Genomic DNA, 279,293 nt, shown 5'->3' on the forward strand with positions numbered 1-279,293 from the left:
ACTTATCTGGAGAGGAAAATATGCATGTAAGTGCTGTTTGACAGTAAAGGTCTTTGTGCCAAAGGATGCACAAACCCAAGGATGCTCACTACCCCATCTCTCCCCATGTAATAATAGCTGGGACCATATATGTACCAGCACGCACTTAAATTTTTAGTTTAATTACTGATATACGACAATAGCCGATATGGAAAGAAGATATGTGTAACTACATTGAATTGTAGCACCAGAGTTCCAAGAAAGCCTTAATAATATAATCATATACCATGTTCACAACTACAGTACTTTGGCATATGACTTACACTCATCAGTTATGAGAATGAGAACATGTATATTCTGGGTAATTATTTTGCCATCACGTCTAAACTATAATCCATTTGAATTGCTGCTTAATTTGTCAATGACTGTGTGTTATGTATACCAGACTTATGCCTGTGGTTCAAGCTGTTGAAGGACTGTGGCTGTTATTTGAAAGTATTCAGCTCGCTTAATAACTGTAGTCTTCAGTATATCCCAGAGTGCCTTACACAGCTTGTTAACATAAATACCTGTCATCATTGAGAAAACCAATGCACCTGAAAGTTATTTGTGGTGGACAGGTGCCAAATTAACCTGTATCTTTAATGGCATCATTAAACCCTTACAGTGCAGAGTGTGTTTCTGAACAGTAATGGATTTAGTTTAGACTCAGGAAATCGTATTGTGAATATGTACAGTGCACCCGCATATTTAGTGTACAGTTTATTTAAGCAGCTGTAAATGTCTGTAAAAACTAAAAGCATATACAAGAGTTTTCTTCCATGATGAAATATGCCATGGTTTACTTGTGTTTTCTAATGTAATCTCATAATAATCATATCCTAAATATTTAATGTTTGGTTCTGTGCTAAAGAGGTAATTGATGAGCCTAAAATAGGCTTATATGTACAAAGTTTTACACATATTTTTGTATTGTGATTCATATGCTATATATATCAGAGACTTTCTATTCATTTGTAAAGTACATAAATTATTGTAAACTTTTAATTAAAAAAGTCTTTTAAACGTATGAATGACTAGACATGGATTTTCTCCATGCAGCACAAAAAGAAAAGTGTTGAAGCCAGCATGTAAGCAGCAATAGTTGCTTTTGAACTATACCAATGGAGTAATCTGAGTAAGTTTACACATTGATCAGGATGCATAAAAAAGCTATGCTCCAGATTGTTGTAGAGAGAATTTCCATTTATTATACCAACAATTACAGCCAACCATAGACAACCCAGCTCCCAGGACATGTCTGCAAATGTCTTATGACTTGGTTAAATAGCTGTATCCTGCCAAGAAACATTCAATCAATTTCCATATCTTTATCCTATTTTACTACATGCATTGCATGCCTAGTGTACAAAAAAGTCTATATAAGTCTATATGCTGAGGAGGTGTGAAGACAACAGCAATGTGCTGACAGTTTGGAAATATCAAGGTTATGTAGGTATATGCCGAGAAGAAAGAAGTAATTGACTGGTCTGTGACCTGCAGCCCACTTCCTACTTTCTAAAGTTTCCTATTATGGTGACCCATTTGGAATATAGCACAATTTCTGTAAATGGTGGTTCTGGTTTCCTGCTCATGGAAGTAGCCTCCAAAATCTTCCAAGAGAATTTGGGGAGTCTCACACTGTCCATGTGAGTAGACCACTTTGTGTGAGCAGTTGCACTTAGCAACTGGATTAGTAATTCTGGAACTAGTTCTTACATTAGGTACATTAGATATGTAGGTTCATTAGATTTTACAGGTCGACTGTAAGAAATGACTTTGTGGTCATGGATAAATAGGGGTCTCTCCTTTCTGCTTGCTTTAAAAACAAGATCTTTGAGCCAAGCTTTCTGCTTGCATTGCAATGCAATGACCTAATTCTGTTTAGCAATTCTCTTCTAGAGCTATAATCCTGTATCAGCTAAAACAACAGGGGAATAAAGTATGTGAAACAGAACAGTCTGTTGCCCTAAGGCTGACATCAGTTGTAAGCAGAAATCATATACTGGAGTACTGTTATCTCATTCAAAATGAAACTGTGGAGGAACCTACTTTTTATATGAATTCTTAAGAATTCTGACCTTAATTTCCATCTTCAAAATGAAATGATTAGTAATAAATAAATAAATCCCACCAGGTAGCATTGAAATATCTCCACAAATAGTATAAGCAAATTGTTTGTCAGACACCACACTGCAGTTGTGATGAAAATGTAACAATTTTTATTCTACTTTTTTGCACATATTTGGAACAAAATGAAAGGAATGCAGAAGAGAAAGTGCAAGGTATGCCAATGTATCATGTGCTTCATAATACATGCATTCAATTCAAATAAGTCTTCAAATTCCATCTACAGAATTGTAGTTGGCAAGGGTTTACAGACAAGTGTAAGCACTGGGCTACAAATGTTCTATAGCCCTACATACAAAAGTGCTTCGCTTTTGTTCAAAACGCCTTTGGCTATCCCTTAATAAACTGTTAATGGAGCAAAAGCAAGCACGTTATCTCTTGTGTCTGTCTCCGTTGGTAAGGGAATAATTGATTCAATAAAGGCTGTCAGTAAACTTCCATTGTGTTTATTCTTCTTCTGGGACCACCTCGACTCATGCATGGTGAGTTGAGCCAACCCCCGGCGAGAGGCAAAGCAGCGTTTAAGTGACAGCGATGGAAATTCTCCTGTAGGTGGGCTCTCGCTGGGATGTCGTCCTAATGAACTCCTCCGGCGCGGCTGTTTCAGCACCACAGAGCGCGGACAGCTCCCAGCCAGCCAAGCCAGGCTCGTGGCGAAGACCAATGGCGTTACCTGCCTAACGCAGCGCGGAACTGGCTAGGAGTTTACATCTGACAAGTGAAATCGGATTGAGCCCCTGCGTTGCCGTGACACCCCCATCCCCACACGGCGCTAGTTTGGCAACACTTCGCTTCACTCTCCAGCAGTCCCAGGCAGGCGACCTCCCTTCCCTAGCAGCCATGGCAGAGCGGAGGGAGCAGCTCCAGCCGCCGGAGAAGAAAGAGGAGGAAGTGCCCGATTACTTCGCGGCCCTCGGCACCGCCAGCCCCAAGCCCCGGCAGAAGTACGGAGGGATGTTTTGCAACGTGGAGGGCGCCTTCGAAAACAAGACGCTGGACTTCGAATCGCTCGGCGGAGGGAGGCGAGGGAGCAGCAACCAGAAGCTCAGTCGAGGGGACCTCAGCCAGCTCTCCAGCGGGTCGGAGGGGCAGAGCGAAGCCAGCAGCGGGAGCCAAAATACCCCGGTCCTCACACCCGCGAGGCCGCCGTCAGTTGGAGTAGCAGAGGAATTGCCCAATGGCTGCCATCAGGTAACGGGGGAAGGAAGGCGCTGGGGACGGTCATTGGAGGATATGCGCTATGGGGCTAAACTTTTGAGGGTGCGGGATACAGCTGAACCAGAGCTCTGTCTGTCTGTCAAATGTTTCAGGAATGTATTTAACGACCTGAGTAAGGTAATGAGCAAATCCGGTGCAGAAAGGCAAGTCCCTTAGCGGAATCAGCCAAACGGCCCGGGAACAGGCAGGAAGCGTCCAGCGTCTGGGTCTCTTCCAGCCAAGTAGGCGGCGCTCGAAGTGACTCGGCTCATGTGCGCAGGTTTAGCTCGTGGGACGAGGACCTGGCAAACCCGTGAGCGGCTCGGCTTCCGCCCTCGATTTCAAAGGCACGAGAGCTGCTCTGAGCAAGCGACAGAGCCAGCTGCATTTCCTGAACTGGAATGTGGTTTGGAATTCACAGTGGAGCCGCCGCTTCTTAATCGCGTCCGAGGTCACGAAACCTGTCACAATCGCCCCCCTTCCGCCCTCCGAAGAGGACTGATCGGGACGCCAGGTGGCGATTGATTTCCCAATCGGCTGCAGCCCGTTTAGACGGCTGGCTGGCTTTCTCCATCGTCCTCTCTTTAAATGTGCCGAGGCAGCAATGTATACCCCACAGGTAGAGTAGGAGCACTGTGTCCTCTGTTATTTTGCAACGCAAATGAGCGTCACCGGGGACCTGGCTGTGAGATTCTGCTGCTGTGAGATTCAACAGACCCGGTCTTATGTTACAGCCAATGGGAGTCATTTTATTGATTTTAATATGAATGAAAGAATTGGATGGGAAGGCTGAAATGCTTTGCACATTTACTGCAGGGTAGGTCCAGATTAACTCAACGGGACTTACTTACTTCTGAGTAGATAGGCATAGGAATTTCAATGAGGCATACTTTGGGGGAAATTGGCATATAATAGCAACCCAAAATGCTTTTAATAAAGGTAGGACCGGGTGTTTCTTCCCAGTAGCAGGAGCCATGCAGAGTTTGCGGTTAGGGCTGGAGATTATATTAACCCAGAATGCTAGCCTTGATGGCTATGTTCTTACCTCCACTGTGGAGGCAGTAGACTTCTGAATGCTACCGTAATTGCTGGAAGCAGCAGGAGGAGAGAGTAGCTGCAGCGCTCAGATCTTGTCTGGGGGCTTCCCATAGGCATCTGGTTGGCCACCAGCGTGTATGTGCCATTGGCCTGATCCAGCAGGCACTTTTTACACTCACACACACCTCCTACATCTGAGTGGGAATTGCAGCAAGGCGGAATGCCCCTCTTCGCTTCCACTTTAATGCTGATAAATGGTTTCTAATAAACTACTTTCCACGTGGTGCAGTGGAGAGGGAGGGAGGGAGTCTCTTGTGACAATCTCTTTTTCCTGGTAATTTGAGCACAAAGCTTTAAGAACTGAGGTTTCGTTCGCTGGTCCAAATGCCACTTGGCTGCCCTGCAAGTTATTGATTAAGGCTGCAATTCTAAATAAAAATAAAGAATACTTACCTTGGTGTAAATTCCCTTGAACTCTGCTTCTGAACAAGCATGCATATTTTCTCTTTGTTCTCTGAAATGAGTGACACATTTTACTTATTACTACAAAACACTTATACCCCATTATCTAGCCCATAAAAACGCCCATTTAAAGTCTTAAAAAGATAGGACACAAAAGGAAAGGGGTGTGTGGAGGGAAGAGGTAAACAAACAAAACTCAGGCAACACGTCTTTAGTGTTACAACATCAGCCTCGTACACCAGAGCCCTCCAGGATCACATCCAGACTATAGCTGCCAAGTTCTCCCTTTTTAAAAGGGAAATTCCCTTATGCTGAATAGGCTTCCTCGCGAGAAAAGGGAAAAGTTGGCAGCTATGATCCAGACTCCGGCTAACTTGGAACTTGCGTTTCCATAGGAGTGGCCAGATTGATGCTTTCAGGAAGCCTACAGGCAGAGCACAAAGCCCGCTCCTTTTGTTTGCCTCCAGGGCCTCCCATTATTCAGAGGCACATTTCCTCGGAATATGGACGACTCATCGCTCGTGGCCAGGACCCCTTAGAGCAGAGCAGACATATCCTCTGCATAAATTTATCCCATCCTTAAAAACAAAAGCAGCATACTGTACTAAGCTACTGGTCACCAAATAAATCGTACACGTCGTTTGAAACAGCACCTCGCCAAGTGCATCTGATTCCGCAGAGGATCCCCTTATTATTGGATCCTACCCAGATCTCTGGCTTCAACACTCACTCGGTGGTGGTTATGAAGGAAAATTCTGACCAGGGCTGAGCTGGTTGCCCCTAGGATCCGATGCTAGATTAAAACAGAGGGTCACTTAAACCTGAAATACCCTTGGAAAAGTTAAACAAAACGGGGCTTCCTTTTGAATGGACGTGCAGATGACAGCGCTGTAGGGAAGCATCCGCCTGTTTGGGGCTACACAACAACACTGCTCTGCATAGGAGTCAACTCCTAAGGACTTCGCCCCCCTCACCATAAAATATTAGTGACCCTCAAAGTTGATGGTCGCCGCATTGCCATTCAAATGGAGTGTATGTGCCGCGTCTTGTGATGGATTACTTGGGTCCCCCAATATACTTGGGTCCCCCAATATTTTATTCAAGTTGGCACCCCTGCTGGTCTACGCGCGCGTGATCCTAGCCACTCGGAAGCCGTTTCCACCGACATCAAGGATCTTGACTTTCAAGTTAAACTCGGGATGAGCAAGTCCCAATCCAACGCAAGGTTTGAAATATGGATCTGAAGCGGGTTGGATGGGGGGCAGGTAGGTGACCTAACTTCCCGCTCCCAAATCAGCCCCGGGAAGCCGGCTGCGTCCTCCTGATGACTATACCAGCTCCCAGCAGGATGCACACCCCCCCACACACACACCCCAAGCGCCAACCGGGAAACACAAAAGCCCCCTGGGCTGCATCTCCAGTCAGCCGCCCCCTGCTGACGAGGGCCTGGCCCCTAGAGAGAGGGCTCTGCCACGTGGCCTTTGTTGGCCGGCGTGGGGAGGCGCAGGCTTTTGTTGGACAGGGCTGTGGCTGCGTGCAGGCCGGGCTCGCAGGAGAGGCCCCGGAGGAGCTGTCTGCCTGCGCGTCTGGGGCCCTGTCTGCCGCTGCCTGGTGCACGGGCGTGGAATGCTAATCAGGCAGCTGCTCACTCGGCGAGGCTGCCGGTCGGCCAGCGCAGGGGGAGCCACCGAGCTGCTCTCGCTCGCTCGCTCGCTCTCGCTCGCCCGCCCGCCCTCCCTCCTTGCCAGAACAATCCGCCGGGCGGAGAGGCGCGCACGCACACGCGGCGCCACTCAGCACAGAGCCATCCGCCGGCGCCAGCCGCTGCTCCCTCGGCCGGCCGCCCTCCGGACCCACAAAGGCCCCTCGCCGCCGCCCGTGACCCCTTCCCACCTCCCCGTCCCGCGCTAGGCAAGGCCTGCGGGGGAAGATGTCGTACCAAGGCAAGAAGAACATCCCGCGGATCACGGTGAGCCGCAGGGCCCTGGGCTGGAGTGGCGATGATTCTCGGGCTGGCATTGCTCTCCGAGGGTCCGACCTGCGCTTCCCGGGGTTGTGCGGAGTCCCCAGCCCCCACCCTCCGCCTTTCCCGAGGCTTCTGGCGGTGGTGGTGTGGATCCCCCCCCCGGGTGGGCCGCCGACCTGAAGCCCCTGGGTAGGATTTTCGTAACGGGAAGGCGAGGGGAGGTTTGGGTTGCAACGGGGAGGGAAGGGGAGGTGGAGCTGCGCGGTCCCGGTGGGCTTCAGGGGGAGGGGGCGGAAGGCGCAGTCGAGATCCGAGCGACGGCATTCGGCATTTGTGCCTCCGCCGGCCATGGCTGGTGGTGACCCTCCGCCTGGGGACTCCTCGAACAACCTCTCCTTGTCCACAGCGCGCTCTTTCTCCCCATGCAACGTTCAGCCTGTAGGTGCGCGCTGATGCCTTCTTCGTGCAGAGGCGAGCCAATGGGTCCCCCCACCCACCAGCTTTTCAAGGAGAAAAACAAAACAGAGCGCTGTGTTATTCTGGAAATCTCCCAGGGTTATAAAGACCTTGAGGAATCCGCCCACTTCTCGGCACCCCGAATCAACTTATAAGTGAATGCAAAACAACATTCTTCGTGGCACGCCTTTTTTCTTCTTCGCTAAGTGGCTGGTGTCGCCTTCTTCTGTTGTTTATCCGCTTGCAGCCCACCCCCGCCCTCGATCTGATTGCTCATTCGTGGATTTCTAACTCCCTTTGAATGGGTGACCTCTTAGGACACCATCCTCCCTTCGACCCTCTTTAGAATGTTAGAAGCAGGTGTGCAGTCCAAGCTTCTTTCTCGAGGGGCAGGGAAGCCCCATTTGCCTCCCATTTCCACCTCTAACAGAGGGGATTAATATATTTTTGGCTGATTTTGTTCTTAAGTACAAAGAGCTTAATTTAGCTTGGTGTCTAGAGTATTTCTCAGTATCAGGCAAGTGAAAGGCAATCAATACAGGTTCTTCAGATACAAGTTGAACAGATAAACACTGAAATGTGGGCATTTCCTCTAAGGATTTCTTCAGTGACTGTGGGATGTAGTAACTTCTAATACACAATCTGTTCCTGGGAACATGGAAAAAGAAATAAAGGGATGGAAGTCTGGCCGAGGGCTGCTATTTAAGACATTTGCCACTGAAAGCTCCCTGTGCAGAGAATTAGTGTGCTCTTTTGTTAAATGTAACCCAACTTGAACCCCAAGGATTTAAACAGTGTTTTATCCTCAACTGGATGTGCTTCTATTTACCTGTTAAATGCTTTTCAAATACAGTGCACATTCATATTCTCTGTAAGCTAAGCTCTGCTGTTTGAAATAAGTCCATGTAACAGACCCATCTTTATGCAAAGGTAGTTATTTCAAAGGCCTTCTGGATCTCCATTACATCAATCCATACACACCTTAGACTGCAATCCTATATATATTTCTTAGTCGTAAGTCTCATTGAATTTAATGGGATCTGCTTCCGAGGAGACATTCAGGGGATTGCACTATAAGAGAAGCAATTTTTCCTCTCTCTCTCTCTCTCTCTCTCTCTCTCTCTCTCTCTCTCCTGCTTCACCATCACTGGAAGAAATAACACACAGCAAATTGTCAGGCATTTACCACAACTTCAGGTGTTAGGATCGGTTGCATATAGCCCACATCAATGTGAATCTCTGCATGTTTCTACTTATCAAAGGCAATCACAGTTTATGAGTATCTTAACATTAGCATTCTCCAAAACACATTCTTTTCTTGGGAATGCTGCTTGACCTACTTTTGATGCCTTCCCAGGATCTACTAAATTATTATTATTATTTTGTCATTCTACTCATTTGCATCCCCTCCTTATCCTGGCCTTTATCAGAGGGGTGTGTGTATGTGTACATTGCACATATGGACACATGCACTATTAGGGTTACATCTAATACAGCAGATTATTCTTGTGAATTCAACTGTGGAAATTTCTGACCAACTCCCCACTGAAATGAACTGTGGAATAAAGCACACCACATTCAGTAGGATCTAAAGAATTGTGGAACTAGTGCTCATGTTCAGGCAGTGGTCCCGGAGGCTGTATGGCAAACTGAAATCGAAGAGGGTTGAAAAAACAGCTTGTGGAACTGCATGGAGAGTCAAGGGGGAGAGAGCCTGTGAATATTCTGCTGAGCTAGTGCAAGTCCCTTGTGTGAACCTAAGATTCTCCTTGGATCCTGGCCATGATGATTGAGGAAGCTCTGATGCCTGCTTAAGCCCTTTAGGGTTGGGTTTTAAAGTAAGAACGTCAGAACTCATTACCTGCCAAGTAATTATTGGTTGTGAGCCTCTTGTCCTGATGGCCTAGCCTGTGAACTCTCAAATGCATTAGTAGGAGAGGTGGGTGACTCCTTCCCATTCCTTGCATCCTGTCATGTTAGATGGTTTGAAGAGCCTGCTGCATCAGGCCAATGGACCATCCATCTTGGTTTAGACGTCCTCACAGTTCCCTTCCTTTCTCGGTGTACGCTATTTCTCTCACCAAAGTGAGCAGCTGTGATGTCACTTCTGTAGAAGGGGTTTTCTTCCGAGGTGGGCTTTGAGCGGAATGGCTCCCCCCAGTGCCTGACATGTGAGTGCTCTATTCTTCATTGTTTGGCCGTGAGCGAGCCAGAGCAGGCCAGCCCTTGAAGCAGCGACTGAAAAGAAGCTGTTTGATTAAAGGCTGGCTTACCGCATCTGGCCCGTGCTCTGGTTGTTATGGAGAAGGGCTGCAGCCTAGGAATAGTTACAGCATAACTCATCTAATACTGTCCCCCCTTCATGGGGAGGAAGAGCTGCAGTGGGTCAGTGAAGCTGTTCATTGAGGTATCCTGATGAAACAAATCTCTTATGCTTTCTATACAGGTGTACATTATTCACTTTGATTGGTAGCACAACATGTCTTACCCACATCATCATTATTGACCCTATATTCCTGTATCAAGGTGTAAACACCCAGGAATTGTTGTGAAGGCATCCATTGTTCTGTCTATGACAGGGGTCACCAGCCTAAGGCCCATGGGCTGGAAGCGGCCCTCAGAGGTCGTTTGACCAGCCCATGAGCTGCCCCCAAACCGAGCTGCTCGTGCGCTGTGCTAAACCGACGCGGCACAGGGACTTGCTTCCACAGCACCAAAAATCGTGCCTGCGCATGCACAGAAAATTGTGGGCGGGTGCATGATCCGGCCAACAGAGGAATGTCTGCGGAACCGATCCGGCCCAGGCAAGAAAAACCTTGCTGACCCCTGGTCTATGAAATAAAACTGGTATGGGCTAACTTGAACTTGGAAGAAGGCCACCTGGGTACTCTAAATCCTGTTATAAGAGGTCCTTGAAAGGGTATTGTAAATCAAAGTACCGTAGCTAACTCCTTGATACTTTCCTTGTTAGTACTGTTGCATTTATAAAGGCCTACAGCCCCAGGCTATGTAACAAGGAAGCCAATTCCACATGCCTTCAGAAATTCCTTTTCTTTGTTAAAAAATCAGTTTCAGTTACAAACCACTAAATTTTTGTTGTTAGGATGGGATACTGTCCTTCTCTGTACACTTACTTTCCTTTGCTGTGTGACTTATTCTGCATTTATTCTGATAATGTGTTTCTGAGTCCTTAGCATTCTCCAGCAGCTGGCAGATTCCCTGGAATTGCTAACAGAGGTCAACTCAAAATGAGTCACCTTTCAGCAAATTATAGGCCTGATTCCTTGTAATATCCTTGGAGACAGCGCCAAGAGGGGAAATCAACAAAGGCTTTACACCAGAAACCCATGGCTCCTCGTTTTGAGAGCTGAAAAATGTGGGGTTCTAGCCATCTTAATTAAGAGCTGCCTAGCTGGCACTGTGTTTTACAATAACATTTGAGAAAAAAATAAGTCAGGCAAGGCTGATGAGTGTATTTTCTAAATTTTATAACACATAATTCCTACCAGTTGGTCAGATAGCCCAGAAACACGAACAATTTTTGCTGCCTTTGTTTTTTGTATTACATTCTTTTGCATTTCTAGACAAAATAACATCAGCTGCTTTTCATGTCTTAGACAAAATCTGAATCTCAGCTGTGACTTGAGACCAACACTCAACTTGCACCAGGCATTTTTATATAGTCTGTTTCTGAATGTATACCTAAAGACACCTTTAGGTAAAGTCTGGTTAGCTTGGAAATCATTGTTTGTTTGCTTTTAAATCAGAGTGACCGGCTGCTCATCAAAGGAGGAAAGATTGTCAACGATGATCAGTCATTTTATGCAGATATCTATGTGGAAGATGGCTTGATTAAGTAAGTTGCTGAAAAATATTTTGGAGTACAGTTTTATTTATTCCAGATATTTGTGTACAATTTGATCTACTTTCATTGCTCTCTGATACATTAATTACAATATAAGCAAAGCATAGAGGAGACAGAATAGAATTGTTGTTACACAACTACATGAAAGTAACACATTCAGTACTATGGTACAGAGCACACGAGGGCCTATGGATCAAGATTATTACGATTATTTATTTGTTTTCTATATTGCTCTTCATCTGAGGATCACAGGGAATGCCCCCAAAGTATGATTGACATCCATAAGTCTTGGGAGACAATTGAGGAGTGCACCTTGGGGGGGGGGGTTAAGTCAAACTGTTGGAAGGTTGCAAAAGAAATATACCTATAATCCTAAGGCTGTGCTCAGGTGGCACTTTCCTTTGCTCCCTGTTGAGTACTAGAGCATTTAACTGTGAATGTAGAAAGCATTTCAGCAAGGAGAGTCTGGTAAGAAAGCAGATTTCCGAAAGCAGTGTTATAAGCATCAGGAACACAGTGAGCTGATCTAGTTCAGAGGTAGTCCATGTGGTCCCCTCCTGTACTTTTGGACCATAGCTCTCTTTATCCTGATCATTGGCCATGTTGGCTGGTGCTGATGGGCGGTGTCGTCCGCAGCATCTTCACTACCCCAGATCTCGTTACCAGTACTTGATTGCCATTTAAATCAATGGGATTTAAGTCATCATTTAATTGCTGGGATCTTAGTTCAATGAATTTAGTCTGGATCCAAACCAGTATGTTGGAGATCTATATACTGTTGTCCTCCTTGAATGAAACTTGCAAGCAATCTCTTTTAATGTCATTTTCAGACAAATTGGGGAAAATCTGGTTGTTCCTGGTGGTGTGAAAGTGGTTGACGCTTACGGCCAGCTAGTTATGCCAGGTGGGATAGATGTCCACACTAGGCTGCAGATGCCAGTGTTGGGAATGACCTCTGCTGATGACTTCTATCAAGGAACCAAAGCAGCTCTGGCAGGAGGGACCACCATGATTCGTACGTAACGCCCTTGCTGTGGACTGCATTCCTTTTGTTGTTAGAGCAGGAAAATCAGTCACTGAAAACTAGCTAATTGGAGGTTGCTCACTTGGTGAGGTGGGGCCACAGCACTAGTTTCCCCACAGCAGTGTGACTGCCTCTTAGCAGGAGGGAGATGAGCATGGTGGGAGCATCAGGTTGGCTCTGACAGTGTGCCTGCACAGCCACAGTGGCCCTGCCACCTTGCTGCTTACCAAGTCCCTCCCAGTAAGTGGCAGTAGCACCACTCCTAAGAAGCTTGCATTGCAACTCACTGCTCATTTGGCCACATGAATTAGCCTTTAATACATGCCCGGGTTCCCACAATGCATTCTGTACTGTAGACTTGCATAAACATATCCCCATGTCATTGTGGTACAACTGTTAGGTTTTTTCCTTTAAGACCAATGTGGTCAATGGTGCTACACAGAGGTGTGTGTTTGTAACCTTGATCTGAATATTAACACACCTGTGAGCTTTTGCTAATTTGAATAATGGAAGGTAGAGTTTGCTCACTGTAATGTGATTGGGGAATTGACTATTTTGAATTCTGTATTTAAGCTACCCAAATGGTTCATGGGTGTGGTGGTGTAGTGCATAGCTGCCAAGTTTTCCCTTTTCTCGCGAGGAAGCCTATTCAGCATAAGGGAAAATCCCTTTTAAAAAGGGATAACTTGGCAGCTATGGTGTAGTGTGAGATATAGAGGAATGGAGTAGAGGAGTGTGTTGTATATAATTGTAAATAAAAGCAAGCAAAGATACTGAAGACGACTTTGTTATTTCGTCAACCCTGCCGCTGTTGCCACTCGGTTGGTGCGTATTGCCCAACAACAACAACAACAACCCTTTGGGTGTGGCAGAACTTTTGTTTTTCACAACATTTTGTATGTCCTTCCCCTGCCTGGTTATAGTCTTAAATTTGGTTGTCTGAAATATAATTATAGACCCTGCAGATCTTTGGTACTACCTATTCTGATGTGAGAGCCAGTGTGATGTGTTAGAGTGTCAAACTAGGACCTGTGAAACCAGAGTCTAGATACCTGGTCATCCATTAAGCTCACCTTGGGCCAGTCATAGTCCCTCAGCCTTCTGGTGAGGATAAAATGGGTTTGGGGAGAACTATGTACTTCACCTTGCAACTCCTTGGATCAGGCATAGGCAAACTCGGCCCTCCAGATGTTTTGGGACTACAGCTCCATCATCCCTGACCACTGGTCCTGTTAGCTAGGGATGATGGGAGTTGTAGTCCCAAAACATCTGGAGGGCTGAGTTTGCCTATGCCTGCTTTGGAGGAAAGGTGAGATGTAAATGCAAAACAAACAAACCCCAAATGTTCCCTGAAATAAGTATCTTTCAATAGATATGGGGTGGGAAACCCATTGCCTTCCAGGTGTTGTTGGACTCTAGTTTCCATCATCCCTGGCATCTGGTCATGCTGGTTGAGGCTGATGGGAGTTGGAGTTGAACAGTACCTTGAAGGGTTGCAGATACCCTACCCATATTAGGCAACTGAACCCTCATCGTCCAATGAATGCATTTGTTTCTCCAGTTGACCATGTGTTCCCTGAATCTGGGTCAAACCTTCTGACCGCCTATGACCAGTGGAGGGAGTGTGCTGACAGCAAAGCATGTTGTGATTATTCTCTGCATATTGACATCACACGCTGGCATGAGAGCATCAAAGAAGAGCTGGAGGCTCTCGTCAAAGACAAAGGTAAGTGCGAAGATGCACTTCATAGAAAGTAACAAGCGAATGGAGATTTACGACTGTCATAGCTTCCTAGTTGCAAAAAGACATGAATATTGCAACACTGGGAGGCAAAGATCCCACCACATATAAACTGCTAGATTATGCAAAAGAGTGTTTTAGCTTGGGAGCAAATGATGTTTAATAGATGAGGGAAGCATATCCTTTTTGACAAGATGTGTTTATCATTTTATGGATATGATGTCCTAACATGCAGTGCTTTTCCACCTTCGGAAAACTCAGTTTTTGTGTTCTTTGATTATTGGAGATCATTTGTCCTCTAATGCAATATTTGGGAAGTATAAGTATTTTAAATGTTCTTTTTATTGTGTGTGTGTGTTCACACACATATATACACACACATAAAGGTAAAGGGACCCCTGACCATTAGGTCCAGTCGCGGATGACACTGGGGTTGCGGCGCTCATCTCGCTTTACTGGCTGAGGGAGTCGGCGTACAGCTTCCGGGTCATGTGGCCAGCATGACTAAGCCACTTCTGGTGAACCAGAGCAGCGCACAGAAACGCCGTTTACCTTCCCGCCAGTGTGGTACCTATTTATCTACTTGCACTTTGATGTGCTTTCGAACTGCTAGGTTGGCAGGAGCAGGGACCGAACAACGAGAGCTCACCCCACCGCGGGGATTCAAACCACTGACCTTCTGATCGGCAAGCCCTAGGCTCTGTGGTTTAGACCACAGCGCCACCCGTGCCTCAGTACAGACACACAGGACGATGAAAATTAGTTAACCATCAGTAAAAAAACAAGCTTTCTTTCTTAAGCCTGACAATATCCAGTGTTGTGGAGCAACATTCAATAGCATCCCACCTTAATTTGGTTTGACCCTTAGGTAGACATTGTTATAACTAGAATCCCCCACTCCCATTAAGGTGCCGGCTATGACTTGGATGTGGAATACTTGAGAGGGCTTTTGGTATCCTATGCTACCAGGCTGCCCAAATGTACCAAAACGAACCAAACAAAAACAGCCATTCTGGGTGTCGCATTCAGGTTGCTTCCGAGAAGGTCCACCAAGTGAACATCTAGGCAGCTACTTGAATGCTTCTGTCTTTTCTGCCACTTTTGAATTACTATTCAATCAAATCTACATAAAATCATTCCACTGTGGCAATGATAGTGGGGGAAAGAAGAATCCTGCAGGCAGCTCACCCCCTTTGCATTCCAACCTTCATCTTGGTTTCCCCCCACACAGAGGACCTTCTGGGAAGAAAGCTGAATCCTTCCAGATTAAATATGTTGTGAAGCTAGGATAAGCTATGGCTCTGATGTGGTTTCCCACTCAGGGAGTCAGAAATTTCACCCAAGAGCTACTTGGTCAGAACCAGGCATCCCAGTGGGAAGTTCCACACATTCCTCATTGCAACAAGCTCCTTGTGGTGTGGAAGCCACTTCCATGTGTTGTGGTTCTAAACTGTGTGTGTGTGTGTGTGTGTGTGAGAGAGAGAGAGAGAGAGAGAGAGAGAGAGAGAGAGAGAGAGAGAGAGAACTGGGTGACAGTGTGAATGGGGCGACATTCTTATGTTTCCCAAGGAATTGGCACTATTCCCATACAACCAGGACCATCTGCATGGCCACACTATTTCCTGCTAATCAGAATTGTTCTCTAGTATTACTTTCCTATTAGTAAAGAGAACTAACCATTATTCCCATTCACAATTGCATTGTGCCTGTAGAACGAGCACAGCTGGTCGCATGATCCATCACTGGCCACATGGTTATTTCCATTAGTATGACTATACTCACTATTATTCACTGTTCACAAAATCATGTGCCACAAGACCCACATAGTCCCACTCATCACACAGCAGCCCTGCACCCTGGTGAAGGGGCTGCTTGCTATAGGCCATGCCGCTGAAGGAGTTCACGCTGAGTAGCCCCAGAAGAAAGTGGAAGGAAAATGCCAAGCATTACCAGGAAGAGATTGGGAAACCTTGCAGGAAAATCCTTTCCGGGGACACAGCGCACCATCTATCAAAGAAACTGATGGTGAAACACAAGAGCCATAGCTCAGTGGTAGAACATATGTTTGCATGAAAAAGGTTGGGTTCACTGCCTGACATTCTCACTCAGGTGAGGGTAGGAAAGACTTCTGCTTGAAACCATGGCAAACCACTGCCGCTCAGTGTAGAGCAGGCATCCCCAAACTTCGGCCCTCCAGATGTTTTGGACTACAATTCCCATCATCCCTGACCATTGGTCCTCTTAGCTAGGGATCATGGGAGTTGTAGGCCAAAACATCTGGAGGGCCGCAGTTTGGTTATGCCTGGTGTAGAGGATACTGATGATCTCACTCTGTTTAAGGCAGCTTTGTATGTTCCTACAAAACTCAACGCTCAGATTTTAAGTTAACCAATACATGGAAATGGGTCATGTAATCCAATGTCAGATTTCTCATGTTTATTTAAATGCTGCAATAAATTCTAACAATATAATTGGAAACTGTCAGGGATTTTGGTTCAATTCTGCAACCCAAGAAGTCATACAGAGAAATTAACATAGGGCAGCTTAATGCATGAACACAGCCTATTGCTCCAGATTGTCTAAAAAAGAATTTGATAGGTTCAGAGACTTGTGGTATATACCTGAGTGGTATGTATCTGCACACTGTGGTTCCTAACTAATTGCACTTTTGACATTGGAAAGAAAATGCATTAATGACAACTGTCCACTTAGCATAGATGAGGAATTCAGAGTCATACCAGTGTATTTGACTTGACTGCTAAGAATGTTAAATCAGACACTTAGGGTTTGATAGCATTTTCTTCTGAATAAGCAAGCTCATGGCTCACAGCATAGATTTTATTCAACATTTTTCAATTCAGATTCTAAGCCTTGATTAGTTTTGTATCATAAGCTGGCCACGCTATGCAGCCTGGTAACTGATGATCATCTTTCAGTAGCAATCATTAATTCTCTTCTGCTTTCATTAAGGTGTGAACTCCTTTCTTGTTTTCATGGCTTATAAAGACAAACTCCAGTGCACTGATGCTCAGGTAATATATATACACAAGATGCAAACTATTGTTCAACTATGCTTTGGTTGAAAAACATAAGCATGATCAGACTCCACCATTTTTCTTTCTTTCCTGGCAGATGTATGAGATATTCAGTATTATTCGAGATCTGGGCGCCATTGCCCAAGTACATGCTGAAAACGGAGACATCATTGATGAGGTAGAGTGTTTATTTCATTTCATTTATGAATCACTTCCCATGAAGTATCCCAAAGCATCTAGCAATTAAAAAATCAGCAATGAAAACAATTTCAAATCCAATGCAGTTAAAAGGGTGGTTGGAAAAGAAATGTCTTCAGTAGGTGCTGAAAAGACTGTAAAGACAGTGCCGGTCTGATCTGTAATGGGCACAAGTTCCAACGGGTAGGTGCCATCACACTAAAGGCCCTCTTCCTACATCATGTAGAATGAACTTCCTAATGAGATGGTATCCGCAGGAGGCCCTCATCTGCAGAGTCCATTAATTGGTTGGGTGTATAAGGAGCGAGATGATCTTATAGGTATCCTAAAAGGTATCGAATCCATCTGTAATTTGTAAAGGATAATGGCCTACAGTACAAGTTTGTACTTTATCTTAACTTGATTCTGGATCAAGGTGTGTGTTTGTGTGTGTGTGTGTGAGAGAGAGAGAGAGAGAGAGAGAGAGAGAGAAATGGGACCAACAAAAAGTAGCATACGGCAGTGCATAGAAGCAGCCATATGGATTCAGAACAATGTACCCAGACCCAGGTGGCACTGTGGTTAAACCACTGAGCCTAGGGCTTGCTGATCAGAAGGTCGGCGGTTCGAATCCCTGTGACGGGGTGAGCTCCCGTTGCTTGGTCCCAGCTCCTGCCAACCTAGCAGTTCGAAAGCACGTCAAAATGCAAGTAGATAAATAGGAACCGCTACAGCGGGAAGGTAAATGGCGTTTCCATGTGCTGCTCTGGTTTGCCAGAAGCGGCTTTGTCATGCTGGCCACATGAACTGGAAGCTATACGCCGGCTCCCTCGGCCAATAATGCGAGATGAGCGCGCAACCCCAGAGTCGGTCACGACTGGACCTAATGGTCAGGGGTCCCTTTACCTTTTTTACCCTCCAATCTTTGGGCACTTTTTCATGGCACTGCGGAAAATATGCATATATATGCCAGCTAGACATTTGATAACATCTGTTTGTCACTAGCTACATATGCCTCGAAGTTACAATTGTAAAAAAAAAACATACAAAAGTTTTTTTAAAAATAAAATAAAAGATGAGCACCACAGCAGGCTAGAGTATCCTCATACCTTGGGGACATGGGCATGTTGTCCTTTCCATGTGTTTGCTGTGAGAAACATTGAATGTAGTTCACCGTGGGAAAGTGGCATATAAGTACATGAAATCTATTAAGGGTCTTCCATGGTAAACAGTTTAAAGTAGTTTGCGTGTGGTTGCTGATGCTTGTGTATCAACCATGTGTATTTAAATGCCAGGCACCTGAAACCTCAGAGAGAGAGAGAGAGAGAGAGAGAGAGAGAGAGAGAGAGAGAGAAAGGGAGAGGGGTGTGTGTGTGTCTCCCACACCTATACTGTATACACATACATACACACATACAACCAGGTTGGGTTTGTGTATATTCCTTGTTCTGTTTTACAGAGATCCTTAATATTCACCCCCAGGGCATTCTTAAATTATCATCAACTGAAAAGTTGGAAGCCCTTCTGAAGACATTGATCTGCTTGGGATTAGAGAATTTTTGTTCTTATCCGACAATCATACTTTGATCCAAAGCATATAGGTATCACCAGAGCGGGTGGTTGTTTTAGGGTTTTCAACATAGTTATTAAAAAGCCAGAGGGTGACCTTCAAGTGTATTTGCAGGCAAAGAACAAAAGCATGGAAATAAATGTCTCCAGAGTACTTCAAGCACTTCAAGGACAAAAACATTTGCCCTGGATTGCAAAAGATTAAATGCTCTTGAAATTACAATGTAGAGATTTACTGCCTGTCAGAATATAACTAGTCATTTAGAAGGCTTACTTACGACTTTGCACAACAATCTTCTGAGAAAGTGATTTGTAATCACTAAAATACCTCAATAACAATAAATTAAATCCAAGTCTAACCTAGACTTTGCCATTGTACTGCAGGCTCTGGTAGCTGCCAGATCGGATTATCACAATGTTCTCTACAAGGAGCAGCTCTAGAAGTTACTTGGAAACTTCAACTGGTCTAAAATGCAGTGGCCAGATTACTGGATAGGGTCCCACTTAGATCAAATATAACACCTATCTTCAAACAGCTGCATTTGTTTGCACGCCCAATTTCCCAGGCCAGTTTCCGAGCACAATTCAAAGTGTTGGTGCTGACCTTTAAAGCCCTAAACGGCCTCGGTCCTATATACCTGAAGGAGCGTCTCCACCCGCGTTGCTCAGCCCGGACACTGAGATCCAGCGCCGAGGGCCTTCTGGCGGTTCCCTCACTGCGAGAAGCAAAGTGACAGGGAACCAGGCAGAGGGCCTTCTCGGTAGTGGCGCCCGCCCTGTGGAACACCCTCCCATCGGAGGTCCAGGAGATAAACAACTACCTGACATTTAGAAAACACCTAAAGGCAGCCCTGTTTAGGGAAGTTTTTAAATCTGTGATATTTTAATGTATTTTGGTATTTGTTGGAAGCCGCCCAGAGTGGCCGGGGAAACCCAGCCAGATGGGCGGGGTATAAATAAATATAATAATAATAATAATAATAATAATAATAATAATAATAATAATTTAAGGTGCTCATGTTAGTCTGAAAAGCCAATTCAGGTCCCAAATACCTAAAATACCACCTCCTTTCCTATAGACCTCCTTGGGTATTAAGGTCAGCAGAGGGGGTGCCTCTTGGTTTTTCTGTATAAACAAACTTCATAATACAGTTTTCAGAAAATGCTGAAGATGCTTATCTTTACCCTGGCCGTTGATTCCTGAGATGTGTATTTTTTTCAGGACCCTATTTTAATTACACACACACACACACACACACACACACACACAGAGAGAGAGAGAGAGAGAGAGAGAGAGAGAGAGAGAGCTATAGACATAATGCATGGGTTCAACTTGTTTGTTGTACTAGCAGAAGCCAGCATGTGTCTCAATAGAACAACAGGACTTTTCTCCTCTCCTCTTTCACTGCCACCGTGCACCTCCCAAACCTCCCCAAATCTGGTCAGGAGAACTCCTAGAACAGTGCATGGAGGGAGGAGTGGGGAGATCATTCCTCCTGGCAATGCTTTTTGGGCTTAGTTGTTCAAATAAAAAAAAAATTTGCTTTCCATGATCCAAAATCCTTGGAGAAATTATTTTGGACTGTAGCGACACACTTTGTTTTGTTGCTGTTTTTTTAAATGTGGATCATTGAGATGGAACAAGGATGTTAGAAAGATGGGTACTTATTATACATATTTAATCAGCTAGAATCATGTATCAGAATTCTATTTTAAAAAATTCTTCCTCTTTTGGCAACCTTGATAATCACTTGCCTTTTTTTAAAGAATGGTTTCAGGAACACCCCTCCTCCCCCCCACCACCACCACCCTAAGACAGGATAACAGTAGGATCTATGTTTAGACTTGCCTTGTAAACTACCAAGCAGAGAATTGCAGAAGGCAAATGGTTATGCTGCTGAGTTGCACATATAAATGAGGAAGTTAACCACTCTAATTGTCACGGATAATAAATGGTTGGGGTGGTGTTTTTAAAAAGATAGCATTCTAAAGTTTCAAATTAGATTTCTGCACCTTTCATTTATTGCTTCTCCCATATTTCTTCATTTACTTAGGAACAAAAAAGACTTTTGGAGCTGGGGATTACTGGTCCAGAGGGTCACGTTCTCAGTCATCCAGAAGAGGTAATATTAAGTAGGTTCCCACAGCATTACTGTCAACTCTACTCAGTAAAATAAAATTGGGAAATCCCGTTGAGGGTTAAATTCACACGTGAAATCTCTTTTGCCGAGCCATGCTCAGACTTCACAAAGCCTTCCAAAGTCCCCTTTCGATAAGAGAGCGATGCCCACGCTTAAGCACTGAATGTCACATGCAAGAACATCATGCACTACAAATCATTGTAGAGCTACACCGTTTCTGAATAAAATCCAGTAAGTGTTTTGCTGCGGTGAAATGAACATCAGCATAGGTAGGATGAATGAAACAGTGTATCTATCGGGGGGGTGTTATAGGTTCTGCTCCAGATGTTGTTGGACTACAATTCCTATTCCTATTCCTCTCAGCTAGCACAACTTAATGGTAACAGACTTAATTATAAGGGATGATACCCCGCAACATCTGGAGGACACCATGACTATGATTCCTGTATAGCTTATAGCAGTGGTTCCCAACAGGTGGTCCGGGGACCCCCAGGGGTCCGCGAGCTATGCCAGAGGGGTCCGCAAGATGCTATTAGAATAAAAAATATATTAAATATATTTTATATGATAACAGATTTTTTGTTTTGGCCGCTTCCTGCATGAGCAGAGTCTAGCGCAAAACTAGAATTAGATAGAGGCAGTAGTTCTGCTATATGCCGTTAGGTGGCGCTTTACAAACACTACTGTTTTGCAAAGAGGCAGCGCGCGCATTCTACTAACGCTCACTTCCCCAAGATGCTTTGCGCGCGTCGGCTTCATTTGTGCGCTACTGTGCAGGTACCCTGTCTTCTCCATTCCCCTCCCTCCTCCCTGGCACGCGCTGCCTCTTTGCAAAACAGTCGTGTTTGTAAACAAAGCGTTGTTTTTCGCGGAAGCTACAGTTCGCGTAGTTAAAAATGGACCGTTGGTTAAAAAGTGGTTCATCTCATTAAGAACTGAAAATTAAAACTAACTGTATACTGATGGAGTACTCTGTTGTAACTGTAAAAAAACGTATAAATATAAAATATAAAAAGACTCTTAATTTAGCTCTCACTTTTTAATTTTAGGATTAGGAATTAATGGGGGTCCTTGTCTCAATAGCGGCTCGATGAGGGGTCCTCGAGAAAATTTTGTTGGGAACCCCTGGCTTATAGATTTTGACACTTGGTGCTTTTGCAATCTGTCATGAGACTAAAAGGATGGTCAGTGTGTCATTATATAAACAACGCTACTTCTGCCGGGTTTTATTGTTCTGGCTGGCACTCTTAGGTCGCTTGTTAGGCAGCAAACCCCCTTCCACCCAGCAGGAGTTGCTTCTGAATAAACATGCATTCTCTTTCATTTATGTATTTATTTATTTTTTAAAAACAACAACCACATTTGAGTCTCTTCCAGTAATAATTATTGTCTGGAGGAGACATTAATGCTAACTTCTCCATATTTCCCTGTAACTGCAGTTTTCCTGTGAGTGCAGTTGTGGGTGGGGTAGACTTATGAAGAACAAGTAGAACAATAAATCATAACTGAATCCTAGGCAAGCTGCCTCAGGTGAAACAGACATTGTGAAGTAAGTATCTGACTGTGTTCATGCTTCCAAAGGTTGAAACGGAGGCCGTGTTCCGTGCCATTACAATAGCGAAACAAGCCAATTGCCCCTTATATGTCACAAAAGTCATGAGCAAAGGGGCTGCCGATGTCATCGCTCAAGCCAAGAGAAAAGGTAAGTCCTGTTTCACGCTTCCATACTGATGAGGACTTCCTGTCAAGTCAGCAGTTTTTGAACAGGGAAATTTAAATGCCCAGACATTTAAAATGATGGTGCATAGCAGACATTTTTCTGCAGGAGATCAAGCAAGGACCGCTAGTGGTGGATTCAGAATATCTTTCAGGCATGAACTTGACATTCTTTCATCTCATTTGAGCATCCTTGGAGATGACAAACTTCTGAAAGTGTTGCGGACAACATCATGTCCTGCTGTCAGAAAATCTTTGGTTGCATTCAGAAGCCTTAAGGTTAAGAAATGCCATCTTCTGTGAAAGGTCTTTTGCACGGTCTTGTCTTGAAAATCCCTCTTGAGACAGGTTTGTCTCCAATACACTGTTCTCTTTCACAGTATCTAAACGGTATACTGCCATTCAACCACACTGGAATTTAGCTCAAGGGAGTCTCAGGTTAAGACCAGGGAAGTCAAATTTCTAACATTTGAATATATATGCAGATACAGCATGCTTGTTTGTTTCATATACATTTTTCTGCTTCCAAAGGGCTGTGCATAACACACATTTTTGTGCCATAGGATGTTCCTGGGTGGGGGAGATGTGGGGCAGCTCCTTTTGATGGCAGCAATATGCATACTGCAGTGGTGGTGACTGTTCATTGTTTGTTCAGGCACAGTTGTGTATGGAGAGCCAATTACAGCCAGTCTTGCTACAGATGGCTCTCATTATTGGAGCAAGAACTGGGCCAAGGCTGCTGCCTTTGTGACATCTCCTCCCATTAGCCCAGATCCTACAACACCCGATCATCTCAGTTCCCTGTTAGCGTGGTAAGTCCTCAAGAATAGAATGACCTTTCTCTGGAAACACCAAGTAACAGACTGCAGCTCAAATGTGATGCTTAGCATGAGAAGAGCTAGTGGCTCTCCTGAAAACCTCCTTATTTGGACCTGGTTTCCATGTGTGCCAATATTCCTTTCTCCATCTGGATTGCAACCATGGTGGAGAGTGTGTTCCTCTCATTTCCATATCATTTGCAGATGGATTTTTTTGCTGGAAGCAAATCACCTGGGTATGAGCACTAAACTTGCACAATATCCACCCATGGTTCCAGAAGTGGCTTTTACATCATATATAACTTGAATATAATGTGGAAATTAACAGTTTGGGGAAAGTTGTGAAAATGGAATAAACGACAGCCTTTGACTGGGACCTGGAAGACCAGGGTTCATGCCCCCAGTCCCCATTAAACTCCCTGGATGACACTGGTCCAGACACTGCCCTTGAGGCTACCCTACCTTACAGGGTTGTTGTGAGGATTAAATGTGGAGGGGGCCCCACTTCAGCTCTTCAGAAGAAAAGTGAAATATAAATGTACTACTCAAATTGTTTTTTAAAAAAAGTAGTGTGGCTTTATATGTTTTTGCCCCCATACCATGGCTGCTAGCCCTGCATTCCAGGCAACTTTTTCTACCATTTGCAATGTGGCTGAGATTAGGAGTCATTGAAGAGATAAGTATCTCACCTCTTTGCATTGAGGCCAAACACAGGTTCTCCCCCCCCCCCACCCGCTGCCCATTTTTAGTTTTTTGTTTAGAATTTAAGTCACTGTGGCATTTATCTTGTCACTTTGTACTGTTGAAATCGGCACAATTAAAAAATATGGCAGAATCAAGGTTGATTATGAATATAAAGTTGACAGTCTATTTCCTCTACTGCCCCTGTTCACCTCTATTGTAACCTCTAAGGAATGATTTTAAAAATCCACCAGTTCTTTAAAGTTTTATTAGCTGTTTGTTTCTTTTCAACTTACAACAAATCAAAATCACCCCAGATTTTCAGACTCGGTAGGAAAACGTTGGATAAATTGGCTTATGCAACCAGCAAAGAGCCCCTCCCCCCATTTCACTCTTTGCTTGCCATTTGTTTTAATTAGTGGGGATCTTCAAGTGGTTGGCAGTGCTCACTGCACCTTCACCACAGCGCAGAAGGCCGTCGGAAAGGATAACTTCACCCTCATCCCAGAAGGAACAAATGGCATTGAAGAACGAATGTCGGTCATTTGGGAAAAGTGCGTGGTGAGTCAGTTCAGCAGAATCTAGTGCGCTCTGAAAAGCAAAGGATGCTGGTGTGGCTTGAAGTTGTTAGACATCTTACTGTGTTGTATTGGCTAAACCAGCAGTTTGCAGAGTTTGTCCCTTTCGGGAAGCCTTTCTGTACTGTACATGTTCAGGGGCATGTTCATTGGTGCATGTTTGGTTCATAAGAAACTGGTTGGGCCCCACCACTGTCCTGCGTGAACTTGAAATGCATCCCACACAGTCTTTGAGGGAAGTTCATAAACAGTAGGCAATCCAGGGAAGGCTAAATGCCATTGCTAAGCTTCCTGAGAAGCCTCTGGAACACCATCTGAATACCAGTGACTGAAACTAGAGATCCACAAGGGTTGAACCACAACCTATTGCAAGTCAATGAATCTCCCTGCCTTGACAAGGAAGTAGCATTGAGTTCCTACCTAGATTCTGTGATCCAACACAAATGGAATACAGTGGTACCTCTGTTTGGGCACGGGATCCGTTCCGGAGCTCCAGTTGGATCCCAAGGAATTCATAACTGGAGGTGGCGCTTCTGCGCATGTGCGCGTGGTGAAACCCGAAAAAATACTTCCAGGTTTGCTGAAGGATAAGCAACCCTGTTTAGGGAAGTTTTTAATGTTTGATGTTTTATCGTGTTTTTAATATTCTGTTGGGAGGTGCCCAGAGTAGCTGGGGGAACCCAGCCAGATGGGCAGGGTATAAATATTATTATTATTATTATTATTATTATTATTATTATTATTATTATTATACTTTTTACCACTCTTTTATGGAGTGCAGTCACAGGTAGGGTTGGTTTCAGTTGGCATTCAAAGGCAAGTGTACCTAATTTGCACTACAGAAACACAAACAAAACCCCAGCTGCCCTTCAAAATTCATACTCTCTGAACTTTGCAATGCAGTTCTCCAGCTGAGTAATGTGTACAAACATACATACACTAAAGTGTGCAAAGAAATGCACACCTTCGTGAAAATAACCAAGAAGATGCACTATATTAAGGAGCATTGCTTTGCAAAAAGTGCACGTTGGGCAAAAATGCATATAAACTGCTTTGAGTGTTTGCTTCTGGAGGTCTGCAGCTTCTCCACCTCTTCTCTGGGACAGAGTTCCAGAGAACCCCATGAGGTGCTTTACAGGGGAGGTGGCTTCAAGCACCAGACCTGTTGGCAGACCAAGCTTCTCTGGGACAGAGTTCAGTGCTGAGTTTTATGAGTAATCAACTCCTAATGTACCATCCCTACTGTCCATGTCACGGTAAGAGTGCTGTGTTGGATTGAACCACCTTGATCCACCTGGTTTAGAATCCTTTTCCCATCATTGGCCAGTTGGACTTTTCTGGGATGCTTACAAGCAGGGCATGATAGTAGGCAGCCCTCTTTTTTCGCTTGTTCACATTATCTTCAGTACTTCAAAAATAAGTAACCCCCCCATACAAGCTGCAGTATGAATTACAAAGGAGCTCAGCAAGGAGGAGGATAGATTTGGGATGAGATGACAGATTAAGGCCAGAGACTGTAATCTGTTTGCCTGACTGCAATACTTGTCAAATGAGCATGCTTTCCACACCCCAGTGGTCTATGGTTTTCAGATCTCTCTTTCTGAAATCCCCCTCTCCCTTCTTTCCCTCTTTCCCCCCATTTCCAGGCAACAGGGAAGATGGACGAAAATGAATTTGTAGCAGTGACCAGTACAAATTCAGCAAAGATTTTCAACTTCTACCCCAGGAAGGGACGGGTTGCTCTGGGTTCCGATGCTGATTTGGTGATTTGGAACCCAAAAGCTACAAAGATCATCTCTGCAAAAACTCACAACTTGGTAAAAGAAGAACTCGCTGCTTTTACTTTTCTTCAGCACATTAGAAGTTTCATCATTTATAATGTTGATCTAATAATTAGCTCTGATAAAATGTAATCCAGCTAAGGTTGCCCGCTTCTTTTCCATCTTTGCCTTTAACTGTGGTTTAATCTGCAGGCATTAGCAGATCATGTTTATCTCTCAAGTGATGAAAAGTGTCACCTATAAAATGCTGCAGTTCAAGCTATTATTAATGCTTGCAAGCAGGTGAGGGAGAGCTTTTCCCCCCAACCTTAGATCCATTAAAGATTGAACATTGAATTTTACCAATTTCAGTATAGTAACATGCTATGCAGCCAGATCCTATTTGTGTTTACCGGCATGTAAGTTTCAGTGAGTACCCTATGTATACCTTGGAAGCTGTGTGTGATCATTCAGAGCCACCTGGAGATTATGCACATTGACCAGGCCGTGGGCACCACTTCCTATTTGTGTGCACATTTTCAGTTGGCATTTATGAACATTCCGCATCCAACCCACCATGGTGACCCTCTGACACTTACCTTTTGATATAATCTATCTTGAAGCTGATCAAGAATCTCTTGTTGGTTTTGCCAGAATGTAGAGTACAACATATTCGAAGGAACAGAATGTCACGGTGTCCCTACGGTGGTGATAAGCCAAGGGAAGGTCGTGCTGGAAGATGGGAACCTCTTTGTCACCCAGGGAGTCGGCCGTTTCATCCCTCGCAAGACGTTCCCTGATTTTGTTTACAAAAGGATAAAAGCAAGAAACAGGGTGAGAACATTTCCATACATGAAACTCCTTCCTGGCCACTGCTGATGAAATCCTTCCTTGTCTCTTGGATGCAGCTGCAAAAACTGCTGATCGCAGGATCTGGAAAGAGCTGTTCAGTATGATCAGATCTACTGCGCAATATTTAAGCAGGCATTTCTGGAATGAAGCTGTTAGGGCTTGAGAATGAAAGCTGACATATTTAGTAGCGGATTTTGATGGTTTTCATATTGGGTGTTAAGCTTAGCTGGCTGATGGCTGATGGTGAAAACTAGGTATGAGAGTTGGATTTCCTAAATGGCTCCCTCTCACCTTATTGCTGCTTTCACCCTCATGCTATGAATTTCACGGCCATAAGTGGATTGCTGCTGTGGCCTGGAATCTCATATATAAGAGGGGTTTGAATAGTTAAGACAACTGATAAATCTCAGAGACAGAATTGGCACAGCTAGGCAGACATTTGGCCGGAGGCTGGGCATGTCAAAAAAAAGTTCAGTCAGTGTTCAGCCAATGGGTCATAAACTGCCCTAGATATGTACAGACTGATCTAGGATAATTTGCATCCTCAAGTAGGATCTTCATGACAATCAATGAATCCTCAGTTCAATGAGAAATAAAAATCACTATAGAATGTATCTTGTAGCAAGTTCTCATCTTCCACTTCCTTTCAGGAATCTAATCCTTCAAAATTCTTAGAATCTTTATCCCTTGAGGTAGCACAGATGAAAACTAGGTAAACCTTGTAGTACCCTCCAGAAATATTTCCTACCTGTTGATCATCACCAAGCCGGGTTCTCACAAACTTCCTCCTCTCCCTCTGCACCCAGCATGGGACAAGGAGCCGGGAGTCCTTTCTCCTCTCCTGCCCTCAGACACTCAGTTGCTTACTTTCTCTTTTGCAGAAACCATAGCTCGTGGTTGTGTTTGGGTCATTTTGTCCTCTAAACCAGTTTTGCAAACAACCTTCAAACTATGGTTTGCAATCCTGGTTGGAAAGGAAAGGGTAATGCCAGGATTTGATAACTGAAGTGAAATGCATCGGTAGATGAGGGAGTGTGCAGGCAGAAGGCTCATTTCTGCGGTGACCAATCATGGGTTTGTCAATTGGTATTTCTTATGGACAGAGGTGGACAGAACGTACTCCTGCAGAATGGGACTGTGGCCCAGGAATGCATTTAAGGGCAACTAACCAAGTTGCGTGCTACCACTCTTTGTAGGACTCTCTCACTCTGTCCCCAGCATGAGTGCCATGTGGTCAGGCATTAAAATGAGCATACAATGTCAGTAGGTGCATTACTACTGAAATTTCAGGCATCATAATAAACATGAACAAGTGTGGCCTGCAACAGAATGTCCTGGCAACCGTTCCCCCATCAAGCAGAACATTCTGCTCCTCCAGCCTCTGCTCTTTTAATCTTTTTTTCCATTTTCACTCTATAAGCTGTAGTTACTACTGAGCAGGATTAATCCTCATTGTGCTATTTTGTGGGGGAACTTTGCCCCCCAGGAGGGCATATATATATATATATATATATATATATATATATATATATATATATATATATATATATATTCTGGGATTCCTTGAGCATACTGATACTTCCCTTCTGTTTTTCAGTGACCTCATTTTCGCTGCAGCCTCAAGGGCACCCAACCCCTGAATTTGCTGTTAGGAGTTGCAGTGCTATGAATGGAGCAGACAGGTCATCTCAGGCCCAGTTTGGATATTGCAACTTGCCCCGCCCCCCAGAATCCCATATTGATCAGGGCTTCTGCATAGACTAGTTGACCCTTGTGGTCCCTTTGAACTCTACAATTCTATGATTCATTTAAACGTTACTTATTGTCAGGGTTGCCACAGTTGACGTTCTAGCAAACGTCAGTTGTGTTGACCGCTCCGGTGTGAAGGTAAACGGCGTTTCCATGTGCTGCTCTGGTTGTGATGCTCCGTTGTGCCAGAAGCGGCTTAGTCATGCTGGCCACATGCCCCAGAACAACTGTCTGCGGACAAACGACAGCTCCCTCCAGTCGCAGACGACTTAACTGTCAGGGGTCCTTTACCTTTAAGGAGCATTTGAACACAACTTCTTCTATGTGCAGTACTACCTTGGAGAAGACCTTTTGGTGGCCTGCATGAGTGAGTAGTAATGCCCCACGTGGTCCTTTGCTCCCTTTACACGCACAATTGGGTGCTCACAATCTTCCAACAGACGCCTACCTCTGTGTCTGTGGGAAGGCTACCTTGAAGAGAACAGGTTAGTTGGTGGTAGGAACCTTCAGTGTATGGAGTGCACACATGGAAAGAAGATGCTTCAGGGCCGTGGATGATACCCTTAACCTTCAGTAAATAAATGCTAAGATCTCATCCCTCCTTACTTTCTGGGGTGCCTGGAAAGTAGCTACCATTTTGTATCCATAGGGAGCTATATACTGAGTCCTAGCTTTATCTGCCTCGTTGACACTTTTATTACTTTTTACACACATTTGGAAGGAGTGAAATGGGGTGGAGGGAAGGAAGAGCCACTCTTAACTCTGTCAGATTCTAGCCGAAGACACTTAAAAGTCCTGTAGGCTACCAATCAAACTGTGTTTGCGCTGCATGTGAAAGATGCAGCGCACTCTGTCATTTTTAATCATCCCAGGAATGAAGTTCTTAACAAAACATACCCTTCCATTTAGGCTGAGCTGGAGGTTTGCAAACTCGCCCGTAATTGGGCTCCAAATAGGGCAGTCAGTGATTGTTCATGATGGTAATTCATTTGGGCAGTTGCCTTTGATACTCAGGGCGCTTATTCCGATTGTCTACATTTCCCTCCTTGCCCTCCTGTCCAACAATAACTTCCTGGAAAGCAAGCATTAACACAGAACGGAAGAGCATCAGACGAGCCCTGCTGGATTATCTAGTCCGGTGTCCTGTTTTCCAAGATGCCTGTGGGAAGCCCAAAACTGGGACACAAGTACAATGACCCCTTCGTAGTTGTTCCCCAGCAACTGGCAGCATATTGCCATCGTGACTGGTAGCTACGGAGAGCCTGATCCTCCATGAATTTGTCTAACCTCCTTTTAAAGCAAAGTCAGTAGCCCTTGCCACTTCTTGTGACAAATTTCATTGTTTAACTGCCCATGATCATTGGCAGCACTATAAAATACAGGCGAAATTCGGAAAATTAGAATATCATCGAAAAGTGCATTTATTTCAGTAATGCAATTTATTTATTTTTTAATTTTTCTTTTAATTTTTACAAATGCTTTCTTTTGGAAATTCCACAGTAATAAAACAAAAATAAACATCGCTATTACATTTCATTAATTACATTCCATTTATAATTGGCCTGCCTAACGACAAATAATTACAATTACAACAAATAAAGGCTTGACATACCTTGCTTTGCATGTCATGCATCTATCTCATATATTGGTTTCACCTTTTAAGTTGCATTACTGAAATAAATGCACTTTTCGACGATATTCTAGTTTTCCAAGTTTCACCTTTATGTCTATGTTTGTGTCAGCTTGAGTATATAACCATCTGCAAACAACCGAGCAGAAATGCTTCTTCAAAATGCAAAGCGCTTCCTCTTTAAAGAGTCTCTTGTGACAGCATTTCTGTGCCTATGCGCAAGGCCAAACCATTACTTACTTCTAGCTAACGTCTAGCATGTGTGAATGATACTCCTCAGAGGAAGAATAGCTCTAGCAAACTTCTTATAATAATATTTTGTCTTGCTCTGTTGAGTTCTGTCCCATTACAAGGAGAAAGGGGGAGACAGCTGTTCTGAGAACCCTTGGTCAGGAGAAAATAATACTATTAACATTGTTTTAGTGACAGCCATCAAACATTTGGTCATGAATATACCCCAAGGAAAACCAGCAAACATTCAATCAACTGTGATTTTCCCTCTTATTTTTTTATAGCTTGCAGAAATTCATGGTGTTCCTCGTGGGCTTTATGATGGACCAGTTCACGATGTCATAGTAACTGCTAAAGCTGTGGCCCCAACTCCTACCTCAAGAATAGCTACCTGTTCAGGCAAAATACAGGTTCCTCCCATCCGTAACCTACATCAATCAGGCTTCAGCCTGTCTGGTAAGTTGATTTTTTTAATGGGGTGGTACAAAATAAACAGCAAATTCATGTGGATAAAGAGAATGCTGACTTAAAGGGAAGCTCACATTTTGTTGACACTTTAGTCAAGGCCCAGATCTGGGTCACAACCTAAAGCCCATTCCAGATTTAGAGTACTGGTATCTGTACTAGAATTTAGGGGTTGTGTTTTCTGACATTGCTACATGCTAGGCATGAAATAAAATTTGAATTAGTGAATCAGCTGATGTGGCTGCATCTTAAGCACTTCATTTGGCATGACTCTGTGGCCTTTTAAGGTGACCTGTTGCTGTTTTTATTAATTTCACACTTTGGCACCCAAGACTAAGGGCGCCTGCCATGGTGCACTAGCACTTTATCTGCTGCAAGCTAATCTGCACTCTCTGTACTACGGCGGTGGCCTAGCAGTGCATTTTGGTGGGCATGCATCAAGGTCCAGTCATATCAGTGAGTTGCATGGTCAGTCTGTGGTCTAGTACTGTCACTTGGGTATGGACTTGCATACTGTGGCTCCTTCCAGGTTGTTGGGCCCTAGTACTTGACACTCCAGTTTGTGGATCGTTACTCACACTGCAACATTCAGTTTTTGAAGGCGAGTACCTTGTTTTTGAAGGCGAGTACCTTGTTCAACAGGCATGAACGGGGTATTCTGTGTGCCTTGTTCCAGTTTTCCTTTGCACCTCATTGACTCAAGTGCTGTGCTGCTGTTGCCCCAAATAGCATGCACTGAATGGGAGCTTCATGCCTGCTTGGAGAACGTTTAAGCCCCCTTTCCAGTTGGGCTTGCCAGCTTACTCAGAATGTACCACCTTGGCGCTCAAGGGGTGGTACAAATGGAGCACTGGATGCAGCCCTCTGTCACCATGGTTGTGTGACAACCATGAGAGGGTAGGAGAAGTTGTTTCCCCCTCCAGAAGGGTCTCACTTAGCACTAAGAGAGGCAGGGAGCACGGTGGGGCTGCCCATTGCATGCTCCACACTGGGACATCACCTAGGACTCTTGGACTTGGAACAAGGAAGGGGTCCTTGAATGTACATTTGTGATATGGAAGCAGCTGGATATGTGGGGTGAGGAAGTTTTTTCAGCCCAGGCCCACATCCTCTGGGGTCCACACACCAGAGTTGGATGGGGCAGGGCTGGAGGCAGAAGTGGGTGGAGTAATGAATGTAGATTTTAATTTTGTACAATAGCTTAGTTTCTCCACACACTTACACATCCCTCTCTATCCTCCGGGGAAATGAGAGGCATTGTTAGGGATACATTATTGGCAGGCAAAAGTACTCAAGGAAGGGAGCAAAGCAGGGTTAGTAGAGAATGTGGTCTGGGGAGATTCCTAAGGGCCAAGTGGGGAGGATGGGGGCTGCATTTGTCTCCTAGGCTTGAGGTTCCCTGCCCTCTGGCTTAAGTAGCACTTGTTCATCCTGAAGATTAAAAGCCTGTGATTTGGACAAAAGAGGACCTTCAGTGGCAACCTCTAAAACTCCCTAGATTTTAGAAAGTGTCTTACCTTTTAACCTCCCTATGGTGCTTAGAGCATTTTGGGTGCTTCGTAAGTGATAAACAGTAATAATAGATTTCCTTTGATCAATGATGTCATTATTCATTTCAGCATGCTGTAATTATTTTGGATCACCTTTTATTTTAACTCGATCCAAGTGTGAAACTCCAGAAGTGTTTAATCTTCTTTTAATCCTAAATGCTTAGCTATTAAGAGCTGTTCGAAAATACCTTTGGACATAGTCCAGACAGTTAAGTACTTTCAGACCTTATTAATTTCAATGGGGGAACTGAAGCGCAAACATAAATCTCATCCGCTGAAATTAACGTGTCTTTAGAAGTGCTTAGCATCTGCCCCCTTCATTTCCTTACGTTCTTATAAAGGAGTAAAAGATTTCCTATCTTTAGGAATTAGCATATTATGGTTCAGTTTTCAAAGGACATGATTCCGATAATACATGGCAGAATTATCCATGCTACTTTTCATGATAAATGTGCAGTAATAAATATAAAATAAAATATATAATATAATGAATATAATATACTTAATCTACATGTACCCGTTCCATTTCCTGTGTCAGCATGAACAAATCTCCATAGACATACTCTTTTAACAATCACGTGATGCTCATAATAAGGCTGTGTTGTATTAATGAACACATTTCTTGATTTACATATTTGAAAGCATTCCATTGTGTGCCATTTTTCTTTTAGGATCTCAAGCCGATGACCATGTTGCAAGACGTACTGCACAGAAAATTATTGCTCCCCCCGGTGGACGCTCCAATATTACATCTCTGTCATAATGATTCAATATTTGATCCATATGCAGACATAACTGTGATTAGATCTGACTGGGCATGATCAGGCACATTCAGGCTGCAGTCCTACACCCATTTACTTGAGTGTAAGCCCCATTGAACTTGATGAGAGTTACTTTGGAGTCGATGTGTGTAGGAGTGCACTGTCAGAAACACTTATAAGTCCCATTGCTTGAATCATAGCCTACTGATATCAGTGGGACTTGCCCTCTTTCCCCCCTGTTGGGGCAGATAGTTTGTAGAAGTGTGTTTAACATTCCTTTGAAATTTAAAGACTCTGCCTTGCCTTCACTCCCCAAGCACCTCTTGCATTACAAACGGCAATCACTGAGTCCGTGATCCTTAAGAAGAACCTTTTTAAAAGTGACCATGTGGCTATTTAACACTGCCAAATTAAAGGGCTTGGATGGGAGTGCACATCCCAGGAATAGGAAAACGATTTGCCTTCTTACTCAGGATAAAATTCCCCACCGTTTCTTCTTTCAGTGCACCCCTCCCCAGTGTATAGATTTTGTCAACTGTTTTAAATATATCCTCCAATTTTCAGCAAATCTCCAGAGACATGCATGTAAACGTGTGAACTTCTAGTGAAGTACTTTTAAATTCTGTTCAGCTGAACTGCTAGTTGTGTGCTAAGTTACCAAGGCATACCTGAATACATATTTCAGTTTTGAGGCTTTCTATCAATAATTTCTGCTCTTTCTACAAAAAATAGTTTTTACTGGGAAGGAATCATTGTGCTATTTTAACACAAGCAGCTTATTTCTATATTTGCTTTCCTTTTTCTTTTGTACTGACAACATGGAATACTCCCCTACCTTGCTCCTGTGCAGACATAATGCTTAACCTGGATTTGTTTTGACCATGCTTAAGGACTGGCCACAAACTAGGAAGTGAAAGCAAAATTTGAGATGGGTTTTCAAACCATGGTTTGAATCAACCACAGTTGTATGATCATTCCCATGTCAAACAAACCATGGTTGAGAGCATTCTCCCATCTTTACAACACCTCTGCTTGCAAGGTTGACAAGCAGGTTTCACTGATATCTCTCCATACTTCCCCTTAGCTCACTGAGTCACAGGTTCACTGTGGGATCTTAAGCAGAATTAAGGCAACAAACCATAGTTAGGTGTTATGTCTACATGGGCCCTTGTGAGCCTCAAACTCACTGCCAACATCTTCCTGACCCATAGGACTTTTTCATCTAGTAGATTGCCCTATGGAGATCACTGCTCTAAATTTTATAGCTGCAATTTCACCAGTAACCATAGATCAAGCCACAAATGGCTTATGACTGACATTGATTGAAAATGTCTATAAGATCTCATTGGTAGATCCTTGAACATAATTTTAGGAACCATTGTCACTCAGTATCGTTGTGGCAGCATGGATATAAGAAATACAAGTGTGGTCTGATTGTTCATGAAATTAGGTGTCATAGTGTCACTTTAGAACTGGTATAAAACATGCATCTAGACTTTGAAATAATAATAATAATAAGATAGCTGAATTTCTGGAACCTGGACACAATTGTGTAAGTGCAAGTGTGTTTTTAGTCTTCTATTGTTAGTCTTGGATTTTTTAAAAAACAAATTATTTATCCAGGTGGTTTTTTCCAAGTACCAAGTGTAGACCACCTTCTAAACCAGAAAATAGGTGTATCTGGAGGTCAGCAGCACACCGTGAACTTTTTATAAAACTTATAACAGGTTTATTATATTTAAAGCTATGTACAGCAAAAGTGATCTTCTTTTTCCATATCATTCCATAAAACTATGCTTGTGACTCGTTTACACAAAACGACTTGTTTTTGTTCAGTTTTGTTATTTACATTCAATAAAGTTTCTTCGAAATCAGCTAAATGATAAGCCAGATGAATGATTTTGACTTCTCTTCGTCCTCATATTGATTGGAGTTAAGGTCACCTCTGCATAATTGGTATGAATCAACACCCATTGAAATTAGGGGTGGACCTATTTGATGGCTAATTTGATGAGTCCTCGATTACTGGTCTCTTTTATTTATATTCTGTACTGTTTTAGGGTTTTCCTGTGAAATGTTTTAATTTGTGACAATGAGGTAAAGAAAAATGTAGTTTCCCCATTACTGTCTTGGCATGATAGAAAGAAAAGTGGTATAGGGTCTGTCCCTGACCGCTTTGCAAAAAGGGGGGAGGAGTGGTTTTCCGCAGAAGATTTTGCAAGTTATAAAAAGTGTCCCTAGATCAGTTTTTCCTGGGAGCACCAGAAAACACAGGCAAAAGTATTCATCCTTTCAGAATGAGAACAACTGTTATCTGCCCCCATTCTGAATTGGCTTCATGATGTTGTTACATAGCCAAGTACTTTGGTGGGCAGTGCAACAATACAAAAAATAAATAAATACCACTACCGGTACTATCACGTTGACCATATGATTCCTGATTGGCTGGGCTCCTCATCAAGAGGGGGGGGGCATTTTAAAAAATGCACTAAATCGGCTACTGACCAAGGCTGCAAATAGCAGTGAGCGAGGGAAGTAAGGCAAAAGGCAGCATCAGTTTTGCAGCAGAAGAAGCACTTGTGAAAAATTGGTGCCATGCTGTGTGTACCGGAAAGGTGTGACATCTAGACTGAGAAAAGGAAACACAATTTTGCTGTGGCAGTCATGTGCAGATAGGAATGTATCCTCCATCGGTAGGTGGATGTCTATATGCAGTTCCTCAGCCCTGTCTATTAGTCAGGATCGCAGACATGTAGCCATTTTAAAAAGACAAAACCTGACAATCAGATGTTCAGGAGGGAAAGCTGGAAGACTTATTTCGGTCTCCCCTGACATTTCCCTTTCTGACAAATAGCTGATCAGAGAGGTTCCAGATTCATATATATTTTTTGTAAATACTTTTTATTAATTTTCAATTAAAAACATCCCATATATTTTTTGTAAATACTTTTTATTAATTTTCAATTAAAAACATCCCAATTAATGACAAATTCAATCAAATCACAATACAAACATAAAGCCAAATTACATTCAAAATTAAAATTTCAGGGAAGAACGTCCCATGTTCTGGATGTCTGGAGCAATTATCTCACACTCCTCCCCCCCCCCACTTTCTTCTCTATTGTTACGCCCGTTTCCAAATTCTGGTGTTAACCTCTCAAAATCTCTTCAGTCACTGGTACATAACTGTGAGGTTCCAGATTCATTCATTTGCTTTTTTAAGGAAAACACACCATTGGTGGTTAAGGCAGGGAGGTCAAAAGTAGATGGAACAATTAAACAACAAACCAACAACACCAGAACTGGCTATGATATGAAGGACAATTTTACTAGAATAAGTATATAAACTCATAAATCTACTGGACAATTAGCAAACTAAAGTGCAATGTGCATAACCAAGCCTGGAGATATTCATAAACGTATAATGAACCAGTGTCTCTCTCATTGCTATACTGGTTATGTATGCAGTAAGTATGTGATTACATAGCTGGAACAAACAAAACGTTCTTCAAATAGTCGTTCACTGGAAGCACAAAGCCATAAACGTAGGAGCAGTTGGGAGAAAGCGTTCTTTAAGTAGTCGTTAGCTGGAAGCGCAAAGCCAAATGGTCAACTGGAACACTTGATACCACTAAAAATAGGCATGACAAGGTCCATTAATTTCAATGGATCTACTCCAAGTATAATTTGGTTGGAGACAACCCTTTCTCTTTAAATGGTGTTCTCTCCCTCAGATCTCTGCAATTCCAAATAAACCCAAATGACGCACAGTGTTCTTTGACATGCTGAACATGTTTGCTGTTATGTACCAGCATGTCCTGCAATTGGGATTCAAGTGCTGTGCCTAAATGGTCCAAGGCTTTGTGAAAACTGAACGAAGCAGAAGATGTACTCATTCATATGAAAAGCATTTTGAGACCACCAGAACTAAATCGGTAGCAGGATGCTATGCTAAAAAATCTCAAGCATGAAATGCCGAAAAAGGGACAATCTTAGTTACTTAACCATTCTGCTTCCAGTGGTGGCATCTCTCCCCTTGATATACCTATCAAGGGAGGGGGATGGATGTGAGGGACAGAGGATATCGCGAAGTCCCTCCCCTCCTGAGTTCAAGCCCATCCCCGAGCGCAGGGGAAAGCAGGGAGAGTTCCGATTCCAGTGGGGAAGCAGGAAGTCGTGTCCGAGGCTCAGACAAGGTAGCGGAGCCAGGGTCCCAGGTGGGACAGGAAGGGGCAAGCAAGGGGGGCAGACCCATCCCCCCAACTCCGGAATTACGCAGAAAGAGGAGAGGAAAGAGGATGGGTCTCCCAAAGTTGTTATGTTGGAGAAAAACGCGCCAAACGCCATTCGGAGGTTCTGATTCAAGCTGAGAAGATGTGTTCTTGTAAATAGCATTGCCTTCAGCACTGTAAATACGCAGCACCAATAAAAGATAAAATGCAGAGCGGTGTAGAGTCGTTACTCTGAAGTAGCCCACTCCGGCCACTGTGACACATAATATCAGACATTTCAGATTGTACAGTTATAGCAAGAGATACGAAGTCAGATGCTTACATGAGCTGGATACAAACAACTAACTTCCATAAAGTAAGGTAATGGAAGCATCTATAAGTTTAGAAGACTTAATTTTATTCATTCATTCATTCACCTCATGTATCCCTGTAAGATGGGTTAGGCTGAGAGACAGTGGCTGGCCATGGTCACCCCACAAGCTTCATGGCAGAGCAGGGATTTGAACCCTGGTCTCCCAAGGTGCTAATCCAACACACTAACCACTGTACCAAACTGCCTCGTCAGTATTTTTGGTTTCGGAGAAATGCCACTTCTACTCACAAGAGAGCTGTAGGAAAGGCATATTTTGCAAGGCCATTTTATCTGTGCACTCACTTGTTTGGCTCATCCCACTATTTCCGATTGCCCTATTTTTGTATTAAATCCAATAATAGTTGAACATTAATTAATGAATTAATAGGGAAAGATAGAGGAGGCATTTTCCCCACATACACACTATTTCAGATCACTTGCAAGTATAGGAGCGGCTTTATTTCTCATCAACTCGCTTTGCAAGCCCCAAATGAGAATAATGATAAATATTTTAAATGGGTGTATATACTAAGTGTATAAGTCAAAGGCACTGAGCTACCGTATATGCTTTTTAAAAGGGCTGACTCTGACTTTTTCACTTGCATTGATGCATTGCTTATTGACAAAAACAAAGTAAACCACAAGGTATGTTCTTAATTGCACTGGGTTTGTGGAGTTTCTTTGTTTTGTTTTGGTTTTTTTGCATTTTAGGCTTCAATCTCATATACACTTGTCTGGGAGTTAAGCCTCATTGAGATCAATGGGGCATACTTTTGAGAAGGCATGCATTGGTTTTGTGCTGTTAATCTTGGACGTTTCCAAGAACGGGCCTCCAAAGCTTAAGGAAAACTTTGTCCTTGTAATATTCTGCATTTTTCATATTTTGCTGATGGCTAGTGCTGGAAAGAAAAAAAAGGAGGAATGGCTTTTCAGCGCTATCTATTGGCAGTTATTATAAGCACTTGCATTAGCCATTAAAAAATGAAATAAAAATTTAAAAAACATGCCTGATTAATTGAAGGCACATTTAATGAATTAATTTTCACCGTTGGGAAGTTCAACCGATTTAATCAAACTGCACATTGCACCCCTACCTTTGACGACAAGTCTGAATGCTAGCAAGAGAAGAGTCCGAGCAAAATAAAATCCTGAGAAACGAGGTCATCGTTGCTGTCTGAGAGAGCGAACAGATAGACTGTCACATCAAGCTAGACTTCCACGTGGGACTCAACACTAAGAGAGAGTGGCAGGTTGTCTTGTCTGAATGCTGTATGTCCCCCCCCCCCCAAAAAAAGCCTCAGCAACTTTCACTGGAGGGGATGTAGCTGCCTCTAAAATTAATTTCAGGCTTTACCTGCTGTCCATTTCAGGTGCCTTCAAGCTGAGTGGGGGAACTTTTCCTGAGCAATGGAATTTCCTCTGACAAACTTTCAGGTGCCACACGCCAGTGGTGAGCGAGGGACGAGGGAGAAAGTAGGGGAAGCAACAAACGGAATTTATTTACCTTTGCACAGTTTCTGCACACAGTCACAGGCCTCTCTCTATCCTCCAAACAGGGGAGGAAGAAGAAATATCAGAGTTCAAAATTACATTCCAGGAAGGTAACAACACCAAAGGCTTGGGGAGAAGGGATGTAGCTTTACAAAATGGACATGAGCAGTTAGCATTCCTCTGACAGACAAATGGCCTTAGCACTAAACAAACCTTGACAGTTGCTCAAGGTAGTGTTTGTTTGCTTTTTGTCGAAGTTGTGGGTAAAAAATATTATTTTCCTTTCCTTCACACACTTTTACCTGCCTGCATTTGCTAATCAGGAAGAATAAGAGAGGAGCCTTGGGCACTAACGAACTAAACTTGCACTTCTCAAAATACGCAACCAGAACACAGTCATCATTCAAAATAAATGTGTTTCCAAATTCTGCAGGGGAGCTCTCCAGCCAAGTATCATGTACAGAAATGCATGCATAAAAATATTGTGAAAAATTGCTTTACAGAAATTAGCATGTTAGGCAAAATGGCATATAAACCTGTGCAAATTAGGAAAAAAATCACAATCCATGCTGATAAATGCTCATCAGGACTTTAAAAAAAAAAATGCAGACCAATGTGCAGGGCCGGCTCTAGGTAGACCCCTGGTGGCGCAGGGCACCACTGCGCCGGCCCGCCAGGAGGGCGCCGCGAGCTGCGCCTGCCCGGCCCGCCGGTTCGACAACTGCGCTGTGCCTGCCCACCCGCCCACCGCGCTGGGAAATGGGGCGGGGGGCGCCGGAGGGATCCGTCACTCCACGGCGCCAGGGGCACTTAAGACGGCCCTGCCAATGTGGAGATGTGGAGAACTGAATTTTCAGACTGGAAAAAGTGAGAAACTCAGAGAAGCCAATTTGACAGATTCACCCAGACAGATTATCTGGGAGTAAGCCCCATGACTGAACTCAATGAGTGGCATTTAACTAATTTTATTCAGAGTAGACCCACTGGAATTAATGACATTAATGACACAAGCAGGACTTATTTCTGAGTTAACACATGTAAGTTTGCACTATAAGGTAATCCCATTTTCATTGAGAGGAATGGGGTGGTGTCATGCAAATCAGTCAATGCAGATCGATGCCAGTTAATACATAGTGGGACATATGGCTGTTACCCAACAATACCATGTTTATAAGCTTTCCTACAGGCCTCCTGGTCTAATAATGAAATATTAACAGGAAATCTGTCTCACCATACTGACCTGTTTGTAAAGGCACTCGCTGCCTCCAGGATAAAAGGCTACCTGCAGTGTGCCTGCATGCAGTGGAGAGAAGAAAGGAGCAAATTCTGCTTTGCCCCTAATTTGTTTTGACATATCCCTCCTCCACCCGCTACACACACACACACACACACACACACACACACACACACACACACTTTGCAGGCTCCTGGCAAGATAGATTCTGGATTGTAGATCAAAAGATAAGATGCCTTAAACGGTCTCTTCACACTGCGGAATAATTAATCAGCAGAGATGAAAGTTTTGCCTTCTTGTATTTGCATATTCCCTGTGAACTAAAGCAAGTCACTGTGCTGATTTCTAAGCAGGCCCAGCTTAAGGTATTTTGTCATCTTACACCACCCTTTGCCAACCTGGTGCCCTCCGGTTGTTTGGCTCTTCTGGGCCTGATGGGAGTTGTAGTCCAAAACAGCTGGAGAGCACAAGGTTGTCAAAGGCTGCCCTTCCTATTGATGCTGAGCAGTGTAACATCGGTGCAAGGAAGTATAGTGGATGCCATTTGCCTTTCTCAAGAGACAATGGAGTGTGCCTCTGGGGGTGAAGTCAAACTGCTGCATTAGCAGCACTGCAGCGACTTCCCCAGGGTGCAAGCCTGGGCAGTGTGTATGGAAGTCCTGGGCTGCCCAGACGACAAAACCCTCCTCTTGGTCTCACTGATGTGGTCCAAAGAAATGCAGAGCAATATGTTTGGCACCAGCTTGGCTGCAGGAGTTGCCGGAAGGAGGTGTACAAGGCAACATTCAGGGACTCCATTCCAGACTTGTGTAAGGTTTGCCCCTTAGCCTTTTCTTCTCCTGAAAATATCCCACAAGACAGCAGAGGTTTAGGATCAGCGTTTTCCTTCTCCTGGATGGGCTACCTCCCCAGATTGACAAGCCCCACCTGCCCCTCACATGCAGAAGCCGCCTTCTTGACCATTGGATCCACTATTGGTCTTCTCTCCTCAATCTGCTGTAGCCTGTCTTGGCATGCAGGGGAAGACCATCAGCTGCCCTCACCTGGTTTTGCTGGCCAGTCAAAGCTCTTCCCAGGGTGTGGCTGTTGTCACATGCTGACAGCTTCTAGGAGCCACAGGCGAGATATGAGGACAGGGTGAGGACCAAAGGTGGACAAGCTACCATAGAAGAAGTATAATGTGTCCCCCATTAGAGGTACTACTCCTCTCCTAACGCCTCATACACCCCAGGGAAATAAAATAGTTTTCCAGCGTACTGTTTTCTTAGCTTCATGCTTAATCCTTCTGCGCTCTTTCTGACTAGATTAACCAGCTAATCATCAGGGCTTGCAATGCCCCGGATACGCTGCTATGCCAAAATGGGTCAGCTAACATCACTGTGATGTCAGATGAGTGACAGGTGGGAGGCCTCTCCCACATGTCAAACCTATTCACCGTCCCGAGGGTGGGGGGAAGGCATGGTAAAGCTTAGTGACAGAGGCCCTAAAAATATGGAATGGCCTGTGAGTTCTTCTCTAGCTCAGATTCTTCTCCAAGCCAGGGGGAAATTGCTTCTTCCCTCTCTGCTGCTTTCTCTTTTAGTGTCCTACTTAATGTTTCCTACTTACCTCCCTTGCACCATCCCACTGACCTAAAAAAATATTAAACGTATATAATAGTTAATAATAATTTTATTATTTGTACCCTGCCCATCTCACTGGGTTGCCCCAGCCACTCTGGGAAGCTTCCAACATATATAAAAACATAAAACATTTCACATTAAAAAGTTTCCCTATACACAGCTGCCTTCAAAAACTGCTTGAAAAGCCACCAACATTGACCCGAAATGCCATTGGCCAGTGTTGTGTTAGATCTCACCATGGGCTCACATTTCACATTGGGGAAGCATCGCAGAATAAGTAAAGTATTTGTTCACGTAAGTAAGTAATGGGTAGATATTTTATTGTCAATGAAGGATTTCATTTCCTGCATCTGGTGAAGTATACTTTAGTCCATGAAAGTTTATGCCGTAATAAAATTATTTGTTAAGGCACTCACATGTTTCTTTCTTATTATTGAAAGGAATTATTAGTTCTTTATTTTTTAATTCCAGAGGCTGAGCAGTTATCCCAGTGGTAACCACCTATTCTTGGAGGTTTTTAAGCAGAGGCTGGATGGCTATCTGTCCTGGGTGCTTTAGTTGAGATTCCTGCATTGCAGGGGGTTGGACTAGATCAGGCATCCCCAAACTTCGGCCCTCCAGATGTTTTGGACTACAATTCCCATCTTCCCCGACCACTGGTCCTGTTAGCTAGGGATCATGGAAGCTGTAGGCCAAAACATCTGGAGGGCCGCAGTTTGGGGATGCTTGGACTAGTTGGTGCTTGGAATCCCTTCCAATTCTAGGTTTCTATATACCGGTAAATATAAAGGTAAAGGGACCCCTGACCATTAGGTCCAGTCACGGACAACTCTGGGGTTGCGACGCTCTTCTCGATATACTGGCCGAGGGAGCCAGTGTACAGCTTTCAGGTCATGTGGCCAGCATGACTAAGCCACTTCTGGCGAACCAGAGCAGCACATGGAAATGCCGTTTACCTTCCCACCGGAGCAGTACCTATTTATCTACTTGCACTTTGACATGCTTTCAAACTGCTAGGTTGGCAGGACACGGGACAAAGCAATGGGAGCTCACCCTGTCGCGGGGATTCAAACTGCCAACCATCTGATTGGCAAGCCCTAGGCTCTGTGGTTTAACCCACAGTGCCACCCACGTCCCTGCCTATATACCGGTAAGGTAAAGGTAAAGGGACCCCTGATCATTAGGTCCAGTCGTGACCGACTCTGGGGTTGCGCGCTCATCTCGCATTATTGGCCGAGGGAGCCGGCATACAGCTTCCAGGTCATGTGGCCAGCATGACAAAGCCGCTTCTGGCAAACCAGAGCAGCACATGGAAACGCCGTTTACCTTCCCGCTGTAGCGGTTCCTATTTATCTATTTGCATTTTTGACGTGCTTTCGAACTGCTAGGTTGGCAGGAGCTGGGACCAAGCAACAGGAGCTCACCCCATCACAGGGATTCGAACTGCCGACCTTCTGATCAGCAAGCCCTAGGCTCAGTGGTTTAACCACAGCGCCACCTGGGTCTTCCAAAAATAATAACAGTAAGCTGTGAGCCCTAGAAAAGCTACTGCCTACTCCACTTATCTTACTTGCAGTCTCTGTTCCCCATTAAAACACTAGGTCTCCAAGCATACAGTATATCCCACTGCATTGAAACTCGCAGCCTACCTATCTTGTTGAAAACGGTAATGAGAAATGATAGCTTCCCCTGCCTAGAAGCCATAAGGTGGTTGGTTACATTTTATGCTTGTCAAAAAGGTCAAGTGGAAAGTGCAACGATCCATGAAAATCCAGGCAGAAGAGGACCAAGGAACTAAGAGGGACCCATCCTTGAATTAACTCCAGAGTAATTCCATGAATTGCTGATGTACTTAGGGGTGAGTGGGGCCTGCACTTTTCTTTCTCTGTTTGTTTCTCCCTCTTTTCGCTAAATTCCTAAATGCTACCCAGGATGAGATGCAAGTCCCATTGAACTCAGTGGGGTTTACTTCTGAGTAGACATATACAGGGTTGCACTGTCTGGTTACTGTTTGTTGTTGCACTTGGTTTGATTTTTGGGGGGGAAATCAACTAACTGTCAGGGAATCTGCCAAGACAATTATATAATTGAGGAGCATTTTCTCATTCTAAAAAGCTTATTCAGAGGATAAGAAATCCCAGACTTTTCCCTTAGGCTTAGGCCTTTTGATATTCCCCAAGCTCACAGAATAGGGGTGGGCAGATTTGAAAGAGTGTAGGATCCACTTTGGCTTTAACTAAAACCTTGAGATCTATCTCCCAGGGCTGAGTACAAATCACAGACATTTAGAATTAAAGATTCCCAAGCCTTAGAATTACTTTTGAGCATCAGAACTGAAAGTGTCCACAGTCCTTGTGCACAAAAATCTATTGTTGGTTACCCCAGGGTTTCTTCATTTCAAACATATAATTTTGGGGGAGGGTCTCTCTGTTGCTGCTATTTTTAGTAGTCGCTCAAGGGACATGGGTGCCACTGTGGGTTAAACCACTGAGCCTAGGGCTTGCTGATCAGATAGTCGGTGGTTTGAATCCCCATGATGGGGTGAGCTCCCGTTGCTTGGTCCCAGCTCCTGCCAACCTAATAGTTCGAAAGCACCTCAAAGTGCAAGTAGATAAATAGGTTCCTCTCCAAGCGGGAAGGTAAACGGCATTTCCATGTGCTGCTCTGGTTCACCAGAAGCGGCTCAGTCATGCTGGCCACATGACCTGGAAGCTGTACGCCGGCTCCCTCGGCCAATAATGCGAGATGAGCGCTGCAACCCCAGAGTTGGTCACGACTGGACCTAGTGGTCAGGGGTCCCTTTACCTTTACAAGAGATCTACTGGTAGACCACCATTTACCTTCTTCCCACCACTTGCTGTTTACTGAACAGCGCCTGCATAGCTGGGGAAACCACTTAGTTGACCCCAGAATGTCATAAAACAATACAAAGCAAAAACATATATGAAACATTTAAATAACATCTTAAAAACATTTAAAACCAAAAGCCTACAGCAAATAGGTTCAAGGTAGCCAGGGACAGTAACTTTCAGCCATCAAACATGTGTGTAAACAGGGATGTTTGTAAATTCCTCCTGAGAGTTAATAATGAAGGGGAAAGGTGCACCTCAGCAGGGAATGTATTTCACAAAGGGAAACCACCACCAAGAAGGCCCTGTCATGGGTTAACACAAAATGGGCAACCCCCAGTGATGGCACCATGAAGGGCTCCTTCACTGCCAATTGATATATATGTTGCTCTCTGTGTTATATGCACCATTTTGCATCTCTTTTGAATTGCTTCGTTCATGTACTGTTTTTGGTTCAGCTTAGCATTATGTGTGAGTTCAGGCTCATGGTTTATCTCCCACAAACAAAACACAAACTGTAAGCCAGGAGCAAACCTTGGTTTCTGCACATGGCTAGTTTGGAATGAAACAGACCACAAGACCAGGTTTGCACCGTGACTAAGCTCCCGGTGCCATGTCAGCATCAGGAGAAGAGAACAGCAGTAGCCGTTTTCTCACTATTTGCCAGCCCGTTTGCCTCTTCGCCATGGTTTGGCTTAGCATATTGAATGCAAAACAGGCCTTTGTGTTACACAGAGACACCTAAAGATGAATCTAAGCTTGCTCCACCACCCATCAGCTCAAGAGCGCCAAATTAGTATGGGCAGTCTGAACTGCAAGAGAAAATGCCGTCAGGTTACATAAAGCTTTCAGAAAAGGAAAGGCTTCATCAACAGACACTGCGATACTCCTAGGAATCACCGTGCGACTGATTCTGAAACGTAAGGTCATTGTGAGAGAGGTCATAAAATTTCAATTAAAAAACAGAAGCACTTCTAGAAGACTTTCCTATATGCATTTACTGTTGGTTTACTTGTTTTAATCTTTGTAAACTATCTGGAAATCACTGATGAATAGGCATATATACTACCGGTAGAACTTATCTGCTGTTGTTGCTGTCAGTCTCGCCAATGGTGGTTCATGGTGGGCAGCGGCTGTGGAAGCTCAGGCTTGATGACCTGAGTCTGCACTAAGAGACAAGCAAGATGGTCTCTAGCCTCTCCAGCAGCCTCAGCTTTTGCAACTGGAATTGTTCAGGGCCCCACCCTCCCACTCCAGGTGGGAAAAGGGCAGCAAGGCAGGGAGCAGGTCTTCCAAGACTTACAGTCAAAGTGGTCTCTTTTTATTTTGATGCCTACATATTTTCGTCATTTATCTTTCTGGAAGTCCAGTTCTCTACAAAAAGGGAAATCGGCTCTACATAACTGGTGCAACATTTAGTTTGGACATTTCTTTTTTAAATAAGGGGTGGGGCACTCATCCTAATTGTGGCCTCTAACCACCCTCTAGTGGGGAGAGAGAGCAATGTATCCCTTCTGAATGAACCAAACTTTTGCCATTCATTCTGCAGCAACTTGCCCACTATTTGAATTTAAATAGAGTCAGAATACAACATTTTATAAAAAAGCGGAGATGCCACAGGAAGGAACTTGTTATGAGTGGCCCAAACAGCATCGATAGGGAAATGCAAAAGTGCAACTTCCTTATTTACATTGCTCCAGTATAACATGTGAACGGGCAAGTGTAGCTTCTTCGTCCCAGAATATGAACTGAAGGCACATGACACCAATACCTTGCTGAAGCAGGTCTCGCTCTGGTCAATGCCTGGATGGGAGACCATCTGGTTCTCCGTGATGGAAGAAAAGTGGCATACAAATGTAAGGAAAAAACCCAACTCATGCAATAATGATCATCTAAAGAGAGGGACATGCATTGAAGCTGAACATTGGTAGATTCAGGACAGATTAAAAAGGGCACTTCTTCACCCAGTTAAACTTTGGAAAAATCACTCCCATGAGAGACAGTGATGGCCACCAACCTGGATTACTTTAAATGAGAATTGGTCATATTTGTGGAGGATAAGGCTATCAAAGTCTACTAGCCATGATGCCTATGGTGGGAAGCAGTTATGCTCCTGAGTACCAATTGCTGGAAGCCACAGGAAGGGAGAGTGTGCTTGTGCTCAGGTCCTCCTTGCAGGTTTCCCACAGGCATCTTGTTGGCCACTGTGAGAACAGGATGCTGGACTAGATGGGCCATTGGCCTGATCCAGCAGGCTCTTCTTATGTTCAAAGAGATACAGTTGTACAGGTCTTGTGGTGTGGGTCCCCCACCCACCTCAATACTTCAATATACTGTGATGCACCAAGAAGCAATTTGGGAGATCAGTTGGAGTTTGTGTAGAGGGAAAAACTCATTTGTTTACTCCTCTCTAAAGCTCTATAAAGGGAAAAGGGAAAGGACCCCTGGACGGTTAAGTATAGTCAAAAGGCCATTATGGGGTTGTGGCGCTCATCTCACTTACAAGCTGAGGGAGCCGACATTTGTCCACAGGCAGCTTTCTGGGTCATGTGGCCAGCATGACTAAACTGCTTCTGACACAACAGGACACCGTGACAGAAGCCAGAGTGCACGGGAATGGCGTTTACCTTCCCGCTGCAATGGTACCTATTTATCTACTTGCACTGGCCTTTAACACACAGTGCACACAAAGCAGATGGGCTGTATATCCATAGCCCTGTCACATAATCAATGATGGGCAGATCAGATGTTTGGTGTGTGTGGGGGAGTATGGCTCCCTCTCCTCCCCCAAACAGCTGATTGGTGCTATTGTACATTATTTGATGGGTCTACATGCATACTGATCTGGCTGTTGGATTGGGCTGATGCGTCCTGCTCACACCATCTGTTCTAATGCATGATTGTCTATCTGGCTAGGAATTTGGTCGCAGAAGTCTGCACCTGTGCGCAAAGTACCCCTGGAAAGATCAGAGAAGAAATCTCTCTGAACAATCTAACAAAAGCTCATTATTATCTAATGAACAGCTGTGGAAGCTTACAGCAAAACACCGTCCTAGAGGAGAGAAGCTCCACACCATTACTTGTGGGCAATGCAGGCAGAGAACATGTGTTGAATGCAAGTTCAATCCCCAGTATCTCCAGGAAGGACTGGGAGGACCTGGAGAGCTGCTGCCAGTCAGCAAAGACAATGCTGAGCTAGATGGTCTAATGGTCTTACTCAGGATACGGCAGATCCATGTGTCCTTAGGATCAGAAGCAGAGGAGCATTTTGGTCAGCAGCATGGAGCTGCATGATTTCTGACTTGTCAGGCACACTCAGCATGGGTGGAGGCTACTGATATTGCTCTGACTTGTCCAATGGGATTACCGTTCAGTAGGCATGTATCTGATCCAGATGTCACCCTGCTTCTGCCCTGCAACCTTTGCCAAAAAGGACTCTTCAGTGACCACTTTCTACCTACCACACCATTGCACGTTGCTGCTGTGTTTGTTTGTTTTTCAAAACCTATAAATAAATGTTAATGTTCAGTTCTGTTTTTTTAAAAAAAACCAAAACACATTTATTACTCCACAAATGCAATGACTTTTTCGCAGATACCTGCCAAAATAAAAACAATCCCACAAACATATTGGTGTAACTGAAACGTTCTTGTAGAACAGACTGTTCCTTTTCATGCAGTAAAACTTACAGAAATGAACGAACCTTGTTTACAAAGATATTTTACAAAGTAAAGTAGCACTGTAATAAACCGACAAAAGAATAGTCACCCGCGATGCATCACGATCCCATCGGCACCTTAGCTTTCTATTGCCAACACGGGCGTTTTGGATTTGTTTTTCAATATTACTTCTCTGAGGTTTATCCCCATGAATAGTTTGCATGTACAATGACAGCTCCTGCTGATAAACTCGAGAAGTGGCCGACTGTAGCTCAGGCTGCACCAGGTGAGCTCCTAATTCAGAGATCTGCAAGCCCCAGCTACTGCGTTCATTAAACACCATATGGTGCATGTGTGTGTAAGTGTATTTGTATATCTTACCATAACAGTGAAATGTTCAGATGCGAGGGCCAAAATCACATCAAGAGAACCTGAATGTGAAGTTGCCAGCTCACCTGCAACACTAGAAGCTCTGCTAGTATTTGACCTCCCAGGCTTCTCTTGCTAACTCTCCATCGTATTTATTTTTTAAAAAAACTGTGGTTGGCTTGCAGACTTCCACCAAAGAAACTGCATACATGCGACCGGTCCCATTTTATTCTCACAGAAAGCCTGTGAGGTCAGTTGGGCTGAGGCATAGGGACTGGTTGATTAGCCCCACAGTCAAGTTAGCATTGAACCCTACCAGTCAACACTTAGTCCAATGTATCAGAGCAGCCAATGCAGTGCCTTCCAGATGTGGTGGGGTTTCAGCTCCCATTAGCCAGTCTGGCTGGAACTGATGGGAAGTTGTAATCAAATGACATCTAAATTGCACTGTGTGGGCTTTCTTTGCAATAGGCCACTGCCTTTCCATGTGGTTGACATCTGGTGGCATGCATCTGACCAAGGTTCTGATGGTGGGCTTCCCACAGGTACCTGGCGGGTCACTTTGGGAAGAGGATGCTGAACTAGATGGAACTTCAGCCTGATCCAGCAGGGCTTCTCTCATCATTTTATTGGATGGCACCATTCCTGCTTTCATCAACAAGAATGCTTCTGTCCAAGTCTTGGTCCCTTTCAGCATTTATAGTGATTCACCATCAACAAGAGTGAGAGGCATTAACTCACATATTTACTGGTATGCAAAATTTACAGACAAATGATTAGGGCACGGGCTGCTTTTTGGACCTTAGCGCCCACCCACATTGGAATGTTTTACAATAGCCACGATCCACACCAAAGCGGATTCGATTACCTGCTTATAAATACACAACAAATTCTAGCTGCTGAAACAAGCCAGTTATTCGCTTGCTGACTGACGATTGATACCAATAACTATTGTGCTCAATATAAGCATTTGTTTTAGAGTTATTTCTTAGAAACCACAGGTCCCTGCGATTGCACCCCACACGTATCAGGTATTATAATGGAAAGGAAAAGTACATCGCTGTAATAAAGTACATAGGAACAGGCCTTAAAAATACATAAATTCCTCATCTAAAAGACTGTGCCTCAATCAAAACCTCGATTCCTCAAAGTCAATGTGCTATATTGTGTATCAGGAATGCAGTATTGGCAGAACAAATGACTCAAGGACAGGGAGGAAGTGTAGCTTTCCTGGGAAGAAGGGGTCGATTGCTAAATCACCCTGGGGATTGCAACTCCACAAGGGGGATCTCCTAACAACTCTCAGCACCCTTAACAAACTACACCTCCCAGGATTCTTTGCAGGAAGCCATGACTGCTTAAAGCGGCACGGCACCAATTTAAAAGGACAGAGCAGATGCCGCTTTTCCCTGAATCAAGTAGCCAATAAGAAGAATATCTATCATCTCATTTTGAATGAAGATAATGTTTGTAGATGGTATCAGGGTTGCAGTGGTTGTTTTAAGAAAATCAAGGCAAAATCTTCAACACAATAGTAGGTGCACAGCACACCTACTCCTTCCAAGAGTCCACTTGGAGGAAAGGATTAATAATTCAGCACATTAAATCTGCGATTGATGAATTCATCACAGCAGAGTAACAGAGCATGCAATTGCCAACCCACATTTAAGTGTGGGATTCAAGCTGGAGTATGCGTGCTGCGAAGTCTCTTGTGCTAATGCAGCCGAATCAGCTGACTAACCGAGTTGGCACTTTGACTCTGTGAACACTTCTTCTGGCATAGATGGCAACGCCTGCATCGTGATATTCCTGCAGTGCCAGAGTAGCACCAGGTATTGTGAGACTGTGCTTCCCCTTCCAAAAGTGAAGGCAATTTCATTGTAGAGTGGGAGGGGGGGGCTACCATTACCTTGGTTTGGGATACAGAGAGGAACTGATAGGAAAAGCTTTGGCTTCTTTTAATACCCCTACATTGTACTCCACCAGCAAACTTGAATTTTGTTCTTTGTTAAATTTTGGTTGTGCACAATGCTCATTTCCTAACCAAACTCCACATAAAACTGTGGAAAAGGCAACTACGTTTTGGTTGTTGTCTGTACAAAATTGCTCCGCACCGGTTATGCCGTGTGCTGCGTTTGTGGAAATTAAAATGGAAAGCAAACCATCGAGACCAAAAATATTCGTGGAAACCCCACGCTAAGGGAGTCGGTGTGAATTCCATGCAAATCCCTGTTCCTTAGCAGTGGTGGAATATAAAGGAACTTGTTACAGCACTGCTACAGAGGTAGTTGTAGCTTCGTAAGTAAGGCTGTAAATTGGTTCCTGTGTTCATAGGACCTTGGTTCCAACCCTGGCATACTGGCCTGTAGCAGGCGCCTCAATAAAACAGCAGGGCGAGGGAGAAATGTCTTGAAAGTAAAATCATGCTAAGTTCACGTTCCTACAGGAAAACACAACTGGGATGCAAAACATGGCAATCTCTTAGACACCTGGTAACAAACAGCTTTGCATTAAAACACTTACGATATTTATGTACAACACAGATATTTACTGCCCTAGAACCAGGGGTTCTAAGCGCTTTTATCAGAGTAACCTAAAGCCACTGTGCAGTCACTTAGTCCACTGGCAGTGCAATCCTATGCATGTCTACTCAGGACTAAGTCCCACTGGGTTCAATGAAGCTGATTCCCAGGTAGGTGTGAATTACAGGATTGCTGGAGAGGGAAGAAAAAGGCATCTGAAGCATTTAAAAAGGCAATATCCACAGCTGGAGAAAACATTGGGCCTCTCCTGTCCTCGTGAGAAGTTGAGACAGACTTCATATGCAATACACTTAGAACAACGCAGACAAAAAAAAAGGAACATCAACGCATCAGTTCCTGCATAATTAGGGCATTGCTTTACAGCTATCTAGCCAAACTAGTCCCCTGCTCCTTCATTATGAGTGAAGAAAACACTAAGCTCTATTAATATGCTTGTAGCTTAAACAGCTCCTTGCAAATAAGGATAGCTTTGTGAAACGATTCGGCCTGTTTAGGAAAACACTCTACCTTGCAGCAAAACCATTTTAAAATTCCATGCTGCAAAACCCCAGCAAATCTGGCCTTGGACAGGACCATTGGAAAGGATCCATTAATGCTGAGATTGGGCCCTCTGAAAATCATGTATGGCCAACATGTTACTGTATTGTCCCAGTTGAACCTACAAGTATTTTGCAACTGCCACGGTCCATAAGAACTCTCTAATGCTCTTGCATGCTCTTGCATGCTTGAGCCTTCACTGGCATATTAAGGATGGTCCCATAAAAGTGAGCTTCCAGTGGCCTTTGCCTCCTTTCCTAGTCCTCTGGGACCACCATGCATGCTTTCAATCTGCATTCTCTTGGACCTACACTGGAATTGGGTCTGGAACCCTTATCGCCTGCCAATATCCTTCAGACCCCACTGCCTGTCCCTGCAAAAAGAAAAGAGCAAAGGAAGAAATGGAACGGTTTTCACCAAAGTGTTGCATAGCAAAGTATTGGGTAAAAGAGGCGATCCCTTTTTGAAGGGGGGAAAAATCCATGAGTTCTGTAAGAACTATCTGCCTCTGCTGCGGCTCTACAGTGTTGTTTTGTGTGACTCCTCTTCTTTTCTTCAACCAAGGTACTCAGTGTCCTCTCATCTGCTTGTCAGTGCAACCTGAGAATGATTTATTCAAGAGGTGCGCAAGCTTCCGGCCCCTTTGCCTCTTCCCCATAGTCCTAGCTGCTGCCTGTGGAAGAACATACTGAGCTACACATATTCAGGTTGGAATTTTCAGATTCTGTTTCAGTCTCAGCTTCGTCAGTGGTTTCAGGAGGAGAAATGGACTCGTTCATTTGATCTTGGCTCCTCTTCAACCTGTTCAAGAGAAAAAGAGAGAGAGAAGGAAGGCTATCGTGCCCGTGTGAAAATGAGGTTACGAAAATGGTGCTTTCAGATGAAGCATGTGGTTTTTGAAATGTGGATTTAAAATGTGTATTTTTAGGGAGATTTGGTATGAGTTTCAAGCCCTCCCATTTAGCTGATTGTGGCCTCTGGGGCCAGGACTTGTAAAGGGTGTCGGTGAGGACATTTTGAGGGTTTACTCAGAGAATGCTGATCACTTTTAATTACCGTAATTTAATCAGTTTAGAAACTTCTTTCACATCACCTCCCATCGTGTTGCTTCTTGAAATGCAACCATGGAGAGGACAGAAAATCCACACAGCAGGTACTTTCTGTGAAATAACTCCCTACCCTGTTTGAATGATTTAAATCATGTCAGCACAACTTGGGTCTAATGTACTGCCGTATCACTAAAAAAAACAGAAAAAGGAATTTAATCTCAGGCCAAGCTGTCTGGTATTCTTCCTGCATTCCTGTCATTTTGCACAAATCTCTTTTTTGAATTATGTATGATCCATTCTTTGTTCAAGTTTCTGACATGTTGATTGCCTCAAAGTTGTAGGGAATTGTAAACTAGCTGACCTCAGGCTGTTTGTGTCATATGGGACCTCCTCCTAATTAGAACATCCTTGTGGAATGCGTAAAAAAATAAAACACCACAATTCACATTGCATTGTCACTTAGGTTAAAAACAGAGCCATACATGCAATTTTTGTATATGAACAGTCATTAGTGCCATGATAGCTAACTGATTCAAAATATGGAGTAGGTCTAGGCAACTGCTAGTAATAACAGTATCCTCTTCTCCTTCTTCACCACCAGGGGGGGATCTATAGCATAAAGCAGCCTTCCTTAGCCAGATTCTCACTACAGTACATGTTTTAGACTACAATTCCCATCAGCTCCAGCCAGCATGGCCAATGGTCAGGGATGATGGGAGCTGTAGTCCAAAACATCTGGAGGACATCAGTTGACTGGCATAAGAAGGTTAACTCTGCACCCAATTCAGACTTCCACTCTGCTGTGGCGGCACGCTCTGTGTCATCCAAGTAAAGGACGACACGGTTCTGGCTGTTAGGGCTCTGGGGGTGAGCGCCAGGGCTAGGCGCCCCTGGAAAAAAAAAACCACAGGCGAGTGGGGATTCCAGGGGTCCAGCAGAGTGTTGGAGAACTCGCTGAAACCCCAGATCTTCCTGTCACCATTTCTGCAATGGGGGAAGGAGCAGAGGCTAGAGTCCACTCACGGCTCCATCCCATCACACCCTACAGCCAAAGCCACATGCTGTCACCATAAGCAGTGGATCTTCCAATTAGAGGTAAAAGCCAAATAAGGCTTTAAAGAAGAAATTAGTTACAAATTAATTGATCTGATAAAATGGAAGCCAAAAAGGAAGTCAGCTTCCAATTTCTGTGGACAGGCTCTGCAAGGGAACTTTTTGTGAATGGGAGCAGAGCACAGTAATTGCAGCTAATGAAGACTTTTAGCAATTCTCAGCTTTCTCTCTCTCTCTCTTTTTATACATATTGGCTACAGTAGTGTCAGGTTACCTTTTAGAGGGCAGCTTTGGGACATAAGCTATTAGTTAGTGAAGATACAATTTGACGACTGATATCTGGCAGAGTAAAGGCAAAAAGACTATTGTAAGAAGAGATTGGGAATAAAGGCTTTAATATCTTAAACCCTGGAATTTGGAGGCACCAGCCAAGGCTAAGCAGGACAACTCTCTATTTACACTGGGGGAGGAATCTGAAACTGGGGGCCATCTGAAAGAGGAACAGATAGTCATTATGGGGAATGTGGGATCCCTCCAAGAAAGACAAAATGATTTGGAAGACCAAATTCTTCTTTTGCAGCTAAGAGAGAGGGGGGAAACAGTAAGATTGAGAGGATTACAAATTTCAGAGGGAGAACAGTATTTAGAAACATACGTTGCAAAGACAATTGCAGATTGGATGGGGGAGAGTCAAGAATGGGTGGCGGAAATGACAGAGCTGTTTCAGAGTTCGCACGAGGGAAATGAGACAGATAAAGCAACCAGGAGATGTCCTCTAAACATTTGTTACAAAAAAAAGAGCAAGGGATGCAATCCTTCAAAAAAAATTGAAGACAATCTTGTGGTTGCTGGACAGAAGATGGACCATGATAATGTGTTTTTGTTTTTTTAATTTGTTCAGTAACAATATTTTTTTAATAAAAACAAACAAACAAACTCTGCACCCGATTCAAATCCTGCTCAGCGGCAGGAAAATCTCCTCCCCTATGCACCCTCTCAATACTTCCCAGTGTCCCAAGAAAAGGGGGGGAGCTCAGGACTTGGAGAGTTTCCTGAGCAATTTGGGAGGGTGATGGGGCTCTGCTGTGGGAAGGAAGAGACAGGAAACTTTTATCCCATGAACTTCCTTAGGAACCAACGAAAACAAGTCCCTCTTCCCATCCCCTGCCCTTAAAGCACCTTCCTAAACTTACTTCTCTCTGTTAAAAATGACAAAATCTTGCTGAATTGCTTCCAGGCAATCCTGGAGGTAGTCATTTTCCTGATAAAAGAAAACAAAACAGTTAACATGTACTTTTTGTCAAAAGTTTATGTAAATTTATGAATGACATTTAGTCAGGAGGGGCTGGTAGGGCAAGGCAAGTGCGACTCCATGGTTCTCCCAGCCTCCCGATGCTGTTGATATCGCCACTACAGAGCGGGGGGGGGGCAGCAAGGTGCAGGGAGCCAATCGGACACACCTGCCACCATGTGCCACACTGCACTGAGCTCCCCGTTCTGCCCCATTCTCCTCCACAGTAAGCAGCAGCAGCCCACAGTACTGGGAAGCTGGGGGAACAGTGCACCTCATACTGGCTGCTCCCAAGTTGACTTATATAGCACAAATGCTAAGACCAAGTTGGAAGCCTATCTTTGGTTCCTTCATTCAGTTCTGCAATAATAATAATAATAATAATAATAATAATAATAATAATAAAGTATTAATTTGATGGCGCACAACAGAACATCAAAAACATGACAAAACGTCAAACATTTAAAACTTCCCTAAACAGGGTTGCCTTCAAATGTCTTAGAAGACAGATAGTTGTTTATTTCCTTGATATCTGATGGAAGGGCATTCCACAGGGCGGGCGCCACTACCGAGAAGGCCCTCTGCCTGGTTCCCTGTAACCTCACTTACCGCAGTGAGGGAACCGCCAGAAGGCCCTCGGCATTGGACCTCAGTGATGGGGGTGGAGATGCTCCTTCAGGTATACTGGACCAAGGCCATTTAGGGCTTTAAAGGTCAGCACCAACACTTTGAATTGTGCTCGGAAACGTACTGGGAGCCAAAGTAGGTCTTTCAGGACCGGTGTTATGTGGTCTCGGCGGCCGCTCCCAGTCACCAGTCTAGCTGCCGCATTCTGGATTAGGTGTAGTTTCTGGGTCACTTTTAAAGGTAGCCCCACATAGAGCGCATTGCAGTAGTCCAGTAGCAAACCAACCAGTGCCACATATCGCCTAATGGAAGGCAAGTTCTCTGCCATTGCATTCACATGATTGCCTAATATGGTGGAGCAGAAGTGAGGAGCCTCAGGCCCTCCAGGTGTCCTTATTCATCCCTTGGGACTTGCCCTAGCTCCCCCTACACCAAACTTCCCTCCCTGGAACTCCTTGACACCCTCATCAATAGCTCTGGCTTTTGAACTGGGATCATACCCCCTTGCTTGCCTAGATGCAGAGGAGCGTATGTAGAAACCTATGATTTTTGCATGGCTGGAATGTAACCTACTGTACACAGCTATGAGTCACACCCATTGCTCCACCTACTTTTTGCCTCTGTCCCCACCCACTACCATGGGTATGTGTGATGTTGCCCTGGTACAGCCCCTCGGGCTGGTAAAGGTTCCCCTAGAGAAATGAAATAAGAGAATGGTAGAATGCAAATGCCCTTTATTATCACATAACTGAAAGGAAAAACAGGTTTGCTGTTCTGTAGGTAGCATAGCACTGCCGCTCTCTAGCAGAGACCAGTCTCTCATTCTTTGCAAAGTAACAGGCCCCACAGTAACTCAGCACTCCATCAGTTTTTTGGGGAGAATTGCAAGGGGACACGTACCGATTGTGAGCTATCCTTGCTATTATCCCTGGATTTATTCTTTGCAAGCCTCTTTTTCTTCTTGTGCAGCGGCCTCGACTCCAAGATCATCTCTTCCAGCTCAAAGGTGGGGTCACAATGCAGACGGCCTTTCTGTTAAAACCAGACAGGGATATTGCCTCAAAGCCATGCGATTGACAAGCAAGGTAATTCGAGCGGCATGCCAAATTTGTTTGCAGAACAGAAAATTCCCGGCTTTCTCTTTCCCCCGCTTCACAATACATAGGGATCAGGGACAGAAACAAACGTACTCATCTCTTCGACTTACATTAGGCACAAATCCTGCCTCCACTTTCTTTTCGCAGATTTCGTCCCAGTCCACGTTAGATAAGTAGGAAGAAGTCTGGATGCTAGCTAAGCTAGAAAACCGGTGCTCAGGGTTCACTGTCAAAAGCTGAAATAGCAAATGTTGAGTGATGAGGCAAAGCCTGATTTTGATAGAACAGTACAAACCTGCCTTGATTTGGGCCAGTTCCTAATCCTACCTCTCTGACACGGCTATTGCATCTGCATGAGTCTCACAAGAGCTGTTCAAGGGGGTGGGGACACAAAATCTAGTTTCCTGTTCATATTAATTCTTTAAAAATTCATTCATTTTGTCTCCCATTTATTTGAATTGTGCCTTTTCCTTAGTTCATTCATTTCCCCATTTATTTCAGTGGAATATCCAGCTAGTCTTCTGCTGCCTATAACCCTGGTAGTTTCCATGTTTCCATTGGCCAATATTCTACTAATCCTGCACTGGTGGGATTTCAGACCAGCCACAGATTAGACAAAGAGGTCAAATGACCCTTTTGTTATTGGTAGAATAAATACTAATCATCAGATGTACCAAAGAAGAAGAAGAAGAAGAAGAAGAAGAAGAAGAAGAAGAAGAAGAAGAAGAAGAAGAAGAAGAAGAAGAAGAGGAGGAGGAAGAAGCAATGCCATCTTCTTCACTGAACATAAGCATATGTTCACAGATAACTGATCTTTATGCTAATCATCTCATTATGAACCTGTTCAATGTTCAGCAGTGTACCGTATTCAGAATCCCTAGCAAATAAAAACCCCATATAATATTAATAATGGCTGGCAAACATAAAGAAGAATGTTACACAAGATACAAGTAACATTCAAAACAGATTAACAAAATGTGCATCATGGAAACATTATAATCACAGATAGCTGAGGACAATCCCCCACAAAAGCCAAGAAATTAAGTCGATCCAGTCACACTTCTTCTTCTTTTAAGTCAACAAAATCAGTGCTCTGCTTGTGATATGGCAAATACCTTTCTTAATAAAAATGATTTGACCACATTGCAGATGAGGCTGGCCCTGCCATTAGGTGCCATCCTTCTTATCACAGTGGTCTGGTTCACACATAAACCATGGCTTATTAAACTGTGACTTAGTGTCATGTGTGAAGCCAGTGCAGCAGCTTAACCATGGTTAAACATAGCTCATTAAGGTAGTTGGTTTCTCAGCCTTGCTTAGCACTAATGATAGCTTAGTGTTGTGTGCAAACCCTGACCTCCCCCTTAACTATGGTTAAAGAGCCATAGTTTCCTTTAATGGAGGAAGGAGGACATAATAAACCAATATTTAAGTGATCATCTTTCAAACACTTCAGTTTTAACTATGGTTTATAAATGATCGTTAACATTAACTATGGGTTGCACTTGGGCAAGTGCTCTACTCTTAAGGAAAAAGCTACACGTTAGTGCTAAATGCACCAATGGGAATTTTTTTCTAAGCTGGGGACGGGCAATTGTTTTTCTGCATTGAAGCTGAGAAGTCATGTTGAAAATTGGGACCTTCTGTTCCTATGATTAATGCCTCCCCCACCCCACACATGTAGTGTAATATGTAGTTTGGTTCCTCCCATGTTTTGTGAGTTCTGATAAAGCACTGAAGCCAAACTTGAGGCTCACTGTATGGATCAAGCCAGTTTGGCAGAATTTGTATCTTCCAGCCAATTAACCCAACTCAGAAGTGCGGCACATACACCTCTTGGGTGGATCCAGTGACTTTGCCAAGCAGGAAATCAGCCATCTGATTGCTTGATCGCTGTCAGTTAGCAACTCAACCAACAGAATCCATACCATCATTCTATAGGTTCACCACAAAGGGAATCTCAATATGTCCTTTAAAGTTAAAGGAATGGTAGTTAACACTAATTATGATTATACACTGGCCAGATCCTTTGCAAAAGCATGTAGAAAACTGCTTTATATTGTGTGCTTACATAATTTGTTCAATGTTATTTTCTACTATGGATATATTTGGGTTTTTTTCTAGACGATGTTTGTTTTTAAGACTGGGCTGTGTTCCTACACAAATCCAGCAGAGGGCATCTGTGCTCTTGTTGAGCAAGTTTCAATGGAATTGTTTCATAATGGAACTCTACTTAAAAATCAAACTTTAATTATGTATATTGTCCACCTTCCATTGGCTTACACTGGAGACGCTCAATTGCTATTACTGTTGGGTTTATGCATTTTTTAATATATATTTTAACAGGATTCTGAAATCTAGCTTTAAAAAACTATCCAACATTTATAAACTCAGAATGACAAGTTTCCTCTCTCATACAAATAGGAAAACGTTATCTAATGAGGCACATATTACTTGGTAACTGTTACTGAAAAATGAACATGGGTTTCTTTATCTGAGTACAAGGGGCTATACAGAAGACCCATTGGAAGCCTGCATTGCTCTCCTCCACGTTGCCTCTAGGAGATTATATGCTGCGACATATCCTTATCTCCTAACAACAGGACTTGTGCTCAAGGTTCCAGCCAGCCAGCTGTACTACAGGACATTCCATTCCATCCTAACCCCAGGTTTTTTCATTCTTCTTTTCCAAATGACACTTGACAGCCCATGGCTCCTGAGCATGCCCGGTTCTCCTTTAAGAGGTTTTGTTTTTGAAGCTTGTCTAGACTTGTGAAACTCTTTGGGTTTCCCCAAGAACATTCCCTCTTCTTTCCCATCGCCCCCCCCCCCTTTTGTAGCTCCCATGCTGTCAGCACTCAGCACCTGAATTCACTATTAGAGAGAGTGATAATTCTGACAAACTACTAGGCTTCCAAACACAAACCCCGAACTTACAAGAAGTTGCAATAATTGGCTACTGTTTTCCATGCAGGAAAAATTATCATGCTAATGCTCAATTCTGTACAGATATTCATATCAGTTATCTCATTCATTTCAGTTGATGAACCTGATCTATAACATGGGAGCAGTTCCTCCAGGGAAAGGATGGGACAGGCCTTGCAGGTAAGGCATCCTGGACGTTCATCAGAACTTGTTCACATGTAAACAATTGCTCTGTTAAGCAATAATAATAATCACAGCTTCTTACTAACACTTATTAGGGCTGTGCAATGGATTCACTCAAGGCCCAAATCCAAAGCCATGCCAGGCTTCTTTGGAGCTGTCGGGGGGGGGCAGGGTGTCAAGCAGGAAGGAGAGCCAGGCATGGAAGTGAAGCTTTAAAAAATTAGGGACCAACTGGGTGGTTGCATTATTCCTTCCCCCTGAAGGAGCACCATGCAGGATTGGATCCTCTTGCTGTTAAGTGGGAGGATCCGATCCTGTGCAATGCTGGTGTTGCCCCCTTCTGACTGTATTTTTAAACCCTATTTTAACCGTATGTTGAAGTAGCATTTAAAAAAAAACCCTGTAAAATCCCTTAGCTCTGCCCCCCAATTGCTTTGGGGGGATTTGGGGCAGGGTGGGTGGCCCCTGTGGTGTACAGGGCGAACCAGTTTGATCCAGAGTCCACAGAATGGGGCTGCAGTGTAGATCTGGTGGGGGGGGTGTCTGTGCATGTTTATGAATGAAAAGATAATTGCTGGCTGATAATATTTAAGCCTTGCAAAGAGAACAGCTGTAAATGAATTTGAGTCACACCAGAAAGCAGATCGGGAGCTGGAGGATCACCTCACTTGTCTATTTCATAGTTGTTTCCTTAGCGTGCTAATTCCACGAATCTCAGCGATGGCACCCAGTCTAGAGCACCCTTTGCCAACCTGGTGCTCTCCAGATTGTGCCCCTGAGGCTGATGGGAGTTGTAGTCAAAAACATCTAAAGGACACTAGGTGGGTGAAAGTTTACAGCATCCACTAGGTTGGATGTTGCTACAGTCCTTCTCTAGAGCAGGCATGTCAAACCTGCGGCCCTCCAGATGTTTTGGCCTACAACTCCCATGATCCCTAGCTAGCAGGACCAGTGGTTGGGGAAGATGGGAATTGTAGTCCAAAACATCTGGAGGGCCGCAGGTTTGACATGCCTGCTCTAGAGGGTATGGCACATAGTCTGGATTGAGAAACCTCTGAGCAAATGGGCACTGTGAATATTGTTCCAAGCAGAGTAGCTCTACATTCAAGGCTCAGAGATGCATAGCTTGGAAACAATGCACAGGGTGCCATCTGTTTAGAGGCCAAGCAATCACAGATGCATGCAGCAACATGCAGGCAAGTCAGCATGAGCATGTCACTTTGGATCAAGGCCCTTATTATTTGCATTATGCTAATAAATAATTGCAACCCTTCCCGGATAGATAAGTTATTTACCTTTCTTAATAAGGCTACCGTGTCCTTTGACCATCCTGTTACGTACTGGACACTCACGGTGCTGAACAACTGAACTAAGGATTCCACGGGGCTATTAGAGTGGATGTCATAAGGCCTCTGAGAAAAAGAAGAAGAAAGATATTGAAAAACCGGGGGGGGGGGAATCCCAGGCTTACTTCTGAGGAACATGAAGCACTGAAAGAATGCCAAACTATCTTCTAAAAACACTAAAGAACAGGATACCCATCCACGGAGGAGCTCGTATGCCATCACTCCCAGGGACCACCAGTCAACTTCGAAGGAGTAACCGGTTCCACCATTCAGAAAGGAATGAAAGATCTCTGGAGCTGAAAAGAGAAAGAAAGGGGGGGCACTATTGAATGCCTCCATCCGTTTTGGCTTTGGTCAGCAGCAGGCAGTGGAGAAGAGCAGAATGGGGTGGCATTGCTCATCTGGCTTCCCAATGCAGGGATCACTGACGGTAACCAGAAGGGGAGAGGCAAAAGAGAGGTTGGTGCAAGAGCAGCAGTCGGGGTACTTGATTGTCTCTGCTACTGCACCCACACTGCGCCAACCTCCCTGCCGCCTGGCCGCTTCCCTTATCAGTTACCGGCTATGACCTTCATGCTGGGAAGCCATATGAGAAATACCACCCAACTGGTTGCTACTGGTTTCTATGAAACTGGCTGTAAACTAACAGTTCATTCCTGTAAATGTCTATTCAGAAGTACATCCAGCTCATTTCAGCAGAATTTACTGCCAGGTTTAGTGGGTACAGGACTGCAGTCTTTTTGAAACAAGAATAAGGTACATAGCTCTGAAAATACTTTTCCTTAAAGGCTTGGGGAGGAGAGAGGTTGTTTCTACGCTCAAATAAAGCTGCTCATTCTGACCTTTAAAGACCTTTAAAGTTCGGCTTAGGACCTAGGAACTTCAAGGACTCTTTTCTTCCATATGTACCTGCCCACATGCTCCAGTCATCAATGGAAGCCATACTCAAGATCCGTAGTTACCAGAAGCAGGACATTCTCAGCAGTCACACCCAATGGACTAATTTGTGCAAATGTGTGAGCTCCCAGAGAGGAGCTTGCAGCTGCTTTTTTTCTCCCTGGTCTTTTTAACTCACTTGCCATACTGAGCTAAGCCAAGCTTTGGTTTAGTGTGTCTTCTGAACCATGAGTTGCAACCAAGAACAAACCTTAACCGCAAGCCTGGGTTTGGCTGTCACACTTAAGCCAAACCTTGGTTTAGATGCTGTGCTAAGCTAAAAGGACAGGAAGGAACAAAGTGGCTGGGAGTCCATGTCCCATAGACTGGAATACTGGGATGTACAAACCAGATCACTCTATGAAACACTCTGTCAAATGAGACCCAGAAATCCTAACAGTTTTATGTGGGGAGAATATGGTAAAATATGTTATTATTTAAAACTGGCAAGGTTTGACTTACCCATATACGGCTTAGTCCCAGCTAATGCGGTTGCTCTTTCACCATCACGGATGATTGTTGCAATATTAAAATCTGTTAGGTGTGCATGGCCTTAAAGGGAAGAAAACCAGCACAGATTTTTAGAATGAAAACCCAAAGTGTCCAAGTTGTCCAGAAAGAAACTACTTCAGAGGGCAACATTAATGCATGTAGTCACACCATCCCCAAATGTTTTCTGTAGCTGGTTGGCAAGCAATATTAGCTCTTATTAAGATAAATAAAGCTGTTCTATAAGAATTATGTCTGGCTATTAGGCATTATGCACAGAATCTGATATTTGCTGTAGAATTCAGCATGCTAAAAAAACTCATTTTCATTTTAAAACACAAGTTTCTAGTCCTTGTGAATTCAGAAAAAGTGTGGGCACATATTGATGACATCTGGCAATTCCACCATTGAAGGAAGATAGCATGGGCTTTCTAGTGGTTTGGAATGAGGCTTCTTATAAACAAATAAAACAATTTCCTCAGTGTTCTCTGTTTTCCATTTGCCTCATCCTGGTAAAAAAAAATCTAGAATCATGAAAAATCTGGATCTTAGAAGCAGAATAGAACTTAATGCAAAACATGGTTGCTTAGGCATATTGATTTCAGTCAGCTTATTCTGTGCTCCCATGTGGTTTAATGTTATGCAAATAAAACAGGTACATACAAACACCCTTCATCTGCATTATGCACAAATATCAGAATATTTGAATTTTCTTAGCGGAAGCTTGCAGATGGTGACAGCAAATTAGGGCTCGGGAATAAAGATCCACAAAAATTGCCTAGCTTTGGAATTATTTTTCATTATCTCATGAATTCAACCTGTACATCAATACATTTTTAAAAGGGATGGATGCTCCATCAAGACTTTCTATAATCTGTTTTTAAAATACCAGATTGAAATATATCAGAGGAAGAATAATACAATCTTAAGTAAATCTAGAATTGCGAAGCACCTCTGCATATCGCACTGTGAACTAATCATGGTAATTTTAGTATAGAAGTTGTTATTCTGATCTAATGAGATTTTTTACAATGGGTCAAGATGACAATTTGGGGTTTTGGTCAATTTATGGTATTTAATTTAGAAAATTGTACTCCTAGGTCAATATGCTCTGCAACAGGCATCTCTTTCATTTAACTCCTTGGCATAACTAGCAAAAGGACATGCTATTCCCAGGATCCTCCTTAGAACAAGAGTAGGCAAAACTAGTTTGCTTGAACTTCTTTTCTGTTGATAAACCAAAGCATAAGCTACAGCACTTTAAATCCATGAAGACTTATGCAGGGCCGGCTCGTCGTAGACCCCCGGTGGCGCAGGGCACCATGGCGCCGGCCCGCCAGGAGGGCGCCGCGAGCTGCGCCCGCCCGCTGGCCGGCTCGCCGGTCCGCTGCGCACGGCGCCCACCTGCCCACCACGCTGGGAAACGGGGCAGGAGGGCGCCGTAGAGATCGCGCTGTGCCTGCCTGCCTGCCCGCCGCGCGGCAGCGCCGCGCCCACCCGCCCACTGCGCTGGGAAACGGGGCGGAAGGGCGCCGGAGAGATCCGGCGCACCATGGCGACAGGGGTGCTTAAGACGGCGCTGGACTTATGCATGTATACATGTAGGACAAAAGTTTTTTTAAAAAAAGACTGTGGTCACAGTAGGCCACACTTTTGCCACTTCTCTTTCTTGGCTTGTGAAAAGCTACTTGATATGGGAATGTGCTGTTGCCTGAGTGAAAAAGAGCTGAAGACATACCACCAGGGGAACACATGAACAAATCATCCAGCCGTCAATTGCAAACCATTAGAATCACACATTGCATGAATTCAAGTGCCATCAAATCAAAGCGCACACTGAAAAGGATGAAATGTGCCAACCTCTCTATTTGGTTCTTGAAGGAGTTTCATTACGGAGAGAAGATGACTCAGACTAAATATAACTGAGCCGGTCTTTTTAAATGTGGTTCTACCAAAATCATGTAAAGCTGGGTCTGGGAATGGCATTTAAAGCTCCCAAAGGCAGGAGGAGTTGGACTCTTGTCCTCCCCACTCACTGTCTTCGCACCCATTTAGCACATTAGATTTCACAGAGGGACACAAACATCATCACTTGTAGTTGGAGCCCAAGATCCAGTCCTGTAGCCTGCATAATCCCATGGCAGATAGGGATGGGTGGATCTTGCAGTTTCAGTTCTCATTTTTCCCCCATCTTTAATTTGGTTCTCTGCATTTAGGCAGAAATTTGCATTTTAAAAAAAAGATATCACGAAAAATCATCAACGTTTTATTCTGAAATTTTCCTAGTAAAAACATCTTTGTATGCAGTTTTGACTAACATAAAAAAATTCCTTCCAGCAGCACCTTAAAGACCAGCTAAGTTTTTATTTTGGTATGAGCTTTCGTGTGCATGCATGAAGTGTGCATGCACACGAAAGCTCATACCAAAATAAAAACTTAGTTGGTCTTTAAGGTGCTGCTGGAAGGAATTTTTTTATTTTGTTTCGACTACGTCAGACCAACACGGCTACCTACCTGTAACTTGACTAACATAGGCACTTTTGCAAGCAATTTCCCCTAATACAACACATTCCTATATTTTGCTTTCTGTATTTCCCCCTAAGTCTTCTCCCCAGCTGTTTTCCCTGCAGTCTTAAACTCTGTGGGGGGAGGGGGTCTGTACTCTCTGTTCTGCTACATGCAAAAGTCTCTGAGCCCTTAGAGACAAGGGGGAGGGAAGCTGAATACAGTAATATTGACAGACTCCTGTGAATCTGTTGCAGCTTCTGCCCCTACCTCTTGCTCAGCTGACTGCCATACATCTTCAGTGTTTTCTGCCTCTTCTTCCTCTCACTCACTGAAGCCTGTTGCTTGCTACAGCATCCAACCATTCTGCCCCCAGCTTCATCCTCTGATCTGTCTTCCGTGTCCCACCACCACTCCCCTGGCTCGGAGCCGTCCTCTTCTCAAGCTTCCCTAGGGGGTTCTCTGGCTGAAGCCTCTCATCATTCCTCATCGTCCAGCCTGTTCCTGACAGGCCAACATCCCAAACCTTACATATGGATGGCAGAACTCCCGGAAAGCAACTTGCATGTGGTGATATGTTTATGCTCTGGATAACTCCTGCTCTAAAGCTGTGCTGCGTTCATAGGATCATTGATAAAGACACAGAGCCCCACATGAGGATGAGCACCAATACTCGTAAATGCTAAAGTGGAAGTGGAAGCCTCTGTTCCTATGAAGCTCCATGTGGGTGTCATAGGGAGATGCCTTCCTATCATCTACACCAGGCATCCCCAAACTGCGGCCCTCCAGATGTTTTGGCCTACAACTCCCATGATCCCTAGCTAACAGGACCAGTGGTCAGGGATGATGGGAATTGTAGTCCAAAACATCTGGAGGGCCAAAGTTTGGGGATGCCTGATCTACACTGTTCAGTAAAGAGTATTCCGTAACTACACTGACTGGATGTGGCTCTCGAGAGTTGCAGATGGGGGTCTTTCCCCAGACCGGGGATTGAACCTGGAACCTTTGGTCTGCAAAGCATGTGACTACCACTGAGCCACAACCCTTATCCTCTCAAAACCAAGCAGAATTATGGACTCTCCCTTTATTGCTGGCTTGTCAACCAGAAATTTAATCACAGCAAAACAATTTAATCATAGCAAAACACTTTATTCTTGCCTCTGCCTACCTAAGCAGGCCCATAGATATCAAAACGTGTGTGTGTGTGTGTGTGTGTGTGTGTGTGTGTGTGTGTGTGTGTGTACCTTTGTGCAAGGTTTCTATATCTGCAGAGGAATTACATATCAGCTGCACTTATGAAAAAGCTTTCCAGAATGAGTAATAGTAGCTACCAGTCAATGTCAATTACTGCTAATTGTTCACTGAAACGAGTCTTGACGGCAGATGAACGGAATCGAATTGCTTTCGATCCCATAACCTTCTATTTATCATTCACAACCACAGAAATGCAGTATAAATTGAAAGATGTAAATGAATGCAAAAGACAAAAAAACACCAGGGGGTGAAGACTATTCAAAGGCAGAAGCAATAGACATAATTAGTAATTTCCCCCATACCTTGTTCATCAAGGAGAATATTGTCTGGTTTCACGTCTCTGGAAAGCAAAAACAAGCATTTATGCACAACTTGGAAAAGGCAATGCAAAATGCCTCATGAGCCTACCAAAACTCTGGGTGGTTGTTGTTGTTTTGAGATTTCAAAAATATTGCCTAGTGCAATTAAAAAAGACGGTGGGGTGAAACTCACAGAGGAAACTTGATTTGGGGAAAAAACGCACACCTTAAAACAGGCTCAATAAACAAAATAATGCTATGTTCTGAACACAGCCTGAGATCAGATCCAGTTTTCTCAGGACCCAAGAAGAGAAGGCAACAGAGATTTGTGATTGGATCTCCCATTTCCTTAAATGTTATAATATAGCAGAGGAATCCTCAAGGGATCCTGCATGGGAAGGAGGTTCAGAGCCAGGGGATTGGTGGTGGGATGACAATGAGTGGTAAGTGGAAGAAGAGGGGACAGACTGGGAGGAGGAGGTGTCAGAAACTGAAGTGGCAACAGGGTTTACTGAGCAGGACGATGCTGGCGCAGAGAGCAGTTCAGACTCGGAGGAAGGAAGCAGAGATGAGCCAGGCTTCTGAAGAATCCAGGGAGTCTTCCTTTCCTGCAGTGACCAGCTCTCTTCCCCTCCCCCCCTCCCCAATCTCCCAGAACACCAAGAGGAATGAAGAGGGTGGAGCAACAAGAGACAAGGCTATAGAGTCTTAGGCTTTGGGGGAAGGAAGCAGGGAAGGAGTCTGGGAGAGTGGTAGGAAAGTGGGGACCTTCAGTTCTCACAAGTGTCTCATTGGGGCAAGACCTGCTGGGAAGAGTTCCTGTGCTCACTAGACCCGTGCTGTTTTTATTTCTTTGAATAAAGAGTTGACTTCACTTATACCGGTGTTTTTTATTGCTGACCTACTCCTTACCCCAGTTCCTGACATTTACTCAGGGGTGTAGCAAGGGGGTGCGGTAGGTGCGATCCTCCCCGGGTGTCCCCACTGAGGGGGGTGACAAAATGGTGGGAGGCACTCACTGTGGGGCCTGCAGTGTACCCCAACCACGCATCTCTCCTGGGAATGACGTGGTGGCTTGAGCGCCCGCAGGCTCCGTGCTGCCCCAAACAGTCTGCCCATTGCCCCCCCCCCCAGCTGTAGGGCGGCTGAGCGGTAGGAGGCAGGCAGACTCCTTGGAGGCACCCAATCGGCTTGCTCCGTCACTGCATTTACCGCCAAAATTTATTGGTCAGTTTTCTTGCCAAGATTCCACCCAACTGAATCTAGGACTGTGCATCTGCTCTGGACAAATCCCACATCTCAGACAAAATTGAGCCAATTAAAACTCCAATTAAATATGTGGTCAGGTGATGAGAGAGGGGAAGAAAGAGATAGTGCAGGTGAAAGTCTCTACCTGGATCATCTCCTTTTCCTCACATGTTTTTAATAGCCTAGTGCTTTGCCAGGCCCCTGATTCAGCTCAGGGCTTGGATCAGACCCAGATCAGGGCAGGCATGGAGCCATCTGGCCTAATTGGGCCGCAGATCAAATGTGGGGGTGGGGGCTTGCACTAGCTGCAACCAGCTCAAAAGCTCTCTCAAATGAGCCGGATTTGTTTGATAGCTATGCCAGTTCCCAACAGCTGGGAATAACAGATTGTGCTGTTACCTGTGTATAATATGCTGACTGCGCAAATAGTCTAAAGCTGATGCCATCTCACAGATATAGAGTTTCACCGTTTCCTCGGTGAACTGCACGTTTTGCTGGAGGTGATAACGTAGGTCACCACCCAGGAGTAAATCCACTACCATAAACATGTCCTCTTCATCCTGAAACGAGTACCTGCGGAAAATTAGCAAAGGTGAGTTGAGCAAACTGTGGACTACCCATTCAGATTTCACAGACGGTGCTACCAAATGAGAGGCCTGTTTTCCCACTTCACTTACCCATGCACCTGCAAGGCAGTAACAATAAGTAGGCCTCTTCAATATTTATATGTCTAAATATAACCCGCAAATTTCTCCGAGTCCCTTTTCTCCCATTGCCATCCTATATTTGTTCTAGATAAATCAATTTTGTTATTTTGTTTTGCAGGGTTGATTATATGAACAGGTCCCTGTTTCATATCTTGCAAGGAGCAGCTGTCCCAGTTAATTTTACCTTGCTCATATAATCCCCGCTTCTATATCTGGCACAGTCACATGGCTTCTGTAATATGATCATTCCACACTCATTTTTTCCAGGCATAATCAATAATGTACCAGAATATCAAGCAGGCTGTCTCTTTTCATTATTAAACAAAAACCAGTGCCATCAGTGTGAATGATTCATTGGCAAGCTGGAGTTGCTTCTATCTAGCCTCTTGATGATCTCGGAGTCGAATGGCATCCTGGGCCTGGAGATATTCTTTATACAGCCGTACCTTGGTTTTTTTAACAGAATGTGTTCCAGAAGTCCGTCCGACTTCCGAAACGTTCGGAAACCAAGGCGTGGCTTCCGATTGGCTTCCGATTGCACAGGTATGCCGGAAACAATAGCGGAAGCCGCATCAGGTGCTCAGCTTCCAAAAACATGTTCAAAAACTGGAACACTGACTTCCAGGTTTCGATCGTTCGGGAGCCGAAACGTATGAGTATCAAGGCATTCTACAATCAAGGTACGACTGTACTGGACAATGTAGAGCAGAACAATGGTTAAAAGAGGAAGCCAGTGGGACAGAGACTCACCATGGAAGGTTAGAGCATCTTGATGATGATGTAATTGGCTAGGAAACAGGGGTTTAAAAATGGAAGTGGCTCCCTGGGTGAAACAGAGTCACTATGCAACCTTCCCAGCAGATGGGTCATTGCTGCTCATTGGGAGGGTGAGGGTGAAGGTGGGAGAGGCGTAGCCCAATCCAGTGCTTTTCCCTTGTCCCTGCCAGTAAGCAACAGAGACCTTGCATACTGCTGTGTCCCCAAACCCACTTCTACCAAGACTAACATGGTCCTAGGCACAATTGGTGGAAGAGAAGCACCTCCCACCCACCCTTAAAATAAATAAAAGAAAATAAGAGATTCACCAGAGATTCACCAAGAAGGCATGCTCAATTTCCTGCAGGATCTCCAGTTCTCTGAATACATTTCGAACCTCATCCCTTTCAACGCACTGCTGTTTATTCATGTACTTCATGGCATACATCTTCTCTGTATCTCTCTTTTGTACAATGCACACCTTGATGTCACCAAAAAAGAGAGAGAAAGTGGCATTTAGATTCCTATGTTTCAATTTCCTTAGTTTCCCAGCTGTTGCAGCATTGTGCAAGTACAAAGGCCATTTTCATGGTCACAGAGGAAATGGTTGCTCCTGAGCATGTGGCCTGTCTCAGCAAGCCAGGCATGTGCAATTGATCCCTTCCACGGAATTAGACTTTTAGCATGCACTCTATAACAACATAGGTTTCCAGTAGTTGGCAGAATGTCCAGCAGTATTTGCTCACAACCAGTTTGCTATGGGCAAGAAGCTGATATGCAGCACCACCAAATAGCCATCACGCTTGCAGAAGCTATGAGAATTGTCATAGGAAATACTTTGCAATCCAATCAAAATTGGCAGTAGCAGAAAATTGCAGAGTCAAGCACATCATCACTCAGGAAACATTATATATAAGTGCACAAAATTCTGAGGGAAAATGAATTCAAAGTCTGTTCCTTGTCAAAAGATGGAATACTCTAAAAAAGAAAAAAAGCCAACATCTGGTAATGTCACTTTATCAAGTGGCAAAAGGCACTGGATCTATAAGCATGGCATAGATATGTGTGCCAGATTTCAAGCTGCACTGGACTCCAGTACTGTATCATTAAAAGCCTTTGTTGGGAAGATGTCCACAAGACGGACATGAGAAAATGTACACTAGGTTTAGGATTAGAGTTTTCCTTCTCCTAGATGGGCTACGTTCCCAGGTTGATGAGCCCTGTCTGCCCCTTACTTTCCTCTTAATTCACAAGCAGAAACCACCTTCTTGACCGTTGGACCCACTGTTGGTCTCATCTGCTTAATCCACCAGCGCCTATTTTCACATGCACAATAATTGACTGCTTTAATGCTGCTCTTTTAATATTCTGGGGCTTTAATGTTCTTGTTTAGATATTTTGGTTTTAATTTGTTTTTGCAAGCTGCACAGGGGACCTGTTGGAAGGGGGGGTGGAATAAGGGGGGAGGGGACGCCACCAGAGAGATGGGCAGATAAATCTTTTTTTTAAAAAAAGAGAAACTATTAATTGAAACCTGAGGTCTTCTATATTCCAAGCAGGTTTTCTACTACTGATCTATAAAGGTAAATGGTAAAGGGGACCCCTGACCATTAGGTCCAGTCGTGACCAACTCTGGGGTTGCGCGCTCATCTCGCATTATTGGCCGAGGGAGCCGGCGTACAGCTTCCAGGTCATGTGGCCAGCATGACAAAGCCACTTCTGGCGAACCAGAGCAGCACACGGAAACACCGTTTACCTTCCCGCTATAGCGGTTCCTATTTATCTACTTGCATTTTGACGTGCTTTCAAACTGCTAGGTTCGCAGTTTTTGAACTGCTACTGATCTATAGCCCCTCCCTAAAAAAAAAACACAGAACAAACCTAAAGGGTCGCATTTCATTTACTTGAAATGTAGGATTGCACATATAATCAATCCAGCAGATTTTTAAATGGGTGCATCTGGCTAAACTCCACCTGTACTTCGCCCTTCATACTACTATATAAACTCTGCAGTTCATCAGGCAGAAATATCTACTCGTTTTAGCCAATTAATTCCATTAACGTCCAGGCAACCAAGTCAATATGTGCTGCCCTTGAGATGCTTTTCCGGGAATCAAAACTAATGCTAGCAGTTGCGGGTATCAGGAAGTTCATCTGGCTTTATAAATAAATAAGTAAATCTTGGGTCGAGAGCTGCAAAACTGGTGAGCTCCAATTATTATATTCCCTAGCAAACGTTTTACTTTGGACTGCATTTTATGTCTTCCTAGGCCCCCTTTAAGCACTAATGAAACACTTAATTACAAGGTAACTATTTGGAAATGAGTCGATGACAATTCTATATCAGGCACAATTACATCAGTCTTCTTTTAATTAGCAGATGTGCGTATGCTTATGAAGCAGTGCATGCCTCTGAAAAATTAATCTGACAGTTCATTCATGCACGTTGCTCATCAAGAACAAGCAAGCTGAACGTGACCTGAAGGTAACATTGGAAGAACAGTTGGAAAATATTCATTTGCCTGCTGAAGTCAACAGTGAGAATGAGACACAAATGTGCAGAGCAAGACAAGGAGCACGACCTTTCCTCATTATTAACAAACTGTAAATTGCTAACAGCATATAACGTGAAATTTACTATGGATGCATTAGAAGTAGAAAAAGCAAATATAATAGAAAGTGGAGGGGAGAAACACCAATTAGAGTGGCACACACGGACATCATGAGAATTATTAAATCTTGTTTGCAAAATAATTAGATGTGTGGGCGTGCTAGGCTATTTGTTAATTCCTTTAGTTTGTCCATACACCATTTGATATTTCTACAGAAAATCTCTAAGCAATTTACAAATCCCATACAGGAAACGCAATACACATTCAAAACCAAGCAACATTAAGATTACTATGGTACTAATAATTCTACATTTTAAGTAACATGATTAAATGTCTTTAAACAAGGGACTTAGGCACAAATGATATATAAAATATGAAAATATATTGATGCATCAAAATGCAACATCATTACAATATATCATCAACATTTCATAAATGTTACCAAAAGTGCATTGCAATCACACACAAAAATTGCATGCACATTCACACTCCACAAAACTGAAACACCCCCACACAATCTCCTTAAATCCACCACATTACTCCATCCACACAATCCTCCCTCCAATAAAACATCCCTGTGTTGAACTAACAAATAACTAATTAATAGTCATGTACACTAAAAAAACAAAACAAAAAAAATCAAATAATATACCGGTATATATGGTTAGGTAGCTTGTAGAAGAGATTCCAGTTCTGTGGCAGAGTTCATGCATCACATATATAAAAGAGTTTGATCTTTGTTTGGAAAGCCAGCAGGCTAAGAATGATCCCACTCAGGACTCTGGAGAATCAGTGCCTGACAGTATACACAGCTCTGGGCCGAATTTTCAGTTAATCTGACAGTAGTAATGTCAGCACCATTATAGCACAATCGTCACTAATATAAACTTGATCCCTGCAGACAGCATTCTGCTGGTAAATAGTTACAAGCACAGCCCTCCAATGGATGGATCACAAGAGAATCTGTCTTATATATTGCTTCTTTTTCTCTGTCTACTCCATTCCAACCCACTTCTGTTCCAGTGATGTTGTGTTTGGTTATGGTTTATTTATATGCAGCTTATATGCAGGCCCCCAAAGTACAATTGGCATAATCAAAACAATATAAAATAGCAAAAGCACAAAATGTCCACCAACCACTCTAGATAAGGGTTTGTGAGCTGTGTTTATGCCATCACCATATATGCTCTCTCCCACCTGTCACCCAAAGTCAAGTCAAGTCACATTCCCACAGCCACACATGCTCCAATTTCTATCTCTCTCTAGCAAGCTCACCCACAACCAATTACCCTAGGGTCCTTGCTCTCCTCACACCATGAAGGAGGGACCCAAAGGCCCCCTGAAGCCTCCCCATTTGGTCCATGTGGCCATTTCAGGCAAGCCACACCCACCTGTCCCCCAACTACAGATGTGGGGTTGGCAAAGACTTGACTCATGCAAACTTGATTTCCAGGCACCATCAAACTATTATTGTCTATTATTGTTTGAAGACCTGGAACAAAAATCTCCATTCATAAAGTTTGTTGGAAAGGGTTTTTAAGTGGAAGTTCTTTTATCACAGTGTGTATCCATTTTAGATTTGAAATTGTTTGATTTATATTTGAAATTGTTGTGATTGCTTTATAGGTGAAGTTGAAGTTGTTGTAATTGTTTTTATTGCTAATGTTGTCTCTTGTTAAATGGTGATGAGGAATTTTGCTGGAAGCAATTAATAAATGGAAATAAACTAATATCTGGCTGACCACTTCTGGAGTTAAATGACCTTTTGGTTTGATTCAGCTTGGCAGTTCTTATATGGGATATATCCTTAGAAAGCTATTGGAACTGATTTCTGTATGCATACTGTTCAGATAATGTGAATGTTCTGCAATGTGATTGTCTTACATTTATCATTATACATGACCAGTGGGATGCCTTTTACATTTCCCTCTTCACACCACAGCCTATTCTTATAAACTGAAGCATCCTTTTCAACAAAAGGTCGGCGATTTCAGTGTTGACACAATAGAGAAAATGCTGACATTTTCAAAGATACATCCAGTCAGTTCTGGATTAGGAATTGTGTTTTATATCTTCCATTGTAGAGTGAAGCCACTGCTCAGGTCTTAGCAAATAATGGTTGCAGTCTTTACACAATATCATTTCTATTCCACAAATGACTTGGGGGAAGTACTCCCATGAGTAAAAAAAAAAACATTGCAATTTGAGAAGTGACACTTGGGTAACTGCTGGCAATATAAATGAGCGAAGGTGTTATAATCCTCCTAGTAAGGTTTCAGTTTTTGAAAAGAATGGACCCGGGGGGCAGTCATGTTACTTTTTAGCTTCTCACCATAATTCAACATGATGATTTTTCAATGTCTAACCTGGGGCATTGACAATACTCTGACAGGGCTGTTCCCATCTTCACGCTAGATTACTCTCTGGAATTACCTTCCAGGCTTTGTTTTGGAAATGTAAAATGATTAGGAGAATATCTACTGGGGCAGATGCACATTGATCAAATGCTAATGTACAACCTGTTGCCACAAACAATATCTCCAGTATAAAAACACCCTTGGTTCTTTGAATACAGTACAAATCTGTCTGATGTAAGGATGATGTAAGGATTGCTACCAAGGAGTGTGGTGGAGTCTCCTTCTTTGGAGGTCTTTAAGCAGAGGCTTGACAGGCATATGTCAAGAATGCTTTGATGGTGTTTCCTGCTTGGCAGGGGGTTGGACTGGATGGCCCTTGTGGTCTCTTCCAACTCTATGATTCTATGATTCTATGATGGGGTGTCAAAGTGATCAGAAATCTAGTTTTGAGGAATGCCATAGGAAGCATAGGTGCTGTTTTTCATACAGTATTTCATACGGTATAATATCTGTGGCCACCTTTCAGAAATCCCCCCCCCCCGCCGGGACGTCAATTCCAGCTTTGAAACCCGGATGTACGGCAGCCCAACCTTAGGTTTACATATCTGAGAATGACAGTTCTTCCTCTGCTATGCTTTGTTGGAAGCAGCATGTCCCTGAGTGTGTTGAGGGCGCTGCTGTAATCAGGTCCTGCTTGCATCTGGTTCGCTGCTGTGAGAACAGGATGCTCGGCCAGATGAGCTCTTGTCCTGATCCATTAGGGCTTTTCTCATGTTCTTACATTCCAATGCTGAAGAGTGAAAATGGCGGCTAAGAAGAGAGGCCTTCTGGTTCATCTAGCCCAGCATCCTGTTCTCGTAGTACAGTAGATCCTTCTGGCAAGCGCACAGGCAGGGAACAAAAGCAACAGCCTGCTCATGGTGCTGTTCCTCAGCAACTGGTATTTTTGTGTCTCATTTTGCTGCCGTGCGAGTCATTGTTTGAATGCTGAAAAATGCAAATGGATGTTTCTTTCTCCCTACTATCTCAACCCACTGTATAGGCTAAGTAGGGTGAAGCCTAGGGTCTCTAAATCTAGTGGGTCTCGCCAGCCAGCCCGCTCCCCAGAGGGCAGTCTCCCCCCAAAAAAATTGCAAGCCCAAGACATCATGTGAGGGCAGGGCAACTCAGGCCCAGCAACTATGAGACTCAGGGCTAGCCAGTGGGGGGCCAATTTGAAACAGTGGGGCGCAACTTGAATTTTTTTGTGTGTGTGTAGGGCCCCAGTTCACAGCCAAAGTCTGCAAAATCTTATTGATATAAATAATATCCATCTAGATTGCCCTGGTGCAGGGGCCCCTTAGAAGCAGGACGCGGGGCCCCATTGCTCCAATTGCCTTAAGGTCAGACCTGATGAGACTATGCAGGGGTTGGACTGACAACCCCTCCCCCTTCCTTCTTCAGTTCTATGTACTTTCTGTGATAGAAAAGGTGTCACAGGTGCCACATTGATGAGTGCTACCGTACTTTAAGGCCTGTCCCACGTTTTGATGCATTTGTATTTCAGATTGCATGAGAGTCTGGAGGAGGAGAATAATGATGATGATTGGATAATTACTCATTTTACCCAAATCCTTAGGAACAAAACCTTTTATGCAGCAGTTTCATGGCTGCTGTGATATTTGTAAATGCTAAGAATCAAGCCCTCACTTCAAATCTTGTTTCAGGTCACCAATAAGACCTGCATTTTTTCTTCATGCTTCGTACAATGTGAAGAGGCACCAGGCTGTTTAATTGTCTGCTGCTGGAGCTTTTTAAAGGTTCATCTCTACCACAGGAAAAAAGGAAGGGAGATCACAGTTCCCTTATTTTTCTGCGCCTCTCTTTTGACCTTTGCGCTTTCTTTGTTCCTTTCTTTTCCATTCAGCCTTCTCTTTTTGGCTGTCTAGTTTCAAGCTGTCTGATCTTTTCATTGTTGTTATTGTCATTCCTCCTCCCCACCCCCACCCCCACACACAAATAAATGTTGAGAGTTTCAGAGCCCCCCCCCTTTTTGCTGGTATGTGAAATCTCTGTCTTGTTGTAAGGAGACCTGATAAAAGACTTCTGTGCTTGAGAGGCTACAATCGTACTGGGAAGTATGCCCCACTGAACTCAGTCAGATATACTGACATAGTTTGGATTGGCTGCAAGAGTTAGACACAAGCAAGGACATTGCTAGGTGCAGTTGCTCCTCTCACTCTGCCGCACTGCTGAGAAAACCCCCCATTTTGGTAGCAAGCAAATTCCTTGCATGTTGATTGAGTACTATCGCTTCCAATTGCAACAGATATAGTCATGCAGATGGCAGGGTTATAAGTGTTTTGAGTTGGAATGACTGATATCTTTGTCAAAGGAACAGGAATGATATCTTGGTTTGCCATAGCCCAGGCAATTATTTTCCAGTTTTCTGATATTGCAGATATTGCTCAGAATACAAAATGGTAGTTTTCATTTCAGTCCTGTGCTTGTAGACTTGGAATGCGATAGCTCAGGACATGTTATCCAATTATTAGAGGACCTTTAATCTCAGCAAGGCTCTTGGCTTGCTGCGTTAATCCAGACACTCAAGAATAGAGCTATTAAATATCTGGAAATGAAACGTGATTTGTAAGAAAATGAAGGTCGGTAAACAGGACACTGTTCAAGAACACAAGGTTCTTGGGGATTAAGGGCAGAAGAGGAGGTGAGGGGGACAAAATTAGAGCCTTTTGTATGTGTTACAATTAAACATATCGGGGAGGGCAGTGGGGATGAATGTGTAGCTCTATCACTGTTTTTAAAGTGAACCTATAAATCCAACAGCAGAATATAGAGAAAAGTAGGAGATCTAAGTAAGTTAGACGAATGGACCATGCACTGGACTTGAACCCTATTGTCTGATGGGTGAAATATAATCTGCCATTGAATCATAAAGTTGGAAGGGACCCAAGGGCCATCAGGTCCAACCCCCTGCAATGCAGGAATCTCAGCTAAAGCATCCATGACATATGACCATCCAATCTCTACTTAAATACCTCCAAGGAAGGAGAGTTCACTACCTCTCGTGGGAGTCTGTTCCACTGCTGAGCAGCTCTTACTGTCAGAAAGTCCCCCACTCCCAATGTTTAGTTGGAAACTTCTTTCTTGTAATTTGAAGCCACTGTTTCAAGTCTTACCCTCCAGGAGAAAACAAGCATGTTCCCTCTTCCATGTGACAGCCCTTGAGATATTTGAAGGTGGCTATCATATCTCCTCAGTCTCCTCTTTTCCAGGCTAAACATACCCAGCTCCTTCAAGCACTCCTTGTAAGGCTTAGTTTCCAGACCCTTGATCATCTTGGTTGCCCTCCTCTGCACACATTCCAGCTTGTCAACATCCTTCTTAAAGAAGGATTGGACACAGTATTCCAGGTGTGGTCTGACCAAACCAGAATGGAGTGGTACTATTACATCCCTTGATCTGGACACTATACTTCTGTTGATGGAGCCTAGAATAACTTTAGCTGTTTTTGCTGCTGCATCACACTGTTAAGCTAACAGATCCTTTTCACATGTACTGCTAGTAAGCCAGGTGCCCCCCATCCTATATTTGAACATCTGGTTCTTCCTGCCTAAGGATAGATTTCAGTGTTTTTATATTATATTGTTTTGACCAGTCTAATCTGTAAAACTGTTTGTTGGACTCACAATGCCACAAAGTAGGTCAGTGATTGTCTGGGAACCACATGGACGCAACTTTGGGTTCAATGATGGGAAAAGGTCGGATAGAAACAGAAGTTTAATAGAAACAAAAGGCAGTGTTTTTGCCTCTTGCAACTTTTTGTTTCAAGTAAATTAATCACCAGCTTCTCTGCAACAAGAAATTCCCAGCATTGTTTTCATGACTAAGACACATAAAACAAAGGCTAGAGAGGGATCTCTGCATTCAGTGATCCTGTAGTTCTGCTTGTTTATGCTCAGAATTTGGTACTGGCCATGTAATTCAATGTTCTGTGAACCTCAGCTTTAATTTGAGGAAGTTAAATTTCCCATCCCTAAGGTTGCGGGGATAGGCTTGGAAATACATGAGCAGTGCCTGGTGAAATCTCAGAAGCAGGGTTTTAACAGTCAGGTTATGGAGCTACATTACCCATCATGGTGCTTTACAGGATCTCATGAGTGATTAAAGCTGGCTGAAATACTCAAAGTAAGCAAATATATGCACATATTCTGAATGCAAATAATCAACGCAGGTGACAAAATTCAGTTTGTTGTCTCAGCACAATTTTTCTTTAAAGCCATTGTTTCTCAAGGAACCAACTCAAGAGGCTGAAGATGTGGCCTTTCTCTGGAAAAAGCAGGTTCTGGATGAGGTCTGGCTGTTTTGTTTGCTGGGTTCCATTTTCTTAATTTTGGATTCAAAAAAATAGGGGTCGTCTTATACATGGTGGCATCTTATACATGGAAAAATACGGTAATTATTGAATGTGTTTAGCTGCCTCATGTGGAGTCAATACCATTGGTCCATCTAACACATCTGTCCATCACCTATCCTGACTTGCAACAGCTCTCCAAGATCTCAAGGAGAGCTCTTTTTCAGTCTTCATAGCTGAGCCTCTGGGAATAGGTGAGGGTTGAACTTAGGGACATCTGCATGTGAATAATGTGCTCTGTCATTGACCCAAGGGTCCTAATGACTGTTTCATAATAGGCCTGCAGATGAATATAGTGCTCACCTGGGCATTATATCAGTTAGTGTATTCAGGGGAATTCAGGGGAGGAGAGGTGGTATGGGGGGTCTAACAGGTTCCCTAACCTTGATGTGAGGGATTCCAGGTAATGAAATACCGTATATATAGCATGGGAAGAAATATATTTTCATGAATTGAGCTCTGCTGATTTAGGAATTGACAATATTATGAACTGCAGAAACTTTTCATCATGTAGAGACATTGTATATTTTTTATTGCTCACTTTCAAGTATAATTGAAAAAGACTTTCTGTTCGTTCTTTCCTGGTATTGGAAATTTTTAACATGTTTCTTCCAACAACCCATTTAGGAACTGAAGTTTTAAATTCTGCATGTTTCCCCTACTGCTGGCAAAGAATCCCAAATAATACTGAGATCATTTTATTAACAATAGCTGCATTATTATGCCAGCTGCTTTTATCTTATGGGCTATTCCCTCCCCTCTAAATATGCCTCCTTTTGTCCCTTTTTAAATGTTTTTCAGTTAAATATTACTTGAAATGCAATGAACGGTTGCAATTTGCAGTTCCAGCCAAAGGTAATTTTTGGGTTGTCTGGATGTGAGAAGCATTATAGGAACCACTGTGGTTCTTGAAATGATGCATATTCAGTCTATTTCCACTGCAATCTGCAAACAATTTGCTCAGAAATAGCTTTACCAAACAATCTTCATTCATAAGGAATAGAAATCCGCAAAATGTGAGTAGTTACACTTTGCGCAAATGTGAACCCAGATGGCATTAATGGTATTGGGTAGGGAAGGGACCAGCAATTGGAGGCTACAGAGCCAAATCTGGACCTGTGAAGGGTACAGTCTGACGCACGAATACTCCAGTTGCCAATCCAAAGGCAAAAAGAAAAAAGAAAACTGCATGGAGGAAGTTATGGGCTCTGACATCAGTTGCTGACAAATCAGTTTGGCAAACTGTCAGGCCGCCACTCTCACCCTCTCCTCAGATTTGATCTCTAGGGAGACAAAAGGAAACACCTTGCTCAAGAGATATGTCTGGACAACAGATTTTCAGCATAACCCTATGCATTTCAATAATAACAATAACAATAATAATAATACCCCACCCAATCTATTAAACATTAAAAGCTTCCCTAAACAGGGCTGCCTTCAGATGTCTCCTAAAAGTCTGGTAGTTGTTTTTCTCTCTGACATCTGGTGGGAGGGCGTTCCACAGGGCGGGTGCCACTACCGAGAAGGCCCTCTGCCTGGTTCCCTGTAACTTGGCTTCTCGCAGCGAGGGAACCGCCAGAAGGCTCTCAGCACTGGACCTCAGTTTCTGGGCAGAATGATGGGAGTGAAGGCGCTCCTTCAGGTATACTGGACCAAGGCCATTTAGGGCTTTAAAGGTCAGCACCAACACTTTGAATTGTGCTCAGAAATGGTACTGGGAGCCAATGTAGGTCTTTCTACTCCAAGGAAAGCCCCATTGTGTTGTTCAATGAGGCTCCCATACCCACTTACCTGGGATTAATCCCCAATTGAAATCAATGGGACTTCCTTCTGGGGAGAAATGTATAGGATTCCACTGGTAGGCTGCAAAGTGGAGCAAATTTCAGGGCATCCATGTATGCCGCACTGTGTCCTGTGCAGCAAGGATGGGACTAAGGCATAATTAAGTCAACCTACCATTCATTTTTATAAGGAAGGCTCGTGCTTTAATATTACTTCCTTGTTAAGGATCCTATGTCGCTTACACACGAGGAGCAAATTAATATTGAAACCAGTGGAACCTAGACCTGTTGGGGTACCTAGGAGGTCATGTGGGCAGTGCCTGGGTCCCTTTTTGTTGTGATACTAAGTCAACCACTCAGTGGCTCATTTCTGTCTTCAGTGAAGGAAGAGCAGAGGATTGCATACATTGTTCACCAAAATAAAATTATAGCAATCACCTCAGCATCATATAGTGAGCCTCATGGCTGAGTGAGGTTTTGAGCCCTTGTCTTTCTATGCTTTGTTGTTGTTGTTGTTGTTTCCCTGTTTTATCTCCTTGAAACAAAGGAAGGATCTACTGCTATTGATTTTTATGACTGGCTAAGCCGAGAAGATGGACAGAAGCCTCTCGGTCTCTGGACGTGTACTGGTATTATTGTGGGTGACAGGACAAAGATGGGACTATGGCGTAGGAGGTTTCAGGGGGTTCAGAATCTTGGCAGGGCTATGCCACAATTTGCCCATAAGAGGAGGTTGCTTGAAATGTATATGCCTTTTGCTCTTGGTGCCAGGTGTTATAACTTGTTCATAACAGTTAATCAATTCATGCCTGAGTTGATTAATCCACCATTTAAACCGATTAAAGCTTTTAGCCTGACTGCAAGCCTGCCTTGTCTTACCTGTGTGACATTACAGCTCAGCTTGCAGTGCTAGCAATAATAATTACAGTAACTCTCTTGTCCATAGTGGCTTGTGCGCGATCTCAAGCGCCCATTATCTGACATGGTGAATCATCGGATCCCATCCAGGTAAGGCTGCAGTCCTATGCAAACTTACCAGGGAGTAAGACCCAGGTGAAAGGAAGAGTGTTGTGCCCAGTTCATGATGAAAACAAAAGTGTGGCACAATATCCTTGAGTCTCATAGTTGCTGGGCCTGAGCTGCCCTGCCCTTGCATGAAGTCTTGGGTTTACAATTTTGGGAGAGTGGAGACATAAATCCAGCACTGGTTGTGCTTGATTCAGACTTCAACTGAAGTATTGTGTCTAGTTCTGGGTGCTGCATTTTAAGAAGGCTTTAGACAATTTAGAACAAGTTCAGAGGAAGGCAAAGAAGATGGCATGAAAGCCAAATTTGACGAGGAATGGTTGAAGGAACGATGTTTTTTTTTTTTGTTTTTTTTAGCCTGGGGGAAAGAAGTCTAAGTAGAATGGTGGTTGGGATGAAATTGCTCTTCAAATATTTGAAGGAAAATATAAAAACTTAGACAGAAAAAGTTCCAAAGGACAGAAAAAGTTCCAGTAGAGGCTGTTCCATTAGGGTGAATGGGGCACTTCCCCACCACCTCAGTCTGCCCTCAGCCAACCCTCACCTACTTGTCTTCTTACTTATGACCAGCCCAGAGAATGCCACTGGCTGTCAAGATTCCTTCTCCTCCTTAGTCTCAGGGTTGCCATTGTAGAACTCAACAAGGAGGACGGGGACAAAACTAGAATTAATTTTGTCTGTCATTGGCTCTGGCTCCATTGGCTGTTGGACATCCTTACCAGATCCAATGGGCACCAGCCACCATTGGATCTGGTAAAAAATGGGCTAAAATTACAAAATGGTAAATTTCAGATGAACGTTAGGATGAACTTACTGATTATGAGCAGTCTGACAATGGATCCAGTAAGCCAGAAGATTGATTGGCTGTCCCTCATCAGAGGCCTTCAGTCAGAGCTTGGACTGTGGGGGATTCTTTAGCTCTGGATTTCCTCCACTGCACAGAGCATTGGACTAGATGGCTAAACACAAGGTCTCATAATTCTATGTAAGCTCTCTCTTGGTTTGACTGAAGTAAGACTGGAAATGGAAGGCCAATGCATACATGAAGTTTTTCGGAAAGGCAAACAGAAGCTATGGGAGCAGGCTGATCAGGCTCAAAACTCACAAAAATGTTGCTGTCCCACTCAGTCCAAAGCTGCACTTGTACCAGGAGGGAATTCTACTCAGAGAAAATTATAATCTTGTGGCCCCACATGCATCCCATTAACCCATTGTCCATTGGCCCTAGAATCAAGAGGAAGAAAAAGAACACGTCTTTGAAGACGTTAACTATCATGAGCTTACACAACTCAAATGAAACAACAAATTCGGTGGAAGAATGGCAGTCTTGTTGGTATTGTTTAGCTCTACTTATTCTTTTCAAAGGCAAGAAACATCCTGTATTGTTTTGATAGGACATGGGCTTATAATTCGGAACAGTTAAATGTGGTATGGGTTGCTCCGATTGTGCATCTCATCCAATCAGGGCTTTGTTTTGACAACAGTGTCACCAACAATGTTATCTTCCAACATTATCTTCAGCACCTAGAAAGGCTTTAAAATGAATTGGACATCTGTGGCATTGAATTCAGTGGTGATCTACATAACAATAGCCACACTCTGACAATAATATAGTAGTAGAATAATTCTCATTCCTGGTGCATCATCGATAGGGAACTAGCTTCACTAACTACTGCTTTAAGTTTGCAAAGAACCTTCAGCTGCTGACTGCATCTCAACAACGTTGGAGAGAAAGAGCCACACTGTGACACTTCACTGAATCTTCATTTAATTAGTACTGAAAGAAGAGGTTGCAATTATGCATGGATTTGAAAATTATGAAAAAAAAGTTTGAAATCTACTTTGAAGATAGGGAAGAGAGTCTCAAGCACTCCAAGTGCACAGAAAGAAAAGAACAATTTAATGTACACATACATACACACACAGCTTTTTGTTGTTGTACCTGTTTAACATAAGATGGCATTACTCTGTTTAGGAAAGCTATGACAATGCTGGGGTGATTCAGTCATAATACCATATTATTGTTCGGATTTACACCAGGGTGAGGGAATTACGGACACTGCTGGACACTACTTCCCATCAGTCCCAGCCAGCTTGCCCAATGGTCAGAGATCATGGAAATTGTAGTTCAATAACATCTGGAGGGCCACAGGTTAGCCATCTGTGCCTTACACAAATGGATCTTGAGTGCCTTGGCTTCCCACATCCCCTCCTCTCCCTTCACATGGCAAAAACCTCCTTCTGTTTCATGTTTGTGGCAAGCATTCTGTCCCATTCCATCCAAACTGGGAAACTATGGCTTGTTCTTTCCTGAAAACCAAGCTAACAAACTACGCAAGTGTGGATTGTTATTTGCCCTTTCAGACCAAATGACAAACTATGGTTTTCTAGAAACAAGTGTCTGAACTGTTGTGCATGAGGGAGAGAACCTGCAACCCCAAGCCTCCTCAACCAAACAAAATCAATCAACAGTCTCAGTCTCCCAGGAGCCAGCCTCTGCCCGGCAGCAGCAAATGGATAGCTCCACAAGGCTTTCAAACTGTGCATCCAATGCTTACACATAGCTGGATGGAGGCAGCAGTGATAGGATCTGCCTTTCTTCCATGGCTTCAGTCAACATGCAGTCAGAATGGTATTCAATACAGAATGCATGCCTGCCATAACCCTAAATTGGTCAACCTTAGCCATGTTTTATTTTTCTTCTTGTTTTGAAATTCATAATTAAAAATAAATAAATCTAGAGTTTTGTAAGTCACCCTGGTGTGTGTGTGTGAATGTATGTAATTGAAGGACAGAATGAAAATTAATTATTAATATTTGGAAGTATGTCCCATTGATTTCAATGGACTTTTTTCCAAATTAAATAACTAGATCTTTAGGATCCCATGGCAAAAGAGAGCCCAGCATTCTAGATGGACTCCTAGCGTGTAGCCTCCCTGCATTACTAAATACAGGAAGACAATGAACATCTTATCCTTCCTGCCTAATATGGGTCACTGCGACATAATTTCACTAGCATTTATGAGAAACTCATAAATAAATCATTGAGCACCTGAGATGACAAGTGTATTGTTTCTGCTACATGAAACGTTTCTGTATCAGATGAATGGGTGTGTTGATATTTTGTGCCTGAGGTTACTTTTTGGATGAACACATTTAGTATATTTATATTGTTTTGATGGATACCTTGCTACAGACAGACAGACAGACAGACAGACCTGCTCCCTGCCTTGCAGGCCTTTCCCCATCTGGCCTGGGAGGATGAGACCCTGACTGACTCCAGCTACAAAAACCAAGGCTGCTGAACAGAATCTTGGGCTGCAGTTATTGTTTGGTAATGGGAGGCTGTTGCTATCGTTGGGATTTTTTTATCTTTATTTTCAGATCATATTATGATTTAATGGGAGAACTGTTGGTTCTGTTGTGCACTGCTTGATGTGTTTTATTTATTAAATTAGAACCATAGAATTTCAGAGTTCCATGTTGTGAGCCACCTTCAAGAGATTTTATTGTACACCACTTCCCAAACTCATTTTGGCTATGCGAAGTGATGAATAAATACAATAAAGTAACAAAACCTACGGCATCACTACTGTCAGAGGGCCTGGTATGGCTACTCTAGAGTAACGACTCCAGCATGGTCTTTTAAGGCTTTTATTAAGTGCTGATTATTTACAGTGTTCAGAGCAGTAAAAATGCATCCTTAAGGTGAGGTGTCAGAACTCCCGAATGGCGATTGGCGCGTTTTCTTCCAGCACCACAGCTTTGGCAGACCCAACCTCTTCCCCCTACGTTTGCGTCGCAATTCGGGAGTTGGGGGGATTGGCCTCCCCCCCGTGCGTCCAACTTCCTGTCCCACCTGCGGCCTGGGCTCCACAACCTTGCCTGAGCCTCGGACACCACTTCCTGACTCTCCGCTGGAGGCAGAGCTCTCCTTACTCTCTCCAGCGCTTGGGGATGGGCTGGAACTTAAGATGGGAGGGACTTCCCTGTATCCCTTGTCCCTCACAACTACCTACTTCACATTTGTAATTTTAACATAAAAGGGTTACTTTAATTTGGGGGGGGCGCTGTGGGTCTAAACCAGAGAGCCTAGGGCCTGCCGATCAGAAGGTTGGCGGTTCGAATCCCCGAAACGGGGTGAGCTCCCGTTGTTCGGTCCCAGCTCCTGCCAACCTAGCAGTTCAAAAGCACGTCAAAGTGCAAGGAGATAAATAGGTACCGCTCCGGCGGAAAGGTAAACAGCGTTTCTGTACACTACTCTGGTTCGCCAGAAGTGGCTTAGTCATGCTCGCCACACGACCCGGAAAAACTGTCTGCAGACAAACGCCGGCTCCCTCGGCCTATAGAGAGAGATGAGCCCTCAACCCCAAAGTCGTCGGCGACTGGACCTAACAGACAGGGCTACCTTTACCTTTTACCTTGTTGTTCAATAACTTGAGAAGACTTTTGTCCACTGAAAGCAGAGTATAAATATTTAAAATAAATAAAAATTCATTGGGGCTTATCTCCAAGAAAGTGTAAATAACTAAGCAATTGCACCACCACCCCTGCACTACTCACTATGGACACAGCTAAGGATTATTCCAGGTTTCCACTGCTTCTCACAATAAACTTACCTCAGGTCCCATAATTACCATTCTTCTTGTCATAGAATGCGATGGCGAGAAAATAGCCAAGCTGTTCCTTTCTTTCATGTGGGGGGAAAAACCCCTATAATTCATGGAATCTTTTGATTTCCTAGCAGGCGCATAGGTCATTCTTGCTTATCTTTGAACGAAAATGAGTATTGAATTTCCCCCAAAAAAAACCTGCAAGGCAGTCCCTATTGCTTTGCTGCTCAAAAAGACTTCACTGCTCATCAAAGGATGTTTCTAGGCAACCATCTTTAGACTTGTGAACCCCAGAGTCCAGTTTGTTTGTTTGTTTTTAACATGCACCGAATGTGTCTTTTAGAAACAGAACAAGGAAAAACAAAGGTGGGCAACAGTGGAAGGGAGTTTTAATGCAAACCATAATAAGATTTCAAAGCAGTTTCCAAGTTCCCATTAAACATTTCAGTCAAGTCATTTCTTTGAAACTCCATTACCTGAACTCTCTGCAGCCTCAGTGCTTACATTTACCCAAACACACATACATATGTTTTAAATGTTCCCCATGCCTTTCAGATAATTGCATATCCTCCAAGTGTGCCAATTTTCCAGTGACAATCCTGGAATTAGAGATGCTGTCCCAGTTTCTGATTTGATCCCATAATGTCCCAGTTTTCCTTTTTCCTCCCCTCCATGTCTCAGAGAACAATTAAAAGCTCTCTCTCTCTCTCTCTCTCTCTCTCTCTCTCTCTCTCTCTCTCTCTCTCTCTCTGTGTGTGTGTGTGTGTGTGTGTGTAGGTGCAAAAGTAGAGTCATGTTTATACTGAAAATAAAATACCTGCACCAAATGAAGTAAATTGTGAAGCTGCCATACAAAGCTTTTCCTATGGTTTTGAAGGAAAATGTCACCAATCCACCTTAAATTAAACTGCCAGCAATTTTTTTAGGAAATGCATGGAGTTTTTATTCCTTTATTGTAAATTGAGACTTACAATGTCTACTCAGAACTAAGTCCCACTATATTCAATGAAGTTTACTCTCAGGTAACTGAGTAAAGACTGGGCAACCTTAGCCTGAAATCCTAAGCATTTTTACTCAGAACTAAGTCCCACTGAGTTCAATAGGATTTGTTCTGTTCTCTGGTATGTTCCTGATCACTCTCTCAGTTGTTGTTGTTGTTACATCCCACTTTTTCCCTGAGAGGGACTCAAGCAGCTTACAGCTAAAAATGATTTCATTTCATTTATCTGTGGCAGGTAATACCTGTGGCAGGTAATCCCTTGCCGCACACATTCCTGTGAGGTAAGTGAGGTGGAGAGGTTGTAATTGGCTCAATGTGACCAACCTAAGTGTGTGTATAACATCACTGTGTGCGGCTAAAGCAAACTAGCGCAAATACGCCCAGGAACCTCACCAAAATGCTGGGCAGGGTGCACCTCCACAAATACATACCTCCACATGTGGTGGGAGTGCCCCAAAATCCAACTATCCTGGGCAACAGCCATACGAGAAATATGCAAAATAACCAAGCAAGTATTAGAAATCACCCCATAATTGGCCCTACTAAACATCTTCCAAGACAATAATGCCCACTTGCACCACAAAGAACTCATAACCCACCTACTTTCAGCAGCCACAATCATCATAACCAGACACTGGAGAGACCTGTCAGGAGTAAGCATGGACCAATGGTACCAAATAGTATGGGAAACAGCCTTACTAGAAAAATTAACCAATAAACTGAAACTGACACAGGGACAAATAGAAGACGCCTTTACTCCAGTATGGCTCCTCTTTATCACATACACAGCCCAACAAGACAACAACAAAAATCCACCAACAGCATACAAATCAATATGGCTAACCTGAGCTCACCACAGCCAATCACAAACGAACAACCACACCATAGGCCAACCCCAACCTCTCTCACCACCAAAGGAACACTACTGAACAGCAGAGAACCTGCACAAGCGACACTGACACAAAACCCCACATATATTAAGTAAAATAGAAACATCGCTACTCTATCCCACCCTCACTCATCTTCCCCCCCTCCACCTCTTTCCCCCTTTTCTTCCTAATGTCTCAACAAATGAAACCAATTTGTAAAAAAAAAAGTTACATGGGGGGAAAAATAAGAGAGAGAGACATTGCCCATACTTTTGTAAATCAAGAAAATCTTTAGTAAAAATACATTTAAAAAACTAAAATCAAATGTGGGAGAAGCTTCCTGATGTAGAATAGGATGTCCCCATTTTCATCTGGAAAATGTTGGAGGGTATGTAATTGGGGTGCACTCTGCTGAACTGAGCATTGTTTTCACGAGGCTGCCTTTAATGTGCCTCGTATTTAAGGTTTTCTCTTGCATCAACAACAGTTATTAACTGAAAAAAGAGGGTAAGCTTGTGATGCCAGGAAATATTGCAGAAAACAATGACTAGGTGAGACAAGTTTAGCACAGGATACTAACACAGCAATTACAGCTATATCACCTGCTCCTGCAGTCATTATTCTGTCTTGATTGTAAATTGTTGTTTCTATATCCCAGTGGTGGGTAATTAGAGATTGTATAGCCAACTATTATTGGAATTCTATTTTTGGTGGTTGTAATAATTGCTGAGTACAATCTGAAGTTTTACTGGAACTGAGCTTTCAGCGGCCCCATCTAATTTCCAAAATCTGTGTCTCTGCCAGGTGAGATAAAAGGGAACGGGACAAAGATGTTAAGTCTATAATTCTACTTGTCCAAAGATGCTCAATGTAAATAATGTATAAACAATGGTATTAATGCTATGTAAGTAGTCATCTCCTTCCTGCCTAATAGCAATATATTATAGGCTTGGAGCTAATACAGATTTATATGCAAGGACAATTGCCATCTCAAGCTAAGGGTTAGTAAAACTAAGCACATGGAGATGAGATGAGAAATATTTATACGTCTCATTGGACATTGCCTGACAATCCGTTTATTGAGCCTTCATCATCCTAATTAGTTTGCTAGGAGATGAGAAAATGCTGGTTATGTAATAAGCACTTGTTCAGATTTGTTTGCAGGGAAGTTACAACAAAGCAAACGTTATTCCACTCTTTCCAGTGCATTTCCCCTTTGCTTTCCTTACTGCAAAAACAAAACAACACCTGGTTTGTTGTGCAAGACGTCCCAACATACTATAATTGTGCAACCTGAATTTTGCTGGTATGTGATGCAATCTGAGAACAGTGATGATATTGAAGTGCCTGTTGTTCCTTTCTACGGCACCAGCAATGTGCATGACAATTTAAAGAATATCATAAGCAAACATTAAAAAGTCAGGTCTCTGCTCCAAGTAGATTAAAATCTAAATTTTTGCATCAGGGAAAAAGCAGAGGGTTGTATCTGATGGTGTTGTACTCAGAGTAGATCACTGAAAGTAGGTTAGTCATGTTTATTAACTTCAATGGATATGTTCTGAGTAAGACTAGTATTTACTGCAACCTGGAGGAAACGGAGAGCCTGGGGAAGCAGGTGATAAATATCTGCAAATGAAGCTACATGGGCTGAACTGTAATGTTACAACAGGCATCACTTTACCTGATGCTGCACCATCGTTAGAAGCGCCCTGTTACAAACCTAATCCTCTTCTTTAACAAGCAAAGCACCACAATAGATTAAGGTATCTGGAAAAATAACCATGACAACTTAAGCAAACCCCAATTCCAGCATATAAAGGTTAGAACTGTGCCCTAAGATTTTGGTTAATTGCTTTATTTAATACGGCACAAAAATATAATTGCACTTATTAACACAAGGGTTGAGTGCTACCAGTTAGATGTACACGATTTATGACTTGTGATATTTTGTGACATTAGAAGTAAACGTTTTATGACTTACAGCATTTTGTGAAATTAACCATGCCCTTGAAAGTAGTTTATTTGTCATCATGCATTTTTTTAAAAAAGAGGGGGGAAACCTTTCAAAGCACCATCTTGACCTATCTCTTGAAAAAAATGTTGTTTTAAAGAAGAAGAGTTTGGATTTGATATCCCACTTTATCACTATCCGAAGGAGTCTCAAAGCGGCAAACAGTCTCCTTTCCCTTCCTCCCGCACAACAAACACTCTGTGAGGTGAGTGGGGCTGAGAGACTTCAGAGAAGTGTGACTAGCCCAAGGTCCCCCAGCAGCTGCATGTGGAGGAGCGGAGACGCGAACCCGGGTCCCCAGATTACGAGTCTACCGCTCTTAACCTCTACACCACACTAGAGCTGCTGAAGACTTGATTGCAAGATAACTTTATTTTATTATCATTTTGCTTTTGTCCTGGTCACACGATGGCCGCATACTTCTTTGGCGTGTAATCAGCTTTTAAATTTATATGGATACTTCAGTTGACAGAACAATTGAACATAGCACATAGATTTCAGTTTCCCAAAGGCATACTGTGGCCTACACAGTTATTTAGCTCTTATCAGAAGTTTCCAGAAAGCTATTTAACAGCAGAGCTTCATTCTGTGTCATCCTTTGCAGACGGTTACTCTGCATTGTGGACCAGTACAGTCAAATAATTTGCCCATGGCAGATTTTCATATGGGTTTCCAGGATCCTGAAACCTTAATTGCAGCAGTATTTAAGAGGTTACAGTTATGAAGAAGAAATAATACAGCATTAAATAAACAGTGCCACTAGCTGGACAGCTTCAAACAAACTGGTGCTCAGATAAGCTAAAGTTATAAATAAAAGCAGTCTTACACTGCCTGACAACAGAAAGTCCTCCTACAAGGGTCGCAATCTGCCAGTGCCATTTGCGCAATCAAGCCTCTCTCTTTTTGAAGCAAGTGCACAGAGGTAGATGACAAATTATACATTAAAGACATGCATAGTTCAGGGAATGTTACTGAGGCAGTGTCTGCTGCAAAGTGGCAGCTGAGTAAGACGTTACCAGGATATTTCTCAGTCAGAGCTACTGACAGTGTCATATTGTCCAGAAAATCCCACCGTGGGTGATATGTCAAATGCACAGAGAAGTGGAACAACAGCTTTCGTTATTACGCACGAGGGAACAAAGTTGGAGAAAGAGTGCTTGAGACCACACTCTGCCCTTGGGATCTGGGAAGGGATCTTGCACTACGAATGTAAACATAAAGGTTTAAGATTCATGCTTAGTACAGTAATATTTATACAGTGCTCAAGAGCCACTGGCTGAGAAGCCATAGGAATCGGTGGAAGTCTCGTGATACTGGCAGTTAAGCAGATATGCATCCACCATGAAAGAGGTGCCAAGGAAACATCCCAGAAACACTCCTGCTGACAGAATGCCTGAAGCAGACTAGAGTCTGGGGAGGGACAGGGGTGACACAGAGAAGAAGAAAATGGGCTTAGCACCCTACCCGCTTCAGTCCACAGCCCCCCAAACTTCGGTGGTGTAAGGCCCAGGGGGAAATCATTTATGTTCCATTGAATTCAATTACAGTGGTTTTAAAATAAAGAAATAATCATTGCTATGCCAACCACAACCTTGCTGGTATTGCCCCAACAGAGCACAGGATCTGGTATAGCTCAATGCTCAACCAAAGCACACCATCCCCAGTATTTAATGCTAGACCAAACTCAGAAGGATAGGCATGTGGCAAGAGGCAGTATCTCTCTAGCCTCATGCTTTGCACAAGTAGAGCTCTTAAAGGGGTACTTTGATAAGGGGAAACAGAGACTCTGGGTTTTCTGCACACAGAGGAAGCACTTTCTAGAAAACAGCCTGGCCTCGGAAGACACACGGGACGGGAACTTGAGCATTCATTTGCCTAGATCCCTAACAGGCACCTTGCCTTGGAACCTCAGAAGCAAACACCCAGCCCCTCTCCATTTGAGCAACTGTTTGTGGCCTCTATGACGGTTTTTGATCCTCTCAGTTGCATATAGGGAAAAGATATTCCTAGCTCAACCAACCCCTGAGGCTGAAGCTTGAGCACTCAAGTGGCACCACTCCCTACTTTGAGACTCTGGAGATTGACCCTGGGATCTTCTGCATTTGAGGCATGTGGTCTACTATATAGAGAGGGATAATCACTGGTGTAGTTTTCTGTGGCAGTACAGTCTTGGCATCCTAAGGCATCCCGACTAGCTCTTGAATAGCCTCCCCCACTCCAGCCAGACATTTCCCATTTCCCTACAGCCTTCCCGCTGCTGGATGTGCAAAGAACACAGCCATGTGGATTTCAGGCTATAAACTGTAAACAGCTCAAACATCAAACTCACAGAGGGATGTGTAACCTATCCCTGTGGTGGGTTACATAAACTGATATGTTTTAAATTATACATGTGTGTACAGCAGGCTGAGTTGGCTTATTTGATAACAAAACCTCGGTTGCTGAGAACCACACTGTAAATCTAAAATCCAAAGATTTGCTCTGTCCTCTGAACACCTCTGTTGTGTAGAATAGTGGGATCTTGCATTTATGTTAACAATATATTGATTAAGAAGAGAGTAACTAAAGGTACTTTCCCATTCCATCCATCCCCAGAGCTACTGCTGACAATTCACAATATTTTAAAGAAAATTAAAATCATAGCACTCTCATATCCTTCTTAACATCTCTCTCACGCGAAGCCCTATCCACTGCAGTTTGCTGTATCTCTGGTTTACCGTCAGCGTGCAACTGCTCCATCTGCTAGCTGCCAAAGACAGAGTTTGGTAGCAGGTGGGTGGCTCTGAGAGCTGCACCTCTGCTGCATCCAAATGGCTTGTTGGCTGCTTTTATGTAAAGCTGGTTTGCAGAGACAAGTTGTGGATGTGAAATGGAACAACGTCCTCAAAGATTAAGGGAAACAGGCAACATCAAATGTTACTGCTCTGACATTATACCAGATAGCCGTAAGAGCAATTGGTGAACACTTACCATTGTTCACATAGGTCTTGTTTAGCTGTTATACTCAGGAGTAAGACCTACACATGACTGAGGCTTCCCTGAAGAACCCTACCCTGACACTAGGCATACTTATGGAGAGCACTAGGTTAGCAAAGGCTGGAGTTAGGTATATTTAATCAGTTTTTATGTACATCTTTTTTAAACGTCTATTTGGCTTTTATAGTTCCGTGTTTGTTTCAATGGTTATCACTTGCCCTGTGTTTCAGAAATGAGGAAAAACAGAAATAGAAATAAATAAATCTGCCCCCACCACCCACAGGAGATATTTTAGCTCAGGGGTCCCAAACTGCAAATTTCATTCAGGTAGTCTGAGGCATGTCTGTGAAAGATACCTATTTGAATATGAATTGAACATAATTTGAGGGAATGCAGATTCCAAGACAATGAAATACAATACAAGAAATAAAAGAAGCATTAACAATATAATTTAAAATTAAGTATCATGGATTACCCATGGATTTCAGCTTCCAAAAGGCAGAAGTGATACTGTGGCCTATAAAGTTCATTAGCTCTTATCAGAAGTTTCTAGGGGGGGGGGGAATTCCCCTAGATCAATTCCCCAGATCCCATGGGAGATGGGAAACAGCTTGGCAACCACTGTTTTAGCTAAAATTCTCCTTTTCACCTTACATAGGAACTGGAGAAGCAAAAAAGAGGGAAATGCTACCATTGGATAACTGTTTCATAGCATGTAAAAATCCAAGCTGACTACAAAGATGAGAGACAATGCAATAGCGTTAGTGAAGGGAGCCCATGTAGGATTAGTTTACCTATCTCATCCTGAGCCTTCCAGTTCTTTGAAAAAGAAAATTAAAAGCTTACAATCAGATGAAAATGTATGTGCTGTAAGAGAAGCAACTAAAAAGTAAATCTAAGCACAACTTATTATCACTTCACATCTTCTACAAAGCATTCACTGTTCAGGTCAACGAAGAGCACCACAAAACAGATTTTAAGTGGCTGGCTTTGAAACGCATATATCTATATTTGGAAACAACATTTTAGAGAAGCAGCAGCCCTGAGAGAGTTGAAAATGCCAAATATTCATCTGCCGTAGGAGACAAATATTACCATGGGTTTTGATGTGACCTGAAGGGCTGGTTCCAATAAGCAGGTAAACTCTTGATTTCCCTACACTTGGTGACTCACAGATTGAATGTTTATCATCTGGGCTGTGTCACAGACAGTGGTCTGAACTGAGACAGGATCCAGACATTATAGCAGAGTCAAAGGTCAAGAAAGCTGTTGTCCGGAGTCCCAGACTAAACGGGAAGCCTTTAAAACATTAATCATACAAAACATCTTGGGGAGGAAAAGGCAAGTGCAAGCCCAGCTATTCAGCTCTCTCAAAGGATGACCACTTTACCCACTTCCTAGGCCTGAATCCCAAGGACGCAAACACACACTCTGCCTCAGCACTTGCCCCTAAACCACAAGAAGCTGAAATGTGGCTCTTTGACATCCCCATCCTGCAGGGCAAACGATAAGAGAGGAGGAACCCACCTTCCACCTCTTATGCCCCTTAGTGGCTCACTGGCCTCCACATTGCAACAGAGCAGCCATCACTTCCCTCTCTTCCAGCGGCTGAAGCCCTGTCCCTCCCCGGCTTCTGGGATAGTAAAAGCACAAGTCAGGACCAGGAAGGAGACTGGATGTACCCTACTCTGTATGGACTAAGCCTCTTGTGATAAAACAGTGAGCTAAATGTGTGTAGTGGGAGTTTTCTTTACTTTTATGCAACTGAGCTGCAGACATGGAGGCTCTCCTGTGCAACCCCACTAATGGACCGCAAATGCTCTGGAGGGAGACGTTCGCGGGCTGAGGGAGCAATTAAATTTCCATGTCAGTTAATCTGCGGCATTCTGCTGAGATCGCTATGAAAGCCCATGCCAACTTTGTGATAAAACTATGACATTCTGGCTTCAGAACAGTGCGTAGTCATGGCCCATTTCACTCAAGCCACTGAAAAGTCTGTGTTTTTCACTTCCCCCGTCCCTTGGAGAAGGGCTGGAGCTCAACAGGAGAGTGCATACTTCCACTGAATGCAAAGAGCCCTGAATGCAAAGAGGCAGGGATGGGAAATACTTCTGTCTGAAACCCTGGAGACCTGCTGCCAGGTAGTATAGCTAATACTGAGTTACATGGACCAAGTCTTGAAAACAGCCCTCCATGGAAGCAGAGGTAATCCCTTCCTTCACCAGGTACAACTGCTTCCTGAAAGTGGCCTCTGTGCAGCAATTCGGTTTGAAAATAGCCTCTCACTGACTCCCAAGGGAGGCTGCTTTCCAGCTTAATTTCTCTGGGGAGGAGGGTCCAGGACTTGGGCCAGATGTAGAGGCTGCATGAGCTGCATTTGGCTCATGGGCCAGCAGTTTCCCATCCCTGGAACATAGGCACATAGGAAACTGCCCTATATTGAGTTAAACCATTGGCCCATCTACCTCTACCTATTGTCTACATCAGGGTTTCCCAAACTCTTTTTGGACTACAACTCCCATCAACCCTAGATAGTGGTAGTGGTCAGAGATAATGGGAATGGTAGTCCAAAAACAACTAAAGACCAAGTTGGGGAAACACTGATCTACATTGATTGGCAGTGACTCTCCAGGATTTCAGGCAAGGGGGATTCCCAACGCTATCTGGAGATGCCAGGAGATATAGCTAGGACCTTCTGTGTCTAAGGCAGATGCTCTACCATGGTCTAAGGCATGTTCTTAGGATGCCACTGCCCTAGACCAAATTTGAACTGGAGAACCTGTGATATAAGGCTTCTGATCACTCTTTATCCTATGTAATCAAGTTCCGCTAATACTAAGGGTGTGCCACGTACAAGCTAGTACTGTATTTCAAATTGCAACCAAGGTCTGGAAATATTCACTTCTCTCTCTCTCTCTCTTTCTCTCTTTCTCTCTCTCTCTCTTTCTCTCTCCCTCTCCCTCTCTTCTTCATCCCTCTTTTAACCAGAAACCTTTAAAAAATGAAAACCACTTTACTTCCTGCAGCGTTTCATAAAAATCTGCTTTAAAATAGCTCCCAGTAGAAATACTTATGATGGGTCCAGGGAGGGGTAAGTGTGCTTCACTTTTTTACTGACTGGCAAACATAAGCAGTGAGACAGAAAGAGACACTGTTCCACTCATTGCTGTCTAGGGAGAAATCTCAAGCTGTTAAGTGTCTGAGCCATGTACGCTCTCTCTCCTACACTCCTCCTACACATAGGGAAGCAATGAATAAACTGGACCAAACTACATTGGAAAATGGGACCTGCCTGACCTAGCAATCCATCACTCATTTCAATCGGAGCCCATGGGCCAAAGAAATGAAATCTATACGAGTTCACTAGTTATTTTCACAGAGCAGTGAGGAGGAGGAGAGGGGGAAGAAGCAGGACAGGACACAGCAGGAGGTGAGATGCACTGTCAGAGCTCAAGTCTTTTACTATGTTGAAATGCCCTCATAGAAACTAATGGGCAAACAGAGATGTTGTCCAGGATGCTGTTTTTACCTGAGTCTGTGTCCGAGTTCACTACTGGATGCACCTCAGCAGCCATCTAGATCCTTAGATTTGCTCCTGCTTTTTCAGCTACTTGCCATAAGAGCAACAAACACCACACAGCAGTAAAGATACATGCCTTAAGTTCATTGATGCTGGCTTGGTTTGCAGTTCATGGTAAACCAGAGCATGGCTTACCATCACTGCATAAATATGCCGTCTCATAGAGAGGCGCTCGTACCTCCAGACTTTTTAATTTAGCAGAATGACAGTAAAGTCAAGTGTTGGCTTAACATGTCTTCTGACCATGGGGGTCATGGCGAAGGTCTCTTCTCCTTAACCAGAGTAAGTGGCAAGAACAGACCTTGGCTGCAGATTGTGGCTGAGGAAGAGAGACCTGAACCACAATCCTGGGTTCAGATGGCACGCTAATACAGTCCTTGCATTAGTTATACAGTGGTGCCTCGCTAGACGAATTTAATTCATTCCACGGGTCTTTTCTTATAACGAAAAATTCGTCTAGTGAATCCCATAGGAATGCATTGAAATTTTTTTTGAAATTTTTTTTGCCCATAGGAACGCATTAATTGAATTTCAATGCATTCCTATGGGAAACCGCGATTCGCTAGACGATTTTTTCATAAAATGAATTTGTCTAGCGAGGTAACCTCCGCTAGAAAAAAACCTTTTGTTAAGCGGAAATTTCGTTAAGCAGGGCATTCGTTAAGCGAGGCACCACTGTAGTGCTGAGCTACAGGAGCAAAGCAGGTATGAGTTTTCCTCTGGGGGTGGACACACTTAGCCATGGTTTTGTTTATCATGATGTGCAAATGTGGTTGCAGAGAACCAGGAGTATACGAGGGCCTTTCCATGGTGGTAAAATGTACCCTCATTTATTTGCACTAAGGCTCAACAACTGCTAGGGAGCAAGTCCGCTTCGACACAGTGGGATTTGCTTTTGATTAAATATGCTGCGGATTGGGCTGTTAAGCAAATAAGCAAAGGGTGAACTTGTTTTTGTTTAATCCCAAATCACTCTCTTCTAAAGACTCAGAAGCCCTGAAGCGCTCCTGATGCAGAAGCTGTTTTGCTGACAGTTGTACAGTATATCATGTGTTGTAGCAGAAGCTTCCCTTTACTTTTCCACTTTAAATTATTTAACAACATTTTATGCTCTATAATTTTATGCTTGCTCTTATTACCACAGAGCTAGACAGCAAGTCAATAAGAGCCAAGTCCCACTTTTTCTTTCTTTGCGGTTTTCAGTCTACTCCGCTGTACAGCCCCTCCATTTGCTGGCATGAACTCGCATTCCTCCTCCCGAGAGAGGCATCGCATTCTGACCCCCTTTCTTTTCCTTTAGTGCTTTCTCAAACAGCCAAATCAGCACGGAATTGCTGGAGGAAGCCACAACGCAGCAAGCAGAGCTGGGGGTGGGGATCTTGCCTGCAGCCCAGCCGTCAGGGACCAGAGTGGCACTAGGAATGTGAGAAGACACTGAAGTACGACGGTACCTCGGTTTAAGTACACAATTGGTTCCGGAAGTCTGTACTTAACCTGAAGCGAACTTTCCCATTGAAAGTAATGGAAAGTGGATTAATCCGTTCCAGACGGGTCCGCGGAGTACTTAAACTGAAAGTACTCAAACCGAAGCGTACTTAAACCGAGGTATGACTGTATATGGTACTTCATCGAAGCAGGGGCAGGGCATGCAGCCTTGCTGTGGAAAATTCTGCAGTCTGGTGAACTTGCTGTCCTCTGAGGTGCTGAGGTAATCAATGCCGATCCCTTCATTCCTTCACATACAATTGCTATGGTAACAGCCCCACAGGTATGAAAAAGGAAGTAGCAGCATCTTCTTTCCTCTTGGTTTCCTCACCATCCTCCTCTCTGAGGCAGCCCAACAAAACACTCATCTTGTAAGACCTGAGGAGAGGAAGGTAGGAGTCTGAGCAGTGGGCTGGGCCCAGGGATGGAGCAAGCTGGAAAATGCAGTTGGATGAGCATTCACAGCTGCAAGACTGTTTTTCAAAAAGGGAGTGGGAAGGAGGGTGGTCCTGCAGGAAGCGGTCTAGCAACCCCACCTTCAAATGGCAAGAAAGTGTGTGGAGCAGGCTTCCTCAAACTGTGGCCCTCCAGATGTTTTTGGCCTGCAATTCCCATGATCCCTAGCTGGCAGGACCAGTGGTCAGGGATGATGGGAATTGTAGTCTCAAAACATCTGGAGGCCCGGGTTTGAGGAAGCCTGGTGTGGAGGATGTCTAAATTGAATGTGTCACAAAAGAAGGGGCAGATTTGATCCTCCCCGCCATTTTCTCTCCCCATCCCTCTGATCTTTGCTGCTTTGAAAACAAAGGAAGAGTCATTGAGATAAACTGGACCCATGGGACCCATAAATAGTTTGACATGGTGTCTGCAGGCAATAATGTGTCCACAGAGGCAGATGTCTCCCCAGGGTCCTATCTGCCCACTGAAATTAGCCTGGAAAGAAGCCTTCCTTAGCCAACTGCATTGCAGAGCCAGTTACAGGGGTGCTACAGCTGGGGAAGGGAGTTGTGCCATGTATGTGGTGCCCACAACAACTTCTCTGATTTGCAAATGTGCCCACGGCCGGCAAGCCCCATTTTAGGTCTTTGGGTTTAGAATATTTTTCTGTGCTACTCACTGTGAAAGAGTAGGCCACTAAATTTATTTGAATTTTGCACTATTTCAGGTCAAGTAAGAAAGTAAAAGAAAGCCTCCTGGATCAGGACAATGGTCCTTCTAGCATAGCATCCTGTTCTCACAGTGGCCAACAACATGCCTATGGAAAGTCCGCATATGGGAGCAGGCAAGCAGGAAGGGAGGGCAAGAGTAGTCTCCCCTCCCACAGTTCCCAGCAACTGGCATTCAGAACAATGCTGCCTCTGATGGCGGAGTAGCCATCATGGCTAGTAGCCATTGAGAGGCTTTACCTCATTGTCTTTCAAAGCCATCCAAGTTGGTGGCCACCACTGCCACCTGCAGAAGAGAGTTCCATGCTTTAACTATGACTGGCAGGAGTTTTTTCTGTCAGCCTACAATGGATTGGACTAGGCTGACCAGAAGGGGCTCTCCAACATTTCCAGCAGGAATCTTTCCCAACTGTATCTTGATTGAATTGAGACTGTTTTGCAAGCAAAATATGTACAATACCCCTAAGCCATGGTCACTCTTGTAGGCAGATGCAGTAAGGGCTTCCGAGGTGATTCACATTTTGGTCATTTCAATAGTTGTGCCACACTCAAATTCTACATTCCCAAGGTATTTTTCTGTTGGCCACAGTAAAAGTAAAGGGTAAAGGGACCCCTGACCATTAGGTTCAGTCACGGACAACTCTGGGGTTGCGGTGCTCATCTCGCTTTACTGGGCGAGGGAGCAGACGTACAGCTTCCAGGTCATGTGGCCAGTATGTCTAAGCTGCTTCTGGCGAACCAGAGCAGCGCACGGAAACACCGTTTACCTTCCCACCAGAGCAGTACGTATTTATCTACTTGCACTTTGACGTGCTTTCGACCTGCTCACCCCGTTGCGGGGATTTGAACCGCTCACCTTCTGATCGGCAAGCCCTAGGCTCTGTGATTTAGACCACAGTGTCACCCGCATCCCATTGGCCACAGTACTGATATACAAAATGAAATCATTGATCTGGTGATCCCCGTGAAGTGGCCTTGTAATTCCTGTTCAGCAGTGCATGGACAATGAAGATGACTATGGCTGCGCGCAGAGAGAGAGAGAGAGAGAGTACACTAACATAAAGCATGCTGAACCAAAACAAGCAGGACGTTGGATTGGGAGCTTAGAACTTTTGAAAGGCTAACTTTAAAACTAGCTTTCCTGCATGGATGACTGGGGCTGTCATAAATTCCGACAGCTACCATGTCACACAACTCAACCCTGAAATGCTAACATTTTTCAGAATTTCAAAGTTCAGTGCAGAAAGATCCCATTTCAAAGTAAAACAGACCAGACTGTGTCAATCAAACAGGCAGAGAGATGACAGGTAACTTCCAGTAATGAGTACAAGTTGAATATTGTCCCTTCCAACTCTACAGTTCTATGATTCTATTCAGAATTCAGAAACCAGCTTGTACAGCTGGGTGTGGGGAGGTCTTGCTGTAGTCAGGCCCATGAAGAAGGTGGGCAAAAGGCACCCAAGTGCCAGATGTTGGCTCAGTGGCCTGGAGCCTGCTATCATGTCAGATACCCTGTTCCATTGGAGCTTCAGGAGCTCTCACATGTCTTATTCTCAATACCAGCTACAGGGCCGGCTCTAAAGCAAGGCTGGGTGGCGCAAGGCCGCCAGGCCGCCGGGCCGCCAGGGGGGGCGCCGTGCGCCCGCCAGGCAGCCGCGGTGGGAAACGGGGGGCGGCGCCGGAGCGATCTTCGCACCACGGCACCAGGGTGCCAGATATGCTTAAGACGGCCCTGGCCAGCTATATAAAGAAGCTGTGCCAGGACTTCCCAGTTTAATTTTGTATTCACTCATTCATCCTCTCACATTTATATCCCACCTTTCTTCCATCCCCAAGGTGGCATCCATATGGTTCCCAGGTAGTCATCTACCCATCCACTGACAAGATCCAGACCTGCTTAGCTTCTGCAAGCTGATGGCCTCATGAGCCTTCAGATCATACCTTTGGGCCAGGCATCTCTCTCTTTACTTTTGCCTTCTTGAGTAGGGAAAAGCTTGGGAAAGTGTTTTCAGAAAAGAGAAAATGATGTCCCATGCAATGTGAGAGATAGGGGGGAGAGTTTAGGATGATGGCTGGTGATGAGATCAACAAATGGGCACCAACATATCAGGATGTGAGATGTTTAGAAGCCAACTGAGATCACCATTCCATATTTTCACTTGCTGTGGGAGGGGTCACAGCTCAGTAATAGATGATATGCTTTGTATGCATATCATCTCCAGCATCTCCAGGGAGGGCTGAACAAGACTCATGTCTGAACCACTGAAATACCAATGGTCATTGTAGGGATTATTGAACTAGATGGACCAATGGTATATGGCAGCTTCTTTTGCTCCTTCCCATGTGAAAATAGCCTCCTCCAACACCTCATCCATGGGACCAAGGGCTTCTAAAATCCTGCCTTTCTAACTTCTAAAGAAAGAGAGAGTGATTTAGAGAATATGAGAATGCTGCCAATAGAGATTTCCTAGCCTAGCCTATTTTGGATCCACCTGTCTGCACCTATTAAAAAATGAATATGGAACTCGGACTGTAAGCTGAATTCCAGCTAAAAGCTTAAATCAAATATTTACCCTCTATAGCCTGCACTTAGATTGAAACAAACTACACATTGATGAGGAAATTCTTCCTGTTCTACAGACAAAAGAAAAAGCATTGGGAATATTAAGCCTTACGTTCATGTTACAAATCACAATTGCCTACTGCTTGCCTGTACTCTTGCTAATTTGACCCAATCCTGCCCGCAATTATTAAATGCCATTTGATCAGCAGGTTTAGGAACAAAGCCGGGAGAAAAATGGATTTGAGATATTAATACTTGATTGCCTTATAATTTGTTGACGAAGCTACAATCCATTTCAGTATTGATCCCTGCAATCAAGTGTTAAAATCTAATAACACGATATGGTAAATATTATAGCTGTGCAGATAAATTCATGTTGAGAATTCTAGGGATCTCCAAGTGGGCAACAACACAGCAGAAGGGAGTTAAATGTACATAAGTGGAAAGTGGTGCACATAGGGCCAAAAACCCTAGTTTTGCACGCCGGCAATGATGACAATCCAAGTTAACAGATACTGGGGTCACAGTGCTTAGCTCTCTGGTAGCACTGCTCCCTGATGGTGATGGTGATGGTGGTGGTGGTGGTGGTGGTGGTGGTGGTGATGTATAAGCCAGCCCTGGTTTCAGTGTCTCCTGTCCCCTGACTCTCAAGTGTTGAGTGGCAAGGTCTGTAGAAGGCATCTTCAGGTGTTTGGCTGAACTCAGAGTCCTCCATGCAGTTGGGAAAACTGGGCAGGATTCTAGAGAGGATTCTTAGTATGTTTCACTGAATGCATGAAGATTCACCCTTCGGTTTTTCCTGCTCAATGTTTAACCGGGTTAGAGTCAGCAGGCACAGCAGCAGCATGGCTGGTCTTCACGGCCCCTGCAACACCCTGCACATGTTCTTTGAACATGTGGAGGGGGGGGGAGTCGGAAGATGCCTTATAGTGGTTTATGAAATCATACATAGACAAAACGCATAGAGATAACTTTCTTTCCCCTCTACATCTCTCATACCAATGGAATTACTAATGGATTCAAGATAGTCAGGACTTCTTAACCTGGTGTACATATTTGTGGCCACAACAAATGGTGGCGGTCACTAGCTTAGGTGGGTTTAAAAGGGGCATCACAGAGGATAGCTCTAGCCACAGCTACTAATCTTGACAGTTTTAAATGCACCCTCCTTGTTCAAAGGGCAACACACCGCTGAATACCATTTCCTGGAGAGAAACAACAGGAGAGGACTATTGCCGTCATGTCCTATTTGCAGGCTCCCTAGAGGCACCTGGTTTGTCACTCTGGAAAACAGGATTCTGGACCAGATGGGCTGTTGATCTGAGCCAGCAGGACTCTTCTTGTGTTCTTTGATGTAGATTCCATTTTCAACAGAAGTACTGTATATTTGTCATAGAAAGAAAATATCTTTTCAATGCTGTAGAATTACACTGGCTGGGATCCAGAGATTCCCCCAGCATGAATGGAAGGCACTTCCATTTGTTCAATGGAATCTTTGGATCCAAGCCCACATTTCATATACATTGGAAATAGCTGCCTTAAACTTTTAGTGCAATCTCTGTGCAAGGGCAGAGATCACTCCCATACTTTTTAGGAATGATGCCAGTCTGCTTTTAATTGCCCAAGGTATTAAGGCTCTGGCACGAGCAGCTTTAGATCCAAGTTTTAGTTTCTATTCTGAGTATTTAATTCTGCTGCTGCCACCAATTCCCCCATCCTAGAAATAGAGAAAAGTGGTATATGGCCTTTGTCAGCTCTATTTCTGCCACATATCTGCTTAGGAATACAGTGGGGAGAAGTGAGGGCCCAGGTACACACACACACACAAAAGGCAGCCACTCTTAGGAGGAAAGGAAAGGTCAGGAAGGTCAAGATTTTCACTGTTAAATCTTTATCCTCTCTAACTCATGCAGCTGACAAAGGTCTGGCTCCACAAAGCAATTCAAAAACAGAATATTCCCACACTGCACTTAAGCTATGGATGCTGAAAGAAACTGCAGCACCAGAAACTTAATGAGGGCAAAACTGATTTCTACTCCAGTCAAGAAATGAAACATTTTCTGTCTGGATTTGCCTGAATAGATGGGACTGTATTTTCTGGCCTTGACCTATGCCCAAGGATGAGAGAGAAATCTGATTCAGTTTGCATTTAAAGGCAAACCTACCTAATTCGTACCAGCTGAAACTAGGCTAAAGTGTCAGACAAAAAAATCATATATTAGCGAAACCAACATAAAATACATCATATGAAGAGAAACTACTTTGTAAAAATTTGTATATTAGGTAGAATGTGTATGTTAGGAGAAAATACTGAAGAATTTTCATGAGGTCTTTTTTCCTAAAAGGAATTGCAGATGGGTGTGGAAATATGGAGAATGGAACTTAATACTGGAAAAATGAGAGTGTGGGAGAAACCAAATTTGAGATAGTCATTCATCCCTCCCTGCAAGTAGACCTACTTGGAGGCATCTGAGCTGATAGAGGCATGAAGAATGAGGCAGCGGCAGCAAGTACAGACCCACTTTCTTCCTCATGCAGTTCTATTCACATGAGTACTTAACACTCAACTATGTATGGAATACAGATGGTGTCTATAACTAGCCTATGCCATGATGCCTCCTGTAATTGAAATCCTTAATATATCTGATTCTCAGTGCTGCAAAAAAAATTCACAAAGAATATTGTAAAACATGTGGTCTAAATGTATGGCATTACATACTGGCAATTTCCAATCTGAGGGAAAGAGCTTTGTCATAATGTTAATTATTTTTTATTAGTTTCATTGTATACGTAATGGGAAATAAAGGTTTCATTGTATACGTAATGGGAAATAAAGGTGTGAATGTTCAAAGGTAATTATACATATTGCTTAGTATACCAACTGTTGGTGACCTGGATTCCTGCTAGTACCTGCTTGGGGAAACAGGTATCCATGGAAGGCAGTTAATGAAAACTGCTCCTTGTTACTTGTGTAAGATGCCAGAAGCCTTGAATCAGAGACTTGTCAACACAGCACAAAAACCTTTGCTCCCTGTGCCCCCATGGAAGAAGGAGCTATTGGTCTGCTCTTGGCTACACTGTGTGATATGTCCAGATTTAGTACTACTGTCCTTCAGCAAACTTGAGGAACCAATAGGGGCCCGGCTGAGATATTGATCCTGGTTTGGTTCCTCAGTCTGAGTTGTCCTTGAGAGAAGATAATTACTTGCTCACTCCAGAACCTGACCACCAGCCTGTTTTCAGCCACATCATATGACTCTTACCAGTTTGGTTCTTATCTGCCTGTATTAAAACCAGGTCATTATTGAGCAATAGTTATTATTTATGTAAAAGATTTTAATATGCCTGCATAGCAGCAAACACAGTATATAATCTAAATAACATACAATGACATTATAAAAGAATACAGTTTAAGACATCCAATGACCTTTAAAACCAATAAGGCCAGTACACTCATAAAACAAAAATATGACAAGAAAGTAGCATTATCTCCACAGCCCAATCAAAATAATCTCATAAAAGCAGCAGAGAACAAGTTTGAATGTTAATGTGCATAGTAAACACATGACCACAGCTCAGAGAAGCATCACTTCATTCCCACTTCATTCTGCTGTGTTTGTCTAGACCAGGCATCCCCAAACTGCAGCCCTCCAGATGTTTTGGCCTACAACTCCCATGATCCCTAGCTAACAGGACCAGTGGTCAGGGATGATGGGAATTGTAGTCCAAAACATCTGGAGGGCCAAAGTTTGGGGATGCCTGGTCTAGACCAAACAGTTATAAAGGGAAGGAAGCAATGAAACTGAAGGAAATTGTGCATGTCAACTCCTGATGTTTTTGTGTGGTTGTACTATTACTCCACATGTGATCAGACTAAGGGGGGAAGGAACATTAAAGCTGCAAACTATATACCCACTCATCAGAGATCAAGTCTCATTTAAGTCAAAGGGACTTATATCTGAATAGGCACATTTGGTATTTTGCTGCTAGTTGCCTTGGGCCCTTGATCTGGCCTAGCCTGTGTCTACATATCAAGTTTTCTCTTGCCATAATATTATCAGGCTCAGTGCAACAAAATTTTTATTACAAATGATTTTAAGAAAAGCAACCAGAACAAAGAACGTTGTTGTAGAATTTGAATTTCTGGATTGCAGGATAGGATATTTTAGAATATAAATCCACGATCTGTGGTTTGAGACTGAAATTAAAATCTTGTTTTTATTATGTATCCTACTTCAAGAAACCCAACCTGAGTCCAAAAGCTAATAATCAATCAGCTGATCTATAGATCGAAGCACATTCCACGGGGTCTGTTTCTGTTCGGAAAACAGCTTGTTTCAAGAACATGTTTGCTTGGGTAAAGCCATTTGTGGATTGTGATGTTCCTCAATATATTCTAGGCTTAAAATGGAAGAAGACTGGGCCAAGAGAAGCACTGAAGTGCTAGGCTGTGGGAAGGATTAGCTATGTAATTTATATTCTACTCTTCCAGCAGAAAGCTCAGAGCAGCTTACATGGGCCAGCAAGAAGTTTCTTATTCAGGTCCATGGGTGCTCATAGACCTTTCCTGGATTACTCTACACAGGAGTAGAAGACTGAATGGAAAGTATAGAACTTCTTCACTGGATAAACCGATGGCTCTAGGCCAGGGGTAGAGAACAATGTGGCCCTCCAAATCTTGCTGGGCTAGGTGAAGAAACTGTATCTTTATGAGGAGAAATATATATGTAAGGATGTTTCTATGCTATAAAAACTGTTAAGTTTGTAAATAGTTAACTGTGTAAAGGGGGAGTGGTCTTTTACTTCTCTCTGAAGCCAGGGAGATATTTTGTACAGTTAAACTGATACTGTTGCTAATGAGGTGTCATTGTAACTTATGAGGTTTCAGTTGCGACAGTGGTAGAACTCATCTATTATCTGAATCAGTAGAATCTAAAAGTTCAGGTTCTGATAAGTCCCTTTGTGGGCATTTAGTTCAAATTTACTGGCCCATAGTTATAGGTCAATGATATTTTGGAATTCCAGTGAGACCATAGCAAATGGTGAGAAAGGAGGAGCTCACCAGATGCCAGTGAAGGCTTATATTGGTGCCCCCAAGCTCTGAGCTTTCATGTTAATTTTCTGAGTCCCTCCAATGGGATCTCACACCTTGAAGCAGATATACAAATTGGGCTGGAATCAACTATTTCAACGCATGAGTCCTGCTAGCAGAAGCACGTGCAAAGTCTTCTACTAGTGCCATGGGGCTTTTTGTCCGCCCCCCCTTCTCCCTGCATACCCCCATCACCCCTCCTGCAAATTGACTCAGGGGGGTTGAGGGGAAACCCAGAACAGTGCATGGGGGGGGGCATAGCTGCCAAGTTTTCGCTTTTCTCGCGAGGAAGCCTATTCGGCATAAGGGAAAATCCCTGTAAAAAAGGGATAACTTGGCAGCTATTGGGGGGGGAGGAGAAGGGAAGTTGCTGCAGCTGGCAAGCTGATATGCTGATGGAAAGATCTCCTTAGAACTATGGTGAATTCCACCCATTGAAAAGAAAAGGGACAGCTTGGTGGTGCAGCAGTGAGACATCACACCTCATGGTGATGCAGAGGTGGAATCCTCTACAATCTGATGGGTGGAGTAAGTAAAGCATAGCAGGTGCTCCATGCTCTTGTATTACATCAGTAATGGCTTCATGGTGTGGGTTGGTTTCTTCATATATGGAGATATTGTGTATGTGTGTGTGTGTGTGTGTGTATGTGTGTGTGTGTGTATGCACATGCTTACTTTGCAAAGTAAGAGCTTGTTCTAAAGTAGTGCAAAAAGGGGGAAAGCACATGTACATTTTGCTGTCAAGCAAAAAAAACAAAAAAACATCTAATTGGAACTGATACTGAGACATTTTCGAAACTGATTGTACTTGCAGTATTTCTACAGTGTAGGCCTCGGTGACCTTTATATAAGTAGATTATAGCTTCGTCATTCTCATCTGCAAGCTCTGTGAATTATTAAAGCCATGCAATCATAAGGTTAAACTACTTCTGAACAGCAAACTACATTAGACGTGAGCCTTTTCTTAGGAAGGTCATGCAGAAGCCATCTTCCTCGGAGAGGATGCAGACAAGGAAATTGGTAGAATTTGAGGCTGATTCACCCATCAGTTGATTCAGTTCATCGGCTGCCACTTAAGAGGTGCAGTCCTATCAACACTTAACTGGTTGTAAACCCGATTGACCTCAGTGAAGGGTTGCTTCTGAGTAGACATAGGACTGCACTGTAGGTGACTCAGACAGCTGCAGGTGTCAACCGCAGAGTGAAGAGATAGTAAAAAAAAAAAGTTCTCTGTGGTGTTTGCTGGGTAGCAGCCACTTCACACTTGCATGTCATCAGTTTATGCTGCAGCTATCAAATGACAAACATGGATGTGTGACTCTGTCCTTGCTCCCAGTAAGTGTGATTGGCACTGCTGCATATATACTCCCAGCATCAATTAAAAACACAGGCAGTTCTTTTACTTGAACAGCAAATGTTAGTGCTAAAAAAATGTTAATGAAAAGAAAATGAGAGTTCCTCTCCAGTGCATGATTGCTTAAATACAAGGAAGGAATGCCTGTATCAGTTTCAGTTTCTCATTTTTTTCCTATCTTGTGTGTAGATCACAATGTTTCTACATCAGGTTGTGATATACATATTTGGAAAAAGCCCATTCAGCTAAAACATAATTAGGTTACAGACGCAAGACCTAACAGAGGCAACGTGGGTACCACTTTGCCCTTCCATGTATGTGAATACCAAGCAGAGGCACACCTGGTTGTTGGCAACACTGACCCCCCCCCCCCGAGTGCAAAAGTCACCTATCAGACGATGGAGTGTATGGCATATGTGTGTGACATGCCACTGCTGTTGCGGGGAGATTGAACTTGGAAGTAGCTTCTTGTCTGTCTTGCACTGTGGCACAAAGGAATGCAAATAGTTTCACCCTTCCTCCTCACTTTGCCCTCACTCAGGACGCTTCAAGTACTTGGGTCAAGTAAAATGCACTGATTTCTAATGTGGTTATTATGGGAAAGTTTTTTTGGGAGGGTTTTTTTTTTTTTTTGCTGATACTGCTCTTTGCCAGGGCCCAAGGGACCCTAGTTACATCTCTGATACCAGGACTACATCGACAGGGCCAGAATGCAGGCTTTTCTCACCCTACCATAACCAGGCCAGCAATGTCTTTCCAATATAACCTCCTCTCCAAGCCCCCCACTTCCAAACCACAACAGCTTAGTTTTTTTTTGTTTATTTTTTACTGTAGGGAAGAATTTTCCCTTCCTCTGCAGCTACCGTATGTATGAAAAGGGGTTTCACAGACTGGTGTATGCACATTTATTACATGGTTAGCCAACATGGCTTTGCATTACAACTCTGACCATATCTAATCATTGACTATGCAGGCTGGGAGTGATGGGGGTTTTGGTCCAACAATATATGGAAGGAACCATGTTGGTGACCCCCCAATCAATAACAGTTTGACGATGACAATTCTGAAAGAAGGGGGTAAGCCCCCCTCCACTCTTGCAAAACATGTCCCTGTGCTAAGTGACACATGCCACTTCAGTAGAGTGGAAAGCAGAGTTGAGTATTCCTTCCCTTTCTCAGTTCAAACCCACCACACTGAGTACTCCTTCTGAATTTCTCTGGGCCCAGGATGGCGTGTCCTGGTGCCAGCCATGTACTTTTGAACTGAACTACACATAATGAAGACAGCTTGAGATAGCATTGTCCCTACATCAGTACACTGTGTCCACGAGGTATAAGATTCAGACTAACAGTAATGTGCACTCAGAAGTCAGTCCTAGTGAATTCTATGAGGCTTACTCCCAGGTAAGGCTGCAATCACCAAAACCTCAATGCCAGGCTGGGACAGAAAGTTGCATTGAGTGACAGCATCCCTCTACTCAATTCTGCTGACTCAACCAGCCTTCCATTCTGTTGGCCCAGACCTCCTTCTCCCACCCACCGAATATGGTGGTTTCATTGCCAGAACAGTCTAACAGAAGGCTCTGAAACAGGGCACTTTGAGGATAGGACTGAGACATCTTATCAAAGGAGCAAGACAAGAATGTGGGGGGGGGGAATCTGTGTGGATAAACTTGATATTAAGATTTCCAGAATATTTGCCACCCAGTAATAAATTTCCAGCACAGGTGTATCTTGTGGTTGTTATTTTTTAAAAAAGTGAGTCTCCAAATGATGGCTCTCATCTGACTTTGTCGTACTAAATAGATATCCTCCAGGATTGTGGTGATATACATATGCAAAGCAGAATGATGCACAGGGTTTAAGTAGATGACTGCTTTAAAAACCTGAAAGATACCTTCAAAGCACACACTTCAGTCCAGAATATTTCACACCTCCAGTCACAGGTAATAATCTGTTACATTGCATTTTCTGGGTTTGAACAACTCTGCTTACAGTGGAAAGTCTAGCTGTTAAAACATTTATGCCAGGATGGTTTTTCTTTCTAGATTTTGAAAAGGACATGTACTTTCAACCTCTGTCAGGTCATTATTTCTCTCTGTGTGTATTCCTGTTAAATCAATGCACACCTTCAATGTATGCCTTTTTTAATACCTGCTCAATGGATAAGGCACTGTTTTTTTTTTATTATTATTTCAGTAGCATACTATTATAGGAATATTCAGGAAAAGTAAGAGTTTTGCACATTCTGACACCTGCCTGAACCCACAGACTGCATTTCATTAGCTCCTTTTATTGGGCAATGAATTAAAAGGTTACACAGATCGTAATGGAAATAACAACTCATACACATGAGCCATAACCCATTCTATGAGTCACTGAATAAATTGCACATTGCAAGTCAGCTGATTCCAAGACACTTAGCACTTTTACCTTGAGCTCCCTGATTATTTTTGGATTAGTAGAAGAATAATGTCTTTTGGTTTCAAAGACATTCATCAGGGCCTAAGAAGAGAGATGAGCTTGTCAAAATTAAAATTAAAACAATCAGATGTGGGCCAAGTCGCTTTTCTGAATAAAGCTTTTTAAAAAGAGATTTGAAATATGACCCAAATCTTGATTCAAAGGTTCGGAAGTAGCAGGCAGATGATAATACAGCCAAGCCCGTGAAAACAGCCCTTAAGTTTAACAAGGATTCTTTCAACAGCTGCTCTTTTCAGCTGCTATATGCACTTCTAGAACTCAATGGGACTTTGGAATGGACATGTATCGGATTGCACTGTGTGTGTTGTGACATTTTACCTTGTGATTTTATTGCTGTACGGTGCAATATATATTGTGGTTTTTATGTAAGCCACACCAGCTGTGTTTACACACAACACTAAGCCAAACCTTGACTTAGCATGAATGTGCAAATATGTTTGTTCCTGGGGTGGAAATCACAGACACTTTGCTCCTTCCTGGACCTTTCAGTTCAGTTGGGCAGCGAAGCCAAGGCTTGCCTTGCTATGATGGACAAACCAAGCCATGGAGCTACATCATTCTTTCCCCTCCTCCTCCATGCCCCCCAATTTTTCCTGGAGGTTCCTCCCATCCTGCAGAACAGATTTGCAGACAGTGAGGGGCATGGATGGGAGAGGAAGGGGAAGAAGCATCACCTTGCTCTAGTCTAGGGGTAATCCTTCCACAAGTGCAAACAGTTAATTGAAAACTTCCCTTTATCTTTACTACAATGCACTTAATAGCTCCCCCCTCCCCACACTCAAATTACAAACTATTCTCTTACCTTGCCAAAGCTTCCTTTCCCAATTGCTCGAAGTATCTGGAAGTGATCAAAATTCACTGCAAAAAAAAGACAAAGAAGTTTTGACATTTTTCACTCGTTTCCCACCATCGTATTTCATAGAGGCATGCCATTTATAATCATATCAAGCAGTGAGGTGTAGAGTGATGGGCTTGGACTGTGGAGACCTGGATTCAAACCTCCGATTCAACCCTGACTTTCCTAGAGTGAGATATAAATGTGAAAAACGAAATATACGAACCCCAAGGATCCACAAATGCAGCCATAAGCTGTAGTGCTCAAAATGTTGCACAATAAACACCAAAGAGTTGTGAGTTGCTTTTTGCTAAACCACAGTAGTGGAGGATTTTCTAAACTTTTAAAGGTTAAAATATTCATTAAAAACAAAATCCATACACTGGTCTCCTTTGCCAACAACCAACCCTGAGCTTTTCAGAACTCCACTGGCAGCATTCTAGACAGTCTTAGACTATCACACTCGCTTTACACCCACCACAACATTTGATCTATACAATTCTTACTTCAATAAAAAAGTGGAATATTTTATCAATAATCAACCAATAATCATCTACATTAAAAAAAAAAACAACCCCCACTCATTTCCTCCAATTTTCTCATCTGAGGTGATACAGGTAACCTCTTCTCATCTCTCACCTAGGGACATTAAGCCTCTCTCCACCAATGAGTTTTCACCCTGTGGGGATTCAGGCATAGCCAACAGCACACATGGAGCATCTCAGTCAAATCAGACAAAAATAAATAAAAGTGATCACCCTTAAAAAAAATAATGTGCCCCCCCAAAAAATAAAAGTGTGGGTCAGGTGCTCAAAAGAACTGAAGAGGAAACAAGTGATTCCACTACCGACCACCCAATTTCCAAAAAATCTTAAATGTGTATAATCTAGAAACTACCTGTATATACAGTACTCTAAGCTTCTTGGAGGAAAGATGGAATAATAATAATAATAATTATAATTATTATTATTATAGATATACTATTCAGCCTTTAAAAGGCTGTAGCTTTTGTTTATGAGTGATGCAACAGAGTCATAGTGAATCTGCAGCAGCTCACATACTTGTTACTTCTGTTAGGAGGAAACTAACATTTAAAGAAGAGGCCACTGGCATCTGCTCAGTTGATTTATGACTCCATTTGAGTTTTAGCTCCTAGCTAATTCCAGAACCATAATGGGATATAATGGCAGCTAGGAAGTGTGTTTATCCATCACTTTAATTATATTTAATGTTGCCTGGATCTGCAGACAAAGCAGCTAGAAAATTATTACTATAACCATAATGACCATGATCTTTAAAAAGTACTCATAGTGTAAGATGCTATGTAACATTTACCTAGCAAAATAAAAATCTATGGCTCCCAAACATACTGTATTTTTCGCTCCATAAGACACACTTTTTTCCTCCTAAAAAGTAAGAGGAACTGTGTGTGCATCTTATGGAGCAAAAAAAAAAAATGGAGCTTTCCCCCTTTGCAAAAAAGCTGCACAACTGAGCTGATCCACCCAAAAGCGGGGCTTTCCCCATTTGCAAAAGAAGCTGCACAACTTTGAGCTGATGCTAAAAAAAGGAGCTTTCCCCCTTTGCAAAAAAGCTGCACAAGGGTGAGCTGATCCCCCCAAAATGGGGCTTTTCCCATTTGCAAAAGAAGCTGTAAGAAGCTGCACAACTTTGAGCTGATCCCCCAAAAACAGGGCTTTCCCCCTTTCCTCCTCTAAAAATTAGGTGTGTCTTTTGGTCAGGTGCGTCTTATGGTGCGAAAAATACGGTAAGCATTTTTTCCTTTTCCAAATCCTGATTTAAGTCTCATGCAAAGTCAAAAACAGAATCCCACTTCAGTTACGCCTTGATCGGCTTAATTTGGTTGTGCTTTCTGCACATGTTTTGCGTGGCAATGTCCCGACCTTCCCCGTGGTATAATAAAGACACGTGACACAATAATTAAGGTTAATGGGCATAAAAAGGCCACAACTTTATTGGTTTCAGATGATGAGTGGTATTGGCTTAGGCATTGGACCTAACCAGCTATATCTGACTCCAGCCCGTTTTGCTGGAAGTCCGGGAAGGAATTATCACCCAAGGAGGAGTCCTGCTTATGCACATCAGCTAGGAAGTCTCCCTGTGGCCACTGGTAAGGGGCGTGCCTTAGGCACTAAGCTCCTTAGGCTTCGGACAGAGCCAGATATGGAATTATTATTATTATTATTATTATTATTATTATTATTATTATTATTATTATTTGTACCCCGCCCATCTGGCTGGGTTTCCCCAGCCAGCCACTCTGGGCTGCTTCCAATTTTTTTAAAAAAAATACATTAAAATGTCACACATTAAAAACTTCCCTGAACAGGGCTGCCTTCAGATGTCTTCTAAATGTCAGGTAGTTATTTATCTCTTTGACAGGGGTCCCCAATGCGGCCCAATCGACTTCTCAATCCAGCCTGCGGACGGTCTGGGAATCAGCATGTTTTTACATGAGTAGAATGTGTCCTTTTATTTAAAATGCATCTCTGGGTTATTTGTGGGGCATAGGAATTCATTCATTATTTTTTTCAAAATATAGTCTGGCCCCCAATAAGGTCTGAGGGACAGTGGACCGACCCCCTGCTGAAAAAGTTTGCTGACCCCTGCTCTTTGACATCTGATGGGAGGGTATTCCACAGAGTGGGTGCCACTACCAAGAAGGCCCTCTGCCTGGTTCCCTGTAGCTTTGCTTCTCACAATGAGGGAACCGCCAGAAGGCCCTCGGTACTGGACCTCAGTGTCCAGGCAGAATGATGGGGGTGGAGACGCTCCTTCAGGTATACTGGGCCGAGGCCGTTTAGGGCTTTAAAGGTCAGCACCAACACTTTGAATTGTGCTCGGAAACTTACTGGGAGCCAATATAGGTCTTTCAAGACCAGTGTTATATGGTCTCAGCGGCCGCTCCCAGTCACCAGTCTAGCTGCCGCATTCTGGATTAGTTGTAGTTTCCGGGTCACCTTCAAAGGTAGCCCCACGTAGAGCGCATTGCAGTAGTCCAAGCGGGAGATAACTAGAGCATGCACCACTCTGGCGAGACAGTCCGCGGGCAGGTAGGGTTTCAGCCTGTGTACCAGATGGAGCTGGTAGACAGCTGCGCCTCCATGGACAGCTGTGAGTCAAAAATGACTCCCAAGCTGAGGAAGGGTATTTCAAAGGAATACAGGGGGCGTGGCCCTGTCCGAAGCCTATCAGATTGAATCATAAACAGAAATTCCTGTAATGAGCAGCTATTTGGAATTGACCATGGTGCTATATGAATGCAGCCCTTAAGGTACCTATTCCTGACCACCAAGTTCAAAGCCAGATGGCCATGCAATGCTTAATCCAGTGAATGTTGACAGGGAAGGGCCAGCTTGCCCAATTTACTGTGTTTTTTGTTTTGTTTTTTAAATACAACAATATAGTGAGTGTATCCAATTTTGCTGAGCATTAGGTAAAAAGAGGAATCCCTCAATTATCTGCTTTCCACTATGGGCTTCCATTGTCAAATGCGGAGTCTCTTGACCAGCACCTCGTCTCTTGTATGAGAGGCTGAACATGAATTGTCAGAGTAATCAAGAGAAATAACGGACAGTATTGTTTTCACAAGAAACAGCCCATAGTAATTTGCAGTTCAAGTTTCATAACCAGGTTTATGTAGTTATGTAACTTTGCTGCATTCCGCTTCCTTTGTAATTTGCAGAGCGTTTTCCAGCACTCGTGACCCCTCCAGTTTCTCTACTGAAACCTCGAGCCAAAAGCTTTGTGGGATATAATGGATTGCCGATGTCAAAACTGTGTCACACTGAAGACGTGTTAGTGGGTGAGAATGGTCCTCTCTGAATAGGCAACAGCTGTCATCTCTTCACTTGTGACGGCTGCATGTCATGAAACTCTCCTCTACCCATTTATATTGGTGATTACAAATCATTCCCAATGATAAGCTATTTGAGTCATTAGTGAAAGGCAGTTTTCTCTCTGAAAAAGAAAGTAAAACTATGTATTGTTCCCAGCAACTTTAGAATCTTCTATTTTTGGAATAATCACATCTTTTGTGGAGACGTGTTGTCATTTTTAGAAACGCTGCGCATCCAGCTTGAAAACCACGGTGAATATAAAGCGATGTAAGGGGGGGTGGCACGGGGGGGGGCTTCAGGTTGTTGGTTTCCTGTAATCTTGGTTCTCCAACTCCATTAAGGAGAGGGAGAAGCCTGCAATCAATAATTTGGCTAGTTATTTTGAATTCAAATATGGAATTAAGTGTTCCCCATCTCTCCATCGTGCCTATTCTCCTTTGCTAGCCTTTCGTCAGAACAACTCGGTCAGTCTGAGCCAGGATTCACCTAACCACATAAAAACTCACAATACATTATCTAAGTAGGTTGAGCATTTGAAGGACTGCCTAAATTGGTATGAAACTCTGGCCTGCTGCTAAATTTGATCAAATCAGTGGGAACTAGGAATAGGACTTTTAAAATAGCACGCTTTTGCTTTCTACCCTGTGTGGAACAACATTTCACCCACAACAGATCATCCTTTTCCCCACAGCTCCTCTTAAAAACGCTAAGACCCCATGAGCAATCTCCAAATGCTGGTTTTTATGTTAGCTCGCCATTTGGATTAGTACTATTGTCCTCAACCCCAAATCCCTCTTCTTCCTTGATGTACACACAAGCCTTGATGTACATAGCTTTCCTTATTTACTTCAAGCGAATGAATAGTTCTGTGTGTGTGTCCTTTTGCACACCCACCTCGTGCTTTCCATTCAAGTGAGCAGAAGAGAAGGGCATGTCACATATACCTCATCACAGAGTCTGGCTCATACCTGCCAAGTCTCCCGCTGAAAAATACAGGATCAGCAGCGGCACGGCACCGGAAGATGCGTAGAAGCAACTTCTGGAGCCGCTTATCCCATGTGTGGGGACTGGAAATAGGACAGAGCAGCCACCACCAAGATGGCTGCCGAGCATGCGTAGAAGCGACTTCCGGTGCCACTCTGCCCGATTTCTGGTGCCCACACATGGGAAGAGCGGCACCCAAAATGGAGGCTCCCTGGCAGGTAGGAAATCCGGGGGATTTCTGGGATCTTTCTCCTTTTGGGAGAAGAGCGGGAAACGGATAAAAATCCAGGGGTTTCCTGTGAAAAACGGGATACTTGGCAGCTAAGGTCTAGCTATGGTTTTCCCAGGAGTGATGTATGGAAGTGAGAGCTGGGCCATAAAGAAGGCTGGTTGCCGAAGAATTGATGCTTTTGAATTATGGTGCTGAAGGAGACTCTTGAGAGTCCCATGGACTGCAAGAAGATTAAACCTATCCATTCTTGAGGAAATCAGCCCTGAGTGCTCACTGGAAGGGCAGATCCTGAAGCTGAGGCTCCAATACTTTGGCCACCTCATGAGAAGAGAAGACTCCCTGGAAAAGACCCTGATGTTCGGAAAGATTGAGGGCACAAGGAGAAGGGGATGACAGAGGACGAGATGGTTGGGCAGTGTGCTCGAAGCCACCAACATGAGTCTGACCAAACTGCAGGAGGCAATAGAAGACAGGAGTGCCTGGCGTGCTCTGGTCCATGGGGTCGCGAAGAGTCAGACACAACTAAACAACAAAGCCAAGGCTGACTAGAGTTTGAGTCCAACAACTTCTGGACAGTATCATGTTGACTACCCCTGAATGATAGCTGATGTGATGTGGAGGAAACACAACATATTGCGGTTCCATGGCTGGTCTGCATTTTCACAGTTCCTTATTCAGAAGCCACAGCTGAAATGATAAAAAAAATGGGTGATATGCAACTCAATCTTACTCAGAGTAGACTCATTGAAATTAACTGCTTCATGTCCATTGCCTTCAGTGAGTCTACTCTGAATAAGTCTTAGAGAAATACCACCAAGGTTGTAGATGAAGAACAGTTCTGGCAGCATGAACATAAAGTACCGGTAGCTGCTTTGTTTCACTCTAAAGGTGCAGAAATATTCGCAGAAAACTAATTGGCTTCTGTATACGTGCAAATTATGAAACACGTAGGATTTCATTAATAAAGTGCATTAATTAAAACTGTACAATGCTTTTGTTTTGTAACTGAAACAGTGTGAGTTCTTTCCCCCCAAACATGTACAGCAGGCTCTGTTTTAGCAACTCTGTTAAATTAATAGCCTTTTCAAATAAGCACTGTTTTTATTACTGCCTTCCTGCTAGGGACTAAACTGTGAATAAGCCGCACTTAGGGATATAAAACTTTAATACATAACCACATTAACCACGGATGATGATTCTGGCCGGCTTTACCTTTCCTTAAACCCGTGCTGAATTTAAACACTTCTGCTGCTTATTGCCATGATCATTGCTGATCATTGCGCTCTGGCTTACGTCACGGTGTTGCGTTGTGCCAGAAGCAGTTTAGTCATGCTGGCCACATGACCCGGAAAGCTGTCTGTGGACAAACGCCAGCTCCCTTGGCCTGAAAGCGAGATGAGCGCCACAACCCCATTGTCACCTTTGACTGGACCATCCAGGGGTCTTTTATCCAACCCCCCTTTTTAATTCCTCAATAACCAAGAACAATCTTTAAAAAGGCATCACTACACTTTCCATTCACTTCATTGCTAAGAATAGGGCTGTAAGACTGGCAAGCTGATAAAGTATAAATCCTAAGGCTTGCTCTACCAGCACCAAGCATTGCATGAATTGCATCAAACTCCCAAACCATTACACTGAATAAAAGTAAGATAAAACTGCTGCAGTATCACAATGTGTCAAATGTGCCATTATGTTGGAATTGCTGTGACTTTGTGATGCCTTTGCAGGCAGTTATGCCAGCATAAATGATTAGAGCAACACACACTACACAAGAGCTGATGATTATTTTAATACAATTGGTATTGGTGCCGAGACAGTAGCTTTCTTAAACACTACCAAAGAAAAAAGTGAAAGTAGCTTCAATCCAGCTCAGTCCTCTGCGTGCATGGAAGGGATCTGCACATATGGAAAGCTATTGGGTACATCCTGCACCAGAACCTGACAAGCTCATTTTTATAAAGAACTAGCTCTAAAAAAGAACTTGCACTTCTGCAGGTGCCACATAATGCTAACACATTCTGCAGTAGTAAGAGATCAGTCTTTTAGGGTGGCAACACCTACACTGTGGAACTCCCTGCCTATTGAAATCAGATAGGCCTCTTCATTGTACTCTTTCTGGTTAAAACGTTTTTGTTTAAGCAAGCAAATCTGGACCTGCAGGAGTTACAAGTGTTTAAATCTGTCTTTAGCTTATTGCAGATTATATAACTAGTTAGTAAATGTGTGTGAGGGTTTTAAAGGGAAAAATATATGCCTGTTTTGTCTTTTATTGATCATTTTAAGGGTTTATTTTACTTTGTAAAGCACTCTGGGGTTTAATGATAACCAAGCAGCATACACATTTTGCTGAATTGATTAAATAACAAGCATGTGCCTTAACTTGTTGAAATCAAAAACTGAAATCCATGCATCTAATTCTGTGTTAAAATTGTGGCTAGCGTGTGCAGCTCATATTTTCTTAAACAAAAACATTGTTTATGAAGTTGTTGCTATGATGCAATTGGCAAGAGGACTGGGGAGAAAGTTGGGGGAAGGGGAGCAGGCACAGCTAACCAGATGGGGGCCCTGTCTTCAAAGGGCGAGAAGGCATGCACACTGATCCACTCAATTGGAGTAACAGCAAGAGCTTTTATAGAATGTCAAACTGCCTGTACAAGTGGGTGGTTTGGCATCTAAGATGCACCTCAGCTCCTGATTAGCTGCCAAGTCTAATTCTGGTTGGGCCACAGTTGCAGCTGAAGAATTTCCATGTAAGAACACAACGCCTTCATCCAGCTCACTGTTTTGAGACTAAGGTCCCAGCATGTAACATTTGTATTTGCTTTCTGTGTAATTATTATTATTATCATTAATAACCATCCCTTTCCCCAGCTATATATTTAACTGTGTTTCTAATAAAGTAAAATACATATATTCAACGGTGTGCAAGTAAAGTAAATAGCACCATGGATAGGAACTATAGAAATATACCCAGCTAATACTTAATCCATCACAACTTCCTCTAAATGGTATGTCAATCTATGGGGAGTTCAAAACATGTGTCTAAACTAATTCCAAGTTTTGCATTGCAAAATAATAGCCTTAGAACACTAAAGTACCCACACCTGACTTTGTAACACAGAAAATGTCAACAAGGTAAAAAGAAATGGAAACAAATTATTTTTGTCTAGGGTAAAGATGGCCTCCGCAGAGCTGCTATGTAAAGAAGAAAGTTGAATTCTCAAGCAATACAGCTGTATGGTCTATGTTCCCAAAACAAAGCCCTGATTTAAAACATTTCTTATATGAACAAATTGTAATTTAACACATGGCCACAACATTTGCCAAATTGTTACATGCATTGGTAACAAAGACTAGGCAACTATTAGGTTACCACAGGCACAGTGTAATTTGGACTTGGATAATTATTGGCTGAATTGACCCTTGAGATAAAGTTTTAGGACCGCTGCCTTCTGTTGACATCTCCTACAAACTTGGACAGACACCACTCTGTTAATGGCATACAGCAAGGATAATTTCATGCTTCTTTATAATCCAAATGGCACCCTCTGATGTGGCCAGGTGATAAGCAATCAAATAATTGGTCTCATCCATGGAGTTTCTGGATCAAAGAATACTGGAATTGAGTAAGAAAAAGCCACATTTCCCACCAGGCTCTTTTCTGGGAGGGTTACACATAGCACAGGCCAATCTACCTGTCTGTGCCTGATTTTACCATGTTATTTCTTTTTTGTGGTGAGCTGGTGTGCACTAGCGTGGGTGTGTTTACCAAGAAGCTTGGGTCAAATAAAACTCTGCACACGCCCTGAGACTTTGTGTATTTTGTGGCTTTGAGCAATGAGCATGGTGCTTCACCACACAAAAGCAACATGGGAATAAAATTAAATGACTTTGTTAAGACTTTGCCACATCACAAAATAATGTAAGCATTAGCTGTGAGGAGCCTTTCGAAAGAGATGGAGGCAGTGAAAGAAACATTAAGCGGAAGCGGTAACTGTGCCATATCCTTGTTCTATTAAAAAATACCTACTGCATACTGAAGCACTCTATATTAGAGTCTCTGGAGTTGCAATTTTGATTCTTATCCACATGTACTGAGCATTAAAAGAATCTAAAACATTTAGATATATGAAGTTTGCCTGCATTAAAATCTTATGTACTTTCATCCCCGGCTTTTAGTAATCTTGGCAGGGGTTCGAGCAGACAGCAGGTGAGCATTAAGATGCTAGCTTCTTGTACACCCTACAGCAGGGGTGTCAAACTCAAATTCATCGGGGGCCGCATCAGCAGTTTGGTCACCCTCAAAGGGCCGGTTGTATCTGTAGGACTATGTGTCCACTCTTTATTATCATAAATTATTGTCACTGCATTCAATTATTACTGTTTTTTTGTAATAATGTAAGTAATGACTAGCTCTGAAAGCAGAAACATAGTCAGAATAATGGCAAGTAGATATTCAAATGTACAATTATTGTACAATTTATTGGAAAATGATTTTTGGTAACTGCACTGGGTGGTGGAGGCTCGCTAGGGTTTCATGCAGGAGATTTGCAGAGCTACTGGTACCTGGAGATGCTGGGGTCCTTCTGCATGCAGGACAAATGTTCTGCCAGTGAGCCACCACCCTTCACCAAAGGAACTGGCTGAGGTTGACTCACTGGAGCTGCTCTCCTGGTTCCAGGGTTTAAGGGCCAGAAGTATAAAGCAGCATCCTATGTTTCTGAGGAGAGGGAGGGGGAGGGGAGGGAGGGAGGAAGGAAGGAAGGAAGAAAAGAGGGAGTGGGAGGGAGAGAGGAAGGAAGGAAAGAGGGGAGAGAAAGAAGAGTAGGAAATAAGGAAGGGAATAAAGAAGGAAAGAAAAAGAAAGAGGGAGAAAAGATGGAAAGGGAGAAAGAAGGAAGTAGAGAGGGAAAGAAAGAATAAGAATGAGGGAGAGGAAGAAAGATGGGAAGGACAGAAGGAAGGAAGGAAGGAAGGAAGGAAGGAAGGAAGGAAGGAAGAAAGAAAAGAGGGAGCAGGAGGGAGAGAGGAAGGAAAGAGGGGAGAGAAGGAAAGAAAAAGAAAGAGGGAGAGAAGACGGAAAGGGGGAAAGAAGGAAGGAAGTAGAGAGGGAAAGAAAGAGTAAGAATGAGGGAGAGGAAGAAAGATGGGAAGGCAGGAAGGCAGGAAGGCAGGAAGGCAGGAAGGCAGGAAGGCAGGCAGGCAGGCAGGCAGGCAGGCAGGAAGGAAGGAAGGAAGGAAGGAAGGAAGGAAAGAAAGAGGGAGTGGGAGGGAGAGGGGAAGGAAGGAAAGAGGGGAGAGAAAGAAGAGTAGGAAAGAAGGAAGGGAATAAAGAAGGAAAGAAAAAGAAAGAGGGAGAGAAGACGGAAAGGGAGAAAGAAGGAAGGAAGTAGAGAGGGAAAGAAAGAATAAGAATGAGGGAGAGGAAGAAAGATGGGAAGGACGGAAGGAAGGAAGAAAGGAAGGAAGGAAGGAAGGAAGGAAGGAAGGAAGGAAGGAAGGAAGGAAGGAAGAAAGAAAGAAAGAAAGAAAGAAAGAAAGAAAGAAAGAAAGAAAGAAAAGAGGGAGCAGGAGGGAGAGAGGAAGGAAAGAGGGGAGAGAAAGAAGAGTAGGAAAGAAGGAAGGGAATAAAGAAGGAAAGAAAAAGAAAGATGGAGAGAAGACAGAGATAAAGAAGGAAGGAAGGAGAGGGAAAAAAAGAATAAGAATGAGAGAGAGGAAGAAAGAAAGGGAAGGGGGGGGTCGCTGCCTTGATTCAGCGCCAGAAAAGAGCACGAAGGGACCCAGGGGCAAAAAGCATTTCCCGTGCAGCGTGAGGCAGCGGGTGTCCGTTTTAGCAGACGTGCGTAAAGCCTCAGAGTTGCACGTTCATGAGGCTGAGCCGCTGCTGAGCTCACGTTCATGAGGCTGAGCCGCGGCAGGAGGAGGAGGTGAGGCAAGAGGAGGAGGAGGCGGCTTGCCGGGTCAGTGTCCGGCAGCACCGTACGGAGAGTGCCGAGCCTCTGGGACGCAGCAGTGCTCTGTAGCACTTTGAATCCTCCTCCTCCTCCATGTGGCGCTGCTGGGTGCTTTGTCTGTGCTTCAGCAGCAGCAGCAGCAGCAGCAGCCGTTTCCAGGCGCCGAGCCGTGGCAGGAGGAGGAGGATTCAAAGTGCTACAGAGCACTGCTGCGTCGCAGAGGCTCGGGACTCTTCGTGCGGCGCTGCTGGGCGCTGACCCGGCAAGCTGCCTCCTCCTTCTCCTGCTGTGGCTCGGGGCGCTCCACACAGCGCTGCTCCGCCCGCCTTTCTATCCCCCCCGGCCCCAGCTGTTTGTCGGCGCGGCGCTTCAGCAGCAAGGTCCCGCTGGCTGGGGCACTCGGCGGGCCACATGACGAGGGCTGGCGGGCCGGATTTGGCCCCCGGGCCTTGAGTTTGACACCCGTGCCCTACAGTCTGCAGAAACCTTAACTGAAGCATTTCAGCCATAAAATGCTAACCCTAGCATTCATTTTCACAATTCTGCAGGGGAAAAATTGTTTTTTGCCAGGGACTTACACTTCAAAAACAAATGCTTACTCCATTCCTAAATTGCAGAACAGCCCCCATAAGCTCTGAGTACAGCCAGCGATCAAAATGAAAGGGAATATTCTTAGCTAGCAATCCAATTCACAAAACCCAGTGGACCACCCCAATGATCTGTGGGTTCTTCAGTCCTTGAACCAGTGCAATTCTGGAGTATAGATAGCTGTGCCCAGTGAAGTCAATAGGAAGGTGGCATGATCATGGGGGAAGGCCCAGAAGGAGATTGCGATGAAGGCAGAGACCCTAGTGTGGGAGTGTGGCTGGTCAGTCAATGTGTGACTGCATGATACCCCTCAATAGTCCCAATCTGAGCAGGAGACCCCAGAATCACAGAAGCAAATCCTGGCTTCTGATTGGATCCCAGAATGTCCTGCTGTTGCTTTTTTGGTCTGCCGTGTGCCAGTGTGTGGGACCAAAAAACGCTTGTATTTTGGTCCACCACTTTTGTGAGAGAGTGAGAGTTCAGGACCAAAACAACAACAAGAAGCATTCCAATTTTGATCAGTGGGATGTTAAGAGGGCATGTGACCATAGCGTCCTCAATCTCTAGCTCCTGAGTGGGGAAGGCACTCTCTTCCACATCCACAGCCATCCCAGCTACCGTAATGAAGTCTTTCACTAGCCATTACTTTATACCAAGAACTCCATTACTGGTCTTGGCACTGCATATTTACAGATCCGTTGGCAAGAGTCTTCTTCTTCTTTGGTGATCACTCATAGCCAAGTAAGATTGTCTTCCATAAACACGGTTTGAAAAGTGATTCTGTAAGTGATTGTGGAGGCCAGTTCTGGATCCACACGTCCTTCCACAGTGGGGACATAGGTTTCCAGGTGGGAATTGATCGTGGTGAGGGTTTGCCAAGCGTGCCATCCTCTTAGCGCATTTCTCCCTTTCATCCTGAGTTCGAGTGTATTAAAAACCCATGACATCTTTGGTAAAAGCTGTTCTCCAACTGGAGCACTCTAGTACATTGGTACTCTACCTCCTCCTTCCACAGGAGACTGCTTTATACCAGTTCAAACTATTTGTCCATCTAGTGTTGTCTATGTTGATTGGCAGTGGCTCTCCAGGGTTCCAGACAGAAATATTTCCCATGCTCTGCATGCAGAACAATTGCTCTACCCCACTGAGCAACAGCCCTTCCAGTGCTTTGAATGATGTCCCATGAACCCACCTTGGAGAAGGAAGGTTCCTTGCCATGACTGCCAACCCCAACTCTGCTGCCTGATATTCCTTATCAAGAGATGGTGTTTGAGATGACTCTTGGCCTTCTAAGGTATACCTTCCCAACAGAATAGCCACATATCCTTCCTCTGAACATTTGTGCACTGACAATTCACTAATACAGTGGGACGCAGGTGGCGCTGTGGGTTAAACCACAGAGCCTAGGGCTTGCGGATCAGAAGGTCGGTGGTTCGAATCCCCGTGATGGGGTGAGCTCCCGTTGCTCAGTCCCAGCTCCTGCCAACCTAGCAGTTCGAAAGCACGTCAACGTGCAAGTAGATAAATAGGTACCGCTACACCGGGAAGGTAAACGGCATTTCTGTGTGCTGCTCTCGTTTGCCAGAAGCGGCTTTGTCATGCTGGCCACATGACCTGGAAGCTGTACGCCAGCTCCCTCGGCCAATAATGCGAGAAGAGCGCCGCAACCCCAGAGTCGGTCACGACTGGAACTAATGGTCAGGGGTCCCTTTACCTAATTCACTAATACAGGGGAAATATCCTAGGCAGAATGACCCCTGTCCTGAACCTATAAAAGCCTATCGGCCTTTTTGTTGACTGTCATGTGAGGATGGGCAATCCTTTTTCGGCTGAGGAATTATTTTTGCTCCGATTTTATGCTCCGTTTCTCAGGATATGCTCTGAGACCTTTCATGCTGACTTTAACCTCATTCATTTCCTCACTGCCAAAGGCCTTTTTGTGTGTTGTTCAGGATTCCCTGCCTATCCAGGGCCTGCCAGCTCCACTTTCCTGCCAGACATTCTTTGCCCTCCTGAGCAGCCAAAATGGCTTTTCTAAATCACCTGCTGCATTGCAACCAAGAGAGTGCCTTCTCTTTTGATTGTTCAAGAATATTTTCTGATTGAATGCCACAATAAGCATCTCAGAGAAATAGCCCTGGTGGCATGCTGAAAGGGGTAAGAAAATAAAAGAATGGAAATTTGGGCAGCTCTGCTCCTGAAGCATCCTCTTGCAAGGAAGCCGGTTTTCAACATTTTCATTAGCCCAGCGGAAAGAGCAATCTTGAAGAATACAGTGGCTATTTGGCAGAAGTAAAGCAATTCATTTTTTTTTTTTTGGAGTAAAAAGTATTTTATTATTTTCCATTTAAAAATCACACTATGCAACAGTATTGCAGCAATATTACAAAGAAAAGAACCAAAGAAAAATTCTGTCATGTACAAATCTAACAAAAGGAAAAAAATACATAGTCACAATAATGAAATGTAAACCAGTAAACCAGTGAAAGTATATGCCTCGTCTGATACACTCAGGAAAGGCGAGGGAAAGAAGAAACCAGCAACGATGAACAGAAGGAAGAAATCAAGAAGAAAAAAGGGGAAGAAAAGGAGAAAGAGGGAGAAGAAAAAGAAAAATTAAAATTTGACTTCCCGTTACTTCTCTGTACCTCATATATTACATTCTATTTCATGGCACGAATCTTAATTTACATTTACATCTTGTTCCTCAGATGTTCTATTTGGGCTCAGGTACGCTCTGCTGGTTGGCTTAATTATTTAATTAGATTCTAAATATTCGTAAAATAACCTCCATTCTTTTTTAATTTTTTGGTTCGTCTGTCCTCTGACTCTTCCTGTAAATTTTGCTAGCTGTGCATACTCTTTCATTAACAGTTGCCACTCAAGTTTGCTGGGTATGATGTTACTTTTCCAGGTTCTCGCTAACAGGATCCTTGCCGCGACTATTCCATACATCATCAGCGTTCTGTTCGCGCCTTTTACATTTTCAGGCATTATATTCAATAAAAATACCTCTGGTTTCTTTTTAATTGTTGTTTTTGTCATTTTCTTAAGTTCCTCATAGATCACATTCCAGTAGTTGTTTATCATGGGGCATTTCCACCACATATGTATTTGCGTGCCTGTTTCTGTTCCGCACCTCCAGCATTTATCTGATTGATTTTTATATATTTTGGCTAATCTATCCGGTGTTTGGTACCACCTGTACATCATTTTTAAAATATTCTCTTTTAGATTGTAACAGGCGGTAAACTTCAGGTCCTGTCTCCACAGCCTCTCCCATTGCTCCACGAGGATATTATACCCAAAATCTTGGGCCCATCTCACCATTGAAGGTTTAGTTTGTTCTTCCATGAGGTCCCATTCAAGCAACAGGTCATATATTTGTGAGATTTGTTTGCCTTCTTTATTCATTATGATTTTTTCAAATTTAGATTTTTCTTTGGCAATACCCAATTTTTTATCCTCATTAAATCTTTGGTTTATTTCGAAGTATTGGAGCCAGACTGAAAGGTGATCTTTAATTTCGTCATATCGTTTCAATTTAATTTCATCTTGGTTAATTTCCAATATATCATTGTAGGTAGCCAATTTCTCATCCATGTTTGTTTTTTTAACTGTTATCATGTTTATTGGAGAGGCCCACAGAGGTATTTTTGTTTCTAAGATTCCTCTATATTTCGTCCATATTGCATATAAAGATTTTCTTACCAAATGATTTAGGAAACCCCTGTGCGCTTTAACTTTCTCGTGTAATAGATAAGAGTGCCATCCAAAGCGATTATCCGCTCCCTCCAAGTCTAGTAGTTCTTGATTTTCCAAGGTGATCCACTTTTTCACCCATACCAAGCCTGCTGCTGCGTGATAGAGTTCAAGGTTTGGTAGCGCAAAGCCCCCCCCTTTCTTTTTTATCTGTGAGTAATTGATATTTAATACGGGGTCTCTTACCATTCCAAACAAATTTCGACATGTCTTTACGCCATTCTGCAAAACATTTCATTCCTCCCAATATTGGTATTACCTGAAATAAGTACATTAACCTAGGGAGTACATTCATTTTAATTACAGATATCCTGCCCCATAGTGATAGTTGTAACTTACTCCATTTCTCCATGTCCTTTTTTATCTCATTCCACACCTTTTTGTAGTTGTCCTCATATAGGTTCAGACTTTTTGCCGTAATCCAGACCCCCAGATATTTAACTTTCTTTCTTATTTCTAGACTTGTTAGTTGTTGTAGTTCTTCCTTTTCTTTCTTATCCAAGTTTTTAGTTAATAACATGGTTTTCTTATAATTCACTTTTAGCCCCGCTACCTTCCCATATTCGTTGATAATTTCTAATACTTTCGGGATACTTTGGATGGGGTCCTGCGATGTTACTATTATGTCATCCGCGAAAGCACGAACCTTGTATGCCCTTTTACCGACCGTTATGCCCTTTACCATCTCTTCACTTCTGATACTATTTAATAGAACTTCTAGTACCATTATAAATAGCAACGGGGATAATGGGCACCCCTGCCTTGTGCCCTTTGTTATCAAGAAACTGTCCGACACCCTTCCATTCAATATTAACCTGGCTTTTTGCTGGTTGTAGATAGCTCCTATAGCATTTTGTATTTTTTCCTTGAATCCCATCATCTCTGTCTGTTTCCTTAAAAACTCCCAGGAGACATTATCAAATGCCTTCTCGGCGTCTAATAACATTAATGCTGCTTTTTTATCAATTTTGAATTCCAAGTATTCCAAGATGTCAATTACATTTCTTATATTACTCGCTATCTGCCTCCCTGGTAAGAATCCTGACTGGTTCGGGTGTATTACTTCTTTTAGGATGTTCTTTACTCTTTGCGCTATTATTCCTGCGAAGATTTTATAATCGCTATTTAGGAGGGATATCGGTCGGTAGTTTGCGATTATTTCTGTATCTGTGTCTGGTTTTGGTAATAACGTGATATATGCTTCCTTCCACGACTCTGGTATTAATCCCTTTTCTAGTGTCTGGTTCATCAGGTCTTTTAACGGATTAAGGAGAATACTTTCCAATTTTTTATAATACTCTACCGGCAGCCCATCTGGGCCTGGCGATTTTCCTGGTTTGCTTTTCTTCATTATATTTTTTATTTCCTGTATTGTGATTGGGCTTTCTATCTCTTTTGTTTTTTCCTCTATATTTATGTTCAATCTATGTGCCTCTAAATACTGTTTTATTTCTTCCCTGTTCTCCTTTTTTTGCTTATATAATTCTCCATAGTAATTTACAAATTTCTTCATAATCTCCTGTGGCTTGTCTATTGCTTTTCCCCCTTCTTTTATTCTATTTACCATTTTCTCACTTTTTCTCTTCTTTAATTGCCAGGCCAGATATTTGCTAGGTTTATTACCAAATTCAAAAGTGTTCTGTCTCCATAGCCTTATCTTCCAATCCATTTCTTGTTCTATTTTGGTTTTATAATCTACTCGTAACATATTAATTTCTTTCTTTAATCTTTCGTTATTCGGGTTTTTATTAAAATCTTTCTCCTTTTTCTCTAACTCTTCTATTATTTTCTTTTTTTCTTTTTCTTTTTCTTTATTTACTATGGCATTTTGTTTTATGAAGTAGCCCCTAATTACTGCCTTGCTGGCGTCCCACACAGTTCTATTTTCCACTTCTTTATTATTGTTCAATTCAAAGAATTCTTTTAATGTTTCTTTGGCTCCTTCTATTATTTTCTCATCATACAACAATGATTCATTCAATTTCCACCTCCTCATTCCGGTTTTCCACTCTGGTTTTAACTGTAAAATTATTGGATTATGGTCTGATAAGGTTTTAGGTAAGATTTTAACCTCTTGTATCCTTCCTAGCAATTCAGATGTCAACCATATTGTATCGATTCTACTTGCCACATTTTTTGCATTGGAGAAATAAGTATATTCCTTCTCAAATTCATTTTTGACCCTCCAACCATCTATCAAATCCAGCGTCTTCACCATCTCAAAAAACGTCTGGGGTAACTTCCCCCTCTTTTTCCCTTTCCCAGTCCCTGTTTTATCTATCATCGGGTTACAGACTCCGTTAAAGTCCCCCATTAATAGCATTTTCCCTTCAATATATTCTTGTATTTTCTCCTCAACTTTTTTATAAAATTCCGTCTTTTTTTCGTTTGGCGCATATATACCCGTTATACCAATTGATTCTCCCAAATATTTAATCTGAATTATTACTATTCTGCCTTCTTGATCTGCGTATAGTAATTGTGGTTCTAGGTTCGCTTTCGCATAAATCACCACCCCTCTTTTTTTCCTTTCGTCCGCTGCAATAAACTCCACTCCTAGTTTTGGGTCTATCAACAATCTTTGATGTTCTTTTTTAATGTGTGTTTCTTGAAGACATATGATGTCTAGTTTTTGTTTGATTAATACATGTCTTATTCTATTCCTTTTCTTTTTGTCATTTAAGCCATTAACATTCCACGTTGTTAGTTTAAGGTTCATATTGTTATTAATATTAATTCCAACACGCGTTACCTTCACAAATTTTGTATATTTATTTACTCGTTTATTTATTGATTTAACTTAAAAATAAAATTAAGGGGGAGCCAAAATTAGAAATTGGAAAAGGGGGTTGGAACTCTTCTTTTTATTCAGTTTCTTCGCTTTCCTCCCCTTCCTCTATCTCCTGATCAATTTCTCCTTCTATTGGGGTTTTTTCTCCACCTAGTTGCGACCTGTATCTCCTGTAGAATAAATCAGCGTCTTCGGGGGTTACAAATTTTCTCCACCTTCCTTTGTAGCTAAATGACAAACCCTGAGGGTATTCCCACTTAAAGAATATGGAGTTGGCTCTGAGCGCTTTTGCAAGGAACTGATATTTTTCCCTCTTTTTCAAGAGGCGGGGAGGCACCTCCTTCATCACTATAATTTTTTGTCCTCCAATTCTTAATTTCTTTTCCTTTTTTTTCTGCAACATTCTATTTCTCAGTCTTTTTGTATAGAAGGTGATTAGACAATCCCCTGGCCAGTTGTTTTCTTTGGCCTTCTTTGAGTTCACTCTGAAGAGTGACTCTACACTTCCTGTCATCACTTCTTCTTCTATTTCTAGCCATGCTGCTATTTCTTTTATGATTACCTCTTGCAGATTCCCCCCTAACTCTTCTGGGACACCCCTCAATCTGAGCGATTTTTCCTGGGCCTGCATCTGCAGCAAGGCCAACGCATCCCATGTAGCTTCCTGACGTATCCTTTGTTCCTCTCTTTCTTTCCTAGCTTTTTCCCACTCCTTTTTACCATCCCTTACTTCTTTCAAGGTTTTTTTTGACAAGTCATCCACCTGCTGCACCTTCTCTTTATTCTCTTGGGTTATCTTCCCCATCTCTATTTTTTCTTCCTCTAACTTTTTCACCTGCATATCCAATTCCTTATAGACTTTGAATTCCCTTCTATTTTTTCATTCACTTTATCCAATTTTTCCTCCAACCCCCTCATCTTTTCATTTACATCTAATTTGAGTTCACCAAATTCTTTTCTCATCTCCATTATGTCTCCCTTCAAGCTAAGGATGAGCTCTTTCACTTCCATATCTCCTTCTTGTCCGGAGTTCCTTCTTCCTTGTTGCAGGTTAAACAGTGTGCTTTGGTTGAGTTTTTTGCTTCCCATTTTAAGCCTCCGACTTAACCTCTGATGTTGTTGCTCCTTCTTTTTTTTTAAGACTTTAAGTCCCTTTACAGTTCCTCCTGCCGCTTTAATCCCCTTGTCACACTCTTGTTGCAGTTCTGGCTATGGTCGCTGGTGTCGCTGTTCTGCTCTCCCGTTGTTTATCCTTTCTACACAGTCTTTCTCTTCCCCACCGTTCCTCTCTCCGCCTCTGACGTCGCTGTTCTTTGTTAGTCCTTTAATTTCCTGTTTGTTCTAATAGCCTCCGCCCAACTCCGTCCCACGCTGCTCCATTTTGTCTCAGGTAACTCTTTCAGCTTTCCCCACACTCTTGGATTAACTTCGCGACTTTAATAGCTCTCCATTCTAAGATCCACACCGTTTAGCTCCGTCGCTTTGCGGGACCCTTCCTTTATTTTTACAGTTTATAGGCAATACGCTGAGTAATCCTCCACCGCCTTCACAAATAGTTTGTTAACAGCAAATAACGACAGTCTGTGCTCTCCAACTTTAAGCTCTAATCCAGAGAGTCTTTCTCCTATCGGCCTTCGAACAAAAACTGAGCCTCTAGTTTTCGTGCCCGATTGTTTTGTATACCGAGAAGTGAACTCCTTTAGCAATCGCTATCCCCCGGTTTTAAAAGTCTTTCTTCTCAGCTCAGCACTGCTTGTTTTATCCTTCCCTTCCCTTTTATACTCTCCAATTTCCTCCGTATTTCTTTCACCACCTTGCTATTTCTCAGTGCTGGGAGCGCGTCTCGGGTTTAACATTAAAAGGGGTTTTTACCGCTCTCACGCCGATTCAGGCTTAGGGGCTTCTTGCTGAGAGGTGTTGAATTCCCTTTTGCGTCTGGGTCTCTTCGCTCTCTTGCCGCAGGCTGGAGAATGCCAAGAGCCCCGTCCGACGCCGCTGGAAACGATCAACCAAGAGTCACCCCCTTGGTCTTTTTTGGGGTCACGCAGCCCTCGTTACCCCCAAAAATCCTCTCTCAGCAATCACCCTGTTGCGGAGCTCGCAGAGGGTGCTGCCGTCTCGGTGGCGATAGAAACCGGAAGTCTCGAAGTGCAATCCTTCTCATTCAGAAGTAAAGCAATTCAACGGGCATCTCCCCTCAAAGTCATTGACAATCAGAGGAATATAGGAGTCTTGTATATCTTTTTATTGATAATAGTAGCTAATGTGACCCCATTGTAAGAAGAACATATGGCCCTTGCAAGTTACAGGATAAGCGAACTGAACTTAAATCTCATTGATTATAAAGAGGACTAAGTTACATCTTGACTTAATTTTCTCTACTGAACATAAGTTCAAGGGTTCATTTTATTTTAACAAGATTTATATACTGCCTAGTCATCAAAAACATCTAAGAGGTTCATATAAAACAATGTAAATATTCATTTAACTTAAAAAAAATAGAGCAAGTTGATAAAAACAAGAATAAAACTAGGTCTATTAAAATAAATATGCATGCTAAAATTGCTTAATATGAATCCAACCCGCAGCCTAAAGAGAAAGATGCCATGACTGTTCTGATACTCTACGGTGTTGATCACAAATGTACTACCCAGCAGGTCAGAAATGAGAAATGGGGCCCTCTTGTACATAAAGGGTTATGGGCAGAACCTGGCATCCCTAGACCTTGCCCAGGCTAGCAGTGGCAGGGTCAACATGATGCGGACACCAATGTGCTGGGAGCAGAAAGCCGGAGCTGAAAATCCATGCAAGCAGATGGCTCCAGCTGACAAAACCAGTGAAGCAAATGAGCTGGGTGTGTGTTTAGACAACATGTTTTCCAACGGTTACAAGGATATATATATATAAACCTCAGGGTTCTTATAAAACCTGTACTTAGGATAGGAGCGTAAGAGAGGAGAAATGGGCTTGAAAGAACTTCTCTCAGCTTGAAGGCGTGTATACAAATAACCCCACACTGAGCACACAGGGGAGGCAGTGGGTCGTGTCACTTGGCCTTGTGTCCTATATCCATAGATTTAGTCAGTGAAGGTTGGCTCATTAGGGTGAATAGGGATCTGCCCCACTGACCTCAGTTGTCCTCAACTGCTCACCTGCTCACTTCCTTTTATTACTACTTCTGTTATATTACTATCCCACCTCAAGGTGGTGTGTACATTGCTACCCTCTCCATTTTATCCTCACAACAACCCTGAGAGGTAGGTTAGGCTGAGACACAGTGACTGGCCCCGGGACGCCCAGTGGGCTTCACAGCTGAGCAGAACCCTGATCTCTCAGGTCCTAGTCTAACACTCTAACTTCACACTGGCTCTCTTATAGTCAGTCTAGGACTATACGCACCAGGAAAGGGGGTGGGGACAAAACCAGAATTAGTTGGCTCTGCCTGTCATTGGCTCTGGGCTCTGCCCACACCTTGGCCACTCTACCCTTGCCCCCCACCCCAGTCCCAATGGGCATCATTCACCAATGTATTTGGCAATAACTTTGAGAGGGCCTACCCATGTACGATCACAGCCATATTATCAGGACCATGGGGGAAGCCAACACCTGTAAAACTGGGTGCATGTACTTTTACATTCACTCTGTACCTGTTGACATCAGGGGCAAGGAGAGCTACTGGATGTGGCTCCACTTCTAAGTCCATTAATTTAGTGAATGTGTTGCAGGTGCAGGGAGATGTTGAGACGCCACCAGTGGATATTGCATGCTTCTGAAATTTGTGTGAATAGTTAATATTTGCTTTACGTAACCTTTGACTGGCAGGCATAAGTTGTTGCTTTAGAACACAAAGCTATTTTATTTTAATGGAAAAAGAACCACGACATTACGAACATTCAACTTGACCACTTTCAAGAAGTGTGAGTTTCTGAGGACACCAATAGGAGCCCTCTTAGCATGAAGTGTGTCAGGCGCATATGTACCACCCCTGCCCTGTTGTTCCCTGACTCCTGCATGCAAAGCTGAAGGCAGCTTGTAAGTGGGTTCAGTCAAACAAGCCTCCTCGTGATCAGGAAACCTGCCTTATTCCTGAATGTAAACACATTCAGCAAAATGTCCCCTGTCCAAAACCCTAGACCGCCAGACTTCACAGACAATACTGAGCTGGTCTGACTTGGTATCAGACAGCTTCCAATGTTCCTATTTGAAAGTGAAGATGCTTCTTAGAGTCTTTAATAGCTATCTTTTTAAAGCCAAGGAATTCACAGTTTGCATAGACCCATACAAACTATCCCATTAAACCAAACCATAAAATTGTTTTTATATGCATCAGTATTCCCTTTGAACGATAATGGATAGGATCCACATTTGCTATCAGCCTTTGCAAACTCTTCTGTGTTTAATTGACTCTCTTTTGTCTACCTGACATTAGCAAGAACAAATCCTGCTGATGGATTTTATGCTTCTTCGTGCATATAATTAAAACCTACAGCAATGCTGTTAGTTTCCCCTTTCTCCAACATAGTTTTCTCTTTCCCCACCTTTCTAGCTGCAAACCACATGTATATATATATATATATATATATATATATATATATATATGCCAAAGTAGTACATAGCATGCAGTACCGCATTCCTGAGTGTCTCTTACTCATCATGCAGACTAGAATGCTTCCATACATAAAGACCCCCTGCTAGAACATCAAGGAGACAAGCCTGGAAGCTTTTTAAACTACAGAGCCTATTACTCAGGTGGTAAGAAGCAAGACACTTATTGACTGGCAACAATAATTTAAGACCTCTACCTGTGGTTCGAAAGCATTCTGATGTACACAGTATATGTGAACAGCTGTAGATAATCTCCCAACCCCAAATCACTAGTCTTCTGGGATTACATTAAATCTTCTATGTGTGAATAGTAAAAAAAAAGGGGGGGCAACTGTTGTCTTGCACAGGCCTATTTAAATATCATAAGATACCCAGCAAGGAAATGCTCCTTTCCCAACCCCGTGGAGCAGATTTTGAGGGTGTGCAGGGGACTGCAGGGGAAAAGAAAGGAAGGGAAAGATCCCTTCTGCAAGCAGAAGTCTGTTCCACTAGAACAGGCATCCCCAAACTGCGGCCCTACAAATGTTTTGGCCTACAACTCCCATGATCCCTAGCTAACAGGACCAGTGGTCATGGAAGATGGGAATTGTAGTCCAAAACATCTGGAGGGCCGAAGTTTGGAGATGCCTGCACTAGAAGAACAGTAGTGTTGGAAATACGACCTCAGTGGCTGCATCTTCTAAATAACTCGAAAAGAAAACTGTCACCTGTCATATCTGTGATAGCAATTCTTTGGAACCATTAGCTGCCCCCCAAAATGGCATAGTGAAGGCAACTGGCCAAAGATCATGAAAGGGACATATGCAGTGAAAACAGAAAAAAAACCTAACACCAATTTCAGTGCATTGCTCTTTTAAATTGCAATGACAGTTTTGCTTTTGACTCTGGATGAACCTTGGCTTTGCACCAGTGGTGAACTTTGGTGTCTCAGATTTCAGTGGCATCCTGTGCGGTGCCAAAATCCAGCCCCCACCCACCTTGAGCCTTCCATTGGACTTCATAGTTGTGGTGCCTGCTGTGGCACCTTAGAAGCTCTGCACCCGGTGCAACTGAACCGGTCGTGCTCCCCTAAATATGTCTTTTCTTTGCACAGAATATCTGTGGACATGTGAAGGGCTCCTCCATGCAAGAAGAAATCGAGCTGATTCCTCTCTTGGAATTTGCACTTCAATGCTTCCATAAGGGTTTTGAATTTGGAACATGGCAAGGAAGAATGTGTTTGGGTTCTGGAGGAGCGGTTGATGAGGCAGACAAAAAAAATTTGCCTGCAGAAGGCTGAAGGCATTCTTGAACATAAAGTATAAATTGGACTTTTCACAGATCCCAGGGAGTGCTGCTTCAGGGAGAAATTAAAATATCCTGCATGCAAATGGAACAGATCTCTCCCCACCCCCATCCTATATAGATCCAGTCTGTAATGTGTTAAATAACTCCAAGGGATAGTTTACGGCACAATATTTATCAGCTGATCACTGCCACTATTGTGCAATAGTGTGGACTTCAGACTGTCATAGATCACCTATCACACACAGAGGCTTTGCATCACATGAATAAATCAGTGCAGGGAAGCTTATGAATCAACAGATTGCCATACCAACAGATTGCAGATTTGATGCAAGTCAGAGAGCACGGAAGGAGCCAAGGCAAAGGCTGCCTCACCAAGAAGACAGAAGAGTGAGTGAGACTGGTCAAGCAGAGCCCACCAATAAAACCAAGGGACCTGTCAGAGGGATTATGAAGAAAAGGTCAAGCTGTCAGGATGAGAGGAGAGGGAGCATCCCAGAGGTCAGGCACAGCACTTGAAAAGGATCAGAGCAAACATGCTCAGTCCTGGGGCATGCTAAGACAGCATCAGTGCAAGTGTGAGAGCTCAAGCAGGGCATCTTAATTGGGAAGAGAAAACATGAAAAATGCCATCAAATGCATGCAGCCTATTCTCCATTTAAAAAAACAAACAAACCCCAAAGTTATTAAATGTAGGCAGGCCCCTGTGTGTCATCTGTGCCAAATACTTCAGTTGCAATCAAGTATGCAAATCTGCATAGTTGGCTTTGTTTCCTTTTATTTAATTTTTGCTGGTAATTTCACATCATTTATTCTCCTACCCAGATCCAGTTGCAGGCCCGGCTCTAGGTGCAGTCCCGGTGGTGCAGGGCACCGGGCCGGGGGGTGGGGGTGGGGCTGCGCGGCGAAGCCGCTCGGAAGCCGCGCTGCGCGCTGCGAGGGCAGAGCCAGGGCGCCCGACCTGCTTGAGACGGCCCTGTCCAGTTGCGTCATTTAATTTTGTTGTTGTTGTTGTTGTTGTTCTTGCAAAGGCCGGGGTAACAGGCAAGAGGTCCCATAGAAGGCCCTATGCCCAATGACCCCCTATTATTTGGAGCTGACACCAATTATGATAGTCATTAAAACTAGCAGCAGCATTACATTTGCCTCCCAGTCTTCTCCTTGAGACTCGAGGTGTTTTGCAATACTGCAAAGACAAAAGAATAAACCTGGAATAATAATAAAAATGTCAGCCATGATAATCCATGGTGAAATGATGGTAAATCTGTCTATTAGAAACACTGTGTGTTGTTTGGCTCACATTGCCTGCAGTGCATTTTTCATCTGTAGTCTTCTCTCTTCTGTGACCCCACCTCCAGTATTAGTACCTAATGTTTTGGTCGTTAGGATGCAAGGCCAGCATTTCAGAAAAGCCATGCTAGAATACAACCTCTTCCCCCCAATGTCTATCTCATCTCTACTGTGGATTGGTGTGTCTATGGCAGGGTTTCCCAAAACTGGGTCTTCAGCTGTTTATGGACTACAACTCCCACCATCCCTAGCTAGCAGGACCAGTGGTCAGGAAAGATAGAATTGTAGTCCAAAAACAGCTGGAGACCCAAGTTTGGGAAACCCTGGTCTATGGTCGAAGACCAGAGTAGGTGCCCTCTGTAGATACCCTGCAGACATGGGAACGCCCACCCCAAAAGGACTGGAATTTAATTCCTGTGGGGATATAATACTATTCACCCAACTGTTTGGGCAGCATTAATTAACTAGATTTTAACTGGGGGCACAGTACAATAGTCAATTTTACCCCACTGAAGAAATATAATAATTGACTTCCTGTTCCCAGAATCAAAATCTTCACAGGAACATTTCCCCAACATTTTGTACTTGTTCTGAGTTATTTATTATGCCAATGATGAAGTGGCTGTGGGATAACAAAGCAAGAATGCACCATCTAAAGATAAAATATGTATTACACGTTCCATGCTCTCCAGCCAGCAAAATCCATTTATTCTGTTTTCAAGATTTGTTTCTGTGAGAGCACTTTCAAGGAGATTTTTCTCATACATTTGACTATAACATCAAGAAAATGATAAATTAATCTACGTTCCTTAATAATAGAAAAAGAAAATAACAGCAAAAAACACTACAGAAGACTTGGCTGAAAACAGGGAACAATGGGTGGGAACTGACTGTGTGAAGCTCTACCGATGAAATACCCCAGTCTAGATAGTCTCATGCAAACAGCAGATCTCTTGTAGATGGGAAGGTGGGGTATCCCATTCAATTTCAGCTGGAGGAACTGAGCTACACATAGAAGGGAAGTACTTTCATCATGTTATCCACACAGCAATAAAAGTACCTTTCAAAGTACTCAGTCTCCCTCCGCACCCATGGAGGTTGATACTGATCAGAATGTAAACTTGGCTGAGATAGGATGTGATATGTTTGAAAGAGATGTTCACAATGATGTTTTGTTTCAAGCAATGTCTTCGCTGAGAGGAGCTGTCCAGCCTGTGCCGCAAATGCTCTTGGGAAAGATACACTGAATGTTTAAAGTTTTGTAAGTAGGTCTTTCACTGTAGAGGTACAACTGCAGATTTAATCATGAGGAGCCCTATGACTTCAGTGGAGAGTTCTTGATCCATAGACCATGCCAGACTATCTCCTGGGCTACTGTTACTGTTTTCAAAGAGAGATGTGGAAATTGACTTTATTTCAACTCCAGTTGACGTCATGAGAAGAGAGGTTACTGCAGATTGTTTCATTTTGTGCTCTGACTTATACCTCAGAAATCTGACCTTTTTCAGATCCACATACTGATTGGTTGCCTAATCCACCTCTCCCCCCACAAGGCCAGTAAAGCAGTAATGTGATTTTTAAGGCTTCCCAGTTAATAGTGTCATGTTGCAATCTGTCAAGGAGGACATAATGCCCTCTGACACAAAAGGGTGGTTTTCGTTGTTCATTTTGCTGCTGTGTGCTTCTGTTTCGATTTTTTAAAATTGAAATTAAGAGGTCTCCAGTGTTTTCCTGCAATTACAAATTCCAGTGACTTCTATCTGAAATCTTTCCTTGTCCTCTCTTCATAGTAGATAGACATCTGCCATCTCAGCTTAATTTGACTACAAAACCGCAAGGGCAGTATTCCTTAAATACAATCAGGGAGCATAAATCTGAAGAAACTCATTATGTCCCTCAGCAGCCAGGTTTAACTGGATTTGATTGAAATCAACCAAGAAGCAGAAAATGCTAACCATTGTGTTTCAGCTTCCATTTGAATCCAGGAACAGAATTGGAAACTCCCTAATTGCAATGCTTCCTAATACTGATCTATAAATTTCTCATATGAACTTTTGTTTGAAGGAGTAGGATCATGAGCAGCTATCTGCATTGTGATGATTAAAATATGTGCTTAGTAGAGAAGCAAACATAGACCTTAGATATTAAAAATGTCCTACAAAGACCTACTTTTGTGCAGTAACAGCACTGCCCTGTACTTCCTCTGTTGCTCTCCTTTGAGTAAAATACTCTGAATTAAGCTTAGTTAACTGCCTGTGGTCTAAACCACTGAGCCTAGGGCTTGCCGATCTGAAGGTCGGCGGTTCGAATCCCTGCGATGGGCTGAGCTCCCGTTGCTCGGTCCCAGCTCCTGCCCACCTAGCAGTTCGAAAGCACGTCAAAGTGCAAGTAGATCAATAGGTACTGCTCCGGCGGGAAGGTAAACACCGTTTCCGTGCGCTGCTCTGGTTTCACCAGAAGTGGCTTAGTCATGCTGGCCACATGACCCGGGAAAACTGTCTGCAGACGAACATTGGCACCCTTGACCAGAAAAGTGAAATGAGCACCACAACCCCCGAGTTGTTTGCGGCTGGACTTTTCCATTGCCGAAAAAAGATGAGACACAAACTTAATAAATGTTGTCAAAAAATGGCTGTTAACACGTTATAGGCCACTTGGAATCATATCCAATTCTCTACAAGTGTGGTTCCACTGGCATAACAGGTCTTGTTTTCTTTTCTTTTCTTTTCCTTTCCTTTCCTCCCCCAACTCTCCAGAGCAAATTTTGAGGATGCATGGAGGGGCTAAAGAGGAAGTTCCATGGTACACACAGAAGTCCATTATGTCAGCAGAGCTGCAGTGTCGGATCTGGCCCAAGACGTTGTGGATTATAATAAGTAAACAAAACCTACTGAAATGAAACAAACCAAAAGGATGGCAAGAAGCAGAGCCAAATTATGAGTCACAATATTATTTTAAGCATTACGAATTGCATATATGTCAAATGCCAAAACCCTTTGCCTTCATCCCAAAATCTAACACAACCCCAGTAGAGTGGTTGCCCATATCCCATCCCTTGTGATGTTTGTGTCTCCCTTTCCTTCTTTCCATTCATGGGTTCTTCTTCTGTTGAATCTGAGACCCTGAACTCCAAGAAACAGGGACTCATCTTTTGGCTTATGTTAGCCTATAACGCACCAGGGACACTGATTGTAAAGAAAATAATAACTAGGATGATAGCATTCTCATGTTGCTGCCTAACAGCAGGTTCAGGCAGCATGCAATTTGATACCGGTAGCTAGGAAGCACTTCCAGTAATATCCCCCCAAAAAGCCACAGCTGAAAATCCACCAAATTGATGCTCCCCATGAAGAATATTCCCCTAGATGTTAAGCGGCAATTTCTAAACCACGCCTTTCTTCACAGATAAACAATTTGCTTATGAAATGAATTATTCCTTCTTAAGAAGAGCGACTACAACTTCACAATGCCAGCAGCACACACAAAAATGTCTTCCCTCCAACAATAAGTAGGTCATCGGTTATCCCGTAAATTGAACAAGAAAAAGATGAGGGATGGGTTGAGTAGATCTTTGTGTGTGTGTGTGTGTGTGTCCACAGATGTTATTTTTAGCTCAGTTCTCACTTGATGAAGGACAAAAATAAAACCTTATGCATTTTTCATGGCGTGCCGACGTGCCAAATTGAGGCCCTCACAATGTGCCCTTGGCTTGATACATTTTTAATAAGTTGTACCCAGAAACAAAATAAATAGTCCATTTTTGGTCTCACATTCAGAGTCTAAGCCTGTGGGCATAGCTACAATTAGGCATAGCAACCCTACAAACACTTACGCAGGAGTAAGCCCCATGGAACCCAATTTTGGAGTAGACGTGTCTAGAATTGTGTGTTGATAGCATGACAGCTCCTGCGGCATGAGCTGAAATGAGCAGGCCAGCCATAAATGTTCATTCTGCAAGTTATTCAACTAAGTAATTATGCTAGTGCAAGGATTAGCACTAGCACAGTGGGATTCCCCCTGCCCCGCCCCGCTCATGCTCTCCGCTTTTGCACATTCTTCCCTTCATATCTCCTCGTCTCCACTTGATAGTGGCAGTGGGGAAGGGAATATGTAACTGCAGGAAATGAGGGTAGCACTGCAGACTTTTGCCCCTCCTGGAAAAAATGTGTAGATCCAGCGCAGTCTTCATTCCTGACCACCAGCAATGCTGGCTGGGGATGATGGTAACTATAATCCAGCAACATCTATAAACCATAGTTAAACTAAACTAGTTAAACCATTGGCTATCTAACTCAGGATTGTTCAGATTGGCAGGCAGTGGGTACCAAGGATTTCTGGTAGGGATGTTTTCTGGCCCTACCTGTGTTGAATCTGAGATCTCCTGGTTGCAAAGCAGATGCTCTACCACTGAGCCACAGCCATTAGATGCTACAGTGTGACTAAGCGGTGTGTTAGTGTACACAGCTGAAACTGCAGGTTCTCCACAGTGAGGTTGGTCTACTGCAGGCATCCCCAAACTGTGGCCCTCCAGATGTTTTGGCCTACAACTCCCATTATCCCTAGCTAAGAGGACCAGTGCTCAGGCATGATGGGAATTGTAGTCCAAGACATCTGGAGGGCCGAAGTTTGGGGATGCCTGGTCTACTGGGTTACATCCAATTGTGTCCATGCATGGCTGAAATGGACTTCTGCTCATGCAGTGGGGTGCCCACTCTTCCTCCTCTATGCAGCCCCCTAAAATCTGCTCTCTGGAGGATTGGGGGACTCTCCAGAGCAGAACTGGAGAAGGAAGGAGGAAGTTTGCTTGTATATTGTGTATCATTCCTCCAGGTTTCCATGAGGGATTTTTCTTGGAAGCCTCAGAAAATAGAATGGCATTCTGCTGGTGTTGTCAAGGTCCAAAAGAGTGACTTAGTGGAAGTGCTGACTTCTTCTGAGCTGAACTGCCTTACAAGAGAAGCCTACAACTTCAGAAGATACTATCATTAACTGTAAAGGCTGGTGTTCAGACAACTCCTTCCAAAAAAAAGTACAAATCAGCCAGCATAAATACAGCTACAGAATCCCCGGGTGTCTGGCTGTTTCCACAATACTAAAGCAAACAGATGCTGGCGAAAATTGTTAATGGGAGTTGTGATGGATTGAGAAAATCAATGGTTGACCTTAGAGCAAACACGCTTAACTATAGCCAGAGTAGTAGATTTCTTACAGAAGAAATGTAGGAGTGCATTCAACACAGAAGGGTCTTCTACAAGAGTGAAAAGCATTGTTATTTTGGCTGCAAGTACCATTTATGTTACCTGGTTTCCCAAAATAGTTAGCTGGCTTCTGATTTTAACATTTTGCATGGTTTTTATTGTATGGTCTTTTTACATATAACATTTTGCTTTGTTTTTTTTTGTGAATGGTGGTATATAAATATTTTTTAAAAAAATATAAAAATATATTTATAAATATGTTATAATTAAATACATTGACAAAGTACTGCTAGGTTATACAATCTATTTTTTTCTAGATTTGGCCACCTTGTATTTCATGTTACATTGGAATATCAGACACATTTAAGTGGGCTCCTAGCCTACTTTAAATATCAGGAGATGAAAGAACCGCACTCAAGTTTTTATCAACTGAAAAGGTAATTACACTAAGCTTACTGCCTATAAAGTTCTGTATCTTTCGAAACCACATGTCTCAGGATGTGTCAAATTATCCATTCCCTTTCATGTGAAGCACAACCCAGGTGTGATTTTGCCACGTATCAGAAATGAGGGAAATGGCAGCAAATTTCAAGTACTTTACTATCCTCAGTTGCCAGTTATTTAAACACAAACTACTGAAACCAGAATCACAAGAGATTTGTGTTGTCCATTGAGAGAAAGTGTGCAACTGTTTTAAGAAAAAAGAAAGAATACAGCTAAAGGACCTGTCTCGATTGTGGTACAGATGTGTTACACATTTGACAAGAAGCATGCAAGGGGCAGGGAGGAAGATATTTCAGTTTTGTGTTATTTGAGACAGAAAACAAGTCGCTTTTTACTTAGCAGGAAGCACCCACAGGGTGCTAATAAGAGCACTGCTGACGGTCTTGGTTTAAGCGCTAAGCTTCTGTCCAATTGCAGAGCTATACAATAGTCAACAGCTTACATTAATTCCTGGTTGGGTTTAAAGAATTCATATTGAAACGGCACAAATTCTTAACATTGAAGGGATTAGTCTCCCTTCTTATTTGCAGCATTACAACATGGATTCTGCACGGCAATTGAGAGAAGCTTTTGCTTAGCTAAAAGTTAGGAATGCACTCTTAATGATTCCGGCATGCATATGCTCATGGAAAGCTAATTAGGGCCCCTGTAGTGCAGACTTTGACTTTTTGTTCAATCTTCTCCAAACTGAAAACACAGTGTTCAGGAAGCCCTGCTGGGTGGTCTAGATTCAGAAGAGGCAGCTTGTTTCTTTGTATTGCCAGCAACTCTGCGTTGTTTCTTAAATGCAAAGCAGGCAAACATTATGATACATGGAAAATATGTGTGTTTATATGCATATGTCCAAGTTGTGAGAGACTCCAGGGGTCCCTGTGCTGCTTACCCGAGTTTGTTTCCTCCTATGTAGCAGCCATGTGAGCTTGGTGGGGGAAAGGCCACAGAGCAACTTCTTGGGATATGCTTAATTTTGGTACCGTACTTAACTAGTCAGCCAAAGCCATTGCCTTGACAAAGAAACTGGTCTGGCAACCTTCCTCTTATGCATTCTCTCCTCACAGATACAGAGGAACAATCCGACCCAGCTTCATTCATTCCTGCATGTACTTTTTGCCCTAATACTCATGATGTTTGTTTTCACCATTGATTTGGTCTAATGTTAACTTTACCCATTCCCACCTGCATCTGATCATATCCCCATTCCTACGTCAGTTGCCTTCCTTCTCAATAACGTGCATTAGGTCTGCTTCCCCTGTTTCTCCAGCAATTGTACAGAATGCTCCTTCTCATGTAAGGTAAAGGGAAAGGGACCCCTGACCATTAGGTCCAGTCGTGACCGACTCTGGGGTTGCACGCTCATCTTGCATTATTGGCCGAGGGAGCCGGCGTATAGCTTCCAGGTCATGTGGCCAGCATGACAAAGCCGCTTCTGGCAAACCAGAGCAGCACATGGAAATGTCGTTTACCTTCCCGCTATAGCGGTAGGAGGTGGCGCTGTGGGCTAAACCACTGAGCCTAGGGCTTCCTGATCAGAAGGTCGGCAGTTCGAATCCCTGTGACGGGGTGAGCTCCCGTTGCTTGGTCCCAGCTCCTGCAAACCTAGCAGTTCGAAAGCACATCAAAATGCAAGTAGATAAATAGGAACCGCTACAGCTGGAAGGTAAACGGCGTTTCCATGTGCTGCTCTGGTTTGCCAGAAGCGGCTTTGTCATGCTGGCCACATGACCTGGAAGCTATACGCCGGCTCCCTCGGCCAATAATGCGAGATGAGCGCGCAACCCCAGAGTCCGTCACGACTGGACCTAATGGTCAGGGGTCCCTTTTCCTTTACCTTATAGCGGTTCCTATTTATCTACTTACATTTTGATGTGCTTTCGAACTGCTAGGTTGGCAGGAGCTGGGACCAAGCAACAGGAGCTCACCCCGTCACAGGGATTCGAACCGCCGACCTTCTGATCAGCAAGCCCTAGGCTCAGTGGTTTAGCCCACAGTGCCACCTGGGTCCCTAATGTTAACTTTACCCATTCCCACCCACATCTGATCTTATCGCCATTCCTACGTCAGTTGCCTTCCTTCTCAATGACGTGCATTAGGTCTGCTTCCCCTGTTTCTCCAGCAATTGTACAGAATGCTGCTTCTCATGTAGAAGACCTTATTTGAAGTTGTGGTGATTGACACCATGTAAATCGTCATATAAACATACGTAGCACTAAGTAGCGACAGAACTGTCTCGTGCAGCAGATTAACCAGCTATTCCGAAGTAGAAACACATTCAGGTATTTGTCTCTTTGTTCCACAGCAGATTGGCAACATTTGAAAAGTGGCAAGCTCCACAGAACTGCTGCTTGGAAAATTTGGCTCAAAGCCAGACCGAAGCTCAATTAAGCCAGAATTAAAATGCCATTTCCCAAGTTTTGCAGAATGACAAAGAGCTTGATGCAAGCTGACATCGGAAAGGTTATGCTCCTCGGAGCTTAACATTTAACAAAGGAATGGCTATAAAATTACAGCAAATGCCACTGTGTGTCACGATCTTTCTCAGAAGGCCTGTGGTAATGACACTATGCCGTTACATAGCATTCTTCCAAGTTGGCATTTAGGGTAAACGGGAGCCACTATCAGCCTCCCAGAGGAGTGTCGCTGCTTGGTAAGCGCCAGATGTTTTACTCCTTTGTGAAAAATCACAGGAATCGCCCCGCCCCCTATTTTTTCTGCCTGCAGATATGGTAGCCAGTTTTTGGGGGGACAAGGGAATCAGAAAAGTATGAGAAATTATAGTTTTTTTATTTTAAAAAACAACAACCTTCAACTTTTATAAGGCGCTATGGGTTTTAAACTGAAGACTAGTAGACTGAAGTACAAACACATACGCTGGGGAAAATTAGAAACAGTGAGGTCCTGAAATGCAGGAAGTACAGACAGTGATCAATATGTTGTTAACCGTAATCTAGCGTTCCATTGTCTTTTTACGAGAACTTATTGTTGGTGGGAGGGCTCTGTTTTAAAATGACTCAGTTTTTTTTTGTGCAGATCTATTTTCTAGGAAATGTTATTCTCCAGTCCTTTTGTTTTGTTCCAGATAAAAGATAATCTTTATGGTGCTAGCAAAACATAAATATTTTTAAAATCAACTTATCACTAGCTCACAATCCTTTGGAAAATTCATTTGTGAAGGATATCTTTTATATTAGTAATAGATTTTTGAAAGCAACTATGTGCAGATTTCCCACTGGGAATTAAGAACTTAAGAAGAGCCTGCTGGATCAGGCCACTGGCCCATCTAGTCCAGCATCCTGTTGGCCAACCAGATCATAGCTGTCAAGTTTTCTCTTTTCTCATGAGGAAGCCTATTCAGCATAAGGGAATTTCCCTTTTAAAAAAGGGGGGGAGAACTTGACAGCTATGAACCAGGTGCCTATGGAAAGTCCGCATATGGGAGCAGACAAGGAGGAAGCTAGTACAAGAGCAGTCACCCCTTCTGCAGTTCCCAGCAACTGGCATTCAGAAAAATGCTGCCTCTGATGGTGGAGTAGCAAGTCTACCTAGAAGTAAGCCTTTATGGGTTAAGGGGAAGCTATTCCCAGGTAAGACTGAAGCCCTAGCTCCTTGTTTACTGAAAATAAGCATCAGAGAGTCTTGTGGTATGAGAAATAACATGGCGGCTGCCAGTCACCCAAAAGGGTGCGGTCACAAGTAGGTAGTCACTGGTGTTGCAAGACAAGCCACACACTGGCGGAGCTTCATGCTCCAGCACTGGGGGAGGGGCTGGCATGCATTCTGGTGGGTGGGGCGTGCTGCCCGTAGGGGTGGGGCATGTGTTCTGGGGGCAGGGTGCCCAGCGCGGGCGGGAGAGGGGCAGCCGCCATGGCGCCCTCGGGATCGCACCACCCAGGGTGGAGCGCCCCCATCGCCCCTCCCTTCCTACGCCCCTGAAGCCACAAAGTTATAGGAGTAAGTTTCAAGGCAACTTTCACATGCACACACACACACACCAAAACTGAAACCAGAAGTTCTTACTAGAAAACATTTGGCTTAGGCTTAATAGTTCCTTGGCTTTTCAAGAGGCTTAATGCCTCTGAATTCCTTGAACAATTATAAAATAAGAGGTCTTCATCTGCAAAATTGTCCTGGGCTCCTCTAGCTTGGGGAAGCAAATTCTGCTGCCAATTCTTCCTGAGCTAACTTTGAACTAAATGAAAAATGCAGAATCTAATTTTCCAAAGGCAGCCTGCCAGGGTATAGATGTTGTGCGTGGTGTTTTGTTTTTTTAATCATGCGATCATAACAGTTTCCAAAACCATTACCCTTCAGATGGCACCAATTTTTAATCATGATCCCTATGTCATTATGATGGTGCTGACTGAAAAGTTACAAGGTTAATTTCATTAGAAACTGCTCAGTGTGTAATACAGAACTGCAAACAAGAATAATATTCACACAATGCCGAACAATAGTATCACAGAATGCCTTTCAATGAAGAAAAATGAGTGAGAATGTGCACATAATAAAATTAGGAAGTCAGCAGAGCAGTGGGGTTCGGGACGGGATGGGATGGGGGGGAGAAAGGTGGCATATGATTTATTTATTCCTGGTAACTTCTAGCATAATACAATTCCTAGCATGATATTGTTGTACTGTCCATTGCCAGTGGCACCATCAGAGTAGGGAAGGAGGGACATCCGAATGCATAAGGGCTGGCCTATCACATTTTTAAATAGGTGAACAAATCTGCAGTGAATATCCAATGTTAGTCATGCTAGACCCATTGAAATCTGGGTACGACTAACAATGGGGATAACCTTTTTTTTTTCTCTTAACAAGAATAAAACCAGGTCTTAGTGATCCACCCATTTTTTATTCCACCATTTTTTTATTCCACCTTTTAAAATATTTTCTAAACAGCTGCTAGAGATTGATCACAGTTCTTGAAAATCAATAGGTGGCTCCAACAGTAACATTTGTTCGTTGCTTTTGCAGCTGCATCTTCCGGAACAAGTATTGTTCAACACACATTGAGTTTAAGACGTACGACTGAATAACTGATTGTTCACAAATTGTTCCTTTTTCTGGCAGTTCTTTTACGGGTACCAAGGTCAGTTCTCTGAGTAACAACCATTCTCTGGGTTTTAGAAATCACAAGGCACATGCAGTTGTGATTCAGAGCGAGTGATTAGATATCAAAAGGATACAGTGTTCTTTCTGACCCATATGACAAAAATTATTAAAATTAGTCATTTTTGGTGTAAAGACTCTCACAACAACATGCGATATGAAGTTTACATTTGGAGAATTTATCTTTTCACTTTTCAAAGATATCTGATTTTGAAGAAATTAAATGATGAATTTATAGTAGAGAGCTTGGAAAAATCTCCCATTTTTGGTGATGCACTTCAAATGTTTAGAATCCACATCTTGGGAAGAGATTAATACATTATATGTATTTCAAAGTCAGGAGCAGGCAAGTCTATCACATTTACCCTACCATCAGTATGCATCATGTCTTCTAGCTAACTGTATCTCATCAAATTCTTTATTTAATTATGAACATATTGGTAGCATATTGGAATGTTGAACATAACAAGAAGCATGTCCATTAGATCAACGGAAGAAAAAGCAATACAGATTGCTGTTGACATTCCTTTCTGTTTTTCACACCTTTCCTTTTCCAGTTAGAGCTCCAGAGTAGAGCCAATCTCTGCTGAAAGGAGCAGGGCTTGCATTGGGCACCAAATTTAAACAGCAAACCCTGCCTTGCTAGAAAGCAGCAATTGGGAGTATATGTCCAGGGGTGCCCAAATGATTTTCTGGACCCAGTATGCAAATTGAGCTTTCCATCCCATTCACAAAACTGGAAGTCAGAAATACTCATTGATCTAATTCAACTCACTCCATGATTTACAGGTAGATTCCAATCTATCTTCTGTCCACCCCTGTTCTAATTTACCCTAGGTTTTTTTCAGTGATAAAATACTATCAATCTTTCATAGAAAGGCAATAAAACAAACCCATCAAAGAGCTAAGAGCAGGAAGGAAAAAGCACCACTTTTTGAGAGTGAAAGGCATTCATGAAACATAGGTCACAGGTTATGTCCAGACTGTTGTATTGATGTAATCATGAGACAAATTGTTTTCTGGAATTTAAGCAGTTTGGAGCTCGGGGTCACAGTAATTCTGATTTCCACAAATCATCTGGATCAATGTAGCTCTGAGATGTGAAACACTCCAGTCATGAGCAAATGCCTACTCTATTTGACTTGGCCCATCTGTGATCTCAGTCCAATCAAGTGTGAAATTAGATAGTGATCGCTGTTAAGCTCTTTAGAGAACAAAGGTCGTATCCATGATGCTGAGTCAGTGAAGTTATCATCAAAGTATTATATTAATTGTCATTCTCTTTAGCAAAAGAGACCAAAGAGTAAAAGTGAATGACTGTCAGAGGAAGACTGTCTGTGGCTTTTCCTCACCCCAATAACATGAGGTTCAACAGAAGGACAAAAAATGCCTTAACCTCGCTTCTTGGTGGCCTTGATTTGATTCCGCTTACCAGAGAGTGGGAGAGGGGTGAGAGATCAACTATTCCATAGAAACTATAAAGATAATATCTACCACCATTTTTGTAAAGAGGAGATAAAGATTTAAGTGACACATGTGCACCAAAACATTCAGTGTAGTAAGCTATCATAGGGATGGTTGTATTGCTGTCAATTATTGGGGAGGGCAGGAAATCATGGCAAAGTGCTTCTGGGTGCTCACGGCATCGTGGTGGTGCAGTTTTCCTTTCCTCCTGGTGGATTTGCTCCACCTTATGAGGTGTTGCTTCTGAGGGCTCCTGATCCTCAAAGGGAATCCAAAGTATTATTCCATAAACTGGCAGAAATGTTGATGGATAGAGGTTCGGGGCAATTTTCTATAATGGCTGTTGTAAAATATATATTTTAAAAAATCTGATCGTGCAAGGAGGATTCAAAGTGTCTTCGCCTGAATGCCAGAACAACAACACCACCCCTTCAGACCTTCCCATTCAATGTGGGAACATTGAGGGTGTCACTTGAAGGGCAGGGATATTAGGGGCAGGGCTGGGATGAACAGTCCCTTCCACAGTTCATGCCCCAACCCCAGTCTATGAGTACATGAAGAGAGCTCTAGCAATGGGCAGATCCCTTCTTCTTCCCTGGTTCAGTTCATAGCTGAGCTCTACAACAATTTCCTTCCAAAATTGGAGTATGGAGCTGCTTGTCCTGAGTCCAATTATGAACAAAAGGTGGAGCCCACTGTACTTTCAATTACATAATCAGAAGTACAATGAATTTTGAGTCCTTCAGCCCAGCCCTTATAAGCCCTCCTCACTTACCAGTAGCAGCAACTGTTTCAGTAGGAATAGGACAGAGGGAAGCCTATCTTCATCCTCTCCTAGGTACCTGTAACACTGCTGCAGCAGCCTCTCAGGTGCCTAGGAGGGCAGAGGAAGAAAAGGGAGAAATACTTCTCCTCAACCACTGCTGGAGCAACAGCAGCTACTGTAGTTGCAATCTGGTATGGGCATTGCTGTGTGGCTGGCTGGGTGGGAGACATCTCAATCCAAATAATAAATTAGGGCTCATAATGCTTCCCTTATATTTAAAGTGAACATTAAGAGTTACCCAGGTGCATATTCCAGACGAATGAGTTACAAACCTTAGGGACATTGTTATTTATTTGAGCAGAGGCTTTTCTATGTTCTCTCTTTTCCACCCAGGACTTTAGCCATGTGATAGCAAGTGTGAGTGGAAGGGACTACTGTCATTTTGGGAACAAGGCTAGAGGCAGCTCTCTCCATGACACTCTGCCCTTTTCTCAGTTCCTAAGAACCTTTTGTGGGGGCAGCTGAGGGAGAGAAGGCCCACCACCTCAGTGAGTAAAAAAAAGGGGGGGCACATTTGAGATCAAGACCAGTATGCCTACTGTATTTTAACAAGCTTCATTACTGGTACATTGGCCATGAAAGAGAGTGTTCACAATCATTAAACTTCCTGGGACATTAAGTTCTAAAAATAAGAGAGGCTGCTAATGAAGAAATTGTGCAATCTAAACTGGTCTAAATTGACTGGCTGTGTATCAACTTGCTGCATGTTAACTATTAATTCCAAATGCGCTATTACAGACAAAGAGATTTGGATAAATAGCTTGCTTACATTTAAAAATACCCAGCTTGAAAAATCGAAGCAAGAAATTAGTAAGTGCCACATCTCTAATGAAATGCCCCCTAACACTCTCCTGCTTCCTAACACAGATTGTGGGGCTTTTAGCAGAATAACACAGGTGCTAGGGAATAGGGAGGGGAGAAGGAAAGGTAAGAGTGATACATTTTGTAGGACTACGCCATACATTGAAGGCACGTGTGAATAATAATGGGTGTGTTGCTGTGTTCGTTTTCTTGGTTATAATGCTAGAGATTCTGCTCACATTTATTACATTCCTTTTACAGTGCTTTTTGATTGATAGCATGCCAAGTACCTTTTAAACCCATGGAATAACAACAGGTGTCATTGGACATGTCACTACCACTACCTCCACTGGCGGAGGAAGGTGGGTGCGGGGGGGCGCACCGGTCCGGGTGTCATCCCTAAGCGGGGGTGACATTCAGTGCTCCGCCCGCCCATGACTCGGACTCCCATGCCTATCGCGAACTCTCAGGGGAAGAGGCAGGGGGAGCTGCTGCCCCGCTTTGCTGCTGCTTCCTTCCTCTCCCCCTTCCCACTCACCTGCCTCCTTCTCATCCTCTCCCCTGCCTGCCTGCCTGCCTGCCTGCCTCCTCGAGCTGGGAGCGCGGTGCAGCAGCTCCCCCCTTCCCCCGACAGCTGGCGGTAGGTGCGGGAGTCATGGGCAGGCAGTGCGCTGTTGCCCCGTGCTCCCAGCTGGAGGAGACAGGCAGGCAGGGGAGAGCACAGGAAGGAGGCAGGCAAGTGGGAAGGGGAGAGGAAGGTTGTGGGCTCAGTGGGTGCACGCGCAGCTATCCCATGCCTGGGAGGACACCCTCCACACCCCTCAGTAGTGTGCGCCCGCGTGCCTCGGGAACACGCCCACCCTAAGCAGCGTGGGCATATGCTCTGCCACTGACTACCCCCCCCATGATGTGCACAATTGATCCTGCTTCCCTGTGATGCACCCATGAAAATGGTGGGGGGGGGATTTTATGCCAAAATCCTGCCCCCCCCCAAAAAAAATGTCTCATGGTTTTCTGAGTTAATGGGCTCACAAGTCTATTTTCTCTGGAAGCAATTAACACTGAAATTGGCACTAAACTTCCACTAGGTTTCCAGAAGTGACTCCTGCGTCCTGTGAAAGAGCGACAGCTGTGGTGGCGGGGTGTGGAGGCTGGGCACCCCCAGCAAAAATGGCGACAGCGAGTCTTTACACATATTATCTCAACCACCAAATACACAGTACTACTGTTGGAAAGATTTTCCAGCAACTGGAATCAGAGCCTGCTTACCCATGGCAGATCTTTCCTTCCTAAGAATAGTCTGTTAGATAGAAGGAACGGATGAATAGCTTTGTCTATGAAAATGTGAGGTTCTGTTCATTTACATCTATCTGATTTAAACTATGACAGAGTCCATAGATCTCTCTACTATTTTTAATTAGTGACATTTTATCAACTGCTGCTTTGAAAAGTGGTAGGGGCTGGGTTGAGTTAGCAATGTAAGAGTATACAAAAAAGAATATTGTTTCTGTCATAAAGGTATCTGAATCACACAAACAGACCTTTTATTCTTGGAAAGAACCAACAGACATTTTCAGTGTCATCTGAAGCTTGCCAGATAACGTTCAGGGGTTCTGTAATGCAGCAGACATAAATTATCAGCCTGCTTTCAGGTCAGAGCCCAGAAAAATTAAGGATACATTATTAAGGATTTTGTAGGTCAGTGGCAGATGATTACAATCAATTATTATTGAGCTTGGAAGCAAGGCTAAAAAGGGTGTTATTATAGAACTATTCCTCACTAGGCAAGAAAGAATGGTGATCGAGGAAAAGCTAAATGTGGAACGAATGGACAAGAGGCTTGGCTGGATGGCCTATAAACTCTCATATGGTTTTAATTAGTAATTTTATTGAAGTTGTATAACTATTATTCATAAGCTGTTTGGTACAAAAGGCTATTTCTTCAAATAAAGATATTTCTTCAAATAACAAAGATATTTCTTCAAATAAAGTAAATTATCTTTTTGCATTCAATTACCCTCCTCCTTTGCTTTGTGGCACAGAACTCGCCCACCCTAAGCTGTAGAAAAGGTCTTAGGTTTCTGAATCCCAGTTGCTGGAAATCATAGGAGGCAGGGGTGGAGCAAGCGGGGGGCGGGGGTGGTATGCCCCGGGCACCGCCCTGGAGGGGGTGTCGGTCAGCGCCACGGCCCTGATCCCCACCTCTGCGCGGCAGCAAAAAATACAAAAGAAAGCTGCAGGCGTGTGCCAGCCGAGTGATGTTTTGGGCGCCGCAGCAGCCACGTGGGTGCCTGTGGGGGTGGGGGTGGCACTCGGGGCCCCGCCCCGCCCTGCAATCAGTGCCTCAAAAGCCGAGCCCGAAATTTCACTCGGCAGGCCAGTGCGCTTGTGGCTTTCTTTTGTTTGTTTTTTTATTTTGAGGCTGCTGGGCTGGGGACTGGGCTGGGGCCCTGGGAGGAGGTGAGGGGTGGGCTAGGCTAGCGAGGTGCCATGTTAGTGGCTGGTTGGCGTGACACCCCTCCCTCCTAACTGGCCCGCCCCTTGCCTCCAGCCCTGGAGAACTTTGCAAAGCACGTGCTACCGCCGCACGAGCAGTAGCAGGCAACCGCGCTGGCACTTCACTCCAGTCCTGAGTCTGACCTGCTGTCCTGATTAAAACACAGTCTCTTGTTGCAGGAGTGGCTCCCAGTTTGGGTTGAGTGTTCCGGGCGGTGGCAGCCAAATAAATTGATAGAAAAAAGCTAGAGATCAGAGAGGTGATGCCTGAGCTGGGGGGGGGGTGCGTGTGGTGTGGACTTTTTGCCTTTCTTTTTCAGCCCGAGGGGAGGAGGGAATTGATTGCAGTGGGGGTGGAGGGCTGACGGACTTTTTGCCTTCTTTTTTCAGCCCAAGGGAAGGAGGGAATTGATTGCAAAAGCTAGCTAGAGAGAGTGGGTGGGGGGGGCTGTGTGTGGTTTGGACTTTTTGCCATCGTTTTTCGGCCCGAGGGGAGCACTCTCCCTTCCTGCTGTGGCGTGTGCTCTCCCTGGATGGAGGCGAGGAGCGTGCCAGCAAGGTGCGTCACGACACTGCGGAGTAGGGCCCCACCCCGGGGGGTGCCTCCGCTTTGACGCCCCAGGTGCCAAAGCAGCTAGCAACGCCCCTGATAGGAGGGGAGAGGAAAATGCTCTTATGCTCATCCCTGGGTTTCCACAGGCATCTGGTTGGCCACTGCGTCAACAGGATGCTGAATAAGATGGGCCATTGGCCTGATCCAGCAGCCCATTTTTACATTCTGATGTTCTTGGTTTCCTTCAGAAATATCAGTTTGCTATTCTCACATACTCATGTGGCTATCACCATACCCATATTATGAGTAAAAGGGACCATAGGTAATGACAAGGTATATTATATAACTGACCCAAGATTGGCTCACACTGAACTAAACAAAATCACTATTGCACTGCTCTGCTTATTGGCTAAAAACATTTTACCAAAGTTCCTAATTTGAGAACTTGTTAGGTGCAAACCCCTAACCCAAAGTGAAACAAGTCCACCTGCTGCTCCAAAATCTGGTGAGGGAGAGAGTCACAACTCAGTGGTAAGAGTGTATTATTTACATCTAGAAAAACTTAGATTTAATCTTTGGCATGTGTAGTTAAAGGAGCCTAGACAACAGAGCTATAGTCTAACCATATAGGACAACTCCTTTTATTTAGGGCTATGAATATGTTGTGGCGCAGAAAAAGCACAGAATGCAGTATTGCATACAGAATTAAGCTTCATAAGAATCTCAGATTATATATTATATAAAGTTTCTAGCCCTCACAGTTAGAGAGCCGGTGTAGTGGTTAGAGTACCGGATGAGAGTACTGGATGAGGACTTAGGAGACCAAAGTTCAAATCCACACTCCGCCATGAAGACATTGGTCAGTCACAGGATTTCAGCCTAACCTGCCTTACAGGGTTATTGTGTGGATGAAATGGAGAGGAGAAAAACTATGTAGGCCATCTTGAGCTCCTTCAAAGTGTATGAACACAATGGCTTCTATAATCTTAGAAATCCAAAGCAAACTGAATAAAATTATTCCAGTCTTTTTCCACCTTCTTTTTAATATATATGTATTCCATTACTTTTTCCATCTCTGCAATTTTCCATGTCTAAATAACCAACATTTTCACTCAGCAGTATTACAGCTTCACCATTTGCTGGCTATAAGTATCTTTGCCACAGCCAATGGCTTCTAAATCATTTTGTGATGCCTTAAAATATACAAATCCACCCATACATGCCAGTAAGACAAGCAAGGTATCTGGGAGACTACAAATCCCGCCACCATCTGCTCAATAACATAAAGAACCTTTTCTCCCAGAAGAACATTATTCTTTGACATGCCCATGATTCTCTCCTAAATTTATGTGAGTACAAATGACTAAACCAAGACTCACGATGAAATCAGGCCCTTTCAGTTTAGAGCAAGTTGTTGCCTTCCACTGTTCCTCACTCCCGCCCTTACACCTACACGAGAGCATCTGTTGACAAGCTAACTGAAAAGCAAAACAACATGGACACAGACACCATCCCTACAATTTTCCTGATGACAAGGGGCAATTATCTAAATGGGTACAAGTCAAGATTTTCTCTTTAAAGAACTCTCTCATACAATGTGCACCTTGACTCTTGTATAAAAGATGCAGGACCAGAATTAACATAATATCTGCTGAAATCTTCTATTTAGGGAATTGGACCTTCATCTCTGTTTCATTCGCAGCTCACTGAAAGCCTGTGATTACCTTCTGAATAAGCCAGGCCGACTTCTACGAAACTTAAGAGAAACAAGAAATGGGACAACTAATCTTCAGGTTCAATCATGTCTTCAGATTTATCTCTAGTTATCTCCCGCTTGGACTACTGCAATGCGCTCTACGTGGGGCTACCATTGAAGGTGACCCGGAAACTGCAATTAATCCTGAATGCGGCAGCTAGATTGGTGATTGGGAGTGGCCGCCAAGACCACATAACACCAGTCCTAAGAGACCTACATTGGCTCCCAGTATGTTTCCGAGCACAATTCAAAGTGTTGGTGCTGACCTTTAAAGCCCTAAACGGCCTCGGTCCTGTATACCTGAAGGAGCGTCTCCACCCCCATCGTTCAGCCTAGACACCGATCCAGCTCCGAGGGCCTTCTGGTGGTTCCCTCACTGTGAGAAGCAAAGCTACAGGGAACCAGGCAGAGGGCCTTTTCGGTAGTGGCGCCCGCCCTGTGGAACGCCCTCCCATCGGAGGTCAAGGAGATAAACAACTACCTGACATTTAGAAAACATCTAAAGGCAGCCCTGTTTAGGGAAATTTTTAATCTGTGATATTTTAATGTATTTTGGTATTTGTTGGAAGCCGCCCAGAGTGGCGGGGAAAACCCAGCCAGATGGGTGGGGTATAAATAATAAATAATAAAAATAATAATTTTGCTCTAAGTAATGTGCATGTTTTATGCAGATCGTGTTGCTGTCGTTTGACTAAAACAGAAAGGCAATGTTTCACGCACCTATTGGATAGCCAATAAACAATTCCCAACGTTCTCTTTGTTGCATTCTACAATCACTAAAGAAAAAAGAAAAGAAAAAACTGAACCCAGAGTGAGAGTGTATGCAGATGATGAACTATTCACATAGGAGCAGATTTAGTTACCAATGCCTTCTATTCATTTTTCTTGGGTATAGTAAACTGGTAGCAATGGGCCAAACTGTTGGGGAGGTGGTGAAACCTGCTCCTCCCTAAGAAACTAGCATCTCAGTGAACATTGTTAGCCTTGGTCCCCACTTCATATATTATCCTGCTTTCTCAGGTAGGGCTGAAACTCAGTTTTAGAAAGACAAAATTGCATGTCCCCACCAAGGTCTTTGCAATAGCAGGTCCTTTGTCCGGACTGCTCTCTAACCTGCCCATTGTAATAAAGGGCAATCAGCTTATAATTCAGGTTGGTTAAAACTGATAAAAAGGTGTCAGGATGTTTCTACAAGAAGCCTATCAAAGACCTATATCAGGACAGCTACATTGTAGCTTTTCAGCCACACTTAGCTCCCGGGTGGAGCGGACCATACCTACTGTCAGGCATCTATATATTTACAATCTCTCTGTTAATAACAGTAGGCATTTTGGTTACAGGTAGGTAGCATTTTGTCATCCTTTGCCATTCCCTCCATTGGCTTCCTCAGTCTGACAACAGTGGTGTATGTTGCCATGGAAACCATCAGCAACTGAAAAATACCTAAAAGCCAATAGCCCTCAAAATGTGTTCCAGTTGTGGGCACATCAGTGTCACTAATAATGAAAAAGACCATCTCAACAACATCATATACCTATGTGCTTCCTAGATAACAACTGTTAAAAGCAAAAGAATTTCATAGTAATGTCAGCTACTTCTCAGGCCTACACACACTGTAGGGAACAGAAAACTGTCACACACTCCCCCAACATTCAGAGTGAATAGGACTTATTAGTGACTAACCTTAGTAGCAGTGGCATCTTCACTAGGATTGGCATATGTCTATCACATTAAAAATAAAAATAAAAAGCTTCATTACTAAATACACTGTTGATCATTTTTAACCCTTATTCATATCCACAAGTTTCCAGAATGGCTATCACCTGTTCAGATGTGCAAAGTCAAGCATTCTTTTAATAAATCGTGTCCTCCCTAAAAGAGGGCACGTGTTGCGGTGAGACATGGAGACTGACCGCCTGTGTTGTGGGTGGGTAAGATTGGACGGCCACGACACCCGATTGGTAGGTCCCGCGATGTTGGGTTCAATCTGGCCAATGGGGCACACTCCAAACCGATTGAGGGACCTATATATACCCATACATGTGACCCAGAGCTTTTGGCTCTTTTGGCTCATGCATTCAGAACACCCACCCACCTCTTCCTACTTTTAGGGCATTTTGTGATTGACCTTGCTATGCTGTTGTGTGTCATCTGTCGTTGGGACAGGGGCACGGAAGGAATTTTCCCCACTTGGCTGATTGGCTGTTGCCTTTTGGGTTTCCCCTGCCACGTAGCAAATCATCACAACTTGTAAGGTTGCGGATAGGCTCTGGTTCAGGTGATAGGGATGGGAGAATGGTCTCGCCATCCCTATGTGAAGGGTATTCCATTAAAAGAATCCAGGGACTCAACTGGTTTGGTCAACCCCCGAGAGGGGGTTGTGCCCGTGCCCGAGTCCAGGGGAGCATTTGGGGGGTGAACATAGTCGGTACCCAGCTTTTTGCCTCCCCAGGTGTTCACCCTTGGCTGACCTATACTGGTGCCCTGGGTCAGCGCTACCTGCAAGGGTGCAGGGAGCTAGTTGAACCAGAGCCTATGCAATGACTCACTTTCTGTAATCAATAAAGTTGTGGCCTAAATTCTGCCAAAAACCAAACTAAAATTTGAGTCAAATGTGTCTTTATTTAGGGGGGGAGGTCTCTGGGTCTGAACATGCAAAAGCTTATTAATTACAATGTTCCCCAAGTAAGACAAGACTGTGTTATACAGTACTAGCAAAATATGTATAGATATGAGATAAGTTCGAGCAATAGGTGCAATCTAGTTCTGATCAGGAAATTGATGTGCTGTTATACCCCATTAATGTTATAGCACAGTAATGTTATTATGCTGCCTTGAGTTCTTTTTATGAAGGTAGGGTATTAATTTTAATAATAAATGTTTAAAGTAGTGCCTCCCTTCTTTTTTAAATAAATAAATAAAGAGTTAGATTTATAGTACCTCCCATCCCAATTTCTTCATATGGATCCTTATTCTCAAAGGGCTCAGAACCTAATATAGCATCCAGATGAATGCTGGCTAACTCTGAGGTATTAAAAGAATTAAAATCTGAATGAACTCAAAGGTATCCAGGAAGCTGCAAACCTATGAACCTAAAACACTTAAGAAGTAGAAGTTGCAATTCCAGCTGCTGCAAATTAAGGAGAATTCCCTTTATGGGAATTCTAAAGGTAAAGCGACCCCTGACCATTAGGTCCCGTCACAGATGACTCTGGGGTTGCAGCGCTCATCTTGCTCTATAGGCCGAGAAAGCCAGCGTTTGTCCACAGCAGGCATCCCCAAACTGCAGCCCTCCAGATGTTTTGGCCTACAACTCCCATGATCCCTAGCTAACAGGACCAGTGGTCAGGGAAGATGGGAATTGTAGTCCAAAACATCTGGAGGGCCAAAGTTTGGGGGTGTCTGGTCCACAGCTTCCGGGTAATGTGGCCAGCATGACTAAGCTGCTTCTGGTGAACCAGAGCAGCACACAGAAACACCATTTACCTTCCTGCCGGAGCGGTACCTATTTACAGTATCTACTTTCACTTTGACGTGCTTTCGAACTGCTAGGTTGGCAGGAGCAGGGACCAAACAACGGGAGTTCACCCCGCCGCAGGGATTCGAACCGCTGACCTTCTGATCAGCAAGCCCTAGGCTCAGTGGTTTAACCCACAGCACCACCTGCGTCCCACACCCACCCGCGTATACTATAGTATACCATACTATAGGTAAAGGTAAAGGGACCCCTGACCATTAGGTCCAGTCGTGACCGACTCTGGGGTTGCACGCTCATCTCGCATTATTGGCCGAGGGAGTCGGCGTATAGCTTCCAGGTCATGTGGCCAGCATGACAAAGCCACTTCTGGCAAACCAGAGCAGCACATGGAAACGCCGTTTACCTTCCTGCTGTAGCGGTTCCTATTTATCTACTTGCATTTTGACGTGCTTTCGAACTGCTAGGTTGGCAGGAGCAGGGACCAAACAACGGGAGTTCACCCCGTTGTGGGGATTCGAACTGCCGACCTTCTGATCAGCAAGCCCTAGGCTCAGTGGTTTAACCCACAGCACCACCTGGGTCCCTATACCATACTATACTAACCACCATTAAAAGGGTCTACAAACCACCTCCTCCGTATAAGTTGCTCTTGTAGCTACTATGCTAAGATTGTATCCATTTAAAGCAAATATATAACTTGAAGACTCAATACACCAAGGCTTTAACACGATGGCTTTATTTGTGAATATTGTGCTTGCTGCTTGTATATCAGTGTTTCACTGCTAGACCTGCAACATGCCCACAGCAGGTATGTTAAGTATGAATGGGCCCATGTACATGGGTGTTTAAAGTCTCAGATAATTAATGCTTTACAAATTTGTTGTAGAAACACCAGAGTCAATACAGCAAACATCACAGTATACACTGTGAAGCTCTTCTGGCTTTAATTGAAATCAATAGGACTTCGATGCAGACAAGTTGTCTGCCTACAAAAACTTAAATTCCTTCCACTGCTTTGGAAAGACAGGCTAGGTGGGGTTTTTCCTCATCAGGTGTGAAATTCCCCTCTTGATGATATGGACAAGGGACAAATGGTGTGCTTTTATCTCTTTCTGCTAGCAACCTCTCCATCAACGACTTTGCGTTCCCTGCTGTACAAAAAATCAAACACCCCTTCTTGATCTGCTCGGAATACATCTTGTACTCGAATCTAATCAAGTGGCAAGCCGACAACTGCTATTCATCATCCTGATGCCTAGACCACTGGCAGCAAAAGCAATACAAGGACAAGTAGATGCTCTAAGGAAGCAGCACTAACAATAGTGAGTTTCCAATTTTCCCTGGTTAGCTCTTCTGATTCATAGGAAATTGCAATTTTAACACCTGCCCTTAATAAGAGGGTTAATATGTGGCATAGAATTCATGACTGAGCATTAGAATTCACATTTGTTCTCATCTGGGGATTTGCACGCCCGTGCCAATTATGCATCCACCATGAGAAAGTATTTCTCCCCTGGCTTTAAGTCTGGAAGGCAAGATTTTTACACCACCTCAAGAAGGATATGCTAATAGCGGAGAAAGGTACAGGAAACAGCAGCTAAAATTATCAAGCAGTAGGAGGCTAGGGGTCTCGGAGAATTCAGATCAAAATGGAGATGTCCAAAATGAAAATCAATCCTGCAAATACAATCAGTTGTTTTCAGGCTGCAAATGTTACATAATGGAAGGTAATAGATTACTTTTTTCCCAATTTGCATGGTGTTTCCTTTGCATTGAAATGAATAGAATGGAATAAAGTAAGGATTACATAGTTAATTTTTACCATAGTGGGCAATGAGACAAATAACAGTGTTGTTGTCAGTAGCCAAACTGCAGCAGAACAGAACAAGAGCTGTGTTTGATGAATGTGGGTTGGAGCAGAAATGGATACGGTATCCTCTTACTTCCTCAGTTGAAATATCTTCTGTGATAAAGAATCTCTTACCTCCACCATTTCTTGTACAGTGGTACCTCTACTTACAAATAACTCTACTTATGAATTTTTCTACTTACAAATGGAGCTCCAGCTGCCATCTTGGATGCGGTTTAGATAGGATTTTTTCTACTTACGAATTTTTAGATAGGGTTGCTTCGACTTACGAATTTTTTTCTCCCAATGCATTCCTATGGGATTCAACTTACAATTTTTTTCGACTTACAAATGTGTGTTCGGAACGCATTAAATTCGTAAGTAGAGGTACCACTGTATGCCTAGCAGTCGTCTATTTCCATCCAGTTCTATTCAAAGGCAAAAAAAAGGGGGTGCCTGAAATCTGTGACCTACCTGACAAACTGACTCTGGCTCTCATTGGTCAGAAACAGTCAGAGGCTACTCCCTCCAAAGAGGCCTGGAGAATGTGGGTGAAAAGCGTTTTTCTCCCCCCCCCCACTCTCACAGTACTGGAACTGGCTGGCAGTAGATTCAAAACAGGCAACATAAAAGTGTTTCTCCCAAGGAAGCACAATTCACCAATGGCCATTCATTGCCACAAGATGGACTGGTGGCCGCTGGCTCAGATTGCTTGAAAAGGGGGGTTGGACAGATCTACGGTATGGAGAATTGGTTTATTCATAGCTAATAGCCATGATAGCTAAACAGAACCTCTTTGCCACTGAATACCAAGTAGTACTGGGAACAGGGAGCTGAAGGGAAAGGTATTGCCTTCAAGATCTGGTTAAGAGCCTCCCCAAAGCACCTGGTTGGTGGCTGGGTGCTTCCTAGGTGCTGCTTCAGGCTGATCCTGCAGAACTGCCCTTAAATTCACAGGACTACCAAGTCTCAACCTAAGACCTTAATTCACAGGACTACCTACCGTAAGAATCATCCTTTCTCTTTCGTAATGCCTTGCTTCACTGAAACACTGCTGTTGGTTCATGCATACTTGAAGACATTCACTAATGCATAAGGAAGTGCTAGCACAAACTGTATGCCAGTTGTCAAAACAAAGGAACTATGTATAGATTCTGGCACATTTCTCTTGGCTTTTCTATTAGGTTCCCCTCGTTATCTTCAGCAAGTTTGCTGGAAGAAGTGTGCATATGTGTTGGGGGAGGGGGGCTGTAAGAGGGGGTGATGCAGAGCAGGTGGAATCATGGCTGCAGAGAGGCAAGGACATTGTGTAGTTTTGCGATTCGTAGAATCGTACAGTTGGAAGGGATCCCGAGGGTCATCTAGTCCACACCCCCTAAAATACAGGAATCTCAGCTAAAGCATTTGTGACAGATTGCCAAGGATAAGCAGAGGCTGGGTGGCCAAGCGTTCTAATCTCAAAATGCAGATCTGAAAAAAATAAGGCAAGCATCATGACCCAGAGATCCCTGCCGGCTTGGATTTTCAGTGCCCTTGGGAAAATTGCATCCCCCAATAATACGGGAGCAAGGGAGAAGCAGGGACAGAAAGAGAAAAATGAGAAGGGGGGGGGGGCAAGAGATAGAGTCAAAGCAGCAGCAGCAGCAACAACAACAACAACAACAACAACAACAACAACAACAACAACAACAACAACAACAACAGGTAAAGGGTTTAGGGGAGTGGCAAATACAACAACCAAATTTAGAATATTACTTTTTCATGCATCATCTGAGTTTGCTCACAATTGTTGGTCCTAATCTGAAGTGAGCAAGAGAAAGGTCACCCATCCCTAATGGCGTCCCTCCTACCTCCTTCCCTTGCTTGCAGTGAAGGCAATTTCAATATGCAGGTAACCCTATTTAACAATACACAGAGCTATTGCTTGGTGAAATATACCTTGCAAATGTGAATTTCATATATTTGCAGGAGTCCAATCCAAGTCCTAGCACATTTCTTAGAGAAATAACTGAAGAGTTTATTATGTTCCTTGGACATTTTTCATTTGTTTAATGAAGCAATGTTTATTAAGCCGCTGCTCCCAGCTTTAGTGCTACCAGATTCTTCAGACGCAGTAATTACAGTATTTCCTGTTTATGGGCCATTTTCTGCATTCCCTTTGAGCTTCCATGTAATCTAGAATATGCCACATACAGTCAATAAACATGGCAAAATGACAGTAGAAATCTGCTCACAAATAGAGTTCATTGTGGGACGCTGTAGAGAAAACAACAGCACATCAGAGACATTATCTTACTGATTCTTTAAACGGAAACAGTATATGAAATTGGCTACAGAGTGACTTAGCATACTAAGGTGCTGTTACATGCACTGTGGTGGGGTCATGAATAGTTTAGAGGAAGAACACAAAAGAGTTGCACTACAAAAAAAAATTCTAGAGATGTCCATCATACTATCTATTTGGACCCATAACACCTGCAGAAACAGAAACTACCCAAATGAATAATCATTAGCTCGTGGGGAATTAAATCACACCTAGGAACTGGATGTCACTGCTTATCTGGCCAAAAACATTACTTTAGGAGAAAACACTTATATCTCACCTGTAAAAACAGTTCTAGCAGTCACATATTTCTACATTAAAAACAGCCAAGTGGGCTGGAAGTCCCCCAACATAGGGATTAAAGGATCTTGGGCTAAAAAGCTAGGAAAAGACCTCAATCAGATCAGACAGTGTTGGGTTAAAAGGATCAGTGGCCTCACTCTATTCAAAGCAGAATTTCAGAAGGTGCAGCTTTTTCTCGGCATGACAAGCTGCAAATCATTAATGTGTGTGTGTGTGTGTGTGTGTGTGTGTGTGTGTGTGTGTGTGTGTGTGTGTTAAGGCTCCTTCATGCACACACAGAGAGAGAGAGAGGGGGAGTTGCATTGGATCCACTTATTCACAACCACATGAGCAGAGTGGATATTGAGTCTCTCCTACACAATCAACATCCTCCCTCCTTCCTGGAGAGATCCTGATTGGGTGAGAAAGGATCAGTGGTACTTGCATATACATCACAGCTGTGTGGGTCAGCACTGCTGGGGAGCATTTTTCACATGGCAGTGCCCATGTAGACCCCTGGGGCATACTGTTGGCAGTCATGAATCCAATTGCTTTTCATCTGTTGTAAAAAGAAAGTAAAATATTGGCCATCTGAGTTACAGCTATGTTGCCACCAGACAATTCATCTCTGCAGTGTCTATAATGCAAAACAGCTCAATAGGACTGGAGTCAGTACTATTTTTGAAGCAATCACTGCCTACCTTTCTTTTTATACTGTGCTTTAAAGTGGGGGGGAGAGCAGTATGATATGTGTTTATTTTCATACTCGGAGCCACAGAAAGGACTGCATGCAAGCTAATCAGACAATTAAAGGCAGTGAATTACCTCCCCTGTCAATAGACCTCAACTTTATACTCAGGAAAGAGGCTGGAGCCATTAATACTGCTAAAGAGCCTCAATTAATTAACATAGCAAAATCTCCTGGGTAGCTCTAAATGATCAGACAATATCCAGTGAGATGGGAGGCCACGACGACAAAAAAAGGACACCTCTAACTTCACCAAAAATACACACAGAGAGAAAACAGCCGAGGCAATTTCTGTCTTGAGTTGGGGGTGGCGATAGTTGGAAGTTCTCTTGTTCTCAGAACCTAAAGGGAGTTTGCAAACCCAGCCAGAGGATTTCCCTACATCTCTTCCTCTGCCTTTCATCGGGGACTTTCCAGCTGTGGCCACTTCCTGCCTCCCTTTCTCTGAGCAACTAATTCCATTTCTCTTTTGCTGCCTGCAAATAGCCATTGGTACCCAGGAAAGTGTCCACGTACCTCTGTCACCTCTGCAGCGAGGCCATCTCCCACTCTCTCTCTCAGCTTGTCTCATCTGGTGACACAGATGTCTTTCTCCTATGAGCTTGCTGCCATCTGCCCCCCTCCCAAGTACCTCACCAGGATAAGCCCACCAACACTACCACAAGTGACCAAGAATCCAGCCTACTGTACAAATATAACATTCACATTGGTTGTTCCATCTCCTTTCGCCTCTGGCCCTGCCTACCACTGGCTTGTTGCCCCAAGAAGGCAGCCCAGAAAGGAATGTAATCCCCTGGCTGAAAAAAAGTTCCACACTCCTGGCCTAGACCTCCACCCAACTCCTGTGTTCTCATAAACAAGATTGGCAACAGCAAAGGTGGCCGTTTACCTCTCATCTCCCCTGACTTACCAATTTTTCTGGCATTTCAATATATCTTCAGCCACAAATATCATAGGTAGTTGCACGACACAAGTACAAAATATTGTGATCCAAGGAAATGACAAGCACATCAATCCAGTGGACTACCAAAGAACAGATAATAACATTAAAATATGCCACAGCTCAACATTCATTTTGTCAAGTGGTTATTCATCACGGACTCTTTCTGGGTGAACTTCAAGAGCCAGTGCTGGAAAATCGGGGGGGGGGGGGTGGAATCAGAAAAGCACATGGAACAAAATGTAGCCTGCTGCTTGGAAGCAAAAACACACTGCACTCGACAGGGCTGGCTCCCGGGGTATACTCTTTCACAGGACTGCAACCCCAGTTACCTGAACGCTGTGCTTTACTGCTCCTGGGAGTGTGGGGGGGGATTATCCTGTCTTCGTCATTCATTTTCCTCTTCCCAAGAAGACATGTGTTACTATAAATAGTTTCAGTGGTACAGACAAGGGAGGAATTCTTAATAAGATCCACATAGGCTAGTTTTTAAATAGAAATGTACACCCCTCCACCACCTATTGCAAGGACAAGCCTGACTATCCACAGAAAGTGAGACTTAATCATTATTATTTTTTAAGTTATTCACCCACTGCATGCACAGCTGTCTCTGTAGCGTGGTAAGACTCTCCTGTGTTAGATTAATTATGCCTCCACAGTAACGAGACCTGCATTTCCCCACTGAAATATCTTGGCATAAGAGGAAGCATTATCTCCCTATAGGAGAACATTGCGCTGGTTCCTCTCTCATCAGTCTTCCATTCCCACCCACACTCCCTCTCCTTTGAACTCCCCTCCCACTTTCTCGCTTTCCCAGCATCCCTTTTTCATGCCCTGGCTCTCAGGAAAGTTCAGAACAATTACCAGGCATTACTGCTCGCTTGCTTCAAGTGCATTAGGCATACACATCTCTTCGGCTTCGGACCAGGCACAGCATACGCACTGTCTTCTGAGAACTGTAAACAGCTAAGAGCTTTTCGGATCTGGCTTAAAGCAGGGGGTGGAATTGCAGTTCTGATTTGGCCTGCAAGATCCATTCCCCCCACCCAAAGGTTCTGCGCACCTGCCTTACCCTCAGCATCATTTATGGGGCAGGTAAAGACACAGCTCCCTGCTGAAAGCAGAGTTTGCAGGCACTGTCAGTCAGCTGATCAGTGGCAAGCATCTGCAAAGCTGTTTCTTTGCCCATGTGGCTTGAACTCAGGTGCGGCACAGGGAAAGACCCAGCTCCTGACTGTAATGGTGAGAAGGGCAACACTTGCAAAGCCTTCTTCCTTTATAAGCACCACCAGTAAACCCTGTTCCTTTGCATGCCTGCTTTGATTTCAAACTCCATGGCAAAGGAAAATGTTCCACCTGATGTCAAGCGGGCATCAGGTGACTGGCAAGTGGGCAGCCTTGGCCACTTGTCAAAATGGCCCACGGGCATTGGGGTAGGTCAGGATCCAGCTAGCCAGCCAGATGGATCCAATTCCCCAACCTCCACCCTAAAGCCTAAGAGGGAGGTGGCTGAAAGCTATGACATTTATGGTTAATTTTCTTATACCACTTTTGGAGGTATGCATCACCAGTTTTCAGCTGAACCTATTTTTCACTATAAAAAGAGTTTGCAATACACTATTTGGGGAGGCAGGTCTCCTTCAAGGAACGAACATTCTGCTTCTGGGTGTGAACTTGGCAATAAACTTTTCAACTAGGAGAGCTGCGAGTAATGTAGTATAAAAGGGGTGTTCTGAGATGCTGGGGTTCCTGCCCCATACAGCACCCTGACATGGACCATGTGTGTCCCAGGGCTCTGAGAACACATTTTATGCCTGTAGTTTTATTTACTTTCCTATTTTACCGTGTTATAGACTGCCCTCCCACCCATATGGTAATCCCAGGATGGTTTCCAAAGTATCATAAAATAAAGAACAATTACAAAGAAATACGCATCTGTGAAAAACTAATCAGACTAGAGTCTAAGAATGTTTAAAACAATGAATGGCCTTGCTAGTTTCCCCCCAAATGCCAGAAGGAATGTTTTTGCTTGCAGATGGGAACCCATCTGCATCACCACTGTCTGGACTTCCAGGGGAGCTACAACAGAGAGCGATCTCACACACATCACCTCCCAGCAGGACAACAGAAAGAGCTTCCCTTGCTGAGTTTAAGGACCTCAGATGCAGGATGTGGAAGAAGGCATTTCCACAATCCTGCAACTGGGAATCCCAATTACGATCATTCCATGCAGCTGATAGTGGGGTTAAGCAGAAAGACCCAGAGCAACAAATGGCTGGGGGGAATGTACTCATGAACCCAAGCAAGGAGTTTTGTTGCTTTTCCTCTTCCTGCACCTCATGGCAACCATGTAGAAACACACTTCTCAGCTTCCTGTTCTTTGGTTGAACAAGTCGAGAATTAGGGAGTTCACATGTTATGTTCAACTAGTGGACAATCTGCATGCTTGCACTCACAAATGTTTGACCTGTATACTCATACACTACATTCAACAGGTGTACATTCTGCACACAGCAGTTGAGCTATATGAATCTCCCAAACAGGTAGAGACAGCTTGTACCTGTGTTCAGTGTAACATGTGAACAAGCCTAGTTCCACATCCAAAAAGGGCCACCGTTGTGTCAAATAAAACAGCTGATCGGAAGTTAAGGCCCAACGCTCAGTGCTTGAGGTTTTGCATAAAGAATGTATCAGGTTCAATCGCTGGCACCTTCTGGTAGTGGAACTCAGAAAAAAACCTTGTTCGGGATCCTGAAGAGGCCATGCAATTCAAAGCATAAAAGTAGGCCAGGAGTCTGGCAATGTTCATACACATTATACTGAAGTAGCTTCCTATCAGGAGAGTTGGCATCATATTTTTTTAGGTGTAGCTCTTGCACCTTTAAAATCTGGCTGGAATGTAGAACTGCAGCAAGTAAGGCATCTCCCATCATTTCATTTCCATACTAGAAAAAAAAAAGCTTCACCTGCTTGACTTCTACGTGTCCTGATGCTCTTAAAAGGCACAGGAGTCCTGCCAGCAACCGGCTAGCAGTCCTTTGATCAGTACAACTGAACGCGGAGAGTTAAACTGTTTCCCCAGCTGCATCTGGCTATTCCAAAAACATTTCTGCCAGACATAGCTAGTTTCCAATGCAGACACATTCTGATCTTTTTTAAATTTGGCTGCAGCAGAAGCTGTCACCAGTTGTATTCTCTCCCTGAACAAGCAGCGATGGATACAATTAATGCCTCAACTAGCATCTGTCATGTGATTGCCGCTTGGGTCCCCAGGTGAGCACATAGCAGCCAGCTCAGCTCTGAAACCCTGCCCTTCACCACTTGGAAACAAGAAGTGGGTTTTGCTCAGGAAGCTTCGTAATAATCCCAGCATTGTTAACAATTCTGTCACATGACCAGCTGCAACCGAATGTATTCTTCAGACTGCAACAGCAAAGTGAGAATATTCCTACCCACCTCCTTGTGGGCAGAGCAGCACAGACATAATGAAATATCTCAGCTAGCTGACAAGGAATGTGGACATGGTGATGTGAAGGTGGTAGCTTGGCACATCATCTGGGCATGACTGGCAGATGGTGCCTCGTAACAATTGCATTTTTAAAACTATGTATATGTCTTCCTTGAGGCTGTGGGGAACCATAAGATTGGAGCAAGCAATCACAATGTTTAAGAGGCCATTCCCTTTTCCTTCCAAATTAATTGAGTGGGAATAACCTCATGTTTTCTCCAACATGATATTCCGCCCCTCCAACAGACTTTACTTCAAAAAAAAAAAATACTTCATTGCTCAAAACCTCATGTACTAGGAAGAAGACAGCTTTGGGCTATTCATCATACTGAGAATATGAAAAATGAAGTGTTACATTACAAGAAGAGAAGACAGTCTGAAAACCACTGCCCAGTATATTGGGAAGTGTGTGATACTGAATATGGAAAACCTATATTTTAATAATTATGGCTGCAATTCTATATTCACTTACCTAGGAGGAAGTCCTGTTAGGCTCAATAGGGCTTACTTTTGAGTAGGCATATACAGGCTTGTACTGTAAGTGCCTCTTGTTAATAAGATATTGTCAGACAAAAAGAACTGGAGATCCAACTCGATTTAATGAATTTTGAATTTACTTGTAGGTGAGCCTCTTATCTTAGTCATTTCATAGTAATCAGGCTCACCTGGTTCACATCTATTTGTTGAGCTCCCAGGAGGGTTTTTATTATCTTCTTCCTGTCACCCTGTAGCATCCAAGTGTCCTCTATGAAAAATTTCCCCATCCTTATCTGTCACGTCTGCAATCCTCGGTGGATGAATAAAACAATCACACACACAAAAGAGTCTTGACTTTGTCACTGATATTCCACAGCCTGCTGCTTTTCCCAGTTCCCCTTGTCTAGACCTTTCTATTCTATACGTTGAAACACAATGAAAATTAGAATCCTGCTACCGCTGCATCCAGGACAGTCTCCTTCAATTGCCCTGCTGGGGACCTGCTGCCAGTTTGCAGGAGCAGATCAAAGAGTACAGCTGCAACTGTATGCCAAGGCACAGTATCTTGTTGCAAGAGAGGGCAACATGGGCCTTGAAAATTCAGCTGCCATTTGGAATGCCTCAAAGCAAGACCCTTCTGTAAGCCCTTGATCCTGCCCCACCCAGCAAGAACACCATCCTCAGGGAGGTGTGAGGATACACCACGATTTCCTGACTGTCCTGCCTGCCACAAGAGAGCCAATGAGTCACGATGGCTCCAATGAAAGCTCCAAGTGAGCATCTTGTGCCCACAAAGTCTAAAAGGGGACTGAAGGGATTTATGCTTCTGGGACCAGATAAACCTCTCACAGGTTCTACCCCTTCCACAAGGGGGAGGAGAAGGCCTAAGGATGTAAGAAGAGTCTGTTGTATCAGGCCAATAGTCCATCTAGTTCAGCATCCTGTTCTCACGGTGGCCAACCAGACGTCTGTGGGAAACCCACAAGCAGAATCTGAGCACTGACTAGAGCATTCTCTCCTCCTGTTTCCAGCAACTAGTATTCAGAAGCATTGCTGCCTCCAACTGGGGAGGCAGAGTATAGCCATCATGGCTAGGAGCCACAAAACAGGTTGGACTCTGGCTTGGAACCTAGCAGGGCTGGCTCTAAGGCAAGGCTGGGTGGCGCAATGCGCTAGGGCGCCATGCCCGCCAGGGGGCCGTGCTGTGAAACGGGGTGGGGGGCACCGGAGGAATATTTGCACCACGGTGCCAGGGCACCAGATACGCTTAAGACGGCCCTGGAACCTAGCACCTCTTCTTTTCCTGTCTAACAATTTCCCTCCAGGTTCATTGCTGGGATGCAAGTTCCTGCTGAGGCAGGGGTCATTTTCTTCTTGGCAGGCACAGTTTCTAAGCTTACAGATTCAAGATCCTAGCTCAAGAGTCTTTGAGTCAAGAGGCCCTGATCCAATGAGCTCAAGCTATGGCTCAGGTCTGGTCATAACACTAGGACTGATGTTGATTTCTAGTCCCTCTGCCTCTGGTGCTGCTCATCTCATGAATTCAGCTACACCCTTCCAATTATCAGAGTCAGAGCCCAGGATGCTGTTCGGAAACTAACACAGGCACAGCTGACAGATGTATCTGTAAGAAATGGGGGGTGACTGAAGAAGTATCCCCATTTCCCAGAAAGCAGAACCAATTCTTCACCACCCTGGAAGGAAGTGAGGAGAGGGTCCCTGGAGGAAATGTTATCTAGGTTACAATAGGAATGTGCTGCCCTGCCCTTTGTTCTAGAAGTTGATAAAAGATATGAGTATTAGTTTAGTTTAGTTTTTTTTTACAAGGAGACTGAAGTGTTCCTCCATTGTTTGTAGGGGGGGGGGATGTGCCACAATTAGCAGACGTTTCATAATAAGCAGTTATGAACATTTCTTCCTTGGTTAGTGTCTCAAAATAGAAATCGACTGAAGAGGAGTCCTTATATTTTGATAGTCATAACAATCTGATATCCAAGAGGACCACAAGGTATATTTCAATACCACTTTCATCCTTTCAGCTGCTGTGTGCAAGATGGATGGAGACAGGAACACAACAGAAAGGTGGTATTGATCGTATCTAGGACTATTTTCCTTGAATTTAACACGATGTTTTAAAAATGCTAATGGCAAGATAATACTAGGGCTTGCATTGACATCTCAGCTGATTTGCACAGGGTGTCTTCAATGCATTTAAAATATGGTGATGAAAATTGGTCCCTTTGCTTCCCCCAACCCCACAAGATATAAGACACAATATTCAACTCCCTATTGATGGGAAGTAGTGGGTCATAGAATTGACTTGAGTGTGACTAAATAACTAAAATTATTAATATATGGTATACTTTACCATTTCCCCAAGGCAGTAATTTCACAGGTAAATTCTACAGCCTGTTTTAATTTCAGTAGATGTCCTATGACTCCTGTGTGATGCAAAAGGACAAAAAGCAACTCTGTATTCACTTTCCATCCAGACCACCATGATTTTTAAATACCTAATACTCTGCATCTTCTCTGTTTTTCCAGTAAATTCCATAGCCCAAATTACTCCCATGAATTTGTCAACTGTTACTGGCCAAGTCTGCATGCCAGAGCAAACCATAACTAATGCAAAGATCACTCCTGCTTTGCTTCTCTCCAGGTATGAGTGGCAGGAACAATCTGCAATCCCTGATTTAGCATTACATCCAAAGCCTGGGATTGTGCTTTGATACCTTCAAACAAGCCATGATTGGTAAGCCAAAACTGGCTTCAAATCATGTTTTGTTTAGAGTGAAATAAACCTCAGTTCCAGACTTATCCACCATGAGACCAAACTTTATTTGCTACTCAAGGGGGAACGGTCCCACTGATTTGTGAAGCACCATTAAATTTGTTTAACAATTATCATGTCGAGTTCATTTTCCTCCAAATGAAAGAGAGAAGTGAGTAATATGATCAGAAACATGCTTGGTGTATTGAAAAAAAAATCTTTTTACCTTCCAATTCAAGTGATTTATATTCCCTAGAAGGAAAAATAAAATTCGGTCTCATTTGCTAGTCACAAGCACATTAGACAGGCACTTTGAAAAGGTCTGATTTGTTCTCACACAAGAGCTATGGTTTAATCTCTCTAATTTTGAAGTCAAAGCCAACAATTCCAATTATTCCTAAGAGAGCAGAAAAGCATATATCTCAAAGTAAAAACCAATTTGACTTAATGTAACGAAAGCTTAAAGGCAATCTTCAGAAAGAATACATTCATTTTGAAGGCTAACATTTAATTAGGTTGCAATTCAGAATCTATCTTTTATCAACTGAAATTTCATTTCAGTCAATGCTAATGATTTAGATATTTACCATTAAAAACTCCATATTAAGGGTGCAGTATGCTGACCGATGGGCTGTAAAAAAGAGGGAAGCCCTGCAACTTTCATGGAGTATAAGACTAGCATTGGCTAACTAGCCATGATGGTTATGTTCCACTTCTCCTGTTGGAAACAGGGTGCCTTTAAACAGCAATTGCTGGGGAACACAGGAGGGGACGAGTGCTGTTGCATTTGGGCCCTGCTTGCAGTCTTCCTGTAGGTACCTGGATGGTCAACTGGATGCTGACCTAGATGGCCCTTGGGCCTGACCCAACAGAGTTCTTCTGTTCTTATGTAACTGTGATGGCATGCCTATTCTTCTTCTTTGGCGATCACTCATAGCCAAGTAAGATTGTCTTCCATAAACACAGTTTTAACAATGAGTCTGTAAGTGACTGTCGAGGCCAATTCTGGATCCACACGTCCTTCCACAGTGGGGACATTGTTTTCTGGGTGGGAGTTGATCACGGTGTGGATTTGCCAAGCGTACCTTCCTCTTAGCATGTTTCTGCCTTTCGTCCTGAGTTCGAGTGTCTTCAAAGCCCATGACACCTTTGGTAACGGCTGTTCTCCAATTGGAGAGTCCGCAGGCAAATGTTTCCCAATTTTTGGTGTTTATACTACATTTTTAAAAATTTGCCTTGAGACAGACTTTAAACCTCTTTTGTTGACCACCAGCATTACGCATTCCATTTTTAAGTTCGGAATAGAGTAGTTGCTTTGGAAGACGATCATCAGGCATCTGCACAACATGACCAGTCCAACAAAGTTGATGTTGAAGAATCATTGCTTCAACACTGGTGATCTTTGCTTCTTCCAGTACACTGATATTAGTTCGCTTGTCTTCCCAAGAGATGTGTAAAAATTTTCGGAGACACTGTGGATGGAATCTTTCGAGGAGTTGGAGATGGCGTTTATAAGTGGTCCATGTTTCACAAGCATACAGTAAGGTTGCTAGTACAATAGCTTTGTAAACAAGCATTTTGGTTTCCCTGCAAATGTCCCGGTCCTCAAACAATCTGCACTTCAATTGGGAGAAAGCTGCACTTGCAAAGCCCAGGCGATGCTGGATTTTGGCATCAATGTTGGCCCTTGTGGAAAGATAACTGCCCAGGTAGGAGACCATGCATCTCTATGCTGGCACATCTGTTATGCTGGCGCAATTCCACTACTAAGGCTGAAAATAGAGTGGAGATGTGGTTGGGCACAGCCAAGACTGGAAAGAAACAGACTTGTGCCAGATCCTATTCCCCCTCAGACCCCATTTCTACCCCTGATGATGGTGCAACTTGACATTAACCACAGAGCTGGTGTTTGAAAAATCTCACCCATTGGATTCAGGGGGAAAGAAGCAAAGGCACAGGTCATTTTGCAAGGACACAAACAAACTGGTGCAACTCCGCACCCATTCACAGCACACCAACATCCACAAATGGGGGTTTTGTGCATTTTTCTCCCTCTCTGTAAGATTGGACCCTGATTTTGTTTGAATTTCCTTTTTTTAAATACGACTGTTTTAAGTTACTTTTTGTTTTGATAATATTGTTTATTCTTTTGATATTGTACAGGGGTTAAGAGATTTTTAAATTTTAAAGTGGTTTATAAATGCTTTTAAGTACATCAATATAACAGCACACCCCTCAGGGACACCATAACCTGATGCACAGAATGAGACTCTATATCTCTGGCTCCTGTTCATGCACACATAGAGCACATCAAGGATATCTCTGGAGGGAGGAAACAATGAAGAAAATACACTTGAGGGGGGCCTTTGCCTATGCAGTCTGTCTCCAGAATGCAAACAGAAACATCAGCATGTTGCTAACCCTTTTATTTTATTTTTTGTAAACAAATTTTATTGGTTTTTTCACAATTAACTACAAAAAACAAAAAAAATCCCCCATCCCCATCCCCATTCACAAAAACATTTCAGAACCTTATCTTTGAGGTTCTTTAGACCTCATGATGCTTTTGAATTATGGTGCTGGAGGAGACTCTTGAGAGTCCCATGGACTGCAAGAAGATCAAACCTATCCATTCTTAAGGAAATCAGCCCTGAGTGCTCACTGGGAGGACAGATCCTGAAGCTGAGGCTCCAATACTTTGGCCACCTCATGAGAAGAGAAGACTCCCTGGAAAAGACCCTGATGTTGGGAAAGATTGAGCGCACATGGAGAAAGGGACGACAGAGGATGAGATGGTTGGACAGTGTTCTCAAAGCTACGAACATGAGTTTGACCAAACTGTGGGAGGCAGTGGAAGACAGGAGTGCCTGGCATGCTATGGTCCATGGGGTCACGAAGAGTCGGACATGACTAAACAAGAAGAAGAAGAAGAAGACCTCATGACTTCGCTCCATTCCCTCTTCTGGTTCCTTATATTAACAAAATTCTTCTGCATTTCCTTACACATACTTCATCAATTATTATTATTCTAATTTTATCCAAATGTTGCTGATTGCAAGTGTGCAGTCTGAGCCTGCCAATGTATCAATTTATTTACATTATTTTGCACATAACAATAAGAGTTTCCCGTTCTTTCTTCCTAACTTTGGCATATTTAAATTTCACTAGAAGGCGACTATCAGTTAAATCTGATTCAAAATCCTGCTCACTTTCCTCACAGTCTCCTCTTAGTCTCAGAGGCTGTAATATCTGCCTCATTTCAGCCATCAAGGGTTTCCCAAATATTCCCTGCCTACCACCCATGCCATCCATATCTGCCCTGAGTGTCTCCTGGTATTTCAATTTCTGTTTTTCAGAAAAATTCCTCCAGCCCTTACATCAAGACCTTCACCATTTCCGTTTTCTTTGTCACTGGTTCTATCTTAATAATCAGTTCTGTCACCATTTCAGGATTTTTGTGCATTTGGGCTATAAGTTAATCTGTTGTCTTCTCCAAATTTTCTTTTATCTCCTTAATCAACTCATTTCTCAATTCATAAAAGGATTCCACCCATTCACCATAAGGCTTATCCCCCGTGTCCTGTGCAGAAGTCCTTCTGTCTGATCTTGAGGTTGGTTGCTTTTTAATTGCCATGTTCAATAAGCTAACCCTTTTCTTTCTGCCTCAGACATGCATCCAGATCAGGATATTCATCCAGGTGAGCTGGCTGGAAGCATCTTTTCATGCCAATGTGGATGCACATTCACATTCAAAGGCTTTAAATAAGGGCCCTGTGCATCATGTGCTTTCATGATAATGGGCCATTGAGGGGATCTTAATGGCACTTGCACCCCCGTTGCTATACTTCCCAATGATGCCATGCGATTTTAATATAAACAAGAGCCGGACCAGTTGTATTTTTAGAATAGACAAGGAAGCACCCAACAAGGCTATACACAGATTGCCATGTGTGTGTAGATATAGTGTGAAGAAACAAAGCTGCCATAGGAATAGAACACAATGTAAAAATAAAGATGACTGGCACATCATGGTTTTCATGGATGGAGGTGGGATGGGTGAAAAAGCCCAATTTCTTTGCAACTTTCTGCAGCTGGCACTTTTACTGGAAAGCTGCTAAACCGCCAATTTTGATCTGTCTTAAGGTATCAGATGATTTGGTTTCCTGGCAGGTTTTGCAACAGCAAATACATTGGCACCGCCAGCTCCTTCATCACCATTTTCAGTAACCATGAGTGTCTGACTTGAAAGTTAATACTCAGCCTGCCGTGACAACAAAAACAAAAGGCTGAGTTTTCAAACCGTATTCATCATCAGTTAAGGGTGCAGTGATGTATGAAAGTAAACAGGTCAAGGGCAAATCCTCAGGTACTTTATTGTGCTACTGAAGATTACGTAATATGCTTGGCGGGGGTGTGGAATGCATTCTGAAGGAACCAATGAGGAAATAAAAATATGCAAAACTGATGTCATAGACTATATGCCAAAGCTCCATTTTCTGATATGTTGGATAGACTAGTCGTTGTTATTAAAATTTGTATACTGCCCTTCATCCGAAGATCACAGGGCAGTTCACAACAGAAAAATGCAAAATGAGAATACAAAGTACATAAAAACACAAAAACAAACCAATACAAACCCCTCTTACAAACACATTTTAAAAGCCTTACAGTGTTAATCAGCTGATTGTCTAGTTGAAGAGGAACGTTATTGGCTGGCCCCTAAAGATAAGCAATGAAGGCGCCAGACGACTAAAAACTGAGGAAAATGTGAGGGCAGTGTGTCCTAAATTTGGCAAGGCAGGGGCTGGAAGCTAGGAGGGGAGGTAGGCAGCCATGAGTATGCTTCCTTTGGTCCAAAATTTCTCATTAGGACCCTGTGCTCACCTTGATATATATTATAACCAATGTATGAATTATACAAAGGCATATTGATTTCAGTGGTGGAAGCAAACTGCATGCCATACTCAGTCCCCTTCAAATTAGTGGAATGTAAAAGTGCTTAACTTTGATTGGATTGTGCCAGTGATTTTATTCTTTACTACTTCTTGTTTTCTTAAACCATAATCTAAATCAGAAAAAGCCAGCCTTTGACAACTCCCATCATCTCTGACCATTGGGCATGCTGGCTAAGACTGATGAGACTTGGAGTCCAACAAAATCTGGGAGACTATAGGTTAGTCACCTGTGTCCTACAGCATGGCGCCTGCTAACATAAAAACCAAAGTCCTGGTGGAACATGTTTTTGCAAATCAGAATTCATGGTGTGAATCCTGAGATACTCAGTTTGTTTATTTTTTTTAGTCTATTTCTAGACTCATGGTAGCAGACATGAAGTTGAAACACTGATGTCAGAGAGTGCTAAAAACCGAGAAACAAACATGAAGGTACAAAGAACCCTCTGTTTGTGATGATATCCAACTAGCATGATTTCTAAACCTGTCTCAAATAATTTTCATGGAGGTTGAACCAAGGTTTCTCACATTTGGGGTATGCAGTTTCACTGCAAACGACACAAGGAGGAGAAAAAGCAATCTGTCCACCATCTGTAGCTTGGCAGTCAAGAAAATGATAAACAAATTATGTTAATTGCATGCATCTAAAACAAGCAGATTAGCTCCATCACTCGCTTCCCAGCGTGCCCTTCCCAGTATACAGATCTCAGTGCTAAACAAGCATCTTCCTTCAAGTTATAGTTTCCAGTGGATTATGTCACATACATTCCAAGGTAATTTAGCCCATTGTTATACAATGGGATTTAATAAACACCCTTTCACAAGAAACATTAACATTTGCCCTCTGCGGAGAAAATGGGAAAGGATGAGTCAGTAAATTAATGTTACATACATAATGCACATTTCATGGCAACCCTCCAATTCACAGCTGAGCTCTGCTCGGCTAATTGAGTCTGAAGCGACAACAGTATCTACCGAAAGCTGCCAAAAGGTCGAGCTGATTCAGACAACCTGGCGAACTTTATCATGACAGAATGCTCCAGCGGAGGTTTCAGTGTTGTTCAGTTGTCATGGTACTGCTTTGTGGGTGTCTGCAATATGCGCCGATGCAGAGTGTGAAACTTTTGTAACACATTTGCTACACAGTGCTTCGAAAGTGTTCATGCTAAAGAGTGAAGAAACAGTGCTGGCGGGGGAAGGAGGGGGGATGAATCTAACTTGAAAAGAAAAGTTTTCACAGATCCTACAGAATTCTCCATGCAGCACTGGTGTTGCTTTTTCTATGCTTATTTTATAGTTGTCATAGGCTCTAGCACTCACAAATCTTTACCACTTGGTTGTTGTACCAATTGGTATAGGAATCTGCCTGTCACAGATAAGATGGGTTAAACTGTAGAAAATGCATAAAATACACGAGTTGAACTTTGGTTGCACTCCAAGACTCCTTAGTGGTCCTTCCTGTGTCCGCATTCCTTCCATCCTAAATGAGCAACCAAGGTTGACCTTTGTGATCCTTTTTCACCCCTGCCAAGCTATTGATTGGAGAGGGTTGGATCAATCTACCTAACTAGGCAACGTGCATCTTCAGTTTCATATTTGGTTGGAGAACAGAGAGCAAGCACATAACATTTTGTTACTTACTGAACTCCTTTCCTTCAAGGAGTCCCCACCTAGATCCTGTCCGACCTTATCTTCTCAGCAATCCTGTGGGGAAGGTCACCCAGGCATCTTCAGGGCTAAGTGAGGTTTGGAACCCAGGTCTCCCCAGTCCTAGTCTGAAATTCTATATGCTACCTAATGGCATGTCTGTAAGCACTAAATATGCCTGTTGGACTGGTTGCCTGAGGTAGGAGCACACATGGGCAGATTTTTATAAAGAAGGCATCATTATATTAAATAATCCAAGAGGTAAAAGGGTAATAAAAAAAACTATAGCGACAAAAAATTCTGCTGAGAAAACCTGGCTAGAGCAAGGACAGTGAGAGCTGTTGCACTTCCACGCTTGCCTAAGGATAGTAAAGGTAAAGGGACCCCTGACCATTAGGTCCAGTTGTGGATGACTCTGGGGTTGCGGCACTCATCTCGCGTTATTGGCCAAAGGAGCTGGCGTACAGCTTCCGGGTCATGTGGCCACCATGACTAAGCCGCTTATAGCAAACCAGAGCAGCACACAGAAACACCGTTTACCTTCCCGCCAGAGCAGTACCTATTTATCTACTTGCACTTTGAACTGCTAGGTTGTTAACAAATATATCATGACACACTTGGTCTTGGGTCAGTATTTCCACCATGTCTCTTGCTTGAAATCTAGCTCAATTAATCAGGAACTGATTTTTTTTTTTGGCTTAAACCAACCTGCAAAAAAATCTAATAGGCCAAACTAATTCCCTAGAATGAAAGATCAATTTACGACAGAGTGTATTTTTGTTTTCTGCTTGCCCTCCTTCTCTTGACTGATCTGCTCTCAAGCCATATTACAGCCTTACCGTGATTTTCATAGTGGCCAATCAGATGCCTGTGGGAAGCATGAAAGTGGGACCCAAGGACAAGAACCCTCTCTCCCCATCTGTCGTTCCCAGTAAAGCCTTATCTTCCATGAATTTCTTAAACCCCTTTTAAAGCCATCCAAGTTGTATCCATCACTGTCTCCTGTGGGAGTGAGTTCCATAGTTCAACTAAGTGCTGTGTTGAGAAGTGTTTTATTTTATCTGTCCCTCATTCTTCCAACATTCAGCTTCACTGAGTGTTAATGAGTTCCAGTATTATGAGGGAGAAAACTTTCCTCTATCCACTAGCCATGCATAATTCTATAAACTACTATACTGTCACCTCTAACTTGCCTTGAGTCTAAATAGTCTTCAGCTAGGGAAAATAAAATGCACCTATCGTCCAAACAGCATTATTTTCCTTGATATTGACCAATATTTTTAAAATAAAAAATATCACAATTTCTTGCAATTTACATAAAGTGGTTTGATCCAGACCAACACTCACAACCAGTCTACTGTAAGCACTCTGAAATACTTCCCCCCAAATAGCCCCCCTCATTTTGCCCTCTGATGGGTGTCCTTATTCGAATCAGAATTTGTTCAGGCTGCATTCAGGCAAATTCGCTGTAGTTTTGTTCTGAAAGAGAGAAGCTGAGCCAACATAGTGCTTCAGAGTCTGGACAAAAAGCAACAGAAGGAGCAAGCAGGTTGTGTTGCTTTGGTTGGAAACAGGGTCAGGGAACTATGACAAGATTTTTGGTTTCTCTGCTGTGCTTGAAGAAAAAACTTCCATCCTTGCAGCACAGCACAAAAAGTCTCCCACCCCATTTAGCTTTTCTATTTCTGTTCCCTCCTAGTCCCTTCCCTTGCCCTGACCTCACTAGTTCTGCTCCTTCCCTTCATTCTCCTCCACCCTTAATCTCATTTTCATAGTAAGATTTATCTACCACTTCATCAAACATAAAACATTCTAATTAATGCTATAAAGTATTCATTCAAAAACATACATCTAGAGCAGGCATCCCCCAACTGCAGCCCTCCAGATGTTTTGGCCTACAACTCCCATGATCCCTAGCTAACAGGACCAGTGGTCAGGGAAGATGGGAATTGTAGTCCAAAACATCTGGAGGGCCGAAGTTTGGGGATGCCTGATCTAGAGCAGGCATCCCCAAACTGTGGCCCTCCAGATGTTTTGGCCTACAACTCCCATGATCCCTAGCTAACAGGACCAGTGGTTGGGGAAGATGGGAATTGTAGTCCAAAACATCTGGAGGGCCGAAGTTTGGGGATGCCTGATCTAGAGCATGTGGGGGCTTTGTATACTATTTCATTTCCATGCTAGGCATTATTCTCTCTCCTATTCAGTTTTAAGCTGTTAAATCCAATTCGGTGTGCTTGTATTGTTTTAGGCAAACTTGATTTTGTTTGTGTGTGTGTGTGTGTGTGTGTGTGTGTGTGTGTGTGTGTGTGTGTGTTTATCTGCCGATAATATTTCTAATTGTTTCTAACATATACTTTTTGAATTGTTATGTGAGCCACTTTGGGTACAATTTTGTGGAAAAGTGGTGGACAAATAAACGGATGGTGATGATGACTTTTTCTCCCACCTAGCCCCTAGCTTCTCTATTTCTCCTCCCTCCAACTCAGCATCCCCATTTTCTCCCCCTCGTTGCTCATTATACACCCCCAGCGGCCCAGCCCCTAGTCTTCCTCTGTCTACCACCACCTCGTATAGTGTGTGCTTCTGGGTCAACTGTGCTCTGCCTATCATCCCTTCTAGCTCCGCCTACTCATAGCTCCACCTTCTGTTGGCTGTCCCACCCTTCACTCCACCTGCCCCAGTGGGCAGCACCCACCACTGCCATCCCCCACAGGGAAGACATTGGCAAATATTAATCCCTGGGAAACAGGGATTAATGGAAGGGCAACAGAAGGGCAATTTCCTGCTTCTGACTCCTTTGCACCCAAGAACCTAGGGCAGGATTCCCCAAACCTGGGTCTCCAGCTGTTTTTTGGACTACAGTTTCCAACATCCCAGACCACTGCTCCTGCTAGCTAGGGATGGTGGGAGCTGTAGTCCAAAAAACAGCTGGAGACCCAAACTTTAGGAGACCCTGGGACTCAGCTACATTGGTAAAGAAAGTGTGCTTTAAATGTGTTATAACACTGCGACACCAAACGGCACTGTGGAGTCCCCTCTTTTGCCAATGTGATTTCCTTTTATGAAGTTTAGAATGTGTTTTCCTTTAATGCTTTTTTGATGTGTCTAGATCCAGCCTTAGTCTAGCCCAGGTATCCCCAAACTGCGGCCCTCCAGATGTTTTGGCCTACAACTCCCAGGGATGATGGGATTTGTAGTCCAAAACATCTGGAGGGCCAAAGTTTTGGGATGCCTGGTCTAGGGGAAGTGTGTTTTCCAGGCCCACCCTATCCCTGTGGGTTTCATCTGTTTAAACTGTTTGTAATTTTGAATTTTAAATGGTAACCCACCTTGGGACCTGCTCATGAAGGGTTAGAAATAAATGTAATAATGATGACAATGATACTACTAGTACTACTAATAATAATAATAATCATGTAGCCCAAAGGCAAAGGGAAAACAACACACACACACCAAAAAATCCTGAGTATGAATCACCCTGAAATAGAGCTGTGCCTAAATGGTTCCTCCAAATTTGCTCTTCTATTTTTAGTCAGACAAACTGGGGGCGGGGACCATATGACTGAATTTCTTCAAGGGGAGGAGAGGAGAGAAGCCTCTTGGGGATATGGCTCACTGTTAGCGATGGCAAAAACACAGCTTTTTTCCTAGATACCTTTCTGCATCCTTTACAGTGCCCCCAAGCCTGCTGTCTTTCTGGGGCACTGTAGCAGAAGAGAGGAGCTGGTGGCCATCAGCAAATCATGTTAGAGAAAACTGGGAGAAGGTTCTGCAAAGAGAAGAAAAATCTCAGACATTCTGTGTGTGAGAGAAATGTCTACTGAGAAATTTTTATTATTATTATTTATTGAATTTATATACCGCCCTATACCCAGCTCCGCTCTGCATCAAAGCACTTCGGCAAGTGAGAAATGTTAGCTTGGCTTCTCCATCTGCCTTGCCGCCGCCACCGTAAACTAGAAAATGGAGGCAGAGACCTACATATGTATTGCACTTTGCCACTTGAGCGCACACCTGGTGGGAACTTACAATGGTGCACCAACGCAGCATGGAAGGAACTTTGCAATACTTCAGGCGCAGGATATCAAATACGCCCACAATTTGCATCCCTTTTGGAAAACAACTTCATAGGGGATTAAAATAACACACACAAAGATGGTTACGTGGATGCTTTCTGAAATGTGCATGTTCCTGGTTTCATATGCACAGATAACAGCTTGAGAAAAGAACAAAATAATAGCTAATTTGGGTTTTTATCTCCAGCAGCATCAACGGGGTAGAACAGCTCATGAACTGGCTAAGCTTTTCTGAACAAAAGTAGACAAACATCGGTGTGTTTTTCCATCTCTTCCATTGTTTCCCCCCCCCCACCTGCATTTAAAGTGCTTGAGCTGCAGCTGACAGTATAGAAACGTATAGTTTGTGGTAACAGCTGCTTGAGAATAGGGCTTAAGGAGTAAAATATGACAGGGGGTGACTTTTAATGTGCTAATTGACTTCTACTGCATGCTGTTCAGAGACCCTCCTAAGATGCAAGGATGAAATAGTATATTTAGCTTAGGCGCCATAGTTATTTTTAGAGCCTATATCATTTTCGCTGTTCAGTTACATTAAACATTAGTTCATCAGTTTATTCTGGGATTTAAAGAAGCATTTGATTGACAGGCATGGAGCCTGACATTCCTTATTTACCCAGAAAACACAAACAACAAAAACACCCAGAGCTTGCTTGATTTGACATCAAAGCAAATTATCCACATATTAGAGGCAAGCTTGAATGCAGCTGGAGGCAATGATCTCCGGCAGCCTTTGATAACTAGGCTGAGTGGAGGGGAAGCCACAGTCCAAAACATCTGGAGGGCACTAGGTTAGCAAAGAAGTAGTCAGACCACACCTGAAATACTGTGTCCAATTCAGGGCACCACAAATGAAGAAGGATGTTGACAAGCTGGAACGTGTGCAGAGGATGGCCATGACCAAAATGATCAAGGGTCTGGAAACCCAGGCTTATGCGAAACAGTTGAGGGAGCTGGGCATGTTTAGCCTGGGAAAGAGGAGACTGAGAGGATATATGAAAGCCGTCTTCAAATATCTCAAGGGCTGTCACGTGGAAGAGGGAACAAGCTAGGACCTGAACCAATGGATTCAAGTTACAAAAAAAGATATTCCAATTAAATATCACAAATAACACTCTGACAGTAAGAGCTGTTTGACCGTAGAAGGGGCTCCGCCTCCCTCAGAAGGTCCCTCCCTCTCCCTCTCCTTCACTGGAGGTTTTTAAGCAGAGGTCATGAATGTTTAAGCTGAGATTCCTGCATTGCAGGACGTTGGATTAGATGGCTCTCGGGGTCCTTTCCCACTCTACAATTCTATGGTGCCTGGTGCCTGCATTCTCAATGTGTGAATGAACTCCTAGGTTTCAGCAACTGCGCTGTCATTTTTTACTCCCATGCAAGAAAGTTGATGAGTAGGCTACCAAGACTAATCAGCTGGTGCCATTACAGACCATTGTCGCAAATCAGGGTCCCTGCTAGCCAAACTCTGGGTCTTTATTCCCTGTTTCACCAAGGCACAATAGGAGCATCAAGTGAGTGAACTATATTTCAGTGCATCATGTCGCAGTCGCACTATAGCACATAAACACCTGAAACCTGCTCCTAGTTCACCCTTTATGTTTTGAACTTGGGTAAAACTTTCTATCCCCCTAGAGTAGGCATCCCCAAACTTCGGCCCTCCAGATATTTTGGCCTACAATTCCCATCATCCCTGACCACTGGTCCTGTTAGCTAGGGATCATGGAAGTTGTAGGCCAAAACATCTGGAGGGCCGCAGTTTGGGGATGCCTGCCCTAGAGCGTGTGGCAGTTTCTGTGACTTTGCTGAAAGTAGTGGGGTGGATAGGCTCCAAGTAATGAGGTGCATTGGAGTGGTTCATGTCATGATGTCACTTTCCTGGGTCAGAATACATCCTGAGGTGGACTAGGAGCCTGTTACACTTCCATGTTGCTCTGTGGTCTCAGATTTTCCACAAAAAGTTAAATGCACAACCTCTCCCCCCTGCCTCCCCCCCCCCCCGAGATACAAATCCAAGTTGATCCAGAGCTTGAGAGGGAAGGGGATGGAGTGGAGAGGGGTGGAATTTTTTTTTCCATTTTGCTAGCTTTTAATCACAGTGAATTATTTTCCAAGGCCACTCCAATCACGGTGATTTAGGGGAGGGATACTGAAGGAAATAAACAGAGCTGTTCTTCACAAGGATAATCCTCCTTCAAGTTTTGGCTGTGAGAGCAGGGTGTAAGCAACCGAGTTAAACTATTAAGGCCAGCTGCTTCTTCTCCAGTCATTCTTTTTCCTAGCAAGCATTAAAAATAAGAGTGTTATCTCTCTCTTTTTTCATCACAGAAAGTGTTTTTTAAATTTATTCCAGGAAGGGGCAAGAGTGAGGGGGGAAATGGTGACTATGTCGTTTTTTTAATAGATAAAGTAAAATCATTAGCACAACAGTCACTGGAATTATTTGTCTGAATAATTTTGGCAAGTTTCTTACCAAGGGGCACCCCTGTCATACCCCTTGTTTTCAGACTGATTGCCAACAAAGAAACTAGGGGAAATAATGTGATTTCTACTTTCCCTCCCCAAAATGGTAAATGACCATGCCTGCCATTTGAATCCAGTTCCGACAGAAAAGAAGAATTACACTATTTCTTTTTTTAAAAAAAAAAAACTTAAGGATTCCTTGCATGAAAACTTGTGGGTGTGGGTACATAAAATCTGGCAGGATTAATCCACTCCAAAGGGTTTTATCTGCCTGCAAGCTTCATCTACAAAGGGGTGTGTGCACGCGCATGTGTTATAGACATTTTAGATTCCCTATTATACTCAATGGGGATGAAACAGAGCTTTTGATTCAAAAAATCCATTTTTTTTCTCTGAGCAATGAATCAAATGGAACAGTGTAGAGTGGATATTGCACACATTGGGCAGCTTCTACAAAAACAAGGCAAATCTTGGGGTCACTGAATACTGCTAACTGAAAATGGGGGGGGGGTAATTGTACACACTATTAAAGTATACTGAAGTTAATTTTTTTCCTTCAACTATCAGCAGGTTGGCTATTGTCTTGCATAAGTCTGCTTATGTATATTCTGGCAAAAGATTGAACATCAGTTGTAGACCCTAAAAGTCAGGAAATGTGGGAGCCTTCACATGGAGTGGGGGGGGGAATCGGAATATGTTAATGCACTGAAACAGGAAAGTTTGAAAAATTAATCAACTCTAAGGCCCACAATCCTCAGTCAGCAGCTCTTGCTTTGTGTTTTGTGTCTTCCACATGTCACTGGGTCTTTACAAGGAATTATAATAATCCTGTTATTGTTGAGATACCTGGATAAGCATTATGCTTACAGAAATAGAAGACTTTCCATATCAGCTGAGGACAAAGCACACACACAAATGTCTATTCAGAAGATCATATGACCCCACAAACATAATAGCAGTTTGTGAGCTATATTAGTGAGCTGACCAAAAAAAATTAACTGAAGGTCTTACAGTTTCTCACTTAGCAACATATGGTGTTTTATCTATGCACTGTAGGGAATAATTTGGTTAAATATGGGGGATATATTTCTTAATGGTGGTAGGTGGCAAAACCCATTAGTTCAAACTGCTCATAAGCCAAGTCTGCACTAAACTACACTTTTTTTCCCCCTTTCTGGAGTGCTGAGACTCATTAAAGGGTGTAACTATCACCTTGCAGAAACTCCAAGCCATGCCTTTCACAGAGCAATTAGCATGGAAGAGAACGATCTTGTGCTACTTTCATTTGGATGAACATTTGTGAACTAAAATATAATGAAACAGAACACTGTAACATTCGTTATTTGAATCTTCATTATCTTAGTCATCTGCAGCCCTAACAATTCGTTAAAAGAAAAATGCATGTGGGCATAATGCAAGCAGACAGGCACCCACTCCACCCTGAAAGTCCCAACCCACTCTACACCCCACCTCCCCGTGTTGAACAGAAGGTCTGAAAGAGGCTTCTAAGTGCACTCAGCTCGATGCCATTTGAATTCTGTGATAGGGAATCTTGCAGGGAGCATGAAACCAGCCCCTCTCCCAACACACCTTACATCCAAACATGTTCTTTTGAAGAGGGCCTGTATTGGAATTCATTGGAAATTATGGCTCATGAATAACAACCATTGATCTCTCGTTTTCCTGTGGAGGATCCATAGGTACCCATTTTGAAGGCAGGGGTTATTCCATTTTATCATCAAAACAACAGGCAACATTGAGAAAACACATACGACCAGAGTCAGAGTCCTCCTCTCTTTCTTATCATATCACACATGCCAAAACTGAACCCAAGCTCTGTGCGCAGGTTTTCACTCTAAACCTTGAGGAGCATTATCTTGCATTGAGCCCCGGAGTCTTCCTCTCCTTACTTCCATGGGAGTAAGATCCACTGAAAGCAGTAGAGCTTACTTCTGAGTCAATAGCCACAGGACTGCACTGTAAATCAAACCTGTGAACCAGCGTCTTTCGTACGAAGAGTATCGGTCCTCAAAAGCTTTGCAGAGATGGGCCCCGTGCATCCTTGGCTCAAATGCAATTGCATTCAGATCCTGATTCCTAGTCCCTGGGTACATGCAAAGCCATCACTGTATATCTAGGGCACTGATAATGGGGGGAGGAGGTGGGGGAGGGGAGGTTTCGCATTGATCCAGCATTCCACATTTGGCAGCTTTCCAGGCAATAAATCTTGTCAATGCAATTCTGTAAAAAAAAAGACTTTCCCGAGCAAGAGAAACAGTATTGCTACTTTAAAGAGCTTCCATCTGAAAGACCTGCAGGCAATCAAAGAGGTTGGGAAAGAACATAAGGCTTGCGGCTTGGTTGGGGTTTCTGTTGTCGTCGTAGTTGTTGTTGGTTTGCAGGATGTGGCAATCTTCAGAGTTAAATATTATCTGGCCATTTAAAATCCACAGGCAGCACATCATAAATAAGAAGGATCGCAAAATGGGCAGAGATGGTGCATTGATCACACTGATCCATCAAGCAGCCCCCACTGCTTCAAGAGCTAGCACACTCTGTAAATATAGTTGCCATATGCGGGCACGTCACACCCTCCCTCTTGCTCTCCCTGCTCCATCCCTTCTCTGTAGGCAGGGAGAAGATTGGAAATGACATGTTTTCTGCTCTCCACATGCCTCCGCAAGGACACAGTAGGGAGGCAGAACAAGCCGGAGACATGGCACCAATGTCACAGAGGGAAGCAATATATTTGCATCCTGTCTTGTTATCAGCACTCTAGTGGCCAGGACACTCGTCTCTCTCCCCCCCCCCCACACACACACACAAAACAATCCTATTTGATTCTCAGATCATAAACATTGATGAGTATGGTGAGAGCACAGGTGTCTGTGATTAATGCCAGCCTCATTTCTAGCTAACTCTCCTTGACGAAGTGAAATGCCCATAACTACACCAGGCAATAGGGAAGAAAGCTGCCTTAACCCAGAGTTGAACCACTGGTCTACCTAGCTGAGTGTAGTCTACACAGTCCAGCTGCACTGCAGGATTTCAGGCAGGAGATGCTCCCAGCTGTAGCTGGAGATTCCAAGATTGAACCTAGGACCTTGTACATGCAAAGCAAACGGCTACTGAGCTGTGGCCCTTCCCCATACTGAGAGGACCCAAGTGTATCTCGGTGTCCCCGTTGGGTTGTTCTTTCTCTAGGCTGGAGTGCCCATTGACAGTGGTGGTGGGTGGATTCTGCCTTACCACAATGGTATCCTGGAGTGCAACCTTTTCCTATACAACTGGCAGTCACATGGGAGAAAATAAAGGGGGGTGCTCCAGAAACCAACCAAGGGTATAAGCCAAGAATGACATCTCAGTACTTCTCACGCTTGGTTTCCTTTCATGAGTAGCACTGTGGGCACACTGCCAAAAGAGAATGGCACTCAAGTCCCACTGATATGCTCCTTAAGTGTTAAAGAAACTCGCTGGCTCTAACGGTTTCCTTGCTTTCTCTGGATTGCACAGATAGGGCAGCTTCTAGCATTGTTACTCTGTGAAAGGGCTTCTCTTCACAGGAGCAGAGTTGCACTCATGACCATAACTATCCTTCCATAGGCAGAAACTCCTACCATTCATGGAGCGATGGTGCTGGATGCCACCCATGGTTTTCTCAAACTTCAATTGTGCCTATTTATTTTTCAGGGATAAACAATCAAAAGAGGAGCTTCCAAATGGAAGGTCTCCTTTGTGGAAAGACAGCAGGAGGTAGCAGTAGTAATTCTGATGAGGTACAACAGATGTGATCTAACCAAAATAAAAAGGATTACACCGGTAACTTGATTTCAAACTGAGCGTGCAATTGAGGTATATCTGCTCAGCTGCATGGGGTCCCTGTAGGGTTGCCAGACTCAACAGAGGACAGGACTTCTGTGCCTTTAATTGCCCTGCTCTCTTTTGAGTCTGGAAACCTTAAAGAGAAACCAGCAGACCCTTTGCTTGGAAATTAAACAAAGGGTCTGCTGGTTTCTCTTTAAGGTTTCCAGACTCAAAAGAGAGCAGGGCAATTAAAGGCACAGAAGCCCTGTCCTCTATTGAGTCTTGCAACCCTAGGTCCCTATGAGGACAGCAGGTCAGATAACAAGGATTTATTTCATTCCTTACCAGTAAGTATTCACAGGCCTCCTCAACAATGGCATTGGTGTCTCTTGGCCAGTCCCTTGTCATCCTTTGAACACAGCCTATCCACCCTGAGCCTTCCTGATGAGGAGTCTCAGAGCTTGATCACTCTATGCCACCAGCTTCTTCCTTGCCCAGCGCATATCCTCCTCATCCTCTTGAGGTTTGTTGCCTCTTATGCATAGCCATGGGTTGTTTCAAGGCACTGGTCATAGAATCATAGAAGTTATACACCTATGCTAGAGATGGAGAACCTGCTACCCTCCAGGTATGGTTGGACAACTCCCATTAGGCCTGACCAGAATGGCCAATGACCAGTGATGGTTAGAGGTGCAGACATCTGAAGGGTGTCTTATGCCTTGCCCTACTCCCAGTGGTTCTAGCCACTTTCTATCCCTCATTCTCGCCTGTCTATAGGTCAAGAGAGTCCTACAGTCATGTCCCTCCCAGGCACTTTAGGTAGGCTGCAACTGAGCCAAGAGGGTCGCATGCCGTAGTGGGCCACAGGGGATAAACCACACATACAGTTTGAAACTCTTGCCACTGAAATCCTTGCAATGTAGAAGTGCTGAGTTTTGGCTCCATTACGCTCTGTGTTTTACTTGCTAACCAGCATGAGAGAGGAGACTTACAGAGAAACAGTGAGGCGCCCTAGGACATCACAATCAATCTCAACAAGGGGACAAAATTCAGAAAGAGGACCAGCTGGGTAATCTTCAAGACAGAGGTTTTAGGGCCACCCGGGGATTCTTCCCTTTCATCACAATCCAAGGGAAGGATTAGTGCTTGCTGGGCTGGCAGAGGCACATTGAAAGCAGAGCTTTGAAGAAATCGGAGGCAGAAGGAGAGCGCACAGCACAAATTCTGTGCAGAAAACATGCTGATGCTGGCAAGTTTTAAAAGCCTTCCTTGGTTCAAGAACTCAGCATAACTCTCCCTGTAGAGTAACGTTACCCAAATAAATAAGAAGACTGTGAGGCAGGCCAGCCCATCTCACCCCAGCCTGCTGTCTTAGAAATTATGATGCTTTGGAGCCAAAGGAAGGACAGGTGATGCAGGATCCAGATAGAAGCAGCTTGAGAAGTCTAGGAAGCCTAATGTGGTCTGGAAGACCAATAGAGTGGCAGGAGCCTAGACAGGGTTGCCTCTGAATACTGATGGAAACCTGAAGCCAGTCTCTTATCAGAAATGGCGGAAACATACACAGGTACCGAGTCCTGCTCAGAAGTGCTGCTAGAGGTGCAAGATATCAATCTGACATGCAGGAAAAGTGAGTGGGACCAAACATGCTAAATTCCACCATCCCCATCCCAAACGGTGTTGCTGTCCCCATCAAACCCCACAAATTGGAGGGTAAAGTATTGGCCCCAGCTTTGCAGGGTTCTAAATCATGAGGGGCACCTCCACATATTTATTTTATTATATATTTCATACGATTTATATGCCACATGACTAAAAAACAAAACAAACAAACCTCAATGCATAATAAATAATAATAATAATTTATTATTTGTGCCCCGCCCATCCGGCCAGGCCTCCCCAGCCACTCTGGGTGGCTCCCAACAAAATATTAAAATACATTAAAATGTCAAACATTAAAAGCTTCCCTAAACAGGACTGCCTTCAGATGTCTTCTAAAAGTCTGGTAGTTGTTTTTCTCTTTGACATCTGGTGGGAGGACGTTCCACAAGGTGGGTGCCACTACCAAGAAGGCCCTCTGCCTGGTTCCCTGAAACTTGGTTTCTCGCAGTGAAGGAACCACCAGAAGGCAATGCAGGGAATGGAGCTTAGCAACTCATCCCAGTTCACCTTGCTCCCAAATAGACCTTTGCTGTTGATCTTTCTGAGCATGCTACAAGGTACTTGTGAGATACATATAAAGCCCCACTTTGGTTCATGTGGTCATGAGTTGTATCGGTTTTTACTCTACACTGGGGTGAGGAACAGAATATAGACAGCTGGCCAGATTATTATCTCCCTCTCCCTTCCTGGATCAAGCATGACAGGTAGATGGAGCTGCCCACCTGCCAGTCACCTGATGTTTCACTTATGTCAGGTGACCCTTCCCTCCCCCATGGGTCTTGCAGAGCACTTTGCAAAGTGCTGCACAAGGTGGCACGTTGAAAGGAGCTTCTCAAGGCAGGTTGGATCTTGAAAAGCTCTTTGCAAAGTGCTCTTTTGCAAAGCATTTTGCACAGGCCTTTGCGAACCACCTTTTGGCTGAACAAGGTTTTTACCTGCCTCTCACCTAACATATGTGGTGTCAGGTGTCAGTAAGGTGGGCCTGGCTTGGCTGGAATGGACTTGGGGGCAAAATAGGTAAGCCTAGTTGGCCAAATTAAGCCTGCAGTCCAGAGGTTCCCCACCCTTTTTCTATACCTCCTGCTTTTGTCACAGATTAAAACCAATCATTCTCTTCACTGTAATAGAAACTGAGGAAATTACCTATCTTCTTTTAAGCAAAAGTAGCAAGCTGAATATCAAAACACTTTTTTATATAAATAAAGACATCAAGCTGTCAAGTATCTGACTTTTGTTCTGAACATTTGAAGTAGATCTTTTAAAAAGAAATCTTTAGATCTAGCAAAGGTTACAGGAACGGATTGCAACCAAACGAGAAAAAACCACCCTTTTTCTTTCTCTCAGCTTGTGTTTATTTGACAGACCCAACATTTAACAAAGGGGCAAGCAAAATATATTGACAGAAATGCATGATGACCCAATTTTGACACTTACCTGAAATAGAAAAATGAGGCTATAGACACAGCAGAATCCTAAACATGCCCACTCAGAAGAAAGTCCCAACTGAGTTCAATTGGACTTCCTCTCAAGTAACTGCCTATAGGATTGTGGTCTCAGACTACAATCCTGAGCACCCTTAGAATCTCTCATTGAACTCATTAAGACTTCTGTGTGATTGTCACCACTTTTACTCAGAACTAAGTCTCAATAAGTTCTAAAGAAGTTATTTCCTAATACCGTAAGTGTGCTTTGCATTGCGGCCTGAGGCTACAATCCACCAGGAAGGTTTCATGAAAAAGTCTCACGTGTGAAATTTGAGCAGCTTCCATTCATTTCAGCGGGCCTGCCACAGGAGAACATTCCAGTGAATTGCTCCCTTTGACAATATTTTTCCTGGCCCAAATCCAGAGGAAGGAACTTATGCTCAGCCATGACCTGTTAATTTCAATGTGACTTTAGCAGCCCTAACTTTCTTTTGAATTGTGAATGAAATGCTTTACGTTCTTATCCCAGTATCCTTTGCATTCCTCAGGATGATAAATGTTGGCCTGCTCAAGAAAGGCCATCAGTCGAGCAAATAATGGGTGGGTGGGGAACTGAATCAGGACATCCTGCATCTGAACCCAATACTGTGTTGACTGTGCCATGGTGGCCATATTGGGTTGCATCCAATCAAGTCATGCTCAGAGTAGACTCATTGATATTAATGGCCATGACTAACCTACGCCTTTTCATTTTAGAAGCTGTGCTCTAACTTAGCTGGATAAAACCCGTTAACCTATTGGCTCAAGGGCGGCATTTCATGTATCTATGCACAGATACACTCAAGAGAGAGAGAGAGAGAACCTAAATTTAGCATCTAGAGCAGTGTTTCTCAACCTTGGGTCCCCAACTGTTGCTGGACTACAATTCCCACTATCCCAAGCTAGCAAGACCAGTAGTCAAGGGTGATGAGAGCTGTAGGTCCAACAACAACTAGGAACCCAAAGTTGAGAAACACTGATCTAGAGTCTAGATCTAATTATTTCAGCAGTTTTTAAGGATACATCTGTAAATTGCCTTGGGGTATATATGTGGAAAGAAATTACAATAATAATAATAATAATAATAATAATAATAATAATAATAATAATACACCATGAGAAGGAAGAATTCTATCACAGATATTTCTAGTTAAATAAGTGAGTGATAAACAGAGATGAGGCTTCCATAGTCATCAATAAACAAAGCTGTTACAGTTGAGTTTTTTAAAGGCCTTTTATTTTGAAATTAAGAATTCCGTGTTATAGATGAAGGCATACACTCAAACTTTTCACAACATAATTCTATCCTGGTATCTGTTTTATCAGTCATATGTATATATGTATATTCTGCCCTTTCTAGCCAAAATTAGAACCACCTGAGGCAGCAAATATCAACATAAGCACAAGACAGAATGGAAACAAACAAGGAGCAAAACTACAGAAAATCAAGAGCTGTAAGGTAAAGAGCTGAGAAAAGAATGCCAGCCAATACAGTACAGAGGGTAGCCTTTAGAATTGCAACTGTAATCACTTTCAATCCTGCCTGGAAACATATATGACTATATGTTGCTGTGTGTGTGTGTTCACATGAGCCTGTGCTAATGGCAATGTGGACAGTTAACTTGCAACCTTTGCTGAAACAAATTGCTCACCAGGAACTCTCCATGGTGCTGTGTCCACTGAGCTGCCTTGCTCATTACAGAATTAGAACAGGGTGTTAAGAGGGAAAATACTATGAAAATATTCCCATAATCTATCTGCCTCTGCTTGATTCCCAGCTTGGCTACTACCAATTGCATCCTCCCAGGAGTCCTGGACCTGAGGGCCTTCACCCATATGTATCTTCACACATTGTCTAATTTTATCCTCTCATATAGGGCAAGGTTGTCCATTATGCAGACACAATTTCCCCATGCCTTTAGTGCAATACATCCGGCATGAAACTGAATCAGGAACAGGCTCCACTGAAGCTGTGGCTTTCAAACTATGGGAAAGTTTTGAAAGAAGTTGCTCTTTTAAGGTCTAGTCCTCTGTACAAGTAAGCATCACCAACAACAGTCTTTTTCAACGTGCTCTTTTAAGCAGCTCTCTAAAGTGCTTATCATTTTGTCTGGTGCAAAGCAAAGAAACAGGAAGGGGAGTGAATATGCAAGGATAAATCATGCAGGTATAAAGATTACACAGGAAAGCAATCTTCACAAATATAAATAAATTGGCGAGAGTCAAGCAAAAGTTAGTTGCAATTAGTCAATGAACTAGGACTTAGCCATGGTTAATCTGAAGTGAGCTCCCACTGGTTCTGATGAACCTTAGCCATGTATAACTTTTGCTGAACTGCAGTCATTGGCGTGCTCAACTCAGCAAGGCTTCCCTGTACACAGCCATGTCCCAATGTGCTCTCACACTTTTCCACTTGGGCGACAATAGCAACCTCATACGCCTATGGGGTTCTGGATCAAAGGCGAGGTGTCCAACAGGACTCACAACTCCATGAATCACTTATGTTTTCACCCTCAACTATATAAAACAACACTTGTCAGTGGTGCACATCTAAATTTCGAGCCCACTATTACTTTATTCAAAATTGGAGATTATTTTAAGCACCTTGCCCTATTTTTCCCCAAGTTTCTCACAGGTTTCCATGGGAATGAGAACAGCGTCGAGGCAGCCTAAAGCAGAGCCACTAACCTCCAGAAAATTTCAACTGCAGCTGCTGGTGAGACATTGCAAGTGCCATAACTCAAATGCTACTTACAGATTTTAAGAGCCTTTGGGGTCCAATACAACTCCTGAAGCCTAGAGTGCTCTAAATGTGTCAAAGGAATGGAAGATGAAAATGTCTTCTAAGTGTCCACACATACCTCTGTTCAAACAGGCAACTGTATTGAAAGAATTCCTTCTCTCAGTGAAACCAGACATTTTGGCCTTTTCAGAGAAGTCCTTCCTCACACTTCTCTGCAACGCATAGGGAGTTCATGGTCCCTTACTTTCTACTGGATATATAATGGCATGGCAAGCAGTCATAGGAACACAGGAAGCTATCTTATACAGAGTTGTATCATTGATCCATCAGTATTGTCCACAATGACTGGCAGTTCCTCTTCAGGGTTTCAAGCAGAAGACAGCCTGACCTGGAGATTGAACCTGGGACCTGTTGCAAACGAAGCAGACACTCCACCACTGAGCTGTGACCCTTCCCCAGTCTAATGTTCATAATAATATAATTATAATAGTTTATTATTTATACCCCACCCATTTGGCTGGGTTTCCCCAGCCACTCTGGGTGGCTTCCCACAAAATATTAAAAATACATTCAAACATTAAAAACTTCCCTCAACATGAAAACTGCATTTGTAGACCTCTATTGCCATTATAATGGGACGCGGGTGGTGCTGTGGGTTAAACCACAGAGCCTAGGGTTGCAGATCAGAAGGTTGGCAGTTCAAATCCCTGTGATGGGGTGAGCTCCCATTGTTCGGTCCCTGCTCCTGCCAACCTAGCAGTTTGAAAGCATGTCAAAGTGCAAGTGGATAAATAGGTACCACTCCAGCGGGAAGGTAAACGGTGTTTCCATGCGCTGCTGTGGTTTGCCAGAAGCGGCTTAGTCATGCTGGCCACATGACCCAAGCTGTACGTCAGCTCCCTCGGCCAGTAAAGCGAGATGAGCATCACAACCCCAGAGTTTTTCGCAACTGGACTTAACTGTCAGGGGTCCCTTTACCTTTACCTTTATTTTCATTATAACAGATATGGAGAGAAGAAGCCAACAGCTACCAAAAAATATATTCGAGGTTCAATTTATTATTTATTTATTCATTTATTAATTTTGTACACTGCCCTTTATCCAAAGATCCCAATTTAGATTATTTACATGAAAGTAAGCAGTTAAGAAAGTTTGAGGACTATCATATTTTAACTTTTCTCTGTTGGAATCTGCTATGTCTCACCATCTTCCCGACAGGTTCACCCTGAACTGCACAAGACCTCAGAGGAAGAAGAAGACTGAATTGCTAGCCCTAGTGTGGACTGGGTTCCAGGAGAGGCAACAGAGACCAATGACCCTTGCACCTGGAGAGAGACCCAGTTCAAAGAGGCCACAAGTCCGAGAAACTGTAACACCTTCACTAGTCTTATCTCCTCACCAACCTACCCACCAATTCACCCGAGGAGCAGAGGCGACAACAGGTCCAACCAAACAGCAGAACCAAAGGTGCAGTGCCTATTTAAAAGTGTGAGGACAATTTTCTGTGAGTCCTACTCATGAGAAGGATACCCAATTCCTCCTTGAAGAACAGTCAAGGAAGAAGTGAGGCAGCCGCCTGCCTCAACTATAAAGTAGCTCAATAGAAGCTGAACCAGTGCTGAAGCAACATCTCATCTTGCTGGGGCTTGTTGGACAGCTCCCCTGTTATTCTGAACTCCCTAGACAACTTGAGGTAAGACAGGATATGCTACACAACAGGAGTAGCTATAATGGGACAAAACCATAAGATGTCTGTGGACATCAAAATACATTTCATCTATGGGGAATATTAATATAACTTTTTGAGAATGGGAATCACTCTTTAAAAATTGTACAACAGGATCTCTATGAGCCAACATATATATCATTCTTAAAGAAAACCACTGACATATTTACAAGCTAAGATGAATTCCTTTGCAGATGAAATACCTTGGTTTCCCAGAATACACACCAGACACATTCATGCTTTGGATACTGTGCAGTAAATGAACAAAGTGTGCACAGCATAGCTCGAGTATTTCACCGTAATACTGTGAAAAAGTAAAAGTGGGGAAGTGTGATCTTTTGTTTAACTGTGCGCCATAATAAAGGACAGCAGTAAGAAGTGGATTTGTCAAGGATCAGGTGCCTTGTCCTATGAAATCAATTTTGATTAGGTTCAATGGCATTTGGGCTCTACATAAAGATATAATACAAAATAAAAGCAAGAGCACCTCTTGACCTCACTAATGTAGGGGGCTTGTGAAGGCTGATTTAAGCACTTTCAACCTCTGCATTGCACATCATTCCATGCTGGTACATGGCCAACATTGCTGGGGACCAAGTCTACACAAAAGAGAGAGAGAGAGAGAGAGTTCTTCACAACCTGCCTAAGCTCTGTTTTCTGATTCCTGCCTAAGCTCTGTTTTCTGTTGTGACCTACCATAGCAAATATGGAACTCCTAATGTAGCACAATTAAAGAGCAATATCAGGGAAAGACTGTGTGTTTGGGGGGAGAGTCTCACAGTGTTTCAGCATGGCTGGGCCAAATTTGCCCACTGCTCCAGACATAAGTACTCCCTTCACACAGACACACACAGCAGCTGCCCAGCCTGTATAATTCAATCATGCTTGTTCCACAAGGAGGAGACACCGTGCATAGAAAGAGCAGTGGGGCTCCACCACTGGCCTGGCCACTGCCACTGCACAGCTCCACAGCCTGGCCTGACGTGTATGCTTCTCAATCTCTGCACAATTTGAAACTCAAATTGCTCGTAAGCTTTCCCTACTCAGCACAATGCATGCATATCAGAGGTAGGGTGTTGTGCAATATCAAGGATGAGGCCAGCTGTGGGGCCCCACTATTTGTTCGACCCTCCTCCAGATTCCTCTAGGGCAGGCATCCCCAAACTGTGTCCCTCCAGATGTTTTGGCCTACAACTCCCATGATCCCTAGCTAAGAGGACCAGTGGTCAGGGATGATGGGAATTGTAGTCCAAAACATCTGGAGGGCCGAAGTTTGGGGATGCCTGCTCTAGGGCAGGCATCCCCAAACTGTGTCCCTCCAGATGTTTTGGCCTACAACTCCCATGATTCCTAGCTAACAGGACCAGTGGTCAGGGAAGATGGGAATTGTAGTCCAAAACATCTGGAGGGCCGAAGTTTGGGGATGCCTGCTCTAGGGATTTTGAAGACAGAGTGTGACCACCACAGCTGCATTTTTTAAGAATCCCGTGCCCATTTCATCCTGGGAAAGGGGCAGGTTGAAGAACTGTTGGGATGACATCTAGGCCACATTGCCCCTGCCCAGACACCATTTCTGGCACCTCTCCTTAGGGCAAGTAGACCAGCACTGGGACATCCCCTCAGCTTCTATTGACCTTTGATAGGGAAGGGCTATCACTCAGTAATAGAATATCCATTTTGTGTTCATTAGGTCTCAGGTTCAATCCCTAGCATCTCCAGGAATGGCTGGCAATGCCCTGTCTGAAACCCTGAAGAGTCACTGCCGGTCATTATAAACAATACTGAGTTAGACGAACCAGTGCTCTGACTCTATCGGGCAGCTTCCTGCATTCCTATGTCTTTTGTCTGTACACTAACTCCACTGTGTGTGTGTGTGTGTGTGTGTGTGAGTGAGAGAGAGATTTTCTCATGCCTTCTAGTTAGCACTGCTATTTTATTTTTAACCCAATATGACATGGTCATAATGAGAGCATGGATTTCATAATATTGTCTCTCTCCCACAAAAATATAAGGCATTAATTGACATTTTATTTAGGGATGTCCCCAAAATGTCTTAAGGGGTCTCCATAGCAACCATGCTGTGCCAGTAAACAGGAGCACACCAGAACAATGCGGTAATTGCTTCTGGATATATTAACAAGCAATGTCTTCATATATATAAAAATATATATGGAAGAGCAGGCAATACTAAAAATACATCTCTATGAAATGGTAATATATTTAGAAGAGCATTGCATAACAATCCCACCCACCCACCCATGGGGGGGGCACACATCATTGTTATCCATATTCTTGGCACTACGTCCTCATTTTAAAAGGTACATAAGAGCAGCTCTGCTGGATCAGGCCAGTGGATTTAGTCCAGTCTCTTATTATCACACAGCCAGATGCCTGTAAGAAGCCCACAAGCAGGACTTGAGAGCAACAGCACTCTGACCGCTTGTGATCCTCAGCAGACAGTATTCAGAGGCAGACTGCTTCCGCCAGTGGAGGTAGCTTTCTCTTTTTAAGTGCATACAATTTTCAAGAGAATGCATAGTACAATTGACACTTGACTGAATTACTTTAAAACCTCACAGCTCTGATACACACACACACACACACCCTGTATATTCTGGCATATAAGATGACTGGGCATTGGGCGTATAAGACGACCCCCAACTTTTCCAGTTAAAATATAGAGTTTGGGATATACTCACCATATAAGAAATACAACCCAGCATAAAAGACGATCCCCGACTTCTGAGAAGATTTTCCTGGATTAAAAAGTAGTCTTATACGCAGGAATACACACACACACACACACACACCACAATGGATTAGAGAATGAATTGAGGGTGAGCTGGGAACTGAGAAAAGCTCTGCACTTTTTTAAAAGATGGCAATTTTTGCTGTGCCAGCAGCTCCAACGAAAACTTTCCATTCCAACGGCATTTTAAACATTGTGCACACATGCAAAAGGACACAGCGAAGTTGCCTTGTTAACAGTGTATAAAAGATAGCGTATGTGTGTAGGAACATCTTTGGTGCGGGTGAAATGTAGTCTTACACACACACACCTTTTTTTGCCTATGGCTACACCCATCATTGGCACGTGGCCCCTGGAAGATGGTTCATAAGGGAATGTGGCTCTCAAGATAAAAAAAAATGAGGAAATATTGGTTCTCTATTAGGGTGTTATTGACTTCAGTTATTTTACTCACTCAGCTATCTGTTGTTATTTCTTAACAATTGCGCTTTCACTAATATTAGTCGCTGCTGAATTGTTGCTGTGAGATAGATACCGGTAGATAGACAGATAGATATGTATGCTTGTCTATTTAGAGCTTGTTAGCTGCCCTGAGATAGAAGACATTTTAATAAGCACATTAGAAAGGAAAACACTTTCCTGTGTATGGCAAAAAGCAATACTAGAGAAAACAAATATAGAAAATGTATTCCTGCCCATGGAGCCCACTTTTACAACATGGTTACGGCTTGGTTAGCAGGTGATTCAGTAGGGGAAACACAGCCCAGAATAATTAAGGAGGTAGTACAAGAATACTTGGCTAGTTTAGATGTATTCAAGTCTCCAGGGCCAGATGAACTACATCCAAGAGTATTAAAAGAACTGGCAGAGGTGATTTCAGAACCACTGGCAATAATCTTTGATAATTCCTGGAGAACAGGCGAAGTTCCAGCAGACTGGCGGAGGGCAAATGTTGTCCCTATTTTCAAAAAGGGGAAAAGAGAGGACCCAAACAATTACCGCCCAGTCAGCCTGACATCAATACCAGGAAAGATTCTAGAGCAGATCATTAAGCAAACAGTCTGTGAGCACCTAGAAAGAAACTCTGATCACTAAAAGTCAGCATGGGTTTCTGAAAAATAAGTCATGTCAGACTAATCTGATCTCATTTTTTGACAGAATTACAAGCCTGGTAGATGAAGGGAACGCTGTGGATGTAGCCTATCTTGATTTCAGCAAGGCCTTTGACAAGGTGCCCCATGATATTCTTGTAAAGAAGCTGGTAAAATGCGGGCTAGACAATGTTACCATTCAGTGGATTTGTAACTGGCTTACTGACCGAACCCAAAGGGTGCTAATCAATGGCTCCTCCTCATCCTGGAGAGTAGTGACTAGTGGGGTGCCACAGGGTTCTGTCTTGGGCCCAGTCTTATTCAACATCTTTATCAATGACTTGGATGATGGGCTTGAGGGCATCCTGAGCAAGTTTGCAGACGACACCAAATTGGGAGCGGTGGCTAATACCCCAGAGGACAGGATCACACTTCAAAATGACCTTAACAGATTAGACAACTGGGCCAAAGCAAACAAGATGGATTTTAACAAGGAGAAATGTAAGGTACTACACTTGGGCAGAAAAAATGAAAGGCACAAATACAGGATGGGTGACACCTGGCTCGAGAGCAGTACATGTGAAAAGGATCTAGGAATCTTGGTAGACCACAAACTTGACATGAGTCAGCAGTGTGATGAAGCAGCTAAAAAGCCAATGCAATTCTGGGCTGCATCAATAGGAGTATAGCATTAGGGCATGTTGAATTTTTCATCTTTAAAAATCCTGATTTGAGGGGTGTTAAAAAGTTGTGGTATGATGAGGTAATTTGAAATATATTTTGGTTCCTTGTAAATATTGAGGTCTTGCTTGGTAAAACTCTATGTGAAAAGTTCCTACTTTTTAACATTTTTTAAATTTTCCTGTCATTTATAAACATATAGGTTATTCCCCAATTTTGATGAAAACAGATGTTGATAAGTGCCTAAAATTGATTACAAGATACAGTGGTACCTTGCAAGATGAATTTAATTTGTTCTGCAAGTTGCTTCATATAGCAAAAAACTCGTCTTGCAAAGCATGGTTTAAAATTTTCCCGGTTTACCCGGTCTACCCATTTAGTTAATGCATTCCTATTTGTCTTGCGAAGCGCGGTCATAGGAAATTTTGTCTTGCGAGTCGCCTCGCCTAACGCAAAAGGCTTTCATCTTGAGAGTTTTTCGTTGCATGAGGCATTCATCTTGTGGGGTACCACTATATTGTAGTTCTCTTATATATGTATTGTAGTTATCTGTACTATTAATATTAATATTAATATTAATATTAATATTATACAACAGTATGTGATATCTTTTTTGCTTTCTACCACCAGTCCACCCACTGAGGTCGTTGGGGTTTCAAAGCCAAAATGCTCTGACAAGTAGATTTCTCATTTATCCGAGATAGACAGAATGGGGTGGCATGAGGACATCTAACCAGCCCTAGCAATTGTCTTCTGTGTTGCATTGGAGACTGGGGGCTGGGGTCTTGCTTGAATATGTTACAGAGCATCTCTGGTACCAGAACAATTGTGTGGTCATCAAAGGAGCTGGGATCCTCACCCACCAACATCATTTTATTATACTATACTATATTCTATATATATATATATATATATATATATACTATATTCAGCAGAGAATTGTGTCCTTTTGTTGCTCACTCCCACCCTTTGCAAACAGAATTTTATTCCCATGAAGGAGAAAAGCATGTTTTCTTTGAATAATAGCTATGATGATAAACACTATAAGGAAGTCTATGCAGAGGACTGGATAAACTACTGTACTTGGAGGTGTTAAAAATACACTGTAAAGTAGAGCTACCAAAGTTCAGTCGAGTGACGGTCTTTCCTTATTGCATAAATTGGGGGTGCAAAAACAGCATTCTGATAGTGTAGGATTAAGGCTGTTGGGCAGGCACCCAATCTTAAGATAAGGATTGCCACATTTTAAGAAAGACAAGGTTTTAGTTCCTTCAATAGTAGCATGGATAATAAGCATTATGGTAACCCTTCTATCACAGTGATGGAAGGATGGAAATACTATATATTCTCCTGCTTCAGAACCATTAAATGAACAGAAGTCTTGACCTGCATGGAATATGGTTTCTCTAAGTCTGACACCATCTTTGTGAGGATCAAGAGCAGGCCTTTAGATTCTACAGTAATCAAATTTTAACAGTGTACACTTCTTTTGAAGAGCATGGTCCAGGGGGCTTCTGCCAGTGGCTCTCCTACTCAGATGTGGGCCCTCAGCAGATACATGATCATGTGACACCAGCCCTTGAAGTTGTTAATTTATTATTCTTTTTTTTACTATAATAGGACGTTATAAGATAAAGCAGGCATCCCCAAACTTCGGCCCTCCAGATGTTTTGGACTACAATCCCCATCATCCCTGATCATTGGTCCTGTTAGCTAGGGATCATGGGAGTTGTAGGCAAAACATTTGGAGGGCTGCAGTTTGGGGATGTCTAAGATAAAGTAATGATATGTTGTTACAGCTGGAAACAAAATTTCTTTATATTTTCGCTTGTATAATATGATTAAAAACTTTAATTTCGCTTCAAAATGCGAGTTTTCGGCTTTTTTAAAAGTGTATTTCAAACAGATCTCAATTTACCAAGCTAAACATCAACCAATCATAAAAATAATTGCAGATTTGGATTCCTCATGTGCAATAACATATTTTTAGAACCCCTCATTGAGCAAATTCCAAAAAAAAAAAATTTCGTCCTTAAATGACACGCCCTAGTATAGCATCTAGATCAAGGGAAGTAATAGTACCACTGTACTCTGCTCTGGTCAGACCTCACCTGGAGTACTGTGTCCAGTTCTGGGCACCACAGTTCAAGAAGGATACTGACAAGCTGGAACGTGTCCAGAAGAGGGCAACCAAAATGGTCAGAGGCCTGGAAACGATGAGGAACGGCTTAGGGAGCTGGGCATGTTTAGCCTGGAGAAGAGAAGGTTAAGGGGTTATATGATAGCCATGTTCAAATATATGAAAGGATGTCATATGGAGGAGGGAGAAAGGTTGTTTTCTGCTGCTCCAGAGAAGCGGACACGGAGCAATGGATTCAAACTTCAAGAAAGAAGATTCCACCTAAACATTAGGAAGAACTTCCTGACAGTAAGAGCTGTTCGGCAGTGGAATTTGCTGCCAAGGAGTGTGGTGGAGTCTCCTTCTTTGGAGGTCTTTAAGCAGAGGCTTGACAGGCATATGTCAAGAATGCTTTGATGGTGTTTCCTGCTTGGCAGGGGGTTGGACTGGATGGCCCTTGTGGTCTCTTCCAACTCTATGATTCTATTATTCTATGGTTAACTTGAGGCAGGAGGAGTAAAAATGTGTGATTTAAGTAAAAGGTGTGGTTTAATGGGTACTTCGGTTAAGCTGCTTTAAACCTGTTGTCTTAGCTAGAGTTATATAAGTTGTGGGAAGCAGTTCCAAGCCTTGCGGATTGTATTTCAAATTATTTCATATTTTGATGCAGATTTCCTTGTCCTCCTGTTACAGGTGTCATGACTCCCAGCAGTGATCAAGAGTCAGAATCAGAGGCTAGAGAGCCTCCAGCTATGGAGCCAGACCTAGTTCAGGGCTCTGAGTTTCCTCTTAGAGATGAGAAGATCAGAGAGCCTGGGAGAGCCAGTGCCTCACCAGCCCAGTGGCACCTGGCACACACCAGGCCATAGGCTATGGAACAGATGGGAATGCCTGCCTACCTTCAGCCAGAGGGTTGACCCTTGAAGACTCAAAAGCAGGGTGGTCCAACTCTTCACGGAGCAATGGATTCAAACTACAAGAAAGAAGCTCCCACCTAAACATTAAGAAGAACTTCCTGACAGTAAGAGCTGTTCGGCAGTGGAATTTGCTGCCAAGGAGTGTGGTGGAGTCTCCTTCTTTGGAGGTCTTTAAGCAGAGGCTTGACAGCCATATGTCAAGAATGCTTTGATGGTGTTTCCTGCTTGGCAGGGGGTTGGACTGGATGGCCCTTGTGGTCTCTTCCAACTCTATGATTCTATGATTCATACTAAGTGGGCCACAAGAGTACTTCAACAGAGAACCCATAGGCCGCACTCCAAATTAAATTTCCCTATCCGAAATTAAACTGTTTGCCATATATTGAATATTATTTGATACACACAATCTGTTTCATTAAATATATATAATTAAATGCACAATTAATTTTTTTTATTAAACACATTCAATACCCAAACAGGTGTATGCACTTCCATTAACAATGTATGATGCAAACAATAACTTTCTAAGGTTTTAATATGTATTTGTCTTGAATGTTGCAGAGGGCTGCCAAAAAAAAAGGCCTCATGGGCAACATGCAGCTTGTGGGCCACAGGTTTGACCACCTTGCTCCAAATGTATCCATAAGAAGGAGGAGCCTGAGAGAGGAAGGATGGGGGCAGAGCCTTTAAGAGGATCAGTTTGCTCTCAACCTTTGTGGGAGTGAGCTGTTTGCTTGGAGCTGTCTGTGGTCCTGAAACATCTGCTCTGCCTTGCCCCTAGGGCAGCCATCCCCAAACTTCGGCCCTCCAGATGTTTTGGACTACAATTCCCATCTTCTCTGACCACTGGTCCTGTTAGCTAGGGATCATGGGAGTTGTAGGCCAAAATATCTGGAGGGCTGCAGTCTGGGGATGCCTGCCCTAGGGAATGGCATCTGATCACAGCATAGCACTAAGCATCATCATGCTAGCCCAGGGATATCCAGATGTTTTGAACCATAACCTCCCCTACTCCTGACCATTAGCCGGCTGGGGCCAATGAGTCTGCCATATCTCCAGTGACTAAACCTGAGCTAATCTCTCCTTTCTGACCAACTGAACAGAAGAGTTTCTCCAGTGTATATCGTGAACCAATTCAAAAACATGCTGCATGACTCACATAACATGAAGGGTTATGTCCTTAAAACTTGTCCTTAAATTTTGCCTGATTGCTCAGCCAAAGTGAATGCAGGTTTCTTAAGGAGACCTGGGAATTATATCACCCCTCACTATTTTTTCTCGACTTCGTTCATATAGTGACAAGCTCACATCGCACCAGAATTTGATGATTCAAGTGTAGGTGTAATATAAGAAACTATCAGTAACAGTGAGAAAATGTTTGTTCTGCTTGCCCAGAGGTGCTCTGGTAAGCAGTGTGCCAAGGGCGCAGACCCTCTCTCCAAAGCTTTAAAATGTCCTGCCATTTTGAGAAAGTTAAAAAGAAAAGAAAAAAGCAGTTGTCTCTTCAGCACAGCAAGGGACATTTATGCTTTCAGACATATTCTGCATACACCAGTGCAAATGAAACAGAACCCTCGCCAAGGTCTTTTCACATACGAAGGCAGGGAACAGATTGTGGGGTCCACAAATGTTGGCTTGGCTTATTAGTCAGCTGTTGCTTGTGGCCTCCGAGTTGAAACAATTTAACTTGAGAAGGGTGGGGTGCGTGGTTGATGTTATTCTATTCTGCTCTAATTATATAGCTTCCAGATGACCTGTTTATTGATCACTCCTTCTGATTTGTTTGCAGGGAGGTTAGATGCCAAGCAGCTGTAATTCCATACTTCCCAGTGCATTTTCCTGTCACTTTCCTTATCATAAGAAGTCTGGTTTGGGGGGGGGGGAGTGGGTTTGTTGCACAAGACGTCCCCATCAACTATAATGCGAATTTCCTGGTATGTGAGGCAATTGCCTATACAGCACACCATCTTGAATAACAACTGGACTGACCATCAAAACTGTCTCTGAGAATACTCCAGACTCACCGCTTTGCAAGAGGGATTCAATCACATACCACAAATTTAGGTTTGTGCAATTAAAGAGGATTTATGCACTCTGGCACAACAAACTTGCTTTAAAAAACAACAACACAGATTTCTGGCAGTAAGGAAAGTGATGGGCAAGCAAATGCAGTCAGGAGGAATAGCGATGGACAGGAAGTCAGGTCACCTCCACACAAACAAGTCCAAATTAATGCTCAGTTAACAGTGGGCAGCATATACTCTTCACACAAGCTTTCCGCAAAGAAACTGGGCTAAAGAAACAGGACATCTGGAAGCAATGCAAGCCAACTAAGCTAGGATGCTGATGCTCGCACAATTCAGTTAGGCCTAGCAGCATGCGCACTGCAATGTGGTGGTCGCAATTGCATGCAGGAGCACAGCTCCTATTCCCTAAGAGCAAAAACAAAATAGATTTCTGCTTTCACCATCAGGAGCCATCATCTTACAATGTAGGCACCACATTGCAGAGCTCGTAAAAGCAAAAGCAAACTAGATTGTCGTTGTTTAGTGATTTCTGTCCTGGTCTATCAACAATGCTGTCTCTCAGAACTATTGTGATGATGAAGGAATCATCCTTTTTCAGTCCTCAAATTGGGCCAGGGTGTGGGGGAACCTATGCCACCCCCACCACCACCATCTCCTTGTTGTATGCCTTTCCCAAATGTCATGTGTTTAGCATGAAGATCTGCAGAGAGATTCTAACTGCACTCGGCTAAACAAGGCTAGAATCCCCCCTTCAGTCAGGAACCCTCATTGTGCAGGATTCTAACCACATTCAGCTGAACATGGTGCATGAGCAGGCAAAGGAAGCAGGTCCTGCATGTGCACCCCTCCACACTTTAAACCCACATGCATTGTTTTGAACACCTGAAGAGGGCTGTAAATTATGCCATATTATATATCTAGCCCAGCCATCCCTAACCTGGTCTCTCTCCACAAGATGTTTTGGGCATCTGCTCCAGCCAGCACAGCCATAAACTGAGGGAAGCTGTTATTGCCATAGAAGGCTTGCAATAGTTGTCTTGCTCCATCCCCAAAAGAATCTGAGGACTTGTTCAGGTGCTAATTCTCTCCCCCAGGATTGTAGCAAGAACAGAAGCAAGTCTCAGACCAACAAGGTGCATTTTACCTCACCAAGTCAAGAAGAGCCGATCTTCAAATTAGCATGGAATCTCTCAGCTCACAAGTTACATTCAGTCTACCCATTAAGAGTAGCAAAAGAAGGAAGTTCTCAGTTCCATGCCCCTCTCAGGATATGGGAGAAGCATGGGAGCCAATTAACATCTAAATTTCTAGGTGTTCTGTATTTTTCTTACAAGATAACGGAAGTGATCTTAGCATGCATTTTCAAGATCACTATATACAGGGTTCTTCTCACTTACTAAACTTATGAAGAATTAATGGTATTTTTTTGCAAATCAGGAAAATGAGTTAAAACACACACATACACAGGTTTTGCAACTGTTTTAGGGGTGGGGGTGGGGAATACAGCTCAGGGTTTTAGCACCTGCATTGCATACAGAAAATCCCAGGGTTGATATTCAGCATTTCCAAATCACCTGTCTGTGAGTGACTGCTGATCAGCATAAACATTGAATTAGGTGTACCAATTGTCAGAATAAGCAGGTTCTAATATTAAAAATGGTAATTTGAATCCAGCTCAGTGACAGGACAAGAGAATGAAAGAGAAGGTGGAGGTTCTTGACAACCAGAAAAGTTGTCTTTAGAGATTCCTAGGTATTAAAGTTGTTCAAAGATAACTTATAAATGAATTTCCCAAACTAAAATAAAAGTGCAAATTGTGTAGCTTATTTCTTTTTTTTTTTTAAAAAAAATATTTTTATTAATTTTCCAATTAAAACCAATTATATCACATTCAATATTTCAAATTATACACATATATATATCAATCAGACCGAATGTTATGCCAAATCATCTAAAGAATTTTTTATTTGGGTTCCCATGCTTCAAGAAATTGGGAATTCCTCGCAACTGTCCACTGCCGTCTTTTTTCTAAAGTTCAAATCGTCCTTCAAGTTCATAATAATCCAGATCTTCCCCTTACAGTCACAAAGATGTTTTCCACTTTCACGATTGTTTCCCAGCTGCTGATATAAATATCAAACAAAGTCTCACAGATGTTCTTTCTCCTGTGTGAGTTAATCAGTCCAGCCTCCCCATAAATCTTCTTAATGGAGCTCCTGTTGCGTTGAAGCAATTCGAAGTAGCGCCATCTTAAAAAGCTCAAATCACTTTCGCTTTCCTCTCATGGCCATGAAAATTTACGATCATTATAGAATTTACAGCTTTTCCAGGCAGGAGACCCAAACATCAAACCATAGACTCTTGGTAAATTAATGGATCTCCTTGCCCTATAGCTGAACTTAGCTTCAGGTCGCTGCTCCAATTTAAAGTGCGTCACAGCTCATAAATCCTCCGAACGCATTCAGAACTCCTTCCGTCCGACTAGGGGGGGGCTTTTCTCATCGGCAACTCCACATCTTTAAAAAAATATGCTCAGTAACAACAGTTATAAGGTTCAACTCACACAGTCTTTTGCTTCTCTTTCACTCCAAACAAGCCAGGACATCGCGTCCGGGAAGGTACGAGGCAACAATATGAAGAAAAAAAATAAAATAAAAACTCACTCCCCTTATCGCTCCGTCCCCATCAATCCTTCTTCCAGATGCAGTACAATCTTTGACTCCTCTCACTCGGCAGCATAAATTTCTCAGCAGTAAACAGCGCTTCTTTCCCTCCTTCTGAAGTATGTCCATAGATTTAAGCCTAATTATCTTCTTTAACCATGGAAATCCCCGCCATGCAGATTAGCGTCCGGGAGTCCTGGCCCTTGTAAGTGCTCAGCCCAAGCTCCCCCCACTCCAAAAACAGTCGGAGTGGGTCTGGGGGCATCGCGGGCCAGCGGCCCCTCTCCGTAACCCCCGGAGAGGGTAGGGGGTTGCCATTTACTCCCCTAGCAACCGCCAAATTCCTTACAAAGGTCAGAGAGATGGAAAACAGGTCCGCCATTCCTGCAGGCGGAAACCGGAACCAATTGTGTAGCTTATTTCTAACACATTGGTGATATGATGCTTTATTCAGGCACAGAATCTTACCGAGTATTCTATAAAGAAGGGTCTTTTAAATGAAGTGGCCAGCAGATGTGAGGTACTGGGCTGTTTTCCAACAGTTCTCCAATCAAACAGAGTAAGCACATCTAACTCCAAAAGCTATCTTGCAGGAAAATTTGCTACCACTCTAACAGTGCTACCTCAGTTTAAGGACAGCCCTGTTTATGAACTATTCGGTTTGCGAACTCCGCAAAACCGGAAGTAGTGTCCCGGATTGTGAACTTTACCTCGGCCTAAGAATGGAAGCTGAACAGTGAAGAGCACCTGCGGCAGGAGGCCTCATTAGGGAAAGTGTGCCTCGGTTTAAGAATGGTTTCAGTTTAAGAATGGACTTCCAGAACAGATTAAGTTTGTAAACCGAGGTACCACTGTATTAAAAATAATACAGGTAGGTAGCCGTGTTGGTCTGACACAGTCGATATATGTATATAATTGTCCAGTAGCACATTAGAGACCAACTAATTTTGTTCTTGGTATAAGCTTTCATGTGCATGGTATCTGAAGAAGTGTGCATGCACATGAAAGCTCATACCAAGAACAAACTTAGTTGGTCTCTAACGTGCTACTGGACAATTTTTTATTTTTTTATATATTTAAAATAATAGATGGCTGGGTCTTAGGGCTTATTCAGAGTGTCCAGAAACTAATGGGTTGTGTAGAGGTTCGTTTTCTTTAGAAATGTATATTTCCTTTTGCACTCTAAACCTTCAGTGAGTTGGGTCCAGTTAGGGCACCTGTGATTCATGACAGTTTCTTTCTCAGCACGCTTTATCACAGAAGCCAATGAACACTGCTAAAATATTAATAATGCCTAGAAGGAATAATACCATTTACCATTTACCAGTGCATCCTGCTAGTTCTGTATGGTAGTACCAGTTTAATGTAAGCAAATCCTGAGAGGACCTGTAGCATGCACAATCCAATTCTGTGCATGTTCCTCTAGGAATTCAGAAGGGTTTACGCCTGAGTAAATGTACACAGTGTTCTCGAAGCTACCAACATGAGTCTGACCAAACTGCGGGAGGCAGTGGGAGACAGGAGTGCCTGGCGTGCTCTGGTCCATGGGGCCACGAAGAGTCGGACACAACTAAACGACTAAACAACAACAACAAATATACACAGGCTTGCTGCAGCCTCCTCTTCCATTACTCAGCCCACCCTGCAAAGCCATGCACAGATTGTTTAGTGCACACAAAGGAGAGCAGCAAACGATGAACTACCTGTATCGCCACTTTTCACAACCTCTGAGTTGTGCCAGGAGCTAGGTTTTACCCCTCCTTCAGAGGTGGTGGGGCAGGAAAGGAGAGCATGCAGTCTTTATAGCCTAATCTCCATTATCAAAAGTGATCTATAGAGCCTAATCTCCATTACCACTTCACATCTCTCCTTGTTCCATAATCCCCTGCCATTAACACGTGCAAATGTCTAATCCTATTAGCCCCCCCCCATGGTTTTATCAAATTAAAAGGACATAGAATTATAATTTGAAGCTTCCTATATCAATACAATGGTCATATTTGCATACTACCAGCTCCAGATTCTGCATCTGATACGGATGTGCGACTTATTATTTTTTTAAATTAAAAAAAAAGTTACGAATTGTATGCGTTTGCGCTTAGAAGTCAACTGACAGGATGGCAAAGGCATAAACCACAGACACAGAACCGTGGCGACACCATGTGCCCCTTTCAGAGGCAGAAAACAAACCCCCAATCTTCATTCACTCTTCTCTTTCTTGCAGAAACTGCTCCTTTGCCCGGCCATGCGCCCGCAATTGGCTACATCATTTCCGGGCAGTCTTGTCGGAGGCATCTCCAGTCCATCGACCCCCCCCAAGCACTTCTGAGTTTCCTGCCATTTCACTTTCCCCCTAGAGGGTCCCACGACGACCCTTTCCGGAGCGGAGTCCCTGAGCCGGACTCTTCCCTCGACATACATACACACACAGTACACACACGCCCTCCGCGCGTAAAAGAAAGGATGGGCAGTGTTTGAAAAGAAGAAAGGGAGAAGAAAAGACTCCCTTCACGCTGGATCGCGGCCGCTCTTACTCACCATCCTCCTTCTCGTCGAAGACGGGTCTCTTGGAAGACGAGGAGGAAATGCTGGCTCCCATCCTCTTCTTCCACTTGCTCCAGTGAAACATTGGCGAAGGAGGCGCCAGGGCATTCCCTACCAAAGTCCCGGGAAGCTGAGCGAGCCGGGCGCGGCGGCGGTGGTGGCGAGACGGCACGGGAGAGCACCTTCAAGATGGATCTGGGGTGTGTGAGAGGAGAGAGGGCGCGCGTGTGTTTGTGCGCCTGTGTGCAACGTGTCTGAGTGGCTCTTCTTCCCTGCCAGGCGCTTGCTTCTCTCTCTCTCTCTCCGTCTCCAGTCTCTCGCTTTTGTCTGCGCGGCGCGCACCCCCAGGGCCCTGGGGGAGGGAGAAGAGGAGCCAAGTGCCCGAGCTTGGCTCCCTTTGGGCGCCTTCTTCCCGATTTGGAGAGAATGGGGTTCCTCCTACTCCCCGTCAGCTTCTGGGGAACGGAGAGAGACCGGAGCGCCTCTTCAGCTTCAATCTCAATCTCTCTCTCTGCACACACGATCGAAATCGCCTTGGTTTTGCTCAAGCAACACGCCTCTCTCTCCCTCCCCCTCCCCCTGCCTCACCAGAGCCTGGGCTTTCCCCGCGCAAAGACGCTGCTGGAGACGAGGCGCGCCCCCGGAGCGGTCGGGGTTTTGTGTTCCGTGGCGCGGGTGCGCGTTTACAACGGCGAGACTCGGGAGCCGCTTGCCCTCAACTCCAGGGAACGCGAGACTCGCCACTTCCCGGCTAGGTGGCGCTCGAGTCGTGCCAACGTGGGGATTACCTTTCACCTTCTGAGATCATCCGAACGCAGCTCGCTGGAGGAGGTGGCAGACTGGAGATGGTGGGGGGAGAGGGGGAGAGGACATTAGGCTATGCTAGTTGCCCATGCCCGCCTCCAGATTGCCCTGCCTTGTTCGCTTCAAAGCAAAAATAAATTTGAGCAGACTAAAAATTGTATCCAAACAGGATGAGGAAGGGAAGTTGATTATTATGCAAATGGGGGGTGGCATTTCTGTTGTGTTCCCCCCCACACACACACCCGCTGTTGTTGTTAAACTAAGATCTCTCAGAGAGTGTTTTTTCCCCCCTTGGTCTGCAATAACCTGGAGAAAAAGGGAAAGGGGTTTGCTTATGGGATGTTCACAGGAAAAGAATGCCATCAAATGACCACCAGAATACGCCCACGTTTCCTCAAGGGCCATTGGAGTGGCTTAAATGGAGGGTGACTGGTCACTTCCCCATTGAAATTGCTCTTCCAAGTGGCCCATGCAAAATGTATTGGGATGGAGAGGAATGGCGCCAGAACCTGACATCCTCGGGCAGTTGTTGGGGGGCACAGTGTATTGGCAGGGCCCATTGTTGATGTGTGCCCTGGGACCTTTTAAAAACATTTCCAATGCTGTGAGCACCACCAGGTGCTGGACATATCAACATGAGGCACGGTGAGAAATTAAAATGTCAGGCAACCTCAGTCATCTGAAACCACTCAGAGAACTGCTGCAATATTATTGACTGTTGATTATTGTTTTATTTAATTTGCACGTGCTGTAGAAGGAAGTGAGTGGCAGGTGGGGCTCGTCAACCTGGGAAGGTAAGCCGAAGTCCACCTCAGAGAAGAAAAACTCAGATCCTAAACCTCCACTGCAAGATATCTTCGGGAGAAGAAAAGCCTATGGAGGAAACCCTACACAAATCCAGAGTGGAGTCCCTAAGACAGTTGATTGACGCCCTGTACGCCTCCTTCTGGCAATAGGTGCAGCCAAGCTGGTGCAAAACGTATTACTAGTGACTGATCCACAACTCACACACTTCTGGGATTTGGAGAAAGGGCCTGCAAGAGAGTTTGAGCTGAACAACATCTCTTAAAACATGCCACTCCTCTCCACAACCATCCAACATTCCACCCAGTAATATCAGAACACCCAGGACTAGTCAGATTCTATATTTGTCCCTGGCATTTTTTAAAACAAAAAACAAATTTCTAAGAGTTGAATCCATCACTGTATTTCAAAGCCGAAAATGGCAAAAAAACAAACAAACCCAACAACCCTAAAATCATCATTTTGGATAATTGCATATTGCAGGCAATTTAGTGTTCTATAAACCTTAAACAATTCTTGCAGTAGGCTGGATAAGCACTTTATATATAAAAAAAAACCACCCAAATGTGCATTGCGTTCAATTAGAACTGCTAATTAATTCACAGCGGTTTTCTCCTCTTATTTAATTGTTCATTTAAGCTGTGTGCTGTGCACTGAAAAAGGCAAAGGGTGGGGCTTTAGGAAAGGGGGTTTCAGTTTAATGCATATTCTGGACTTCTTCATTGGTATGGTATTGCATATAATGCATTTAGTTCTTTGGAAACTCATACATAAATAACACAACAAAGATGAAAGTTGCATAATGGATACATAATTTCCCAAGCAGCAAGAATCAGAAGGTCCTAAATTACATGTTGCTTTCATTGTGCAAAAGAAAAGATGTGCAGACGTCCTTTCAAATTACTGGGATTATCTGGGGCTTCGGAGGCACCAACAGACAGCGCAGTTAATGAACATTTAAAGTCTTGTGGCTCCCTCAAAGAAGTTGTGTGCATCTTTGTAGGTGCAGTCAGACGTAATCCGCATGGACTTACTCCCATGTAAGTGTGCCTAGGCTTGCAGCTTTCCTTATTTTCTAAATTAGGTCTACTGGCATTATTAGTTTCAAAAATTACATCGGAGCTCTCTGAATTCCTGGTGTGCCATTAGCACTTCAAGAGAAATGTGATCCGTACAACTATCAGTCCAAATTCCAGAGGGGTAGTGTTGTGTTTATGCATTGCAGCAAAATCACCCAAAAGCCATGCAGCAGTTTCAAGAGTAGCGGATTTATTGTAGGTTAAGCTTTTGTGGAAGAGAATTCTCTTCATCAGATGCATGAAGCATTATCCTGAATTAGCAGATTGTTTACATGACTCTAGGGGACCCAGGTGGCGCTGTGGTTAGACCACAGAGCCTAGGGCTTGCTGATCAGAAGGTCGGCGGTTCGAATCCCTGTGACGGGGTGAGCTCCCATTGCTTGGTCCCAGCTCCTGCCAACCTAGCAGTTCGAAAGCACATCAAAATGCAAGTAGATAAATAGGAACCGCTACAGCGGGGAAGGTAAACGGCGTTTCCATGTGCTGCTCTGGTTTACCAGAAGCGGCTTTGTCATGCTGGCCACATGACCTGGAAGCTATACGCCGGCTCCCTCGGCCAATAATGCGAGATGAGCGTGCAACCCCAGAGTCGGTCACGACTGGACCTAATGGTCAGGGGTCCCTTTACCTTTTATCTTTACCTTACATGACTCATAAAAGCAGAAAGCCCCAAAAAGTCAGAAGCACAATAACTTGATGAGCCCAAATGCAAAAAATAAACACCAACCAATTCACAACAGCAACCACTAGTCCTTTTTAAATTTAAATTTATAAGAATATATATAAACTGTCAACTCATTAAAATACATAATTGTATACAATGGTATACAATTCACACTTAATCAAACTCTTCAAAACTGCCGGGCAAAACAAAACTCTTTTCAGTAGATGATTGTTGATGCCTGTCTGATTTCGATAGGAAGTGTGTTCCAAATTACTGTGGCCACTGTGCTAAAAGCCTTGGTACATGTAAAAATTAAATATAAGATAACTCTGGGACAGTCAAGCGGGCCTCATCAGGTGACTACAAGAATCTGGGACAAAGCGGTCCTTCAGATACCCTGGTCTCTGCTGCTTGGGGCTTTATACGCTAACAGGGACCCCTGACCATTAGGTCCAGTCGTGACCGACTCTGAGGTTGTGGCGCTCATTGGCTGAGGGAGCCAGCGTACAGCTTCCAGGTCATGTGGCCAGCATGACAAAGCCGCTTCTGGTGAACCAGAGCAGCACACGGAAACACCGTTTACCTTCCCGCTGTAGCAGTACCTACTTATCTACTTGCATTTTGACGTGCTTTCGAACTGCTAGGTTGGCAGGAGCTGGGACCGAGCAACGGGAGCTCACCCCGTCACGGGGATTCGAACCGCCGACCTTCTGATCAGCAAGCCCTAGGCTCAGTGGTTTAACCCACAGCGCCACCCGCTGTCCAGTACAGGACTAGCAATGCTGCTGCTTTTCTGGCAAGGCTACACCCCAGTGCATATGAAAAGGTAATGTTAGAATCATCTCTAAGTGTGCACAATCTAATGATTGGTTCCACGATCTTAGACTCAAAAGATAGTTTCCCTGTCTTTGATAGGAATGGCTCCTTTGTAAATGAGTATAATCATAGAATTGTAGGGTTGGAAGGGGTCCCAAGGGCCATGAAGGCCAACTCCCTGAAATGCAGGAATCACAATGTTAGAATCCTTGACGGATATTCCCAGACCCTCCAAGTGTCCCTATTTTCCAAGGACACCCCTGATTTAGATAAACTGTCCTGGTTTTTGATTTGGTCCTGGAATGTCCCACTTTTCCTTAGGATGTCCCTATTTTCATTGGAAAAATGTTGGAGGGTATGGAGCTGTCTGAAGGCAATCCTGTCTGGGGAAGTTTTTTAAATGTTTTATCATGTTTTTATGTATGTTGAAAGCTGCCCAGGCTGGCTGGGGCGACCCAGTAAGATGTGTGGGGTGTAAATAGTAAAATTATCATTATGGAATGGAACATCCGTATTTTCACTGGATAAATTTTTGGAGGGTATCCAACTTCTGTTTAAATACCTTCAATGTAGAATAATCCACTGCCTTCCAATGGAGTCTGTTTCACTGTTGAACAGTTCTTGCTGTCCTGAAGATTGCAGCCTTAATCCAGGAAATGGTTTTGTAAAGATAAGGGGATGGCCATGAGCAATCTCATCTGCCTATTCAATTACCTTAGATGCATTTTTAATGTAATTGGGTGTATAATAGTTGCTGCAGAGACACTGCAGTGAAAACAGGAAGAGAGGAGAACTAAAATAAGGCTACAGTCCCATGGGCAGTTTCTTGGGATCTCCACTGAGCTCTATGGGATTGACATCCAAGTACACATACATAGGCTTGGATTTGGGAAAATCCTAGGGTTTGTTGCAATCTGTTATCTATATGTCTGTGTAAGATGTTTGTCCTGGACAGGACCCAGTAGCTGAGGAGACAGAGGAACGAGGCAGGAAAAAATGTCTCATTTCTCATGGATAAAAGGGTAGATGACCCTCAGGGTCCCTGCCAACTCTAAAATTCTATGATTCTATGACTCTAAAATTATCTTTTTTGGGGGGACCCCTCTACCAACCTCTCTATTTCTCTGTTCTTTATTTGGTTTGGGTAGTCCATGAATCTATTCTGGATGTTTGGGGGGCATACCAAAACATGTTATTTTTAGAGTGATTGATACCTAATTTCTTGCCAGAAGTGAATAACTGCAGTACAGACCTTCAAAAGGTGCTGCAACTTTTCCCGCAATGGAAATGTAGTGACTTTGTTCACTATTCCATTTTAGTTATCCTTCAGCAGCTCTCAGAGCTATGCCTGGCTTGGAACAGTGACGGGATGATGACATTATAAAAGCGAGCTCATAATTTAAAGCAAGCTCGTAATTATAACTGAAATATAGATGAAAACACTTTCTTGGTGATATTGCGGCTGTGAATTTTCAATAAAGGTCTTCAACTGACAATTCATTGTATGCCAAATGAGTGTTTTCAAAGCTGAATGCTTGAGAACTCCAAGCTCTTGGAAACCCAGAAGAACAATAAACTCTAATTAAAATAATATCACAGGTTGCCTTCTATACATGTGCCTGATCTTCACATTTCTCAATTACCTTTTACTAACACCAGAAAGATTCCCAAGAAATGCTACTGATTTGTTTTCTTTCCTCCAGCATTGCCAACAGACCAAATAATTTTAACCAACATGGAGTGCTTTTGAATAATGATACAACTAGGGCTGATGTCCACAGCCCTGTAAACTAGGGGACACCCAAATGACCATGACAGTGCTAGAAATACCACATTACTCTTTGAAGCACACCATCCAAAAATTAATCCCTAGTTTTGTTAAGATAAAGACTACCATATTTCTCTTTACTTCTGCTTTCTGCCTGCCCCAGAACCTGTGTGTTTTGTTTAAGGGTTACAAGGCTGGACCAGATGACATTCAAGGTGCCTTTGAACTCTACAGTTCTATGATTCTAAGACAGTGGTAGCAGACATTGGTTCTCTATAATAGAATCCTAGGGGTATTACCTGGTACTTCTTGCATCTGAGAGGGGCTTATGTAGCTTGCAATCTCCAACTCGGATCTGAGTCTACAAGCTAACCTCATAATTACAGTGTCCAGACTAATTATTGCATTCCCGAGCCCCCTCCATTCCCTGGAGCTCTCTATATTGGACAAACAGGCCAAACCCTACGCCAAAGGATAAATAGACATAAATCTGACATCAGGAGTCACAAGACAGAGAAACCAGTAGGAGAACACTTCGATCTCCCAGGACATTCTATACAAGATCTCAAAGTAGCTGTCTTATTACAAAAGAATTTCAGAAACAGACTGGAAAGAGAAGTTGCTGAATTGCAACTTATTACCAAACTTGAAACCATGGAGAGACCTGGTCTGAATAGAGACATTGGATTCTTATCTCATTATTTTTAGCCATCTCACCCCTTGCTTTTTCCTGTAATACCAATAGCAGTCGTTAACAGTTGTCAACAGGTTTACCACACCTATCAGCCAATCACCCATTCCCACCACCCTTCTGAGCAATACCCCTGCCCACCCTCTCACTATATATAAGGGTCTGGTGACTTCTGTTTCAGTGTATCTGAAGAAGTGTGCATGCACACGAAAGCTCATATCAATGACAAAATTAGAATCATAGAGTTGGAAGAGACCACAAGGGCCATCCAGTCCAACCCCCCTGCCGAGAGTTGCCTGTCAAGAGTTGGTCTCTAAGGTGCTACTGGAAGGAATTTTTCTATTTTATTTTTATATTGCATTCAAAGATAGGCTAATGATTTCTGATTGTCATGGAAGCAAAAATATTCCTGACAGCTCTTGCATTGTAATTATTTACTTGGGGGAGGGGGAGTGTTGTTTGTTTGGTACAAATTTCTGTTCCTATAATTGGAAGCAGCATTATATTCTCCTTTGCTGCTAATGAAAATTGCCTTTGCAACATAAATGTTCTTCCTTATAGAACGGCAAATGTTGTAAAACATGTTTATTGTGGTGATAAAAAACATTGTGTGAGTAGTACAACTGTGACATTCTGGCTCTTAAGAAAGCAATATTTACTAAACATAAAATGTCAACATATTTAGGCAGCATTTAAAAATAGACAGTGTTTGCAATCTGTACAACTAATATACCTTTTAGATGAACATGGAAGCTACTTCCCATGCAGGGCAAAGTGTGCGTGTGTTTAAAAGTGGGGTTCAGTGGTGCCTTCGACACCTGCAAGTTGGGGGCACCTGGTTTTTGCTGATGCTCCTTATTTAATTTAGCCTTCCACTCCCCAGAAGAAAGTTGCATTCTTATTGTATTCTGATACAATAGGTATCAGAATAGGTATCAGGGATTGGCAAAGATCTGTTGCCCCAACTTGCACAAGTGGAAGCACTTTTTGCTAAAGCAAAGCCATCATTTAATATAACCAACCTATTAGAAATACATGCACAATATATTGATACGCACAACCCCAGTCTCCAAGCAGTATAGAGGTTCCTGCACTTACTCAGGTTTTGTTTCCACAGTCAGCAGAGACTGTGGGTGTTTTTAGAATATATAGTTTTATTTACATATTATATATGTGTGTGTATACACACACACAACCTGAGAAGAGGATTGAGAGTATCACAGCATTAGCACCCCAATAGATCTTGCTTCCCCAATGGTTTCCAGAGAAGCTGCCAAAGGCTGAGCACAGAGCAAGGCAAGTCTTTTTGTCTCTGTGTCAAGCCCCACACTTGTTCTCCAAGTACCAGCCAGGTGAGTGGCATGGTGGAAATGCCCACCCATTTGCATAGCAAATTCTTTCGATATGCAAAATTGTGGTACTTAAACAGCCAGCCAAAACAAAGAAACTAGTTTGGCAAGCTTCCTGTTATGCATTCTACCCCCCAGAAATGCAGCATCCAAATGCCTGCTTGCCACCTTATGGGACTCAAATATAAAATGCACATTTTAAAAAACACACATAATCAACAAGAAAATAAAATATTATCATGAGCATGTGACATACCTGCTGCTGCTTTACCAATCCTGCCAATGGTAGTTCATGGCAGGCAGCCACTGTCAAAGCTCAGGATTAACAACCTGCAGCTACACTAAGAGACACCCAATATGGTCTCAGCAGCAACCTCAGCTTTTGTAGCTATAAGCAATCAGGGCCCCACCCACCCAGGCCAAGAGCAAAAAGGTCATAGGAACGTTGCATGCATGGATTAAGGGGAAGTGCTTATGGGGAAGAGGGTATGACTACCAGGTGGTTTTGAACCCCTATTCTGCTTAGAAATTAGCCACCAGGCAAAAAAAAATAACATATTAAGGGACAAGAAATTGTACAAAGCATGCATCTGGAAGGGTCCTAGTAAATGCTTGTTTTTTTGGGTTTCCTAAGAATGCATTTAAAACACACCAGTGTGATTTTGGAAGGTGCATCCATTTCTTTTCATAGTAAATTGAGGTGGGAAACGGCCTTCAAGATGAGCTTACATTTCACATCTGAGCAAGCAAGCAATTTATTTGGAAAACACTTCATGCTTCCTGCCACTGGTGTTTCTGAAAATAGTGCCAATTCTATCGTAGAAGGCGATAATAGTGACAGCTCTTTACCTGCTCTTTAATTAATACTATTATATCCATCTGCAGAGGTCACAGCCAACAATTAGAACTATATCCACAATATATTGTCACACACCACCCCAATCTCCAAGCAGCGAGAGACTCCAGGGGTCTACAGTTTGCCTATAGTTCTTATGCATTATGTCTTAAGACTATTTGAAAAGCAAAGGAGGCATCTATTTGAAAACTGTTGTGAAGATGAGCAAGGTCTTGCTTACTCATAGCAGTTCTGCTCTTTCAATTACTCTAGGTAACCAATTCCTTTAAGTAATCTGGCTCCAGGTTTTCGGGGCTTTATAGGTTAACAATTGCACCTTGAAGATGGCTCAATAGCTAATAGGCGGCCAGTGCAGATTCTTCAGGACAGGTGTAAGATATGCATGGCCAGGAATTCATTTCGGCACCCTGGACGCCTGATGGCAGTCTCACATAGCATGCAGGACAGTAACCCAATTGTGACTCATGACATTACCAGGCACCAGTGCTTTTTTTCAGCCAGAACACTGTTCTGGCACCTCTCAGGTGGGCGCCATTGCATTCTAAGAGAATTTGGGAGGTGTTCATGGTAAGTTTCGACACCTCTTTTTCTAGGAAAATAGCACTGCCAGGCACAAACCAGCGTCACTCTAAGCCAAGGGTAAGGAACCTAAGGCCCGTGGGCCAGATACGGCCCAATTGCCTTCTCAATCCGGCCCATGGAAGGTCTGGGAATCAGTTTTTACATGCGTAGAATGTGTCCTTTTATTTTAAATGCATCTCTGGGTTATTTGCAGGGCCTGCCTGGTGTTTTTACATGAGTAGAATGTGTGCTTTTATTTTAAATGCATCTCTGGGTTATTTGTGGGGCATGGGAATTCGTTCATTTTTTTGTTCGAAATATAGTCCGGCCCCCCACATGGTCTGAGGGACGGTGGACCAGCCCACGGCATAAAAAGGCTGCTGACCCCTGCTCTAAGCCATGAGTAGGCAAACTAAGGCCCAGGGGCCAGATCTGGCCCAATCGCCTTCTAAATCCGGCCTGCGGATGGTCCAGGAATCAGCATGTTTTTACATGCGTAGAATGTGTCCTTTTATTTAAAATGCATCTCTGGGTTATTTGTGGGGCATAGGAATTTGTTCATTCCCCCCCCCCCAAAAAAATATAATCTGGCCCCCCACAAAGTCTTGAGGGACAGTGGACCGGTCCCCTGCTGAAAAAGTTTGCTGACCCCTGCAGTCTAAGCTATCCCTAGCATAGCACACAGATGCAGAGATAAGGACAATGTACTACCCTGAGTGCTGCTGTTTTTAATAAATACTTTAATAAAGTATCCACAATTACTTACTGGTGACTGCAGCACCCACAAGACAAACAATCGTGTTGCAGAGTAGCTTAAATGTGTCCAAATTGCTACTCGGTTTGCAGTGCATGTTGCTCTTGTTACATTTTAATCTCACTTTCCTGAGTAAACAAGGAGTGGCAGGAATGAATTTATACACGAGAAATTGCCACAGTATATAACAGCCTGTTCTTACATCACATAAAAGACCCTAACATATTGTGTGGCTGATGTTTACTTCCAAAATGTAAAAAATAAGGACGGGATTCAACTACTGTAACTAGCTGCATTAGCAGAAATTTGTACTGTATACTCAAACTTGCATTTGAGATAAAAGCACCTAGCTTTCAAGATGGTGTGTGTTGCACAGTGTGAAGTTCCATGGCAACTCATCAGCTATTAAGTAAAGTACAGTACACCTCATCAGATCTGAGCAAGACAACAAAAAGCAAATTCAAGGTCACGCTCAATCCCCTGGGTGCACAGAAATTTGACCCACCTTAAACTTGGTTAAATCTATGCTTTGGGACTGCTTTTTGTTTTTACTGTTTTTACCATCTACTCTCATATTGGATTCTGTTGTATTATTTTATTTAAATCATTGTAGAAAGGCAAGGGCCTGCATTTTAGAATAAATACAGTAAATAATAATTTATTACCTTTCAGTGCTTTACCCACCTCCCAGATCAAATGGGCTCTACTGCTTAAATAAGGGCAAAATGAGATATGATGCTAATTCTGTGAGTGCAATTAACACTCAAGCAGGATTACGACCATGGTGCATGATGAGGATGTGCTTAACCCAGGCTTCCTCAAACTGCGGCCCTCCAGATGTTTTTGGCCGACAACTCCCATGATCCCTAGCTGGCAGGACCAGTGGTCAAGGATGATGGGAATTGTAGTCTCAAAACATCTGGAGGCCTGAAGTTGAAGAAGCATGGCTTAACCCTTTCCTCCATTGCCATTACTTACTTTTTTATAATAAAAAAAGGTGCACATTGATTGCTTTCAGACAGTTGACATTACATTTAGTCAGTGCTCACTCTGCACATTAAAATATGAGAGTTTTCCCCTTTTCAGATTTAGTTTTAGTTACCTAATCAAATGCCTAAACAGTTTAAACCTAAACTGCTACACACTCCACGGCACAGGTACTAGTATATTGGGAAAAATACAAGCTTACAATCATGGCTGGCCCATGCAAGAGGCAAAGGGAGGCAACCACCTCAGACAACAGGATCTACGGGGGCAGCAGATCCATCCATCCTGCAAGGAATGCATTGCCTGCTGCTGCCACAATGGCAGCAATGACTACAGTGCACTCCTGGGAGGCTGGATCTGCTGCCTCCTTGGCAGCCCCTCCCAAAATGCCGCCTCTACAGCGACCTCTTAGTGTTGCTGGTCTCATCCTCTCCCCGGGAAGAAATGATGGAGGGTGCCCCCTGGGGTCCCCAGGGCTCTGCACCCAACTAGTGTGATTCAGAGCAGGACTCTCCCCCCCCCCAGCTGAGACAACCATTGATTCCCACTTCAACCATTGATTAAGGTTGATTTGATTCCCTGCTTTGTTCCCAATGTAAATATTCACTCACCCCTTCTTCCCTGATGGGAGGATGCCAATCTGTGCTTCACCTCAGGTGCCAAAATGTATTGGCCCAGCCCTGCTCACAGTATATGAATTGTTCTTTGTTAGATGCTTTTGAGTACTTTCATCCTTTTAACAACTTGTGAGCCTTGGGTGCATTTGCTTTACTCGTCCTTCATGTGTGTATCTACTTCCACAGCTTGCATGTTCTCCTCTCGTGCAAGAAACAATCCAGATGTCTCATTAAGAGATTTTGGACATATGCTACTTGCTTTAGTCATTCATTCATTGGTATTTACTCACCAGCTGGAGGAAAAGGAACTATTCTTAATTGCCTTAATTTAAGAATCTGTATTTAGAAAACACAAACTCTCCTCCCTTACTTTTCCAAAATGAATCGCAATATGATTATTTTTATTTTCTTAAATGTAAAAGTAAAACTTGAGAGCAGTTGAATTACAGGAACAATAAGCTTGCAGTGATGGTGAGGAAAGCAAACATGATTTTAGTAACTAGTATCCTCTGTTGGTTAAACTACTGTGAATGGAATCCGTTTAAACAATATATGTGAAGAATGAAAATCCTAAATGTCTGGGTTTTGGTCACCACAGTGCAACATAGAGTATTTAGCTTCAATATTGAAACATGAAAGAGAGAAAAGAGGTTGTGTTAATTTCTAGTGAGTGCAATTGTTGAAAAGACTGGTGCTATGCTCCTCCCTCCAGGAGCACAGAAAACAACAACAAAAATTCCTTCCTCTCGTATTCCTAGTCATTAATGCCTCCAGCAGCCATGCCACTATCTTTTGACCCTACCTGCATTTTCATTTCCACTGTCCATGTATGAAATATTTCTCTTAGGCACACTGACTTTATACTTTATTCCCAGATATTGCACCATTTGACAGCATTCTATAAATTCCCACACAACATTTAGAATCCACATCTACTCAGATGGAAGCCACCCTGAGTTCAATGAGTCCCAGCATGTACAGGACTGAAGCCTAAAGAACATTATATGATATCTCAGGAAGTCAGCCAATGGCTATAGAGTTTGCCGAATGAGAGATTGCAGACATACAGGAGGCCAGCCAGTGGCTAAGGAGAATTTGCTGAGTGAAAGGTAACAGCCAATTTTTCATTTATTCCACATTTAAGAATATTTTAGTATTTAGTACAATATTTTTAGGAATTAATTACTTTGTGCCCCAAAGGTATACAGTACCTGAAAGTTTAGCATGTTCTTAGTTTTGCATTTAACCCTCATCTGGATATCACAGAAAGAAATCCCCGCAAAGGTGCAAATGGTGGCATTAGCCATCATCAATTTCTCACCTGTGTGCACTGCTTCCCCCTCTCACAAAGCAATTACTGTCTGCATCAGAATTATTTTTATAATAGCTTCTTTCTGGCAATGCCATATTGGCAATTTGATTTTCCATCTTGCAAGAATTAGGGACAGTGTGAATCAAATTATTCATAGATTACTTAACAGTTATCTAAGATTAATGTAAGTTGGTTATGTCTTATGTGTTCTTTGTCTGCATTTAGCCATGTAATGGATTTTTACCAATCCCTACAAATCCTCTTGGGCAGGGAGGGAAATAGATCCTATTTCAGACTGATGCAATTCCTCACTAATCTTTGCTAGCTGCAGTTTTGTATTGTATGCTAATAGATGAGGAGCTATTACATAACAATACATGGATGGTATGGGTTGTGTTAGAAATGAATGGAAATGTAGGAGCAATCATGGCGGCAGCATCGCTTGACCACAGTAGTTATCAATCACCTTATTTTGGACCATTTTGACAGCCTCGTAAATTAATCTGTTAAAGCGGGCCTGTAGAAACTGTATCCCAAAGGTATGCCTAAAGAAAATGCCCTAGCTTTGCTGCCAACTTGCAAATGGAAAAAATAAAACCACATTAAGCATCACAGTGGGCAAAATACACTTATGTTTGGCTTGCTAGAATCAAGTAATACAAGCCTGAGTCAAAGTCATCTAGTCCAACAACCCCGAGATACAGGAATTTTTCGCCCACGGTGGGTCTCGAAACCACAACCCTGAGGGTTAAGAGCCTCATGCTCTACCCACTAAGCTATCCTGCTTGTTATATGTATTATTGGAGAACAAAAAAAATAAAGTTAATAATAATAATAAAGAATATACCAACAGTGCATGAGAGGACTGCCTTCCACTCACACAATTTAAGTGTCGTTGGTGGTAATAAGAGACCGAAGGCCTGTGATGGGTTAGTTGAAGCTGAGTGAAATGAATAGGGGGGGAAATAGCTGGAGTTCATAGTAACAGGGTGGAAACAGCTAGCAAGCATCTCGAGCAGAACTGGATTTAGATTTGATGAGGCCCTAAGCTACTGAAGTTAATGGGGCCCTTTATACATCCAGCTGTTCTTTGTCAACAACAAATTGTCGCTATTTTTTGTGTTGATTATATGCTATATGGTAATTTACGGACGAAAGCCATTTGCACATAACAAAATATGTATTTTATCAAAGTAATTGTTGAGCTGAAATACAATTAAGAAGTATACAGTATTAACAGTGAAATAATTATGAAGCTCTAACTTAAAATGATTTTTGATTCATAACAAACTTAATAATGCAAACACATTGGCATTGGGCAATAACAAAAGTTCCTTTAGAAACACAATTTACAAAGACTCATGATCTATTTTGGGAATGTACATCCCGTTTTAATTTCCCTTTAAATTTTTTGGGCAGTCCCCAAGAGAGTGGGGCCCTAAGCTAGCTTGTTTAGCTTATAGTAAATCCGACACTGATCCATAAGGGGAGCGAAGAGCCGAAAAGAGAGGCGACGTTTCCCCCTCTTTCCCGCGCCCCCCCCCACCTCTGCCTGGATGTTTTGTGCGTTTTCCGGGTACCATCCTTCAGACACCCTCGTCCCACTTAAGGTGGAGGTGAGGAGGAGGAAGAAGGCAACCCGCACGGGACGCAAAGCAGGCTGGGAGATGGAGGGAGCCAGGGTTGGCCTGGCCTGCATTGCGCGGGCCTCCCTCTCCCTTCTTCTCCCTGGCGGCGCCGAAGGAGGCCTCCGCCTCCTCCTCTTCCTTTCGGCGCTTCCCGGTAGCTTGAGGGTTGCCATGGCGACCCCGACAGCCGCGGCCTGCTTGTTACCCTTCGACCACGGCATAAAGGAAGATCGCGGCGGGAGGGGCAGGAGGAGGGGGCGTCGCCCCGCTCCGGGAGTGGACTGCCTTCACAGTCCCCGGGAAGTCGGTGAGGAAGCAGGGGCTGGCTTGCTGGCTGGTTGCTGGGGGCCCTTTAAGCGGGGAGAGAGGGGGGTTTGGGGAGACAGACATGGGTAAAGGCGAGTTTCAAGTTCTGTGGGGAGAAAACGCCCCGCTGCTTTTAATTCTACAGAACTCAGGAGCCGCCTTAGTTCTGAGCGCACACTCGCCGCAGCCGTATTAAACAACGACGACGGGAGAGAAAAGGCCCTAGAATCAGAACCGCAAGAGGGACCGACGAGGGTCATCTAGTCCAACCCCCTGCCAGACAGGAATATTTTGCCCAACGTGGGGCTCGAACTCACGATCCTGGGATCCAAGAGTCTCAGAAACAGGAAAGGGGCCGGGGGGGGGGCGGGCGGATTGACGTCTTCCCTGCTCCTCCTTTGTCACCATGATGTAGACCCTTAATGCAGCTGCTAGTTTTGATTGGTTGGTTGGTTGGTTTGTAGCTAGCTTCCCGTTATTATCTATGCCCCAACGCGGGGGTCGTTTCAGGCGTTGCACGTGACCATCCAGGGATGGGGAAATCGCAGGTGTATTGTCACATGTGATGAAAGCACGAGTGTGTGTGCATTTTGATACGTGTATGTAGGGGATGCACAGGCTGGTGGGCAGTTTTCTTTTGGGGGCGAGGGTACTTTGAGCATTAGAACCAATTTCTCTCCTTGATTTCTTCAAAGGGAAGAGATGTTATGTTAGTGTTCAGAGCCCCACTGCTACAAGTATTGCCACTCTCATCAGTCCCCTTTCCCCATCCTCTCGTAAACTTAATTTTTTTTATTCTTAAGATAATAATTTGCTATCCTATTACTTATGCTGATTTAAATGTGGATTCTATTGTCTTTTATTTTCATTTGTAATGCTTCTGTTTGATGTTCTAAGATGGGAGGTTAACCATTGAGAGATATTTTTTTTTATTGTTATCTTTGGAAATACAAAGAACAATGCTCTAATGGGGCTACTGCCCAGGTTGTGTAAAGAATGAAGTTACTCCTGTTGATCTGGAAAGCTGATTGTCTGAACAGACAGTATAAAGTATTTAGGTGGTTGATTTACCTGAATTATATACTTCGGTTACAGCACATTGGAGGGGGGGTTGTTGGTTGTAGGTCAATCTACATGCTACATTAGTCCCTTTTTCTATTTAAGAAATCTGTTATTTTTCAGCTTATTGCTTACCTTTGGATGATGAGTGTTTAGGTTTCTGGTTTAGGCCAAGTGGTTTCTCATCAAATGGAGGAAAAGTGGACTTCCTCAGAAACTGATGGTGCTGGTGGTGATAATGCAGAAAACAAAAGGAGAGAGGTTTCTGATTCCGGTTCATCAAGTCGTATCTGCCAGGCTCTTGACAAGCTTGCGTCTAATTCTACAATCTCTCTGGATCTGAGTAGAAAAGATCTACAGCATCTAACGGATGACATATACAAGTTACTTAACCTTAGAGTAAGTTTCTCATACATGATAACAGTTGTTAAAATATCCAATCAGTAAAGAGTAGCTCAGTTATAAAGTATAAAAACTTACCAGTGTTCTTCTGTTTAAATTAAATGTATAATTTAATTATTCCAATATACTTTCTTGAATAATTCTAAAGTTTTACATATTTTTGAGTATTTCTCAGGAATTAATCATACATGAATTATACAACAAGCAATTGTTGCATATTCATGTGTGTGTGCATAATATATATATATTTGTCTTAGCATTTGCATCTGGAAGGAAATGGCCTGTCTGTAGTTCCTGAGGATTTCTTTCAGAATGTGCCAAACCTTGTTTGGCTTGATCTGCGTTACAACAAAATTAAAGAGCTTCCCCCTGGAATTGGATGCCACAAGTAAGTCTTCTGCCCTTTTACTTGTTTATCATTCTTTAAATTGTTCTGTCTATTGAACATTATATACCCATTATGAAATTAAGTACTATTCCATTTCTCCCCAACTGACCTCAGAAATCATAGTATAAGAAATATAGTGTGCTTAAATTAGTTACTTTTTTGTTTTGAACAGTGGTGCGGAAACTCTGGCCCAGAGGCCTAGCTGGTCTGGCACAGGTCTCATTTTGCTTGCAACCACAGTCGCCTGCCTCACACCTGACATAAGTGATGTCAGATGTGGGGCAGCTATGGATGTGGGTACAAATGCACAATTGCAAGGTTAAATCCACCACAGTAGAGATTTTCCCATCCAAATGGAAAACATTTTCCTTTGCAGACATATGTAGGAAGCCATTTGTATCCAAACTGCTTCCTCAAAATGAATTTCAAAGAAGCACCCTGTGATCGCTACAGCAACCTTCTTTGAAGGTACATTCCCAGTGTCAAGATGTACTGAAATTGAGGCAATAACTGCCAGTGGATCCCTTAACCATGTTGTTTGATTATATACATGTAGTAGCAGAAGATAAGGAATTGGTCCTGCATCTATTAACTGTTTGTGACATAACTATTTGTTATAATAGTTAATTTTAAAAAGACACCAACTATGGAGCAATGGATTATTAAAGTTTGGGATATTGTATGTATACATAAGTTTACAAACATAATAAAAGTCAAATGGGATAATGAAGTGCATTTATAATTTATTGGTGTAGCAAGTTACAAGATAATTTGACCCATTTGTTTTGATTGGAACTTTATGCATTTGCATGCTTCGCCAGTTTATGGAATGGAACTTTGTAGTTTGTAGTTTGCTTTTATACTCTGTTGATGCAGGTGGTGCTGTGGGTTAAACCACAGAGCCTAGGGCTTGCTGATCCGAAGGTCGGCAGTTCGAATTCCTGCGACGGGGTGAGCTCCCATTGCTTGGTCCCTGCTCCTGCCAACCTAGCAATTCGAAAGCACGTCAAAGTGCAAGTAGATAAATAGGTACCGCTCCAGCGGGAAGGTAAACGGTGTTTCCGTGCGCTGCTCTGGTTCGCCAGAAGCAGCTTTGTCATGCTGGCCACATGACCTGGAAGCTGTACGCCGGCTCCCTCTGCCAATAATGCGAGATGAGCGCCGCAACCCCAGAGTCGGTCACGACTGGACCTAATGGTCAGGGGTCCCTTTACCTTTATACTCTGTTACCCATTTTTCTTGTCCTTCCCTCCGTCCTTTGTATATTATGCTGACTAGAAATAAACTGAACACTCACTAGATGAATTGACTGAGGCCCAAAAACTTTAAAAAAATTATTGCTTGGGAACTTATTTAGAAGGATCTGTCCTAAAATGATATGGCTAAAAGTATTTTGAAACTGGTCATCTAATCAAGTTTAAACATTGTCTGATACAGAAATGCTGCTCCATCGCAGCACCTGCATCCATTATTTGATGAACCCAAGTGAAGTGACCTAACTTCTGATGGACATGAGTTTTTTTGACACTAACCATAAGATCCCTTTTGGAATCCATCTGTATAATTCTGTTTCTTTGAAATAGTTCTACCTCCACTGTCAGAGGCAGATACTTCTAAATAAGTTCCCAAGCAATAATTTTTAAGTATGCCTCTGAATACCAGTTGTTGTAAACTGCAGGTGTGCGGAGGGCTGTTGTGCTCATGTTCAGCTTGCAGACTTCCCATAGGCATCTGGTTGCTCACTGCGAGAACTGGATGCTTGACTAGATAGGCCATTGGCCAGATCCAGCAGCCTTGTCTTATTATTTCCTGATAGGCTCATCAAATAAATTAGAGAATTAACCATTTTTGACATTTGCATTTAGATTTATTTTATATTTACATTTTGTTTTCTTATTTATCGCAAAGGCAGTTGAAAACGCTGCTGTTGGAAAGAAATCCTATTAAAAGATTGCCTGTTGAGCTTGGTAAGTACTCTCTCCCCAATAAATGCTTAAGGGAACCTAGTAATTTTTAGTAATTTACATTGATTGTAAATGCTCTCTTGAATAGTAAGGAACTTTGGACAGATTTCACCACGGCACAATGCACCTATGTAGAGGCACAGTGTGGCATGACCACAATTTAATTAATATATAATAGCAACAGACCTGAAGTAAATGATTGTTAGGACCAAGGCTAATCTGATTTAGAATTCTGTAATACAGGTAGTTCCTCAGAGGTTGACTGCGAAACTCTTGTTTCCTTTACTGGTTTTGATCATCAGGGGAGGAGGTTGGATCTAAGCTCCTTTTTTACCCGTGCTAGTACAGTGGTACCTTGGTTCTTAAACGCCTTGGTACTCAAACAACTTGGATCCCAAACACTGCAAACCCAGCAATAAGTGTTCCAGTTTGCGAACATTTTTACGGAAGCCGAACATGCTCCGTTTTGAGTGTTATGCTTCCAATTTGAGTGCCACACTTCCATTTTGAGTGTTACGCTGAGATCTGTTTGTTTTTGCTATTTATTTTGTGTTTTTGTTTCTGTGGCTCTTTTTTGTTTTGTTTTTGTGACTGTGTGGAACCCAGTTCAGCTACTGATTGATTGACTGTGTGACTGCAGTACATTGCTTATTGCTTTCATTTTATGGATCAGTGGTCTAGTTAGATAGTAAATACCATGTTAAATTGCTGTTTTAGGGGTTGTTTTTAAAAGTTTGGCACAGATTAATCCATTTTGAATTACTTTCCATGGGAAAGTGTGCCTTGGTTTTGGAACGCTTTGGTTTTGGAACGGATTTCCGGAACAGATTAAAGTTTGAGAACCAAGGTACCACTGTAATGGCAAATCCCAGAACAGAGAAGGCTGAAGCACCAGTCTTTCAACACTGATAGTGTCGGTTACAACAGCACTTTAAAGTAGCCCCAGCCTTGCAATAGTAATTGGGGGCGGGGCTGAGGAACAGTAGAGTATGATAACCCAGTACTGTTAACCAGCCTCTTTGTGTATTGGGTTGTGTATTGGTTTTTGTTTTTGTTTATTTAAGAATATTGCAGCTGCAGGAGTTGTTATGTTAATTGTAGCAGCAAGACAGTGGGGAGAGGCGATTCATATAAGGGAGGGATATAGGGTGATTCATGGGATGGGCTGTTGCCACTAGTAAAACACTTAGATGAGTATATTCAAGTTAAAGGCTCAAATCCTTTAAATTTCTCCTTAACACTTGTCAACCACAGCTCTGACCTGATTTGTTGGCTGAAACAAGGGAGCACTTCTAATGGAGCCTGCTTGTTTTGCTTTGTAACTTTAATTCTATTATGAAAGTATATTGGGGGCTTAGTCCAAACTCTCCTACCCCACCAGCAGCAGAAGCAAGGACAGAATGATTTGACCTGATCCGAACACAGTGATGTCATTCCAGCAGATGGATGGGGGGGGGCAGTTCTGCATCATTGAAGTGCCACCTGAAACCACTTTAGCTGTCGGAACTGGACAAACACCCTTGATCAGTGTTTTTTCCCCCCTAAAGAAAGGTTTAGGGGTACTCTCATTTTCCTACTCATATTGAAATACTGGCCCTCAATGAGGCCAAACTTAGATTCACAAAATGTTTAGGGGTATGCGTACCCCCACGTGCCCCCAGAAAAAAAAGCACTGCCCTTGCTCAATCCAACCTGACCGGGGGGGGGGGGTGTTGATTGCTCTGTAAAAAATTTTTTTAATGAAGGCTCAATCGAGGCCTCCTACTATAGTGACACCCCCTGTATCACCTTTTTAGCGGTTTTGAACCACACCAGTTAAACATGAACTGCATCCTAGAGCAACTTTAGCCACTCATCTGTTATATGGCATCCATATTTCTGAAACCGAATTAAATGTTGGGCTCTGTGAAACATAATGGACATATCCCTGGCGGGTCAACTGTCAAAAGATGCTTGAAAGTTTGAGGCTCTCCCTCTGCTTGTTACAATTTGTCAAATATGGACCCTCCTCATCCAAAGTATGTCGTATTCCAGCACACAATAATGTTTCTAATGTATGAACTTCATTAAGGAATATCTTACATTATTGCCATATAGTAGTCATGGATATTACATGGAAAGAAATCTATACATTGTTCATCCTCCTACATTGGGGATTTTGTGCACTTTAAGAGTCATTATAAAATCACAGCCTTTTATCCTCTTGAGAAAGCATTCCTTACCATATGACAAAGGAGGGCTGTAGGTGTTTGTGTGCACACGCGCGAGCAGGCAGGCAGCGATTTTTTACATTGCACAGAATTTCACATATGAGTGGGAGAGGAGAGCTTAGGAAAAGAAGAAGACAAAGAGGAACAGAAAATCAACACTGGGAACAGCAAGACTACCATTCTTATTACAGCTAAAATTTCTAGAGGACCATCCTCTAGACTAGAGGAAGTTTGTTTTACAGCATTCATAATGGCTTTTAATTGCTGGCAATTTAGAATAAGGCAAACAATCTATAACAATATTTGTCTTCCAGAACTGGTTTCATGGAAAGAATTTATGTGCAAATATGCTGCATAATACAGTCATGAATAAAGTATAGACTCATACAGAATACTAAGTATTGCACTCTCAGAAAGTAAGGCTGAAAAAGAAAGAATGATGTTCGTTCAAGCTGTGAATGGACTTTTAAAAAGATCATTTTTGAGGCAGCGAGAAAAATCTGTTACTGACTGCTATCAGGATTTTGGCACTTTTCATATTCTCCCCAAACTGATGTTAGATCTGTTTACCTGAAAATAGGCAATTGTTTTGTGTAAAAAATATTTCTTACCAAACAGTGAATTCATATGAAGAGAATTTCTATTTTCCAGAAAGTATTATTACAGGTTTTCACCCTGAAGCAGTGCAAACATATCTATTTCTATGATCTGACTATGGAGATTATTATGCATTATTTTTATCCATCTAGCCTTGTAAATAAGCACAAAAAATACTAGCCTACATTTTTTTTTTTTACTTTTTTGCTGGGGGCTGGAAGAGGGCTTATTTAGTTGCATGCCTCCTCCAGCTGCCTGCCAATTTCTGTGCTCGGTGAGGTTGAGGGGCTGAATTTCTGCTGTGGATGTAGTATTGTTTTTAGTGTTAGAAGATTTTGCGATATTTTAAATTGAAAAACAACTATTTTATTTGTTAGCCTCGAGCTTTTAATAAGGAAGGGTGATTTGTAAACGTTTTAAGTAAAATATATAAATAAAGCTGGGTATAACTAAGACATCCCACATTTCTACTAGTGGTAAGGGAAGTTCCTCCCCTCCAGTAGAAGCACTTGAGGAGAGGGGGAAGGTTGATGGGTGGTCTGGACCATACCTGCCAAAACACTACATTGGGTGTGGATGCCCTTTGCCCAGTTTCCCTATATTCCTTGTCCTTTTGTTGCCTAAGCACTTAGTACATACCAATTGCATACCCAGGTGAATGACTTTGGGGCAGCATGACTGCATCATGTTGCTTGTTGTCCACAACCTCCCTGTCTCCCTTATCAGCTTCTGTGCAGAATAGTATTCTTTTAGTGATTAGGCTGCCAGTGATGTCTCTGCCTATCTTATGTCAAAATAAAGTTGTGGCCTTCTTTGGAATTATATGCTGGCATTTTAGATTATGAGCCTTTAAGAAAGGAAGATTTTTACCATTTGTTTTACAGAACTTTTTATTTGCTCCTAGTATGGAGGATGATGTGGTGCTAAAAATCTAAGTAAATAGGGCATCATCCCAATGCACAAAGGTGTGTGCATGCAAAAGACCCATATGCACCACTGGAATTTGCTCTAGAGAAGGAGGAAAGGGTTTAAGCTATTCTGCAGTCTTTGCAGAATCTCTCACATTGCGGTTTGTTGGCTTAAAGAGCAAGTTATTTTTAGACTTCAGGTGGAGGGTTTTCATACTTTCTGTCTTCCCCCTCCCCCAATTCAATGCTTTATTGAGTTTCATAAACAACAAAAAACAAACTTATATAAACCAAAAAATGATCTTATGTAAATAATCTTATATAAATATATAGATAAAAATTGATTCAGTCTTATACAATCTCTTTTGTTCAACATTCTTACTAAAGTGTAATAGATTTCCCATCAACTCCCAATGCATTTAACATTTCTAATATCGAGGGTACTTATAATTATTACCTTCATCTATTCATATTTTACAACATATTGTACCATTTTCCCTTATTTCTTTGTTATTATTCTACACAGGGGTCACTCAAATGCAGCCATAGATGTCACGCCGCTGTTATGTTTTTGTAAATACTGTATATCTTAAACATGTCCCATTTTTGAATAAATGATACTTTCTCAATAGACAACTGAAGACATCAGAATTGTGGCCTGGATCTCTTGTTTTCTAAGGAATCTACCCTGTCTGATTAAAAGCAAAGTTTTAGCTGTAGCTTTGCTATACTGTATTCAGTTTTGGCTTAAAGGTTTTAAAAACATGTTTAGATCACACATTTTCACACTTTGCTCAGTAGAAGTTGATATTTACAATATTTCCAATTCTGTGAAGGAACCAGAGACTACATTCTGTCTTTGAGACTGTCATGGTATTTCACTTGTTCTTTGTGTTTGTTTATGAGAATTGACTCCACGCTTTCAGGCAATACAAAATTAGGCCATACCCTCTGCCCTCATGGCAAACATACTGCTGATCTAGGATCCTTCCATAGTGCCTGAAAGCATCTTAAAAGAATATGTAAGAGCAGCATTACAAGCATTTTAACCTCATTTCTGGGAAATCACAGAGTAGTTTGATTGCAATTGGAATGAAATAAGAGGCATGTATTTTCCAAAAGCACAAGAATTGCCCCATGTCATCTTTTGTTTTTGGCTTCAAACAGTTGAATTAGTCATCTTTTTGTGCTTTATGAAAGTACTGTTAAGATCTATTAAACTGTGTATTTGGAAGCTACATGTAGCTCGCGGGTAATCAAGAAAGCAACCACCCAATATTTCCATTTGTCAGCCACCTCTTTATACAGTATCTCCTTCCCAGGCCCATGCTGACAGATCTAGAGTTTTGACAGGAAAAGCTGATACAGCCTGGGGAGAAAATAGACCTGAGCCCAACAGTAGCAATACAAATGCAATCTGTGGGACCTATTGGTATGAAGTCTCCACTGATTATGTATTAGATTGAGGGGAAGAAGAAAAGGCAGCTACTTAACAGGGGGCTGAGAAAAGTGAGGGCAGGGCTGGAATAAGTTCTGGAGAATGCTTTGGGGCAGAAAGGAGAAAGGGCAGCAGAGGCTGTGTTGGTTCAAGGTGGTGAACCTGTAGCCCACGGACCACATACACTTACTAGTAGCATACTGGTAGCAAAGAGTGGGAAAACAGTGCGAAAGGGGAAAGCTCAGAGGGAGAAAAGGGTGTGCAAGTGAGAGAGAATGAGTGCCTTGTCCATGTCCTGCCACTTTTGGCTTTGGCTCCATCTACCCCTAACATGCAGCTTCTCTCCCTCAATGTATAAATTACTTGGGAGGGGAAAGTGTTCCTCAACAGCAAGATGATTCTGCACCCCTGGTACAGGTAGTGTTGTAGAAGGAGAAGCTGCTGCTGAAGAATTACATTATTGAGTGCATAAATATGTTTGTGTTTGTCTTTAACCCCCTAGGAATGTTGACCATCTCTGAATAAGATGTGTCACAAAAACTTTACATGTCAGTTGGTGGAATTCAACTATTGGAATTAACAGACGTAACTTATTCATGTTCATTGATTTCAGTGGGTCTGCTCTAGGTAGACCTAGTGTTGAATTCCACCCAGTGCATTGAATTTTCCCAAGTGACTGATGGTGGTCAACTTAAACCTTTTCCCCCCTTTTTTGGCAGGTAACTTAAGTTCACTTACAGCTTTGAATCTCAGGCATTGTCCCCTAGAATTTCCTCCTCTTGAGGTGATACAGAAGGGCCTGTCAGCCATTCTATCCTTCCTTCAAAGGATGATTGGTGAGGATCTTGACTATAGAGAACCTGCTACTCCAGGTATAGTAACTTTAATATGCTTTTTTTTATATATATATAAAAAAGATGTGTCCACCTAGAGAATAACAGATAAGAATTGTTCTTTCTACATATATAGTTCAGGGGTCAGATTGTGAAGTCATAGATGTGAAGTTATTTATTGCATTTTATGGCATAGGGTTAAAAGTTTATTTATAGTGTATTTTTTATGTTGAAAGGCTCTGCTGTCATCTTAATAAGGACATGAAGGGTCAATTTAATGGTTCACTTAGATAACTTTGTGGAGTCTGATTAGGCTGGGGTAGTATGACCATGTACGTTTCCTCATTACATCTCATTGTGGTGTGTACATTGGAAGCAGAATGAGGATGCATTCATTTGCCCTGTTGGTCTCTCTTGTTTTACAGAAACCCCAAATTACCCCTGTGGGTCATCAGCCTTCTCTGTGCCAGCTCAGTTTTTAAGAGTGCCAGATACTCTTAAACCCCCCCCCCACTATTGTGAATGGGCACTATAGCCATTGAAGACAATTTGCCTTCTGACAGAGCCTCAGTGTACATGGTTTATGTGACTTCTCAAGCTGTGAAATAGGCTTTAGCTGCACTTATTAATGGTCATAAGTGGTTCTCATGTGGATTATATTTCATATGAAGCTTCTGCTTGTATTTTATCTCCTGCCTTTCTATTAGTTCCATAGTTCAGAACTGATGAGGTGTCTTACACTTGGCAAGACATGAGGAAAAAGTTGTTCTGAATCCTTAGTACGGATATTTGTGGCATCACTGAAAAAGCATTCAAAAAGGAAACTTTCCGAATTGTCATCTGGTTCAGCTTTAGTTGCATATAATTACCATTTTTTGGATAGAAATGTTCATCTGCATAAGCATCCCACTGAGAGCAATGCATTGTGGCTTTAAAACATCCACATTCAGACTGCGTAGTCAGAAGCGTTTAAAATGTATACCTTGCCCAGGAAGAAATCTTTCACTGTATTTATGACATACAGTCAAAAGCTAATGTTTTGAGTGTTCATGTTATATCAAACCCCACTTCATAAGATTGATTGATAATGTATGCTGACTTGAATAATACTGCTCTGGTTTTATTTTATTTTTTAATGTATGGGGGAAACCCAAAAACTCATTTTCCTTCCTGTAACAAAATAAGTCTTGAGCCTGGAATTATGATGCTATTCTGATTCCAATTTTTATGAAATAATTACGATATTTGCCATGGGGAGGTTTAAACATTGTGTGTCAAGACTTGGAGAGGAAGGCTGATTTCATGAGAGACATTTTAATTGTTTTGTTAATTTCCTGTATCTTCATGATGTAATACCTATTAACATTTTTGACGATATTATATCAATCATGCTTCAGTTTCCAGATCGAGGCAGTCATTAGAATTCATGCCAATGGCTATGTAGAAAGATCAGTGCAGATTTCCGCATCCCTTAAAGGCATTTCAATCACTTAACTTCTCCTTCCTGCATACTCATAATATATGCAGGACCTTTGTATGTGAACGTTTCTACACCACCCATTTCTAGTGCAGGAGAAGCCACGCCCAGATTTTCTGTGGTGCAGATTTATGGAAAATGAATATCTACATGACTGTTACATTAAATAAGCACATTTCCTGGGACTAGAATTCAAACTTAAAATGCTGCATTATTATTTTTCACAATTAAAAAATGGTGTGATGTGACTTGTGAAAGTGGCCTAAATCTTCCTTAACAACTGGTAATGATTGATGTGTCCATAACCCGGTGGCCTTCAGGGAAACAGAATGTTTATTAGTTCAGTGCAGAAATTCATTAAAAGAGCTGGAAAAGGAGCATCAGCTTGGTGCCTGCTTAAACAACACACTTTTAATCCTTGTCTTAGACTGTCAATGTTTCATTTTTCCACAAAATCATAATGCTCCAATATAACTGGATTGTAAATGGAAAAGGACATACCGTATAAGCTTGTGATTTCTCGCTGCAAACATACTACGCCTGAAAGAAAAGCATGCTTTTTACACAACTAGACTCGTATTTTATCTGTCGACGAAGGAACAGACTACTCCCAGGTCAAGATATTAGTGTTTGTAAAGAGTCATTGCATGCCACTTTAGTCACTTATAAAGTGCACACATACCTTGAAATTCTGTATTTCGCAGATTTGCCTTCTCCACTAGAAGAAGAAGCAAGGGCCATTGTTAGAGAATATAAAAGAAAATGCGACAGACCACCAGATCGCAGGAAAGCTTTCAACGATTTGTGGAGACAAATGAGCTGCCTTAGTGAGTTTAGTAGAACGTATCAAGTTAGAGGGCAACAACACTTTGGTGTTCATTCTTTCGTACATATTTTCATTTCCATTTCTGTAATCTGTTTAGTTCAGTTGTTGCAGCCAAATCATGGTTTGGACATTAGGATTGTGCCTCAGGCTCATGCACTGCCTTTTCACCTTCATGTGCTTGAGTTTCCTCCTGCACCTCTTGATCCATAGAAACCATAGTTTGCTATGATGTCCAATAGAGCAACATGTGTTGACAGCAAGCTATAGTTTGCCCTGAAACCAAATTCTGGGATTCACATTCTAGGAAATTTGTATGTGCAAGGAGATGAAGTTGGAAGAAGCATATGATTCCAAATGATGGCCTCAAGAGCCAAAAAAATGGTTTGGCTGTGATGCCTGAACCAATTCATTGTAAATATGTATATAAATTGTTCCATCTTTTGTAATTAAATAAGGGCCTATCCAGACTGCATTGTTTTACAAGGTTGTTTTACCCATTTGTTGGGCATGGTCCACTAAAGTCTGCCCCCACCCCAAGTCAAGCAGCTCTATTCCTGGGAAATTACATTTTCCTTGTAGCCAAACCACCGTATTAAGCTTCTGAGAAAATACAGTTTTATTAGAATAACATTGTTTTGTGTACTGTGCATCAATTGGATGGTGCCTGTAATAGCATTGCTCTTGCATTTTGCACTCTATAACAAGTGCATCCTCCTCCAACTCTATTTTTACTGCCCCACGAGTTGATCTACTTCTTTCTGTTTTGTTGCATGTTTTTTCTCCTCCCACTTTGGATGCTATCGATCCTTCTGTATTTTTCTTTTTTAAAACAAAGTACCTATACCCCAAACCCAATCCATTTCCATCCCTGTCCATTAGGTGGAAATAGCAATAGAATGCCATTGGTGCTGGATCAGAACTAGTGATTGTTTAACCCTTAGGTTATAAATACTTTTTTTGAACCCCTGAACTTCTGAGAGTCATACATGAAATAATACATTTTTCTTTAATTTTGTGATTTATAGATGTAATTCGATTTAAATCCAGAAGTGCTCGGGAATATCCTGGGATGCACAGACTGAATGCTTATATTGCTGCCAATAGTGTGAACCGTAGAGGTGGATCATATGCATAGATGTTTAAACAGATGTTCTTATTTATTGCTTTATATACATTTATCCATAATGTTTTAGAATTTTTCTGGACTGAACATGTAAGAACAGCCTATTTAAAGTAGAGGTGAAATTCCTCTGAAGTATATATGTGTACAATGTTTATTGTAAAATATGGTGCACTCCTTTTATGCTTATCTCAAACTGTTGCCTGTTCCAGACAAAAAAGTATCATTTTGCATAAAGTATAATGACCCTAATGGCCTGATTCTGACACCATGCCCCACCAATAAATGTTTAGGTTGGGAAGTATCAGAATACTATCTTGTTACAGCATCTCAAAACATGATTTGGAATCAACATTGCAGCAGTATTACGAAAGCAGAGATCTTGGATCTGTGTGACCATTTCCCACTGTTTCATTGCCTCTTTGGCTTTACAGTGCATTTATATGAATGTGTCTGTCATAAGAAGAGTGTACTGTAGACACTGCTCAAACTGTATATCCAAATGAATGATCAAAATAATATTAAAAAGCAATAGTTAGGTAATTTGTGTTTGAAATGCACCAAAGGCATGAGATTCCTCATAACACTTAAATGTAAACCCGACTGCATGATCAGTTATGGAAGCATAAGAATGTAGAGTCAGATGGTATTTATATTTATCCTAACTGATATCAATTTGTACACATGCAATGTTCGTTTTTGAAATCACTGCCAATATTTCTGGAAAATATTGTATGTTTTATCAGTGCTTGTTATGGCCATGTGTCTAGAAAATAAATTATACATTAAAATATGCATTGGATCTTGTCTAATTTGCCTTCCTTGACGCATATATGATTTGTGCTCTTCTTGTATTGTGGTACCTACATGTTACCCCAGACCCCATCGCAAAGCTAAAAGCGCCATCTGTAGGGATTAAGATCAGGGAAACAGCATGGAGGACAGACTTAAGGCATGGCCCTCCAGATACTATTGGACTCCCATCAGACCCAGCCATCATGGCCAATGGTCAGGGATTATGGGAGCTGTAGTTCACCTCTGGAGGACCACAGGTTAAAATCGGAGAAAGCTTCTTAATACTGAGTCACATCATTGGTCCATCTAGCTCAGTATTATCTACCCTGAATGGATATGACCATGGCTCTTCTTCTAATCTATATTCAGAGTATTTAAGGACTGATGCCACAAGTTTGTGTTTGGATCAGATTCTTCTTCTCTTTAACCTTTTATATTTAAAAAGCTCTGTGTAGTCTATTAATGCTTATGAGTAAATTCCCATAAATGAATAGAAATGGATCTGGTATTCCACCCAGGAGGCCAATTAGATTGAAAACCAAGCCTCAGGGGGTTCTCTGCTCCATGCACAAATATTTCTAGGCTTGATGACATAAGCAGGGAGATTTCAAGTGCAGGTTGAATGTGTCTGGAGACTTTCCCAGGCCTGTAAACATTTAATATGCCAGTCACTTTGGGATTTGTGTGTGTTGCCCTTTTACCTGATACATGTTTTCTCTGGCATTTACATTGTATTAATTGTGCAGTGTAATCTAGTCTGTGTTACATGTACAGCTAAGCCCTAAGCATACTCCATTGGTGTTGCTCACATTAAGCGTGTAAATGAAGGATATGGCAACTTCATTATTTACGTGTGTATTTTTAATTTGTTTCTTAATAAAACAATAGGCTTTACAGCAGGCATCCCCAAACTTCGGCCCTCCAGATGTTTTGGACTACAATTCCCATCATCCCTCACCACTGGCCCTATTAGCTAAGGATCATGGAAGTTGTAGGCCAAAACATCTGGAGGGCCACAGTTTGGGGATGCCTGCCCTAGAGCGTGTGGCAGTTTCTGTGACTTTGCTGAAAGTAGTGGGGTGGATAGGCTCCAAGTAATGAGATGCATTGGAGTGGTTCATGTCATGATGTCACTTTCCTGGGTCAGAATACATCCTGAGGTGGACTAGGAACCTGTTACACTTCCATGTTGTTCTGTGGTCTCAGATTTTCCACAAAAAGTTAAATGCACAACCTCTCCCCCCTGCCTCCCCCCCCCCCGAGATACAAATCCAAGTTGATCCAGAGCTTGAGAGGGAAGGGGATGGAGTGAAGAGGGGTGGAATTTTTTTTCTCCATTTTGCTAGCTTTTAATCACAGTGAATTATTTTCCAAGGCCACTCCAATCACGGTGATTTAGGGGAGGGATACTAAAGGAAATAAACAGAGCTGTTCTTCACAAGGATAATCCTCCTTCAAGTTTTGGCTGTGAGAGCAGGGTGTAAGCAACCGAGTTAAACTATTAAGGCCAGCTGCTTCTTCTCCAGTCATTATTTTTCCTAGCAAGCATTAAAAATAAGAGTGTTCTCTCTCTCTTTTCATCACAGAAAGTGTTTTTTTAAAATTTATTCCAGGAAGGGGCAAGAGTGAGGGGGGAAACGGTGACTATGTCATTTTTTTTATAGATAAGGTAAAATCAATAGCACAATAGTCACTGGAATTATTTGTCTGAATAATTTTGGCAAGTTTCTTACCAAGGGGCACCCCTGTCATACCCCTTGTTTTCAGACTGATTGCCTGCTTTACAGTCTTGCTCATCTAAATCCGTGCCATAAACAGCAGCTGCTTTGCTACATCCTAGTGCCATTTGCATGCTGGGAAAACCATGGGTGGTCAGCATACAAAAAAAAGGCACAAAGTTTTCGCCAGGAATTGGGAAGGAATTGTAGAAAGAGCCAGCAACATCAGGAGCCCCAAGGCAACCTGCCCATGACTGCAGGAGCCTACAGGCCTCTATACACCTTGGAGGGCTTCTTTCAACTTTCTACTCCTTCCCAAACCATGAAGCTCTCCCTGGTGAGAGCTGTTGCACTTCTGTCCATGCTATACCTTCCAGAATAGCTCCCATTTCCCCTGCCGGGCCCCTTAGCCATTTTACTGGCTATTCGTTGTTGAGGTTCAAGGGCTACTGGTTGCTTGGTTATGGGTGCTTGCCTGATCATAGCTCAGCTGTGGCATTATGATGTTCTTCATATTTATACACTTTAACTGGTAACCGACAGTGCAATTCTAACCAAGCCTACTAAGAAGTAAGTTCTATTGAATTAAGTAGGGCTTGCTCCCAGGTAAATGGGGCTAGAATTGCTGCATCAGAAGTGTTCCTTTGGGTTGATTTGCATTCATTTGCTGTAGATTCCTGAACTAAGTGACTGAACGAAGCCTTAGTTTCTCCCACGTGATGCTGGGTCCACCATCTCATATAGCATTTATTTTAAAGAATTACTCCTCATATTTCAATCAAAATGTTGCCCAAATTTCTGTTCTGCTAGAACAGAAACATTATATAAATTCATTAATTCTAGTAAATGTGTGAAAACTCAGCCTATCCTGAATCTTGCGTCTTAAACCGAAGATAAAATATTGAATAGTGATTTAAAAGTGGAAGGATCCATCAAGATATACTATACTAATGAACTGTTGTCTATTCAGAACAACAAATGATGTTAATGTGCATCCCCAAACCCTGAACAGTGAGGCTTCAGGTGTGTACCATGTGCTCAAATATGGCTTTTTTTGAATGAGGTCAGTAGAGGCTTAATAACATTTTGTAATAATTGCATCTATTTAAAAACATACAGGGACCCAGGTGGCGCTGTGGTTAAACCACTGAGCCTAGGGCTTGCTGATCAGAAGGTCAGCGGTTCGAATCCCTGTGACGGGGTGAGCTCCCGTTGCTTGGTCCCAGCTTCTGCCAACCTAGCAGTTCGAAAGCACATCAAAATGCAAGTAGATAAATAGGAACCGCTACAGCGGGAAGGTAAACGGCGTTTCCATGTGCTGCTCTGGTTTGCCAGAAGCGGCTTTGTCATGCTGGCCACATGACCTGGAAGCTATACGCCGGCTCCCTCAGCCAATAATGCAAGATGAGCGCGCAACCCCAGAGTCGGTCACGACTGGACCTAATGGTCAGGGGTCCCTTTACCTTTACTAAAAACATACTGGCTGAGCATAAGTGGAGACACAGCATTAAACCATTCTTTACAGTTAATCCAAAATTTCCTGCTCCTCCATAAAACCTTATGGGGAACAAACAGCCGGAATATTACCGTATCAAATCTTCAGAGCCCAACTCAGCAGTGTCTTCTCAGCTTCTCAACCCAACCCTGTAACTTCTTCCCAAACAGCATGACATCATCTTCCATAGAGATTGGGGAAGTGGGGAAAGAAAGCCTTCCTTCCTAACAACTAGCCCCTATGGAAACATTTCACCTTAGTTTGCTTAGCAATCGAACATACCGTACTTAGCTGGAACCAGCTTGGCAGGTTTCAGGCTCAGCAAGTGCTTCTCTCAAAATTTCAAACTCTTTGAATTGGAAGGGAATGCAAGAGGCATCCCTCAATCCCAAAACAGTATGGTATAGTGTTGGTTTTTGTTGCTTTTCCTGTACTGTTTGGCGCCGTTCCAGGAACAATGGTTTGTAACCTGGGCTGTGAACCTAAACATAATTATAGGGGGAGAGACCATTGAACACAATGGGACTACCTTCTAAATAAACATGCCTAGGATTGAGCTGCATGTTGTTTCCCAGCTCAAGTTATATACTGTAAATCACACATTAAGGACTCAAAGGATTTTTTCTCCCAGAGCTCTGTAGGAAATACACGCCATATCCAACATACATGCCATAACTGTTTTTGCTAGTCACACATTGTGGAAAACCTAAGAGAAAATCTACATAATCTGCCTACTTTAACAGTGCGGTTCTAGCTATGGCTACTCAGAAGTAAGTCGTATTGAATTTTATGGCTCTTACCTGGATAAAACAGATTAGATTTGCAGCCTAAAACAATGACGGTGTGTCAGATGATAGGAAAGGTCCTTTAATCAGACGTTACCTTGGAATGCTCGAGAAAGCATGAGGACAAAGTCTAAAACTAGTGTTCACCCCCTTGTAGCAAATTTGTTGCCATGACTGTATCGGATACAAAAAGAATGTGCTCTAATTTGTCTCATCATACATTAAAATGGTGAAATGCCAAGCTAGTATTTCAGGTCCATAATTCTTCATCCAGGTATTTTGTTTCCCAGGTATGACATTTGCCTATTCAAGATACAGAGAAATAGAAAACATGGAGGTTGTATAGAACCAAAAGACCAGAGGTATTGGGAGGTCAGAGGAAGTAGGAAAGATGTGTAGGGCCTATGTCTCCTAGGTTCCTAGCAATGTTTTGGGATTCAGCACTTCTGGTGGTGAGGCATACTGCTGCATTGTAGGCAGATTTAGGGGAATATGACCGGTTCAGTCGCACTGGGCATAGCACAGAGCCTCGGGGGTGCTGCCGAGGATGTCGCAACTGTGATGTAGAATGCAGCATGAGAGGCAGAGGTGCACCAAATTTTGGCATTGCACAGGGTGCCGCTGAAATTTGAGACCCCAAGCCCGCTGCTGCCTGCCCGCCTGTCAAAATGGAGCTCAGGATAGCAAACCAGCAAACGAGAATCAATGAAACCTTATCCTCTCACCATGCAAAGAAAAAGGGGAACAGGGACTAATGGATATGTAAAATAAACTAATAGTATTCCCTTTTTAGGAGATGAGGAAGATGTTTCCAAAAGAATCTTTTTTAATGACCCTACTAGGTTCATAAAGCATGGATTGAAGGAAAGGGGGCAGGGTAAACAAATCTATCAGGCTCTAATGTAAAACAAGTGGCAGAGTGAAGAGAGCTGCAAAATGTATTATTTTTCTTTTCGTCAAGTGTTCTCTCTGCCAGCATAGAAAACATTTCCATGTACAGTACTATAGTGTCATTTCTGATGCTTGCACTGCAATAGTGAGCAGAACAGTGGCTGAGAAAAGCAAGCCAGAGTAAAATCACATGGCTTTTTATGCTTAATTCTGGAGAGAGAAAGAGAGAAAGCAACCAGGTCTTGTTTTCCCATTTCCCCTTCATGTCTGCTTGCACCAATGAGTTTACTACACTAACCTCTTTTTGATTCCAATAGAAATTCCTCCTGTTGAAAAGTTGAACTTGACAGACTTCACAAAATCCAGTTTGGATTTGTCAGACGGGTGGCCTAATGAAGAGGAAATGGTACGGTTTCAGAAGCTAAGAGACGAACTTATACAAGATGAAAGAGAGGAGTACCTGGGTAACAAAATGGTCCCCAATGAATCCATGCCTTCGTTAAGAAGACCAAAGACTAAAGAGAAGCTCTCTCGTAAATCATCCACGTTTTCATGCAGGTAACAAAATGCATTGTGCAACTTGCTCTGCTTTTAAGTTTCTTATGGTGAAAAATATATTTACTATATTAAAATGCATGTAAATGGTAAGTTGCGTTTACATGTTTAATATCCCACAAGAGCCCCCTGAAATCGGAGCCTTTCATAAAACCCACTCATAAGGTGGGTGAGGGAATCAGAATTTTGGAAGGGATAGAAAGAGTCCTCAGGTAATTATATTTTATTATTTTATGTAAGTCACCTTTGGGATTCTTCTGAATTGAAAAACAGGCTAAAATCAAATTATGATTTATATTTGCTGGTTGTCTCATCCTATAAAGTCCCTAAGCAGTGTACAAAAACTAATATAAAACTCTATCTATATGCACTAGAATCCAAAACTAGCACAAATAACCAATAAATTGTTTTTTACTGATTTTAATATTGTATTTTTTTAATAACCCACCCTATTGTAATCTTCACTGGGATCTTACAGTGAAGGGTGCATAAGAAATGCAATAAATAGTATCACTATTATAATGTAACACATGATAAATGTGATTGATTGATTAATCAGCCAGCTGTACAAATGTCCTGGGCGAATGAATGAAGGTTTGACAGTTGTAAAATGAAACCTTGTTAATATTATCCTAGACAGTGCACATCACTTAGCATCTATCTACTTACATTTCTACTCTTGTCTGCTTCACCAGCCAGGTGCCCTCCCAGCTGATGAAACCCAAAACGTCTGGGGGGCACCAGGATGGCAAAGACTGGTCTGCCGTGTGATGTGACTTAGAATATGTTGAATTTTTTAAACATGAAACCATTGTTGAGATCCTTGAATCGTAATTAAAATGGTCGGATGTTTCCCTTCACCTATGCTATTGTGACAGCTGTGCTAGCTGTTTGCTTTCAAACTTCAAGCAAGCCACATTTCGAATGCAAATAAATAAGGCTCAGACGTTCCAGTAGAAGATGCTGCCATCATTTCAGACCATTCTTGCATAATTCTTCAAAAGCCAACCCTGTGTTTCAGAGTATAATTCTACAATGTAGGATCTTGAGGACATATACCCAATATACAAGCTAGCTACCCTTCAGCTTGTACAGAGCTATAAATTGCTTGATGGGCTAAACAGCTGCCTACCTTTCCCTTAGGTGAGAAATGAATTGTGGCACATTTGACAGAGGAGACAGCAAAAGTACATGTCGAACAATTCAGAGTTATGGTTGACAGATTGTACTGCAGGAAAGGCACACTTAACCCACAAGTTATATCAGAGGAACACTGGAGAATGAACAACATTCTCAGCACAGTGTGTTGTGTGGCACAAACACAGTTCCTGTATTTTTTCCCCTTTCCTGAAGAAAACCAGAAGGTGGCAGACTGTGTACACACTCTCTTTGAAATTTGCAGTACTTCTTTAGGTTTCAATTAGTTCCCAGGAATTTCAAAAATAGACCAGGATAGTGCCATACAAATTGCAAGCTTCCACTCGTGCTTTTCAAACAGCAACCCGCTTTGGAAGCATAGGGCAGTTTTAAAAGAAAAAAAATGCTGTGGCAGGATCAGAGCATCATTTGGTGAAGGCAGCAGGGGTATGTGCTTCACCACATATATGCATACATTGCAGTAAGTGTGCAACTGATCATTCAGTTGTGGTAGATCACTGGTAGATCACTGGCTCCCCCCAAAGAAGCTCTACAACTTTGTCTCCCCTAAAAAAGCTCAACATTTTTGCCATGCACTTCCCAAAAGCGGGGCTTTCCTCCTCCCTAAAGAAAGCTAAACAACTTTGACCTGAACCCCCCAAAAGGGGGTAGATCACTGCCAGTTTTTATCTCTGTGAGTAGATCGCAGTCTCTTGGGAGTTAGCCACCCCTGGTGTAAAAATGTCAACATATGATCTCTAAATGCAATTAGTTTTGTTGCTGTTATGTGTGTTTACTATAACTATCTCCTCAATCCCCCACGGGCCAAATTTGACAGGTGGGTGGAGCTTCACAAGTTCTGTTGATCGGGTGATCATTGCACAGCACAGCAATCTGCAAGGTTTAATGATCACCTGATCATCGGAGCTTGCAAAGCCAGGTGCGTAGCGCATCACACAGAGCTCTGCAACCCCCTCTCTCCTTTTTGGCCCAACCACATCTTTACCTGCCCCACATCTGACATTATATATGGCATCAAGTCACCAGGCCTCATGAGCCAAATGGGGACACACAAATGGTGTGCTTAATTTGGCCCACCGCCTGGCGATTCCTCATTGCTCTCCTAAATTATTTTAAAAAGTCACGCTTAAATCACTTTGATTGCTTTTACATCTATGCTGCATGTATAGCTAACTCAGATGTGACCAAAATCACAACAGCAACTGGACACTTTGCATTTTTTTCAGGAAAAATCAAAGGAACAGAACTAGATTTCTTGGCATCTCAATCAAACATTAACAGCCCTAGCTCTGTATAATGCTGAGACTTGCACTTCTATAATGTGAGGGATACTATTCAGTTGTGTAATTGTATTGAAGGTTCTGCCTGGAGAACCAGGCATTCTGAACTAAAGGGACTATATTTTATGAAGCTGGAATAGACTGGGAAATAGAATAGATATTTTCTATATATAGCACCCTTTCTTTTCAGCTATTGATGTTAAACAGTTGTTTTGTTTGACCTTTAATGTAAAATTTAAAGGACTTTGGCAAGAGGCAAGAAGACCCTGGTCCCTGCAATTTCATCATACGATGTGCTCATTCAGAGTAAGAAGGTAGAACAGTGCCGATTGGCAGCACTAAAGGACATGAAGGAGAAACAAGCTTTAATCGAACAGCGGAGAAAGCAAGTATTATTATTGGAATTATTAGCGAGTTATTTGGAAATTGTCATGCTGTCCTGAACACACGCACACACACCCGACTGTTTCCTGCTTGACAGAATGCACAACCATTGCAGATTGTTTGCCTGCAGACAGGAATATGTAGGAGCTTTGCCCTGCTTTTTGATGCTTTGCGTTCCTTTGCAATGATCCTAACTCACATTTACTCTGAGCAGAGTCTCTTGTGGCGGCGGCAGCCCTACAAGCAATGGGGAAGGGCCAGACTTCCTCCAGAACAGAAACAGCAGATGGGAAGAAGGTGCCAAACTCTTCCACACCCACCAATTTTCACTCCCTCACCAGCCAAGTTTCCCCCAGCAGGTTGGGAAATGAGTCGAGCTTGGGTTGATAGTCCAGAGGGAGGGCAGACTTGGAGGGACGGGGGAAGCCGCAGCTGGAAAGAGGTGCTCTGCACCCACCCAGTGCTTCTCTTCAGGTGGTTGTGCAGCTTCCATTTTATTGCTTTTTTACTGGCAAGGTGCTGTCAAAGACACAGGCCGTGTTCTGTCACTGTTCAGTGCCATCTTCACATGCATGCTACAAGGCCCCATTCCTCATGAGAAAGTTCCCCGTTCAATTGTCAGCTAAAATGATCTCAGTTAGGAGGACCGGCAAATACCTTTGCTGGAGGTTTTAGACTCCAGATAGGAATTGCCAGACTGAGGTCCTGATACAGCCGCTACTCCCAGCTCCCCGCTCTTCCCCAACATCACATTTCGCCTTTTAGAAACACAATGAGAGGTTTTGTGTGTGTGTGTGTTTTCTAAACCTAACTATGGCATTGAGGGTCTGTTTGGGAGTACCGCTGGGCTGAATGACATGAACATTTTAAATTCGCTGTGATCCAACATCTACCTAGATCACACCTATGGAATGTAAAGTAGGTTATCTATAGCTTAATACATACAAATCAAATGCGGTTCTTTCTCTCTGAATATATCTCCAAGTGCAACTTTTCAGCACCTCTGTAGCACATGTTGCTTTCAATATCTGCACAGAGAGAGAGCTTGATAGATGCTTATTTCATTTCTTTTGGTAGAGATAAAGAAGTGCTTCAGAAATGGAGGAGACGGAGCAGGATGATGAAAGAGAAGAAGGCCGTATCATACTCGTTCGATAAAGAAGAGACTGAGGTATGTAACCTGGAATTGATTCTCATCTCTGACACGGCTATGCTAACTAACCTTGGTCCAGCTGCTCCATTTTTCTGTGCAGTTGTCACCCCATCCCCGACAGCTTACTGCTTGTTACTCCATCAGTCATCTTGAAATCCCATGCTAAGGGGCTGCTTTATCTCCTAGGGAACATATAGATGTTTTACAGTTGAAACATCCTCTTACTTTAGGCAAGCATAGGATAGAACCATCCAGTCCTGCCCTACCCATCACCAAATTCTTTTCGTCCCCTGCCTCATGTTAAAAAGTTTTCTGCTACCCAAAGTCAGCGATACTGTGCAGGTTGATTACATGAGGTTGATTTTGGTCCCACCAGAAGGCAACTCTCTAGGTCACAGGCAAAGTGCCAAGGATTGTTGGTAAACCAACATTCAAACTCTGGTTGGTTCCTGACATTAGCGCCAGGGTGCCATTTCTGTCCTTAAACTACACCTGCACCTGTTCTATCTAATCTGAAAAGCAGTGATACTATCAGGAGAGAACTTTTATCAGCAGAATGAGGAGGAGGAGGAGGACCTCCAAACACAATCGGGCTGCTTCTTACATTACACCATACATTTCAAGCACATAGATTTCCCCCTCACAGAATCCTGGGAACCATAGCATGCTAAAGGGTGCTGGGAATTGTAGCTCTGTGAGGTGTAAATGCACAATCAGTGAGTTTCATTGAAACGGCAAACATGCGGATCCCGTTATTTATATGCAGGCATGCTATTTAGGAAACCGTGCTTTGAATACTGAAGGCGCAGAACATTTGGTGTGAGTAGGGTACAGAGTACGTTATCAGATCCTTAACTCTGCAGCATTTCCTGCATAGACCAATCACTTCGCTGGCATTCAGAGAGCAGCGCAATACCATCTTTGCAATAATAGGATTCTAGGGATACAAATTGCCACTTGATTATCTGGTCCAGCCTTTGGTACCAAGGCAGGGTCCTACACAGATCAGCTCCCTACATATTGAACCCCCACCGTCAAACTTCTCCCCAGTATAGAGTTTGTCTAAATTGATTGCTGCTCAGCCTTTCGGAGGAAGCAGGTGCAAATTTAAGTAAACAAGCTACGGCATCATGGCTCAGTCGGGGGGGGGGCATGTGTGTTGTAAGTGTCAAAACATCCGGCACATAGCTTTTCACAAACTGTGGCTGCCCAAGCTGTTTGGAGGCGTTGCAGCAGAAGAGCTTTCGTTTAAAATAGGATTGTTAAAATTGATGGGTGCCTCCTGAGGTTTTTTGTCTCTGCCAAGTCGAAGCCAATGTAGGCTGGATATTACAATTAATCCAGGAGAGAAAAATCTGTCATCCTGATCCCAAGAGAGAGCTGCATTGTTTTTAAAGAAACCCCTATAAGAGCAGCTCGTAGACTACTGCTCTTTTACATCCTTTCTTAAAAAAGAAAATCCTACAAAAGGGGACCGAGAGGTCCAAAGGGAAAAGATCTATGAATACACCCAGGAAGGCTGGCTTGGGAGAAGTGGCAAAGATGCTGGGGATGTGAGCCATGTTACACCAGAGGACATAGGGGATCCAGAGTGTATATTCACGTTGATAATATTAACATGGTAACATTATAGTTTCATTAAAAAGAAGTCAATACCAATCAATAAACTACATCACAACTGATATTGTTTAATGTTATTTTAGAATATGTAAGTCAAGTCAGATTTGCTTTTTTTTAATGTCAATTGGAGTCAGGTATTACTCAGCAGTCAGTAGAGCATGAAATCTCAGCCCCACTTTGGGCAAAAGATTCCTGCATTGCAGGGGGTTGGACTAGATGAGCTTTGTGGTCCTTTCCAACTCTACAATTCTATTATTCTAAGTGCAGAAAATAGTAACCAAGTTTCTTAAAGCCTGTAGCACATGATCTATTCTATGCACCATACTCTCTCCATCATATTCTGGTGCAGCTCTTAAAGGCTTCAGTGGCAACACAGACAGGGCGAGGGCAGGTTAACCTGATCTTTCCACGCTGACTAAAAAGCTTGTAATACAAGCATCCCTCCCATTCAAGCCTGCTATTCATTATTTGAAGAACCTTCTTTTGCATCAGATTAATATCTACTGACTCATACCCTCATAAATCCTTTTTCTTTTATTCTGATCACCTGTGCTTGAATGAAAGCTCCAGGTAGCTTAAATGCTTATTGTTCCAGCATTTAGAATCTTTGCTCTTACTTGCCTCATTTGCACACACACACACACACACACACACACACACATGCATTGTGGCATGGATGAAATACATACTGTATCTGAAACACAAGAGGGCACTCGAGTGCCACATATCCAGCCTGCAAGGCGGACAATGCAAATCACCATGCAAGTAGTGGAGGACCAAATAGGATCATATTTCCTTTATTCCACTTCTGTCATCTTGTCCACTGGGTAGTCTTTCAAGGGATTGCACAATGAGAGAGTTAGAGTTTCTGACCTAGCATGGGAGAAAGTGCTGCATATCAGCATTACTTCTTGTGGGTGGAGAAAGTGGTAGGGTGGTTAACCTGCTGCTTCCTTTATTAGTAAAGCTCAGGTTTCATTTATATGAATTGCTGTAAAGAGCAGGAGGATACACCCCAAACAGTCATGTAGTGATAGTTACATGCAGCAATACGTACTCTACAACTGAGTTTTTTTAATGCTTTTTGACTGTGCAAAGCATTTTGTGTGTTATCTTAGTGATCCTGACAATATCCCTGCAAGATAGGTCAATGTTATTATCCCTATGTAGCAGAGAAGCAGGAAGGACTAAGGCTGGGAGACAGAAGTCACCCTCACACATTAATTGTGTGAATAATCATAGATTTGCAGAGCTGTAGAGGACCAACCTCCCGCAATGCAGGAATCTTTTGCCCAACATGGGGCTCGAACCCAAGACCCTGAGATTAAGAATCTCATGCTCTACCCACTGAGCTAAATACGAAGAGGCTCCACACAATCAAAGGGACAGCAGGAGCACACTATGGACTCTAACCCAAGGTCACACAGCTTCTTGGTCCTGCCCTCCAGTATCCATGTGTTGAGACAAAGAAGGCTATATTCACAGATCTCTAGGTTTCCATGGGAGCTGGAATTCTGAGGCTTGATACATAGAGTTGGGGGGTAAGAAGCCATGTGACCTCAGAAGCTAGGCCTGTGGTGTGGTTCTACTTATTTATCTGAGTATGGAGGGACGCAGGTGGGGCTGTGGTCCAAATCACTGAACCTCTTGGGCTTGCTGATCGGAAAGTTGGCAGTTTGAATCCCTGCAACGGGGTGAGCTCCCGTTGCTCTGTCCCAGCTGTTGCCAACACAGCAGTTCGAATGCATGCCAGTGCAAGTAGATAAATAGGTACCACTGTGGCGGGAAGGTAAACAGTGTTTCCATGCGCTCTGGCACTCGTCACGATCCTCCGTGTGCCAGAAGCGGTTTAGTCATGCTGGCCACATGACCCGAAAAACTGTCTGTGGACAAACGCCGGCTCCCTCGGCCTGAAAGCAAGATGAGCGCTACAAGCCCATAGTCGCCTTTGACTGGACTTGACCGACCAGGGGTCCTTTACCTTTACCCATCTGAGTTGTCAGGAGACTAAGAACGTGCCTATTGTCACCAAGCGATCCTTACAGCTAATGTGGGATTTGATTTCCAGTTTTCTTCCCAGGCTTGCAGTGAAATGGGCCAGCATGGGAAACACACAGAGGGTTTAGCTAATTGGATAGTCTTGTTTGCACAATAGGGTTTCTACAGCAGCTTGGCCCCCTTCATGGATCAATGCCTTGTCGTGGCGAAGGGGCTTGAATAACTCAGAGAAGCTATGAGCTTTGCCATGCAGGGCCACCCAAGATGGACAGGTCATAGTGGAGAGTTTTGACTAAACGTGATCCACCTGGAGAAGGAACTGGCAAGCCACTCCAGTATCCCTGCCAAGAAAACTCCATGGACAAAGACAACAGGCATATAAAAGTTATGACGCTGGAAGATGAGCCCCTCAGGTCGGAAGGCGTCCAACATGCTACTGAGGAAGAGCGGAGGACAAGTACAAGTAGATTCAGAGCTGATGAAGCGGCTGGGCCAAAGCCGAAAGGACGCTCAGTTGCGGATATGCCTGGAAGCGAAAGGAAAGTCCGATGCTGTAAAGAAAAATATTGCATAGGAACCTGGAATGTAAGAACCATGAGTGGAGGTAAGCTGGATGTGGTCAAAAATGAGATGACAAGAATAAATATCGACATCCTGGGCATCAGTGAACTAAAATGGAAGGGAATGGGCGAATTCAGTTCGGGTGACTATCATATCTACTACTGTGGGCAAGAATCCTGTAGCAGAAATGGAGTGGCCCTCATAGTCAACAAAAGAGTGGCAAAAGCTGTAATGGGATGCAATCTCAAAAATGACAGAATGATCTCGATACGAATCCAAGGCAGACCTTTTAACATCACAGTAATCCAAGTTTATGCACCAACTACCGGTGCTGAAGAAAGTGAAATTGACCAATTCTATGAAGACCTACAACAACTTCTAGAAATGACACCAAAGAAGGATGTTCTTCTCATTACAGGGGATTGGAATGCTAAAGTAGGGAATCAAGAGATAAAAGGAACAACTGGCAAGTTTGGCCGTGGAGTTCAAAATGAAGCAGGGCAAAGGCTAATAGAGTTCTGTCAAGAGAACAAGCTGGTCATCACAAACACTCTCTTCCAACAACACAAGAGACGACTCTACACATGGATATCACCAAATGGGCAGCATCGAAATCAGATTGATTATATTCTCTGCAGCCAAAGATGGAGAAGCTCTATACAGTCAGCAAAAACAAGACCTGGAGCTGACTGTAACTCAGATCATCAGCTTCTTATAGCAAAATTCCAGCTTAAACTGAAGAAAGTAGGAAAAACCACTGGGCCAGTAAGATACAATCTGAATCAAATCCCTTATGAATACACAGTGGAAGTGAGGAACAGGTTTAAGGATTTAGATTTGGTGGACAGAGTGCCTGAAGAACTATGGATGGAGGCTCGTAACATTATACAGGAGGCAGCAACGAAAACCATCCCAAGGAAAAGGAAATGCAAGAAAGCAAAATGGCTATCCAACAAGGCCTTACAAATAGCGGAGGAGAGGAGGCAAGCAAAATGCAAGGGAGATAGGGAAAGATACAGGAAACTGAATGCAGATTTCCAAAAAACAGCAAGGAGAGACAAGAGGGTCTTCTTAAATGAGCAATGCAAAGAAATAGAGGAAAACAATAGAATGGGGAAAACCAGAGATCTGTTCAAGAAAATTGGAGATATGAAAGGAACATTTCGTACAAAGATTACCATAATCAAGGACAAAAGTGGTAAGGACCTAACAGAAGCAGAAGACATCAAGAAGAGGTGGCAAGAATACACAGAGGAATTATACCAGAAAGATATGGAGGTCTCATACACCCCAGGTAGTGTGGTTGCTGACCTTGAGCCAGACATCTTGGAGAGTGAAGTCAAATGGGCCTTAGAAAGCATTGCTAATAACAAGGCCAGTGGAAGTGATGATATTCCAGCTGAACTATTTAAAATTTTAAAAGATGATGCTGTTAAGGTGCTACACCCAATATGCCAGCAAGTTTGGAAAACTCAGCAATGGCCAGAGGATTGGAAAAGATCAGTCTACATCCCAATTCCAAAGAAGGGCAGTGCCAAAGAATGTTCTAACTACCGCACAATTGCGCTCATTTCACACGCTAGCAAGGTTATGCTTAAAATTCTACAAGGCAGGCTTAGGCAGTATGTGGACCGAGAACTCCCAGAAGTGCAAGCTGGATTTCGAAAGGGCAGAGGAACCAGAGACCAAATAGCAAACATGCGCTGGATTATGGAGAAAGCTAGAGAGTTCCAGAAAAACGTCTACTTCTGCTTCATTGACTATGCAAAAGCCTTTGACTGTGTCGACCACAGCAAACTATGGCAAGTTCTTAAAGAAATGGGAGTGCCTGATCACCTCATCTGTCTCCTGAGAAATCTCTATGTGGGACAAGAAGCTACAGTTAGAACTGGATATGGAACAACTGATTGGTTCAAAATTGGGAAAGGAGTACGACAAGGTTGTATATTGTCTCCCTGCTTATTTAACTTATATGCAGAATTCATCATGCGAAAGGCTGGACTAGATGAATCCCAAGCCGGAATTAAGATTGCCGGAAGAAATATCAACAACCTCAGATATGCAGATGACACAACCTTGATGGCAGAAAGCGAGGAGGAATTAAAGAACCTTTTAATGAGGGTGAAAGAGGAGAGCGCAAAATATGGTCTGAAGCTCAACATCAAAAAAACCAAGATCATGGCCACTGGTCCCATCACCTCCTGGCAAATAGAAGGGGAAGAAATGGAGGCAGTGAGAGATTTTACTTTCTTGGGCTCCTTGATCACTGCAGATGGTGACAGCAGTCACGAAATTAAAAGACGCCTGCTTCTTGGGAGAAAAGCAATGACAAACCTAGACAGCATCTTAAAAAGCAGAGACATCACCTTGCCTACAAAGGTCCGTATAGTTAAAGCTATGGTTTTCCCAGTAGTGATGTATGGTAGTGAGAGCTGGACCATAAAGAAGGCTGATCGCCGAAGAATTGATGCTTTTGAATTATGGTGCTGGAGGAGACTCTTGAGAGTCCCATGGACTGCTAGAAGATCAAACCTATCCATTCTTAAGGAAATCAGCCCTGAGTGCTCCCTGGAAGGACAGATCGTGAAGCTGAGGCTCCAATACTTTGGCCACCTCATGAGAAGAGAAGAATCCTTGGAAAAGACCCTGATGTTGGGAAAGATTGAGGGCACTAGGAGAAGGGGACGACAGAGGACAAGATGGTTGGACAGTGTTCTCGAAGCTACGAACATGAGTTTGACCAAACTGCGGGAGGCAGTGCAAGACAGGAGTGCCTGGCGTGCTATGGTCCATGGGGTCACGAAGAGTCGGACACGACTAAACGACTAAACAACAACACAGCAGCTTGGCAGCTTCCTACATAAGTGGACCCAAGTTTTGCCCAGCAGAGGGCTGTGTAACATTGCTAATGTTATGTACTTATTGAATAAACTTGCAGCAAGATGCTGATCAGGGAGCATTGGATAACAAAGTTCATTCTGCTAAACTCTGGAGCTAAAATATATATAAAAAACTGTCTAGTGTCTACCACCAATTGCCCCAGCTTATCCTGGAACGTGGCTCAGACTAATGTTGGTTTCAAAGAATATATCTGATGGGAAAGTTGTTAATTGTAGTATCATATGAAATACTTTCATAATAGTGGCAGAATAACTTCAAACTGGTATCGCTTAGATTTAGAAAAATCTAGGAGCCCAGAATTACTGGGAGTTCTTGTTGCTGTCAGTGGAGACCACTGGCTGAAGTATGTGCCATGGGTTGGGCGTATAGGACCATTAGAGGCAGCATCTCCACTATATATTTAAAGCACTATGATACCATCTTAACAGTCATGGCTCCCCCCCCGCCCCAAAGAATCCTGGGAATGGTAATATATTAAGAGTGCTGAGAGTTGTTAGGAGACCTCTTACTCCCCTGAGAGCTACAATTCCCAGAGTAGTTTAACAATCACTTTCTTTGTATGGAAAAGCTTTGTTTTCTAATCTCATGTAAGACAAATGCTTTAATGTAGAGTACAAAAATGGATGTGTTTATTCTCTAGTTTCTCATTGTTTACTAACAGCTGTTTGCATTTTTAACAAAAAAGATGCTTTAACATTTCCCAGTTTATTAAAGCATTAAGACCTTGCCAGGATGCCAGTACTGTATTATAAAGCACAAAAAATACAGTCTTTTTTTTAAAGACAGTATGTTTTTAAAGCTTTCACTTACTGAAATGTGTTCATTCCAGCTCTTTCACACAACACATTTCTCTGTAAATAAACAAACTTGGATTCTTTGTGAAGTCTTCAAGAGCTGATAAGGTCTGAGATAGCTTCGGTTTCATCAAAAGCTTTTACATTGAACGTCACTGACACATTCTTTTAGACTGTTTATCAAAAGGCAATGTGATTTATTTTATGGCAAATGGGAAGGATCAAGGACTTCTTTTTGGAAATAGCTTTGTGAGTCAAGGTTATATCTGAAAGTTCTGCTTCTATTATTGGAGGTCTGACAAAATGAGCAAATATAAACAAAGTGCCTTTTTGTTAGCCACGTGGCCCTGTGTGTATTCCAGATTTCTTTGCTTCAGCCTGAATCAGGCATCCCCAAACTTCAGCCCTCCAGATGTTTTGGACTACAATTCATATCTTCCCCGACCACTGGTCCTGCTAGCTAGAGATCATGGGAGTTGTAGGCCAAAACATCTGGAGGGACGCAGTTTGGGGATGCCTGCCCTAGATGGATCAGAAAAATCTGCATTACATATTGCAGCTACAGTAGGGCTGTTGCCATAAGGGACATCTTTACAAGTGGGACAGAGTGAGATAAATCTCCCCCATATAGGGAAACCTCCACTTTGGGCTACAGTACTGTACTTACTATTTAACAAGCCTGTTTCAAGATGGCTTTCCTCTTTGGTCACAACTCTGGTGTTGGCTTATTTCAAAAGCCAAGATGTAGTCCACTGGGTAGAGAACTAGGCTTTCTTCTGGGAGATTTAGGTTTGTCCTCTTCCGGTTGGCATCACTGTCTCTGGTGTTTCCTTGTCTATAAAATGGGAAATCTTCAGGGAGCTGTTGTGAAGGAAAGCACAATGAGGGCTGTAGAGCACTTGACAGATTAAAGTCCTACGTGAGTGATGAGGAGTAGTAGAGAGGCATATTTTCCTCTAATATGGGGGATGTCTGCATGTGCAGCATTTTTCTTGTTGCAAGGAGAGCAGTCTGTTCTCTAACTGATCACAGATAGAAGAAGAGGTACCGTATTTTTCCATGTATAAGACTAGGGTTTTTTTCCTTTTAAATAATGGCAAAGATTAGGGGGCGTCTTATACGTGGATTGTGCTGAGGGTGGACTGGTGACAATCTGAGTCCCCCAAGATAGGGGGCATCTTATACATGGGGGTGCATCTTATAGTTGGAAAAATACGGTAATTCTGACAGTGGTTTCTTCCTTCCTTTAGTAATTTGGTTGATGTTCCTTTTTTGCTATTTTTGGCAGCGAAGGATCCCTTTGGGAGTTTAGGTTTTTGGTTCAGTGGCTTCCTTAAAGACTTGAAGCAGCCTGCTGTGTAAGAGAAGAGGCAGTCAGTTTCCCGTGGCTCCTCGCATTGCTTTGGGGTGGCATTCAGCTCCATGGTGTTCCAGTCGCCCACCGTTAAGGTCATAAGAGACAGAGATTGCACAGTTCAGCTATGCCCCCTGGATGTATGGGAAGAAATCAAGGTTCACACACAGATGAAAACCTGCCCTCGGACAGAATACCTGACTAGGCAAGTTCAGTTGCAATAGGGTATGTGACTCACTGCAGGTAGAGGTACACCACATGATAGGATAGGACTTCGTAAGCCTTGAGCATCCTAAGATGTGTATGATGATGTCCCCTGATTCATGAGAGCTGGTGGAAATTCAGATCCTGTGGCTCTTCGCCTGCCACCCACCATCAAAGAGGAGTGTTCTATCTGAGGCCCTGCTTCCCCTGTCTTGGTTAATGGCAATTAAAGTGTAGAATGCAGAGTGTTCTTCACCAAAGCCTCTTGATTGTGACATCAACCCTAGGGCGAATTCCAGTGGGGAACACCATCTTTTCGCAGCTGCTTATCCTGGATGTCAGCCAAGTCACCTTTGTATTGCCTCCCACATAAGCGCGCCGTGTCCTACAGTTGCCGGAGAAACTGTGCAGTGCCAACAATTTGGAAGCTGGGGTCAAGGCTGGGTGCCACAGTGTTGAGATTGCAGGCTGTTCTCAAATGTCCACTCATTACCACCGGCCCTTTGGTTCAGAACAGGCTTCTCTAAAGGGAGTGAGGTGTGGCTGGACGTGCAAAGGTTCTGACTTGGACTGGAGGGAAATGCAAGGGGGAAATGGCACCTTTGAGCACCAGTGACGTATCCAACGACTATGAAACTGACACGCCCTTTCTGAGCATTCAAATCCACAACCTTCCCACCCACCCAAGAACAACACATGTTGTATCGGTCCAGTTGCAATAAAAGACGAAGTAGTTTTTAGTCACTTCCATTATTAAGAAACTGCGGTTTCAGAAATGTTTTAATATAGAGTTGATTTCCAGGGACAATAAATCATGCTCACTGCTAGGAGTATGCCCAATATATATACTATATTATTTACTATAGTGCTATACTACTAGGAGTGCTGCCCAATACTAGGAGTGCTGCCCAATACTGCTAGGAGTATGCCCAATATATATACTATATTATTTACTATAGTGCTATATTTGTTGTATTGTTTTAATTAAGGTGAGAAGTAAATCTTCATATGAAGCAGGCAGTGGCAGTGTGGTGTGGTGTGGGGTGTGTGTGTGTGTGTGTGTGTGTGTTTTAAAGCACCATGCTTGTTCTTCCTCCAAGGAGATAAGCCTCCTTTTATCCTCACAACAACCCTGTGAGGTAGGTGTGGTAGACAGAGGGAGGCCCAAAGTCATCCACGGAGCTTCATGTCTGAGAGGGTATTTGAACCCAGGCCTCCCAGGGGTAAACCGGGCATTGTGCCGCACAGGCTGAAATGGGGATAGGTGCCAGCGATTCACGCCTCCTTTACCTGAAGTGCTGGCTAATTTTGCTCACTGGGTGAAAAGTAGCGAGATTAACCTCCAATAGGACTTCATCTAGCAGTTACCGGATGCGACAGTTGCTGGCAGTGCTGTTTATCTGCTACCTATAAGGTCTGGGTCCCAGCTTTAGGCACTGTGTGGAGAAAGTGGACACTGGTTTTTTGTCTTCTCCCTCTTGCATAATACTAGAACTGGGGGCAATCCAACGAAGCAGAATGTCGGAGGATTCAGGGCAGACAAATAAAGTGCTTCACACAGCACATAGTTAAACTGTGGAATTTGCTCCGTAGTTTTAAAGCCAACTTAGATGGCTTTAAAAGAGGATTAGACAGATGCATGTGGGGATAAAGCTGTCAGTGGCTGCTAGCGACAGTGGCTATGCCCCACCTCCGCCACTGGAGGCAGTGGGCCTCTGAATACCAGTCGCTGGGAACTGCAAATGCAGAAAGTTGTTCTAGCGTTCAGGTCCTGCTGGTTGGCTACGGTAAGAACAGAATGCTACACTAGATGGGCATTTGGCTTGATCCTGCAGGGCTCTTGTTATGTTCTTATGGAAGGCTGCAGTAGGAAGAGATCAGAGGCAGAAGTAATGGCCACAGACAGTCAAACAAAAGGTTGTGATGAGGGAATAGATTCAATAGTATTGAAGTTGCCGGATTCAGTATGGAGTTGGGCCCTTGCTCTTTCTCTTGTGGTGAACAAGGAATTCAGTAGGTGAAACTTTTATTTTTATTTTTTAAAAAAATCCTAATCATATAACTTCAGTAGTAATGGGATAGGTTGCATCTGGTGAAATTCTCCCTGCTCTGACATAGTTTAAAGCACGGGAGCCCAGGCATGTCCAATGCTGAATCTTTTGGCAGCCCTAGTTACTGCCTCTCCTCCCGCCCCCTGACATTTTAATGCCATAATATGTTGCCTTTCCTCTAGGTTTCTCGAAATGCACCTTACGCAACAGACAATATGAAGAATCAGGACAAGCTGGAAGACTGGAAAGAAACAAGCAAGCAAGATGAACAAATGGAGATGACCCTAAACTTAATGAAAACGACAGACGAGTTAAGGTGAGAACAAAGATGTTCTCTGCATATTGCTAAGCCGAAGGTCCCATCAAACCCAGCCATTGGCCATGCTTGTTGTGGCTTGTGGGAGTTGTAGTTCTGCAACATCTAGAGGGCCCAATGTTCCCTGCATCTGGTGTATGGGGTCTGGACAACTGGGAACGTCCTGTTAATAGAGCCCCGCATCTGGAGCAGCACACTGCTCTCACACCTCCTTCCTCTCTTTCTGCTCCTGTGTTAGGTCCAAAGTTACTGTAAGATGGAATGCAGATGAGTAATGTTTTAGTTACAGGTGTGATCTTCAAAAGAAAGTGTATTTCCCCACCACCACACACCCTCCCTAGGCCAATGCTGTAGCCCCAGGCCTGTTTTAAACCATTAAGTACTCATTCAACCCCCATGGTGCATTTACTTTTTGTACTAAAGGATGCATTGCAAATATTTTCTCATTAGGGGACCGGGATAGCAGTTCTGTCACATTCCAGCCCCACCTGCCTTCAGACTTCTCAGCAACAATGATCAGCCAGCTCTATTTTTACCTTTTTTTAAAAAAAGTTTCCGAGACATTCTTACTCTTCTTTTGTTTTCAGTTTTGATTCCTCATTCACATCTTTATTTCATAATGCACTAAAACATCATCCAGATAGGGAACCCAAATATCATACTAAATTAGAAACACCTGTCATATTCTGAAAGAAAGAAATGTGTTGATCCTGTGTAAGATATTCTGAAAGTTCTGAAAGATCTAAAGTTGTTAAGCCTGAAGAGGGTGGTTGGGCAGGGAGGTGGCATTCATTACATTGCCCACATTATATGGCTTCCATAATAGGGCAGCACAACTGGTTACAATGTTTTGTTTTTATGAGGACAATTCAGTCAAAGGCTCAGCATTTTCAAGTTAGCAATTGGCGGGGGTGGGGGTGGGGAGAGGAACCTAGAAACTGTAATGCCAGTTACTTTTAATCCTGCATTATGTAGAAATATTACAGACTCTAGCCCTCACATTTTGCGGCCACTTGCCTCCATCCTTTACAGAAAAGCCCACAATTTTATACCCTGCGTTTGTGTGCGGGTGCATAGTCCACAAAAGTTTATGCCACAGATACCTTGATACTTGTTTTTCCTGCAACATACCGACATCAGTCACCGAAGATATTTTCCTGGTGTTCTGAGGCTTCTCACAGTTGGGTGTTTTCAGGGAGTAGAAAAACTTTTTAATACAGTGGTACCTCAGGTTACAAACACTTCGGGTTACAAACACTTCAGGTTACAGACTCCACTAACCCGGAAGTAGTACCTCGGGTTAAGAACTTTGCTTCAGGATGAGAACAGAAATCGTGCTCTGGTGGTGTGGCAGCAGTGAGAGGCCCCATTAGCTAAAGTGGTGCTTCAGGTTAAGAACGGTTTCAGGTTAAGAACGGACCTCCAGAATGAATTAAGCTCTTAACCAGAGGTACCACTGTACTGCTTTTAGAGCTTGAAAACATAGCTGTCAAGTTTCGAATTTGAAAATAAGGGATCAGCCCCCTCACCTGTCCCAGGGACAGTCTATGATTCTCAGGGACAGTCCACACCGCGCTAATCCCCCCAGGCTACAAATTAATTTACACCAGGCTACACACCATCATCTTTCCCCACCTTCAGAATGGACACCACCATTGAAAATAGCAGGCACACACTTTTTCTTTTTCTTTTATGAGTTTAAGCTATTCTCCTTCAACAGCAGCTGATAAAGCAATTGATACCAGCAATGAGAAGACCGCTCCCCTTCCCAGGGGGGGCGGAGTTGCAGGTGGGCCACGAGCATTCCCCATGTTCAGTGGAGGGCATGGCAATGCTGCCCGCGTCATTGGGCATCCCAGCCGCATCACGCCCCATGGCTGACCAATCAGGTCAATCAGGGGGGTGGCTTACCCAATTTAAACCTCCACGCGGCTGGGGCTCAGTCTCCTTTTCTCCACCTGCCTCGGAACTATGTGACAATATTTCTGTGGCTTGCTCTCTAAAACAATGGTACCATCACACACACACACACACACACACACACACACACACACACACACACACCGGTTGCTCCACTGTGTACAGATTGAAATAATCTCTGGGTTTTCAGACAGTTTAGTGTTTTTGATGTTTTGTTATCTGTTGTTGTTTAGTCGTTTAGTCATGTCCGACTCTTCGTGAGGATTGCAGAGTTGGAGGGAGCCCCGAGGGTCATCTAGTCCAACCCCCTGCAATGCAGGAATCTCAAACTAAAGCATCCATGACAAAGGGCCATCCGACCTCTGCTTAAAAACCTCCAAGGAAGGAGGAGAGTCCACCACCACCCGAGAGAGCCTGCTCCACTTCAAACAGCTCTTACTGTTAGAAAGATATTCCTGATGTACTCTTTTCTGTTTGTTTCAGAGCAGCCAAACGCAAGGAAGTGGAGAACCGCATCAGACAGCACACACAAATGATGAAAGAAAGAAGAAAAAGGTTAACAGGGATCCCTCAAGAAGATATGGAGAGAGCAAAACAAGACTATGAGATTGTAGGTTGCATTTTTACATTTGTTGCTCCATTTGGGGTTTTTTTTTGGGGGGTGGTGGTGCGGACCGTGGCTATCCTCATTTTATATTCTTTATTGAAAAATAAAAAGGACAAAATTACAAGTCCCCAGAGTAAAATAAAACACAAAAAAGAAGAAACAAGAAATAGTACCCAAGCAGAAACAAAACCGTAGCTTTCCTATTGTTACTAGATCTGCTCATGAATGCTTAAGACTATCTGAGTTTTAGAAGACATCTGAGGGCAGCCCTGTTTAGGGAAGTTTTTAATGTTTGATGTTTTATCACTTTATCATCATCATCATCATCATCACTATTAATATTCTGTTGGGAGCCGCCCAGAGTGGCTGAGAAAACTCAGCCAGATGGATGAGGTATAAAGAATAAATTTATTATTATTATTATTATTATTATTATTATTATTATTATTATTATTATATTCCTGCATTACAGGGAGTTAGACTAGATGACCCTCAGTGGTCCCTTCCAACTCTACCGTTTTATGAGTCTAACTCATATAACTTCTATACATGTTCAATGAAGTATCACTGCAGGGATTTTTACCGGAGACAGTTGTGTGCCACAGAAGTTATTGCGAAGGACATGATTACTTTAGAAATACCAATATTGTCAAGGTAACACTACAAATCAAAATTGCAAACCACATTCAAATTTTGCTCTGCAGTTCTGGTTATAAATAAAATACAGTTTCTGCAAAACATACTTTCCCTGGTTCAGATACAATGCAAAACTAGGGTTTGCTAGTCACCTGTCACCAACCCTCATTCATCTGGCAGCAAATCAGATTTGGGCATACACCTGAATTCAATATCATGATAATTCTTTTTTGTTGTTGTTGTTCCAGTAAGTTTATGCTCAAGTGCTGGCAAAAACTTAGGGGGTCTTACATTTTTTTATGTTGGTTAATAAAGCTGCAGTCATGTACATGTTTCTGTGGGAGTGAATCCCATTGAACTAAGTGGGACTTACTTATAAGTAAACATGTGTAAGTTTGATCTGCATAACAAGCAAGAGGAGCTTTGCAAGACTCACTTAGATTAAGTCAGACCTCTTTGCAGCTCTCTGCCAAATGAGGTTAACATTTCCATGCTTCTGGCAAGAAAGATAATTCCTGATAAATTTATTGGCCACCAGACACCCCGTGTTGTTTAGGCTACAAGAGACTGATACAGCTACCCCTCTCAAATTGGTATTGGCAGCAAAGTTTTGAGTTGTGCAGAAGGTTTCTTTGAAGCTTTATTGCCCAAAGGTTGCTCTGGATTCAGTTATTTGATTTGGGGATCAGTGTAGGAACCATTTAGCTCTGGAATCCAGTTTCACAAATACAGTGGACCCTCGGGTTACGTTACCTTCGGGTAACGTAACTTTTGGGTTATGAACGCCACATGCGCAGAAGCGCTCTATCGCGCCGTGCACATGCGCAGAAGCGGTGCCTTTAGATGCGGACTTTCCGGGGTACGTACGGACCCCCGGAATGAATTAAGTTCATATTCGGAAGGTCCACTGTACAGCAATAGACTGAGACACAAATGAATAGTTAGGCACTAGCCTTGTTAATGTGATAACAACTCTAGTGTTCATGCTTTTTATGTTTCCTGCCACAGGCTGAAAACCTAGAACAGCAGCTAGCAGATCTGAAAAGAGACATAAACCAGGAATATCGTTTCACTGCCTTTACAGGAGAAGTGGAACCACCAGAGAATCCACTGCCTATCAACAAGCCTCCAAATATCTTTTCTAAAATGACATTTTAAATTATATTAAAGAGAATTCAACATGCAGCAACCACCTGCACCAGTTTGCTTTACAGTTGATCTGCTTTTAACCAGACTTTCAAATTCTTTCCTTTTCTCCTTTGTTCTTGTTTGTTTTGCTTTGGAATGTAAAAATTGGAATCTTTCGCACTCACCACCCTCCCCGTGTCAATATGTGCCTACAAGGTTTTGAAGTGCCTTCCGTTACTGCATGGTTTTAATGCCGATTATTGTTAATATTACCTTCCTGGAACCCTGCTTCCGAGATGAGCCTCGAAGATATTTGTAGTAATTCTCAATCTCTTTTAAGATCCAGTGGAGCAGAATTGCAGGATATCCTACAATTCTAATGTAATGAGCCTCTCTAATGAAAGGGAAAGCTCACACCTTCTAAATGAAGAGTTTTTTTAAAAAAAAACACCCAGTGATTGGTAATATCCTTAATAAACATATTTCCAGCTGTAGAGAGTGGAAGGTTATCAGATTGGCATTCAACCTCCTGGAGGTTTTAAAGAGCAGCAAGTGACTCACCTGGCCACTTTCTGCTGTGTCTCCTTAGGCAGAGATCAGTTTTGTAACTCATCATTAAAGCCGTCATGTTTTAGTTCAAGAGTTTTTTCACTATGGATCAACATGCAGTTTTGGTTTCTATGTCCTTGGGAAGAATCAAATCTCTCTCCCCCCCCCCCAAGTTTTGGTGTCAGCAATATTTTTTCAAGGTCTTTGTGGTTGTGGACGATTAGAAACTACAGGAGGAACTTGAGGAGCCAAGGCTTGAAAATAAATCATCTTGCTTACGCAAATATTAACCCGATGCAATGTTTCACACTTAGACTGAGAAGAAGATCAAATATCACTTTAGCAGGGAATCTTCGCCAGCCTTCTAAGATATAACCTATTTTAAATACCTTTGAAATAAGGGCACTTTTCATGAAGATTTGAGGAACAAGACATCCTTGTTGTTGCACAATCATGACCTGCTGTGCTCTTGATGCTATCAGGGCAGCCACATACAATCCTGCTTTTAATGCCATTGGCACCTGCAAAGCTGTGTGGGGTTTTGTTGTTGTTTGCTTGGTTGGTTGTTTCACACTGCTTTTCCAATCAATGCATATCCTATAGCTTCTTGCTCAAATCCCATGACTTTTTATACCAAAATGTTCTGGTTTATTTCCCCCACCACCAGCAAACACACACTTTTCTTGCTCTGTAGCCCTCCTAGACCGCAATTATGTGGGAGCATTGGGGAGGCATCACAGCACAACTAATATAGAAGAATAAATCCACAGTTGTGTCAAGAACAGGGGTCAGCAAGCCAAAGCCCGTGGGCCACAGGGGTCGTTTTACTGGCCCACAAGCCACCCTTGAACCGAGGCACCCAGTCAGCAAGTCCCCGTGCATTGCACTAAACCAGTGCAGCGCAGTGTGGGGACTTGCGGTGCGGCACTGGAAAGCCGGAAATTGTGTCTGCGCAGATGCCAGAAATCACAGGTGCGGGCACTCATGTGCGCTTGTGATCCGGCCCACGGAGGGGGCTCCACGGCAGTGAACCGGCCCAGGCAAGGTAAGCCTTGCCAACCCCTGGTCAATAACATGCAGCCAAATACACCTGTGAAAAAAATGCCAGTCTGGAGAGGCCCCAGTAACAAAGTCTTGGGTAGAAGGAAAGATTTGAGATTTAAACAGATCAGATAAATGCTTCAACTCAGGGTGTGGCTCTACCAGCTGTTTTTTTCTCCGGATTCCACAAATAGCTGATGTTCCACCCCTGTTTCTAAAACCATCTGTAGTTGTAGTTTTATAGCCACAAAACGAACAGGAGGGATGGTACTGGCCTTTTATTGGGAGAGGAATTTTTAGCTTTTCAAAACAGTTGAGAGATATGCATTTTCATGCAGCAAATGGGGAGCATTAGCTTTCTAGAAAATGAGGGGTGGGGTGAGCAGGGAATGGAAATGGCAAATGATAAATTTTTGGAAGGAAAAGAAGGGATCACAAAATGTTTACTGCAACAACAGAGCCTGGTGATAAAAAAAAATTGGGGGGGGAGGGGTAATGTCTGTTTTAGTTTTTCGGATTCCTTGCCCTCTGGACACAGATTCTATCTGATTACTCTTTGGAAAAGATACAATTAAAATGACCAGAGCTGTGGTGTCCTTCCTGCTAATGTCACAGGGAAAAAAAACCTGTTTAAGTGTAGATGGTCATGTCACTAGGAGAGCCACATTCCCAGCACTAAAGGATGAGCAAGAGTTACCTCTGAGATGACAAGGGTCACTTTGGATCCACAACTCCAGCTAAATATGTTGCTATTGAGTAGGGATTCCCAGCTACAGAAGCGTTTTGGTGGCGCAGCATAATTTGGCTTGTTAACCCAGCACTGACAGAATAGACCGATGTACCTGAACAGCAAAGGTGTCTGGAAAAGTAGGGATGGCGAACCTTGGATTGAGCTGGGGGGGGGGAGGTAAATTTGTTGAGCAAAATCGCAAAGAAATTGGACTTTTTGGAGCTATTTCTATGGAAAATCAGATTTTCCAGGACATTTAGCCAATTTTTGCCCGGACACTGCTTACGGCTGCAGTATTCTGGACATTTTCTGGACATGTGGCAACCCTAGGCCAACCCCCCCCCCTCTCCCTGAGCCGCACCTGTCTCCAGCCCTGCTCCTCACCTTGTGCCTATTGCCTAGCTGGAATGCATCTTTGAACTTTGTAACAGTGCCTCTCGGTTGCCTGGATTAAGAGATGTATGTGTAGAAACCTCAACCTTTTGGCATGACTGAAATGTACTAAGGTAGGAGTCGCCACTTTTGCCTCTGGCCTGCTCTCTCTTGGTCTCTGGCTCTGTCTGCCACTGGCATGTAGCCCCAGAATGATGCTTCTTTAGCAGTCCTCAGGCTAAAAAGCTCCCAGGCTCCCCACCAGTGTAGAATTATTCCTGATCTCCCATCTATTGGGCTTGGGAAACTGCATAATATCTTCTTGGCTTCCTGGATGGGTTTGTGTATTGCATGTCTAAGCCTGCCCAGTTCAGTATTTTGGATGTGGTTGGAGGTGAGCACCTAAAACAAGACTGCAGAGAGGGAAGCTTTGAGAATTACATCCCGAAGGTGTGTGCCTGGTTCTGGAAACTTCACAAGCCATATCCAAGCCTGAATGTGTTTTAAATCATACTGGAAGGTTGATCATGGGTAAATTCTGGTTTTCTGCCTGCAGAATACATAGGCGGTGACTCATTGGTCCGCATAGAGCAGCCTTCTCCAACCTGGTTGCTCTCCAAACCTTCCTAGACTCCCAGTTCCAGTGCAACATGGCCAATAGGGATGGTGAGAGTTGTAGTTCCAAACATTTGAAGGTCACCAAATTGCAGCGGGTTGGATTAGATCAGGCATCCCCAAACTGCGGCCCTCCAGATGTTTTGGCCTACAGCTCCCATGACCCCTAGCTAACAGGACCAGTGGTTGGGGAAGATGGGAATTGTAGTCCAAAACATCTGGAGGGCCGAAGTCTGGGGATGCCTGGTGTAGATGACCCTTTGGAACCCTTCCAACTCTGCAATTCTATGATGCAATGTTGGGGAAGGCTGACAGAGAGGGTCTCACCGTGGGGTTCCAGCTAGAACAATCGTCCAGGGCAAAGTGTCCCAGCTATGAATGTCCCTTGTCTTTTTTCTGTCCATCATTGGCCACCTACCATCAACTGCTGCATAGACCATTGAGTCTTAACTCCTTGCTTCCTAAGCTACAACTCCTAGAATTGTTTAGGGAACTCTGGGAATTGTAAATGTGAAGCGAATAGTGATCTCCTAGCAACTCTTGGCACTCTTAACAAACTACAGCCCCCAGGATTCTTTGGGGGAAGCCATTGTCATTAAGGTGGCGTAATCGTGCTTTAATAGGGTAGTTGTGGCTTAAGATACCTTCTACATACTGAGGGCTACTTTTCACTAAGGTGTCAGAGCTACAGAACTTCAGGCAGCCAGGAGGGGTGACTTCATTGAGCGTTCCTCTGTACAAAGAGGCCCTGTGCACAGAAAACAGTTCTAACCCTGACCTGGCATGCTTCTGTGTAGAGAAATGTTTTCTCCGAGGGAGCATTTCTCAGATATTGTACAGCCCAGGAACAGGGTCATTGCCTCAGTAAAATGTGAGGGCTGAGGGGTACAAGAGGCCTAAAGCACTACTGACCTCGTCAAGGAACTACAGGATATGAATAACAAAGTTACAAAGAGGTGAACTTCTCAGCTCACAATTTATCAGGAGGGCACCAAAATATCCGCAAGTGCCTTTTCTTGCAACTGTACAAATCTGGTGATTGTTTTTTGTTCTCGGAGAGAGCCATTGACTGTACAGTACTGTTTGTTGCAGCTCGTTCATTGCAAATTAATTGATGTAGTTGATTCTAATTGCAATCATCAATTAACTGCAATGTGCTCAAACAGCAGTTGGTTTTAGTGAGCGGCCTAAGTTTAGATAACATTTCTCAAATGTGTACAGTCATACCTCGGTTTACAACCGCCGTGGTTTGCGACCGATCGGTTTGCGACCGCCGTGGACCTGGAAGTGTTTACATCCGGGTTCCACGGCACGCAGATGCGCAGAAACTATCTGCGCAGCATGCACAGAAGTGCTCTATCGGCGCTTTGCGCACATGCAGAAGAGCCGCTCCGTTTATGATGTACCCGGGGAGTGACTGGCTGCCCAGAACGAACTGCGGTCGTAAACCGAGGTATGACTGTATGTGTTAAAAAAACTGTATGTGTATTAAAAATAAAATGCAGGTACATTTGCCGATGTCAGCTATGGGCAACTTAAATTTGCCACATGATTAACTCTGCATGTCTCAGTGTTTCCTTTGATTTCTCCATTCTGGGATCAATTTCTAATCATTTGCTTATTTTCCTTTGTCCTTAAAAAGAATTGATCTTTACAGCATTGGACTGAGCAGTGATGTAATGCAGAAACGGTTAGACATGGCAGCTGCATTCCAACATTCTCTTGCCTTTGGGAGTGACAAAGGCAGTTTTCCGGAGGCTAAATATTAACCAACCTTTCTACTCAGCTACTAAAACCTTCAACTGTACTTTGGTAGCATCCATTTTGAATTGAGTCAGTACCTGCCCATGTTTGATCATGTTGTATCATATAAATACATTGCTTAGCTCGTAGCTTGCCTTGAATATCTGTGTGTACATGATTAGAGAATATTGTGCTGGATCCAAAGGTTTTCCTGGTGGTGAGGGCAGACTTTTCTTTTCCCTGCACATCCAAAACCTTTCCAGAGGGTCAGGGGATCTTCCTGTTCAGCAGGATGAGCCGTGACAAGGAAGTGACAGTTTGGGGACAGATTGCCAAAAATTGGCCAGAAACACTTTGCAGGAGTGGCACTCCCAACATTATACAGTCATACCTTGGGTTGCGAACATGATCCGTGCGGGAGGCACGTTCGCAACCCGCAGATCTGTGCACGCGTGTGACGCGATTCAGTGCTTCCACGCATGCGTGTGACGTCATTTTGTGCTTCTGCGCATGTGCGAGCGCCGAAAGCCGGAGGTAACCCAGGTTCGGCACAGTCCGCAACCTGAAAACACGCAACCCGCAGCATTTGCAACCCGAGGTATGACTGTACTCTTTTAAGAAGATGGTGAAAACATACCTCTTTTGGAGGTGACGAGGTACAATCTGTCTGCTTAGTTTAGTATTGTACCTTTTGCTGTTTTGTGTTAATTTCATTTGTTATGTTAGTTTATGCAGTGTTTAACTTCGCATTGCCTTTTAATTTGGTTTTAGGAATATGCACTGATGTGTTTTAATAAGTTGTACGCAGCCCTGTGACCAGAGCGCCATGTGTTATGGAAATACCTAAATAAATACATTCATTTAAAGTGATTCCCCTGCCCCTTCCACTTCAACCCCCTTGATGGAGCCCAGGCTGGTTGGGGTGGGAGGGGTATCCTTGATCTTCTGGAGACAGGGCCGCCCCTATGGCAAGGCTGGGTGGCGCAGGGCGCTAGGGCACCGGGCCCTGGAAAACGGGTTGGGGGGCGCTGGAGGGATCTTCGTGCCAGGGCGCCAGATATGCTTAAGATATGCTTAAGAGGGTGAGAAAGATTCATTATTGGAGCAGCCCCTTTGGATCCAACCCACTGGGCGTTTCCCAGAAGAGAAAAACATCTCCAGGGTTGGGCTAACTAAGAGGAGGGAGGGATGCTGCCAGGCAACTATGCAAATCTAGAGGCTATAATAGAAACAAGTTTTGATATATTTAAATATCTCTATCAGTCATCAAGGTAGAATGGCAGCAATCATACTGCTAACACCTTAATCCTAAAACATGAAATAAATGGGGAACCTGCACATCAAAGGCCTCCTGTGCACCACAGAGCACATGGGAGTCTGGGTCAGTGAGCATTTAGACACCAGATGCATCTAATGTCCAAATGCTCACTGATCCAGACTCCCATGTGCTCTGTGGTGCACAGGAGGCCTTTGATGTGCAGGTTTCCCATTCGTTTCAATCTAGGCCATAGGTCTCTGTGTGTGTGGCTTATGTTTCTGCAGCTTCTGCTGAAATGGGGTAGGGCAAGCCTCCTGCACTTGCAAGATGTGCAAGAGCTAGGTATAACAGATTGCAGTTTTGCCAACGGCAAAAATCCTATTTTAATATCACTGTAGAATGTTATTAACCATGGGTTTTAAATGGCACCTTTTTTGTTTGTAAAACAGCCAACAGGGGGCCACAGCAAGCTATATTAAACTTCAGTTTTGGAGAAGGAGTAAAAAATTATTATTATTATTATTATTATTATTATTATTATTATTATTATAGTACAATTATGCAAATACAGTCATACCTCAGTTTAAGTACGCTTCGGTTTGAGTACTTTCAGTTTAAGTACTCTGCGGACCCATCTGGAACGGATTAATCCACTTTCCATTACTTTCAATGGGAAAGTTTGCTTCAGGTTAAGTACGCTTCAGGTTAAGTACGGACTTCCAGAACCAATTACACTCATGCTTCAGGTTAAGTACACTTCAGGTTGAGTACTCCACAGACCCGTCTGGAATGGATTAATCCATCATATAGATCAAGCTAGTGGGAGAGAGTCAGCCCAGATTACGAAAAAATAGGCTTAGCCTTTAAAAACAAGCTCAGTGTAAATTTCAGTTTTCCTTGGTAGGTGGGGGGAAAAAAGACTCCTCTGAAAGTATGAGCTTTCAGATCAGTTTGAAACAAGCTAAAAAAACTAGTCTAGTTTATCAAAATATACAGCAGGCACATGGTTTTCATTAAAGTAACAACACTAGGCATGGAGATGGGTGTAGAAACTGTATTACTCATTCTAGCCAGCATTCGGTAGATACATGAAACAGTCATGCACAAATGTACACACATCTCTTGCAGGTAGGTAGACCCCCCTTAAGCACAGTTCACAAGCAGCTTAGTATTTCTGTACATTAGCGTATGACAGGGAAGCTCACTTGGAGGAAGTAACATCATTGGGGGGGGGTGTTTCCAGCTCTCTCACCTTTTGCCCTTGGAAGCCTGATAAGGACCTATGGCTAGAGAGGGACTGAGAGCAACATCATTGGGGGGGGGGTGTTTCTAGGAGTGTGGTGAAACTTTGAAGTTCCCTTGTTATTTTTGCTATTGGATGCTGTGCATTGTCTAAGTAATCTTGTCATATTTATAGTATTGGAATGTGGGTTTTGTGGTATGCTATTATAGTGGTCATTGCTTTGCTATGTTATGAAAAAGTTGCTACAGTCAAACCTCGGCTGTCGAACGTAATCCATTCCGGAAGCCCTTTCGGCTTCCGAAACATTTGACAACCAAGGCATGACTTCCGATTGGCTGCAAGAGCTTCCTGCACTCAATCAGAAGCCATGTTGGATGTTCAGCTTCCGAAAAGAGTTCTAAAACCAGAACATTTACTTCCGGGTTTTCGGCATTCGGGAGCTGAAACGTTCCAAAACGAAGCTGTTCGAGGTTTGGCTGTACATTATTATGAAACTGCTTTGGTAGTACTTGTTTGAAATGCACCCTGTTTCTTTGTTGTAAGTCGCTTCACACATGCAGAGGCGTAGCAAGGTCAGGTGGTACCAAGTGCAGAAAATTTCTTGTCACTCCCCCACACACACACACACAAAGGCACTGAAATTATTAAAAGAAGAAAAAATAAGATACAGTCGCAAGTGTTATTTTCTGGTTTATTTACTGAACATTGTGAGCATAGGCAGCTTTGGAGGTCACCCGTGGCATCCATGCGCCCCAGAGCCCAATTGCTGTTGGTGGCTACCTCAGCTTCTGCAGGCTGCCTCAGGCTACCTCGGCCTCAGCAGGCTGCTGCTGCCTCGGCAGGCCGTTGCAGCAGCCAAAAAAACCCAACTGCTGCTGGCAGGGGGCTAAGGAAGTCGGCCTCAGCAGCATCAGCCCTTTCCTTGCCTTCACCCCGCCCCCAGCCTGCAGCTGATTGGCCAGCTGGGTTGGGGGTGGGACGAGGGTCCCAAGGCAAGGAGGGTGGCATCCAATACCCAGGAAACCCTGCCCAGCTCTCGGAGAGGAGCTTCAATAAGTTTATTTTTAAAATACTTATTTTTTTCAGTTTGCCACCCCTCCTCAGTGGTGACACCCGGGGCAGACCGCCCCTACCACACACCCCTTCCTACGCCCCTGTACAGATGAGTTCTTTGTGTGTGGAAAAGTGCCCTACAAGTGAAATGAACGATTGAATAAATCTGTTTTTTGGAGAGGTCTTTTGTGGCTTGGAATGTTGATGCATGTGATGCTAGTTGCCTGCATTGTATTGGACATCTTCTTTGGAATTTTAATGCCTCGTACCTGCTTTGGACGCGGGTGGCGCTGTGGTCTAAACCACTGAGCCCAGGGCTTGCCGATCAGAAGGTCGGCAGTTCGAATCCCTGCGACGAATCCCGAGCTCCCGTTGCTCGGTCCCTGCTCCTGCCAACCTAGCAGTACAAAAACATGTCAAAGTGCAAGTAAATAAACGGTGTTTCCGTGCGCTGCTCTGGTTCGCCAGAAGCGGCTTAGTCATGCTGGCCACATGACCTAGAAGCTGTATGCCAGCTCCCTCAGCCAATAAAGCGAGATGAGCGCTGCAACCCCAGAGTCGGTCACGACTGGACCTAATGGTCAGGGATCCCTTTACCTTTACCTTTTTACCTGCTCGGGAAGCTGCCTAATACCAGGCCAGGCTATCTGTCCACTTCAGCTTAGTGCTAGCTGTTCCAAGTGTGTGTGGGCAACCTTTTTGTTTCTCTCAAAGGCTGCATTTCCTTGTGTGTAATCTGTCAGTGGGCGAAGGCACATGCTGGCTGTGGGCAGGGCTGAAGCCAGCCATGGGCAGGTCTACAGGCAAAAGTGAATAGGAACTCTGCCTCTTTCAGAAACACACACCCTCCCGTAGTAAGCTGCCAGGGGAGAGCTAGATCAGGCATCCCCAAACTGCGGCCCTCCAGATGTTTTGGCCTACAACTCCCATGCTCCCTAGTTAAGAGGACCAGTGGTCAGGGATGATGGGGATTGTAGTCCAAAACATCTGGAGGGCCAAAGTCTGGGGATGCCTGAGCTAGATCATCCTGGCCAGAGGTCCGAACTGGTCCACACCTGAGGTCAGTAGGCTAGCTTTGGGGGCCCCAGCGCTATCTCTGTACTCAAGCACCTGATTGCCACACCTGGTGCTTGAAGCAACTTTGTTTGAGGGTTGGACTTATCCCGCTAAGGACATGAATTAAGGAGCAGGCCCCATAGAGGTCAGTGGGGCTTCCTTCTATGTAAACATACTTGGGATCATGCTGGAAGTCACTTTACACAGGGATGGAGAACGAGTTGTTGAATTCCAGATGTTGTTGAACTCCAACTTCCATCAGCTCCCACCAGCATGCCCAGGAATGGTTTGTTTTATTATTATTTATGAATTGAATTTATATACTGCCCTTCATCTGAGGATCACAGGGTGGTTCACACAAAATACATGGTGGGATCACTGGAACTCAGTTCCGGCACTTCTCGAGTGGGTGCCATTACCATTATAAGAGAACAAGGGAGGCAGTCATGGTGAGGTCTGACACCTCTTTTTCTAGAAAAATAGCACTGGTGGTGAAGTGTAGGTGGGTTCCCACAAGGCAAGACATGGCGATAACAGCAAGAACCTTTATTGAACAACATAACTGGGAAACAGGGGCAAAGCTTATATACGGTACATTCCTGAAAGTCTGGGCCACTCCCACTCCCAAAGTGATTGGCTGTCTAAACTTCCAAGCTGCGAATCATGACTCAGAGTTCAAGGGCCAATGGCAGAGGCCCAAATCCTGAAATGTTATGTGATTGGATATCATGTATCGAATCAGAACACAGGAGCCCAGAATCCTTAGTCCAGACTCAAGCTCAGGCAAACACAGACCACTGAATACATAACAGGTGGGATATGTAATCCAATGGCATCTGGTGTGGCCACAGGTTCCCCCATCCTATCCTCCTCAGTTGCCTGTGGTATAAATCATCCTTAAAACTAGAATCTGAAACGGGGATCTTGTTCTTAAGTGTTCTCTGGGTTGAATCCAAGGAGAGAAGCCAAGCGTGAGAATAGATTTCAGAGGAACACAAGCTTATGCTACATTTGCAAAGTCCCCTTCGTGGTAGCTTAGGAACAGTGTTTAGACATTGTTTGAGTTTTGAGCTAGTCCATGTGAAATGTGCTCCTCTCCAAGCAAGTTGCTGTGTTTTCTGCTGCTAAGGAGCAATGTTAATGGCTGTGGCTGCACAGCAACCGCAGGGAAGGTTATTACCATGTGCTGTGCAGCACCTGCCAAATATCTATGCAGCAACATGGACAGACTCGCAAGGAATGCGCTTCCACTGCAGCAGCAGAAGAGAAGGAGCAGCCCAACCAGAGCGAGCGATGGAGCTTCTTCTCAAAGGAAGGGCCTGGCGACTGCAGGAGGCACAATCCTCCAGGAACTTTCTGTATCCAAACCCTGTTGTGTTTACATGAAATGCAGCCGTTGAGCAACAGCACAGCTGCAATCTTGCTCAATTCCCATTCAGATAAATCCAATGGGGAGGAGGGTGTGGAAGAAGATTCCAGAAGATTGGGTCTCTCAAATTTCCCAGGTATCGCCACTCCTTTGGTTGGTGTCTGTTAGCAAAGACACATCAATAGTGCAGATGGAATCAAGAGAGATAAAAGTCCTGATAAAGCTTTAACTGAGCACTGAGCAAGCTTTAAACAAAACAGTGTATAACTGGAGGAGATAGGAACGGAGAGATTATGTCTTTCCTACTTCAGGCCTTGTATATAGCAGGGAGATATTAAAGCAAACATACAGAGGAAAACTCCCTCAGAACGACACAGCCAAGCAACCCCAGTACACACCATGCCACTCTGCCTGGTTGCTAAACAGCACCTCTACTGCTCTTGGTTAGTTGACTTTAACCCTAATGGAATTAACCCTTAATTTGCACATGGAAAAATCTCTGCTGCTTCACTTACAACAGTGCCAAGGATCAGTTTGCTCTGTCACTTCAGCACAGCTGTCAAGTTTTCCCTTTTCTCGTGAGGAAGCCTATTCAGCATAAGGGAATTTCCCTTTTTTAAAAAGGGAGAACTTGACAGCTATGCACTTCAGACACTGTGACTATTAAACCAGGAGGCATTTGGAGATGCAGCTGCCCCTCTCAAAAAGGGATAAAAATCAGTCGCATCCAGGAAGTGGAGCAGAGATGGAAACAGCATTTAAAAGAGCACTTTCCTACACAAATTTAATATGTACTTTGTGTACACACAACATGCCCTTGCGGGTGTTACCAGATTCAGCTGGAACAGGTTAATAACCGCTGTTTCCTTCTTTACCCAGCTTCCTAGGCACAATGACTTTCTGTTGGCTTTGAGACAGGGAACTGCATCTCGAAACACACAGTGGACCACAACAACCAAATAGCCACCAATAACTATCACTCCTTGTGGTCCTTTGCCTTTATCCACTGTGTGACCCAGAGTTTTGGAAAATCCGTGCCTGTCCCTTTCCACTTTCCACCTGAAGTAACTGCAATGTGACAGGGGTGTGGAAATGTGTCCCCCCAGCTTCTCTGCCCAGCCCTTGGGGACTCTCCCCAGGCCCTGCTTCCCCTACCCAGCATCCTCCTGTACATTTGCCTTGCTGGGACATGAGCTGTGATCACGCCTGCAAGACTGGAGGATGGAGAGATGCATGCCTGTAGAAACATCTGGCTTTTGTGTGCCCACTGTACAGTCACATCTGTTGATCCACCTGCTTTTGTCTCTGGCCCCATCCACACACAAAAACTAGTATGTGACTCCCAGAAGCTTGGAATCCTTGGAATGAGAAAGCTTCCTCACTCCCACAAGGCTACATGATAGCATACTGGCTGCATGCATATTGGGCAATCATGCGGAAGTCTAACACATTTTCCCAAAACAAGACAGCATTAGCACTTTGAGAAAGCATGTAAACTGT

The 279,293-nt window shown here is 43.4% G+C and overlaps 3 protein-coding genes across 6 annotated transcripts; 2 read left to right on the forward strand and 1 right to left on the reverse strand.

The window, feature by feature from the left end:
• Positions 1-2,980: 2,980 nt before the first annotated feature.
• Positions 2,981-35,484, forward strand: DPYSL4 (dihydropyrimidinase like 4). Of its 2 annotated transcripts, none has more exons than XM_035137779.2 (14): positions 2,981-3,339; positions 11,035-11,123; positions 11,963-12,147; positions 13,718-13,882; positions 16,868-16,929; positions 17,030-17,110; positions 20,733-20,801; positions 22,401-22,521; positions 23,191-23,347; positions 24,454-24,595; positions 26,259-26,429; positions 27,027-27,206; positions 31,119-31,290; positions 33,521-35,484. In XM_035137779.2, exons 1-14 carry the CDS (start codon positions 2,989-2,991, stop codon positions 33,610-33,612), a joined length of 2,037 nt encoding a protein of 678 aa, XP_034993670.2. In that variant the 5' UTR covers positions 2,981-2,988; the 3' UTR covers positions 33,613-35,484. The 2 variants fall into 2 exon arrangements, with proteins under 2 accessions (XP_034993670.2, XP_034993672.1); XM_035137781.2 differs by lacking the exon at positions 2,981-3,339 and adding an exon at positions 6,481-6,814.
• Positions 35,485-48,522: 13,038 nt separating this feature from the next.
• Positions 48,523-212,986, reverse strand: STK32C (serine/threonine kinase 32C). The gene is made up of 12 exons (XM_035138380.2): positions 212,237-212,986; positions 112,445-112,500; positions 70,593-70,744; positions 69,200-69,373; positions 67,556-67,593; positions 63,468-63,557; positions 62,262-62,365; positions 62,019-62,135; positions 57,726-57,851; positions 57,419-57,550; positions 55,794-55,861; positions 48,523-53,299 (listed from the first exon to the last, which is right to left on the reverse strand). Exons 1-12 carry the CDS (start codon positions 212,325-212,327, stop codon positions 53,161-53,163), a joined length of 1,287 nt encoding a protein of 428 aa, XP_034994271.1. The 5' UTR covers positions 212,328-212,986; the 3' UTR covers positions 48,523-53,160.
• A 14,056-nt stretch (positions 212,987-227,042) lies between these two features.
• LRRC27 (leucine rich repeat containing 27) lies at positions 227,043-267,834 on the forward strand. 3 transcript variants are annotated; one of them, XM_035138413.2, is made up of 11 exons: positions 227,043-227,239; positions 228,467-228,696; positions 228,957-229,087; positions 230,996-231,054; positions 236,924-237,076; positions 246,462-246,702; positions 249,379-249,522; positions 250,599-250,692; positions 262,340-262,473; positions 264,877-265,003; positions 266,645-267,834. In XM_035138413.2, exons 1-11 carry the CDS (start codon positions 227,104-227,106, stop codon positions 266,792-266,794), a joined length of 1,599 nt encoding a protein of 532 aa, XP_034994304.2. In that variant the 5' UTR covers positions 227,043-227,103; the 3' UTR covers positions 266,795-267,834. The 3 variants fall into 3 exon arrangements, with proteins under 3 accessions (XP_034994304.2, XP_034994307.2, XP_034994305.2); XM_035138416.2 differs by having other exon boundaries at positions 264,882-265,003; positions 266,645-266,782; XM_035138414.2 differs by having other exon boundaries at positions 227,176-227,239; positions 228,421-228,696; positions 266,645-267,832.
• The last annotated feature ends 11,459 nt before the right edge of the window (positions 267,835-279,293 follow it).

This window comes from Zootoca vivipara, chromosome 5 (assembly GCF_963506605.1).
Source record: "Zootoca vivipara chromosome 5, rZooViv1.1, whole genome shotgun sequence".
Taxonomy (NCBI): domain Eukaryota; kingdom Metazoa; phylum Chordata; class Lepidosauria; order Squamata; family Lacertidae; genus Zootoca; species Zootoca vivipara.

Coding starts and splice junctions, on each gene's coding strand:
- DPYSL4 (XM_035137779.2), top strand. CDS start 2,989: ATGGCAGAGCGGAGGGAGCAGCTCCAGCCGCCGGAGAAGAAAGAGGAG. Junction 11,124..11,962: donor GTGGAAGATGGCTTGATTAA/GTAAGTTGCTGA, acceptor TGTCATTTTCAG/ACAAATTGGGGAAAATCTGG. Junction 12,148..13,717: donor AGGAGGGACCACCATGATTC/GTACGTAACGCC, acceptor TTGTTTCTCCAG/TTGACCATGTGTTCCCTGAA.
- STK32C (XM_035138380.2), bottom strand. CDS start 212,327: ATGTTTCACTGGAGCAAGTGGAAGAAGAGGATGGGAGCCAGCATTTCC. Junction 62,136..62,261: donor ACGAGCTCCTCCGTGGATGG/GTATCCTGTTCT, acceptor TCTTTTTCTCAG/AGGCCTTATGACATCCACTC. Junction 53,300..55,793: donor GTCATTTTTAACAGAGAGAA/GTAAGTTTAGGA, acceptor TCTCTTGAACAG/GTTGAAGAGGAGCCAAGATC.
- LRRC27 (XM_035138413.2), top strand. CDS start 227,104: ATGGCGACCCCGACAGCCGCGGCCTGCTTGTTACCCTTCGACCACGGC. Junction 227,240..228,466: donor TCACAGTCCCCGGGAAGTCG/GTGAGGAAGCAG, acceptor TTTCTGGTTTAG/GCCAAGTGGTTTCTCATCAA. Junction 246,703..249,378: donor TCATCCACGTTTTCATGCAG/GTAACAAAATGC, acceptor TAAAATTTAAAG/GACTTTGGCAAGAGGCAAGA.